At 32.8% G+C, this 242500-nt stretch overlaps 10 protein-coding genes, 2 long non-coding RNA genes and 21 other non-coding genes across 36 annotated transcripts; 23 read left to right on the top strand and 10 right to left on the bottom strand.

Moving 5' to 3' along the window:
• Positions 1 to 731: 731 nt before the first annotated feature.
• LOC105343069 (DNA polymerase alpha catalytic subunit) lies at positions 732 to 17788 on the bottom strand. Of its 2 annotated transcripts, none has more exons than XM_034472373.2 (39): positions 17647 to 17788; positions 17346 to 17464; positions 16586 to 16682; positions 16061 to 16138; positions 15837 to 15961; positions 15543 to 15670; positions 15047 to 15291; positions 14711 to 14819; positions 14451 to 14626; positions 14215 to 14327; positions 13736 to 13852; positions 13560 to 13634; positions 13387 to 13460; positions 13163 to 13227; positions 13009 to 13046; positions 12761 to 12883; positions 12172 to 12256; positions 11809 to 11870; positions 11593 to 11688; positions 11334 to 11450; positions 10742 to 10923; positions 9536 to 9665; positions 9304 to 9414; positions 8938 to 9046; positions 8713 to 8822; positions 6812 to 6964; positions 6472 to 6594; positions 6229 to 6261; positions 6047 to 6139; positions 5554 to 5759; positions 5040 to 5172; positions 4762 to 4893; positions 4598 to 4673; positions 4389 to 4487; positions 3743 to 3921; positions 3196 to 3327; positions 2061 to 2177; positions 1550 to 1646; positions 732 to 1150 (listed from the first exon to the last, which is right to left on the bottom strand). In XM_034472373.2, exons 1-39 carry the CDS (start codon positions 17699 to 17701, stop codon positions 978 to 980), a joined length of 4485 nt encoding a protein of 1494 aa, XP_034328264.2. In that variant the 5' UTR covers positions 17702 to 17788; the 3' UTR covers positions 732 to 977. The 2 variants fall into 2 exon arrangements, with proteins under 2 accessions (XP_034328264.2, XP_034328265.2); XM_034472374.2 differs by having other exon boundaries at positions 17346 to 17461; positions 17647 to 17748.
• Positions 17789 to 18455: 667 nt separating this feature from the next.
• On the bottom strand, positions 18456 to 51406 carry LOC105343068 (dynein axonemal assembly factor 9). 2 transcript variants are annotated; one of them, XM_066068464.1, is made up of 40 exons: positions 51250 to 51406; positions 48356 to 48438; positions 47958 to 48048; positions 47308 to 47336; positions 46896 to 46913; positions 42913 to 43037; positions 42507 to 42603; positions 42265 to 42343; positions 42118 to 42145; positions 41556 to 41633; positions 41295 to 41353; positions 40859 to 40901; positions 40310 to 40359; positions 39804 to 39942; positions 38945 to 39008; positions 32316 to 32406; positions 30834 to 30918; positions 28557 to 28633; positions 28270 to 28314; positions 27973 to 28130; positions 27640 to 27710; positions 26994 to 27117; positions 25509 to 25612; positions 25146 to 25283; positions 24728 to 24807; positions 24436 to 24525; positions 24041 to 24173; positions 23842 to 23930; positions 23388 to 23534; positions 22840 to 22916; positions 22586 to 22634; positions 22176 to 22260; positions 21950 to 22038; positions 21761 to 21847; positions 21241 to 21350; positions 20694 to 20768; positions 20303 to 20493; positions 19943 to 20008; positions 19540 to 19633; positions 18456 to 19400 (listed from the first exon to the last, which is right to left on the bottom strand). In XM_066068464.1, the coding sequence occupies exons 1-40, from the start codon at positions 51321 to 51323 to the stop codon at positions 19291 to 19293; spliced, it is 3522 nt and encodes a 1173-aa protein (XP_065924536.1). In that variant the 5' UTR covers positions 51324 to 51406; the 3' UTR covers positions 18456 to 19290. The 2 variants fall into 2 exon arrangements, with proteins under 2 accessions (XP_065924536.1, XP_065924537.1); XM_066068465.1 differs by lacking the exon at positions 46896 to 46913.
• Positions 33997 to 35947, top strand: LOC136270554 (FMRFamide receptor-like). Its single transcript, XM_066068466.1, has one exon. The coding sequence runs from the start codon at positions 34752 to 34754 to the stop codon at positions 35802 to 35804; it is 1053 nt and encodes a 350-aa protein (XP_065924538.1). The 5' UTR covers positions 33997 to 34751; the 3' UTR covers positions 35805 to 35947.
• Positions 51407 to 51555: 149 nt separating the features above from the next.
• On the top strand, positions 51556 to 56038 carry LOC105343067 (uncharacterized). Its single transcript, XM_011450235.4, has 5 exons — positions 51556 to 51700; positions 52869 to 53239; positions 53997 to 54092; positions 55648 to 55774; positions 55908 to 56038. Exons 1-5 carry the CDS (start codon positions 51634 to 51636, stop codon positions 55979 to 55981), a joined length of 735 nt encoding a protein of 244 aa, XP_011448537.2. The 5' UTR covers positions 51556 to 51633; the 3' UTR covers positions 55982 to 56038.
• Positions 56039 to 60940: 4902 nt separating this feature from the next.
• Positions 60941 to 82975, top strand: LOC105319148 (uncharacterized). 2 transcript variants are annotated; one of them, XM_066069967.1, is made up of 9 exons: positions 60941 to 61055; positions 68485 to 68993; positions 70602 to 70668; positions 73266 to 73353; positions 74225 to 77516; positions 77639 to 77753; positions 78110 to 78272; positions 79011 to 79092; positions 79287 to 82975. In XM_066069967.1, exons 2-9 carry the CDS (start codon positions 68691 to 68693, stop codon positions 79446 to 79448), a joined length of 4272 nt encoding a protein of 1423 aa, XP_065926039.1. In that variant the 5' UTR covers positions 60941 to 61055; positions 68485 to 68690; the 3' UTR covers positions 79449 to 82975. The 2 variants fall into 2 exon arrangements, with proteins under 2 accessions (XP_065926039.1, XP_034328269.2); XM_034472378.2 differs by having other exon boundaries at positions 61014 to 61247.
• Positions 82976 to 89120: 6145 nt separating this feature from the next.
• Positions 89121 to 91675, top strand: LOC105319147 (uncharacterized). Its single transcript, XM_034472382.2, has 2 exons — positions 89121 to 89276; positions 90694 to 91675. Exons 1-2 carry the CDS (start codon positions 89230 to 89232, stop codon positions 91538 to 91540), a joined length of 894 nt encoding a protein of 297 aa, XP_034328273.2. The 5' UTR covers positions 89121 to 89229; the 3' UTR covers positions 91541 to 91675.
• Positions 91676 to 110083: 18408 nt separating this feature from the next.
• Trnap-ugg (transfer RNA proline (anticodon UGG)) lies at positions 110084 to 110155 on the bottom strand. The gene has a single exon. It is a non-coding gene; the product is annotated as a tRNA-Pro (tRNA).
• Positions 110156 to 110520: 365 nt separating this feature from the next.
• Positions 110521 to 110592, bottom strand: Trnap-agg (transfer RNA proline (anticodon AGG)). Its single transcript has one exon. It is a non-coding gene; the product is annotated as a tRNA-Pro (tRNA).
• A 1138-nt stretch (positions 110593 to 111730) lies between these two features.
• On the bottom strand, positions 111731 to 111802 carry Trnap-ugg (transfer RNA proline (anticodon UGG)). The gene has a single exon. It is a non-coding gene; the product is annotated as a tRNA-Pro (tRNA).
• A 2063-nt stretch (positions 111803 to 113865) lies between these two features.
• On the bottom strand, positions 113866 to 113937 carry Trnap-ugg (transfer RNA proline (anticodon UGG)). The gene has a single exon. It is a non-coding gene; the product is annotated as a tRNA-Pro (tRNA).
• Positions 113938 to 118920: 4983 nt separating this feature from the next.
• Trnap-ugg (transfer RNA proline (anticodon UGG)) lies at positions 118921 to 118992 on the top strand. Its single transcript has one exon. It is a non-coding gene; the product is annotated as a tRNA-Pro (tRNA).
• Positions 118993 to 120092: 1100 nt separating this feature from the next.
• On the top strand, positions 120093 to 120164 carry Trnap-agg (transfer RNA proline (anticodon AGG)). Its single transcript has one exon. It is a non-coding gene; the product is annotated as a tRNA-Pro (tRNA).
• A 1155-nt stretch (positions 120165 to 121319) lies between these two features.
• On the top strand, positions 121320 to 121391 carry Trnap-cgg (transfer RNA proline (anticodon CGG)). The gene has a single exon. It is a non-coding gene; the product is annotated as a tRNA-Pro (tRNA).
• Positions 121392 to 121783: 392 nt separating this feature from the next.
• Trnap-agg (transfer RNA proline (anticodon AGG)) lies at positions 121784 to 121855 on the top strand. Its single transcript has one exon. It is a non-coding gene; the product is annotated as a tRNA-Pro (tRNA).
• A 2986-nt stretch (positions 121856 to 124841) lies between these two features.
• On the top strand, positions 124842 to 124913 carry Trnap-agg (transfer RNA proline (anticodon AGG)). Its single transcript has one exon. It is a non-coding gene; the product is annotated as a tRNA-Pro (tRNA).
• Positions 124914 to 125265: 352 nt separating this feature from the next.
• Positions 125266 to 125337, top strand: Trnap-ugg (transfer RNA proline (anticodon UGG)). The gene has a single exon. It is a non-coding gene; the product is annotated as a tRNA-Pro (tRNA).
• Positions 125338 to 126415: 1078 nt separating this feature from the next.
• On the top strand, positions 126416 to 126487 carry Trnap-cgg (transfer RNA proline (anticodon CGG)). Its single transcript has one exon. It is a non-coding gene; the product is annotated as a tRNA-Pro (tRNA).
• A 392-nt stretch (positions 126488 to 126879) lies between these two features.
• On the top strand, positions 126880 to 126951 carry Trnap-agg (transfer RNA proline (anticodon AGG)). Its single transcript has one exon. It is a non-coding gene; the product is annotated as a tRNA-Pro (tRNA).
• Positions 126952 to 132117: 5166 nt separating this feature from the next.
• On the top strand, positions 132118 to 132189 carry Trnap-ugg (transfer RNA proline (anticodon UGG)). Its single transcript has one exon. It is a non-coding gene; the product is annotated as a tRNA-Pro (tRNA).
• Positions 132190 to 134646: 2457 nt separating this feature from the next.
• Trnap-agg (transfer RNA proline (anticodon AGG)) lies at positions 134647 to 134718 on the top strand. Its single transcript has one exon. It is a non-coding gene; the product is annotated as a tRNA-Pro (tRNA).
• Positions 134719 to 136244: 1526 nt separating this feature from the next.
• Positions 136245 to 136316, top strand: Trnap-ugg (transfer RNA proline (anticodon UGG)). Its single transcript has one exon. It is a non-coding gene; the product is annotated as a tRNA-Pro (tRNA).
• A 720-nt stretch (positions 136317 to 137036) lies between these two features.
• Trnap-agg (transfer RNA proline (anticodon AGG)) lies at positions 137037 to 137108 on the top strand. The gene has a single exon. It is a non-coding gene; the product is annotated as a tRNA-Pro (tRNA).
• A 2654-nt stretch (positions 137109 to 139762) lies between these two features.
• Positions 139763 to 139833, top strand: Trnap-cgg (transfer RNA proline (anticodon CGG)). Its single transcript has one exon. It is a non-coding gene; the product is annotated as a tRNA-Pro (tRNA).
• Positions 139834 to 141306: 1473 nt separating this feature from the next.
• On the top strand, positions 141307 to 141378 carry Trnap-ugg (transfer RNA proline (anticodon UGG)). Its single transcript has one exon. It is a non-coding gene; the product is annotated as a tRNA-Pro (tRNA).
• A 787-nt stretch (positions 141379 to 142165) lies between these two features.
• On the top strand, positions 142166 to 142237 carry Trnap-agg (transfer RNA proline (anticodon AGG)). The gene has a single exon. It is a non-coding gene; the product is annotated as a tRNA-Pro (tRNA).
• Positions 142238 to 144457: 2220 nt separating this feature from the next.
• Trnap-ugg (transfer RNA proline (anticodon UGG)) lies at positions 144458 to 144529 on the top strand. The gene has a single exon. It is a non-coding gene; the product is annotated as a tRNA-Pro (tRNA).
• Positions 144530 to 157336: 12807 nt separating this feature from the next.
• Positions 157337 to 157408, bottom strand: Trnap-agg (transfer RNA proline (anticodon AGG)). Its single transcript has one exon. It is a non-coding gene; the product is annotated as a tRNA-Pro (tRNA).
• Positions 157409 to 161726: 4318 nt separating this feature from the next.
• LOC117682133 (uncharacterized) lies at positions 161727 to 168121 on the bottom strand. Its single transcript, XR_010708664.1, has 3 exons — positions 167954 to 168121; positions 167301 to 167492; positions 161727 to 163449 (listed from the first exon to the last, which is right to left on the bottom strand). It is a non-coding gene; the product is annotated as an uncharacterized lncRNA (long non-coding RNA).
• Positions 168122 to 197801: 29680 nt separating this feature from the next.
• On the top strand, positions 197802 to 203342 carry LOC105319146 (uncharacterized). Its single transcript, XM_034472383.2, has 5 exons — positions 197802 to 198014; positions 200672 to 200720; positions 200876 to 201016; positions 202539 to 202769; positions 202921 to 203342. The coding sequence occupies exons 1-5, from the start codon at positions 197868 to 197870 to the stop codon at positions 203196 to 203198; spliced, it is 846 nt and encodes a 281-aa protein (XP_034328274.1). The 5' UTR covers positions 197802 to 197867; the 3' UTR covers positions 203199 to 203342.
• Positions 203343 to 204606: 1264 nt separating this feature from the next.
• LOC105319145 (perlucin) lies at positions 204607 to 221398 on the bottom strand. The gene is made up of 7 exons (XM_011416555.4): positions 221297 to 221398; positions 220538 to 220576; positions 219089 to 219177; positions 218817 to 218907; positions 218534 to 218619; positions 206916 to 207073; positions 204607 to 204744 (listed from the first exon to the last, which is right to left on the bottom strand). The coding sequence occupies exons 1-6, from the start codon at positions 221349 to 221351 to the stop codon at positions 206927 to 206929; spliced, it is 507 nt and encodes a 168-aa protein (XP_011414857.3). The 5' UTR covers positions 221352 to 221398; the 3' UTR covers positions 204607 to 204744; positions 206916 to 206926.
• A 4325-nt stretch (positions 221399 to 225723) lies between these two features.
• Positions 225724 to 228617, top strand: LOC105319144 (zinc finger protein Gfi-1b). The gene is made up of 4 exons (XM_011416554.4): positions 225724 to 225879; positions 226434 to 226562; positions 226845 to 227405; positions 228318 to 228617. Exons 1-4 carry the CDS (start codon positions 225768 to 225770, stop codon positions 228548 to 228550), a joined length of 1035 nt encoding a protein of 344 aa, XP_011414856.3. The 5' UTR covers positions 225724 to 225767; the 3' UTR covers positions 228551 to 228617.
• Positions 228618 to 234715: 6098 nt separating this feature from the next.
• LOC105319143 (peptide methionine sulfoxide reductase MsrB) lies at positions 234716 to 237179 on the top strand. Its single transcript, XM_011416553.4, has 4 exons — positions 234716 to 234823; positions 235486 to 235695; positions 235838 to 236004; positions 236987 to 237179. The coding sequence occupies exons 2-4, from the start codon at positions 235493 to 235495 to the stop codon at positions 237154 to 237156; spliced, it is 540 nt and encodes a 179-aa protein (XP_011414855.1). The 5' UTR covers positions 234716 to 234823; positions 235486 to 235492; the 3' UTR covers positions 237157 to 237179.
• Positions 237180 to 237935: 756 nt separating this feature from the next.
• Positions 237936 to 239362, bottom strand: LOC117689906 (uncharacterized). The gene is made up of 3 exons (XR_004602086.2): positions 239181 to 239362; positions 238891 to 238977; positions 237936 to 238035 (listed from the first exon to the last, which is right to left on the bottom strand). It is a non-coding gene; the product is annotated as an uncharacterized lncRNA (long non-coding RNA).
• Between the last annotated feature and the right edge of the window lie 3138 nt (positions 239363 to 242500).

The following is a 242500-nucleotide window of genomic DNA, read 5'->3' as shown; positions in this document are numbered from 1 at the left end:
AAATTCTGTGCAGGGGTTTATATTAAGAGGAGTTACACTTACAAATTGTTCATTAATACTGTATTCAATACCAACAAATAGGAAAAATTCTGAAACATTATATCCGTGGGTTATAATTACCGGAACTGGTAAATGAAATTATAGTTATTTCTAAAAGTAATGATTGGTCAAGATTTTTTAAATAAGAGAACAATATCCAAAGAATCTTTCACAAGTTTAATTATCTGATTTGTTGACAGTGTTGTAGATAAATCTCTTTGCAACACCTAGTAAGATGACTTCATAAAAGGCACATGTGACAGAATCACATACCCATAATGCAGCAGTTCACTAGAGGAAGAGACAGTAATTTGAGAACTATTGTGGAGTAAAAGCAGCTTGTTTTTGTAATGTAGCTTTAAGAGTAAAGAAGAATTACAAGATTCTGTTTAAATCACAGAGATATCTAGAAAATTGCTTGAGTGCAAACCTCAGCTTAAAATTCTATGCTCAACAGAGAAACAGATGGAAATTTTTAGAATTGTATATTATTAGTAGACAGACTTAAATGTCTTTCCTATAGTATATAATAAATGAAGTTTAGCTCTTGATTCAACAGATAATAAATTATCCTGGTACTTTCATCATGGGCACCTACATGTACATGTGTTTTTCTGGTTGTCAGAGTTGTTTGAGAAATTTAAGTTACTCTAGAACGTCTCCCCATACAAGAAAAAAAAAATCATGCTACAATAGGTGAAATAATTTATTTCTAACTGCACTTATACATGCACAATATTGATAAAAATATCAGTCAAATCATATTCATTTAAAGTGTAAAAATTACACAATGTTTGAGATATTGGCAGTGTGTCGGAGCTATTATACCTTCACAGTATATATATGTCAAAACAAGAATTTACTTGTTCATGGAAGCACTTCATTTGATAAATAAGCTGTTCATTAGGTTTGTACAACAGAAGGGTGTCCACTTAGTATCATCCAGTCAATTGGTGATTTCTTGCTTTGAGTTGAAAAGTGCTCTGGAATAACTTGTCTAAATTGACTTCCGAGTATGCGTTTCTCCTTATCACTCCAGACACCAAGTCTTTCAGCTGCCCATAGAGTTCCTTTGCTGTTTCATTATTTTTGTATTTTGTCATAGCTGAATCTGCAAAGAGTGCAACAAATATTTCATACATGCACATCTTATCATTTTCTTGATTTTCTTGAACTTTGCCCATTGTTTTAACACTGATTAATGACCACCACTCAATTCTATTAAAGGTCTTTGGGTCCCAATATTTATCATCTGTGTAAATATCACGACTAATCTAACATAAAAGAGCTTGTCAACATGAGACCTTAGTGTGAAGAATTGAGAACTAATCATTTTAAAGGAATTCTCAGTGATCTGAAATCTCCCTTCAATACATGTATAGAGCTAAAATTAAGTATCAAATCAAAACACTCTGACAACTATTAATGTTTATTTAATACTGACAACTATTAATGTTTACTTAATACTGACAACTATTAATGGTTACTTAATACTGTCACATGTACATACTTTTTTCTGTGCCATCTGCCATGGACTTGAGAGCTTTATCAGCATCAAAGATGTGTTCATAAAAGCACAGCTGTGTGTACAACATGGTGTCTGTATACTACAAGAAAATCAGCATGAGTGTAGACAATCAATACATGTACAATGATGTAAGTATACAACTAAGTGACTTCTTTACGTGTTATAGAGATCATGTGTGTAGACAACTGACAGTCTACACATGTGTAGAAGAACAAGTCTACACATGTATAGAAGTCATGTGTGTAGACAACTGAGAGCCAGCCTACACATGTATAGAGGTCATGTGTGAAGGCAACTGACAGTTTACACATGTATAGAGATATGTATGTTGACAACTGTCTACACATGTATAGAGGCCATGTGTTTAGACATCCAAGTGACTTCTTCAAATGTATAATTCTGAATGTGGACAACAAACAGTCTCTATTTGTATAGAGGTCGTGTATACAACTGTATAAAGCTGTATATAGACAACATGCATAGAGATTTTTACCAGTGGGTGGAGAAGCCCCCGATGACAGGCGTGGCACACAGGATGACCTCTCTGGAAGGTCAGGGGAACTCTTCTGGTCACTGTTCCACACGCCGCATCTTCACATTTTAGCCACCCCTAAACAAAACAGGAACATAACAGTTAACTATCTTGTTGAACAGTCGCTTATGGAAGAAAGCGGAAATCCTACATGTGTACAGATAAGGAGGGGTGAACTAATGCAACATGTGACTTCTTAGCGATTCAAAGCCTTCCATACAATCTTTGAGTCTTTCCGGATTATTTTTATTTGATTCGTTAAAAATAAAGGTGTACATGATTCCCAATAGAACAAGCTCTCTGATTGGTTACTGTGTCTCAGGTCATTAAATCAAATCATGAGTGATATTTTTATATTTTCAAAATGGAGTTTGATGTAACTAAACATGCTACTACATTGTATAATCAACTGAGTTGAAATATGCTCAATATCTTTAAGGTCTTCAAGGTCTCAACCAGTTTGAACAGATATACCACAACATAGAGAAAATTTTGCAGATTTCGTGTTAAAACGCAGATGACAACCACCATTCCCAGATATCTGCATCAAGAATAGAACAATAATTTTTTTTGCAGCTCCACTAAAACTGAATTAAACTCAAAAGTAAACACTATCGAATAACAGCTGTATACAAGTAGTTTACAGATGTTTCTGAGGGAATTTTCGAAAGGGCATGGTATAAACAAATTATAAAATATAAAATTCATTCATACATTGATTTCCGGTTAGACCCTGATACATACTACTACACCAAAAAAGCAAGCGACTTCCTTTTAAGACAATTAGCGTTTCGTTTGAATCTTTTTGAGGCGACTTGATATGACCACTAAAACACATGCAACAAATGCAAGACATATCATGCGCAGCTAAACTATCTGATTGCAAAGTGTTGTAAAGTGCTCGAGCACCAATTGTTAAAGGGGCTTTATGTACATATAATATATGAATATATAATATTGTAATTTACTGCATGTTATAAAGGAATAAAACAATAATCATCGAAACAAAATTTGATGAATATGTTTACCAAAAATTGCATCGAATCATGATGACATTGTATCATTTTACCCTTACAGAAAAGAATATTGATATCACCTGGTAATATTTCTGTATGTGCCTTCTAATGTCCATGCGTAGTCTGTTACAGATGTAGGGAGTTTTCTCATCTAGTTTAGTCTTGCATTCCTTATTTGGACAAACACCAATTGCACATTCTGTCCACTCCCCCTGAAACCCAGTGTTACATTGTATACATGTATATAGTAGATGGGATTGAACGTGAAAAAGAGCACCATCAAACACAGAATCCTTTTTTTTTTTCAATGATTTGCATCTACTTAATAACTTTATATACAGGTACATGTATTATTGGATACTTTGAGAAATAATTCATTGATTACTTTGAGAATGGAATGAAGTAGGGTAATAAAACATTAACAACATATGAATAGTTAGATGATTCTAGGTACAAATGTTTCTTTATTTAATTCAAATTTGTCAAATTTGACACAAATAAAATGTTAAGCAAAGTTCAGTCAGTAAAAACAAATTTGGCCACTTATCCTTCAGTTACGAATTGAATGACTAAATAATGTTCTCTTTACAGCTTTTATGCAAATATTTTCTTTGCAACAATACTCACAGCTCCAGTGAAGGCAGCATCTACAATAATTTCTCGACCACATAATGGGTTGGGACACACAAACTTAAATCTCTCACAGTCTCTGTATTTCTCTTCATCAGAAATTTCGGTTCCATTGAGCAAAGCTTCATCCTCTTCATCATATCTGGCTGTATGTTTGTAACCTGATGGGTCCAGACCTTCAATGAAATTAAAACTGTTATGTTTTAACATTGATCTATATACTGCAACTTTTGATTTTCATCTTTTCATATTTTTGTGACACTGTATTAGATGTAATGCCGCATCAGAGTACATTTTTGGGCCAACACTTATACATATATCACTCATATCGCATTGATTTCTTTTATTAACAAATTTGCAGTGCTTCAGACCATTAGGTTAAAAAGAAATAATTTTAAGTTTGATTTATTATTTTTTTTATAAATATTTGCATATGGTTGATGCCGAGTTGTTTTAGCAAAGGGGAATAACTCATTTTTACCCCCAACCAAAAAAAAAATTAACCAAGTTATTCCTCTTAATCTTTGATCAATTAAACCAATGCAGAGGTGCCCTGCAAATATTAATTAGCATAAACTTGATCAAGTAGTTTATTGTATACATCAAGTTTGATAGTTATATTGTATACAAAGTGCATACATACCTAAACACTCGGCCAGATGAGCAGCGTCCGTGCCCTCTATCGGATCACACAGCCTGGACACAACAGGGTGGACTTGCTGGGAGAGGTAGTACTTAGTGTCTGAAAGAAAAGCACAAAGCATCTTAATTTGTATAGACATATAACTGTACATTTACTGAGGTTTACCAACATTGTAAAGTCAAGAATATATAGTTTACGTCATCACTAACCGACTGTGAGGGTGTTACTCTTTGCTAGCTCTTCTGGATGATATGCTCTCTGTGATGCTGCCAAGGTTGAACCATCCTTGTTAAAGAAAATATGACATATACTTTAATTGTCCTATGAAGGAAGAAAATTGAACCTTTAATCATAATCCATGAATAAAGTTTACCGCGCATATGATGTAGGGCACCGTGTCTCCTGCCTTCATTTTCTTTCCTCCCTTACTGTTGACTCTCAGGGCTACTTGAACGTGAGGTAGACTTTTCTTGTCTGGGTAATCCTCAGGATTTTTTGTGAGTTGCTACAATTAATTAATCATATTTAGTAATTAATATGGATTTAAATAGCATATTCTCAAGGAAATAAGATGACTAACTGATCTAATCATCTTGATCTCCTTGCAAGAACAATCTATACTTTATAGTTACATGTAAATATATACTGTACCTTAGTAATGTAGTACAATTCTATTGGAATATCACCATTTCTAACTTTCTCTCCAACTTCCATCAGTTTGCTATGAATGTTCTCAACAATTGTTTCCCGAGTTTCCCCTGACAAAATTTGTTCCACAACAAAGCTGCAAAACAGAGTTATCGTTTAAGTCATTAATAAATGAAATGTTCATGGAATCAAACAGCTGAAATTGGCATAAAAGAACAGAAAATGCACATATGAACATTTTCATTTAATTCAACTCAAACTAGTGGTAATCAATAATAACAAAGTTCAACAAGTCAAAAGCTAAGAAAAAAGAAGTACATGTACTGTACATTGCATTACATGTAAGTCAGTCTACTACGACATGCATTTGATCTGAAATTATTAGCACAGCATACACAAAGTAAATGTGAACCTAATTTAAGAGTTAAATGAATCCATACCATTATATTTAGCTCTAAATATCTTGTGTGTAGTCATATTTTAGAGTAAAGAGTCAGAGAAAGTCCATTTGACCTACTTTCCTGCCTCTTTGGCTAGGTCACTCCAGTCCCTGCGGACGATGTCCAACCCCTTCAGTTCCTTGTGCTCCACGTACTTTCCGTCCGGTCCTTTGGAGACACTAAGTGCAGCGTACTTCTTTTTCTTCAGTAACAACATGGACTTGAACACTCCGTCAATGTCGATCTCCAACAGCTTGTACAGCTTGTTCACCTCAGACTTCACCTGTCAACATTCAGTCAAATATAGTACAACACTCTTTGACAAGATCTTAGAGTAAGAAATCTCCAATAGCAATGTTTTCTTTCCATCTACATAAACAGGTACAGGTAAACTTTACATCAATCATGTAAAATTGTCCCTCTTTGACAAAGTCTTTTATCAAATTTAGCGATCAAAAGTGTTTCTCATTTCTCCTGATCTACATGTACATGTGTAAGTATGCTTCAGTGATCTTCGAGGTGCATGTATATGCAATGTTCGAAGATTGTAGAAGCCATGTATAAGCTAACCTTATTGCCGACTTTATAGACAGCATCAATGTCGTTGCAGTTAGTGTTGATCATGATGGAGTCTGTGTCTCCATAGATAACGTCCAGATTCATCTGTAACAAGGAGGAAAAAGGACTTAAGCAATTAGAATAAAATAAAAGTGTAAAAGTTTGATATGCTCTATGTTTAAAACCTTACTTACAGATTGCACTAAGTCTTTCGTCTTCATCAAAATCTGTAAAAGAGAGTAACTGGATAAATGTTATCTTCCAAATGCAAAATATGAAAATTTTCATTGATTTTTTTCACAACAATAATGAAAGATTTATTTCAGGCTCCTTTACATGTATTGAACTACAAGAACTACATGTATATGGTTTGTATGCAATACAATTTTGTAACTCACTTATCAATATCTTATATATACTGTATTTTTGACACTGACCTCTCTACCCTTTGCTGTAATAAGTGCTGCTAAAGGTTTGGCAAAGAACCTGGAGTGGCTAAATCCCAGACAACCGTACATACTGTTGGCAGTCAGCTTCAGAGCTTTCTGTCTGATGTCATACTGAAATGTCGTAAAATAAAGTCAAGGACATGTAAAAGACAAGCAAGTGGTGTATACAGAGATATTTCCCTCCATTTGCCCTAATTTTTAATGAACCAATCTAAAACGGGGATAATTATTAAACAAAATATAACTTTCTTTCTGGGATCAAAAATAAGTTAAAAGTGAAGGTGAGTAGACAATCTGAATTTATATCTGTCTCCAGATTGTTAATCACCTGCATGTACTGCTCGTTTGAGATGTCGCCCTTCATCAGCTGTTTGACCTGTCGTCTGCTCTCCACCAGTTTTCTGATCTCTGTTGGCAGGATGCCAGGCTCCAGGTCTTTGTCAGGTAGCTCTATTATTGGCTCCTCATCATCTTTTTCACTCTGTTAATCAGAACAAACTCTTGTTCAATACTGGTGCAACTTTTGAAAAATACCATGAATAGTATATACTGTAAAGTGGTTATTTACGAGTGGGAAAATTAAACAATACCTGGTAAGCTTAAAACTGCGTAAAATATCCCCACGCGCATGTTTACAACATTACAAACTTTAAAGTGGTAAATCACGCAATAGCATATTTAATACCAACTCATACTGTTTGACTAAGGAAAACATGTACTAAACCACCAGCATTAATAACCACTTTTAAGTACTTGTATCAATCAGACATGCCTGTGATTAAAGCATTCTTGTTCGATACATGTTCAATAAATAAAGTACCAACCAGACCCAACTTAACACAAGAGTAAACCCCGACTGAACCCCAGGTTTATTTTTGGGGTTCACTTTTTGAAAATTTGGGTCCATTCAAGGTTTACTTTGGGGTTACTTGGATATTGCTTTTGACGTCAACTGTAGGCACTGAAGTGTGAAGCAGACCTGTCTTTTATCTAATCATCCTACTGCCTCTAATTCTTGCCTCTTGTATATTCTGAATACACAGTAGCTTCTGCGCTCAAGGGTATACTTCTGATCAGGGTTTACCCTGTGTCCATTCTGGGTTTTCTCTGGGTCCACTCTAGTAAACCCGAAGTAAGCCCAGCAGGGTTGGCCGGGAAATACCAGTGCTGGGAATTACCGGTGGTAAATACCGGTATTTCCCATCCCGGTAAATACTACTGTTTTCCACTAAACTGGGAAATACTGGGAAATACAAATTTATAATTTTTATTTCTTTAGTTTGTTCAATGTAAAACTTATGTTTATGATAAAAGATATGAACAGTAAGCATCAAAAACCAATTTATTATACTTCCCCATTTCACTGCCAGTTTATAAATCTTAAATTCACCAGATCACCTATTCCAAAAGATTTCTATAGCTGCTAATGTACAAATTTTAGTCCATTTTTTTTTTAACCTCAAGTTTTGTGTTTTACAGATTTATAATTCAAAGCACAAAATAAACTGTTATAATTAGTGTAGGTGTTACAAGTAAAAATTCAATAATCACACATGTTGTTTTAATAAATAATTACACTTGACAGTTTTGTGCTCCTGTTTTGGGGAGATATAGACTATGAGTGGGGCTAATTGGCTTCTTCTTAGGTGTGTTTCATACTGAGGTAGTGACACAGTCACACTTTTTTTTTCACAATTTGCTTGCCCCATTTTCATATTCACCAAATAACCAGAAAATGGAACCTTTGATATCATGTTTATGATAACTGTGTAGATGCACCTATACCTGATTAAAGCCTTAAAAACAAATTACAATGGTATATGAATGAACCATGTTTTGAGTATTCATAAGAGATAACCAATGCATTACTGACCAGTCAAAACTTGTTAAAATCAAAGAACATTATAAAATGTCATTGCTGACAAGGTGTACTATTGTCTACATCCCTACAGATTTAATTAAGACTAATGTCTTAAGTATGAAGTACTATAATATGTAGTTGTACTTTATTTCCCAGTATTTCCCAGGAAATACCAGTAATTCCCGGGAATTACCAGTATTTCCCACCGTCCTGGGAAATATGAGTATTTCCCGCTTTTTTGCCAACCCTGAAGCCCAGGGGTTTACTTTCTGTCAGGTTGGGTCTGATCAGTACTGTAGTAAATGTAAATCAGAAATGCATGAGATGGAAATATCTGACAATATCTTAAGTTCTATGACAATCCCTACCTGTTGTACAGCGTTTCTGCTAACTGTGGTAAAACAGATGTTGTACTCTTGTATAATGGAGGGGTAAAGACTGTTAAAGTCCAGCAACAAAATATACTTGTCATAGAATCCTACAACAGAGCCAAAGTCTCATTATTCATACATGTTAAAACAAGGTATCTGTCATTACTTTAAAGATGCTTAATGATCAAATCGATAATAACTAGAACTTTTTTGTGTTCGTACCTTTCTTGGGATCCAAAACAAGACCCCCAGCATAGGCAGGTTTCCGTCGGCCGCTGGATTTACCTCCCTTCCCACCATCCTCTGCTTCGTCATCATCTATTGCCTCTTTCTGTTTAGTCATTCAAATCAGTTTCATTAAGCACATAATTGTACATGTAAATTTTTATCAAAATTTTTACTAACTATGAATTGGAAGTGTTCATTAGCATGGTAAATACTGTAATTATTAAGTAATGCCACTTCATGATATAAGATATCAAAATAACTTAAAAACAAGACTTTCAACTACATCAATGGACAATACGGGGGAAACAATCAATAGATATATCCAATTACACATACATATATTTCTCAGAACAAACTTACCACTACCGTCTTTTTGTACTCTTTATCTGGAACGATGAAATTTTTCTCTGTAAAGGCATGCAGCAGTAGATACTCATTTCTCTCTGACCGCCCTCCAAGTAACGTTCTTGTCTTTAGATAAAATAAACTTTTTAAGTCACAATATACACAGAATCTTACTACATGTATCTGAGCGATTTCATACAAAACAAGTATGATATAAAACAAGATCTTTTAAAAGAGATTTGCTTACCATCACATTTCCACAGATGCTGGTAATCTGAAGAGCCAATGGAAGAACATTTAACTCGTACAGAATTCGCAAAATGTATGTAGAATCCATCAACGTTAACTCGAGTAACTGAAGTAACTGTTGTGATGACCTAAAATCATATACAAAATCACATCACCATATTTCAGATATACAATACCAAAACAGAAGAAACAAGATATCTGTGAGCCAATGCTCACTAGTGATACCCCCGCACTGATGTGAATATGCAAAATAAGCAAAGTCGACATTTAACAGAAAGCTGGCATTCGATTGGTACAGAAATATATCCCACAATATGGCATGCCTAAACAAATAGTGTGTTAAAATTTCAAGCATCTGCGATAAATAGCTGCTGAGAAATCTTTGAGGAAAATTTGTTTGAAAATTTAGGCTAAAATAAACAAAGTACTCATTTAACAGAAAGATGACGTCCGATTGGTACAAAAATATATCCCACAATATGGCATGCCTAAACAAATAGTGTGTTAAAATTTAAAGCATCTCCGATAAATAGTTGCTGAGAATTCTTTGACGGAAATTTGTTTGAAAATTTTGGCAAAAAATAAACAGTCGTCATTTAACAGGAAGTTGACGTCTGATTGGTACAAAAATACATCCCATGATAAAGCATGCCTATACAAATACTGTGTAAAAATTTCAAGCATCTGCGATAAATAGTTGCTGAGAATTCTTTGACGGAAATTTGTTTGAAAATTTTTGCTAAAAATAAACAATGTCGTCATTTAACAGGAAGTTGACGTCTGATTGGTACAAAAATATATCCCACGATATGGCATGCCTATACAAATATTGTGTAAAAATTTCAAGCATCTGCGATAAACAGTTGCTGAGAAATCTTTGACGAAAATTTGTTTGAAAATTTTGGTTAAAAAATAAGCAAAGTCGTCATTTTACAGGAAGTTGACGTCCGATTGGTACAAAAATATATCCCACGATATGGCATGCCTTAACAAACACTGTGTTAAAATTTCAAGCATCTGCGATAAATAGTTGCTGAGATAAATGCGACAGAAATTTTTGTTACGGACGGACAGACAGACGGACGGACAGACAGACAGACACACAAGGGTAAAACAGTATACCCCCTCTCCTTCGGAGCGGGGGTATAATTACATGTAGCAGTCAAAGAAGAAAGAGTTTTGAGGTATAATGATTGGTTCTTACATGTACATGTTGCGTATCTGATCATAGTCTAACTCCAGCCTCTTGGACTTCAGTATGACATTGGCTAGTTCCGTGAGGTCGTAACTCCGGGATCTGATGAGTTCCTTGGCCGACAATTTAATGTCACACACAAGTCGCCCACAGGCTGCTGTTTTATCAGCAAACCCTCTGTGACCGGGTCCCTATTTAAACATTTCATGTAAGTACCGTTAAATGAAGTTATAGTGGAAAAAAATCTTTAGTTTCACAGGCACAATTTTTCCAAATGTAATTCCATGCAGCAGGTAGGGATTTTCTTTTATTGCAAGATTTGAGCAGGGGAATAATTCTTTTACAGGTTTTTTTTTGCTAGCTTTAATAATCAAGATATTCCCTTCTCAAAATTGTAATAAAAGTAATTAATGCAGTAGCATGTGATGTAATATAGCTGTGAATAAATCACCTATTATTTTGCCTTATGTACTACCGTGTATATCACACACACATATTCTAAATCATTCACAATGTAAGGATACTGCATGGGAGGAGGCATTCTATGCAATAGAAGAAGGAATTTTTTTTACACTAAAGCGTATCCACAAATCTTCCTTACTGATAATTTTGGCATTTTGGTTCTTTTGAGTCTCCCAATTTTTGACCAGTGAGGAACTTTGTTGGCATTTATTCTGTGGAGGATTAAATCTAAATCAAATCCAAAGATGTCATGTCCCTATAATAAAAAGATTCTGGCATGACAAAATTCTGAAAATTCACCCCTGTGAAATACATGTAAAAGTCTCATATCAAAGTACATTATTCAAATTCTAAGAAAAGTCACACAAAAAGAGGTTATTGTATTTCAAGAAACTTACTACAATGACATCTGGGTCTAATTTATGAATCTTGGCCAAAAGGAATCCCATTAAGGCTCTTTCATTGGGAAGCATTTCAACCCGTAATTTCTTTCCCTTCAAACAGTACAAGAAAAGCATTTTTTTTAAACAGCAAAATTAAATATTATATCCAGATAATCATAAGAGTATTTTTTTTTATACAGCAGATCAATTCTTTTTTTATTCAGGACATACCTCTTTTTGAAGCTTCTCTCGAAAGTCAAATGGAAAAAGACTATCACTGGGTTTTGTTAAAACTGAAACAAATAATCTTTAATATTAAAGTATTAGGCAATAACTCAAATAACAAAAAACAGAAAAAAAAAAAAAAGCAAAATTATTCAATTATGTAAAGATGACAATTTTGTGAAGATAAGATTTTTTATTTAACAACTAAGTGTAGGTAAAAATATGCATCAAGGTGGAACTATGATCAAATTTAAGATATTATCTGTTGATTTTAAGATGCAGCATAATTGTCCCATTCTAATTTACACATGTATACCATAAAAGAATCATCATTGTACATAAAAATACAACAATATCAACATAAGTTACCACAGAAATGTTGTTGGAATGGGTTTTTTGGTGCAGGTTTATCGATACTGAAAGATTCCTGGACAAGACAGGTGGCTGCTACAATCTGAAACACAGAATTACTTCATGGTTATTCGCAATTTCTGAGATCATGTTTCCATTTACCTTCCTCTGACCTCTTTTAGAGACTTTGGTATAACTAATGTATGTACAGGATGGATTTTTGGCTCATAAAATTGAACTTTGAATATCTCTTACATCAACATACTGAATATCATGGGTATGTCAAAGGGAGTTGAAAGTCCCAATCACTGTTACTTTATGAATTTTAACCCCTGTATCTCAAATTTTTAGATACTTTATAAGTTTTTTTCTAGGTCGCAAAGAGCACAATATAAAGAAGTCTGTATCTATCGAAACACCATTTACATGTTTACATAAGTGAACAATCCCTGCTGTCACCAACTTTCCTGAAGTCATTGCTCAGACTCAAGTCTGAGTTTTGTCCTCAAACTTATATACTTTTCTTTTAAAGATTTGAGTTGAGGACCGAGTTGAGTGATGTGAAAATTTTGGTGATGATGGGGCTGCTATCTTTTCTTGTACTTACTTCATTTTGATGATTTTTGTGGTTGGGGAGGGTCCTAAGGTTTAACGTCATGACGACAAGAGGAGGCGGGGTCAGCTGCTGGTCACTAACAACTGACAACAACTCTGGCTTACTGATGCTGACCTATCAATCAATTTTATGTAAACACACATTTAGATATACCAAATGTTACATGTACAATGTAATTATACAGATACATATTTCATGTACATTGTCAATTTTACTTTCGATAAATATTTTTTAGCTACCTCTATTTTACACCAGCTGACTTGGGGGTTTACTATCTCTACAATGAAAAGGTAGATGTCAGGTCAAGTTGGATAAAACAAACTTGTCTCAAAAAACATACTTTCCAATGTCAAGCTATTTATAAACATATTGCTTATTCCGATGTTAACTCACGAGGAAGCTTAATGTCCAACCATCCAGGTCCTTTCATTTTGGAATCAATAAGCAAAAGCTCCAAACTGAAATACAATATCACATATAATATTCTCCCTCCTCAAAATTCACAAGAAAGTTCATAATGTACATGCATTCTATTTATGCAGGCTTCTTTTACACTTTCAATTTCACATCAATTCATGTAAATATATAGGTTTGGTATTCAAAATTCCTGATCTCACCATGATGTGTGAGTGCCAAATACATGACTGAACGTCTCTCCTTCTAAATCCCTGGGTAATGGTGGAATCTCTGCCTGTATTAAAAATCAGTACATTTTTAGTAATTTTAATATCTAAAGTATTATAGGTAAAAACAGTTTTCCCCAGGAGGCTTAATAACATCTGATATTTACCCCAAACCTGATCTCTAAATAATCAGACTCCACTGGAACATCAACCTTCTCGAACGCATACTGCTTGGTGACTTTCTACAAAATGCACATTTACACTGTCTAATACAAGTTCTTGAAGCAGTTAATTATATTGATCATAGCACATCTTTGCATCAATAACTAAAGCTCTCCATTACCTTGGACTTGAACTTTGGTATCTTGAACTTTTCCGCTATTTTCTCATTGAACTCAGAGTACACATCAACCATGGTGACATCTATCCCAGTGTCAGAGCCAGACTTCAAGTTCTTTCTCTGTAAGAATCAAGAAAATTCATGTGCATGCACATCAGTGAACAAAAAGCAATTGCAAAACTGTTATTTTTATCATCACTCTTAAAATACTTTTTATACCAAACTTTCAAACTTCGTTACAACTTACAAGTTTATAAAGTTTTTAAAAACTTTCATGCTAATCTATGGAAATCTTAAGAACAAGATAACCTAAAATTACAATGTTCAGCGTATACATGTGGTAATGATGGCGACAAAATTAACATTATACAGGATCATAAGAAAAATCAAAGCTATAAAAGAGAAAGCCAGATCTCTCAGCACATTTTTTTTTTTTACCTTATCTTACATGTGAAATAAATCTGAAATCTAGAAACACCTACTGTTGATCTGGGAAGTACATATATTCTCCTCTCTATATTCTTCACAGTCACACAACAGCTCACATAGACTTTGGCTTTCTCTATCCAAACCTTTCCAAATAAGTAAACAGTGCCTGAAAAATTACAATACATGGAAATATACATTTCTAAATTTACCGTCTGACTTACAAATGCACATCTGCTTTATCATTACATTCATCTCCTTATTTTCCATATAAACTGTACAGTACAAATACCTGGACTGCTATATGGATCTTCATAAGCATCCAGCCAATAGAATCGCAGGACTTGTTCCCCATTAGATGAAGTAACCAATGGCAGCTCTGATGTGTCAACTTTGACCTCTGCCACAGATTCCTCCTGAGAGTCATTTTGATATTTCTCCCATCCTGTAGACAGTGTTTCAAATGGACTGAAAATGTGAAAATTGTAAAATCATAAGTACATGTAATTCAATTCTTCACTAATTGGCAATGTGCATACAGCTTTTACTCACATGGATATTTCCTTTTTTGGTTTGACCAATTTCTCATTAGTTTCTTCTTTCTTGATACCAAGATCCTCATCAAAGTCTACATCATTCAGATCCATCATGGCTGCTTCATCTTCAAAATTGAATTTTTACCTTGTAAATATACTTAATAACACAATGTCCAAACACGTTAGAAAACATTCTACTTCTGTGCAATTTTAAATAATTGTGCCTGTCTATATAAAAATACAGTTTATTAGGAATTAAGATTAAAAATTTAAAAATTGCAAGTCTGATCTTAACAGTTCTTTGTTTCACTTCACAACATCTTAACCATAATTGACTTTACAGAGGTCATACCTTGACATTCAGATGACTGTGGGAGGTCCTCGACAATTTCTTGCTTCACTGCTGGTCCCATCCCCATGTCAATTCCATCTACCTCATCAAAATTGTCCTCAGGGTCAGGGATGTTGGGTCTCGGTAGAGAACGAGGTTCCAACTTGATGGGGACTGCTCGTGGCTCTGTCTTGATTATTGGTTTCTTTTTCACAGGCTGTGCTCCTGATGATGGTATGTTGGTGTTGAATGGATTCAAGGGAGATCTACATGAATGGAGCAAAATTAAAGCTATTCTGTAAGTTGTTTTTTTTTTTTTTTTTAAAGAAGTTGAATACTACAGAAATTGAGCAAAATGAGAAGTGAATTTGTATGGGTTTTTTTTTTTAACAGAATGAGTAACTGAACATCTAAAATCTAAAATATGTAAAATTCTTGTACAATGTCCGACAAATACGCTATGCAATTTAATCAAACAGATTCAAAGTAGTTTTAACATCAAACATTCAAAACTGACTTGGTGGCACTGAATCCTTTCTTCTTCAGCTTGATGGGTAACGGTTTCATCATGCCATCAGCGGGCCCCTGATGAAGTTCCTCCATCAGATCTCCCAGCAAATCATCATTAGCCAATGAAACATCTTTCTGAAAATTGATACCAAGCATGCAGTTTAGAAACTATAAATAGCTGATGCTCACCTGTCTGAATGTTTTTTATGACTTGCGTCTTATATCCTTTACTCAAAATCACACATTTTTTTTTTCATTTTATACTCTAATCCAACAATTACTGTATAACAGATTCCTATACCTCAGACTTTAGCTTCGATCCCCCTGTGGAGGACTGGGCAGCAAACATAGACTTGATGGTGGTTTTGGGTTTGGATCCAGGACGCACAATGTTGGGATTTTTACTTTTCTTCTTCTCCTCTTTCTCTACAAGAAAAAATAAAATTTTTAAATGAAAATAATTTTCCAGTGCAGCAGTAGAAAATTCAGTGTGTTTAAGTTACGCCGAATGACTCTTTGTCTTACTTCCTTTGTTGGCTCCTGGCTCCTCACTGAGGTCATCATCAAAGATTTCACGGCCATCCTCCACATAACCAGCCCCATCTGTCAAAGACAATGTATACAGGCACGTTAAGGAAAACCCCTTCTATCATTGTGTTTATATTTATCCTTAAATACTTATTTATTTAATGGTTTCTGCAATTACTTAATCAAATTTTTAAAAACTCAACATGACGTAATGCTTAAATCTGATGACAAAAATATGGCCACCCATTAAGTACACATTTTGGAACTTTAGGGTTACATACAGAAGCAAATTTGCCAAAAAAATTTCAAGAGTAAACAGAAAATGCTGCAGAAAACTAAGTGGCCTACATAAACAGAACACCTACACTCCTTTGGATCGACCAGCTAATTAGAAACTTTGCGTTGTGCAGCTCACGTATTGATTAAAAATACAAAATCTACTGAGCTGGCAACTAAGAAAACCACATGCTTTCAAAGATTTGTAACATGGCTAATGCTTGTATGAATTAAGATAAAACTCACCATCATCCACAATCCAGTCATCATCCTGGCGTTGCCGCACTATCTCTGAATACTCGTCTTCATTAACAATGTCATACACATTCTTTTCCTCTTCCACCTGTAACAGTGATCTTAAATATGAATCATACTGCGTTAAAAGAGTTTGATTTCTTTGGGTAGGTGTAATAAAAGTCTGGTCATTGATATGCAAATCAATGACCAACACCATGTGGATTGATATTTTCCAGATAGGGCTGCATGCTAGCATCTTCGCAATCATTCAAACAAAATTATATAACAGATGGAAAAATAAGTTAATCAAGTGGTGTCAGAGAATTCTGTTTAGAATTGGCATGGACTCAGGCACTTCTCCTTCATAATGATAAAGGTCCCTGTCGACATGAAAGTCAATCAAAATTGTCAGAGAAGTCTTTGTTTTTTGTATTTGCATGCCAGGGTTTAAGAACATAAATGTCATAGCCTTCCCCAGGAATGTTTTGTCATGTTTAGGGAATGTGCTGAGTAAAATTAGTCCAGAGTTTTAAGAACTAAAAAATTACATAAAAAACCCACAACAAACTATGACAGACACAGAAGGTTTTCATTAGGACATTCTTGACCGTCTAGGTGCGCTACCTCTGCTTCTACCAGATTGCTGCCACCATCAATCACTGATGACACTGCCACTTAGATTCCATTATACTTAAACGTTTCCTAGAAAATCAACAAATATTTTTTCATTATATATACAATATCGGCGCAACATACTTCCTTCACTTACATCGTATTTGTGTTTCTCTCCTGTCTCTTTTACTTTCTTTAACCTTTCCAATGCTGCAGATCGTCCTCCTCTATCCCTTTTCTCCCTACGAGAGCGAGATTTCGCCAATCCCTGCTCTACTACAAACAAAAACAAATGTTTATTTTTTTTGTTTTCATTCCCCACTTAAAATCTGTACACATTTGCATATTTATCGTAAACATACTAAAAAATCGAGATCGTTTCACTGAGATGGTTTATTAATCATAGAAGTATCTAAATCACACATTAAGAAAATATTCAAGTTAATTAATTTGCAAACCTTGCACATCATCTTGATCGTTTGTTCCATCGTCCTTTTCGGGTGCTGGCGCCATTTTTGTATTATGGCGCGAACCGATAGATGGCGCTTTTATTAGATAAGTCGATCAAGGAGTTATTCGTAGAAGCCCCACCCCTTTTGATATTGCCTGTGTTCTATTTTGAAAAAAAAAACATGTTTTTTACAACGTGTTTATTACACACATTATCCTACAATGAAATTACTTCACCAATGATACAGTTTCAATATAAGTTGCTTCAAACTCAAAATAGTAAAAAGAATAGGATTTTTGGGTATGGCAAATATAAAAATTAGTCTCCAAAGCTTTATCCTTATAATAGCTATTACATTCAAGATTAGTTTTAAGAAAAAAGAAAAAAAAATGCACTGAAGGTCTATAACCCATATATACCGATACAAGAATTTTATGACAGTTTTAACTCCATTCCCAACCCAAATCCCAACATTGCATGAACGAGGCAAAACAAAACTGTATCATTATATATCACATCTAAAATAATAAACAGATATTATCAAGTACCAAGATATAGATGAGCTCACCAAGTGATATTGCATCAGTAACTGAATATGTACGAGCACATGAAAAGAGTTCTCTTATCAAGTTAATTGTTGGTACATGCATAGGCAGAGCAGTCTAATTTCTTTGGCATTAATTAAAATTAGACTTGTATTTGGACTACTCTACAATAAACTTTTTAGGCATATTGTAGAAGAGCATTTACCAGTTTTTGTACTGCAACTATTTTCTGAGACCCACATCATATTTCTATTAAAATACAACAAATATGCAATTTTTGTGCATTTTATTCACTCAAAACAAACAAATAATTGAAGTAAGTTTACATTTCATATTCCAACCAATCCTTAAAGTCATTTTCAATTAATTGAACTTGAAAATTATGCAACTTGTAAACAAACAAGAACAAATCATTATGAATTAGGCTGTACTACAAGAATGTGAAAATAATATAAAAAGCATTCATTATATAGCATACAGCAATAAATCAATTTGGTCTATTGAATAAACCAATTGCATATTCATTGAATGAAAGATTGGCAAAATATCAGTTATATCACAAACCTTTTAAGTAATGGAATCTCCATGTTGCATATACACACAACAGAAACAATATACAGCAGTTTCCAAATAATGTGTACACAGGAATGTTCATGTAGATATAGTAAAATATCATATAAAAAAAATATACAACCACTTTTTCTGGACGGATATTAAAAATATAACTCTGGAATTAATCACTTTTTTGCACCAAACAATGCATGTTTTCACTTTACCCAATAGATATATGTTTAAAAGATTGTTTAATTCACAAAGAGACAGACCAAGGATTTTCCTGACAGAAACCAGATAAATGAGATATCAACTTCTACAAAAACAAAAAAATGTGGAAAATATGAAAACAGTAAATAAATTAGCAAAATCTAAGCTCATGCATGTTTCTGTACATATACACATGAAATCTCGCATACACATAAAGCACTTTAATCATTTAGAAATATCACACTCTTCATTTTAACGAAAACAACAAAAATCAGGACAGATCTCCATCTTCCATCACAGACATCCACTCTCTGGGAACACATGGTAGAGTTTTTGTGACGAGTTCACGCAAACAGATCCACAAACTGGCCGGCACTATTCCTCACTTCATTGTTGAACTGTGTGATCTCTTTGTTCTTTTGGTCAATGTACTCCTGGATAAAAGTCTCTAAACCTGCAAATAAATGTGAAATATAGTCTCAACACAGAGTGCTTGAGTGTATGGATTGCAGGATTTGTACCAAAGTTCTAGAAACACCTACCGGTACTAGTATTAGACTAACATTGTGTTCATTCATTTTTGGTTTACTTACTTGGATGAAGGTCCTGTTTTTCTCCATCAAAGCTGACAAACTGAGTTCCATTGTAGAACCACCCAGCTGGTAATGGGTCCAAATGATGCTGTTTCTGCAAAATTAAATAGATTTGCAAGTTTTAAGCTAATTTTAATGGTATACATTACACATAACATATTAAAATTATAAAGCAAGGTCTAAATAAAATCTGAATAAAATTTTTAACAAATATTTTTTTAAACATCTCTATTCAATGTACTGAATTTTCACGTATGTATGTAGTTTCTAAAAAGTTACGGTAAGGTGTAAAATATGTATGAAGCAAAAAACAAAGAGCATCAAAACAAAGCTTCAGGCCAGGAAATGAAACAGATTTAATTTTCCATCTAAGTGCATTCTGATAAAAGATAAATTCATTTACATGAATCTTCTTGATTTCCTCCTTAGTCAAGTCTTTCTTGGATATTGGTTTCTTCATTTCTGGTTTCTGTAGTAGAGAAACATTAATATACTGTACAATAGGTACACTTGCAGTTATGACTACAAAACTTTGCAAAATTGATGGTTAGAAAAGCATCGATCAGGATCCACCTAAACATTCTATAAATTATTTTCTGGCAATAAACTGTATTACACATGTATTTGAATAAGTATAAACACATTTTTTTAAATTTAATTTTGAATTTATGTAGAACTCTTTTTTTCAAGGAGCTCAGAATAGTCTAAAAATGGCCATGACAATAACGCCACTTCAAGGGTATAGCTAAAGAATTCAACTGACCTGTCTCCCACAGGTCCGCAACCAGTCTTTGACCTGGTTGACCTGTAACTGATGCCCGGTGAACACCAGGCAATGCTTCTTACGTGACAGGTGAAGACCATCACCATTAGCGACGCTTTTATTTGTGTGTTTGTTCACACTCAATTGGTCAGATGTTACAATGTATTGGACATCCATCAAACCTTCAGAATCTGTTAGGACAAGAAGTGGATCATTGATGTTGAATACAGTAAAACTTGTGAACAGATTTATAGCAAATTTACACTAACAACAAGGTCAGTTTCATTTCTCAACATTTTAAAACTTATTACATGTATCAGATAACTGTATCAAGAATTAGGCTCATTACAGATTAAAATTGTTTAACCTTTAATCAATAAGAGAAACATACCTGTAAAAGTGGCATATCCATGCACCACAAAGATATTGCTTGAGAACGGGTAATGGGTTATCTGGCCTTTCAGTCCTATAAGATATACATTTTATATAGTCAAGGTTTATAATGTACATGTTCTCTGTACCAATAAACCCAAAAGTTCATACAAACAAAATATCTAAAGTTAGATTAAAATGTTTTTATCAATGTGTCAATATACTATACTTGTTTTAGACTGAGTTAGGCAAAGAGTCAAATTAAAATCATGAATCACAGATGCAGTTTATATAGTCAAGGTTTATAATGTTCATGAACAGTTAAACACTATACCAATATAACCTTAAAATTCATACATACAAAATATATAAAGTTAGAACATGTTTTTATCCATGTATCGATGTACTTTGCAAGTTTTAGAATGACTTAGGCAAAGAGTCAAATTAAAATCATGAATTAAAGATTATTTCTCTATCAATGAATATATTTTGGCTAATAGGGAATGCATATCGTTTGTAGACTCTAAATATTCTTTTAGTAATATGTACAGTATGTAATAGCCTACCTCTGAGCTTGTTGATGAAGGTATTCCTTACGAGAGGCTGTGAGAACGTCACCTCAGTGTCCTCCATGGTAAAGGACAAAAAAGATGGTGTCTTGTACAGTCCTAGAGACCTGTGCATAAAATGTCAACATTTATACAGACAATCTTTCTGAAATAATGGGTAAAAAGTTCCATTACACTCTGTTCCCATGAGGAGGGGATAATTGTTAGAAGAAAAAAAACAGATGTTCCTTTCTAAACAAGAGCTTTAACTGTTACATTGAAACACAGATAAATACATACTGTACATGTTAGCAAAAAAAAACCCCAAAAAACCACAACACTAGTACTTTTTTAAAATTCAAAATCTAATGCAACAGGTATGTGTTTCTATTTTATTCACTAGATTGGCAATGAAATTCATAAATGAGGCAGCATTTGACTCAATGTATGGACCTAACAATTACCCCCTTCCTCAAAATGTTCTCAGTGGAGCTAGGTATGATTTACACATTTTTATAAACAATCAAACAATACTGACCAGCCTGGGCACAACATTTCTCTGGCTCTGACTTTTTTGTTCTCCATAAATGCTGTTTCGGACAAAATGGCATCAACATCCATACTTCTGCAACAAGTAAGGGGAAAGGAAATTAGTTGTACAAAACAGTAACTGTCTTAAGTAAGGTTCAGAAAATGAAAAATAAATTGGCAATCCTAGCTGGTTTACCTTTTAACATTCCCCTTTTCAGCAAGAAAGAAAGCAACGTCTGAGTTCACACTGCGTAAAAGGTTCTGGATTTCTTCTAGACTAGAGTTCTAGAGTAAAACAGAGTAGAAGAGTTTTAAAGAAAGTCATTTAAATGGACAGGTTATGAAAGATTCAAAGTATGGTCATTTTTTTTCAAATGCACTGTTCTTGTGATTACTGTTAATCAAGAAACTTCCTTCTATACCTGTTGTATGGAGGTAGCAGAGGTAATCAAAATATTGTTCACAAAGCCTTGATTACATTGGTTCAGCAGATTTGGATATGTTAACCTAAAAAGAGTAAAGCGATTAAAAAAAAATTTCATACCCTAGATGGTACATGTATCTTCAAAAATAGCTCTTTTTTATTTGGGCACTCTCAAAGAACCTGAATAATTATTTACCAATGCTCAACACTGGCTTAAGTATGTAAGCTTAAGAAATAAACACTATTAAACTTCAAAAGCGGTTATAAATCGTTGATTATCTAAAAATTCCAAATTAACAGACCGTCATCTGTAACTAAACATTTATGAGGATATATACTGGAACAGAGATAGAATACATGTACACGTTTTTGTGTTGTTCTAAGGGTACTGGAAATAAATATACCTACCTGTGCTCAATGAATGAAATGAAAGGGTCTATGCACACTGTGACAGAACCTGAAAAAAAGTGGATGAGTTGCAATCTAATTAAAATTAGATGTGTAGCGAGTAAGCGAGCGGATCAAACATCTAATTTTAATTAGATTGGATGAGTTGATACCTTGAATTATTGTTCTTACAAAAATATTGATTTCATTTGATATATCTGACATGAGTTTCCACCTTAAAGACCAACAGGAGAACTATACTTGTGCATTCTTACCAATGCGGACATGAGACTGCACATCGGGATTTGGGTGGTTTAAGATGGCACTGATCACATCCTTAATATCTGTATACCTGCCACAGACAAAACAAAAAATATACATGTATTGTAAAACCTCTGAAAACTCAGTCTTTCATTGTACAACTTTATAACATGCAGTTCAATACAATAATTAATACAGTTAATACAGTTTAATACAGTTGATACAGTTTAATACAGTTGAACTTCGATATCTCGAATACTGATATTTCAAATACAAAGGATATGTCTAAGTGATTTGCAAGTCCCAACAGCTTATTTTTTAAGTATTTTACTCTCGATATCTCAAATACTCGGATATCTCGAAGTTTTTAAACAGTCCCATCTAGTTCAAGATAACTAAGTTTGACTGTAATTGAAAATTCTTTACAGATACAGGTAGAATGTGTCTGTGAAAGTATCAAATTTTTTATATTCAAATATTTTTACGAAGATGTAATTCCTTATACAAGGAAGACAACCCTGAGGGTGGGTTGTCTTCATTTTCTGACGAGATATTTATTTACCCTGGAGTGACGAGTAGGAGCCTGTGACTGGTGTCTGAAGCACTGAGTCGTCGCCTCATCGCGTTCCACATCTTGGACAGTGTGTCCTGTAATTCTCCAAACAAGACTGACTTAGTAGCCCCAACTGTTTGCCTTAGTACTGTCCATCTGCAATACATCAGTTAAATTTTGTAAACACATGAAATATAATATGTAAAATTCCTAAATATGCATAATAATATTTATTCTACTTTTTCAATTTTTCCTTAAAGTACAGAAATATGAGAGAAATACAAGTACCATAGAATACACGTGCCATTTCAAGAAGCATATAGAGTGTTCTGGTATGTTTGTCATTGGTATAGGGTGACATAAGATTCCAAAACTTTTCTATCACCTTTGGGCGAATATTTTTGTAAGTTGCCCTCAAAGCAATGAAATGTACAAGTATATTGTATGAATGATGTTAACTGACCTTATGTGGCTCTCGGTGAGGTACAACAAAGTATCACACAATTGTTCCTTATGGCTTCCCGGAATACCCCCTAGTATAGTCACAGTGATCTGTAAAAGAAGATCAGGAAATTACAGTTACAGTTAAAATTTGAGAATAATATTCCGTACATATCCAAGACCCACAGAGAATATAACAGACAAAAATGCCAGATACACACCCCATGGAAATTTGAAATGGGGACAACATTTTCTGATGGATTAGTTGCTACTTCCTCTGCCTCCTGAAGCATGATGGGTAATGAGGTCGTTGGAAGTGATGTCACACTGCTAACACTAAAATGAGTCATAAATCTGGAAAGAGAAATGATATTCATGTGAATCCCCAACCTGGCATACTTCACCTTATAAGTTGGTTTACTGTATTACATACCAGTACATCTGTAGTGTAAATATTGAAATGTTTCTCTAAATATATGAAAATCTAAGACAGCAGAATATGCAATTTATAATTGTGGATTATCTCCTTGCGACAATTTCAATTTTAACACATAAAGTCAATGTTAACTTAATACATGTATTATCATAATGTGTATATAGAAAAGAATTGAATTACTTGTCAAGGTTTGAAAATTTTCCTTGGACGTGGTGATATGGGGAGGATGGATGAAACTCGTTATTAAACTCCAGCTGAAGTTGTTGAGCTCTGCAAATATAATATGACTGGCTGCATGAAAATATAGTACATGTGTACATGTACAAACCACAGAAAGCAATACAGGTTTGAAATGTCAATTTTCTTAACACTAACTACTTCTGGTGTCTAGAATTTAGACAAAACAAAATATTGATTTAAAATTAATGTAAAATTAGTTTTTGCAAGCCCAGATGGGAAACTCAGTACATACGTTTGTTGAAAGGCTGGTGGATAACTCTCGGCGAGATCAACATGGGGTAAACTGTCATATGACTTCCACTCTGGTAAAACCTACAGAAAATGTCTTTGCTCACACTTTTTCTTGACACAAACATATATATCGTGCATGTAAACTAGGAGGTATTCCTCAAACATATATATAGGCTGTCTCTGAGGAATAATTACTGGTAAATTGAAATAGAAATGTAATTTTGTACTTGGCAACACAAATGTCACTTTATAAAAATTATTACCATTCAGAAATTACTGGTATTTACTGTGAAATAGAAGCACTGAGCACTTTTAAACATATTACTGGTAAGTAACATGCTTAATTTAATTTGCAGATTGAATTACATGTACATTTAGAGACATTCTCAGGTTTTTGTGTGTTTTTGTTTAATACTCACTTCCTTAAACAAGCTCAGCTTTGCCTTGGACTTTGGGGCTACGGTTATGTAGATGATGTGGTCCTCTGACTGGAGGAATGCTGGGATATTGGACGGATACACCTCTACCATCAGAGCCACTAGTCTCTCCGATGAGTCCTGTTAACACAAGGAATTGCTTATAACATTCAACAGAATTACACACAAGATCCAAAGTTATTAGAATTAAACTTTTATACATAGTGTCAGCTAATTTCTTATGAGAATATAATAAACATTATGACCGAGTTGAATGGATTTTCATTCTCATTTTATGAAGACAAATTCTGTCAGAGTTTTTATATTTCTACATAAGTTCATGTATCTTCTGCTACTGGTACTTACTCCCACAAACATTTTAATGGACTTAATGTTATCTTTGTCCAGGGACAAAACTAGGGAACGTTGAAAGACGAGGACTATGGCTGCTTCATAGGCAAACAGTTCAGCTAAAACAGACAACAAAGTAATACATGTATGTGTATAAAATAATAAGGCAAAGGCATGGGAAAAACCAATTTTTCATTGAATATTTTGTATGAAGTTTGAACAATCACTCTTAATGTTGCCACTTTTTTACAAAATCCCTCATCAAATATGTTAGGTATTTCACATCGATTGTCTGCAATATATTTATTAAACATTTTTAATGAAATACTGAAAATATATAATATTTATATTGTACAATATTTTAAGTAAAAGTTTTTTTAAATAAGTTAGCCTAAACTAGAGGTACTGTGAGCAAGCTCACAATTGATACCCCCCGCTAAGATAAAAATCCTAATGCGTGTATTTTTCCAATTATAGAGAATATTGGATGAATCTATTTCACCGTCCATTTTCTATAAATAACAACTGCTCTATTTTTTTTTTAAAACTGTTGGTCATAAGCAATATTTGTGTGAAGTAAGAACATTCAATGCTTCTCCATAAGAAAGACAATGACCGGACATAAATTTTCAACTTTTTCTGCCAGTGACTTTGACCATGCCCTAATGACCTTGGATCAAGGTCTTCACGCACCCTTTGGTCCTAAGCAATATTTGTGGTAAGTTAGAACATTTAATACTTTTCCATAAGAAAGATAATGACCAGACATGAATTTTGCACTATTTTTCCCAACGACCTTGACCTTGCCCAAATGACCTTGGGTCAAGGTCATGATATACCCTTAGGTCATAAGCAATCTTTGTGTGAATGAAGAACTTCCAATTTTTCTCCATAACAAAGATATAGACGGGACACAAATTTTGCACTTTTTCTGCCAGTGACCTTGACCTTACCCAAATGACCTTGGGTCAAGGTCATGACACACCCTTAGCTTATAAGCAATCTTTGTGTGAAGTAAGAACTTCCAAAAATTCTCCATAAGAAAGATATGGACCGGACACAAATTTTGTATTTTTTCTGCCAGTGACCTTGACCTTGCCCGAATGACCTTGGGTCAAGGTCATGACACACCCTTAGGTCATAAGCAATCTTTGTGTGAAGTAAGAACTTCCAATGTTTCTCCATAAGAAAGATATGGACCGGACACGATTGCACAGACAGACGGATGGACGGACGGACAGACAGACGGACAAGGTGATTCCTATATACCCCCCCAAACTTTGTTTGCGGGGGGTATAATTAAGTTAAGTGCATTTATTATGGCATAGATAAATACAATGTCATGTACATGTTAGATGTTTAGAGTTGAACTTGATTTAGTATAATCTACTTTCCACCAAACACACTAAATAGTATAGACATCTACCGGTAAATGTAATTTGTTTACAGAATACCTTTTTCAAAACCATGCTAACTGAATTGATGACTTGAGGTTCTTACCTGTAGAGACGGGGTGGGTCAGATTCCTATCTGTACAGACCCTCACCATTTCTCCTGGCAACATTAGGCGGCCATACTTATTAAGACTGTGGAGAGCTTCAGATGGATCAGCCTTACTTCTCAGCTAAAGTAAACAAAAACTGATTGTGTGATCATCAAGATTACCAGTAATATGTCACAGGCGCTTGTTTCATACAGGAGGTCTATTAACTATACACAATATGTATAGTTAATAGACCTCCTGTATGAAACAAGCGCCTGTGTAATATGTTCATCAAAATTTCTTATCCCTCACACATAGCTGCCTAGCAAACCCTATTGAGACGACTTCTTATGATGCTATCAATCTAAAATACTGTGGAATCAATAAATTTTGCGGGGGCCAATTTTTGTTGATTGTCAAATTTTCGCTGATTCATGGGGACATAATTTCATGGATTTTCTACTATGGCTAATGGATTAATACTGAATTGTGTTTCATCTTTATTGAGGATGTACAGTAAATTTATTGGTTGGCAAAGTAGACCAAAGAAAGCAACAAAACAAAGGCTACAAGAACTTTACTGAATCCACAGTTTAAATTAGCTCTATAAAATATCACAAATGTCAAATATAAGTGCAATAGTAAAATAATTTCTGTACTCACAGGCCAGCCCTTGTATCTGGGTATGAGAGATGTCAGAACTAGGGCCTCTCCATTCAGTTCTAGAGTACCATCTAAAATTAAAAAAAACACACCAAAAAAAGCACTTCAATGTTTTAAATAAGCACATTAATCATAATTTAGTGCATAAGAAGCCAGCCAAGCCTCTCTCTCTCTCTCTCCTCTCTCTCTCTCTCTCTCTCTCTCTCTCTCTCTCTCTCTCTCTCTCTCTCTCTCATAAGCAAACAAAAACCAGTGCAAGCGGTGCAAGACCATGATTATCTGACTAAATCAAGTACCATTATTGTATGCTATCTTTCAACTATAATTGTGTACCTTCTTTTTGTATTGAGATGACTGAATCTTGGAAGATTTCAGAGAAGACAAGAGAGCCCAAGGTTTTGCCTGGAACTAGGGTACTGGGAACATCGTACAGAGAAATACTGGCAGACTTCAAAAAGAGGCTGCGGGTTCCCTCTTCTACTGCATGACTCCTAAAGTGTAAAGCAAAGGCTACATTTTACATATTTCATAAACATAATAAATGGAAACGCAAAGCAAAACAAATCTGAAAAAAACCCGAAACACAACAATTTAAATATCCAGAAATGCTTTAAAAGGTATAAAATTTACCTGCCATCTTGGTCATAAGCTTCTATTGTGAACACAATATCAGATCTACAAAATAATAGTTAAACTTACAAATAAACATTCTTTGGCATAGTAAACATATTCTTATCAGGAAATCTGTTTCCACATTTTTACCCCACTTCAATTTTACATGACTGTATAATAATTGAACAAAATACCACTGTATGTCAATTGTATTTCATCAAATATGCAATGGACTAATAATTTGTGGAACAATGGTTTCCTGCTACTGATGCATTGCTATGCCATACAAAGATGAGAATGCTTACTTTCTCTGGATGTATTTGGCCAGCACAGGATAGGCACGACAACCCTCACAAATTTGATCCACTACACGAGCACGAGCCTGCAAAAAACAGAACGATCAAAACTCATATTGAAAACAGGTTTGAATCGAAATTAAAAGATACATATATGGTCATAATCTTTTAACAGAATTACATGTAGCAAAGAGCTGTTTTGAATGAAAAAAAATAATTTTACTGTAAACACTCTAGAATTTTATCAGAAGAAAAATTAATTTTCCCTAGAATATTCCAGTTAATGTGAAAAAAAAAATCTATTAGACACACTTTCTTTATAATAAATGTTGGTTTACATTTATATGATTGTTACATGATAACATGATCCAACATAAACTAGAGGTACTGTGAGCAAGCTCACAAATGATACCACCACTGAGCATATATATATCATATCTCAAGATATGGCCTAGACAGGAATCATGCATTTTTCTTAAACAATGAAACTTGCACAACTGACCCTGGATTCATGACACATCCCCAGGTCATAAGTAATCTTTATGTAACATGAATTTCCAATTTTTCTCCACAAGAGAGGTATAACAAAGCAGACACAAATTATTTTTTTTTCAATGACCTTGAACTTACCAAAACAACCTTGGTACAAAATCATGACACACCCTAAGGTCATAAGCAGTCTTAATGTGAAATAGAAACTTCCATTGTTTCTACATAAATAAAGATATACACAAAAAACAAATTTTGTATTTTTCCTTACAGTCACCTTCAAGTTGTCCATATGACCTTGGGTCAAAATCATGACACACCCTAAGGTACATGTAACAAGTTAGAAATAAGAACTTCCAATGTCTCTCCATAAGAAAGATAAGGGCCAGGCACGAATTTTGCACTTTTCATTCCAGTGATCTTGAACTTGTCCAAATGACCTTTGGGTAAAGGTCATGACAAGCCCTCAGGTCATCAGCAATCTTTTTGTGAAGTAAAAACTTTTAATGTTCTTCCATAAGAAAGAGATGGAACGGACATGATTGCACAGACAGGCGGACAGATGGACAACGTGATTCCTATATACTCCCCCAAACATTGTTTGAGAGGGGTATAATAATGGTGGAGATTATTTTCTAATGCATATAATTCTGTATATGAGGAGATAGGAAAAATTTAACTTTAATCAAACAACATTTTATCATGTAAAATTTTACATAGTAAAGATTGGGAAGTAGGCAATTAGCCTGTTTGAACCCTCTCTTTAAACAATCGATTGACAGTGATGAGGGAAACGAAAACTATATGAAAGTATGGTTATAAAAATTGATTAAAAATAGTGTAAAAATTGACATCTATTGTAGAAATAACTGTCATATGATGGCAATAATTCATCATGCAGGCAAAATGATATTGCAAACTCTTGATGAGTGTTTTTAATAATATCACCGCCTGATCGCCTCAACTGATGAGATATGACAACTTGAAAGAAATCTTTTTCACTGTTTCTACAGATCAATAAATAGCCTGTAATATTTGTAGCAGAGTGTGGTGTATAGTGCTGATTGTCCCCTCCTCATCGTTAATTTCAGGACCGCTACAAGGAATGCGAGTTCACTCCTGTCTGTTAATTTGGACCACTATGAGCAATGCGAGTTCACTCCTGTCTGTTAATTTGGACCACTATGAGCAATGCGATTTCACTCACTCACTCACCACAGCCAGTGCTGACATTTGTTTGGATACTGTAAATTCCTAATTAAACGCGAGGAATTAATATCCGCGTAAAATCGCGAGAAGTCCGTCTCGCGAATTTTAAAATCTCGCTTTTAATTTTGGGACACATGTAAACAACATGAAAGTAAGATAAAATTTCGGCATTCGCGATTTTATGTTCTCGCGATTTGATGGTAAATCGTTGAAGCGCGGAATTAAGTACTCGCGTAAAATAAGGAATCTACAGTAATGAATTACAGACCTTATTTGAATTGTTTCAAAATTTGGAGAGAGAGAAAAAATAATCAATATTTGAGTTATTACTATTTCTACACAGTTTTTAGTAAAGAGGTACTGATGTTTGAATAAAGTTTTTGGTACTAATTTTTGTGGATTTGGTAGCATTGGCAATTAGAGGACCAATTTGTTTAAATACTGGTAAGGAGCACGGTTTGGTAATAAAAAATTTTTTCTTTTTTTATTGCAATTAAAGTTTAATTTGTTGATTTTGACTCAACAATGAAATCCATGAAAACTGGTGTTCAACAAACAATCATTATGATGGAAGCAGAGAGTGTATACCTTATGAACACTGAGTGTTCTAGAGTAATGCTGAATCCCCTCCAATACACTGTCCACCATAATGGAATACATGTCTACAAGCATCCTAGAAAAAAATCAACAATGCACTTACTGACCATTTCAATACATTTTTATGTAAAAAATACTTTCAATTAAAAATTCAAACAAGCAAAACCTCCATTTTCAATGCAGGTATGCTTGTATCATCTTTTCCAGTTCGATTTTTACTTTAAAAACAAAATACTGCAGACGACAGAATAATGTACTGGTAATAGAAATACTAAGAGAAAACATGAAATATATATCAGAAACTGAGACTGTCTTCTTAACAGATCAGATCATTAAACAAGTAATCTAAATGTTAATTGGAACCCCAGTACTCTATTTGTATTAGTCTATATTAATCTTTTTTTTTTTTTAAATAAGTATAATTTTATCCCTCTGCTTTGTAGGTTTTCTTTTATGTAAGAAGGTGATGTTAAAGTTGAAATGAATGTTGGACGACCTGTTGTTATATTCATTGCCATTCTTAATTCCATCAAGCTAAGTAGCACCAAATCATTGAGAATTTTATGTGATGTAAGAAGAAAGAATAAAATGTGAAAGACTGATTAACTCAATGAATTATAGAATAAGATATATCATATAAACTATCAAAATGTTTTATATGAAGTTTAAGAGGTAAAATAGCTATTTCCAATGTCTATTTTCCAGAGTCTTGAATATGGTCATACTGTGGTTTCATCAATATTCTTAGGCATCAAATTTCCCAGGATTTAATGAAAACGATAGTTTTAAGGATACATAAATTTACCGCTAATGATTCTACGCATACAATATGTTATTTGATATTGCACTTCAACAGACATTTAATTTTGCGGATCAAATCAAAAACAAACCCCACCAAAATTGATATTCAACAAATATTGATGAAACCAGATAGCAAACTAAGCTATAGCAAAGCTATATGCCAGGGAATTAAATTTACTATCGATTCTTCAGAATATTTTCATTCAAATATTGATGCAGCCTTATTTTGTTACTTGATTGGTCAAATCCTTGACAGTAACTATTTCATTCTGAAAAGCCCTCTAATAACAGTTCCTGACAAGGGTCTGATAAAAAGGCTAGTCCGCTGTACCATTCACAGCAAGTGGAGAAGCATGCATACCATGTGATGGAATAAGATGTAACATTTATGTTTCCATTTATGTCTTACATATAACAAAATCACTTGTGACAGTTAACGCTTATTTTTTCTGAAAGGAGCTTCACGATATATTTATTAAATGGAGACGGTTCTAAGAGCACTTTTGATTGAATAATCTTTGATTTCATCAACCGAGACCAATCTGAGAGTGCCTATGATATTGGATTATCTTTGGTTCCATTGACCACATCATGGTAATAAGCATTCTGAGTTGATTGCTACTGACAGAGGACAGTGATGAAGGGGTGGGGGTGAGGGTGGGGGGCTCATACTTAGTATCCTGGTCTTCCACTGGTGGGTTGATGTCTGCCTGGCTATCACTGCCCGCCTTACTCTGTACAGCCGTTCTAGTCCTGCTTGTCTCTGTAATGGACGAATTGTCTTTTAATGTATGCCAATAATCAATAAATACTACTACAATTACTACAGCTTACTTTGTAACAAGCCAAAAACCTCTAGGAACTCCCAAATTTACATAAAATCAATACCAAACACAAGACATTGGGCAGAAGCATTACCATACAAAATGATGTTACCCTAGCTAATGCGCAACACCTCTCGTAATGATAGCATAATTAAATAACGGATAAAAACAAACACATCATCGATACAGCGTTTACATTGTATCAATGAATTTAACTAGAATTTGCTTGGTAATTTCTCATCAAAACTGCAGATCAAATCTTTCAATGAAAAAATTTCCATAGCAAATCCATTTGTTTTGCATTTAGATGTCAGAGATATTCAAGTTAACAATGAAAGTACACTGGGCAGACTTGATATTTCTTGGGTTATGCAAAACAGATGTACTTTAGAAACATAGAGTACCAGTTCATGCAATTAGAAATGTCCTAGAAAGAAAATTCATCCCCACCAGGAATCTTCTGGGTATGTTTGTGTCATGTTGATGATAATGTCAATGTGACCTTGACCAATGACCTCAGGTCACGACTTCCACGCAAGTCACCGGCAACCTTTGTGCCAAATATTAGCCTCCATAATTTCTTTTCATAAAACTTAATATTAAGACATCAAGAAAGTTTGATGGACAAATGGACATAATAAGAGACACTGTAAGACAGATGGATGGATGGATGGACAGAGTGACAGAGGATATTTAAATGAGCATTTTTTTCGGGTCGGCTACAAGTATAAGGAATAATCCTTAATTGATACAAAATTATATCACTAGTTCAGTCTTTGTCCTTTGCTGAAGCATTTTAATTAATTTTTCACTTTAATTAAGAAGTACTGGTAGTTTAAAATAAGTAAGTTCTTTAAATGCAACGCAAATCAAACAAGCTACCCATTTAAGTCATGATTTTCACCTTGGATCATGAATTGCCTACTGTAATTTTGTTCCATGCTTGTATTTCCTAAAAACTTGGTCAGTTTTGCTTTGCATGTCTGAGAATTGTAATTGAAAATTGCTGATAAAACAAATTTCCAGTCACATCATAATTAATTCAGGGAAAACAAGTTAATTACAAACCAAACCACACCAAAATTACATTATGAACATTTATTCCTGGAAGTGAGTATCTTCTATCACTGCAACATTCCTTTCATATCACCGAATTAAATTAGTGAACTGCGCTAGCATTACCAATGCTTTTAAAGAGTGTTCTTTTATTCATAATGTAAATAAAAAACATCGAAGCATCTCAATTTTGATCTATATCAGCGACCCTTATTTACTTCACACTCATTAACAGAGAAAACAGATACATGTATATACTTTCTGCGGATCTTTGTGTCCCAGAGATTACCCCTTTCTTCAACACCCCCCCCCCCCCACATCCCCCCATCCCCAAGGGTATCATTCCCTTCTGACAAAAACTGTTAGACATCAGGCAATCGTCAAATTGTCAGATCCCTGGAGAGCTGTCAGTCTCAGACAATGTCTGCTAGTGACGACAGGGTGACAATTAAATACAGGGCTGGAACTCGTCAGTCCAACTAATGATAGCCGTAACAAATGCATGTAAAAGCGATCTAAATTAAAAGAGAGCGCCAATCTGCACCGGTTTAAAAGAAGAGAGAATTCACAAAAGTCCGCTCTAAGAATTACATGGTATTGATCCTGGAGAACTATAGTGGAAAGATTGAAATACGAATCGTGAAGCATCAAAAAAAGATGACAGCCAAACACCGGCTCTGGATTAGAATTCTGCTGCTTGTAGCTCCATTTACAGAATTAATGAGATTCTAGGAAAAATAAGGAGCTTTTAGACTGAATATCATCTGAATTAACCTGGAAACATTTATCAACCGAACAGTTGAATTTTTTTTCTGGTAATCTTTGAAATGATTTTTTACAACTTAAAAGCTGAGGAAAACCATTTTTCAAATAGCATGTTGTTCTGGAGACTACTGGATGCTGTGTTACAATTACTGTCATGATCATCTAGTGTTGCGTTATGAGGAGTATTTATATTCTTCTAGAAGTGTAAAGGTTTCAACTCATTTATAGTCATTATACAGCCATGCTGAACAAGTGGAAATAAATTACGCCATAATGGATATTAAAAAGACATTTGCTTTTGACTTTGCATCTCTGGATGATTCTTAATTCTGTTTGATGCACATGGAAATAATTCTGCAAGCCATCAGCATCTGCATCTGAGAATTAATATAATTGTGTATATGTGTGCTAAAGTAATTTTTTTTCAATCCAGTAGAAGATTTTGGTAGTAGTAATTCCAAGAATGTATTTGTTGGAGCCAGAGTTCCGTAATGAGCCTCTTCTGTTGATCCCCCCACAGCTGTGTCTGACCGTTCACTCCTTTTGTCTTGAGCACCTGGAGACTGAAACCTGGACCAGCTACTACACCATCAGTGAAATCACTAACTATGTGTGCTATGTGCTACTTCCCATGGTTCTTGTGCTGGGCATGCTCGGTCAACTTTTGAACTTTGTGACCTTGGTGCGGCAGATTCGACTGTCCCTGGAGACCTACCTCCTGGCCCTGTGTCTGGAGAGCATTCTGTTGATCATCTGTACAGTCATTCTCTGTCTGCCCCACTACATAGGCTACTACAGATATCTGGTCCTGACTCAGTACTACACACTGGTGTGCAGGGAGGCGGTCTGGTTCGCCTTTGTTTGGACACTGGTGGGGGTGGGGCTCCAACAGTGTGTCCAGTCATTCAAGCATGCTCCTTTCTATATCTGCATCATCTCGTCATTTGCAATCAGCAGTGCTCTCCCTTTGGTGTGGCAATACAGCCTTACATCAGAGGAGATAGAAACTGACCATGTTATGACAAACAGATCCAACTACTCCGTGACTCTCATCCAGAATATCCAGCCTGTAGACAACAACACCCTCAGTGTTGTCTACTTCTGGTACTCATCGAGCATTTCAATCTTCGTACCAACTTTCCTCACGGGGATACTCTGCACAGCTTTAACAATCTTAATGTTCAAACGAGGGAACATTTCTCAATCTTACAACACTTCCTGTCGATCTAGTGCCACCGTGATATTTCATCGAAGTCGTGTGGAAGAACGTGCCAAGACTAAACTCGTCATCCAGCTCCTCATCTTAATGGTTCTAATGATGTTTCCCCTCGGAGTCCTCAATTTTCTTTGTCACTCGCTAATTGGCATTCTGGAGGAGAACACCATGGTGACCGTATTCAGTAACATAGCAACAGTTCTGTTTCACATGTATTTGGTGCTTATTCAACAGCTTTATTTCTGTTACCACAAACAGTATCGAACCACTCTAATCAGCATGTGGGACTGCTGCTGTTGATTAATATTATTAATAATCTTCTGATTTATTGGTATACATGTATGACTGTCAAACAAATCCTGGCACCTGGCATTGAACAGATTGACTTTCCTGCAGACTTTTATCTACTGCCTATATTATTATAGGTCAGAAAGAACTAATTAATTCAATTATGTATCTAGGAAATAAATGATAACATGCACCATGTTAGTTTCTTATCATCTATTAGCACATGTAATTCTGATTTTTTAATTTTTTTATTTAGTTTAAAAGTTTTAATAAAGTATAAAAATTTTAATTCTAATTTTGTTAATCAAGTTTTAAGAACATAATTAACAAAATAAGAATTAAAAAAAAAGAAAAAAAGGGTTTTAATCATTCAAATGCAAAAAATTTAGTACGGTAATTTGTCTGATATTTATCATTAGAACTGAGTTGGTAATTTTTTTTATATTTTACATAAATCTTAATATGAATTAGTTTTGGTTGCTGTGATTTGAATTGATGATTCACAAGCAACAGATCTTTGCCTTTTTGCTAGTGGCCTTGATAAATAATAAGAAACTGGTAATAGGGAACCCTATCTTCTTGGTACCACATGACCTTTGACACAGTTGAGAACCTACCAATAACTACGAGCGTTGTGCTTGTCATATTGACAAATGAATATGATGGTAGGCAATTACATGTTGTCAATAGCAGAATGATCTAGGTCACACCAATAATGTCCAATATCTCTAGGATCCCGCTATGAAACAGAGCTTTGTGATTTTACGAGTAGGTGACAGCTGTAACTTTACCAATACAGAATAAAATTCTTATTACATGTTTTCCTTAAGAACCATTGCTCTAAGTTTTATTTGAAAAGGTTGTTGTAACAACCATAAAGTACACATTGTATCAATTTACATAGTTTTCCACAATTTTTCTTTCAAAAATTGTCTATTATTGATATATACTGTTGTGTACCGGTAATAAAATGTAAGGACAGTCTTGATTTAGAGCTGAGAAAATTTCTCTATTGTTTTGAGCCACATCATTATTTTTCATCATGATTTTCAAGTGTATAAGTTGTCAAAATTCAGAGTTTCTGAGGCTTCGAAACTTCTCTAATGAAACCTATCCACTGAGGAGGTGCAATACAATAAAAGGAAAGCTATGTGACACAATACACAACAATGATATATGACTTATCCATTGAGGAGGTGTATTACAAGTCAAGGAATGTTAACTAACACACCTATCCATTGAGGAGGTGTGTAATACAAGACAAGGAAAGCTAGCTAACACAGTATGACTTATCCATTGAGGAGGTTTATTACAAGTCAAGGAATGTTAACTAACACACCTATCCATTGAGGAGGTGTGTAATACAAGACAAGGAAAGCTAGCTAACACAGTATGACTTATCCATTGAGGAGGTTTATTACAAGACAAGGAATGTTAACTAACATAACACCATAATATGACTTATCAATTGAGGAGAAAGCTAGCTAACACAGTATGACGTATCCATTGAGGAGGTTTATTACAAGACAAGGAATGTTAACTAACATAACACCATAATATGACTTATCAATTGAGGAGAAAGCTAGCTAACACAGTATGACTTATCCATTGAGGAGGTTTATTACATGTCAAGGAATGTTAACTAACACACCTATCCATTGAGGAGGTGTGTAATACAAGACAAGGAAAGCTAGCTAACACAGTATGACTTATCCATTGAGGAGGTGTATTACATGTCAAGGAATGTTAACTAACACACCTATCCATTGAGGAGGTGTGTAATACAAGACAAGGAAAGCTAGCTAACACAGTATGACTTATCCGTTGAGGAGGTTTATTACAAGACAAGGAATGTTAACTAACACACCTATCCATTGAGGAGGTGTGTAATACAAGACAAGGAAAGCTAGCTAACACAGTATGACTTATCCATTGAGGAGGTTTATTACAAGACAAGGAATGTTAACTAACACACCTATCCATTGAGGAGGTGTGTAATACAAGACAAGGAAAGCTAGCTAACACAGTATGACTTATCCATTGAGGAGGTTTATTACAAGACAAGGAATGTTAACTAACTTAACACCATAATATGACTTATCAATTGAGGAGAAAGCTAGCTAACACAGTATGACGTATCCATTGAGGAGGTTTATTACAAGACAAGGAATGTTAACTAACATAACACCATAATATGACTTATCAATTGAGGAGAAAGCTAGCTAACACAGTATGACGTATCCATTGAGGAGGTTTATTACAAGTCAAGGAATGTTAACTAACATAACACCATAATATGACTTATCAATTGAGGAGAAAGCTAGCTAACACAGTATGACTTATCCATTGAGGAGGTTTATTACAAGACAAGGAATGTTAACTAACATAACACCATAATATGACTTATCAATTGAGGAGAAAGCTAGCTAACACAGCATGACTTATCCATTGAGGAGGTTTATTACAAGTCAAGGAATGTTAACTAACATAACACCATAATATGACTTATCAATTGAGGAGAAAGCTAGCTAACACAGTATGACTTATCCATTGAGGAGGTTTATTACAAGACAAGGAATGTTAACTAACATAACACCATAATATGACTTATCAATTGAGGAGAAAGCTAGCTAACACAGTATGACTTATCCATTGAGGAGGTTTATTACAAGACAAGGAATGTTAACTAACATAACACCATAATATGACTTATCAATTGAGGAGAAAGCTAGCTTACACAGTATGACTTATCCATTGAGGAGGTTTATTACAAGACAAGGAATGTTAACTAAAATAACACCGTAAAATGACTTATCAATTGAGGAGAAAGCTAGCTAACACAATATGACTTATCCATTGAGGATTACAAGACAAAGAATGCTAACTATCACAATACACAACACTTATATATGACCTATCCACTACCGAGGTTTATTACAAGTCAAGGAATGTTTACTAACACAACACACAACACCACTATATGACTTATAATCCACTAAGGGGGTGTGTTAAAGGAACTATCACAGATACTTGTACTATTGAACTATCGATGGGAATTTCTATGAAAATGTGCTTAACATATCTATTACTGTATATGAAGAACATGAGCAATTCTCACAGAGTTCACAGGAGGAATAACACATATATCTTACCTCCATTTAAAAAGTATGTTCTGGTACAACGCAATGGGCCCCTGGGAGATATTCCATGGCAAACCTATAACGTCAAATAAACACAATATCAGTGGACTTTGTTTTAATACATGTAATACCTATATTAAGGTCAAGATCTATCGGTAGTAAATGAAAAGAATCTACAGGTTTCTGAAATTTGTGGTCACATTAATGATGTTTAAAAACAGTAACTTTTTAAGTATGGTGAATTGGGGCATAGTTTTTTGATCACACAATGAAGAATGCATTTTAAAATGTCAATGACATTTTTAATGAAATAGAAGAATATCAGACACAAATCTCTTGAGTTTTTTCTCCATGTCTGACAAATGATTGAAATGAATTGAAACCTGGCCCCGTCAACATCAACTTTCTATAAGTCTGAGTATTGACTCAAAATTTATACTCTTTTCTTTAAAAGATTTCAGTTGCAATATGTGAAACTCATTTCTAAAACTCTTCTTAAATATACATTATTGAATATAATTATCCAGATTATTTTTCACATGATTTCAATTATAAATGCTAGAAGAGGTCTTTTTTCCAGTTATCAAACTTGAAGATGAAACAACAACAAAAACTGAAGCTATCACCATATGATTCTGCAAATATCATTGATTTATATACAATGTACAAGTCCATCTATTTAGATAATCATGACAAAACTTTGATAAAGATTAGGAAAGGAAATTACTTTCACTTCATACAAATATGGCACAGAGAAAAATTAATAATGATACATGTAATAATAAAAACAAGAACCCTTCCCACAGCAGAGCATCCCAAAATAAAAAGCAGTCATAAAATTCATGTAATATTATGTAAAAGTTTAACCTACCATAAATTTTGAAGGTTCATTGTCGATTCCACACTTTGAAATCTCAGAATTGACTGATTTTCTGCAACTCCGAACATCATCAATCACTATGCGTCGACTATTTGTTCCACATAACACAAAGGGTTGTCGCTGTTTGCCTCTGTTGAAAACAAAAAAAATCTCTGCAAAAAATCTAAAGAGATAAGAATTCTGATTGATGGCTCCATCCCCTCAACTCATGTGCTTTATTTCCTTTAATTCCTTAATTCTAAGTTTTTCTATCACATATATAAGGTAGTGACAACTTTATTTAATTTTAAGTCTATCCAATGCACCAAATCTCATGGTTTAGTGTGCTGCAAAAATTACCTTTTTCGGTAGATTTATTAAAACATCAATGCCATTCATTTAAGTAACATCAAATTTTTCTTCTATCTATCTTTAAATGGGGGGGGGGGGGGGGGGGGTGTGGTGTGAAAAAGAGTCATAGTATTTATGAAAATTTTACAAAATTCTAAAAAGCTAACCCTATGTCCTCTGATCCTACACTTCCATGTTTGTAGTAACTCCAAAGGGGCTAAAAAGTAAAAAATAAATAAATAAAGACAAGCTATAACCTTTTGCACTCACTGTGGAATCATTTTAATTCGTAGGGGTCAATGTTTGCGGTTAACCAAATTTTTTCTGGTTCGTGGAGACGTAATTTCATTGGTAGCAAGTTTTATTTTGTAAATATATATTAAACAAATGGTTGTATATACTTTTGTGGGCATGTAAATTTGTGGGCAAGGGTTACCCAAGAAAGCCATGAACATTGGTCCCCCACGAACAATGATGATTCCACAGTATACTTATTAATATTTTAAGATTTATACATTCTTATTTCTATTATGATACACAATATCAGTATATCATAATTTAAACAAACTTCTTTTACATTAAAAGACAAACAATTAATTAACTGAATGCAATTTTATGATTTAAAATATGAGTAATTCATATATTGTCAGAATATACATATGAATTTTGAATGTAAATGCAACATTGTAAACATAAAGGCTGTATAGCTCGATTACCTCACACACTTTTTCTTCTGTAAGTTTGTCAATACCAGTGGATCTGTGTAAAGGATATCATCAAATTAATTTTGTATCAGTTTGTAATCACATTTACAGCCACACGAGTTGTCTCATCTTTGTAGTGACTCAAAACGTGTAGAAAACTACAAATTACCATTTTATAAGTTATCGAAACAAAAGAATTTTTTGTTATCCACAAAATCAGATTTATATGCAAGTTTAGACTAAACTGTATATTTTGATAAATGCATGAAAAAATTTTTACTCCCATGAAAAAAAAAATATTACACAGAGCATTGTAAATACCAGAGCCATATGTATTCTCTCTCTCTCTGGAGAGGAAAAATAAGTACTTGCTAATAAAAATATTTATTTTAACGCAACAGTGTTTGCATTAAATCCAATAAAATTTATCAAAACTACCAGTACTTACATGTTGATATCTAAATTGTCTATAAGGGTCTGCCACTGTCTTTCAAACTGTGTCATTTGCTGAAATAATAAAAATCAGCATCAAAAGTACCATAAACGATAAACAGCAAACTGTTGAAATAAGAAAGTACATCAACTTTATTAATCATGAATTTTCTCAATTGAGAATTACTCTATTACTTAATTGAAAAGAAATAACAACACATACATGCATGACCATTTCAGATTCATCTCAAAACAATTTTACATCTGTATAGCCTACCTCTATAAGCAAAACTTCCAATGAGCATGGATCTACTTGGCTGTAGACTTCTGACAACTGGGGGCCAACATCAACTACCTGTCAAAATGAATTGGCAAATTCAATTTGTAAACATTGCAAACATGTAAACATTGATTTGGTTAAATAGATCCCAATTTTGCAAAATATTAAAATTGTTCTTGCTTGTGATTTGATACAGCTATGAATGATGAAAGGCATTGCAAACATGTAAACATTGGTTTGGTTAAATAGATCCCAATTTTGGAAAATTTAAAAATTGTTCTTGCTTGTGATTGTGATTTGTGATGCTTTGAATGATGGAAGGCTTTTAAAATTCATTCATGATTTTTTGTTTAAATTACAGTTAAACTCTGATATTTCAAATACTGATATCTCGAATACAATGGAATTGTGGAAGTGATTCATAAATCCCAACCACTTATTTTTTAAGTATTTTAATCTCAATATCTCGAATATTCTGATATCTCAAACTATTTAAACAGTCCCATCCAGCTCAACACAACGAAGTTTAACTATACTGTTAATACCCCTTGCAGTTTACCTTTTTCTGTAGTGTGAAAAAGCCACCTCTGAAAAACATTATTACATACACTCAATGATATTGAAAACATGCACAATTCAATGAACTTGATTTGACAAATCCATTACATTTTATCATTTCTGTATGACATATTCACTGTATAATTACCCTTTATAATCTTCTAATGCAAATGCTTGAATGATTGGCCATTTTTCAACCATCATGTGATCAAATTTTGCAGGATGACCTGAAATCAAAAGAAAAGAACATCATATTTTACCATTAAAACAACACTTTCCAAATACATGCAGATAAAAACAAAATATACAATGTTTTTATAACTTGAGTAAATAGTAAGACGCTGTTCACTGATGTGCAATGTAAGAATTATGGCAAAGATAATAGCCCACCCAGTATATTATGAGGGATTCCCACTTTTTTGACGCCCAACATCATGGCCACAAAGGACTGGATCTTGAATTCCTCCGCTGCCTCGTCATCCTCATACTGATGAAGAGAAACAGGTGAATATTGCCAAATCAAGCTGATCAAATTTGTACAGCATGTTCCAAGGGGTATTAAGAAAGATAAATGTATTCAAAGTAATAATTGATAAAATTTAAATGGTACAACACATTAGATTTTGTTTGTTTGTTGAGTCAAAAATCTGTACACACAGTAAATTCTGTGTGTAAAATTGGAAAAAAAAACCAATATCTTGGTTACCATTGTGTTTACACTTACATATATTTGTTTTGATTTCTTTTATCAATAAAGATAGTAAAATGTTTCCTGCATAAAATGATTTAAGTTTACCTCAGTGTCCAGTAAACAGTGGAACCTGAGATTTGTCCAGTGGGCCACATAGGGTAGCAGGTAGTGATAGTTGACAGGGTTACAATAAATGTCCACCTCATGTCTTCTGATCAACACTATCAGATCTGAAAGCAAAAAGAACTAGAACTGTCCTAATGGGACTAATACCCCCGCTAGGCTAATTTCAAATGGGACAAATAATTGAATTGAATAATAAAGGTTTGGAACACATACAAAAAAAAAATTCTAGAATTGTAAAAAAAAAATTAGTTAACAAAGAAAAATTTAAAATCAAAATTCTCAGAATTTCACTGTAAATACATATCTATAACAGTAATACATTTACAAATGTATGTATTTGATGATATATTTTTTTAATTTAATTGATTTAAAGAAAAACCAACAAAATGACAATAACCCCTCCCTTTGCAGTGAATAGAAATACCAGTAGCCAAGCAATGCTCTTCTGTTGATAAAACTTTCAATATCTTTCTAATAAGAGTCTTGACAGATGCAATTAGTTGTTACAAATTTTCCTCACTTTCTCCTATGGTATAATGGAAATTCCATATCAGAAAATTGATCCCATAGGACTATGATTTTCTTTGATGAACTTGTTAAATTTAATAAACTCCCAAAAAATTACCATAATTACCATACTATGTAAAAATATGTAAAAAAGAAAATTTAATATTACAAACAATTTTAAAATTGCCAAAACACTACAATCATATCAGTAATTTTAAATTTCATTTAAATTAATGCCCAATAGGGTCACTTCATCAATTTACTTGACAAATAAATTTAAACAACCTCTAAAAATAGTTTAACTTCTTTATTAATAATTATATTATTTATTTCCTTATAATGATAGACCTTTTGGTTTACATGAAACAGTTTTAAAATAGCCCCAAAACCATCACCCATTTTACAGATTATCAATTTCCCCTAAACACATGCTCCATCTGAACCATGGCTCAGATAATGGCTCCCTTGGGACAAATGAATTCAGCCACACTTGTCTTTGATGTTCTTATTAGCTCCTAAGAATTTATCATTGACAAACAAAAACTTTGCATTGTCAGTTGATAGAATACTAATAAAATATAAAAAAATTTTATTAGTAAAGACATAAAGACAAAAAACTACATCTGGATGTATTTATATAAATATATTTTAGAGTGTTTCCAATTAATTAATTAATAAAATCTGTAAGGATTACCTCCCTTTCTTTTCAACATTAGTGTACAATATATAGAATAAGGAAAATGAAAACTGTCATAAAATCATTAAATCTTGTCTGATCTTAAAAAAAATTGCAGGTGCACATCTTCAGATGGTGTTCAACATATGTACAAATTTTCAAACTGTTCCATGCAGTAATAAAAAATTCTATAGGGGGGACAAAGTTGCGTCTACAGACAGACGGACAGACGGACAGACGGACAGACGGACAGACAGACAGACGGACAGGGTGAAACCAATATACCCCCCTAAACTTCGTTTGCGGGGGTATAAAAAAAACTAGACACGATCTCGTTGCGAGCAACGAGGAGGTCTTCCGTTCGATTTTTAGAATGAAATATGACATCATCGACTTTGATTTTCGACAGCAAACATGTTATGGAAAAGGAGTAGAGTACTAATGCTTTATTGTATTGTTTTTGTATAAGTTCTCTTGCTTTTTTAACCTAATCTGGCTTTAATAACCTTTCACAAAATGGCTCTCATTATAGGGCTATAGATAAAAGATTTTAGAGCTCTTTGATCCCCTAATTTAAGGGGCAACTCCTTTTTTCTTGGATTCAAATGAAAGGACATTTAATTCTGAACACATTTTGTCAGCAAGTGTTTAGAAAATTTTTGGCCCCTAAAAACCCTTAATTACGTAACACATGATAAAATCATTACATTGCTTGAATATATAACTATAAGATAAACACATTTGCTTCTATAATATTTCACAAAATATTTCTTAGTAAAGGGCTACAGATTAAAGACTTTAGAGCCCTTTGGTCCCCTTTTATTAGGGGCCAGTCCCTTTTTCTTGATATGGAATGAAATGTCATTAAATTCTAAACAAATTTTGTTCAACACATGTTTAGTAATTCGTTACCGTTTTGGAGATAGATGAGAAAGAAGGTTTTAGGGGCCGGTCCCTTATCTCCTTTTAGGGGCCGTTCAACGAAATTTTGACGGTTGCAATTTGTTGAGAACATCCTTTTGAACAACTTTTCTTTTATACTGCATTACAAAATATTTTTCCTTTCTGAGATAAGGGTGATCAAAATTTTTGTCTTTTGGCCCCTAAAAACCCTTAATTGGGTAACACATGATAAAATCATTACATTGCTTGAATACAGAACTATAAGATAAACACATTTGCCTCTATAATCTATCACAAAATATCTCTCAGTAAAGGGCTACAGATTAAAGACTTTAGAGCCCTTTGGTCCCCTAATTTGAGGGGCCAGCCCCTTTTTCTTGATTTCAAATAAAAGGTCATTTAATTCTACACAAATTTTGTTCAACAAGTGTTTAGAATTTCGTTACCGTTTTGGTGATATATGAGAGAGAAGGTTTTAGTGGCCGGTCCCTTATCTTCTTTTAGGGGCCGTTTAACGAAATTTTGACTGTTGCATGTTGTAAAGTACATCATTTTGAACAACTTTTCTTATGTACTGCATTACAAAATATTTTTCCTTTGTGAGATATGGGTGATCGAAATTTTGGACTTTTGGCCCCTAAAAACCCTTAATTAGGTAACACATCATAAAATCATTACATTGCTTGAATACATAACTGTGAGATAAACATATTTGCTTCTATAATCTATTACAAAATATCCCTTGGTGAAGAGCTATGGGTAAAAGACTTTAGAGCCTTCTAGGTCCCTAATTTTAGGGGCCAGCCCCTTTTCCCTGATATCAGCAGAAAGGTCTTGTAAATATGAGCCTTTTTTACTTTACATGTTATATTAAAATATTTTCCAGAAAAAAGATAAAGAGAGAAAAGCACAAAAATTTACGACGTTTTTTTAATGGCAATTTTCGAGCCCTAGCGAGCTTTGGCGCCAGAAGTGCTAAACTTACAAAACAACAACCATGCAAAACTTCAATCTTTCCTTTACCAACCGTAGAAATTTGAGCTTAATATCTCTTATACTTTAGGAGAACGACAGAAGACAAAATACCCATATAAAAATTAGAAAAATCTCAATATCTCAAAAACGGATGTGACGTCATCAACACAAATAAAATTTAATCAGGTTCAGACCAATATCTATCGTATCTGAAACTTTCATTGAGATCGGCCGAGCCGTTTCTGAGAAATCGCGTGCACAAAAATAGGAAGAAAAAAAATAATAATAATAAGAAGAATAGGGAAAAAGAAACAAAGCAATAACAATAAGGTCTTCCGTTTCCAACGGAAGACCTTAATTCTTATGTAAATTAATCAACTCTCAAACAGAATGTACTGCATTACATGTAAATACCAAAAAAGAAACACAACATTACTTTAAAATCTGCAAATCAATGAAAATTTGGTAAAAAAGAAAATTAAACCAAAAAATAAAAACTCGCATTCATGTGAACAAAAAATACTCTCAAATGCATCAAACTGCAAAATGTACATTGTTTTGCCTCAGACTTAAATGACACATCATTGGATAAAACGCATAAAATGACTGTTGTATATATTTCTATAGACAGCAAGTAGCAAATAATATGTTATAGACGGCAACAAGGTGGCCAAAACTTTTTCATTATTTTCTTTCTTCAATTTATTAATACTGTACACAAATTGCTTGGGTCATTGACAAAACAAAACACACATATAAAATTTGTTACTGACTGTCAACAGAAATGTGACCGGTTGCTAAAGTTCGTAAAAAATATAACTTCTATCCCGACACATTTCCATAGACAGTCAGTAACAAACCTAATAATAAACAACATAAGTATATAGCCCATTACACTTACCAATCTGATCTACAATGTCTGCAAAGACAATTGACAGAATTTGGATGCATTTTACCTGGCACAACTTGCTCATGGTATATTCAAAAGGACCAAAGAGGATTATAATTCTGTTTTGAATTTCTTCAATTAACATGTTAGTTATGCCTGATGTATGAAACAAATGTCTGAAGTTTACATGTGTATGCTAAGAGCACTTGGGCAGTACACTTTTAGGGCATTCATGTTATCAACATCAACACTTTTTCAGTTGAAATTGAGAACACGTTTGAGACCTTTGTATAGCAGAACAACTATTTCTAACATCAACCCAGAAAGCAAAAGAAAATTCCAATAGTTTGCACCAAAGCAACACCGACAAATAGATATAAGGTAAACAATCATCAGGTACTTTAATCTGACATGATTATCTTACCATCTATGACTTCCTCCTCATATCCTGACCTGAAAAGAAAAAAAAATCATCATTTTTCTCTGATCACCGATAATTAAAATACTCTGTACCTAAAATCACTATAAAATTAATTAACTAGGTACTAAGACAAGAATTTATGACATATGTTCATCTTCCATATAACTTTTATTACATGCAATATCAGCTGTTTTACTCTCGTTGTATCGCAAAACACCACCATGAAAAAGGGGTAAAATTTTGTTCTTGTGTATGAAGGGCATCACCCGCTTTTAATCTTTGTCTGAAAATTGTGTATCATACATAAGACATTATGATAACCAATATGGATCATCTAACATATTCCATTCAAGGATACTTGTGTAATAAGTAAAAGTTTCTAAACATATAGAACAGACAATATCATTCCATGTCCCAAGTACCAGTAATTAGACCTTGACCTGTGTGACCCCTGACCTCAAAATTCATTAATGTATTTTTTTGTATGGGGTATCTGTTTACCAAATTTGATGTGTCTATCAGGGATTCTTATGATATTTTCTCAAAAGGGGCTTAATACATCTTCATCAAAGACATTAAAAAATGTTAATGAATATTACTGACTAAGATCATATCACTGGTGCTAGTGATTTATGAATTCTGTTTATACATACTGTTCAAGTTCTGCCTTTCTTCGTTCAAAGAATCCGAACAATAAATAATCAATGAGCTCCGTACTGCCTTCATGATATCGGCTGTCTATCCCTGGAAAATTAAAACAATACATCGTTTGGTAATTATATGAATCAGTAAACTATCACAATTACATGTATTTGATGGAAATTATTGTTCAATAAACTGTTGTGTTATCCTTGTCAAGTTTATCATAAAATACAATGAGTCAACACAAAAAACTATATAAAATTCCTGTTCACTTACAGTCATTTTATGTTTTTACATCACATATTGACATTATAAAAGCCCTTCTATCTTTTTCTATAAGTTATTAACTTCCACACTAATGGGGGGGGGGGCGGCTTTACTACATTTTTACAGCTACTAGCTAGTTTACCTGCAATGCAAAGAATGGCATCTGGTTTGTTGTCCCCATCATCTGACTTCAGTAACTCTTGTACTTTTCGCAATCTTGCGCCACTGTCAAATATATTTATTTATATCGTACATTTGTTTGAGGATAAAAATATATCTATACATTGTATACCAATACATATATATTTAAATTTTTATGTAAATATTGAAAAAATTCTTACATTAGGAATTTTGCTAGTTTGTGATACAGGAAAAGAATTGTAAACTATAACAGATTTAATTAAAGTTGGTAAACCTACAACGTTATTCAACATATATAATTTACATATCTGGCCATTTTTGCTATTAAGTTTAATTAAAAGCTTAGCAAACATTTATTTAACATGAGGCCCATGGGCCACACCACTCACCTAATCCAAAAATCCAAAATGCCTGACTCAAGCAGCTGGAGCCCTGATATTACATTATTGATGCAACTGAAAACTTTTCAAGCTTACTAGTTGTCACATTTATTTTACACATTATAGTCTTCCTTTATAAAGGAAGACTTTTGTTCTAGTATATTTCAAAATAAGCTACATGTAACGCAGCATTTTTCAATGAATGATTTTGTTTTATAGTATTTCTCTGTAACTATAGTATGTCCTAAGATATTTATGCAGCACATTTGGGCGATTTTTAATAAAGATAAAAGTGCAATTGCAATTTATTACTATTCATACAGGCCGTGGTTAACAACTGAAACCATGGAGGGGGGGGGGGGCATGTGGGCCCCAAAGTTTTCAAAGTTTATGGGTCTAAAGTTAAACTTATGGGCCTTCATACAACACCAATAAATTCTATTAAAAATAAACATTTGTATGTTGTATAAGTTGTGCATAGGATCAATCTTTTTTTTTTACAGTGTCTCTATAACATAATAACGTTTAACTGCATAACGGGACATAAAGTAAATAAGTTTTAAATCAAATCATAATTATTTCTAATCTTTCTACACTTGAATAAACTGTTAAGTCTTACATGAGACAGGTGCATGCTTCTGACAGCGGATATTGTTAAACAAACATTGACCATGCGACGAGTCATCAGGTGGCTGATTACTTAATAGAGGATACACCGGCGAGAACTTGTTTGATGCAAGGTACAGTTGACTGAGAGGATTAATATTATAATACATGGAAATAAAATTAAAAATAAGGTATTTTTGATGAACATACAACTCGCATAATACAAGATATTGGCAGTCATGTTCCTGCAGCATTCAAAAACTTGCTCTGTATAAAAGTATAATACACACCCCCAAATTTGATCAAATTTTGGCTGAATAAAGGTAAGAATTATACACAGGACTTTATGGTACTCACCCTAACAAATTATAAAAAACAAACCAAAAACAATACTATTCTGAAAAAATCACTCATCACGTGGACAACCAGATTTTGAATTTCTTATCGCCCACATGAAATTTTATTTGCATTGAAGAGTGGAAGAGTGGATATCCACACCCTGTCATACTATTTATATTTGCACCATGGACCATTAAAAAAGTAACCATGATTAAAGATAGTTTAAACATTGAAACTTTTGAAAATTTTTAAGTAAAAAATATATATTTCCAGTGTTTGGGTATCTGTCCATCCCCTTGTGCGCATTTAGATATGGATATGCATGATTTCTTCTCATTGTAATGAATTATTAGCAATCAGTTAACTAAACTCATTTATATTTCATTCAAGAACTATGTGGTCATGAATTAATTGCCCCAAAACCTTAAGGGCAAAGTCTCTGAAAGAGACACGAATTGATGAGTAATCTTAACATGCATTGTTTACAGAGCAGTTCAAAGCTGAAAACTATTACTGCACTAAAAAGGGATTTTTTTTAAACATGCTGAAAAAATTACACATTCAAGAAAAATGTATGACAAAATAGCTGAATCAAGCTACTATGAATAGCGGCGATTAATGGTAACACGTATATATAAGAAAATCAGTGAAAAATGAAAGTTGAATCAAGGCCAAAAAAAGTTTCTTCCAGCCCTGGGCGCCGCCATATTGGCAGCCATTTTGTTTTTAAAAAGTGAGTTCGATCATTGATTGACTGGTACTTATCGATGTTTTTTGCCCCTAAACTCAATTAAATAAGTTCCAGTGTTTCAATAGAAGCTAGTAATTTGAATTAAAAGAAATTAAAAAGGAAACCAGATAAGTTTCAATAGTGCTTCAATCAAGAAACACGACTTGTTTTAAGTATGTCTTATCAAATTATCAGATGGAAAATAAAAACATTAACGTCAAGGAACAGATCTTTTAGATACTGAATAAAGTATTCAATTTTATTACAGCGGCATTCGTATGAGTTAAATTGATGAACAATGAAAGAATAAATTTTAAAAAATTCGGAATCACATAACTCTTTTCGGCTATTTCCGAAGCAAAACTTGAACGTTTTACATCTGAAATATGACCTCATAATGTTACTGAGCATGTGACGTTTAGTTTAACTTTGACGAATGATTGAGTAGGCAACCATGCAGGCGGATCCTACTGTGTGTGTTTTAAATAGATTTTATTATACAAAAATCAAACTGCACTGTGTTAAATCTGCACTCGGTCCAACGGTCACACCGGTAACATATTATGTATAAATATATATAGCTAAATCAGAAGATTGTACTGCCTATAATGTTAGTGTTGCACTTAAGTATTGGATAGCTCCTTATTAAAAAATTTTGTACAAAATATAGAAAATTTGAGATGAAAAAACTGTTTAATCTTAAAACCTATGGGAATTGTATTGAGGAATGGTACAGACGGGGTCAGGTGAGCTAAAACATGAACCAGACGACAAATTCTATGTTCTGGAGGGAAAATATGTACCTAGGTTCATTACAAAAACATTTGATTGCTTCCATACCTCACAAATGATGAAAATGTTTCAAGTTTAATGTGTCTTCTTGCTGAGGACGGACGTTTGAATTTTTGGGACATGACTTTTGCGTTCTTTGAATATTACCGACCGCCATGAAAAATCAACATCCGGTGATAGGATATGGTTTTGCTAAAAACCCCAAAATAAGAATCATTATTAGTAAACTAATAATTCTGTATTTAATCAAATTGTCCCGTAATTAAACTCTCTAATATAAATACAGCGTTTTGCCGTTTATAAAAGAAATATATGACTTATCTAAATGTAATTCCAAAATAGGTTAGAGAAATAGTTATGGAACAACTTACTTTTAAAACTATACTGGTTCTCATCTGAGTTTCTGGTTCACTTTCACCGAGGACATCGAAAATGCGGACCATTGTGGCAAAATTGGCCGATCAGATTTTATTTTCAACGTACAGACAATTTTTCCCAGGTATATATACATTTGATTTAATTGCTTATACATGTATCAACTTCATAACCTGACTACACACCAAAATATACAGAGTAGGCAGCTGCTGCAGATGCAGGTATCCGGGGAAATTCGGGAAGACATACTTTAGTCTGTCCCAAGATATTTTTGCCTCATATTTTCATAAGTTATTCGATATTTATAAATACCTCTTGCTTCAGACGATGTTAATTCATTAGTATGAAAAATTCCCAAGATTTTCCTTTTGAAACGCCCCTCTAGTTTGTCAGGTTAATACAGAAGAGTCGGCAATCTATTAATAATAATGTAGTGACGTCACATTCACCCCGAGACTTCGAAAAAAGATGTGTTGGCATCAGGAATTGTTTAATTTGTTTTTCAAATCGCCCACATGAAAATTTAGTCGCAAATGGCGAGTGGGCGACTGTTAATTTCAAACCCTCGATATGGATGCAAAAAAAATTTAAATGAATTTGAATACAAAATTAAATACAATATTTAAATACAATATATCTTACAAAATTCTTTTTATTATACATAATTTTTAGTTTACGCTACAGTATGTAACCAATACTTCAAGTTTTTATTGATTTATGATTTTATATTTACATCTACCAAGTATGATTTCCCTCTATTTTTTACAGAGACTTATAGTTAATTCATAGCTTGTAAAAAAAATTTGCACTGAAAACTTCAAATCTACATGCCATGTTTATTGATTGGTCGAAAAATTATGGACTCCCTGAGATAATCATGATGTGAATTAAGATTTTAACATAATGTTCAATGCAGAGTTTTTTCCTTTTAAAAGTGTTTGCAGTGTCAGTTCACTTTGGCAGTTTAGGTTTCATAGTGTTGTCCAGTAGGCTTCATTTGTAAAAACCTTTAAAAAAAAATTGAGAATAAAAGGTCAGAAATACCGGAAATTTGTGGAATGAGGCGGCAAGCAATTCCAGACAAACTATAATTTTATTTTGGCCTGATCTTGAATAAAATTAGGTTTCTTCCAATTTCTTATCTCTTTTTATAAAATGGAATTAACACTAGTAGAAGAACAGTTATATTTTAAATATGTAAAAGAGTAAAAATGAATTAGGCTAACATAATAAACCATAATGAAATGAACATTCATATTCCATATATTTCATATATCCTTTTTTTTAATCAGGATGTTATGTTGCAACCCCACGAGCAATGTCAACTCGGTTCTGGGATGGAAAAAATTTCACCAAAGTTGAAGATTTCAGTAAGGTGGACCAGTTTGACAGAGATAAATCAAGAGATGAAGTGGAATCTGAGAAAATCTTGGAAAAGCTCGGAGAAGATGATTACCGTGTGAGCCCCAGACCTACTCTACAGGCGGCACCAAGGGGGCTCAAATATAGGAAAAAGTACATACAAGAACTGGAGAGTCACGTGAAACAAGAAGAAAAATTCAGCATTGAAAATATAGAAAAGATTCTCGGGGAAATGGTCGCTGCCCAACAGCAGCAGAAGAAAGAGAAGACACCCAAGGGATTGGATGAAATAAAAGATGAAGTATGTGCATATCGGTGATTGGTCCTGGTGAAAAATGGGGAAAGAAATTTAGCCAGCTTTCATTATTAAATCTGAAATTTAGCCAGCTTTCCTTTTGAAATCTTATTTGAAGAAGAGATCATAAGTTTTTAGTTTTCAGTATATTAACTAATCTCGGTAGAGATTTTACACGGCCTGATACACTGTTAGTATTTGGACTGATACCTTCACTGAATTTCAGGACAGTCCTTCATAATTCAGGTCTGGAAATTTAGCTCTAACTTTGGTCACTTGTCACGGTTAAAATCATTATGCAGCTCAATTATCCTTCACATTAATCATTACTATTGAATGTGCATTTTTCTTTAATATTAAATTGGATATTTCTAACAATTTATCCAGCTGGTGTGTTTGTTTATACTGTATTTAAACCACCATTTGCTTGTACCTTTAAAAACAAGAGTTTCCAAAGTCATTTAAAGAAAATGATTGCAGAATGAAAACATTAAGTTGTGTATGCAGGTTTAATTTAGATAATTTATAAGGATGATTGAGCTGCAAAATTGAAATGGATGAGACACTAGAATATTATGATTTTAATCGCAACAAGCGGCAGAAGTAGAGGCTGAATTTCCCCGACATGAATTATGAAGGACTGTTCAAAGATTGCTTGAAGGCGTTGAATCTCTGCCTAGATTATAAGATAAACCCAAAAAACTTTTGCAACATAATCTTTTATAGGTAAGGAGATTGATTCATATATTTTTTCCTATTTCAGTTCTCCCTATTAAAGAATGAAAGACCTCCTCACCCATATGGTTCTAAGCAAAAAAAATGCATCATTTGTGAATATGATGTCCATCTTGATTACAAAGTAAGTGTGCTTGACAAAAAACTCATGTATAGGTAACTATCATGATTAAAAATGCAGTTCTAAATATGAAATGATCTTCATTGATTTTATAATTCATTCTCTATAGAACATTGTGGAGCATATGGCTTAATGGTCATAGGCGTTAGGCTAGTAACCGATTAGTTGCTGGTTTTACGCGGGGGTGTTAAGGAAGCATATGGAATCTGAGTTACATGTAATTCCGTGAAATCTCAAATCTTAGTTATTATGTACAGATTCAAATATATAAGCAACGAAACGTAGACCAAAAACAAATAAAAGATACTGAAGACAATTTTTGCCAGAAATTAGTTTGTATTACGTAGATTTACACATTGATGACGTCATGACCAAAAGTTGAATGTCGTGTGAATTTGATCGGAAAGCATTGTAAACAAATTCAAAATATAACTAATCTAAGAACTCTAATAAAGTATTGTGGTGTGATTTATTGAGAATTGAACATAAGAATACTGGGGGAGATGTTAGTTTCATCAATCATTCGCTAAAAGGTATGTAAATTTGCTTTTATTTCTCGGGCAGGCTTTCCTCTGTCGTTGTTTACGATATAAAAATCCGACTAGAACAACACTACCCCGTGTATATTGAACTTGAAATTTTATACGTATCGTTAGTTTGATCAATGCTTAAATTGAAAAGTGCTGCTAAAATCCCATGTTGTGTGTTGTTTTAATGCAATTTGCCGTTTTCCGTGCAAACTTTATAAATGTTGGGAAGGTTTTACGAGAACCGGATGAATAACTTTTTAATAAGGAAATACATAGGATTCTAGCAGCGGTTTTGATTAAACTGAGATGTTTTGCCTTCACTTGGTATGTTTATTTTATTTTGGAAACCGCGGGGTAGTGTTGTTCTATCTCATTTTATGTTAAGGAATATACGTAAGCTATTTATAGTTGTCACGTGATAATGCACCAATGTGGCAGTGATGTACTACCCGATTTTATTGCACTGACATCTATTTTAAAGGATAATACTAAGTTTTTGATCTTATTCAAAATAATTATTTAATTTCACGATTTTGAATACAACAGTCAAAATAAGACGGCAAATTGCCCATATGCTTCCTTAACACCCCGCGTAACCCTGCTCTGGTTACTTGATGTTGTGTATTGTGCACCTAGACAAGGCACTTTATTTTGTGTCTCAGTCCACCAGGCTGAAATTGGGTACCGGCTTAACCTGGGAGTTGAACTGGGATGGGCTGGTGTCCCACTTAGGGGGAGTCAATGACTCTCGTCCGCTTAGCACCACTGAAATTGAGGATTAGCATTGGCTTCATGTGTCGTGAACCTCAATAAAAAATTATATGAAAGCAAAAACACATTGATTTTATATTAATGCTTCTACATATACATTGACGCACAAAAACCACTCCAAAAAACAAAAATAAATTGACTTGCTAATTACATGACAAACATTCAGAGTGTCTACTTGAAGAAAATATTCATAAAAAATACTCCATTTCTTTTATTTGAAGAAATGAATCATATGTTAATTTCTTTTGGTCAAACAGAATGTGCGGTTGCTGAGTCAGTTTGTGTCCAATCACACGGGGATGATATACCATCGCGGAATCACGGGGCTGTGCATCCCCATGCAGAAACACATCGCCAGTCTCATCAAAACTTCCCGAGCCTTCGGTAAGAACAGCCATTCATTTAGAATGTCAGTGCAGCTACAGATAAAGTCTTTGTGTTTTTCTTTTGATACGTCTGAATTCTGGAGCAATTTTTGCGTTGGTGATTAATTTTTAAAATTATTGAACTTTTACAGGTTTCATGCCTTACTCCAACAAGATAATGGAGTTCCAAGCAGACCCTGATATTCGACAAAAAGACAGGAGCTAAATATTTTCTTTGTATAGATTTTCACCCAACTTTTGTTTGATTAAAGGAAAAAAAATGTTTTGGCTTTCAAATGTTTAATTTCAAACTGATTCAGAACACATTTTTGACCAATAGATTGATATTACTAGGTAAACTTTCAGGGTTATACATTTCCATCATGGATAGAACTTAAGCGGAGGTTCAAAGGAGGCTAATTCAGATATAAAAATAGTCTTTCTGATACTATTAGTCTGTCTGTAGGTTCAATTTGCACAAAATGTTACTTAATAACCTTTTGTACAAATCACTTTCCCTGTTGTGAGGATAGTATATTTTTATTGATGATACAGTTTTAATATAAACTTAATTAATTTGATAAATAAGACAGTTTGAATATAAACACAATGCTACAATGAGATGACATTGTCACGTGTTATATTTACACATGATAGTGAGAATCTTACTCGTATTTTCTTTACTAGGGTAATTAATTTTATCACATGCAGAAATTATTTTTATTCAACCAGGTTGCACCTCTCCTTTTTCTGATCTGAACTTTTTAGTTCAGTATAAAAAAAATATTCTGAAATAGTACATTGATAATGTATAAAACACAAGTACCTGACGATATATAATTTTCTCATAATAAAAAGATATTTACCCTCAACCCAATGATACACTGTATCATAACGTCAGGTGCTTGTAGTAGAAAAATGTAAAAAAAAAAAAAAAAAAAAAAAAAAAAAAATGAATTTTAATACAACTGCCCAATTTGCCCCCCCCCCCCCCTCCTTTTTCTGGACAGTTTTTATAAAATTATAGTAAAATTTGATTAACGCATATAGATCATGATCAAAAGATACGACGTAACCCCCCTCTTTTTATAAAAAAAAAGAACAAAGATTTAACCCCCCCCCCCCTTTTTTTAACAACGATGCTACACGTGCCTGTAAAGGGCGAGTGTATCTGAAGACTCCGGAAGAGGTCATCTTGGAGGTCCTTCACCGCGCAATTATCATCATCATCAATCAGGGACGCATTAACAACAAACGAATCGGTGTGAGGAGGCGATGATTATCTATAACTTATAGTGTCATAATATGACAATCCCGTGTGTTATAATGTTCTTATAAGTAAACAGGTGTTTATTTGATTCTATTTGGATGGCACAGATAAAGCTAAATAAGAGAATTTGATTTGCATTACAACATTGTCATATAATCGGCATCAACCATGGTTGAAATACATGTATACGAAGCTTCAAATAAAGAAGACTTAGAATATGTATTTTAAGCCAATTTTAAAGATATCATGCTGAGAAAGTTGAACAATAAATGCTGACTTTAATTAGCTGGTTTTGGTGAAGTTTGTCGTATATATCTTATACATGTATTAACAATTAATAAACCTTCTTTGTTATACAAATCAAATCTAAACTTTGAAGTTGCTGACAGTAACATGCTGACATTGCCGTGGTCCTTTGACACCATGTAAAATGACAAGCAACGTTACCAACAACGTCACTATTTGGTCAATAAACCAGTAATTATACAAAAGAACGAAAAAACAACATATTAACAATATGCTTTCTATTTTTTTTTTTTTTTTTTTTGCAATGATCGTCGCTACCTTCTTAAGCATTTATTGTATATTTACATCTTCTTTTAACAAATTAATGAATTGATCGTAAAAAGTAGACAAAAGTAACTAAATTATTGTTTTTATACAACAGATAGCAGAAATAGCTATGCAATCGTCTTATATGAGTCTGACATCATCAGATCATCATTATTATTTCGTGCATGCAGTCACAGGGGCCAAGCCCGTTTTAACATTAATTTCAATGTAACCATAAATATGGCCAAGCCCGTTTTAACATTAATTTCAATGTAACCATAAATATGGTTCCATTGAAATTAATGTTAAAACGGGCTTGGCAGTCATGCAGTCAGTGGTTTTTCTTAAGTTGCTGAAGGTTTCGATCGATCGATAAACTGGTTAGAACTGGATCGTGCAGATTTCAGTCATGTTAGCTTCCATACAGCTGTGAATTACAATCAATTTCCGTAAAAAAAAAATGGGGAGTCATGGATGTAAATATTTCACTATACACTTTGCCATGTCATTACTGTTGGACTGACTTCTGCGAAAAAGTAGTCACCAATTGCAAAAATCTGAACACGTCACTTGTCTAGAAAAATATCTTCCTTCAATTTTAACGGTTAATACCTGCAGTTGGAGCATTCTGCAGTTGGAGCATTGCAGAAGAATATGAATGTATGTAATCACATCCCTGGAAACCGGCAAAAAAGACGTTTTATCGTCCATACTTATAAATACATTGTAAATTATATTTATACAAATAAATAATCACTAAATCACCCATCATTTATCAATTGTCAACAATATACATGTAGAAGGACATACAGCTGGCTCATTGATTTTACGTAGTGTTAATATAAACTATCCAATATCAACTGGGTCGATCCGATAAGAAAGACCACTCCCCAATATGAACATCAATCGGTTTTGTCTGAAACATAACAAAATTATAACAGTAATCTGATAATAAATATGCATTTCTACAAAACAATGGCATACACTATTTCTTGTTAATGGTGATTTTTTTTGTGGTTCATGCGGGTAAGAAAGTAAGAGGGGGAAATTCTATATAACCCGCGTCAGCAGGTAAATTTTTCTGCTGTGACCGGTACCTCCGTGTAAGCCATCTCGTGCATCTGGTTGGCTTGCGAAGACTGCATGAGTACATTTATACCTCGTTGTATTTGTATTGTTCCCCTTTTTAAAGGCACAGATAATTATCAAAAAACTCATGAGAGTAGTTTTTTTAAATAAAAAACTAATGTAAATATACGCGTTGGGGTTTGGCTTAAAAACAATAAGACAAATGACAATTCATTCATAAATGGTATAATAAGTACACAATATGTTCAGCATATTACAGAAAAAGAAAAGAAAAAGAAAAAAGAAGAGAAGAAGAAATAAGAAAGTAGTTAATTAATATAGCTGTCTCTCACCAGTGATCATGAACTTCATAAATATGAGAACGTGGCTGAGTTTTCTTTACTTCTTTAATTATATATTTTATAAGAAAGAATATGGATAAGAGACATGTATATTCTTGATTCGCAGCTCAAGAACATAAATTATAATTGAAATCCATCTATTTAAATTCACATCTACTTAAATGATCTTATTAAAATGCGTGCCTGTTTATAATTCATTAATGTACATCAGTTCGTTAGATAGATCGACTAATCATCAGAAATCTTGACAAGCAAACCCCCCCCCCCCCCCAAAAAAAAACCCACCTTATTCCAAAATCATGGAAATCCTAATCCAGTGGGGGGGGGGGGGGGGGGGGTGAGAACCTACCAAAAAAAATTGTTCCCACTCCATGAAATTCCTAATCCGCTGGGGGGGGGGGGGGGTCAGGCATTAATAATTGTTTTATTACCTACTTTGGTTTTTAGTATACTTTGTGTTCACAATTATAAATTACAGAAGGTTTTCATACCTTTATGCATTAAGGTCATTGTTAATCAAGACCAAGATGACCTAACAGATAAATTTTAAGAACAAAAAATAAACATAATAAAGTTATCTTTTCATCTTGTAGCAATTAACTGTTTTTGTTTACATAGGTTCAGTATACCAGTAAAAAAAATCTTGTTTACGCTGATATCTATATCTTCATATTTACATTTTCCAGAGTCCGTTGCCTGTGATAACACTAGGTATCGATTTTGTACTATCAGTAACCAATAACTTCAAATGTTGCCTAATTAAGGCGCCAGTGGGGTTTGCTTATTTATTTGTAAATATTTATTCGTACGATGCTTTAAAATTATATAAATATAAGTAAAAACTGCGGAATCATTCTTTGAATATTATGAGGTGATAATTTCGGTCGGGGCGTGATCAAATCTATCATAAAGCCCTTCAGGCTTTACTGCATGGATTTGATCACGCCCCGACCGAAATTATCATAAGACTCAAAGAATGATCCCTTATTCCTTAATTATTCATTCGTTTTAACCCGGGTCAAAAACTGAAATTTTCACTTCAACATTTAAAATGGAAACATTTTAGCTCAAACGCCAGACAGATCTTGTTAATTTCAAAGAGCAGTGGTTGAATGGCCAGCAATGAAATAGACAGTCACATTGCTGTTTGACACAAATGCCCAAAGTCCAAGCTCCCAGGTGTTAAAATGGTTCTAGCACTCAAACTTTGTCTATTAAAAATGCCTTACTGAAGCATTGTAAACATTAAAATCGGAAAAATAGTTTCATTTGACCAAAATCGTGACCATGCCCGGGCTTTAAAGATAAAAACTATTTTACAGGCACGTAGCATCAGGGGGGCCAGGGGGGGCCTGCCCCCCCCCCCCCCCCCCCACACCATTTTTTCTCGCAGCAACAAATTTTTTAAAATTTACAGATAAAAATTTGAATTATCATGGAGTTGGCCCCCACTTTTTTGGGAGCATTGAAGTAATATACTACCCCCCCCCCCCCGGTTTAGGATTTTGAAGATTTTTGAAAAGTTGAAATTTCCCTTTTTTTTCTATTTTTTTTTTATTTTTATTATTTTTTTTTCTTGTCAAGATTTTTTTGATGAGTCTGGCCCCCCCACTTTCAAAAACGATGCTACGTGCCTGTAAATTTAAGAATAGTTCATGAATCGTTTCGTTATAACTATAATTTACGATTTGTAACTTATAGATCATAATCTAATTTGCAGTCTAAAAACCTAGTTTATCAAGTGTGAAACTATGTTTGTAAATAAGCGGGAAACTGGCGTTGCCACGCAGTCGGTGCGAGCCTGTGTCTGCTCATGCAGAAAAACACGAAAGTAGTTCCCCGAGTTTATTAAATGTGCGCATGTAGTGATGTAAGATAGAAAAACATTAACATTTAATTCAAACATAAATCCATGTAATTTAAAAAATAAATCGTTTGTGCTTTATATTTAAAATGCTTTTTAATAGAATTTTGAATTAAGCTTTTAAAGGTATATTTTCTCTAACGAGTAGGTATATCCGGCGAGAACCTGGAGGAACAACCTCTGGGTAAAATTCAGTGTTGTCTAAATTTTTTTTATGCCTTCCTCTTTGGTATATCAGTAGATAAATGTAGTTATGTAGCTCAGCATTGTGGAGACAGTGTTCGCACCGAAAAAGGTTCACATGCGAAGAACTGTATATCAGTGACTGTCATGAGAGTTGATTGTTGAACGTTCCCCCATCGTCAAAAGTTCCGGGGTAAGTCCTCTTAAATGGATCTTTGTTGACATTTAGAAGAGTTTACTCTCTTTCAATGATCTTCAAAAATACCATCTTATCATTAGATCTAAGCCCTTACTCAAAATTACCTTAATTATTGTGCAAAGGAGGCGGTGTCGAGTGTCGACACGGATGTCCTCAAATCGTGAAGGATCGTCAATTTTTTTTTTTGTTTAGCTTTGATTAACACTGATGAAAGTTGACAATCATTCTGTTTGAAACGAAATGACAAATTTTCTTAGTCTGTTCACCAAAATTTGAAGGGTAAAAAGAGAAATGTGAAACATGAAAAATGTTTTGCGTCATGCAATAGGCCTATGTAAGGGAGGTTACTCGTATACCTGTCAAAATATAGTCAATGAACTGAAGGTTCAGTAATTAGGTCATTTTCCAGAAAGAACTGCTTCTTATTTCTGTTCTTAAGAATCTTATCCAAATCAAGTTGTGATCATAAGGGAAATTTGATTGTCACTTGTTCAAGCATGAGTTTAATGAGGGATATTTGGACCTATTTTTCATATTTATAAGGGTTTCGGTGGTTCTTTCTGAAAATGAATAAGCGTCACCTGATCAGTTAAACTAATATGTCTAGTTGGAATTAATCAATCGATATCATCAAAATCATTAAAAAAAATTTAGACCTAGTAGTTTAACTTTTTTGATTGCATTTTGATTGGAGAACTTAAAGCTGAGTAATGAAATTACTTAAAGAAATGACTTAATAATGAAGACTACTTATAACAAACATGGTTAAATATTCCTTTTTGTTAGCTCACCTGAGCTGAAAGCTCAGTTGAGCTATTCTGATCAAATTTTGCCTGTCGTCTGTCTGTCTGTCCGTCCATCTGTAAACTTTTTACAGTTTGAACTTCTTCTCTAAAACCTCTTGACCATTTTCAACCAAATTTGGCACAAAGCATCCTTATGGTAAGACAAATATAAATTACAGAAATAAAGACCGAACTTTATTGGTGTTTCTTGCTGGAAATGAACAAGCGTCACCTGAACAGTTAAACTAGTCAGCATTAATAAATGGATATAATCAAAATCGTTAAAATAATATAGACCTAGTAGTTTAACTGTTTTTTAAAACCAATACATATATAAGAATTACCTTATGGGATCTATACAAGAGATTATTTATAAAATTTATATTTTCCTCTATCTTTATTTTATACATCTTCGCTAGCCAAGGGTTTTCGGTCCACATGTTTAGGGGCTACGACTTTTCGTGACCTAATGTTAAAGACGTTTCGAGACCCGGACGTTTCGGGTCCTGGATCTTTTGGGACTTAGAATAAGATTTTTTGGGACTTGATGAAAGGCTATGATGAAAGATGTAACTTAGCTGCATAATTAATCCATGAAGCCGTATTATTATCAATTTTTAAAAAAGAATGAATAGTAACATGGCATACTATCCTTTGCAATGCGGGTCCGGTAAAAGATAGGTGAGATATCGATCCTTATCAATTTTTGTCCGAGTGATCTGTAAAGTGTCTGTAAACATGTAACATGCAAATGAAAACCAGGAAAAACATTTTTTTTTTGCTAACTTGCGTTGAGTCATATTACTGAGTGAAACTATTTTTTCCCAAAAGAGCATTTTGTCGACGAAAAAAATAAAGGGTACAGGAGTCTGTACCAAAAAGGGTCAAGTTAATAACCCCCGACAGTAATATTAACAGTTGATCTATTATACGGTTACCTCAGCCGTAATTTGATATATTTACTAGAAATATCCAAGGAGGGATCGGGGCTACCGATAATTGTTATAAAATCAATCAAATCACACCTTTTAGCCTGACCTGTGTATAGGTGTACCCAGATGTTAATTATGAGGAGACTATTGAAGAGATCCCCCAGCTGTCAACACACACGCGTTATTATCTACTTAATATATTTCCTATTACTCGTCATTGTTCAGATTAGTTATACTAGTTATCATGGTTATAACAAAGGTCATCGTCGAAAATTTGCTTACGCTAACTGACCTTTAGGCCTGCATACATGTAAATGCACAATAAGAATAAATTTTCTTTTTAAATCAGAGCTTTTATTTGTATTCTCTTTATCAAAAATTAAAAAGAACATAAAAGGTTGAAATAAACATGTTTTATCAATCACTATCATGATTAAGTACTTTAAACATGCACGCACGGTACAATTTACCATTTCCTTTGTTTTTTTAAGTTTTATCTATAAGATTTATTTACACACACAAAAAAAATTACATTGAACATGGATTTAAATGAATTTAGCATTAATTTTATACAAATCCCAAAAAATCTTATTCTAAGTCCCAAAAGATCCAGGACCCGAAAAGTCTTAGTCCCTAAACATCTTGTCAGGTCACGAAACCATTGGGTCCCGAAACATCTTGGTCACGAAACGTCTAGAATTCCTTCCCATGGACCGAAAACCCTTGGCTAGCGAAGATGTATTTTATATGACTATTTCATATTCTGGTTATGATTTCTTTAGGGCACATTTTCTCCAAGAGGAAACATACCCTAAGTTTATATAGGATAAGTTTTTTCCTGGGTATGTTTTTTCCCGGGTACGTTTTCTCTTGGGTACATTTTCTCCTGACACCTTCAGGAGGTTGGGCACAACCTACTATTTGTGGTTTTATTTTCATTTGGTGATCTAGTTTGTATAGCTTGTATTGTACCCCTATTAAATAAAGCAAAGTAATGTAAATAAAATTTTATTAATTTTTGAGTATGAAAAAGGGCATTGCATACATGTGATAAGTTGAAGACCCTAAAAAAACTGTACAGGAGCATAAAAAGTACTCGGTACTGGAATATTGGTGAAAAAATGTATGCTTCCTATCAAAAAATAATAGAAAATATGGAACAAAATACTGCTTAAATTCTTCTGATATTAAAGGTAACATACTAGTATGTAAATCAAAAAATATATATTGTCTCAAATGTTGTATCGAAATGTTGCAGTCAAGTTTTACATGCTCTGAATTTCTTCATATATAAACACAATATTCTCATGAATTGTTTAAATTAGCTAGTTTTGATGATGGCTTGTAAAAGTTAAAGTTACAAGCTTTGGTAAATGTGAGTTGATTGGTTAGCTGCAGTTACCAATCTGTTAAGCACCTGGAAAGGTTAAGAATGGCTAAATTGGCAGCATAGCCAATTATATTTGTCTATCACTGTGCGACCTGCAAATAACATTTCAACATTTTCAGCATCTTCTATGAAACTGCTATGAGTATCTTGCCCAAATTTGGTGTGTAGCATTATAAGGTGGAGGGGAACATATTTTGTGAGATTTGTGACCCTCATCCCCACCTGCCATAAATTTTGGGTAAAACTGTTGAAATTGACACAATTTTTGAAAATCTTCTATACTTCTTTACATTCAGCAGACAAACTAAGCATATGATTATGATAAGCAAAATTGTGAAACTTATGGCCCCACGGTCAAAAGGGTAGGACGTCAGTAGTCAAATAATAAAAATTATTTCTTTAAAAAAAATTTCCTCTTTCCTACTGGACATACAGTAAACAAACTCAGCATATACAGTAAAACACACTTACCGGTATAGCGAAGTGCCAGGGACTGGAGATTTATATTTATAAGTTAACAAGTTATAAAGTCTCAGGGAAAGAAAATAACTACGGTGAAAGTGTCAATTCATTATAAGCATGTTCACTATAACTGTGTTTTACTGTAGTTGTGAATGAGCTAGAAAATCTCAACTCAATCAGGGAAATTAGGACCCAAGGTCAAGAGTACTGGTGTCAGGGGTATGGGCTCTAATGGTAATTTATTGAACATGCATCTACTTCTCTAAAAATCTTCTTCTTTACAACTGGGCATCAAGCAGGCAAACTAAGTGCATGGTTAAAATGAGGAAGTCTAAGCGGTCTAAAATTTTTAATTTCCTGGTTCCACAGTCTGGATACTGGTATATGTACTAGGGTGGGGCTCTATTGGTTTTTAGCTCACCTGAGCTGAAAGCTCAAGTGAGCTTTTCTGATCACCTTTTGTCCGTCGTCCGTCTGTCCGTCTGTCCGTCCGTCCGTCCGTCCGTCTGTAAACTTTTTACATTTTAAACTTCTTCTCTAAAACCACTTATCCAATTTCAACCAAATTTGGCACAAAGCATCCTTATGGAAGGGCGAATATAAATTGCAGAAATAAAAGTCCGATCTGTATTCAAAGCGGAGAAAACCTTGAAATTGTAGAAAAAGGGGGGTGCATTTTTAAAAATCTTCTTCTCAAGAACTACCGAGGCAAATTCAACGAAGTTCAGCATAAATTATCCTTATGGGAAGGAAAATATAAATTGCAAAAATTAAGTGGTAATTCTGTTTCAAATCTGAGTTATTACGAAAATAATAATAAAGGAAAGGCGTGTTTCAATCAGTTTAATAGGTTCGGGTTCGGCATACAATAAAATGGGTAGACAAGACTTGGCCTGGGTGAAACAAAATATTAGCAGTTATTAATCTGCCAATCTCATTAAAATTTCAGGATATTTGATGGACTAGTATATTTGTATTCGCTGTAAATATTGCTGCAAAATAATGCGTATTTGGAATTGACGATTGCCGATCTGCCCCGGCTTTTATTTTGCCACGGCCCGGGTTTGCATACCCATTTTACCAAGACTCGTATTCCATACTTCTAAAACGAGGTTCTTTGTTTAAAGCAGCCATGACATTATACGAAAAAGGTTCGATCTGACTATGATGAATTTGCTTGTTGTGCAACAGTTCGCGTATGAAGGGAAATTTTGAAACATGCAAAATATATTGGTGCCGATTTTGTGAAATAAATTGAGGCTAGATATTTCAATGCGTTGACAGTTTTCACACATGACGTTGGTGCTAGCTTGTTCTAATTTTCGTTTCGTTTTCATTATTTATGCTTTGTTACCTGGAAACTATCGTCTGTATTTCGTGATTTTTACGTATTAAATCAAACAGAGAATTCGTTAAATCAAACAGTTTAACTGTTTACCTGCGCAAATTAAGCAAAATCTGATGTAGGGGTAGGTGCCTACTGAAATACAATTTATTCTATCGGTAATTCGGCATTATCTTTTGCGTAATGGCAGATTAATGCAATAGGTTTTGTTGAGATGCTCGGCATTTTCTCGAGTTTATTCAGTTTAAATAGAGTTTGATATCGCTGACGGAAATATGTAGGTATATACATGTAATATATATATGAATAATTTCGAAAAAATAAATTGTGTTCTTTATTTGTTATACATGTAGTGCATGTTTCTTGTGTTTAATTGTTTACAGTTTCTATTTACTAACCATATTTGAGTGTTAAGCTTCGAATTATAAGCAAGATACAAAGATTTGCTCACAATTCTATGTTTGTACACATATCTTAAAAACTAAAGATTAAAAAAGTAAAAAATTTGTCAATATTTATTAAGAAAATTTTCAAAGTCTGTTCTTCCAGAAACCAACGTATTGTAAACTTAACCTTTTTAGGTCACCTGAGGGTGGGGCCACAATGGGGGGTCGAAGTTTAACAAATGAATATATAGAGTAAATCTTTAAAAATCTTCTTCTCAGAAACTAATCAGCCAGGAAAGCTAAAACTTGTGTGAAAGCATCATCAGGTAATGTAGATTCAAATTTGTAAAAAATCATGACCCCCGGGGGTAGGGTGGGGCCACAATGGGAGATTGAAGTTTAACATAGGAATATATAGAGTAAATCCTTAAAAATCTTCTTCTCAGAAACTAATCGGCCATGAAAGCTGAAACTTGTGTGGAAGCATCCTCAGGTAGTGTAGATTCAAAGTTGTGAAAATAATAACCCCTGGGGGTAGGGTGGGGTCACAATGGGGGTCGAATTTTAACATATGATTATATAGAGTAAATCTTTAAAAATCTTCTTCTCAGAAACTAATTAGCCAGGAAAGCTGAAACTTGTGTAGAAGCATCCTCAGGTAGTGTAAATTCAAATTTGTGAAAATCATAACCCTGGGGGTAGGTTTGGGCCACAATGGGAGGTCGATGTTTTACATAGGAATAAACAGAGTTAATCTTTAAAAATCTTCCTCTCAGAAACTAATCAGTCAGGAAAGCTGAAACTTGTGTGAAAGCATCCTCAGGTAGTGTAGATTCAAAGTTGTGAAAATCATGATCCCCAGGGGTAGGGTGGGGCCACAATGGGGGTCAAAGTTTAACAAAGGAATATATAGGGTAAATCTTTAAAAATCTTCTCAGAAACTAATCAGCCAGATGATTCTTTATAATTGTTAAGACTTTGGCCCCAGGACAATTCTTTGGCCTCACGAGAAGGTTCAGAGGTTGATGTACGTTTATATCCCATATATAAACTATTGTTAAGGATCTTTTTGAGAACTGCAATACTCAACATATGATATGACTATAAAATCATCCTGTTAGAAAAGGGACCAATGATTATAAACATAAGAATATCCAGGGGAAAATGGATTTTATTTATACAGGATCTACATGTATTATTGTACATTGTCCAGATAGTTTGTATTATGACTCCATTAAGCTGATTTTACCATACCTATTGTTCCTCAGGTGAGCGATGTGGCCCATGGGCCTCTTGTTATTGTTAGCATGGAACAGTTAACTCTTATAAATAACCCAGTGGTTAGTGGTTCTGGTGTTAGGGAAATGAAGGGTTTATCGGTCATATTGTGGGTGTTTCACTTCTTCTATATAAAAAAATGTGTTCCACCATTGGGCTTAGTTTTCACCCCCCCCCCCCCCCCCAAAAAAAAAAATACACCATTGAGCATCCAGCAGGCAAGTTGAGTAGTGTTTAGAATACTTTAAGTAAAGTTCATTGTCCTGGAAATTGGAAAAAAAAGTTTTCCAAGATAATTCTGTGTCAAGGGAATTTTTTCGCATATTTAAAAACTTGTGGCTTGTTATTAGCCATGTTAACATTAAAGTTCATAGATCCATCCCTAATTTTTGTTCAGCAATGTGAGATCCCTTGAATGAAAGCTTATCAAATTGTCTTAGGCTGTTTAGGCCTATGAGCCCCATGTTTGATTAATGAATGAAAAAGAAAAGAATTGAGAAATAATTTATATCTTTTTCAATTATATTCTCTCCTCATCTCAATGATTTTAGGAAATTGTTCACAGATTTGACATCATTTGTCATTATACTGGCATTTATCAAAGTATCATTTTGTTCATCTTTCAAATCAACTTTATAATTTTACTTTCACAGGATGACAATGGATTTGTCAGGCAGAAAGATGAAGGGATATAAACCAAGAGATAGAATGTTCATGTAAAGCTTTATAAAGCATCATATCTTCCTCGTTAACGACCATGGCCATGCTGCCCCCTCAGAAATCCCTACGTTTATGTCTGTCCTTATGGTTTGCGATTATGGATCCATGTATGGCAAAGAAGCAGTTCTAAACAAATTCCATGAAGTTTCCTGAGCATAAGCTTTTCATGGAAACTGTGCGACTACCGTCGCCAGTTCAGAAATGGTTCGGTCACCAACTGGAGATTCGTGGCATCGACTCCGTCATTTATTCCAGACACATAATTCATCTTCTGCAGCAGGACGATGATGAGATCCATGACTATGTGGACCTCTTTTTCGATTCTAAAGCAGAGAAAAAGCATCAGTATAAGGCTGCCAGATACGACAAGAAGAAAGTCAAGAACTCGGAGGAGCGGAAAAAATCTGCTGCTATTGAATGCTTGCAGGCAGTTTCTGATGAGGTAAAATAACCATTTCACTTTTTGGCTTTGTACTTGATCATTTAGAAGTACATTTATTCTATTTGCCCACTATCTGGTTATTTATATCACATGGCCCACTATCTGGTTATTTATATCACATGTAGTTGTTTATGTTAATTTTGATTCACACATGTGTATGATTTTACTTAACACTCCAGATTTTAGCGAGTCTCGCACATATTGTTCCAAATCTTCAAACGTCTATAATCTGTCTGCATTAAATCATCAGGTTTTTTTATTGAGCCAATTTCAGAATTCTAGAATCAAAATAATAGCCACTTTTCTATTTGTGTGTCTGATATATTTATGGACCATCATAAAAGCTTCCAACAAACACTTATCTCTGATATATGTAGTTTAAAAATTTAGATTGTGAATTATTTTTGTTCAGTGACATATAATTAGTTGTTAATTCAGTTAATGACCATTTGGATTTTGTACGGGAACCTTATTGGTCCAATACTTTGTAGTTTTCATAAAATATAAAGTGATCACACGGTACAGTACTTGAAGGTTATGATATCCATTAAAATATTATTGAGTTCAAACTGCCCAACCTATCAAGGTTAAATAATACCAGGTCATTCACTTTAAGAGTGGGAAATTGTGTATTTTGGTTTCACAAATTAAGGTCTTTATGTTAGTAAAATACAGTGAAATTTTAGGTAAAGTAAAACAGTAACAAACTTGAGTTTTATTGTACAATTCTTTTCAAAATACATGTAGTAATGAAAACATGCTTATAAACTATATATGAAGAATGAAAGACTGAATATATGAATTTAGTTACAAATTCACTATGATGAGATGCCCAGTTGTTCAGTTCTATGCATATAGCTATCAATTTAATCTCATTGAAACTTATGGATACTTTGAGACTCAAGTTCACTCAACAGTCGTATGTTAGAGAATGTCAGGTAAGAAATAGAAAAGAGGAAGAAAAAAATATGTATATAATGAGAGTGTAGGTAACCCAAATTCACAACTTTGATGTGTTAAGATGCTGAAGCTTTTTAGAACAAATGCAAAATAATGATTTTGACCTTGGACTCAAAGGTGAATGAAATATAGCAAATATGCAGAGTGGTTACTTCTGCTGATTTAGCATATATTTGTAGATCGTTGACCCAATGTTATTATTCAGACGCCTTCAGACTGTCCCCTGTTATGTAGAATTTTGATAAAATGGAATTATGTGCATCTTAATGAAGACACTCTCTCCAGGCACAACCATGAAATGATTATGGAAGGGTGGTTTCAGTGTGCCTAATTATAACCACTCCAGTCTCGAGATTCCCCATGTTTTCTGCTCATGCTAGGAATACACAAGATCTTGGCTTTCAGCCAATATGTCCATTGTTGACTCCAGAGGGGGAAAAATGCACTTTGCTAGGTGTATCAAACATGGGTTTTAGTCTCTCCTCACCATGTACCTGAAAAACTATCTTTAAGGGGCCTGTACTCTATGCTGGAAGGTATTAAATGAAGGATCAAATGTTGAAAGTTTTTGGAAGTGGTACACAGATATACAATGTATGTAAATTGTTATTGTGGCAATGTATTGATTTTGAGATCTTTTTTGTACAGGACAATGATATAGAAACTCTTGTGGAAGAATTATGTCACAAACTGAAGAATCTGGAACAACATGATGGTAAGACTTCTTTCCAGTGATTTAAAAAAAGAATAACATGTTAATTAGTCATTAGAAAATATATACACACTAATTAAAGTATTCTTGGAATTTTTTACATCTTCCAAAGAGCAATATAGCTAATGTCAACTTAGTACATATATATAATGAATCTTTGCATGATTAATTAACATGCATCATAACTACGCATTATTTTTCCTTTATTTATTTATTTTTTGGTGGTATGTGTGGAATGTCAGATGATCACATGTTGGGCTTTGTCTTCACAACACACTACAGTATAGTCAGTCGTCATAATGAGGTCACTTCTCTTCTGCTCTATGAAGCATGGAATTCTGCCATGATTCTGAATACTTGATTGACTGATACTGATGTGCTGCAGTGTATTAGTTATTCTCTCTCTCTCTCTCTCTCTCTCTCTCTCTCTCTCTCTCTCTCTCTCTCTCTCTCTCTCTCTCTCTCTCATACCTGTTGCCAGAGTCCTTTAGGCTAATATACACACAAGAAGTCTTGTCATCTGCTAGGCTAAAATTTCTTAAAATCAATAGAATCTTTTATATCAAGAAGATTGTCATATTGTATGTCTATCATAATATTAGCAATAGCTTTGTTATTGATCCCAGAAAGAAAATCCACACCCATTTATGCTTTGTGGTATAAAAAAAAAGATTTTGATAGAATATAATTAATGCATTTATGTGTGAATGAATTACATACATGTATTAGAAATACACTTGGTATGCAAATCAGTTATTAAAAAAGGTATAATCTTATTCCTGGGTCCTGATGTTGTATCAGATGATATTTTGGATCCAACAATGAGAGTGGTGGATCTAAGAGAAGACGCCTGCTCATTGAAAATTGATTTCTTTTTGTAACTCTGTGATGGGTACAGAGACATAGTCATATTTTGTCTGTGGGAAAAGATAGTGTATGTAACATGATATATTTATAGCATAAGTCTATAACAGAGATACCATGAAAAAGATATCATGATAATTACACCGTATGTAGTTTTTGGTGTTTGATATGTGACCTCACAAGGTGAAATGGAGTAGGGAGTGAGTAGACTGTAAATCAAGTACAGGAGATGGAAAGCGATGAATCACTGCTTCTGTTCCCTATTTACTTTAGGGCTTTTGTTTATTTAATTGACAATTTTGACATGCTGCATATTTAACATGTAAAGAAACAAGTGTTAATGTCAGAGTTGAATTAATAGATTCTATGGTAGAAAAAACTTGCAGTTTAATCTTAGGTCTTGATACACCTATGCTTGGTCATTTTAAAATTTATATCAGTAGCTAAAATTGTAAAAATTGTAATGTTGTTACACATCTTGTTCACTACTCTTCTACTCTTTAGAATTGTTTGTATGAGCATTTTGATTGAGGAAATAGGCTACATTAAAGCTCTATTATAACCAGAGCTCTGTATTGTAACATTACAGATCATCACTGCACAATGATTGCACCTTGTCTGTATGGCCTTGATCTTCAGCTTTTCCTACACACAAACACAAGATATTGTTACTTTTCTGACATACTACATGTATCAGACCTGCTGACAAAGCAAAATAGCTTTACTTCCTGAATCTTATTGCTCAAACATAAATAAAAAAGAAGACCAACCAGATACGGTGGTTTCAACAAGTGGAAGTTTTAAGATAAAGATTTTTATATATCTACTATTGCATTGAATGAATTTTTAAAGATAAAAAGCAAAAATATGCATGAGTATTCCTGCACTTTTTAATGTAATTTTCAATGTCAGATGATATAATATGTTTATGAATTCAGTTTTTTAGCCACTTTTGGTCTAATCCCCATTTGTTAAATTTTGGAGTGATTGACTTGTTGTCAAAATCTACTGGTATTCACTAACACATGGAACAAAATGAATTATCAGATCATACAATCTAAGAAATTGTTGCATCTTTTCAAAGAGATGGCATGCAAAATGAAGTTGAAAAAGAGGTTATTTCAAGGGCTCAGAGCTAGTACTATGGAATGATTTAAATTCAGAGGGTCCAAGTTTTGTGAGAGAGTCTGCTTAATCATGCATAACAGTAGAGTTGTCATCTTTATTATGCAAAAATTATGGAGCTAGTAAAGTCTGCTTTCATTATGGTAAAGAAGTAGTAAACTTCATCAATAAGATTTAGTATTGCAGTTGAATAGTTATGTTTGGTTGTGTATAATGCTAAGAGTGTGAATTTTCATATGACTGTTAACTGAAGTAGTTCTGTTTGATCATGCATGACTCTAGAGAGGTAGATTTTAAAATTAAAGAGATTTATAGGGCCTTCTGAAATCAGAATCATGCATGATGTTTTGACAATCCACACACTGCACAGCGCCACTCGAATGGGAAAGAGTACCGGTACCTGAATAACTTATTCTGGTTTTACATCTTGTTGCTTGAATTACTAGATTAAAGTTATCTTGTTCAGTCTCGTGCAGTCTTAGGTTTCATGGAAGTATCCATAGTCCAAACTTTAACAAAAAGAACTGGCTATTCTGCTTTGTATTAATATTGTCATTAAGCACAGGTACATTTATAAACTTGCATAACAATTGCAGACTTTTTATTTACAGAAGGCAATGCTACGAACAGCCAAGTGGCGACCACCAGTTCATCCGAGAGTGATTCCAGCAGCTCAGAACTTGAAAACCCAGCTGAAAGGTAAAACAACCATCTCTGAAACATTTTCACAGATCTAGCAAACTCACTAAAAACTGTTTAAATTTAATGTATATTTGATAATAGTATGAATATGCTTAGCAAAGTAGTATTTTTTTCGCCTCTCTATATAGACAAGCATGAAAACAAATTTCAAAGAATCAGGGTATTGTTAAACTCATCATTAAAGATAAAAAGTATTTCTCATTATATACCCTACAGTATCAAACGTATACATTCTGCAATAAAGGTTAAAAATAAATTCCAACCTACTGACCTTACTTTTTTTCAGCATGAAAGCGGAAACAAACCATTATCTTTTTAGGCCTTAAAATATGATGTTTTTCTTTATTTGTAAAAAATATAAGCAAAATTTGATTTTGACCTTACAGTGTAGGCAAGTGATAATCATTTTTTTTATCAGTGTGTGACAAGTGCTAAGTAAAGGTATCATTTCATAGCTTTATATCTGACATAAACAAACACTGTACAGGTTACAAACCTGTTTTAGACAAAGGTAATACATGACACACAAGCCTTCAAAATGTCAGAATTTGCACTTTTTGTATTAAACTCCATAGGGTTTATGAAAGATTGCCTTAATATTTAGGCACATGGAAACACCTTTGGCAAGAACTTGAATAAGGTGATGAATCGTTTTGTCAGACTTTTGCACAATGTGCATATCTTGAAATTTTATTCATAAATATACTTTGAAAAAAAAAAATGATTTATATATGTAAATTACATTTAGATTGATCTCTTCTAATGCCCCTGTTCTTAAAGGTTATTAATCAGGGTATTAGTATTGAATTTTCAAATACATTGATTTTCACACTGTGATATTTATGTGACCTCTTTTCTTGTCATTCAGATATTATGCCGCCTTCCCTGCCCTACATGGAAAAGATCAAAACAGCACTCCCAATGAATCACAGAGTGTTTGGAAAAACAATCCAATCACAAAACCAAAAGCTGACCAAACAGGGGAAATAGAGGCTGAGTCAAGTCAGGAGGAACTTCATCCAAAACATAACCAGCAAGAGCAGCTATCACCCAAAACCCTGAACAGGAAGAAGAAGAAGCAGACTGTTAAAAAACTGCATGCGAAAAGAACACCATCCAGAAAAGACGATAGCTGTTACAGAGTTTGTCGTTTTCTGAGTTTGCCAAATGGAAGTCTCAATATTGAAAATCCTGCCACCCAGGCCCATTCTTTGCAGGACCAGGAGCTCTGTTCTCAAGTGGAAACTATGCTGAAAGAAATGCTCTTGCAGAAAGAAGAACAAGCCTTGAAAATGCCTAGTCCTGAGGGAAGAATGAGAAAGACATTATTTGTTGGAGATACAGCTTGGGAAAATAGTCCAGAGGGAACCGATGGGTCAGTGAGTCCAGAACTTCAAGAGGATGATTCCTGGTACACTCAGCCGATAGATATCTTGTTTACATCTGAGGAGCCACGGCAACGTTTGTACAAAAGAAACAACAGCAGTTCAGCGTCACCTTACCAACAAAGATCTGGAAGCATCAGTCCCATTAGTCCCAACGACAGTCTCAACCAGCAATCTCTCAATGAATCCCCGAAAGAAAGTCAGTTTCTTTTTCCTTACTCTTCTTCAGATACCAGTGAGACTAAGAACTGCTTCCCTCCTGATCCGACCTTTTCTCTGTTCAACCAATCAGAGCCAAAAGCAATACCATCTCAAAACTCTGATTTGAATCCAGATATGTCTGGGTTTCCTGTCCTTTCTCCCTTTGACAACCTTCCACAAGCAGCACCTTCAAGTGAGAGGGAAGAAAGATACAGAGCAAACAGTTTCACAGAAAACATTTCTAACAGCTTGAGTTTGACAACGGTCAGTGACTTGGAAGATATAAACAAAGGAGTGGATGATCTGGATTTTGATATAAATTTGACATCTCCTGACAATTTGTTGGATCACCAGTACATGGAACAGTTTATGAATACAGCTAATGACCAAGAGGTATACTATTGGGATAACAATTTGCAGAGTTTTGATGGATTTCTACCATGGACGATGGCAACAACTTGGCCATCTAAAGTATTGGTGGACGATTTAATGCCAGTTGTTAGTTGGGAAGAAAGATATGAAGGCTATTCAGCAGATTTCTACAATCATTTAAAACTTGGAAAAATCTGGCAAGTCTGGGATGTGAATTATCAGAAGATAACAGGAGCCTACTGCAGTCCCTGGAAAAATCTTCTTCAAACCTGCTGGAGTGACCATGGATTGTTTGGAATGTCTAATCACTGGAACCCTGACACACATAGACAACAGGCAGACATCTGGGGAAATTATGGCATATGTTCGGAATCTACCTCTTGGGGGGATTACGGAAAATTGAAAGATTCTTATCAACAGAGCTGGTTGGATGAAGGCCCAGGCACATTGGAGACCCCTGATGACCGTATTCTACAAGAGGATCCATGTAATCCCTTGGTGATGGTTGATGTAGATCAAGATTCGATGGTTTGCCAACTTGAAAACCAGAACAGTGAGCTCATTCCTCAGATCCAGTTTGATCTTGTCTCTGAGACAGGAAGCGAGTATGATAATGTCCTTTCAGACGGAGAAAATGATCAACTTAGCAACAGTGAGGAGGAGCAGAGCTACTGTAGGAGTGTCTCCTACGGGGATTTCCAGACAATGTGGTCCATGGTAGAGCATTCAACTCCAAAGAAATTCAACCTGTCCCAAAGTTTTGAATTGGTTCCTTCTGAACGATCAGCATTTGTTGATGTTGTACCCAAGAAGATTCATCATGTCCAAAGTGAACCCAATTTAGTAACGCAAGAAAGAGATTCTCTGTCAGCATCTGTAAACAAAAGTCGTAGCTGTAAATCTGACTCAAGCTCTCCAGAAGAACATTTGTACTTTTCTCAGAAGACCCACTTTCAACCAATTCAGTCACCAGTTGCCCAATACACAGGTTCCACTTACAACCTCAGAGACCTCTTTGGGGGTTATGCACCATCAAAGACGCCATACCAGAAGTTTCAGAAAAATACGTATGATGAAGCTGATGATGATGAAGAAGAATTGTTTGTTCCTATGTTCAAGATCCGAAAAGATCAAGATAAATATATACAAACAAGTGAAAGTTTAGACAATTGTGCAGAGGATAAAGATTCAATTGAATATTACAAAAATCAAGCAGATTTTCAAGAGTTGGAAAATGGTGGACAGGTCTTTGATTTGTTTGGATATGTTGATAATTTAACAGAGTGTTTGGAATCAACCCCTCAAAACCTGTTGGATTGTGTGAACAATTATGTGGATTCAGGATATGAGGATATAGATCAGCCTGTTCAAGATAGAGAGGAAGCAGACAGAAGTGGCTTTTATGGAGTAGGCATCTTTGAGAAGAAAAATAGGGATCCTTGGTCAATAGAAAACTTTCAAACTAAGAGTAACAGAAGTTGTGGAGAGGGATTCAGTATTGGGGGAAATTGGCAGTCCAAGATAAGTGCACCTGTAAATGAAAATACACTGAAGCCATCGGATGAATCAAAACATGGTCCTTGTTCTTGTGGGAAGGTTGCAGATTTTGAAAATTGGGAAGAAAATACAAGCAAAATTGCTTGTGTATGCAAGCCTCCTGTTCACCGCTGGGTCATTCAGGAGGCTTGGGGCCTGAACCCTGGGAGTGGAGGCGAAATGGAGGCCGCCACTAAACACAGTATATGGAGCAGCGGATATGAAGATGGAGCATTTTCTGAAATGTTTTACTATCCAGGGCAAGATGAAGAGTCTGTATCAGAGCAGTTTAACATGGAAGGAAATTCTTCCTCAAAGGTCGAGGAGCATTCGGAAGAAAATGAACTCAACCTCTTTGAGTATAATCAGGATTTGGTCAGTGATGAAAATGAAGGCAACTGCAGAATGGGAAGTGAGAAGATATCTGACCAACCTAATTCATACCAAGCAGAATTCGATCCTTATGGCCAATCTTTTATGGAGATGACATCATATTTTAGGGATGATATTTCTGATGCTAGCAAGGCCAGACCTGATCAGCAGTGTGTTGGCCAGTTAGGGAAAGAAAATCATCCACCTTCTAAAAATGAGTCTGACATTGTCAAAGTAAAGTTGGTCATCAAGAAAGGAAAGAAGAAGCAAGACTTTGAGAATCTAGATACTCATGTAAGTGCTATTGACAAGTAAACAAAATTGAAAAATTATAATTGCGTTGTTTTGTTGCAACTTCATGTACAACGAACTATTTTACATTGTTTTGTTTATGTGCCTCTTTCATATATTTATAGCCACCTCTGTTCAAGCCAATGCCTGTTTCTGCTGTGTATTCATGTGAATTGGAGCATGCTTGGATGAATAATATGGAGGTGGAATATCTCTTCCCTCAATCCTCTAGCAGTAAGGGTAAGCTCGTGTTAAACTGTTCTATTTTAATGATATTCTGATTATTAATAAAGTTTTTATTGTGAGCAAAATTAAGAATTTAATGTAATCAATCAACAGAATGTGCATAGATCAAGGGGTTTAAAATGTTTGACCAGTAACTGAAGAAGTCAGCAATTAAAATGCTGGGGTATTGAGTCCTTGCACAAGACACTTTTTCTGCATTGTTTCGGTCCATCTTGCTAAAATACTGCAGGATTTAGTGTCCTATTCAGGCAGATTCAGAACTTGTATCTGAGCGGAAGTTTATTTCTAGGATCACATTGATTTTGATAACGTTAGACAACAAGCTGTAAGTAAACTGTTTATAATTGTAGGGAAGAAAAAGCCCTGCACCTTTTTCTTGGAGGGAAACTGTCGACGCACAGACTGCAAGTTTGCCCATGATCTGTCCCACATCACCTGTCGCTTTTGGGAGGAAGGAGACTGTTTCAAGGGAGAGTTATGTCCCTTTCTTCATGGATACAGTCCTTATAAAAGGTGAAGAAGAATTAATATCATAAGGAATATCAGAAATAGAGAGAGAGAGAGAAGAGATTTTTAAAAGCAGTTGCTAAAGAACTATATATGATATTAGTCAAATTCGCCCCCCATAATTCGCTATTTTTAAAATGATTCAGGTACATTAATTTGTTGTGTTAATTTATAAAAGAGTTGATATAAAATATGTTTTTCGCCTATTTATTTGATTTATATGCACTCACTGGCAGTATATGACGTCAGAAGTGACGCTATTTTTATAATTCAATCAAAATCAGTCAAAAATAGACATTTTTTTTATCTTTTTTCGAATGGGAAATATAGAGCGACTCTTTGAACAAGAACGAACTTTTTGTCACTTATAAGTATAGGAGAGATACATCTTTGGTGAAAATATTTTGTTTGTTCAAGCAGTCGCTCAATGTTTCCTTAAAGAAAAACTGCTTCAAAACAAGTTGTTTTTTGCTAGAAATGAGAAAATGGCGGGAAAAGGTAAACTTTATGATGTCATATTATTAAATTGTGGGCACTAAAATCAAAATGAAAATTATGAAAAAACTTCAGATGTATATTTGTACAAATAAAACAAAGAATTACAGTAAAATGACAATGTTCATTTAAGGGGGCCATTTTAGGCTCAAACCAAATATAGTCCTTTGTGGCTATATTAAAGACAAATAATTTTTTGTAACAATAATATGGATGGATATCATTTTACTCCTTTATCATTTATTTTAGACATGTTTCTGAAAGGAAGGAGTCAAAGCAATTTCATTTGGAAGCAGAAGATTTCCCCAACTTGACAAAAAGCGAATCCAAGGTATTTGAGCAAATGAAAGACTTCACTAGTTAACATTATTTTCTCAATATTCTCTCTCCTCCATGAAGGCATCTTCTTATGATTATAATAAGCATTTTTCTATCAAATGTACATGTAATATTCACTAGGGTAAGTAACCCAGAACCAAATCAATTGCATAATGGTGTTTTGACACATAATTCATATTTTACTAGAAAGATCGAGCCAAGAAAGACAAGTATCACAAACTGAACAAATACAAGGCTTCTAAGACACAGCTTAGGACACAGATCAACAAGAAGATTCAGAAAAATAATGGCATCCAAGAATCAACAGCAAGCCTCTCCAAGAAATTAAAGCAAAAGGGCTCACAGTGAGGAAAAGTTGAGGGGGTGGTACGGGGACCCAATGAATGGAGGGTCCCCATAAAGATTGTGAAAAGAGGACCCTGTTTGATGGAGGATCAGCTCTCAGCTGTTGTCTTCATTAAAGTATGGGCTTGTGTAGAATCTAGTCAAAAGTTTTTTGTGCAAACAGAGACTAGTTGTCTTGTTTCTTTCGAAATAAGCAGATTGCACCCCCACAATTTTTTAAAGGTAAACCAAAAAAGGGGAAACCTTGGCTACCCTTTTTTTAAATGAAATTTTTTTTATCATTCATTTTTCTTTTGATTTAAATTCCTGGTAACAATTTGAATATGTTTGAAACTACTAATATGTATTAACAAATTTGACCAGATTGGCAAAAGTCTTTTTAGCAACCAGACATTGCAAAGCTTATACAATTACATCAACATGTTAACAGCATAGCAGATTATCATTAATAGATGATTGTGATGTATTGTTTTTGACACGTTTACAAAATTTTAAGTCAGTTGCATAAGTAAAACAAAGAAAATCCTGTTTCATGAAGATAAAAAAAAAGATCTGAAATACTTGATGTTTATGGCACTTGCTGTAAACATTTTTTTCATTTCAGGACTTAAATAAGTTTGGAGTTTCTTTTTGTACGGTGATTCAAAAAGAGTAGAAATATGTTGAAATAATTCGGAAAAATCAGAAAATCTGGGGAAAGTGGCACCCAATGTTAGTGGTATAAGTCAGCATCAATACCCCAGATTTATTTTAAAATGCATGATACATGTCATTTGAATAATGTAGCCTTTCATATGTGTACCAAAATCTCCTTAATCAATCTACCTACAAGTGAACTCTGATTTTATTGTACATTTACCTGAGAAAACTGACGTAATGATGCTTAATTCTTCAAAGTGAAATGGTAGACAAAGAAAATGTTCATTTTGTATATATGTACATATATATAGAAGTCCCAATCACATTTGTTTCCATGGGATATGAACAAAGAAACTGACCCACGTGTGAGAGAAACTTATTGAAGGCAACTCAAAATTTATAAAAAACAGAAAAAAATCTTCAGGAAAATTGCTGAGAAAAAGATAGAGATTGATTGAGTGAAAATGTGTGACTGTGTTTGTGTGTTTTAGTACCTGAACATGAATATGCCTGATTTATGAGATATGAAAGAGTTTTATCGAATGACTGTGTGTAAAAGCCTGAAGTGTCCACATGATCCTGAAAGGTGTGTGAAAGAGGAACATTGAAAAAAAAATGATTCATGAAATGCTAAAAATGTTACTAGTACAAGTTCAGAGTATTAAGGTATTGAGCAAAAATAGATTTTGTAGTTAAATGTTGTAAAAAGGTTAGAAGAAAGTTTTTTTTCTTTCTTGCAAAATAATCAATAAAGATTTGATTATTACGGGTAGTTTACCAGAAGTTTAGTAACTACATGTAATTCCAATGAAACCTGTGAACTAAAAATTTGATGATTTTTTTTTGTTCAAAAGAATGGGTAAAAGAATGCGAATGAAATAAGGGTGTTTGAAAATGAATGTGTTGAATGTTGCAACAGAGGGTCCCAAGTCTACCAGTAGTGGGTAATGTACACTGAATTAGAAAGTGGCTGAGTCGCATCACAACTTGTATGTACAATTCTCACTCAGCCTCTTAAAGGAAAGTCAAGTTTATTGTTTTGTGATGACTTTGCCTATTGTGTGAATGTGTGATATACTGTAGAAATTGCCAACTCTGGGCTGGCTCTATTTTGTTATTTCAGAGGTCTGTAAATGTTTTTTGTTAAAAGAACATTTAACTACCGGTACATGTTCTATTATATGAATAGAAACATTGTCCTTACTTCTTTGTGCACACTGTTTGGACTGTGTTCACAGTGTAGTTTGGTATGTTGAAGATGAATCATATGTAGTAGCAAGTTACAAGGCAGATACAATTCTTTCTACAACCAGTTATCTGCTACAGACAAACATGTGATGGAATCTGTACATGTTACACTCTCTAGTTTATTGGAAGGAGGAATATGTGTATGCTCTAGTATTTTCATGTTTTTTGAAAACTCAGATGTTAAATCTCTTAGTTTTTGCTGTAAAAATATGTCAACACATTCATTTGTTAGCTTTAGAAATATTTCAATACTTTCTTTAATCTGTCTCTCCTCCTCCTGACTTTTTTGTGTTTATATATACCTGGATTTTCCAAAGCTCAGTTCTATAGTTTAATACTAGAAGCTTTTGCCTCCCTTGTAGTGAATATAATTGACATGTAAATTCCAATCTGTTCTAAAGGTGAAAGAAAGATTCGTCTTTTAAGATGCTGAACTTTCATTGATGATACTATAAAACCTTGTCATTCGTAGAAAGCCTAGTAAAGTCCAGCATGTACAATGAATAATTTGAAATCACCTTACTATCATAGTTATGGGTCTGTTATTGTCTTGCATTCTGCAGTGCTGAGATGAGTAAATATTCTTTGTTTAAGCCCTATCTACTGGGGCATCCATACCCCAGGAGATATTCATTGTGCATACAAAGTCATCAAATTCACTGTTTTATCACTAAACTAAGGAAAAAACAGAAAGAAAAACCATCATTATTAAATTTCATTCATTGATAATTATTGATGGGTTTTTTTCCTTGGCATGTTTATTTATTTTTAGATTCCTTGAATCCTCTTCATTGATATTCATAAGCATATTTTTCTTTTGCTTTCATTCCAAATGTTTATGACATAGAACCATTTATTCACCCAAATTCATGTTTTATCCAAAACTTACCTAAAGTTTGGCTCCAAATTATTTATGAAAGTAACAAAATTTTATTGATTTATTATTTAACATAAAGTCATCATTGCCTTTATTTAAATCATATAATATGGTCATTTTTTTGTTTTGAAAAGAGAAAAAAAAATTGCTAAAAAATAACCCCAGAACAAGTTTGCAGTAGCTTTGTCAATTTTTTGTTTTAAGACATATGTAAAGATACAGTGTGTGTAGTCTAAAATTAGTCGAAATTTTAACAACTTTTTTTTCTGTGTTCACACATGTCGGATAAAAATACATCGTGGAATCCTTACGCCATTTAAAGGAATATCAATTTACAAAGTAAGCACTAATTAAAAGAGTATAGCATTTGCAGATTTTCAAACTGTTTTTCTTGTTGAAAGCAAGTTCAAACTCTTTTAAATGCAGATTGATTAGGAATAAATGTTGTGTTAGAATCTTTTACTTTACTGAGAAGTAAATAATGTAATGATGGTGCAACTCATCATTGAAAGAAATAGTTAATGAACTAATTGAGAAATCTTTAAAAAAAAATCAACTACAAAGATCTGAATACACTGAACGAATTTGGCTTTTTTTCCATCTTTGTCATAGCCATACAATCTACAGTTGTAGACCATTATTTAAACATTTTGAGGTGTGTGTTATTACCATACTTGGCAACACTAATGTTTTACATTTCTGAGTAAAGGTAGTATATTGTACACCTGAAGGTTATCTTTACGGAAATAAAGTGGATGGAAATAAATGAAGTCTTTTTGTTGTTCTTTTCTGTAATTAGGTCACTTGAGGTACTTAGACTAGGGTATGGATAATCCGAGATTCCTTTGACTCTAGCTCTTCTCTTTATATGAAATTATTGTTTTCATGCATAAGTAATAAAAGTTGGGGAGCAACAGTCGACTGTCGAGTTAGGATTAAGGCTTGAAATGTGAACATGAGTTAGTCCACAGGCTATTGTGATCAGGTGATCTACGGGCAACCGTACTCGGGTGACCGCCAAGGCCTGTAGGTCTCTTCTTTTTTTCTCACTAAAGTGTCTTCAAATTCTCATTTTTTTTTTAATTTTACGTCAATTCAAATCAGCTGTTAATGTTGACATGATAGTGATGTGATTTCACAAAAAAGGTGTCTCTATTAGCGATCAAAGCCGTCACTGGTGTTGTACTGGTAACAAATTAGTTTAAAACTGTTCGAACATTTGATCGGAAGCCAACATCAGCCGTGGATTTTGTAGATCTGATCGACCTTTCCACGACTCATTACGAACGTGTTCGATACACGAGATTTAGATTCGCTGAAAAATTAGCTCTCTCAATTATACCCCACGCAACGAAGTTGCGAGGGGTACATGTATAATGTTTTGACCCGTCAGTGAGTCGGTCCCGTTTTTTGTAAGCGGAACTCCTCTTAAACCGTTAAACATCGACGGACAACCCCAACAATCTTTTACGTGATTGATAGAATAACAATAGTAGGTGTCAGACCAAAAACTTTAAAAATTTATCAACAAAAAGAGAGAATCTCTGTCAAGAAAATAAACGAAACAACCAATAATTTTGCAGAGGAAAGGTAAATATCTAGAAAAATTCGCGTCCAACCGGCACGGAGAAATACATAAAGTAAAGCAAGACAGCGCAGCTTGGCCGAAGATAAATGTAGTAAATAAGATACATGTAATCCAAAATAGCGATATTTGGCTATATGTATATTATGGCTTGGTAATTTTGTAATCTAACACGAAAAAAAAAATAAGAGGTACATCGATCTTCCTCTTAGTAGGGAAAACAGAAAATCAGAATCATTTTACAAATGAGACAAACATCTGACGACAAATTGTACCAACTGGACAGTAAAGTACGATAAATTATCAGCAAACTAGGGACATACTTACCGGAATTCTCCTTAGACATTCAAAGAAATAAAAAAACCGACCGCTGTGGTAACAGCCGAATACCTTAAAACAGGTAGGTGTTACAACCACAAACTTTACAAAGACGGCATGAGCTGCTATTAAAAGTTGGCTAAAGGAAATATCAGAACAAGGTAAAAAGGATTGCTGGGAAGATCCAAATAGCACAACATCCACAGTAGGAAAGTCGGTGTTGGTATTTCCACAATATGTATATCAACAACTACCATGTGTTTCGCAGTGCATTTCATTCCCAACAACTATATCAACCCTAAAACCTGAATTCACCGACAACAAACGGCAAATCTGCTTAAAATAAGGACGAACATGTCAGAAAGATGTTCAATATAACTTTCTACCAAAAAACAACGAAAAAATCAACATCTCACTTACCACCAACACACAGGCAGGAAACGCTGAACTTAACCCTCGCTCGAAAAATGCAAGTGTATATCCACGCGGTTTATGCAAAGTCCCCGTAACTTGGAACTGCAAATTAAACATATGATACCACAACTCGTGTATCGAGCTCTGTACCGAAGACTATGAACTCTTACAAAGATCTAATGTACAATATATGGCTCTGCAGCAAATGCAAGACCATAAACGTCAACACTTTACATTCAGAAGCTACGAATTAGAAAAATAAAATGATAGTATATTTGAACCAATATCTGACTTGGATATCACCATCGAATCATTTAGTTCTCTATTCAGTCCTTTCAGGGCAAGCAGTCCGATATGTCAGTCCACTCAACATCAAAAGCATAATGTCATACTTGCAGTATCAAACCAGAAAGATCACAGCTAAACGGCAACCTCAGAGTCATGACAATCAGAAGTATAAAGAAGGCATAATTTAAAACAGTGCTGCACTTCTGAAGCTAGACATAGTGTAGGGAACAGAACCATGGCTCAACGGTATAAAACCATGGACAAATCCAGTAACAGACGCAATGAAATCTAGTGAAATCTTTCCATGAAATTATTATGTATACAGGAATGACAGAGGTACACCCGAAGTAGAAGCCTTTGTGATGGAAGAAAGGTCAATATTATCAATAGAACAAACACATTTTGTAACTGAATGAGAAATAGAAATAAAGCTAAAAAGCTACCAAGAATTGCTCATATGATTATGCTACATGCCTCAACGAAAGCAATATTATCTGGATCAACTGAATTTATCATCAGAAAAAAGTCAAATCTCATAATAACATAAACAACATCATTTAAGTCAAAGACTTCAATTTGTCCAAATGAAAACTGAGACACAACAGCCTCAAATCCAGACAAAGAGAAGTAAGGATTAGTAAACCTTACAACCAGCAACAACTTAACACAAATGTATATATAGAGAGACAACAAGAGCAGGACACCTGCTAGATTTAGTTTTGTATCAAACCCAATTCTTGTCAAATCAACAGTCATTGTACCCGGAATATCAAATCACGACATTGTCATCAGAGACCTAGAAAAAAAGCACATTACGAAAAACACCACCAAGAAAATGCTCTCTATATAAGAAAGCAAATAGGACAGAGATTCACATAGATCTAGGAATTCTGCACAGATACGTTATATAATTAAATGAAAATGGAGGAAGACATGATCCCATCTTTGGTCAACATTCAAGTCAAAACTATCCGAGATAATGATCTAAACATACTAGTACATAACAAAGAACTGAGATTAAGACAAAACCCTTGCAATATTATTTTTAAAGTTGGTGCTAGTTGGGCTGCGCATTACTTTTACATGTATATTCTATTGGGGATGTTGTCTGGACCTGAGAATTCTGATAGGATTTTTTTTGCAGTAGATTTCCTGGTCATTTTTTGTTATTGCAGAAATCACTTGATTCAGGATTACAACCAAAAGACAGGTTGAGATCGCTACTACGGTCACATGCAAAATCCTCGAACACATGCATTGTACCGGTAATTCGCAGACATATCATGAAACATCTCGAGAACAACAAAATATTAACAAACCTAAATTATGGCCTTAGATCGATACTAATTAATGCAAACTTCAACTGATAACAATCCCAAAATGACTTCCTGAAAGAAGGTAACAAAGGAAAAAGTTCCAAATCTTTTAGCACCTCCCCTTGTTAATAAAAAATATTTTTCTTTGTAAGATGCACCAATACGGAATACAAGGAAACCTACATGCTTGGCTTATCAACTTCCCAACAAAGGGACACTGAGAACAGCAGTAGAAGAAATTTTATCAGAGAAGAAATTTTATCAGAGAAATTAACTGAAAGACTCAGGAGTCTCCCAAGGAGCGGTACTGGGCCCGATCATATTTTTGTGCAATATAAATGACCTCCCGTAATTCAGTAGCTCAACCATTTGCTGATGACTGCCCTCTTTACAAAAAAATAAGTAGGATCTAAAAAAAGATTACAAAAACGGACAAGCAATTTGGGAATGCAGTTTAACGCCAAAAATATATTATATCATATATTGTCAATAAATAAGAAAACATTAAAATTTTAGCAACTCAACTAACATATTTTACAGGAAGTTCAAGACAACCCTTATCTTGGTCTACACAATTTACTGATCTAAACTGAAATGCACACATCTACAACGTGTGTAAAGAAAATGCAGAATGACCGCTTATATCTCCTTTGTTCGATCTCTCATGGAATATGGTGCTACAATCTGGAACCCAAATTTAAAGGAGATACATATAAATTGAAGATACAAAATAGAGCCACCGGAGTTATCTATAAGGATTACAAAAGAAGGGAAAAGGGAAGAATAACAAAGATGAGGGAAAGAACTTGAGAAAAGGGAGACTAGAAGATAAAAGACTCAGCTTACGGCTGATGGTAATGTACAAGATAGTGGAGAGTCGGTGCTTGCTCTACCCACCAAAAAATCAAATTCCAAAAACAAAAAAGGCCAACCTACAAGATACCAAGAATTTGGAACATCAGACATTTTAGGGAACTGCGTGCGGAATAACTCTCGAAGTCCTCGTTTTGATAAAAGACAGCATAAACTAACAATAAAAAACGTTTCAGTAATTACAACCATCAACTGGAACCACCTGATAGAAATGGTCGTGAAAGCCACGTAGTAGAGGCATTTAGGACCACCATAGCTGAACCGTCACTACTAAATCCTGAACTCCTCGCCGACTCTCTCTCTCTCTCTCTCTCTCTCTGTTGCATAAAGACCAAGATTGGGTTCTGCAACAGATCCAAATATTGCAGCGCTTTGGAAGCGTATAGGGGCATTCACTGAATTTGTGAATGTGTACAATACTATGGCTTCTTATTTATACAAGTATATCTATTTGACAAAATATGGATTTTAAAATATCTTAAAGAGAAATCCCGACATACAAGAAAACAAATATGATTTTAAATTACAGTTAAATCGATAGAATTCTAGTGAGAATGATTAAAATATTTTGTTGAGCTGACTAAAATAACGGGTGCGGCAGTTCTAATAAAACGTCAACACCTCTCCAGATTTAGCTCCATAAAGAATATGTACACTAATTAACATGGAAGGAAAATAGCGAGAAGGGCAGCTTTCTTCGAGTATGTTGTATCGTTTTTAGCTGAGCTAAAGGCTCAAGTGAGCTTTTCTGTTCAAATGTTGTTCAGTTTATGTCTGTATGTCTGTGAACATTTTACATTTTCGACTTCGTGTCTAGAACCATTGGGCCGATTTCAACTAAACTTGGCACAAAGCTTCCTTGGGCAAAGGGGATTCAAGTTTGTTGAAACACAAAGGCCACACTCTTTGATAAAGATAGATACTAAAGAATTGTCTTCGTAAATTTGCTAGAGATTGCATGACTATCCGCTGGATTCATGAAGGCTTCAAGATCCTCAGTCTGATGCTGCGGATATTCTTTAGGCCAGTGTTAAATATGTGGTTAAAGAAGTGGTAATGCTTTATGTTCAAATTGAGTATAACATTGAAATTTTAATAAATTAGTAAAATTAATTTTTTAATGTCATTTCAAATTTAAAAGTCTAATTATCATGAAGATTTCATATTTGCGTTTTAATACCGACTAACTGAATAAAACCAAAATTAAATTAACCCCATTGCGTACATAACCGGACAAAAAATTCGCTATTATATATATATTATATATATATATATAGAGAGAGAGAGAGAGAGAGAGAGAGAGAGAGAGAGAGAGAGAGAGTTAAAGTGCTCAGTCAGCAATCTGAAGAAAAAAATATCGGAAAATCTGGATTACCTTCCCCTATTTATTTTCTTTTCACATGAAATACATTTTCAAGTGAAAGAAATATCTCCTATTTTAACACGTGTACCTTGTTAGACTCCGAATCCTTTAAATATAAGATATTAGATTTCATGCACGTAGTGAATCAAAAACAATTTCAATATGTCTGAGTATTTATTTGCCAATAATTGCCAACCCTAGAGTTGAAATATCACCAATCACGTGATGGAACAGCAGCTATTTGATTCGTTTATCACGTTTCCTTGTGTATATCATACAATGTTCTATCCTTGGGTGGCTCACAAGCAACCGATAGCGCCAACCATCCCACAGGTATTTATTATATAAATTCATTCATCAACATTGTCTCCGGAATTCTTCTAACGGGTGTATCTTTGTTTCAGGGCATTGTATTTATTCATTAACCGATGGGAATTTAATATTTTTAAAGCCCCTGATACTTAAGAAAATGCAACTTTTGAGCGGATGTACATATTAAAATGGAAAGCAAAAAACATTTAGAACAACTTTTATTTTGGTGAATATTCTTTACCTTTATCTTTAGATATAATCACAATATCGTTTATTTTTCTCTATATTTTATCACCATTGCCGTAAATGGCAAAATATTTTTTAATATAAGAGAGAGTCTGGCTCACTATTCTTGTTAAAAATGTAAAATCCAGTATTTGTTGGATCGATTTGAATATAAAATACCGTAAACGATACAAGGATACATGCATCCTTTAGAAAACTAGACATACGCCGTCGTTGTTTTAATAAAGTTGTAATCAAGGATAAGAAGGTCGCGAAAAGCTCCATAACCTACCAGTAACTTTTCTAGCTCTTTTTGTTTTTCAGCTATGAAGTTTGTTTTTGGGCTTTTGGCACCCATCATCTTGATTTTGAGGTGAGAAAGTCTATAATTTGTTATTAACAACATTCGATGAGAAAAAAATAACTGACCAATTGAATTCATCTTTTCAAGTACTGCTGTATAAACCGTCAACTGTACGACCTAATCGTAACTTTGCAATGAAATGAAAGATATTCGTTTCAGCATTAGTTCAAGTTTGCAGATGAGGTGAATTGTTTAATACTGAAAACCAAATCTTTTGTAAAGAGTTTAATTTGCTACTGTTTAATAATATTCTAGTCTAAGGGAACTTCGCGAAAATTAATTGCACGAAAATCAAACTTGGTATTTATTATTTCTACCCTTGTCCTTTATTTTACCTTGATTTAAAAAAAACCATATAGATTTCAAATAAAGAACAAATTTACTTCTGTAAGAGAGCACATATTTTCCAAATTAAATTTTATGACGCACATTATGTGGGGTTGGCCAATTATTGATCATTTGTTTTTCTCGATAATTTAAAGACAAGTTACAAAATAGGTGGTGTAAATTAATGACGTCAGAGTCTCATCGAGTAATTTTAACATGAAAATTATATCTCTAAGGTTATTGAAGACAAATCGAACGTGAACATGTTTGATATCTGAATGTAATTTTAATTGATATTTATAGAATTAATGATTTTAATTGATATCTGTGATATCTGCAGTTTTTCCGTTGCAATTGCAAGTGCTGTAATCTTAAGTGACCATTCTGTTGTACATTAGTTGTACATCAGTTTCAACAGTGGTTTATACTTCATTAGATAACCCAGTTGGTCAATGTTTTTTCTCATCGAATGTTTTCATCGATATCTGTAAACCATTCACATGTCTGTTAATGGAAAACAAGCCGTAATTTCTTGTTCTTTTAATATTCTATGTTAAATATTTTTGTTGGAAACTATAGAGACATTTTGTTTTGAAAAGGAAAATCGCGAAATTGGAAATTGTCGCCATTTACAAAAATGTATTTATCATTTGATACAACATGAACTCCATAGTTCAGAAATCTTTCTTTTGATATATTAATCGCGGATTTGATGCTTTATTTATCATCAAGGTATTGGTTGCTCGCAAATTTATCAAATTTTTTTTTTACAACAAAATATAAATTAAAAAAAAATACAGTGTTCTTTCTTTGATATGGAATGAACTTTGAAAACCCATAATGTTTCTACTTTGACTGTAGATAATTGAAATGTTAGGACCAAAACATTTGTCAATACAAAACCATTACAACAAAAATGCAAGTTTACGTCTTTAAGATAGATAAAATATATCTTGAGAGACACCTTCCTCGAAAATATTGTCTTTTTTCCATTTATAGTTGATACAATTCATGAATTAACAAATTTTCATAAATGTTATCTTTCCCCAAAATATTTTTTAACCTGAATAATTGCAGCATACATTTTGCATTTTACCAGTGTAAATGGCAAAGAAATACCCGAAGATGACTTTTTGGCAGTCATGTTCGGCAACAAATCCAGAGATCCAGTGGACTTCTTTTTTAAAAACGCCCTTAAGATCAAACTGGGGCCGGCCGATGAAGTCAAAGAATCCATCTTGTCGTTTAAATCTGGCAACCGAAAAGAGAAAATGACAAACGAGGGTAAAGATGATGTAACTACTTCCCGCCAAGAAAGCGGCGTAAAATACAATGGCGTGATGTCCGCAGCCATTGGTGCCCCTACCAGAGGAAATGACGACAAGGTTGCCATTGACTACCGCATTGATGACGACGAGGAAGGGTCAGGTACATTTGATAATGAAGAAAATGGTCATAAGTTCCATGATTATGAAAATGGTGAAGATAATAACGAGAATGACAACATAAAGGAAAAAAGAAACGACTTGGAAAAGAATAATTCTCTGGGCAACGCTGTCTCAAATAAGACAGAGGAATCTGACATCGAAATACTCCCTTTGGAATGCGACTATAAAGACTCCAAGAACCCACCAGAAGCGGCTGCAGACTTCAGCCTGATACTGAACTTGCTGCTACAATGCTTGAAGCAAGAAACAGACGACGCCATGTCGAGAGTTCCCTTACCATCCTCTGAAACAAACGAAGGACACAAAGGATGGTTTATTAACGATGCAAGCAATGGCGTAGATCACGTGCGAAACAAACGTTCGACATTCCGCCGCATTTCCCGCCACGAATATTTCTGGTATTGGCTTTATCCCTACGTAAAGCATACTCCTTATCGGAAAACGTTCGACTCCATAGCCTCTGGAATCATCGGTAAACGCTCCCAATTTGACAAGTAGGAGCATGACTTCCACCTGATTTAAGGTCAGAGGACACGTTCCTTAATTTTAGATAACTTTTTCCAGGAATTTGTTAATGGTTTACAACTACTTTGACAAGCCTTCTTGCAAAAAATTAGGGTACCTTACCAGGCATTTCTGCAAAATACTAGAGTATGCAATTTCCTATATAATCTTCGTGAAAATACACTTGAATTGCTGATATAAAAATAAATACATCTACACCACAGCAAAATTCACTATAATAGAACTATATCTCCGCCGGGGCGGGGCTTTGAACTCATGACCTCTATCACCTATACGCTCATGGCAGTGAGCGGCCACGGTTCTAACCACTCGACCATCTAGACATATAATCATGTGCAAGTAAATTTTAATTTTTAAAGTAATTATAAAATAAATATTTTTTATTGGAACTCTTTAATATTACGAGGAGATACAAAAAAGATTCTCGAGGAACGTGTCGTCTGACCTTAATGAAAGACCTGACAAACATCATGGTTCTAAATGTTAATATAATATTCAATTGTTCTATAATGCTGGAGAATGTTTCTTACATATTGTTTTCTATATGAATCGAGCAATTTGAACAAGTGAGCAACCCTTACATTTCATTTTGTATAAAATTGTTTATTTTTTTTTAATTTGAATGAAATAATAATGTTTTGAAGAAGTTTCAATAATGTACCTCTTTGTTTCATTTGGGATTTTGAACCACAATAAAGTCTTTTCAAAAGAAAATAAATGTTTGAGTTCACCCACCATATACTTTGCGCTGTACACTACTTTTCAATAAAACAACCTTTTTAAGGTATTACGTCCCATGGGAAATAACTCAACCTCATTGAATATCCATTAAGTGTAAATAACTCCTATATTTACATGTATTTAAAGCACTGCAGATAAAGAAAATTCCGAGATAAAAAAAAAATGTAATTAAAAAAGAAAAAAATAATATAGGAAGATAAGAGTGAGTTTTATGATGTTTTGATTTAAAACAAAATGCAATACTAATTAAAAGGACGGAAAAAGATCCCGCGGTGTATAGGTCAATTTAATCATGCATATTATTTGTATAGCCTTTGGTTTATGTGTTGTCTTTAGAGAGCGTAAACTCCCGATTAATAAGGGTCAGGTCTCACAAACTTTCTGAAGAACGTCAGCAAAAATTTCGAATCGAAGCAAACCAAGTCAGATCCGTTGTGTTTGGTGCCATAACGTCGGTGTGTGCAAAGCGAGGACTGATTTTTCCGTGGTTTTATATTGCACTGATGGCCAGTTTAAATTAACTGAACATTTTCAAACCCTTTTTCCTGAGAGAACATTCATTTAAGTTCACGAGACGTAGAGCCAACCAATTACGTTCTCGGTCACCGATTACGATCCTTCGGTTATTACTTTAGAAAAAGTTTGTCCAAAGTTATTGTTTCAGTCTTTTTTGACGATTTTTAATAAAACTAAACATACCTGTCAATTAAGCACAAATGAAATTGATAAAAGGAAAAATAACTAAGGTTATTTGACACACCATCTATTTTTACCTCCAGAAACTCGGGGGTTTATATTGGGAAATATACCATAATACATGTTACCCCTTGCACATTTCAATTGGAGGGCAGCTTTAAAAGACGGAAGAAAGGAAAAAGAAAGAAAAACAATATTGTCCAAAGTTCCTGTTTCAATCAGATTTTGCTAAATTTTTTGATATTATTCATAATGCCTTTGTGTTCAAACTATATAACATTGATGATAAAAAAAATAAAGGCCCAAGATACTTCCTTTGAATCGCCCTTTTTATTTTTTGTGATTAAAAGTCATGAGTAAAAGTAAGAAAGTTTATTTGAATATTAAATAAAACTTGATTATGAAATACATTAGGTTTACGAATCTGACATTCTAATTTTCAGGTTTTTAATTTTGTTTATCTTGAACTTGTTGAATTTATTAAAATTTTTACAATTAATTTCCAAGGTATTTATGTAGAAGAAATTAAGTTTGCAGTTGTGGATGCATTTTAAATCAGTGTACGGTAAAAGCATCACGCTTTTATTTGATACGGTATAATAACTTGTAGATTCTAAAGTTATTTCACAATGCTGGGCCGCTCCTACAAAGGTAAAGAATGAGTATTGGAAATTATTATACACCAGTCATCAGAGAAAAAAACTTCACATACATGTCAGGAATTTGTTCAAGAGACGTTTATTATTGTATCTTTACACCATATTAATAACTGAAATAAACTGTTTAGTAATGTAAACCGACACTGGGGCCGAGATTCTACAACCATAATGAAAAATATACGATCGTGACAAAGGCAAGGTTGAAATTTTGTTTGATTTTTTCTTGAAGCGTTGGTGTAAATATAATCACTGAGTATTCGAGTACTTGTACTCGAACAAAAGAAAACCCCGATGAACTGTCAGTGGAAAAAAATTGATCGATGGTTGTATGAATTCAACACTTTAAGAAAACAGCATTGTGTGAAAATATCAACGTTTTGAAATTTCGCAGTTGTATAATACTTAAACCATAAAATCCTGAAAAGGGTAACTCAAGCCTTAAGGGGGATGTGCGGCCATCTTGTACATTTGAGGATAAGAATGCAAACATTTTTTGAACTGGCTTGTTTCTGCCCAAAACTGGGCAATTATGTTGCCAAAAGATATAAAACAGTAAATACGAAGTCCTACATGTTATTTTGTTTAAAAAGTATGCATGCTAGAACAGGACAATGTCTTTTTAATCACTTAGAACAGCTGTCGAACTGCGCAGGTACAGATTTATTTTCAAGATTTAAAAATAAGAAAAAATAGGAAGGGGGTTCATTGGTGTCCTCTCTACAACCATTTGTTGAAAAAAATGTCTAAGCTTGATTATTTAAGTTGTAACTTTGTCTCAAAGTAAGATACCTTGTTCTTAAAATGGGCCTCAAAAACCACAAGATATATTTGTCCGTGTCTATGGAGGTACATTGCATATACATTTTCATTGAATTATGATGTATATTCAAATTTTTTCTCAGCAAATAGTTGTAGAGAGGACACCAGTGAACCCCCTTCATATTTTTCAGATTTTTTAATCTTCAATATAAGACTGTAGCTGCCCAGTTCGACAGCTGTTCTGAGTGATAAAAAAGGCATTGTCTTGCTCTTGTATGCATATTTCTCAAACAAAATGACATGTCAGACTCCATATGTATTGATTTTATATCTTTTGGTAACATTTATGGCCAGTTTTGGGCAAAAACAAGCCAGTTCAAAAAATATTTACATTCTTGTCCTCAAATGTACAAGATGGTTGCACATCCCCATTAAGCTTGCAGATCAATAGCTGGCGCCTTAAAAAATTGCGCTACACTACATCAATACATTTAAATTAGGAAAGAAAAGGCGTTACAGTCTAGAATGGTGTCTAATACCTCCTTGGAATGATATCGTAAAGACAACAACTTCCACAGGGTAAGCAGTGATAATGACTCTATTCACATCGTAATGTGTGAGTATCTTAAATGTTTCCACATTTTAATCTAAATGAAGAGATAGGTGGAATGTTCCAAAAATAATTGCATTTCACCTTGTTCGCGTGAAAATCGTGTAAATATTTTACTGAAACCACATAAACACGTAAAATTGATCACTGAATCGTAGCAGAAGAAAATTTCATAACCACAATTTCACTGACTAAGCTACAGTATGTACATTGCTTTATAGTGTATTAATTACACTATATTCAAAATGACAGGAAAAGGAGCAAACAAGGCACTTGAAATTAGGACTAAATTAAAATTTAGGTCCCTACCCGGCATTAAACCTCGAGATATTCATAGTGAGGTATATGTGATTTCTATTGAAACTGTGTCAAATGTCTCATAGCTCTATTATGCTTCTATAAGTAGGCGGGATGCTAAATTAAAAACAGTTTATAAACACCCCAAAGCTGCTGCTCGTCATTTAAAGCCGCTATGCAACAGTTCCCACGTTATCCAATGATAACATCGTAAAATCCACTTAATCTTACAGGAAAACACAAGATATACCATGAGGCAATTGGGTCGGATGACAACCATGTCGTAAGTACGTGTTCATAGTATTTTGAAAAAATTCTAAAGCTTATGGGACACTTTTATATTGTGACGTATTATTTATCGAAATACACAATAACATCAAGTATAGTTTTATAAACAGTTTCTTTCCCATGATTGTCATCTAACATTGAAGTGCAGTGGGTAAGGATTCTCAAGTCATGAAATTCGAATCCCACTTGGAATTAAAAAAAATGTTACCTTTCCAAAAATTTTTAAATCGTTCTTTTTTCGTTAAATATTGTAAAATCTGAAAATTCTTAACTGGTTAAAGTATTTCAATTATAATGTACTTTAATCCACATTAACATCGACAGATGTCTCATATCACTTTAGAAAGATAAACGATATTGGATTTGCTTAGTTATGAACAAAAATCAGTTACTAGTGATGAGACTTTGGAATACTTTTTTAGCCAAAACGTAAGAGCTCTAACATGATCCGGGCTTCAAACAATGGAAAACGTCCTAGTATAACTAAAAGATAACGAACCGCAAAGTAGGTTTTATCTGTTAGTTTTTTGACCGATTATTTGGAGGCGGAAAAGGTTACTATGCTAACAAACCCCCGTTTTCCCCAGATTTAGTCCAATGTGACTTCTATCTGTTTCCCAAACTTAAATTCCACCTTTCTTGAAAACGATACGAATCACAAATCCCACAGGGTCTGCAATTTATTGAACGTTTCTTCCTAAGGAGATTAATGAAAAATTAACAAACTTTTAACCAGTTCAAAAACCCATAAAACGAAATGCAAATTCAAAGCAGAGCAACACGGAACTCTAAAAAGATAGAGGTAGGATCAGGTGCTTAGGAGAAGTGAGCATCCTCTGCTGACCAGTCACAACCGTCGTGTGCTCTTTGTCGTAATCGAGAAAAACGGAAAAGTCTGTAGACAATTAGTATGAAAAACGTCAAATAGCATGCGACCCAGTTGAAGATTGTATTTGCTGACAAGATCGTTATATTGACCATAGAACTTACGAAAAGATAACTTCAAACGCGACTGTTGATAGTCCTGTTTTATCAACTTGTTTGACAGTAGTTTGCATCGCCTTAGAAAATGTTCATACGCAGAGCTTGTCCTTGTGTATCGAATTAACTGAGAGACAAACACACCATATGCAGTTGATGAAGGTATATTTTAAAAATGGTAATGACCATCGAGACCTCTTAAAGAAGAATAATAAGTTTCTTTTTTATATCTATCAAATCTATTGGTAAAACTCTATAAAGTTACTAATTGACTCTAATATAAACTTGTATTTGTCGTTAGTAAATAAAGAATTAACAATTAAACGCAACTTCGGCTATCAATTGTCGCCCGGAAATCTACGCAAAAAGTGTTTCTTTTTATAAAGTTTAGCTTTCAAAGCGTTTATATTGTTCTACGAAAATGAAATGCTTTTAATCCTCCTGAATCCGCAGAAAACCCCCAGCGTATGCCGGTACCGAATTTCAACTGGATGGACTGAGACAATATAGATAAATTGCCATGTGCAAGTGCAGACGAACACACAAGATCAAATGACCACTTCTGACTTTGACCAGCGACCTTTGAGTTACTAGCCTAACATCTATGACCACTGTGCCGTGTGCTCTTTACATTTTTTTGGTGTAAATATTAAGTTTTGTATAATTTCAATATATTGAAAACACAAGAAGTGAAAATTCTTTTAACCCATAAATCAGATAAACCTGCGAAATTATCTTTTTTTAGAGCAGCCTTGCGCTCTCCCCCGATCCCCCAAATATATAAAGATGCAAAACCACCCATTTCGGCAAAACAATACCGTGGTAAATTATTTTAATTCTTTAAAGTGATATAAATTATTTGATTAAACGATATGGAATTTAAAATACTCTCCATAATATTTTTAAAAAATGCAAACTATGATGGTTTCAATACAAAACCATTACCAAGATCTTAAAGAAAAGCTCTAAAATGTGTAATAAGTAAAAAAATAAAGCCATATGGGATTTAAATGTCAAGAACTCAAAAATGAACTCAAAATAAAATTTCATTTAAAGTTTTTATTTGAAATTGATTAGTTTTAACACCTACGCAGTAATGTGAGAAAAGCTGACTATCATTAAATGCAGAACTGTCATACCATACATTATACATTCATAGAACAATGTCAGAATCCAATCTAAATAATCAGAGTGATGCAAAAAAAAAAAAAAACCAACCCGGTATCGACTACCAACCTGATTTTTTTCTACTAGTTTCAAGAATATTTTAAAAGTATATAAATGTATGACTTAGAACAAAATATTTTCTTGTTTTACTTAAAATATTTTTTCTGCTTCCTGCACGAAAACAATTACACATGTATTTAAATTAAGTCGTAAATTGTGTGTTTTCTTTTCTATGTCTTTTAAAAAAACGATTGCTGTTTATAATGATAATCCCAACCTTTTGAAGCTTCAAGTACTAGTATACTATTGGCAAACACACAGTGTAGAAATAAACAAACCTGAAACTATGCTTTTTTAAAAAAAATCTTTGTAGCTTTGAGTTGCAAAAGCATGTTTTAACCTTTTCTTTACACTTTCTTTTCTTGACACATTTGGTATGATTGTTGTATTTTTTTCCACCCACTTAAAAGAAATGCAAACTCGAAAATTATCAAATTTTTAGAAATATATATTGTAATTGAGTTTGAATATTGTTCACTTGAGTCGATAGTGCTGTAAAAGAATAATTTGCTATAGGGAATGATTTTTATAATCATCATAATAAGAAACAAGTTGTGGATAAAATTATACCCTTTTGAATTTAATTAAAATAAGCTATCGTGGGAAATTTCTATATAAAATTTTTGCAAACTTTTCCTTCGTTCATATGAGCGACTCTCTTTTTTTATTAAAAAGATAAAAAAAAATTGAAATATTTGTCAAATCATATACCGTAAAAAAGAAACTTTTAAAAAGATATTTGTGAAATAAAAATCAATAGCTATAATGATACGATAAATTGTAATTAAGGTCAGACGACACGTTCCTCAATTTTATATAACTTTTTCCAGGAATTTGTTAATGGTTCAATACTACTTTGACAAGCTTTCTTGGAAAAAAATTAGGATACCTTACCAGGCATTTCTGCATAATACTAGAGTACGTAATTTCCTAATCTTTTTAAAAATACACTTGAATTGCTGATAAAAAAGTAAATAAGTATACAGCACAGCGAAACACCATAGTGTAACTCTATCTTGGCCGGGGCTGGGCTTTGAACTCACGACCTCATTAACCTACGCTAATGGCAGTGAGTGGCCATGATTTCTTTTTGTTTTATCTTTTTTGAGCGGCAATGACTACAACCTCCCAGGCATGTTACCATTTACAAGTAAATTTTAATCATTTTGAAATAATGATGAAAATAATAATTCTTATTTGAACTCTTTTTACGAGGAGATACAAGAAAGATGCTCGAGGAACGTGTCGTCTGACTTTAATGTGATTTGAATAGAAAGTTAACAATTTACTTTCCTGATGAAAGTCCACCAGATTCTACAGTTGTTCCTAGCTGTCTATATTTGTATATACATTTATTACGACACGTAAAGTCTGCTTTGTAGTTGGCTAGGCTGATCTCAAGTAACATCGAGTAATAAGAACAAAATATGATTTTTAAGAAAAAAAAAAGAGAAAACAATATGTATTTTGCACCTCTTTTTGATAAATAAATCAAATTTTGCCTTCCAAGTTCTTTTTTTGAAATTGCAATTTTTTAAAATAAAATTTCGCGCAATACATACACACACAGAATATAATTAAAAGGTTATCCCAAAAATGAAATAGGTTGATAATTTAATAAGAAAGATAAGGGCAAAAAACATCAATCAAAATGTTTTTCTATATAGCGTTAATGGTATTTAATCAATCTATTTTGTTTGCTACATGGGTATGACAATTGCTTTGTGTACAAAATAATACAATTTGATATTTTATTGGAATCTAGTTGTGAACATAACCAAAAACCTTAATTTTTTTTTAGCCATGATTGATTACCTGTAAAATATATTGAATCCATGAGCATTTTAGAGATATTTTGAAATGCTTTGTATTAGTAATAGAGCCTTCCCTATTGAAAACATTATTCTTTGACTTTATCACAATTTATATTATCAATCCATAAAAAATGACAGTGCGTGCTCCTTTATTATGGTATTGTTGTTGTTTATTTAATTAGTAGAATTTATCGGATAATTGTCATATGATTAAGTTTTGCAAGTAAATGTTTGAAAGGTGTAATGATAACTGATTCTTTCTTAAGGTGTCGTATTTCTCCCGCTCCATTGTTTAATTAATGTCTTGATAGTAGGACGCACAACATTATTGTGTAGTTCGATCATTTTTTTCTACCTCAACTGAAAAACAGCCCTAATGAATTAAATTTAGTCGATCTCCAGTTTGAATAGATATATACTTCAGTTATTTATGTTTTTGAGCTAGTTATATCTTAACCTGATATTATTGAGAAATAATTCTCAAGTTTAAATACATTAGGAACTAGAAATGTATTGACTGCGTACATGTACTGAGATTAAGTTTTGTGTTTTATCAATAATAACTGTAACATTAATATCTTTATTTTTTTTATAACAAAAATAGCGAGTACTTTGGCACTAAAGATAAATAAGTTAGGACCGATAGGGTCACCTTGACGGCATGCTATTGGAATACTGAATTGTTTGCCACATTGGAGATCGGAGGTCTTCCTGAAAGTGTTTTAAAATCATAACCCAGATAATTATGTAGTAACCAAATTTATATAAATTATAAACCATGATATTCAGTCAAAAGCCTTCCATTAAATTATCAACAGCACTACTCTGGTATATCATGCTTTACTATAAAGGTGGCAGGGGACAGTTTTAAGATACAATTCATTGTAGCCAAGGGATGCATGTCTTTGGAACTCTGTAACTAAAATTTCCTCTGTTCCCATTCAGCACAAATACCTTTAATTCACTCTTTATAAGGCCAATCACCAATTTCTGAAGAAAATTACTAGTCAAAACCTGTAAAATTCTCTACCTACGGGTTTTTATGAGATTTTGACCCTTTCATATTTTGCTAATTTTTCATGATTTTTCAGCTTTTTAGACCTCCCCCAGCTAATTCCCTGCAGAGGGTTGACCTTCCGTACCGCGTGCATGTTGCACTATCACATGTCAGAAACTAACCGGTGTATAGTTTACAATGTGCCATCCACCTACTTTTCGTGTTATTTTACCTTCCGTCTGTAACTTTTGTAACATAGTATCTATTCTAATTACCCATATGAGTTTAAGAAGATATTGACATTTCCACATTGTAACATACTTTTTATTTATCTAAACAATAAAATAAATTATGACATTTAAAAAAAAAATAATTTGATTTATAACAACGTATAATAGTAGACTCATACGTCAGGAAGTAATAAAAAGTCCATGCGTTCGAAACCCTATTAAACATTAAGTTTCATTTTACTCGGTAAACATTTTTACAACTCATTTTATAGAGAAATGATTTATAATTTGGAAATGTTTTGAACAAAACACTATATTCCATATGAGATATTGCTATTGATATTCAAACAGATAAATGCGCAAATCGTAATGTAATGTAATCGTCGTTTTAAAATTTTCACGTTGAAAATATTTGACTCTATTATAAATTTTCCCCCCCAAAAAAAGAAAAAAAAAAAGAAAAAAAAGAAGAAAAAACCAAAAAAAAAAAAACCAACAAAAACAACATTTTTTAGAGATGAAAACAATATCATTTAATATTTATTCATTTGATGAGATATCGCCGCTTCTGATTGGTCGAAAAATTTCTTTGATACCTGCATCAATAAAATTTTTGCCGGTGTTATATAGTGCCTTTTCCCCCTAGCCATCTTTCCCCCCGGAAAAATGGCTATATAGCAGTTCTTCCCCCCGGAAAAATGGCTATATAGCAGTTTTTCCCCCACGGAAAGCTGACTATATAGTGGGCTTTCCCCCTTTTTATAGCCAGATTACCCCCACGGAAAACCTACTATATAGTGGATTTTCCCCCATTTCTACTTTCCGGCCATGTTTATTGCGGACCATTCGTGACAGTAATTTGCAATAACTGAAATGATATTAATTTCTCACAAAAAAAAGGATAATTATGGCATTTATTAATACATAGAATAAAGTACATGGTTTTTCAACCCCAAATATGAACTAAGGTATGCGCCTTCATAACATGCATGTGTCATCATCGTTTATTTCACCTGTTCTCACCCCTTTTTGGAACACCTTTTACACGGATTTCGGAATACCTCGAATCTTTTTTCATCTAATCGATGCTTATCTACAGTTTTGACTTCGACGTTATGAACACGTGAGAACACATTTGAGTGAAAATATGCCGGTTTGGAAATTTAATTTTCCAATGTATTACCATTAATGTATAAGCGTCTCCCAGGGAACTACATGTAACTGACTAATCTTGACTTAATTTTGTAGAGGAATGGAATAAAAAGTGGAAATGTATTACTCCCTTCGTCCAAAAGGCTATTAATTTTAAATTAATACCGTTAGAATTGACGATCTTAAAAACAATTCTATATCTCTTCTTCTAAATATCAAACGGGAGACAGGATGCAATGATATGATGAGAAACTGAAATGTTTTAGTTTTACTTTGATTGATGGGGTTCTAAATCATGCATGGGTAAGGGGTATTTTGATTATGTATTAAAAGCATGTTTAAAGTTAGTGTTTACCATTTCGTTTTAAAGCTACGCATATTCATATTTTTAAGCACATTTCTACGAAACGCGACATATTATGATGTAAACATTTTAAAAATCAATGAAATGTCTTCACAACTAGAACAATGTCGGTATCTTTGCTGGTTACTTTGGAAAATGTTAAATGGAGCCTTAACTAACTTTATGTTTATATTGTCACTCACTATTTGCTAATTTTTCCACTTTTAAGTTTGCAACGTGATTTATAAATATACAATTTTGAAAACGATGGTATATAAATCAAGATATACGATTCAATTACCTAAAAAAAATTATACTATTTGTTTCATATTTTTGCAATAAAGATTTACTTGTGTACCATATTATTTCTTCGAACAATTAAACAGGGTAATTAAAAAAAAAAAAAAAACAAAAAAACAACCAACACATATATTGTGATGAGCTGACTTTTTTTAAGATATAAACTTGTTCTTCTAATCAACTAACAAGTGAAAAAGTCATATATGCACTTAGGTTGGTTATTTATTTTTGATTTTCGGTTTCTCCTTTTATGAATAAAAGTTCATTGATTTATTTATCTAATTATTTATTATATCATTAGTCATCTTATGTATTGATTGAATGTTTTGAAGAATAATGAATTTTACCCACGTACCTTTTTTAAAAATTTTGTTCGTAAATTTTAAAAAAGCAGCAGAATTAAACGTAATTTTCAATCATTTTGATAAAGAAATATATGAGTGATTATGTATTTTTAAATGATGTGTTTACTTTTAAATGACCGTAAAAATATGTTCATGTGGTCCTCTATAGTTTTTGAGATATGGGGCCCCAAAAAATACATATTCTTTATAATTGGATTTCAAACATCGGGCTTGAAAACAACAAAGGCTCCTACCCTGCATGGGGGCTTAAATTTTCGGTGTCATCTACTAGTGGTATACCACTATCACTGTGAAAATATGGTTAATTGGTCATCTCTAGAATTTGAGATTCGGGTCCCCACTTATAGAACACTATTCAATCATTATAATGGGGTTTTAATCATCGGGCCCTGAAACATCAAGGGCTCCTACCCTGAGAGCTGATATTTTCAGAGTCATCTTCAAGTAGTAAACCACTGCCACTTTAAAAATATGGTGAAATGGTCATCTCTAGTTTATGAGACATTGGACCCTAAAGTATGCACTATAATTATTATAAAAGGATTTTCAAAATCGGGCTCTGAAACATCGGAAACAAAATTTCTCTAAAACAGAGGTTTAGCCTGGATGAAATTTTCAAAAACAGACAAACAATCTGATAAATTAATCAAGAAATTCTTAAAGCATTCTCGTTTAATACAATTATATATTTCAGAACACAGAATTATGCATATAAGTGTATAACTTGTAAAACGTTTTTCAATAAATTACCTAAATTAAGTTCTATGTGTTATTTCATTACACAAATGTTCAACTTTCAGCATTGTCTATAAAAATAATAAATAGGCAAAACGAAACTTAACCTGTACAGATGAATGCAGATATACATGTATGCAACCTGGGAGTGTAGAAACATTGATTTTAATCCTTACTGGATTTCCATAAATATTTTTTATAAAATCTGAACCAAAAACGTGAGGGAGAAACCCTACTATGGGGGAAAAGCTACTATATAGTAGCTTTTCCCCCCGGGGGGAAAGGCTACTATATAGTAGGTTTTCCGGGGGGAAAAGCTACTATGGGGGAAAAACTGCTATACAACACCGGATCTACTTTTCTCAACTGTTCTGATCTAACACTAATAGAACGGGAATTACCAAGATAAACACTGTCAAGAAAATGTAAAGTTTTTATTGTCAGCAAACAAAATGCAACCTTGTGAATATAAAAAAATTGAAAGTTTAACCTTCAAAAATAAACAAAACACATTATTTGATTCACGAAATAGAAAATTAAGCGTCTTCTCACGATTTCGTCTGCTTGAGATCAATCAACATTTACAGCGAGGCTGGCTGTTCCTTTTCCAGGAATATTATAACGAACATATAGGCCTATAAACTTTCACAGTAACACTGCTGTTCAAATTTGGTAACGATAATTTTTAAATTTACACACGTACATGATCGGTCATCAGAATAAGCGTCGTAAAGAAAACTATGAGTGATGCATCAACTCCTTCTGCGCATTCCAAGCAGCTGATATACCATTTAAATACATCACTGGCTATCTAGTTACCACAACGTTTACAAAAGTCGCTTATATATACTATTCTCTGTCGACATATCAGCTATTTTCATCCACGATCGCCTTTCCTTGAATGGTTATGTCCAGTTGCATATTCCAGCGATCTCACTTAAAAACTAGTTTTATTACGAGTTTTTCTGCACAGTGAATAATATCACAAGCTATCGCATGTATTTTTCTTTCGTTTTCAATTCAGCCGGTTCAGATTTTAACTCACTATTTGTGTTTAATCCTTTAATTCAGCTCAATAGCTCTGCATCAGCTGAAGACGCATTTATTTTGAATATTGTTGCTGTTTCATCATTATAAAAATATTAATAAGAGAGTTAATACTGGGCTCGTTTGGGATTTAAACCCAGGACCTATCGCACCCAAACCAAGAATCAACCCTAGACCAACGAGTCATCTCATCAAAGTTATATTTAAATACAACTTTGATGAGATGACTCGTAAAATTACTGAGTATACATGTATCTTTGAAATTTCAAAAATAATAATTTAAGATATATTATAGGTACCGCGGGCGTCTGGCAGATGCAGGCAGATCGCAATGGTCGTAACAATTTTTGCAAGAAAAATCAGTTACCTATCAGAGACCTGATTATGTTATTTGATGTCCCTCAGGCCGGCGTGTTTTTTCTGCTGTAACCAACATAAAAGGACACGTTTGAAAAAGCCCATGAGCAGAAGATAAAGAAGTAGACAGATCTGGTTGTAGACTGTCAGAAGCGAAGCTGGAGAGTATGGTGTCTCCCAGTGGAAGCTGGATGCTGTGGATTTGTGGGGCAATTCATGTGGAGGGCCTTGCGAATTGTCGGAATAACTGCTACTCACAGACGACAACTCATTGAAAGTCTTGGAAGAGAGGCAGAAATAGCATCTATGTGGGTAAGAAAAAAAACGAGAAGAGCAGTACTAGTGAGTTCAACAATAAGACTTTTTGTGATCGTTTATAAACATTCAGTGTGTTGCAGTTAAAATAGAAGGCGGATAGCTGTGTGGTTTCGGGCTGGTACTTGATCACTCCAGAAGTGGTCATCGCCGAAACAACCATGAAGGAGGATCCACCTGATGACAAGACCATGGTGAATCATTTACCACCAAGATGTTTACAGGTATTTCACATCGATTTTCTAATGTACTAATGATTTAATTTTCTATGAATATAGTCAATAAAAATTTTGTGAAATATTACACATTATCTCACACCATTTTCGAGGAACTTATCTAATAGCAGATCTAACAAAGGATGGGAAAGATACAAGTCTGCGATACGCAGCTGATTTGACACCTTGGAGAATTGCCAGAGATTTATCAATTTATATTGTCCACTCCCTCCATCGAAAAAAAGAAGATTAAATCCATCCTCTGATTCCTTACATTAATGAACAAATAAGAATTGTTTGTACGTTCAATATACATGTAGCTGTAATATGTTCGCAATTTGACAATCGGTAATGATATTTTCATAAGAAATTTTATATTTATTTAGCGAAAGTTAAACTTTTTTATCGTCCTCTTTAAAAAAATGTACTCGTGTAGATTTCAAGAATATCTAGAAACTAGTGCCGATCACATACATTTTTTAAACATATGATTAATAATTTTGTGCATTAAAATGGTAGAATGGTAAGAAATAATAACTATAACTTGTACATATCGTTTTGTCTTAGCTTCATCAGAAATATAAACGTCTGAGGGGCTTGAGAAGCAATTCATTACTTCGCTTATGGTTCGACACAATTGTTCGATGACCTAAAATAACTTACAAGTATCTTGTGCAAATAATTAAACATTTAAACGCGTTTTGTTTATTTGGTATTTATACGATTACATGTAAATTTAAGGTTCATTCTATTAAGGTATGAAGAGTATTTATGTATTACATCAAAATTGAATTTGATTGACAGGACGACTATAACATCACAATATAACATTAAACTTAAAGTGCTAATCAGGTTTTAAAAATAAAATTAAATATTAGGTTTTTAAATTAAAATAATTTAAATTTTTTTTAGAGCATTATCATAATATCATAATATTACACCATAATATAACATCAAACTTAAAGTACTAATCAGGTTTTTAAAATAAAATAAAATAAAAAGTTTTTAAATTAAAATAGAATAAAAGAATTAAGAGCAATCTTAAGAAGAGCTCATTGGTCTTGGGGTATTATTCTCCCTTAGGGTGCGAGAGGTCCCGGGTTCAAATCCCGGACGAGCCCGATAATTTTGTATGTTCTAGGGGAAAACATCTTTGTTTTGACAGAGTTGACGTATATTTTTTGTGTTGATTTACACAAAACTTTTCAAATCATCTCAGTCTGTATGTAAACTTATCACAGCGAAATACATGGATGGTAAACCATACAGGGTTAGCAAACAAGTTTTACTCATTGGCATTTTTTTGTTTTATAGGCTTTTTTCTACAATAAGTACTAAGTGTTGTTTAACTTGGTTCTTAAAAATATGATTGAAATATATTTTTTTATCTTGCGAGTCAGTTTTGTAAAGATTTGCGATAAACTTTTTTATGATTTATCGATTTGGTATACAAAAATTAGCAAGATCTGAGACTTTATAAGATCCTTAGACTTTTTAAGATATTTTATAAAACTCTGGAGTTGTATGCATAAAAATTCTAAGAGTTTCCTTAATTTTATGCTAAACTTTCTTAAGAATATTCTTAACTAATGAATTTGTTAAATTTCCGTTGCACAAAATTTCTAAGCAATATGCTTAGTAATTCTTAGCTTAGCATATTGCAATCTGCTTGGAGTATATCGTTGCTATGCCAAACGTCACTTTACTGTAAACAAAGACTGCATGTGGTTTTAACCAAATCCCAATGAAACATCATCTCTAAAGGTCTTATATTTACTGCAAATGAGATTCTTCTTAATTCCTAATTAAAAAGTAAAAGGGTTATTAACTATCTGATAATTGAAAATGTTATTTACATTGTGAAAATTCATTTCCTGTGCATAGAACTCTATTTGACAATAAAGCACCAGCTGCTACGGAAGTATTAATGGATAAAATGTTTTGAAATATCGTGTGACAATTTTTATGTGGATTCTTACCAATATTAAAAAAGAAACTAACATAGATATACTTATTGATTTACTCATATGAGTTATTCTACACTCTGTAACGGTTCTTTTCAAAAGGGATTCCTTCCCATTAACCATTGAGATACGACTGTTTTTACTTCTGTTTTGATAGTATTATTGGTATTAAAGGGAAATGGTCACGATTTTGCTCGAAAATTATTTTTTCCGATTTTTAAAATTACAGTGCTTTAGTAAGGCATTTTAATAGGCAATCAAAATTTAAGTGTTATTCATTAAGTTATAGGCGAGTTACAGAGCTTACAATTCTTTGCTATGTAAACAAAGCTTTTGTTTACATTTTGAATGATGAAGTAAAAAATCTATTTTAACACCTATAATGAATCTGTTTATTTATGCTAAAATGAATAAGAATACAATGTATATACTAATTGGCTTTAAAAAATCTTTACTGTTATATTGAACATTTGTAAACAAAAACAGGGCGCGAGTCTTGTTTACAAGACAAAGAATTATGAGCCCTGTATCTTGCTTAAACATGTAACTCTACCACTGACTCTCAAATTTCGTTTAATCATTATAAATGCATTTCTTAAGCATTGTAAATAACAAAAACAGGAAAATAAAATGTGACCAAAATCGTGACCATTCCCCTTTAAAAATTAAGTGTGTCACAATATATACTGTAATGTTATCTTAAATTAATTGTATAAACGGCGATTCTTGAATAGTTTTAAACTATTATTCTAAAATATATATATTTGATAGTGATAAACACTTTAGCTACTTTATGGGTTTTCACATCAATATACATAATGACTTTTTCTTAAGCAAAATACATGTACGTTCATATATTAATGGGTGGAAAAGTTGAACTTCAGAACATATTGTAAAAAGGTCATATGAATCCGAAGAAAAGCTATAAAATTTCAGCAGTGCAAAAAATAAAAAATAAGATCAATATTAAATTCATTATCCAATTTATCAATACCCTAACGCACATGAATAATACATTTATCTAGAATACTCAATTCATGTATTTGAAACAGTACATTTTATACAGTATTTTTTTTTGCAATTGAAAATGTTTTGTCTAAAAGTGATGGGCATTAATGCCATTATCGTTCTTTCCAGTGACACAGTTTGGAAAATTATTCAGTTTTTTTCTGTTCATATCACAATTCACAGTGCCTTTTAATCAGAAAATATTTTAAAACTTTGATATTTATCTAGCACTATCAGTATAAGAAATGCTTCATCGAAATTGACAACCGGATAAACCTTTCTTGGTACCCGTTGTAAGTGAATGCATTTTGCTTAAGAAATGCTTGTTTTTTCAGCAACGTTAATTTTATCATTAAGATATACACAAATTGTTTTTAATAAGATAATCAGAAGAAAAGTTTAACCTGAATGGTTGACAGAAGAAAAGAATTGAAAACCTTTAGAAATAAGAAAAAAACATAGTTTTTGGATTTTATTTTTAAGTTTTTACCAGTGAAACTCAACCGAATTATCACCTGTATTATCTAAAAAACGAAAACATATTTTCTGTAACATCATTTGTTTAACAACATTGTTCTGTCGTTAACAATGTGGTTAAACTTATAGGGGCATGGTCACGATTTTAGTTGAAAATTCTTTTCCGATTTTTAAAATCACAATGCTTCAGTAAGGCATTTTTAATTGGCAACCAAAATTTGAGTGTCATTAGCTGAGTTATAAGCGAGTCACAGAGATTAAAAATTTTTGCTATGTAAACAAAGCTTTTGTTTACATTTTGAATGATGAAGTAAAAATTCCAGTTTAACACCTGTAATTAATGTGTTTAACGTTAGGAACTGTTTATTTAAGCTTTAAATAAATCAGAATATATACAAATTAACTTAAAAAAGATTTCTTACTGGTATATTGAACAAAAAACAGGGCCGAGCCTTGAAAACATGGCAAAGAATTGTTAGCCGTGTATATTGCTTATAACTTTACAACTGTCTCTCAAATTTCGTTTGATCATTAGAAATGCATTCCTAAAGAATTGTAAATAACAAAAAAAGAAAAAAAAAGGATTAGACCAAAATCGTGACTATGCCCCCTTTAAAGGGCATGTCATTCACACAACTGTCGACCTTACTCCTAGTTCTTAACATAACAGGTAAATTCTGATGGACATCAATAATCTCATCTTCGCTAGCCAAGGGTTTACGATCCACTCTGCTCCCGTAGAGGAGCAGAGTGGATCGTCAACCCTTGGCTAGCGAAGATGCAATAAGTACTAATATGCCATAAGCATTTCATCTTACCTTATCTGATTTGAATTGATTATTACATGAAGTTGAAGTTGGGTATAATAACCAATAATCAATAGCCAGTGATTCCTATCGACTATTTACTTATCTAATAAACATTATATCAAAAAATATCGGGCTCGTCCGGGATTTGAACCCGGGACCTCTCGCACCCAAAGCGAGAATCATACCCCTAGACCAACGAGCCAGTTAATTACATTGTATTTAAAGGAAATTAATTGAATATTTTAATTGTTAAGAAAAAAAGCTAGTGTTTTTGTAACGATGTATGCATTTAACAAATGTTAATTTCTATGTCTTACCGTACCGGTTATGTAAACTTACTTTCTGGGAACTACACTGTAACTACATAACGTTTTCAACATCATTCTTATCAACACTACCGTAACAGCTGTTGTTCGGCGGGCGAAAGAAATGATTTTCACAATGTAAGATAACTCCTTCGAAAAACAGAAAACAAAACTAAACAAAAGTAATTATCACGATATCAGGGTTTTATTTTTCCTGGTAAATGATAAATCCATGCGTTTTTTACTGAACTAAAAACTTTTAGGGCTCGTCCGGGATTTGAACCCGGGACCTCTCGCACCCTAAGCGAGAATCATACCCCTAGACCAACGAGCCATTGTGAAATGGGTGTTTTTCTTATCTTGAGACGATATCTTACCAATCATTTTGAATTCTGATTAAGTCAGAAGAAATAGTGTTGATTATTTAATGCTCTAAACGTTTACTTTATTGTTTACTAGTATTCTCCTTAAAAGACAAACAGATCAAGTTATGAACAGTAACTTAAAGTTATGAACAGTAACTTAAAGTTAATTTGGTTTTTATAATAATGTCAAAGCGTTTATTTGCTGCAGTGTGCTGCGTTTATTTGCTGCAGTTTTTTGGAACAAATGACATTTTATTTGATAGTCTTTAAAACATTAATTTTTAAAGAAAATCAGATGATTTTACATAAACTCTTGTGCACATGTATAAGTTAATTATCAAGATTGTAAGAGGTACGGTCACCAATGCTTTAATTGCTTGTCCTATTTTTAAACTTAAACACTTTCAATGAACCTTAATTCTGATGCAATCCGAGGAAATACTAATTTTAATGACACAATGGACTTTAAATGCGTTGTGTATTTTCATTTTAACCCATTTAACATAGTGGGTTTTAATTAAATGCAAATATTAAGGGCAACTAAGGTTGATTCAATAATATATTTTGCCCTTCCAAGGATAGAGGAATAACAAAATAACATTTTGACTATTTCACATTTACTCATATACGAAAAGTATGTGTGTTATATTCTTTGCCTTCGAACATTAGCATATGCGTAAAGATAAAAGCAAATAATTGAAAAATAAATACTTTCTCTTATTATTGTGAACGGTTGGGTTTTCTGTAGTCCTAAATTAAATTTTAATTTTTTAATGTATAGTAGTACTAAAGGATTCTATGCAGACAGTCAAAATCATTTATTTCTACATTTTTTAGAATCTACCCGACAAATTATCACACATCGCAGTAAAAAGTGATAAGGTTAAAAAAATACGATTGGTTAAAAAATGAAACTGTCTGTTGCTTGCAATATAAGTTTATAGGGGTAATGAAGGATTATTTAAATCGTATCTTGAGTCTATCATATATAATATATATAAGCTTCAGCCGTTTGTCCCAAATAGTTATATGGGTTTGGAACAACTGTGAAAACCTTTGAAACATTCAATGATAAATAATCTTTGCAAATTCTAAATAAAATAGTTTGGGCACGTCCGGGATTTGAACCCGGGACCTCTCGCACCCAAAGCGAGAATCATACCCCTAGACCAACGAGCCATAATAATATAATTGAATATGTATATAATACAATAGAAGTGAACTAAGATTATTGATTAAGCATTGAATCATTATTTTTTGAAAGATATAGACTCATAACTGCAGCGGTATGTGCATACAAATTGAGTAACGCGCTAGCGCGTTATGAAAATTTGTATGCACACACCGCTGCAGTTATGAGACTATATCTTTCAAAAAATAATGATTTAATGCTTATATTTACATTTTTTTTTACTTCTTGCCTTGTCTGCAAATGTAATTTATAGGTCAAAATGTCTGTTTTATCCTAAGGGTAAGTTCATATTAATGAAAGAGCCACTGTAACAGCCACAAACGTGAACTTTGATTTACGCTTGTGACGTTTCATTTTACAGCGTTCAACGTTTGTGACGTCATAATGAAACTAGTCATTCTAACCTTTGAGTACCCTGTGTGTGTTACAGCCTTATAACTGCAGTATCTTTTCACACACTTTACATGCAAAACATATTTGGAATGTAAATATTGTTTATTAAATCTTCTCTGTATAATATAAAAGAGCTTACGGTACGGTCGACTGTTGTGTAAATAACATTTCCTTCAATGATAACAACAACGAAAACAACAAAACAAACATTACTTAACAATTTATATAAAAAAAGTCATGGATTGTTTATTCATTATTCATATACCTTAAGTAAACAAACAATCAAATACATAATTTGAAAAAACATAACCTGTTCTATAAAAAGAATAGTTGTCACTACCTATTACATAACCCTTTTACTCAGGTTGAGTTCTTGCTTTTATCAGAATTGTGTTTTTTAAAAAATCCATTTATCTGTACTACTCCTAAATTCTACACTGTTTTTTAAATACATTTAATAACCTTTGAAAAATAATAATATTACTTCCACTTCCTACATTGTAGATTTTTTTTATTTATATATTGATGAATTTCACGCAATCGTCATTAACATTGTTATTTTTGGAGACAGTAGGATTCATTGAAGCAAAAGTAACTAACTTAGTGTATCATAGGATTAAATTTTATTTTACAATAAGTAAATTGCTAGGTTCTTTCGATTCATAAGCAAGAATTACACCTACGTCCAGAGTCAGATAAGTCCAACATATAGCAATTTTTTTTTTTAAAAATAATTCTACGATGTATTATTTGAAATCTTTAAATTGTAAATAGATTTTTATTTTTCAATGTAACAAAATCATCGTATTAATATGCATTTGCATAACTTTGTACAGTGTATATTTTTTTTTTATAAAAAGGAAACACGTTTTCAATTAATACTAAATCAAAAGCAATCGGCTATCAATAGTCATTATTTATATATCAAAGAAAGAATTTTTAAACTAATTGATAAATTAAAGGATTCAAAGTTCAGCTATTTCAGAAGGTAGGAAACACCGTCATGTTGAAGATCAAAATGAACAATAATGTGGTATCATTAAAATTCGTGGGGGCCAATTTTCGTGAATTGCTTGAAATTTATAGGTTTGTGGGGACGTAATTTCGTGAATTATCTTATACCTACAAGAGGAAATAGACTTTATAACACTAATTTAATAATTCGGGGAGGATGTTCATTCGTGGATGAGAGTTACCCACGAACTCCACGAAAATTGAGCCACAAGGAAATCTAATGAGTTCACAGTATGCGATTATTCAGCAAAGGTAAGAAGGCAACTAAGGTTGATTTACTTTGCTTCCTCAGTGATAAGAAAAATAAAAGCAATATTTATTGAATTTGAAATCTAAGTAACAAAATGATATGAATTTCGCTTTAGATTTCAGAAGTGTTTGTTTCAAATCTTGAACGAACAAAAATTCTTTTTATTACTGCTATTATTCAGTAGTCAAATAATGTTAAAAGCTGGTTGATATGAACGAAAAAAGTCTAATGCAACATGTGTTTAGGAAATTTCCTAGCGTACCTTAAATATATTCAAATATTAACAAAAGCTAGAATTGCATGACTTATATACTAGTTTAATGGACGAATAACTAGTAGAGGATGAACCCGTGTCAATTAGTCAACATCACATGAATAACCACAAAAGAGATCGGGCTCGTCCGGGATTTGAACCCGGGACCTCTCGCACCCAAAGCGAGAATCATACCCCTAGACCAACGAGCCATATGAAAATCACATAGATGCATATCAAGCAATAGAAGGTGAACTAAGATTATTGATGTCTATTAAATGTCTTACCTGTAAAATGTTTTAGAGCTGACGGTACGGTCGACAGCTGTCTGAATAGCATATCCTTCGTGAATAACGGCGAGAAAAACAACAGAACAAACATTATAATAGCTTATCAGCCCATCGGGAAAAATTATTAATTATTTCAATTCAAATTTATTTTAATAATTACCCTTATTAATTAAATTAACATACAACCAAATACATAATTTTAAAACCATAGCTTGTTCTTTAAAATGAATAGTTGCCACTAGTTATTACATCCCCCTTTTTATCAGATACTCGTTATTAATTATCAATAGAATACAGAATACGTGTATAATTGCTTTTATCAGAATTGTGCTTAATTCATTACTATCCCCAAATTCTATACTGCGATTTATAAATGCAATTGAAAACTTTTGAAAAATATATTTTTTCTAATTCTAACATTGTATTTTTTTTTTTAAAATGTACATTGATAAATTTCACGCAATCATCATCACCATTGTTATTTTTGGAACAAATGGAATTGATTTCATCACAAGTTATTTAATAGTGTGCATCAGATGATTGAGTTTTACTATGCACTAACGTGCCAAAAGTATGTCAACTTTTAATCTTTTTCCCCCCTATATTTCATTGAAAACAATGCTTAAATATTAAAGGGTTTTTGCTGTTATTTTTTGTCAGATTTTGAAGAAATTTTTATTGATTAAAGTAGATTCACTTTTTTGACATTATCATTTGTAAATTATTATATCAAACAAAACAAAAAGATATTTTTCAAGCCCTCTTTTACATGTATATATCTTTTGCAATGTGCGAGCCGAAAAATCTTACTTTGGATTGTAAATATCAAATCTTAAGAACTGAAGGTTTGAAAAATATCGAAACATGATACTTAAAAAACCAGAGATATTCTGAATTCATTAATCTAAGTGTTTTCAAAATCAGTCAAGGTTTTTTAAAAAGATTCTCTGAAACATGTTGGTTTTCAATGAAAAAAAATTACATACTTTTGGCACCAAGCTAATTGCTGGGTTCGTTTGTTTCATAAGCGAGAATTACACCTACGTCTAGAGTCAGATAAGTCTACCATAAAACATGTTTTTTTTTAATGTTTCCACGTTGTATGTTTTGACTAATCTTTAATATGTATAATGATTTATATCTTTCAGTGTGACAAAATCGTCATATCAGTATGCTTTGGCATAACTGTGTACAATGTATACAGGTTTATATGATATCAAAAAGGAAACAAGTATATATATATATATATATATATATATATATATATATATATATATATATATATATATATATATATATATATAAAAGATTTGATTAATTGTATGACTAAAAGTCCTGCTATCTAAGAAGGTAGGAGACATCTTATTTTGAAATCCTTTTGTTATTAATAAACATTAAAACTATAACTTTCAAAAATTTTTCTTTTTCTTTCACTTTTGAGATGTCAGGCAGTGTAGGGCATCTTAAAAAAATCAGCAACTAAATTCTTCGTCATGAGATCCTGCTTGGGCTTTTCCTTTTTCCACTGTTATGAATTTTTTTTAAACTATTTCAAAATAGTCAAAAACTATACAATTGGAAAATAGCTCATATATTATATTTTACATTTGATAAACTTTCATCCATATTGTTACACAAGGTGTCCCATATCTTTAATATTTATACAATTGTAAGTAGGAATATTTGTTTGTTTATCCCCTTAGTGTTTTCCTCAAACAACCCTTGGATCTAATAAAAATGGCTTTGGCCTCCTCTGTGTTAAAACCTGGGACCAATCGCACTCTAAGCAAAAATCATAACCCTAGACCAACAAGCCTTTATGGATTAAAGTTTTTGTTTCAATTCATTTTAAAAGCGGCGATATCGCTTCTAGTTCTCATATCATAAGTGCAGTCCAGTCAATTAGCTACAACTCTATATATATATATATATATATATATATATAAAACTTAAATGAATAAAAACACAAAGTCCGAGTAAAACATAAGCGCTTTCATTTTCATCTTCAGATGTTTTACAACTAACCAAGGTAACGCCGTTATTGTGACGTCATAATAACGTTAGCAAAGTCTCTGGTGTTGACGTCACAATTTTGGCGTATTTTTAAGCATAACACTTTTTTTTTATTTCATTGATTTAAGAAATGAAGATAATAATTGTTCTATTGATCGACGTATCAAAGAAAAAATTGACCGGAAAACTTCATCAATGCGCGTAGCGCATTGATGAAAAAGTTTTCCGGTCAATTTTTTCTTTGATACGTCGATCAATAGAACAATTATTATCTTCATTTCTTATCATTTAATAAAACATTTTCAAATAAAAAAATGTGAAGTGTCATTGATCAAAAATGTAAATAATGTAAATGAAGCGGCGCGTATGAATACAAAACAACAACAGCAACAATATTCAAAATGGATGCGCCTTCAGCTGATGCAGAGCTATTGAGATGAATTTGATGGATTAAACACAAATAGTGAGTTAAAATCTGAACCGGCTGAATTGAAAACGAAAGGAAAATACATGTGATAGCTTGTAATATTATTCACTGTGCAGAAAAACTCGTAATAAAACTAGTTTTCATGCGAGATCGCTGGAATATGCAACTGGACATAACCATCCAAGGAAAGGCGATCGTGGACGAAAATAGCTGATATGTCGACAAGGAATAGTATGTATAAGCGACTTTTGTAAACGTTGTGGTAACTAGATAGCCAGTGATGTACTTAAATGGTATATCTGCCGCTTGGAATGCGCCGAAGGAGTTGATGCATTACTCATAGCTTTTCTTTACGACGCTTATTCTGATGACCGATCATGTCCGTGTGTAAATTTAAAAATTATCGTTACCAAATTCGAACAGCAGTGTTATCGGGAAAGTTTAGAAGGCCTATATGTTCGTTATAAAATTCCTGGAAAAGGAACAGCCAGCCTCGCTGTAAATGTTGATCGATCTCAAGCAGACGAAATCGTGAGAAGACGCTTAATTTTCCATTTCGTGAATCAAATAATGTGTTTTGTTTATTTTTGAAGTTTAAACTTTCAAGTTTTTATATTCACAAGGTTGCATTTTGTTTGCTGACAATAAAACAGAAACAACTTTACATTTTGTTGACAGTGTTTATCTTGGAAATTCCCGTTCTATAAATAGTGTTAGATCAGAACAGTTGAGAAAAGTAGATCCGGCAAAAATTTTATTGATGCAGGTATCAAAGAAATTTTTCGACCAATCAGAAGCGCCGATATCTCATCAAACGAATAAATATTAAATGATATGTGTTATGCTTAAAAATACGCCAAAATTGTGACGTCAACACCAGAGACTTTGCTAACGTTATTATGACGTCACAATAACGGCGTTACCTTGGTTAGTTGTAAAACATCTGAAGATGAAAATGAAAGCGCTTATGTTTTACTCGGACTTTGTGTTTTTATTCATTTAAGTTTTCTATATCTTATCCGACCACTGTGAATTTTTTCTGGATTTACCTATATATATATATATATATATATATATATATATATATATATATATATATATATATATATATATATATATATATATATATATATATATATATATATATATACTTGTTTCCTTTTTGATATAATATAAACCTGTATACATTGTACACAGTTATGCCAAAGCATACTGATATGACGATTTTGTCACACTGAAAGATATAAATCATTATACATATTAAAGATTAGTCAAAACATACAACGTGGAAACATTAAAAAAAACATGTTTTATGGTAGACTTATCTGACTCTAGACGTAGGTGTAATTCTCGCTTATGAAACAAACGAACCCAGCAATTAGCTTTGGTGCCAAAAGTATGTAATTTTTTTTCATTGAAAACCAACATGTTTCAGAGAATCTTTTTAAAAAACCTTGACTGATTTTGAAAACACTTAGATTAATGAATTCAGAATATCTCTGGTTTTTTAAGTATCATGTTTCGATATTTTCAAACCTTCAGTTCTTAAGATTTGATATTTACAATCCAAAGTAAGATTTTTCGGTTCGCACATTGCAAAAGATATATACATCTAATAGAGGGCTTGAAAAATATCTTTATGTTTTGTTTGATATAATAATTTACAAATGATAATGTCAAAAAAGTGCAAATTGAATCTACTTTAATCAATAAAAATTTCTTTAAAATCTGACAAAAAATAACAGCAAAAACCCTTTAATATTTAAGCATTGTTTTCAATGAAATATAGAGGGAAAAAAGATTAAAAGTTGACATACTTTTGGCACGTTAGTGCATAGTAAAACTCAATCATCTGATGCACACTATTAAATAACTTGTGATAAAATCAATTCCATTTGTTCCAAAAATAACAATGTTGATGATGATTGCGTGAAATTTATCAATGTACATTTTTTAAAAAAATACAATGTTAGAATTAGAAAAAATATATTTTTCAAAAGTTTTCAATTGCATTTATAAATCGCAGCATAGAATTTGGGGATAGTAATGAATTAAGCACAATTCTGATAAAAGCAATTATACACGTATTCTGTATTCTATTGATAATTAATAACGAGTATCTGATAAAAAGGGGGATGTAATAACTAGTGGCAACTATTCATTTTAAAGAACAAGCTATGGTTTTAAAATTATGTATTTGGTTGTATGTTAATTTAATTAATAAGGGTAATTATTAAAATAAATTTGAATTGAAATAATTAATAATTTTTTCCCGATGGGCTGATAAGCTATTATAATGTTTGTTCTGTTGTTTTTCTCGCCGTTATTCACGAAGGATATGCTATTCAGACAGCTGTCGACCGTACCGTCAGCTCTAAAACATTTTACAGGTAAGACATTTAATAGACATCAATAATCTTAGTTCACCTTCTATTGCTTGATATGCATCTATGTGATTTTCATATGGCTCGTTGGTCTAGGGGTATGATTCTCGCTTTGGGTGCGAGAGGTCCCGGGTTCAAATCCCGGACGAGCCCAAACTTTTTTATTTAGAAATTGCAAAGATCATTTATCATTAAATGTTTCAAAGGTTTTCACAGCTGTTCCAAGCCCATATAACTATTTGGGACAAACAGCTGAAGCTTATATATATTATATTTGATAGACTCAAGATACGATTTAAATAATCCTTCATTACCCCTATAAACTCATATTGCAAGCAACAGACAGTTTCATTTTTTAACCAATCGTATTTTTTTAACCTTATCACTTTTTACTGCGATGTGTAATCATTTGTCGGGTAGATTCTAAAAAATGTAGAAATAAATGATTTTGACTGTCTGCATAGAATCCTTTAGTACTACTATACATTAAAAAATTAAAATTTAATTTAGGACTACAGAAAACCCAACCGTTCACAATAATAAGAGAAAGTATTTATTTTTCAATTATTTGCTTTTATCTTTACGCATATGCTAATGTTCGAAGGCAAAGAATATAACACACATACTTTTCGTATATGAGTAAATGTGAAATAGTCAAAATGTTATTTTGTTATTCCTCTATCCTTGGAAGGGCAAAATATATTATTGAATCAACCTTAGTTGCCCTTAATATTTGCATTTAATTAAAACCCACTATGTTAAATGGGTTAAAATGAAAATACACAACGCATTTAAAGTCCATTGTGTCATTAAAATTAGTATTTCCTCGGATTGCATCAGAATTAAGGTTCATTGACAGTGTTTAAGTTTAAAAATAGGACAAGCAATTAAAGCATTGGTGACCGTACCTCTTACAATCTTGATAATTAACTTATACATGTGCACAGGAGTTTATGTAAAATCATCTGATTTTCTTTAAAAATTAATTTGTTAAAGACTATCAAATAAAATGTCATTTGTTAAATAAAATTACACTGCAGCAAATAGACGCTTTGACATTATTATAAAAACCAAATTAACTTTAAGTAACTGTTCATAACTTGATCTGTTGGTCTTTTAAGGAGAATACTAGTATACAATAAAGTAAACGTTTAGAGCATTAAATAATCAACACTATTTTTTCTGACTTAATCAGAATTCAAAATGATTGGTAAGATATCGTCTCAAGATAAGAAAAACACCCATTTCATAATGGCTCGTTGGTCTAGGGGTATGATTCTCGCTTAGGGTGCGAGAGGTCCCGGGTTCAAATCCCGGACGAGCCCTAAAAGTTTTTAGTTCAGTAAAAAACGCCTGGATTTATCATTTACCAGGAAAAATAAAACCCTGATATCGTGATAATTACTTTTGTTTAGTTTTGTTTTCTGTTTTTCGAAGGAGTTATCTTACATCGTGAAAATCATTTCTTTCGCCCACCGAACAACAGCTGTTACGGTAGTGTTGATAAGAATGATGTTGAAAACGTTATGTAGTTAGTTCCCAGAAAGTAAGTTTACATAACCGGTACGGTAAGACATAGAAATTAACATTTGTTAAATGCATATATCGTTACAAAAACACTAGCTTTTTTTCTTAACAATTAAAATATTCAATTAATTTCCTTTAAATACAATGTAATTAACTGGCTCGTTGGTCTAGGGGTATGATTCTCGCTTTTGGTGCGAGAGGTCCCGGGTTCAAATCCTATACTTTCCTGAACATGTGTTTTTATAGTAAAAGAAATGTCCTAAATCGATTCATTTTTTTTCAATTTCTATATAATGGACAAAAATTAATAACTCATTGATGCAAGAGTATTATTTTCGCTCCGATTACAAAGAGGACGTTATTGCTGCTGAACTTTGCATGTATCTACCGGAAGAATGAAAAAAGTATACTCGAATGTATTTTTTTTTTCATTTTCTTGAGAATACTTGTGATTTATCTTATAATACTCCAGAAAAACAAAATTTTGGGACGCGATTGGGCCTTGACATGAGAATCATTGCAGGATATGCAAGATAATATACAAAATGAACCAGTGCCAATTAGACAACTGAACGTAAACTGAAAGGTATTAAAAGGTGACTGAATGACAAAACTATGCCATGCAATCACCTTTCCGTAGTCATTTAGTCACATTTTAGTTGACCGAATGGCAGAATTTCATCCTGTAATACTTGATGACAAACGACCGCTAATGTCCAAAGTGCATACATCCCTTAAAAAACATCTCTTTGAACATTCAATAAAAGAACAACGGGAAGTTTTACATACAAAATGCATTTAGCAAGGACAACTAAAAAAGGAATTATGTTATTTATTTGAACTAAAATAAAATTGGTCTTGTTGACAACAATTATATATAAAAAAAAATTTAATAATAAATTAAACGAATAATATCAACTTAATTTACTTGTAGATACATGTAGGTATTACACGGCTCGTTGGTCTAGGGGTATGATTCTCGCTTCGGGTGCGAGAGGTCCCGGGTTCAAATCCCGGACGAGCCCAATATTTTACATAAATTTAGATATGCTAAATCAAAATTAAATAATCAAATTCATCAAGATAGATTTGCAACATTTAAGAGTTATTCATCTTGTAATAAATTAGTTGCATGCAATGCTCTGAAAATCGTAAAGCAGGATCTTTTTGTCATTAGACAAATAATGTTGAAACTTCGTATTCCTTAGGCACTTTAACACATATGGAAAAATAAATGAAACCTTATATGTGGCGTCGTCAAAAAGAATATCTGATATACAGTTTATATTGAAGATGGTCTAGATATTAAGTTATAAATGGGCCTAAAAAGAAAACCCATAATCAAAATTTATATCTTCAAAATAATCTATCTGTTTATTAAAATTAATGTTGAAATCGCGTGGCATTGAAATTAACTGGCTCGTTGGTCTAGGGGTATGATTCTCGCTTAGGGTGCGAGAGGTCCCGGGTTCAAATCCCGGACGAGCCCAATATTTTACTTAAATCAAATTCGGTAAGTAATGGATATATGCGGGAAACAGTTCTGTAAAAAAATTGTTTGATATTTTTTCGTACAGAAGTGTTTGAGGCATATATCGTACTTAAAACACTGCCATTAAATTTTATTGTTGATTTACCTGAGACAGTCCGATTTTGAAGGTTATCAGTACTGTAACCACTGGTCACTTTCTGATATTAAGAAACTCACTATTATTGGACTGTCGCAGGTAAAAATTTAGACTGCTGGAATAAAGGAATGACATCACAGCACTGTTTTAAATTAAGTTTATAGCGCTTTAAGGTAGAATTAGAATATTTATTCTGTAATAAATATACAGTTCGATGCACGATATGCTTTCGTAGAGTGGAATCTCTTAGTCATCAGAATGACTAATATGGTTGGAATCTCTTAGTCATCAGAATGACTAATATGGTTGTGAACTTCGTATAAGATTAGATGTCTTTAATAGTCACTTCAATATGTATGGAAATGATTGAGAAAACTTTATTTGTAGAGCCATCAAATATTATGTTTATAAATGGTGTTTTCTATAATGTAAAACATCACCATATAAAAATATGATAAAGAAGTACAAGTCACATGATATCAAGCTAAAGAGGGAATTTTAGCTTTTTTATCTAAAAGAATATAATAATTAATACTTTTTAGTAAATGAAATGTTGAAGTCACGTGACTTTGAACACAACCTGTTAACAACTGGTCTTGAGATATGATTATCGCTTGAGGACCCGGCTTGAAATCCTTGACGAACTAATTTTTCAGTTGAATCAACAGTTTGCAATTAGATAGTTACTCTTGGATCTGCTCTAGGTTGAAATCCCCCAAGTCTAGCTGCAGGTCTCTATAAGCTAGCTCCTGGTATGAAAAAAAATCGGATGGACGGTCTAGGAGCTACAGTGCCTACCATTTAAAAATTTATATATTTATTGCGCACTAAAACAAGCGCTAGTTTTGGACTGATTAACCTTATTTACACCCAAATTGTATGAAAACTATTAGTACCATTAAATTTTTAATGCAATTTACAACTGATATCGTCTCTTTACTTGCCTCTGATAGTCACCAGCCCCGTAAAGTGAAGTGAAGTTTGTTTACTGTAAAAATGGCGACTCTCGATCTCGATGTAAATTTAAATACTTGATTTTCTGAGGTCGGTTGCGTGTTCCGGAGAAAGTCTGCGGCAAGTAAGATGACGATATCAGTAGTAAATTGCACACAAAATTTAATGATACTATTGTTTTTACAGTTTCTGAGTATTGATAAGGTTAATCAGTCCAAAACTGGTGCACGTTTTTTGTGTGCAATAGATATACAATTTTTTTCAATTGGTGGCACTGTATCTCCTATTGGTCGTCCATCCGAATTTTTTCAGACTGGAAGCTACAGACCTGCAGCTACCCCATGTCAACCAAACATTGGATATGTTTTTAATTGTACCCTCTTGAAACTGACTTTTTTGTCGAAGACAAATCAACAAAAAATTGAGCCTGAAATCTCTATGTCATTACGACTGCGATTATAAGGTTTAATAATAAAAGACTATGACATTAATGATGAAGGAAGCTGGATGGTTAACATATTACCCATCATGTATATTTATTAAGTCAATGAAAATACTAAATAATGTTGTACATAAATGTTTTGATTTTTTCCTATATTTTAAGGACGAACACTTCTCCATCAGAAGATTATAAAAGAATTTCGATGAGCACAACCGTTGTGCCCTTTTAATTGAAATGTTCGATAACCCAACGCATCCCGATTTCAGGTTGATGTTAATTCTTTTTAACGAAAATGGTTAATATTTTGTAGAGCGTAATGATAATTTACTTTAACATATCAGCAAAATTACTAGGTTTAGTGATGAGGATATTGTTTTTGTTTAACCGCACTATATTGATATTTTCAATCATTGATCTATTTAAATTTATATAGGAAACAAATTTAATAGTTAGAATGAAGTCACGAAAATTACTAGGTGAAATAAAGAAATCATGTTTTAAAAAGAAAGTTAATTGAGAGATCTTTGAATCAGAAAAAGATATGGAATATATTTTTAAAGGTTTACCATTGACTACGCAATTGATACATGATAAAATAAATAAACAGGAATACTTTGAGTCAATCAAAACAGAATTGTTTGTCATTTATTACCTAATTCACATCACCTCAAAACCTGTACATTGTCTTGTTACACTAGTGATTGCTATTGTGCCCTAAAAAATATTAGGAATTGAAACTCACTGCTTTAATGCAAACAGAAAATTCAGTATGTGCATTAAACTAAATCTAAGAATTCGGAAGGCGTTTTAATAATCTATACAGGCTTACAGTTGTGACCGTTGTTTATTCCTTATATTTAATTTTATCCATATATTCAAAAAATGCAAAAATAAATTGGGATTTTAATTTCTTGAATATTTTGTTTTATTAGCGAATTAAATGCCTGACCAAACTGTTTTTGACAAGCAATAATAGATAATTATAGTATTAGTGAATTGCGAAAAATATCACAATAAGTATTTCCTCGGATTGCATCAGAATTAAGGTTGATTGACAGGGTTTAAGTTTAAAAATAGGACAAGCAATTAAAGCACTGGTGACCGTACCTCTTACAATCTTGATAATTAACTTATACATGTTAACAAGAGTTTATGTAAAATCATCTAATTTTCCTAAAAATTACTTTTTTAAAGACTATCAAATAAAATTTCATTTGTACAAAAAAATTACACTGCAGCAGATAAACGCTTTGACATTATTATAAAAACCAAATTAACCTTAAATTACTGTTCATAACTTGATCTGTTGGTCTTTTAAGGAGAATACTAGTATACAATAAAGTAAACGTTTAGAGCATTAAAAAATCAACACTATTTCTTCTGACTTAATCAGAATTCAAAATGATTGGTAAGATATCGTTTCAGGATAAGAAAAACACGCATTTCTCAATGGCTCGTTGGTCTAGGGGTATGATTCTCGCTTAGGGTGCGAGAGGTCCCGGGTTCAAATCCCGGACGAGCCCTAAAAGTTTTTAGTTCAGTAAAAAACGCCTGGATTTATCATTTACCAGGAAAAATAAAACCTTGATATCGTGAAAATACTTTTGTTTAGTTTTGTTTTCTGTTTTTCGAAAGAGTTATCTTACATTGTGAGAGAATCATTTCACACCGAACAACAGCTGTTACGGTAGTGTTGACAAGAATGATGTTGACAACGTTATGTAGTTAGTTCCCAGAAAGTAAGTTTACATAACCGGTACGGTAAGACATAGAAATTAACATTTGTGAAATGCATACATCCTTACAAAGACACTAGCTTTTTTCTTAACAATTATAATATTAAATTAATTCCCTTTAAATATACTGTAGTTAACTGGCTCGTTGGTCTAGGGGTATGATTCTCGCTTTGGGTGCGAGAGGTCCCGGGTTCAAATCCCGGACGAGCCCGATATTTTTTATATAAGGTTTATTAGATAAGTAGATAGTCGATAGGAATCATTGGCTATTGATTATTAGTTATTATAACCAACTACAACTAGATGTAATAATCAATTCAAATCGGATAAGGTAAGATGAAATGCTCTTAGCATATTAGTACATATATACAAAAAATATACGTAAATGAGTTATCCAGAAGGAAGAATCTAATGTTAATTAATCGGACTTCGGTTACATATTTGAAATACTGTTTTAGCAAAATTCTTACAATACTGTTATTGGTTATTGTCACGTTAAAAGGGGTATGGTTTTGATCAAATTACATTTTTCTCTTTTTAGAGTTTATAATGCTTTAAAAATGCATTTCTAATGATCAACCAAAATTTGAGTGTCAGTCGTAGAATTATAAGCAAGATACAGAACTCACAATTCTTCCTCGTGTAAACAAGGCTCGTATCCTGTTTATGTTTACACATTTATTTTATAAAGAGAACGTCATTGCTGCTGAGCTTTGCATGTATCTACCGGAAGAATAAAAAAAGTATACTCGAAAGTATTTTTTTTCATTTTCTTGAGAATACTTGTAATTTATCTTATAATACTCCAGAAAAACAAAATTTTGGGACGTGGTTGGGCCTTGACATGAATCATTGCAGGATATGCAAGATAATATACAAAATGAACCAGTGCCAATTAGACAACTGAACGTAAACTGAAAGGTATTAAAAGGTGACTGAATGACAAAACTATGCCATGCAATCACCTTTCCGTAGTCATTTAGTCACATTTTAGTTGACCGAATGGCAGAATTTCATCCTGTAATACTTGATGACAAACGACCGCTAATGTCCAATGTGCATACATCCCTTAAAAAACATCTCTTTGAACATTCAATAAAAGAACAACTGGAAGTTTTACATACAAAATGCATTTAGCAAGGACAACTAAAAAAGGAATTATGTTATTTATTTGAACTAAAATAAAATTGGTTTTGTTAACATCAGTTATATATAAAAAAAATTATAATAATAAATTAAACGAATAATATCAACTTAATTTACTTGTAGATAGGTTATCAATATCATACGGCTCGTTGGTCTAGGGGTATGATTCTCGCTTCGGGTGCGAGAGGTCCCGGGTTCAAATCCCGGACGAGCCCAATATTTTACATAAATTTAGATATGCTAAATCAAAATTAAATAATCAAATTCATCAAGATAGATTTGCAACATTTAAGAGTTATTCATCTTGTAATAAATTAGTTGCATGCAATGCTCTGAAAATCGTAAAGCAGGATCTTTTTGTCATTAGACAAATAATGTTGAAACTTCGTATTCCTTAGGCACTTTAACACATATGGAAAAATAAATGAAACCTTATATGTGGCGTCGTCAAAAAGAATATCTGATATACAGTTTATATTGAAGATGGTCTAGATATTAAGTTATTAATGGGTCTAAACAGAATACCCATAATCAAAATTTATATCTTCAAAATAATCTATCTGTTTATTAAAATTAATGTTGAAATCGCATGGCTTTTAAATTAACTGGCTCGTTGGTCTAGGGGTATGATTCTCGCTTAGGGTGCGAGAGGTCCCGGGTTCAAATCCCGGACGAGCCCAATATTTTACTAAAATCAAATTCGGGAAGTAATGGATATATGCCGGAAACAGTTCTGTAAAAAAATTGTTTGATATTTTTTCGTACAGAAGTGTTTGAGGCATATATCGTACTTAAAACACCATTAAATTTTATTGTTGATTTACCTGAGACAGTCCGATTTTGAAGGATATCAGTACTGTAACCACTGGTCACTTTCTGATATTAAGAAACTCACTATTATTGGACTGTCGCAGGTAAAATTTTAGACTGCTGGAATAAAGGAATGACATCACAGCACTTTTTTGAATTAAGTTTATAGCGCTTTAAGGTAGAATTGGAATATTTATTCTGTAATAAATATACAGTTCAATGCACAATATGCTTTCGTAGAGTGGAATCTCCTAGTCATCAGAATGACTAATATGGTTGTGAACTTCGTATAAGATAAGATGTCCTTAATAGTCACTTCAATATGTATGGAAATGATTGAGAAAACTTTATTTGTAGAGCCATCAAATATTATGTTTATAAATGGTGTTTTCTATAATGTAAAACATCACCATATAAAAATATGATAAAGAAGTACAAGTCACATGATATCAAGCTAAAGAGGGAATTTTAGCTTTTTTATCTAAAAGAATATAATAATTAATACTTTTTAGTAAATGAAATGTTGAAGTCACGTGACTTTGAACACAACCTGTTAACAACTGGTCTTGAGATATGATTATCGCTTGAGGACCCGGCTTGAAATCTTTGACGAACTAATTTTTCAGTTGAATCAACAGTTTGCAATTAGATGGTTACTCTTGGATCTGCTCTAGGTTGAAATCCCCCAAGTCTAGCTGCATGTCTATAGCTCCTGGTATGAAAAAAATCGGATGGACGGCCTAGGAGCTACAGTGCCTACCACTGAAAAATTTATATATTTATTGCGCACTAAAACGTGCACTAGTTTTGGACTGATAACCTTATTTACACCCAAACTGTATGAAAACTATTAGTACCATTAAATTTTTAATGCAATTTACAACTGATATCGTCTCTTTACTTGCCTCTGATAGTCACCAGCCCCGTAAAGTGAGGTGAAGTTTGTTTACTGTAAAAATGGCGACTCTCGATCTCGATGTAAATTTAAATACTTCACCCCTGCGAATGTTATTGTCATTTAAATTTTAGACCACGTGGTTTTATTTGACCCTTTCAGTTTCGCAGTAAAAATCGTGCCTCGTGTTTATAGTCTATTTTATAGAATCTAGGTACTTGTTGTCATGGACGTATATTGATTTTAAACTTTATTTTCATTAATTGGTGGATAAAATGTGTTCTAGAAATAAATGTGACAATACAAAAATAGGGTTTTTTCTGCTGTTGCAACAATTAACATACGTAGTAGAGACCCCCCCTACTAATTAAATTTCGATCCGCGCCTGACCTAGTAATAACATCAATAGTGAAAGAGACTACACTATTTTATGCAGAATGTTCCTTGAAAATGGATCGATATACTAAGTTTTTATGCAAAACATTCACTCATTATTTTTTTTAAAAACATAGTATTGCACACCACAAGCATCAAACATGGCTATGATTTTATTTAGCAACCCAATGTTTATATTTTCAACCACTCTACACGTGGTTAACACGAACGATAACTCTGTTCTGAATATCATCGTAAAATTTAAATAACCGCTAGATGGTGAAATAAGACATACATCTTAAATGATTTTGATGTTTTAACATAAATCAAAGTAGGATATGATATGAAAATTGACCAGTACTTACGTATTTTGAGAATATTATCCGAACACTTATACTTCCGCTCAAAATTTCACAGGAACTGAACAAATCTCGGTGAAGTCTCATGAACTTTCATTCGAGCACCTCTGGATTTATTACATACTTAGCAACGATTAAGAAAACATTCCGAACACATTCGCAGGGGTGTACTTGATTTTCTGAGGTCGGTTGCGTGTTCCGGAGAAAGTCTGCGGCAAGTAAGATGACGATATCAGTAGTAAATTGCACACAAAATTTAATGATACTATTGTTTTTACAGTTTCTGAGTATTGATAAGGTTAATCAGTCCAAAACGAGTGCACGTTTTGTGTGCAATAGATATACAATTTTTTTCAATTGGTGGCACTGTATCTCCTATTGGTCGTCCATCCGAATTTTTTCAGACTGGGAGCTACAGACCTGCAGCTACCCCATGTCAACCAAAAATTGGATATGTTTTTAATTGTACCGTCTTGAAACTGATCTTTTTGTCGAAGACAAATCAACAAAAAATTGAGCCTGAAATCTCTATGTCATTACGACTGCGATTATAAGGTTTAATAATAAAAGACTATGACATTAATGATGAAGGAAGCTGGATGGTTAACATATTACCCATCATGTATATTTATTAAGTCAATTAAAATACTAAATAATGTTGTACATAAATGTTTTGATTTTTTCCTCCATTTTAAGGACGAACACTTCTCCATCAGAAGATTATAAAAGAATTTCGATGAGCACAACCGTTGTGCCCTTTTAATTGAAATGTTCGATAACCCAACGCATCCCGATTTCAGGTTGGTGTTAATTCTTTTTAACGAAAATGGTTAATATTTTGTAGAGCGTAATGATAATTTACTTTAACATATCAACTAGGTTTAGTGATGAGGATATTGTTTTTGTTTAACCGCACTATATTGATATTTTCAATCATTGATCTATTTAAATTTATATAGGAAACAAATTTAATAGTTAGAATGAAGTCACGAAAATTACTAGGTGAAATAAAGAAATCATGTTTTAAAAAGAAAGTTAATTGAGAGATCTTTGAATCAGAAAAAGATATGGAATATATTTTTAAAGGTGTACCATTGACTACGCAATTGATACATGATAAAATAAATAAACAGGAATACTTTGAGTCAATCAAAACAGAATTGTTTGTCATTTATTACCTAATTCACATCACCTCAAAACCTGTACATTGTCTTGTTACACTAGTGATTGCTATTGTGCCCTAAAAAATTCAGTATGTGCATTAAACTAAATCTAAGAATTCGGAAGGCGTTTTAATAATCAATACAGGCTTACAGTTGTGACTGTTGTTTATTCCTTATATTTTATTTTATCCATATATTGAAGAGATGCAAAAATAAATTGCGATTTTAATTTCTTGAATATTTTGTTTTCTTAGCGAATTAAATGCTTGACCAAACTGTTTTTGACAAGCAATAATAGATAATTATAGTATTAGTGAATTGCGACAAATTTTAAGCTCTAAAACATTAAGTTTGTAGCCAAAACGTTTTTTCGAGTATCTCTCCTCATTTATTCCTGATGCACATTTTATTGAAAGATTTTATAAACTACTTACACATGAAACGCAGCTGTAATGTCGTTTCAAGTGTTTTAATTTAGGTAAGTGTGTAAGCATGTCTTTTTATCAGTTGCAGGATAAAAAGTGAAAAGATGAGATAAACAGCTTAAAGGGTCGTTTGTGTGTTAGTATATAAATCTCGGTATGGCTACTGCAGGATATCTATGATAAATAAGTAGTGCTTGTGCCCTACATGAATCACTTTTGTCCTCTATATAATTATGACGTTGAAACTGCCATGTGTTCGTTTTGTAAATAATGGTATATGATTATACCATTATAATATGATATTTGATCTGTTAAAAGGTTATGGTCACGTTTTTTGGTCATATATTATTTTTTCGTTTTAATGTTTACAATGTTTTAGTAAGACATTTCTAGTAGTAAATCAAAAGTTAAAGGGACATGGTCACAATTTCGATCTTTTTTTCCAAGTTTAATGTTTGCATTACTTCAGTGAAGCATTTTAATAAACAACCAGAATTTGAGTGTCATTCGTTGAGTTGTAAGTGAGTTACAGAGCTTACAATTATTTGCTAAGTAAATACAACTTTGTCTAAATTTTGAATGTTTAAGTACAAATTCCAATTTTTAATTAAAAGCAATATGAGCTGTATTTTTTAGAATGTTATTTTGCTGCAAAAACCTGCTAGTATGGTAAGTCTGCATATAACTTAAACTTTTATGATAAATAAGGTTGGAAAAATCATTAATTTTTGTCAGAGGAAGGATATCTCTTCTACAAAACATATAGCAAATCAATTTTTGTACAGGACGACAATAATTCAATTTCGCTTTAATTAAGGCTCCTTAACAGCCCTTTTCACAGAAATTTGGCGAAAAGAAATTAAAAAACCATGATATTTTTGTCATTTTAGTATAAAATAACATTTTCGTTAAACAAAATTTCATCGTGAAAATTGCAGCTCATATTGCTTTAACCTAAAATGAATGTGTTAAACATTAAGAACTGTTTATTTATGCTTTAAAATGAATATGAAGATAGACAAATCAGCTTGATATGATTTTTTTATGGGGCACGAGCTTTGTTTACATAACAAATAAATACGAGTTCTGTACATACATCTTGCGTAAAACTTTACGACTGACTCTCAAATTGCATTTGATCATTAGTAATGCATTCCTAAAGCATTGCAGATAATGAAAACAGAAAAACAGAATTTGAACAATACTGTGGCCATGTCCCTTTAAGTGTCAGTCGAAGAGTAAAAAGAGAAATACAGAGCCCACTCTGTTTGACGTTAGTCGAGAATCATACTTCATTAATCTATTCAAATATTTTGAACAGCTATCGGGAATAATAACTTGGCTTCGCTACAGATTGCAAAACTCGCGAGGTATTAAGTTTTTTTTTTTCATTTGTGTTATTGTTATTGATTTTAATATATACATCATATAAATGATCAACAGATTAAAATTTTGATCTCTTAATTTATTTGTATGAGATTTCTAAATCATTATTTTAAAGTATAAATGTATCACACAAACTTGTTCTAAAGAAATGTAAGAACTATTTTAAATGCTTGTATTTTTCGTCATTATAAAACAAACCTATTAATTTACTTGTATGTTCTATAAGATAGCACTTCATTAAGAAATAAGAAAAAACTGTATAGTTAGAAACATGACCACAGAAACACAAGATAAATAGAAATCGAGAGAAAGATAAACATGAAAAGCGACTTAGCAATAGCATATGAACTTTAGCGAACACAATCACACAAGCGTCTTATCTTGGCGGCACTAAGATTTCATAAACCTTGATTATTACAAATGTTTTAACATGGCTCGTTGGTCTAGGGGTATGATTCTCGCTTTGGGTGCGAGAGGTCCCGGGTTCAAATCCCGGACGAGCCCGAAATTTTTTGTTATTGTTTTTAAAATAATAAACTACCACTGTTCTGAAAAATAGAATATTAAAACACATTAACCACTATTTTTTTTTTAAAAATTTTTAATAATACTTTTGATGAAATGAAGCAAAAATTGCAAAAAAGATTTAGAAAAAATAAAGTTAATTTTCCTGAATATTTTTTTAACTAATTAAATACTTGACAAGATAATATTTGGCATTAATTATTACATGATTATATTATTCATCAATAGTGACCTGGAGTTTAGCTCTAAAATATCAAGTTTGCAAAATCAATTTGTACAAGATTGGAGAAGTATAGTAGATAACTCACCAAAATGTATTAATTATAGAATTTTGAAACAAATCTCAATTTAGAAAAGTACTTGTTGATTTTACCTACAGATCTACGGATCACGTTTACAAAATTACGAACATGTAATCATCGATTCCCCATTGAAACAGGTAGATGGCATAATATTGAAAAACATTTAAGAAAATGTACAATGTGTGATTCTAATAGTATTGGGGATGAATTTCATTATGTTTTAGAATGTACACATTTTGTAAACGACAGAAAAATGTTTTTACCCAAGAGATATTATGAAAACCCAAATATTATAAAATTTAACGAGCTCATGAATACTTTTAATGTAGAAAAACTAAAATATTAAGAAAATTTTCAAAGTCTGTTCTTCCAAAAACCAACCTGAACAACCTATTGTATTGTGATTTTAACCTTTTTTGTCATAATTACTTCTACTGTACATGTGATCCTTGACTGTATTCGTGTACATTTGTATATACTGATTTTGAACCTCAAATACCAGTGAACTGGTCTTGAGTGAATAAAGAATTGAATTGAACAGCCAAAACATTTTTCTATTTTTCCGCTTTATTTACCCGAGATTCACTTTTTATTGAATGATTTAATTAATTACTAACAAAGCTGTTGACTCTCATTAAGTGTTTAATGAAGCGTTAAGTGTGTTGTTTTTTAATCAGTTATAAACTGTGTGTTAGAATGTAAATCTCGGTATGGTACTGCGGGATATTTTGTGTTTGATTCAATGGTAAATAAATAGTTCTTGTGTCCTAAATTACTCACTTGTCTTCTATAAAATTATGACCTTGAAACTGTCATGTGCTCGTTTTGTAAATAAACATATATAATATAAATAACATTAGATTAAAAATCTTATATTTCTTTTGAAACAGCTGCCTTTTATCAATTGGACATAGCAAAATTAAGAGAAAAGTTCCGCCTTGGAATTAAGAACTCGTTCTTGAAAGGGGTGATCCATTAAAATAATATTATCAATGACTCGCTGGTATAAGTGTATGATTCTTACATTGTGTGAATGGATTATAAATTTGAATAACTTTGTAGTAAGAATCATTTATAAATTGACGGCAAAAAATATGAAGTTAATGGTTTATTGATTTTCATACTCATTTAAAGCTTAACTCAGAATTGACGATCAGGAATGTGCTATGGTGTAAATCAGTTCTTTGATTAATATCAAGGCATGTTTATTTGAGATTAAATTGATAATATTTAAATGTTACCAATATCACTAGTTTATAATATTTTAGGAAAAGATTGTTGAACTACAAATGTATAACCAAAATTTAAGTAAAAGAAAAGGTATAACCCGAAAGGACGAAATGTAATATAATACAAAATTAAAGTTTACTGAGTGAATGCAAATTAATACACATGTTTATATGATTTTAAGGAAAATCTGACAGATTTAAAAAGTATCCCCATTGGTTTTAATCCCGTTATCACCCTTACTATAACCTATCATGAAACAATTCTGATGTATACCATGATAGCTATTATCAACCAATCCTCGTGATTTTTCATTTATAAAGTTTTACTCAATGTGATTTTAGAAATGAAATACGAATTTAAAATTAAAAAATATACGTGTTTGAAATATTTTTATTTCAGATTTAAGTAATTTAAAAACCATTTGGATGGTAATTGAATTCTACTTTTTTTGGCAAGTACTTGTAATTCAAATAGGTATTCGTGTATTGTTTATGCATATGACCCTGTTCTTTCAGATTAGCTGATAAGGTTGGAAAGAAACTTTGCATCAAGTTGTATCAATTGTAAACTTAAAGCACATTTGTACTGTAGAATAAAAATAAATAATCTCAAAAGTTAAAACTAAACATTGTTTTGTAACTGGTATATAAATGAACCATAGCTGTTAATTTATTATGAGCCAATTTAAAAATATTCTGCTTTATTGATTATCAATTCATTCATATATTGATGTTTTTAAAAAGAAAAACATTTATCTCACTATAGATACTCATTTTATATCTGTCCTTGTATATTATCAAACTAACGGAGGGAATCCAGCTGTTGTACCATATTAAATCAAAAAGATAGGGTTGAGACTATCAGTTAATGGCATTTTAAAAATCTTGAGTTGCAACAGATATATGGCTCGTTGGTCTAGGGGTATGATTCTCGCTTAGGGTGCGAGAGGTCCCGGGTTCAAATCCCGGACGAGCCCAAATATTTTTGCAATAATTTAAAAGTCATATTTATAAGATAAAGTTAATTCACAACAGATAGGCGGAGATTATTTTTATGCTTTTATGTTTATGTTTAGTTATATGGAATAAAACCTCTTGATATTTAAAATATAAAAGAAATCTCACCTCTCATTTTCCTTCACATTTTTCAAAGATGCAATTTCAATCTTCTTTCAGAGAAGTGTTTAATGGAAAATTCATTGTTTTAACTAACATTCTTAAAAATTTCAGTCATAAAAATGAACAGGTTTGCTCATAAATTTTATTGATACCTAAAATAATAATCAGAGAACTAATATATCAGAAATATAGCAATTCCGATGGCTAAATAAATTATAACTTTTAATGCTCACTCTTTGTAGCTATATGTAAATTACAGTGTTCAGCTATAGAATATAAAAGTATGCTACCTTTGTCTTTTTAAGAAATGAAAATGAATGTATATATATATATATATATATATATATATATATATATATATATATATATATATATATATATATATATATATATATATATATATATATATATATATATATATATATATAAATAAAAACCAACAACTCTGAACTTAATATATTTTACAACGACCTGTAAACAAGTTCTACAGCTAATATTTATATCTCTCGTCGGCACGAGTGTTATATATGCATATAAATCAGATGGCGCGTTAAAAGCGTTCATTCTGTTCATTTTAGAGATTCTATAGGCCTAGTTGTGGTTTAGCTCTAGTTTTAGGACATTGGTAGTATCTTCTCTAAAAGCCCAGAACAAATATTTTGGGATCGTCCAGGATTTTGACCCGGGACCTTTTGCACCCATAGCGAGAATCATACCTCATTAATCTATTCAAATGTTATAGCTATTGGGAATAATTTCTTGGCTTCACCACAGTTTACAAAACTTATGAGCTATTATGTTTTATTTCTCTTAATTTGTGTTATTTTTTATTAATTACAATCAACCATATAAAATATCTTCATAATATATTTTTGATCTATTTATGATACATTATATGTATATTTTGAAGTGATTTCTAAAATATTTTTTAAAAAGTAAAAATATACATGAAAAATGACAATAACAAAATGTCAACTATCTCATAAATCCATAAAACGAAATACAAATTCAAAGCAGAGCAACATGGACCTCCAAAAAGATAGAGGTAGGATCAGCTACCTAGGAGGAGTGAGCATCCAAGTATCACATTTTTTTTATTCTAAAGAAATGTTGGAGCTTTTTGAATGATTGTTTTCATCGTCCTTGTTAATTTATTTGTATGTTCTAATAGTTAAATAGACAACATTGCATTAGCTAAAACAAAATTTATGTAATTGAAAAACATGTCGAAAACTACAGGAACAAAATTTATATCAGTGGAGAGATAAACCTGAAAAGCTATTTCGCAGTAGCGTATGAACTTTGTCGAACTTTAATTACACACGCGTCTTATTTTGGCGGTACTAAGAATTCAAAAACCTTATTATTGCAGAAGAATTAGCATGGCTCGTTGGTCTAGGGGTATGATTCTCGCTTTGGGTGCGAGAGGTCCCGGGTTCAAATCCCGGACGAGCCCAAAACTTTTCTGATAGTGTTCTAATTAAAACACAGTCAATAATTTTTTATGATTTATTTAAAAGACTTGGTTTTAAATTGAAGCCAAATTATAGAGTGGGGCTGTGGTGTTTAATTTATTGTCTTTCACATCCACAGTTGTGTTAAAAGTGCTTTTAAAGAATTATTGCCCTTAGGCCATATTTTGACAATTCGATGAACTTGTAAAAAGTTGTTAAAGATGTAATGATTGTAAACAGGTCTACAGATTTTTTTTAAATTTCAGACCTTATCAAACAAGGAAACACAAATCTCAAAGAAAACTGGCGAATAAACACAGTTAAAACCTCTTGTAATGATTAATAAATGAACCCATCCCTACAGATAAAATGATAAGGTTGGAAACAGACATTGTACAAGGTCGCTTTAACAAAGTGCATGTGTGTTGTTGCTTAGCTCTAACGAACTAAAAATCGTTTTTTAATAAGTATGTAAATGAACCATAGCTATTGTTTTGTGAAAATCCTAAATGTTAAAAATATTTTGCTTGATCAATAATGAATTCATTCAAATTTAGATATTAAAAAAAAACGGTGACTATGTAGTCAGTTTAGGTCTGTGTTGTCGTATTATCAGACAAACGAAGTAAACTCTGCTGATTTTTTTCTATTAAACGATAATGATAAGGGTTAAAAGTATTTAGTTTGTAGCATTTTAAATTCACAAAGTGAAATAAACGTCTGGCTCGTTGGTCTAGGGGTATGATTCTCGCTTAGGGTGCGAGAGGTCCCGGGTTCAAATCCCGGACGAGCCCAATGCACATTTTTGCAATTTCTTTTGGGTGTGGGGGAGGATTCAAAATATTTGTTGCTGACTTTCTACTGAAATTTGTTGGGTTCTTAAAGGGGAATGGTCACAAATTGGTCACAGATCATTTTTTAGATTTTATTTTTTTGCAATATTGATGCTTCAGTAAGGCATTTTAATAGGAAATCAAAATTTGAGTGTAATTCGTTATAAGCGAGTTACAGTACTTACCATTCATTGGTAAGTAAACAAAGCTTTCGTTTACAATTTGAATTTTAAAGTGAAAACTCCAGATTTTGACCTTAAAGGAATGTGTTAAACTTATAGGAACAGCTTATTTATGCTTTAAATGAATAAGAACAGAGACAAATCAAGTTGAAAAAGATATTTTTTTGGTATATCGAACCGATGTAAAGAAAAATAGGGCACGAGCCTTGTTTACATGACAAAGAATTGTGAGCCCTGTATCTTGCTTATAACTCTACTACTGACTTTAAAATTCATTTGATCATTAAAAATGCATTGCTAAAGCATTGTTAAAAACAACCAGGAAAATAGAATTTGACCAAAATCGTGACCATTAAAGTCCATAGAAAGCGAATAAAGCAGAAGATGCGAAAGGTCCCGAGTTGAAATTCCGGGCAATTGCAATCCTTTTAATCACAGATGAATAGCATGAATAGAAATAATAAAACATTCTTTTTTCTTGTTGTAGATAAACTCGCGTATTTAGAATCATGATTCATTATCTTTTAGCCAATACTTAAAATAACTGAGATAGGAAAAAAAGTGATAGTTATTTTGTGTAATAAGTTACAAATGTCCCTGCCAGTGAAAGCAATCTTTTATAAAAGGGATATAATATTATTAGTTATACTCACTATTGATAGTGAATGAAAAAGTCCCCCCCCCCCCCGAAATCAAAGCTTAGTTGATATTTCTATTTTTAAATCTTTTTCCTCTGAAATATAAATATTTTCTCCATAATGAATTGGTATTTCTTCAGGTCCATTTTTAAATATATATATTTTTTTAATTTGAAGTAAACTTTTCTATCTGTAGTTAACTTTAAAATAAGACTTTTGAATTTAATATCAATATGACCTTTATATGAACTGATACACAATGAGTAAATGAGTTTTTATCCATAGTCTACAAAATTCATTTTTAATGGCATGTGTTAGATGTGATAATTAATCAAGCCTAACTTCGTGTCATTAGGTCATACATGTAAACAAGAAAGTCCAAAAATCTGTAAAAAAGTTATTAATTTTTACACAGCTTTAAGATAGTATGACAATGTATGAACATTAAATATGACAGAAAACATTGTTTGTATGACATTGAAATGCTCAAATATTCCCAGCGGTGACTAAGTTGTCAGTCAGTATGTATCTTTTCATATGACATGCATGTAGTATCGTAGCAGTATAGGCCTAGTAGAATAGGGCTATTGAAAACTTTCACATTTAGTACATATATATTGAATGATACATTACATGGTATTTCAAAGTTGAAGGAACATTAAATGAAGTCATAAGAAATGGTAAAGTGATCAAAGTATATCATAAACATTTTTGTTAGACCAAGAGACATAAATCTTACAAAATAGCGCTTTGCATAAACAATACTTATTTACACAATTAAATCAATTTGGTAATTAATATGTAATAACCAAGACTAGAAAACGAGTATTATCGTTATCTACCTTTAAGATTAAATCGACTCTCTAATCCAAAAGGTCACAAAATTCAATATCGTTTGCATAAAGTTTGATTTTACGATTTTAATATCAATTTATAATTAAAATGATATAATAAAAAGCGAAATGCTCTGAACAAATAATAATTGTTAAAAAATAAAAGTTTTTTGAGTAAATGCATACAAACATAATATACATTAAACTAAAGATGATCCACGAAGTATTTCCACTATTATCTTTCTTTTTATGAACCTGAACAGAATCTCTAACAAGAAATTTTCATGTACCTGATCTAAAGGAGAAACCTTTTGATCGTCCATTTCAAGTGTATGTCTCCCTTCATGTTTTTTAAAAATATTTTTATTTATTTTATGATTGTATGCATGCCTCTTTTTCTAAAGTTTCATAATTTTTTTTATAATATGTAATTTGAAAATTAATCAAAATACATTAATTTAACAAAAATTATAATTTGATAAATTACAAGTCATTTCAAAACCATCGCAATGATATTGGTAATTCAAATAAATGTTTAAAGCATTTGTAATTCATTAACACTTAAGTCTTTTCCATGTAAAGAAAACAATATCCACCAGAAGGAAACCAATTTATCTGAGATAAAGACTTTTAGGTCGCTTCAACATATCTATATATAAATTCACTGATAAAGCGTACCTGCACTGTACCTTGGAAAACAATTGTAATTAAAGATGACTTTTTGCAATTTTCCCTAATTACCATGTGTGTATAACCATTCGTTTATTCATTGTAACATTTATGCAAAATTTGACATAGTGTGTATGAAGCAAAAAATCAATCTCACTGATTTAATCTAGGTCAGTAGACATTTTTCTTACTTAAGGAAGAAACCAAGCTGTTGTGTCTGATCAATTAAATAACGATTTATGATGACCTTCCTAATATACAGAAATTGTAACCATATCCCGTCGGAAATTACCGGCTCGTTGGTCTAGGGGTATGATCTCGCTTCGGGTGCGAGAGGTCCCGGGTTCAAATCCCGGACGAGCCCAATCTATTTTTTGGAAATCTCCATTAGATTGTTTTTCCAATTGAAATTTATGTAAAATGGAAGAAAACGTACGTAATAATTCTTAACTTCAGGTACTAAGACATGATTTGAGCTCAAAATTTTCAAATTTTACTTTTCCCTTTTTAATATCTTAGATGATTAAAATGGGCATCTTTAATGGTACGTCAAATTTTGTAAGTCTATTATCGAGTTACAAGCAAGATACAGAGTTTGAAATTCTTTGTTTTGTAAATAAAGCTCGAGTCTTTTTATTGTTTACATATGTAATGTATTGCTGTAAGTTTTCATCAAATGTTGCTTTCTTTGTTATTTTTAACATTATTTTTGAACGCATAAAATTAGTTCATGTTGTCCGTAACAAGTTGTCAAAAAAATGTTTTATTTTTTTACTTAACCTTATTTGTAAACAAATATAAAACTAAGACTTTCTTTGCGTAACAATAATCTTTTGTTTCTGCATCTTGCTTGTAAATTGACTTCTGACATTCAAATTTTGGTCAAACATTCAAAATACACAAGTACAGTATTTTAAAGGGGTACGGTGACGATTTTCGTCTAATTTTTTTTTTATTTTTATATTGTTTACATTAGTTTATCAATGCATTTCTGGTGATTAACCAACCTTTAAGTGTCAGTCCTAGAGTTAAGAATAAGAACCAGAGCTCACAATTCTTTGGTTTGAAAACAAAGCATGAGCTATGGTTTTGTTTACATTGGTTAATAAACCGGTAAAATTTCATATTCAAGCTAATTTTTCTATCTGCTTATTCATTTTTAACATCATTAAACAGTTTCTAGCATTTGTCATATTCATTTTAGGTCTTTACCTGGAATATTTTCTTTTCAACATTCAAAATGTAAACAAAACATGACCTGGGCTTTGTTGATATAATGTATTGTGAGCTCTGTATCTCGCTTATAATTCGACGACTGACACTCAAACTTTGGCTGACTATAAGAAAATGTCTTACTAAAGCATATTGTAAACAAAAACAAAAAAGAAACATAAATTTTGACCAAAATAGTGGCCATGCCTTTTCAAACTTATCCAATAATAAACATAACATAAAACCAAAAAGTCTAAGCTCATAACGGGTCTAGGTCCCTTTAACCCTTTAATTCATATTAATAACTATTAATAACATTTATTTTAATCATTTTATTGACTAAATCGATGTGTCACAATCTCGTTTTCAAAAGAAAAAAAATTATCTTAATAATCCAAACAAATTCCTTATCTATTTACATGTATATTCTACAACACAAAGATAGCAAGAGAAAAAGGAGGGAAATATTCAACGTTTCAGAAACAACCACAATGTTAGGGGGAAAACATCAACCAGAACAATCGATTGACATCGACTTATCAAGTGTTTATGAACCATGTCGAGCTCTATTTGCAAGCACGCATCTTGTCGGCATTTACGATTTAAATATGAATATAGTTATAATGGCTCGTTGGTCTAGGGGTATGATTCTCGCTTTGGGTGCGAGAGGTCCCGGGTTCAAATCCCGGACGAGCCCAAACTTTTATCACTAAATCATTAGTGATTGATTTATAATGAGTTACTAATGCCCTTAGGCCCTAAGACATTGTTCTTAATTGCTAAATTAATTAAAAAAACAAAACTATATAAATAGTGAATGGCCTATAATTCATTGTCTTTCAAATACACAAGTTGTGGTAAAGGTGCGTTTTGGGAATTTTTATCTTTAAGGCATTTATATTTGAACATTTGATGTGCTTATTATTATGTATATTAATACATGTATATTAATATTAGTATGAGCGGTACAGGACAATTTTCCTTACTAATGAATAAATTAAAATACATTTATAAAGTATCCGTATTTTTCTTTGTTATGAGTCATTTCAAAATTTGTTATATATAAGGTAATTAAATTAAAGGTTTTTTGGAAAGGAATTGCAATTTAATCTACTACAGTAACATGAGTTTTTTTTCGTGTAACTGAGTGCCTTCCTTCAGAAAAAGCTGATAATGTTAGAAACAAATTTCAGATAAAGAGTGGAAGGCACTGTAACATGCACTGCTAAAATAAACACTTAAGCTCTTGGGTATTGTAGCTTAGAAAAAAATATTAATAGTTAAAACTAATAAAACATTTGTTCAAAACATTCAGTTTTATTGAGAATCAATTCATTCCAATCTCGAGTTTCTGTAATTAGGATCGTTCTAGATCTGCACCCACGTGTGGTCATACTTACAGAAGAAATCCAGCTGTTGCGTCTTATCTAGTTAGGTAAGTTGTGTTAAGATTCTATAGTATAGACTTAGATGGAAAAATATCTGGCTCGTTGGTCTAGGGGTATGATTCTCGCTTAGGGTGCGAGAGGTCCCGGGTTCAAATCCCGGACGAGCCCAAGAATTTTTTTTGCTGTTAAATGTTTTCTTTTTGGGGGTTCGATGTGTTTGCATAAATACATTTAAGTTTAAGGTAGTATGGGACAACTCCAAATTGATTGGTTTAATGGGGCATGGTCACGATTTTGGTCAAAAATTATTTTTCCGATTTTAATATTTACAATGCTTTAGAATGACATTTTTAATAGCAACCTAAATTTGAGTGTCATTTGTTGAGTTATAAGCAAGTAACAGAGCTTTAAATTCTTCGCTATGTAAACAAAGCGTTTGTTTACATTTTGAACGTTGAAGTAAAAATTTCAGTTTTAAACCTAAAACGAATGTTTTAAACGTTATAGGAACTTATTATCTATGCTTAAAATAAATAAATAGATTGACTAATAAGCTGGAAATAAAAGTTTTACTGGTATATTGAACCTATGTAAAAAAAAACAGGGCACGAACCTTGTTTACATGACAAAGAATTTTGCTTATAACTTTACGAATGACTCTCAAATTTTATTTGATTATTAGAAATGCATTTCTAAAGTATTGTAAATAATAAAAACATGAAAAAAGAATTTGACCAAAATCGTGACCATGCCCCTTTAAAGCAGGCTGTATTAATTGTATTTTCTTCTGTTATTTTGGTTTGTTCTTTGCGAATTTTATATTTGACCTTTGTTTAACCTATAGTCTGATTGATTGACCTGTTAACAGTGTTGTCATACATCTGACTAAAATTTTAAACCAATGAAGGAGAAGAGAGATTAATGCAAAGTTATAATTTTTTATATCTATTAAACTCACGTGTGCAAGACTTATAATTGTAATTATTTCAATTCTACTCATTGTAATCCAAATGATATCATCACCCAGGAAATTCAATAGTTTAAATAACTTGACGACTGTAAAATGCCAAAGCTGTTTATTTATTGGCAGGAAATCATTCCGACCGACTGTGCATGGTATTTGTAATCTGACAAGAATCGTACAGGAATTTATCACACCTAAAAATAATTTGAAATTGGAAAGTTCAAAATTATTAGTTTTGATCAATGTTAACATTTTGTCTAAAAATAACTTTCTGAACCCCATCTTATTATTGTTATTTTTGTGTTTTAGTTAAATATTGTGAATATCAATTTGAAAATGGAAAGTTCTAAATTCGAAACCTTCAAAAGTTATAAAACATAGTTTAAAACTCAGTAAATGTAAGAATGTCTTGATTCCTATTTTGTTCTAGCATATTTTGTGACCAGTTTAAAAAAATGTTAATGTCCAAGACAGAAAGTATATGAATTAAAACACTTAAAATGTGTGAGCATCTTAATTATACTACATTTGATAACAATCAAATATTCGCTATAAAAATAGTTTTTGAAATGTAGATAGAAAAAAGAAGTATTACATGAACTGAATTTTTATGAATTTAACAATCTATCAAAAGATTATCATTATTGTTAAGTCAATACATTATACAAAGTACAAAATGGGTTAAATAATGTTTGCTCGGTCGGAACAATGATATGTATATTTTGAAGAAAATATATTCATAAATGTAATTTTGTTTATATATAAAGATTTAGTTAGCAAGGTATGATTCCCAAAGTAAGTTTGAGTAGGGGGAATAGGAGATTGGTCGATGATATATTATCATTAGATACTCCAGTAATTACTTTGCCCGTTTGATACCGCTCTCTTTTCATATGAAAGAATTCATGTTTTGTGCTGATTTTTGTTATTGGTGCTGTATTGTATTTTTGACTAAGGATGCTAATTCCAATCAAATTCGGTCGATTAAAGCATTAAAAAAATAACAAATGCAGATATCCATATCAAACACTTTATTTTAATCTAAGTTCCTGTCTTTAATTTAAAATCCCATGTAAATGGCACCAATCTGTACACTTAACGATAAATTTAGCTGAAAAATTCAAATACATAATAGCAATAGTAAAACCTTAGATCGTTTAAGAATAAGTGTATTTTGAAACTCTTATGCATCATTCCGAAAAATTATGTAGGTCTAAAATATTCTGTTAAATCTACAATCAATCCAAACACAACCCCGGATTTCTTTTAAGCAAAACATTGATCTCAGTGTGTAGTAAACTATGCGTGTCAACACTTTTTAGAACTTAGGAATGAAACCCAGCTGTTGCGTCGCATCAACCGATAGTAGGGGGGTTTAGACCTTTAAGTATTTAGCATATTGAGAGACGTAACGTCTGACAACTGGCTCGTTGGTCTAGGGGTATGATTCTCGCTTTGGGTGCGAGAGGTCCCGGGTTCAAATCCCGGACGAGCCCAATTGTTTTACTATATTGAAAGAGCTTGGTAATTTACTTTGAATTTTTGGGAATTAACAGGTTAAAATGATAACTGATAAGGAATAACATATCATGGAAAATTACATAAAACTGAGGAACTTCTCGTGTGTCCTTAAAAAGGAATGGTCACGATTTTGTCAATTTATTTTAATTTTAATTGTTTACATGTACAATGCTTGAGTGATGCATTTCTTATTATATTTAAAATTTGAGTATCTGTCGTTAGTTTCTAAGAAAGATACAGAGCTCACAATTCTTTGTTATGTAAACAGGGCGTGTTGTGTTTTGTTTACTTTTGTTCAGTACACTGGTTCTTTTTAAGCTTAATTTTATATCTGCTTTTTCGTTTTGAACATAAATAAACAGTTCCTAACGTTTTTCACATTCATTTCATGTCTATAACAAATATTTAACCCAAAACATGACCTGAACTTAGTTTTTATAACATTCTTAGTTGTCATATGTTCTCAAATAGTTTTGTTTACGAATTCAGATTTCAGTAGGGCAACATCAAATTTATGAGATTAGTATGGTGGCATATCTCTGCCCCTTGTGTGCAAGTTATTTTTCGACATACAAGATAAATATGTTGACATGCAAGATAATTATGTCAACATGCTACATAACTATGTTGACATGCAAGAAAACAGCAATCAGATATGAATTATACAAAATCTAAAAAAAAATCTCCAATATCGCCCACCTGTGACATCCAAGATGTTAGATGCTACCTTTTTATGTCGACATGCAACTTATTTATGTTAACATGCACGATAAATATGCTGACGTGCAACTTATTTATTTCAACATGGACTTATTTATGTCGAGATGCAACTTCTTTATGTCAACATGCAACTTACTTATGTCAACATGCGAGATGAATATGTCGACATGCAACTTAGTTATGTGTACATGCGAGATAAATATGTTGACATGCAACTTTTAAGCTGCATGTCAACATAACTAAGTTGCATGTTGACATAAATATGTTGCATGCCAACATATTTATCTTGCATGTTAACATAAGTTAGATGCATGTTGACATAAATAAGTTGCATGTCGACATAAATAAGTTGCATGTTAACATAAATAAATTGCATGTTGACATCAATAGGTAACGTATCTAGCATCTTGGATGTCACATGTTTGCGATATTTGAGATTTTTTATAACTCTTATTTGATTGCAGTTTTCTTGCATGTCAACATAGGTATGTTGCATGTTGACATAACTATCTTGCATGTCAACATATTTATCTTGCATGTCGACATATTTAATAGAAAAATAACTTGCACACAAGGGGCAGAGATATGCCACCATAGATTAGAAATTAAGGACGTCAAAATAAAATTCATATAATGGACTTTAAAAAATATTGAGAGGATTTGATATTAATAACAATGAGAGGCACTTGTTTTCAACAGGCAGTACATTGAGCAATTGTCCTCGGGCTTTGTATATATTTCTTGCTTCTTTATTGTTGTCTTGGTTGCTTTATTATCATTATAATTTTGGACCTTTCTTTTTTTTTTTTACATGAAGACTATTAAAAGTTAATACCTGTGTTGTAAAGTTGTAGAATTAAGAGCGTGAATCACAGGAAAACATGCAAAATGGTTCGGTTGCTACGTTTTCCGATTGACTTTATATTTTGTGATCTAAACTTGTGTTCATAAATAACAATCAAACAATTTTTATTGCTATCATGTTAAAAGTATATATTGCTTCGCCTGTACCAAAAAAAGACAATAAGAACTTTTCGTCTTTGACTAAAAGTTGTTGGTCGAAATTGGATCCCATATTTTGGGGAAAAAAATAGAAAAAAGGCTTTTTTGTACTTACATAGTTTCCAAATATGTTTTTACACTTTGAAGGTTCAATAATTTTCCATTCTGAAATTGATATTTACAATATTTAAACAAGATATATGTGAGCCAAAGCTTACTAGTGATACCCCCGATCTGATGTGAATATGCAAAGTCGACATTTAAAAGAACGTTGGCATCCCATTGGTACAAAAATATATTCCACAATATGGCATGCCTTAACAAATGGTGTGTTGAAATTTCAAGCATCTGCGATAAATATTTGCTTTGACAAAAATTTGTTTGAAAATTTAGGCTAAAAGTAAACAAAGTCGTCATTTAACAGGAAGTTGACGTCCGATGGGTACAAAAATATATCCCACGATATGGCATACCTACACAAATAGTGTGTTAAAATTTCAAGCATCTGCAATAAATAGTTGCTGAGAAAAGGCGACAGAAATTTGTATAACGTACGGACAGACAGAAGTACAGACAGACAGACAGACACACAAGGGTAAAACAGTATAACACCTTCTCCTTCGGAGTGGGGTTATAAATTTACACAAGAGCAAAGAAAGAGTTTATATAGGTTATGGTGAAATTACCTTTAAACAAAATGTCAACTTCGATTATAGCAATAATTTTGTACTTACGTGTAAAAGAGATCAAAAAGTAAATTTAGGTTTAATAAATTCCTGTACATTTAAGATAACAAATGTTGTATGGTCCGTAGAAATGGTTTTTTGTCATTATACACTCTATGAACTATTAACCCTGTTAATAAGCCAGGACATTATTTTGATCGGAATGAGTAAAAATGAATAAGTCTTGCACAAATAAAGGATGACCGCACTTAAGGACATGCGATATTTGCGAGAAAATAAGCTTTTAAAACAAGAATTTTTCTTTCAATTGCAGTAATGGTCAACATCTAAACTGCAACTGTAGGTAATTGCGTTAAATAAAAGTATGTTGTTACCAAGTACGAATTTGTTTTCATAGGCAGGGGTCATCACGATTTCTTGAATCTCCATACGATAATGAGGACGCCCACTTTTATACTGAGCTCATACATAGTCAGTGCATGTTTGTCTGTTGTTCTCCGTTTAGCAGTAGTTGTATATTTGCATCATCAAAAATATGTCAAAGGGAGATTAATAGACAAAAATGCGCTCATGGTTTAAATGAGAAAAAAACTGCTTCTTCTGACTTTTGCTTTCCCCGTTGTAACCAAGGGTTGATACATTTTGAATATTATAATTCACCACATAATTTCTCACCTCAGGTAACTATGTGAATACAAAATTCTATCACGTGACGTGTAAGATAGCATGTTATGTACAAACTAGGACAGTATCTTCGAACACGTTAAGTTGTCAAGTGTTGATTTGAAGTCTACTGTACTTTCAAGGGCGTGGTCTAATTGTTGAAACCATAGTAAATAGTATACTTGTACCATATAGAATAGATAGGGCTATGGTGAAAGAGTGATCACATAAATTTTTATACATGGCGTTGTTATTCATGCTAGTCTAATTTTAGTACCATTCTGATAATGCCAGATCCACCTCTCATGTATATCAATATCAATCGTATGTTTGATCAAGGGCAGATAAGCTAAAATTATCCCATTTTCGAAAATTGTAAGGAGAAAAACTTAGAAAGAGCTTATTGTATCACAGCCTAAAATCTTAATTCATTTTGGAAATTTACTAGACTCAGGCACGTAGCATCGTTTTTGAAAGTGGGGGTGGGGGGGGGGGGCAGACTCATCCCCCCCCCCCAAAAAGGGAAATTTTAAGTTTTCCAAAATCTTCAAAATCCTAATCCGCGGGGGGGGGGGGGGGGGGGCGTACTATATAACTTCAATTTCAGATTGACTCTTTAAAAAATTTAACAGAAGTGATATTAGGTTAAGAAATAAACGCAACAGAAGCTACTGAAAAGGACCCAAAACCCGGCGCCAAGTCCAGCAATCCTTTAAAAACAATCAAAATTCTTGAACTTGCATTTATCTTTATTTTAATGTAATGATTTTAACTAGTATACTAGTATTTGAGCTATAACAATCATTTTTTTGCAAAACAATTAATAAAAGTCTCTGCAAAACAACGGTCCAGCAGTTTTCTTCGTAATTTTGTTTAAATTTAGTTTCATGCATTTTTTTCAGTTTATTTAATCTTGCACGATGGCCTAAACGCGATCACGCATTATTTGCTAAAAATAAAAGGCGGTCTTTAGAAAAAAAAAGAAAGTTACAAAAATAGATAAGATTAAAAAAACAATTAAGACAACAAATAAGATTTTTTTGTTTACTTTAGTTAAACATACCGATAAAAGATCTTTTTCAAGCTGATTTTTCTATCTGCTAATTCGTTTTTAATTTAAATAAGCAGTTCCAAACGTTTTTCACATTTATTTTAGGTCTAAACCTGACAATGTAAGCAAAAACATGACATTAAGGTCATATGACTTCTATTGCAATAATACAAATTACATGTATGACTTCGATTATTACCGAATTGACGAGTAAGTTCATTTTCAATATATCTGACAATAAATCCGGATGAATCACTCGGTACTCTGTCGCAGGATACTGAAGAATTATATACGTGGGCACATATTGTTGATACAAAGGTTTGTTTACTTTTAATTAAAAAATAGAAAGTTACCCCCCCCCCCCTAAAAAAAATTAATTTTGAAGAAATCGTCTACCATTCAATAACAGATTTACTGATAAGATGATCAAAATCTCATCGCAAAATATACATTTAAATTGACGATCCTGTAAGAAAATATGCCATCAACTGCTTAAACTGATGAGATTTTTCAAATGTTTTTTCAAACGTGTTCGTAAAAAGAGGAAAGATCAGGAGTCATTGAGGAGTGAGTATCCTCTGCTTCTTCTTGTAAATCCTTTTGTACATTAAACACCTTTTCTGACAAAAAGGATTGTTAGATAAATCAGACATAATGAACCAGACTAGTAATCCTTATATTATTTGATGTGATTTTACATCCACTGTAATAGACATCTAATTTACGGGTTCAATTTTATCTCGATTGTTAACTTTTGTTATCCGAACTGCATATTTTCATGACAAACAAGTGTCTCTGTGGGTTTTAAGTGTAAAGCCTACCTTAACTTATTAAACATGTCATTACATTAGGCAAGATTTTGATTTTAAATCTTTATAAATGAGCCAAACCAAAAGTATTAAAGCTCTTTTCCCTAGCACTGCACATGCTAGTAGTCAAATATTTATACTGTATTAGCGTTGGCATGGACCTGCTTATGCAATCTTTATTAAAATACATATTCCTTATCTAACAAAATTACGGGAAAGTTATTTCATATGTGTCTTAATATTTTAAATTTTTCGACATGCAAAGCAGCAAAGTGAATTTGGAAGACAGTTTGTTGTATGAACCTCAAGATGTTTAATTTTTTTTTACTGTGTAACTTATTCGGCTAATTTAGAAAATATGGAACATCTCAATTTTATTGAGAAACCTATAATTGTGCAGAGAGAAATACATGTAACAAAATGGCCATTCATATATTGCTTTAAATATATTTATCTTAGTGTACAATATCGTCCGGATAAATCTGCGATCACATTGTTTTAATATTTAGGTCTTACATGGTTTTGCATACATTATGAAAGTCGTTAAAGTCTATAAAATAAAAAGGATAAGTTTTTCACAATTGTTTCGAAAACACAGGAAAATTTCTGTCAGATACATATTATTTCCAAGGTAATCAACATTTTATACAAAAAAAAAAAATACAACACGATCTTGTGTTGATAAGTATATTTAAGCAAGCAATAATGCAGATCCAAAGGAATATAATAATTATTGAACATATAATTAATAAAGAAGAAAAATAATTTAAAAGGTGATATTTATTCATCGAGCCTCTTAGGAACCATATACAAAATTAAAATAGATATTAATATGTTTTCGATAACAATTAGATATACATCCAAACCGAATTGACTAAACATATTTTTGATAAACTTCAGCTAATAAAAACACTCAAATTAAAATGACAAAGCACATTTATATTGATTACTCATAACAAACATATTATGATAAATTTAAAGAATGTTTTGATGATTGTATTTAATAGGTTCACTTATAGATAACAAATCAGACTGTTTTTATCAATATTATTTTTAAAACATTTAAACGCATGATTTTGAAGTTTTTATATATGTAAATGTGCTATGGAATCAAATTTTAATTCATATGATATAATGTGCGTGAGACATGGGGAAACAGTTCCATTTCTTTTTGTTTATTCTACTTATTTGACTAATTTAATTTCTTTTATTTTAAAAATAACTTTTTAACTATATGCATTTTTAAAATATGATTTCAAAGATTTTTTTTTTATCAATGTAAAATGTTAAAGACATGCATTGTTCCAAAATTAGTTCAAATAAATATATTGTACATTATGCATATTTCAGTCTTTGACTACAACAATATGATCTGAATATTTGGCACTAGAGATTGAAAGATCATTTCATGAATTTAAGCAACACTCATGACAAACCTTTAAATACACCATTTTTTAAATTTCACAAATTTTGCGTGTGTAACGTTAACATTACTTCATACTGGACGTTGCCACCAAAGGATGAAATTCATTCGATTTGAGTTCAATTACGAATTTCATAAAAATGTCTTCCGTCTGTGTTTAATTGTCAAAACAGAATACATGCATAATATTGAATTACTAGTACATGTTTTAAAACAGTTATTTCTTTATGTATTATACGTATTGGATTGATTACAAATAATTCTCAATGAGGGTTCCTGAAGTACGGGCGTTAGTGGATATAATGGAGTTAACTCATGTTTTACTGTCAAGAGTTTATTCTATGATAGATTTTCCCCGCTGAGTGTGCTTAAAATTAATACTTTGTGAATGTATGTATTCCATCTAAATGACTTAAAACTCTGTCCATTCTCTCTTTCTGACTTTTTGTAAAAAAAAATTCTAAATGACTTTTTTTTGTTTTCACTCTCTCTGATAATTAGTTTTGTTAAAATTTTTGTTTTCACTCTTTCTATAGGACCTTTATATTTCCAAAAGAATATTTTTGTTTCCATTTATTCTGAAGGCCATTTGCTAAATTACTTTTGTTTCCATTCTCTCAAAACGACTTTTTTGTCTACATTCTCATTAAATTGCATTCTTGTAAAGTTTTCATTCTTTGATGAATTAGTAGAGTTTATTCTATTAATAATGTCAAGGGACAACCAACACTGTTAATATGCTCGAATAAGAATAATAATGTGTAATTTTTTTTAGATCTGCGATTTACACAATGCCATCTGAATATTTTTAAATTCCTTTTGTTTTTTGCTGTAAATCTTTACATTTTGCTGAACTTATCTACTTTATATACATATATTCGAGGTAGTGTTGACCACTATTGTTTTGTCGTCGCCATTTATAGACTATTATTAATTTCCGTAAGAAGAAGAGTCTCATCAGAGGATATTGTAAAAAAAGTAAAATTTCAAAGCAACAATAAACAACAGATTTTTTCATTACCAAATAAAAGGTTATAGCTAAAAGCTCGTACCTAAAATTTCATGGTAAATTTTATGGTTATTTTGTTGACCATCCAACCTCCTTATACAATATTTATGTGATGCACTTTTATCATTCATTTTATTAATTCAGAATGTTGTATATTTTGCGGGGGGGGGGGGTATGTGTCATACATTATCAAGTCCTTTGTTGTACATCTAAGTGTTAAAATATTGGGATACGGTTATAAAATCCATTTAACAGTTTGTTTGATTATATCATTTCGTGTTTATGATTCAATGATGATTAATGTAGGTTAAAAACTAATCAATAATTCAGATAGCAATCCTTTTCGATAGTTTTATATTGATTTTCACAAGATAACCTAAGATTATTAATATGCTTTTAAAAACACTTATAAATCTCAACTGGGTGGTGAAATGCGTCTAGTGCACAGGATCAAACCTCCCTAGATCTCTTGCTTTCGGTGAATACAGTACCGATCAGACCCAACCTAACATTAGAGTAAACTCCCAAATAAACCATGGGTTTAGTGTTGGGGTTTACTTAGGGTTTACTCTTGGTCTGCTTTTTTGAAAATTTAGGTCCACTCGGGGTTTACTTTTACTCGGGAATTGCTTTTGGGGTCAACTGTACCCACTAAAGTGTGAAGCAGACACGTCTTTATCTTACCATCTTACTGTCTGTAATTCCTCTCTCTTGTATATTCCGAATACACATGTAGCATCTGCTTTCAGAGGTATACTTCTGTTTGGGGTTTACTCTTTGTGTCCACTATGGGTTTACTTAGGGTTTACTCTGGGTCCACTCTAGTAAACCCGGAATAAACCCAGAAAGTAAACTCAGGGTTTAGTTTGGGTTTACTTTCTGTTAGGTTGGGTCTGATTGATTATGTAGCTCACTTGTGGGTGGAACAGGGTATAAAATGCAGGAAATCGGGTTTATGCATCGTTGGCTAAATTGAAAGGAATCTCGGAACAGCAGGACCCCATAGATGCAGTTTGTAGGCCCATCAGCGTATTGATTATCCCAAGCATTAATCAAACTTGCCCCTCCTATTGGTTGGTAGTCGGCTAAAAAGGAGTCGTCAGCCATGGCTGGCAAACATTCATGAGGATAAATATTCTGATGTAAAATCTAATCCACTGGCTAGATGGGAGTTATTAGCTTTAGAAAGCAACATCTAGAGGATGGACATCTAGATCATGAATACCTTGCCCTACAGGCAGAAGGGTGAAGCGCCAGATTGAACACCATATTCTGTTAAAAAAACCTAAAAAATACAGAAATTATTACAGACGTTAACTATGTTTGCTCATCAAGGGTTGGGTGTTACTGATATTACTTTTGATAACGCAAATCCAACGGATGATCACCATGCAAAACAGAGAATGACGTTCAACAAATTGATACCCCTGTTTTTGTCCAAATCAGTCACAGAAGTTGCCTAGTGGAATGTCACTACCATGTGCGAAACATGGCGATGGAGACTATAAGAAAATATAGTATCGATGTACAAGGCATTAGTGGAGCTAGATAGAAGTAGAAAGAGAGGAGAAGACGTTCTTTATTCAGGCAATGAAAATAATAAAGATCACCACACAAAGAGAGTGGCTATAAAATTGTCCAAGAAAGCAAATAGCATCTCGTGGAATGGAAATCTGTCAATAAAAAAAGATGCGGGTGCGAATTAAAGCTAAATGCCACAATCTATAAAATTGTCCAAGAAAGCAACAAGCAGTCCGCTGGTATGGTAATCTGTAAATAAAAAAAGCAGTTTCCTGGATTGGTAATCTGTAAATAAAAAAAGATGTTGTGCGACTTAAAGCTAAATGCCTCAATCTTACCGCCATGCAATGCGATGTACCAACTAAAGAGAAGGTTATTGACATATCAAGAAAAATTACAACACATATTGGCCAATACTCCAAAGAAAAATATTAAAGTACTAATGGGTGGCATGAATGCCAAGATCGGTCAGAATAATAAAAACAGAGAAAGAATAATATGAAAGCACAGTATTGGAAAGATAAATAAAAATAAGGATAGATTAGCTCAGTTTTGTGGGACAAATAATAAGTGGAGGAAGCATAAGGAGGAAGCATATTCCCCTCACAAAAACATCCACAAAACAACCTGGAATCATGCACCCAACGACAGAACAAAGAATCAAATAAATTGCGTCATGATAAATTAAAGATGAAGAAGTATTTAGAATGTAAGAGCTAAATATGTGCGGGGAATGGATGTTAATTCCGACCATCACATGTTACTAACAAAAGTGAATACCAAACTGGCAAAAGAATGCAAAAACTAAAACAAAGAGAATAAGATTCAATGAGATAAACTAAGAAATTTACACGACAAAGACATATTCTAATTGTAACTGATATTCCTATAAAAGATACCAGCAAGAAGAAAACATGCATGTCTGCTGAGCAGTATAAGAATATGCTTTAAACGCGATGCATAGGCATGCTTTGGATTTAACAGAAATTGTATTGACCAAATTGAAACTCTAAGATTAATTTTGGATCAATAGTTTGAATGGCAATCGTCACTAAACATTAATTTCGCAGACTTTGAAAAAGTCTTTGGCAGTGTCAAAAAGATGGAATGTGCCAACTGCTAAGACACTATGGAATACCGGAAACCATCTAAGATATTTCATATTGCCAAAACCTTAGATGAAGAACTCTCGGCACAAGTGATACATTAAACATTCATCACTGACTTATTTCAGATAAAGACTTGAGTGGAACAAGGATGCTTACTTTTGCCTACTCTCAACCTAATAGTAATGAACTGGATAACAAAACAGGCATTTAATGAGCCATGGAAATAAAATTGACATTCGTTATAGGATTGGAAGACAAAGACTTTGCTGATGACCTTGTCATACTGTCCCACCTAAATAAAGACATCACATCAGAGAGAAGTCCAATAATCTAAATGAGATTGGAAAGAAAAAAAAAGACTAAAAATTAACAGCAAAATAAACAAAAACTTACAAAGATTAAAAAAAGGAAAACCAGCAATTTACATACATGTACTATGAGTCTATTATCAGTAAGACTGGTGACTCGAACGAAGACATCAAAACCAGAATAAGCAGAAGCCGTCAGGCCTTTGCAATGCTTAAGCCGGTGTGGGTTCCGTTGTGCTATGTCAAAGCCCCAAGAGGAGAATATTTAATAGCAATGTTAAATCTGTGCTTCTCAGTGGATGTAAAACCTGGAGACTAACAGCGGAATTACAACAAACAAATTCAGGGAATAATTACTAACAAATGCCTGAGGCACAACTGTTTTGTCTTTTGTCTACCCTCTTCCTAAAAAGGGTTGTTACACTCCTCAACTTTCTTTACTGTTGACCAGTAAAGATAACAGAGGAGGAGTGAAACAACTTTTTTTTAGGAAGAGGGTAGACAAAAAGAGGCTGGCTTGAATTTTGCTTTGTGTGTCCATTACTGTCTATTATTTCTATGTTGGCTATACAGAGTATCAGATAGATTATTTAATCGGTTTCTACTTTGCTTTATTTGGTGGTTTTTTTTAAAGTTTTAATCTTTTAGGCACAGGCTCATAAGAAGCATGCATATGCAATTACTAAAAGGTTAATTAAAAAAAAAAATAGTTATGTATAATATATTATTTAAAAAACTCATATGATGTAGAATTTTCAGACTAAAGATGAACAAAAATGTTACTTTATAAAAGATAAGTTTTGTTTATCATGCGAAAAAGCATGTTAATCTTAGTTTATGGAGAAGGCTTACACAGGCATTGCCTGCTGCCTAATCCATTTATGTCAATGTATATTTGCATAATAAAATATGTTCAAATCAAATCATTGAACATTGAACATACACCATCTAGAAGCTGCATATGCATGCAAAAAAGTCATGATTATTTAAAGCATGTGCCTGTTAGGTTTAACCTTATATACATAGAAGAAATGGAAACCTAAAGATGAAACGGATTAAATAATCTACTTAAACTTTTCAGTTCAGCTACAGGTATAACAAAAATAGACACAGGGGCATGCAAAAAAAACATGTTACCAAGACAGTGATATTTGTCATTCATAATTGTTTAATGGTTAACGTTTTTGTAGTAGGCTCTAAGGATACAATAGGCTCTTATGATAAAATGTTGCATTAATGACAATTTTATTTGTAACGTACTACCTATAGAATATATATATTATCAATAGAATTTCAAAATTATATCACCAATAGTTAACTATTCCGGAACCACTAATGATTCGAAGTAAAAACGCAGATTAAGGTCATTGTTGACCATTAAAGATATAATTTTTATTGCATTAGTGGATAGACTTTAACCTTTAATGATACAATTAAAAATGAAATAATACTGTTTTGAACAAGATTTTGACAATCATGCAATTTTAGATGCATCTATTCTATTTCTCTGTTGGCTAAGAAGAGTGAGATAGATTATATTAAAAATATTGACAATTTAAAGTAAGAACATTGTTGACTAATAATTTTTTATATTATTATTATTTCATATTTGTATGCCACTCTGTCTATTTCTATCTCTGAAACCTCTGAAGAGTTCTAGACGGATAATTAAAAAAAATCAATTCAAAATACACATTTAAGTACATCGTTGAGCATTTTAACGTATCTTTATATAGTATAAAGCCTGTATGTATGAAGCAGTGCATTCAAATATGTAAAAATTTAAAATAATACTATTTCAAACATAATTATTTGAAAAAAGGTTAAAGTTCAGCCACTTATGAAATAATTACATCATTAATTGTTAACAATAAACTTATTTTGCGTTTTTCCCTTTTAACATTAGTGGATGTGAATATTTTAACTCATAAATGATGTAATTTTAAAAAAAGTATTATTAATGGACGGCAAGGTAGTTCGTTCAAATGATAAAATTTTCTTATTAATAGCCAGAATTCTGACCACATATGCAACTTTATATTATTAGTGGATACTGTACCATTAGATGTTGCTACAGAAAGCTACTGGGGCATACTAGACAGGAGACAAGAGACCACATGATCAGAAATGGGACATGGCAATGGATTTGCCACACAAAGATTTTGAAACCATAAAACAGTATTAGCAGAAAGACATTGGACTGAAACCCACAAGGTCATAGAAAACAAACGGCCACTTCACAGCTGGAGAAAAAACAAGAATGAAATAGCTGGAAACTTTTGGAAAGACCTGGAATGAGGAAAAAGAACAGTTCGGAACTGAATAAGATGGTGAACAACTGTATGCTTTGCTCCACAAGGAACAAAGGGGCTAGGCAAAGTAAGTAAGTATATCTTTTGAGTTGTACTACAATTTCTAAGTATGACCCTCACCCCCAAACTAACCACAAACCCTCACGAACTTACTAGGCAAAAATTTTTAGGGCTCGTCCGGGATTTGAACCCGGGACCTCTCGCACCCTAAGCGAGAATCATACCCCTAGACCAACGAGCCTGTTGTTTTACATCAATAAAACAACTCCTCATTAACCTTAAAATCAATGTATTAAAAAAAGTTTTTTAATTAAAGTTTTATTTAATCTCAAATATAAAATATTTGTTTCTATGTTTGAACATTTTTTGATTTTTTTTATTTGGTCCATATTGCAAAGTAATAAGTTATAAACATCTCGAAACTTGTAAATATGATTTAACAACTGTTAATGTTTCTCTTTCATGTTCACATTGTTTTAAAAATTAAAAAAAAATACATTTAGAATATAGCTTCATATTTCGATTTAGGTATCAATCTTTTTTTGGTAATACACAGTAAAGATAAAATTTATATATGTTCAATCTATTTTTTTAATCAACTCAAATTCCAATTGAATATCAAACCATGTCAATGCATATTGTTGAGAGAGTCCCATAGATTTATCAATCACAGAAGTAAATCGGATGAAAATTCTATATTTGGACACATCTTGATTTTTTAGTCTATAATGTTAAAACATCTAACAGCCTTCGATCAAAAGTTGTCTAAATATAAGCTTTTACACGTGTGTTAATATCTAATGTTTATCATTTGGAGTCCTCGAATCGTTCATAAATCAAGTTGGGACTAAGCATACATCTTATAAGCGATATTTCAAAAAGAAATTCTTGCATTTTGAAATAATTTTTTTTAAGATAGCAATTTTATTAATTCTTTGAGTTATCTCTCTTGTCGATACACTTCAGGAATGTACATTTTAGATCTACGAACAGATCAACAAAATTAAATGCATGCAATAAAGTTTTTTGTTCTGGTTCCATTCAACAGAGTACTTCTCAATCATAAATACATGTTACACAGTTACACAGGCACGTAGCGTCGGGGGTAGGGTTGGGGGCAACAGAAAGTAGAAAGTGAAACAGCAAACATCAATGTAAAAACCAAAAGAGAAACGTGAACACACATATGATGTTCCTGTATCTTTTGACAGCGTCTTTAATTAGCATCGACCAGGTATAAATTCTTTCCAGTCTGTTAATCACGTTTTAAAGCTACAGGTATTTCTGTTGTGCAATTACACTTTACAATGGTCAGAAATATTTATTGTTAAATTCTCATGATTAAAAAAAAATAAAACAACATAATATATTCGAGATAATTGAAGATCTCTATCTAATTATAAATATGTTTTCATGAGAAAATTGGCTGATGGAATGTCGAGCCTACACATGTATCCAACCACTGAAATTTGTATTTGATAAGTGGTGTCTAAAACCGATAGAATCAATGGGTCTGCAGTAGATATTGGCAAATATCAATTGATCAGAAAACTGGTAAGTTCAATCGAAGGGTCTTTTTCTGTAGGAAACTGCTCAATACGTTACTATTTGTCTTATGTCGTTTTAATATATTTATCATTTTAAAACAAACAATCATCTCTAATTGATCTTATATCTTATGATCAAACACAATTCAAATACGATAAATATCTCTCTCTCTCTCTCTCTCTCTCTCTCTCTCTCTCTGACTGACTGAGCCTAAATTTAAAAAAAAATAATTTATTAGAAGTTATTCTCGTGATAATAAATTAACAGGGATACGGAAATAAGAACTAATTGTCGTAAAACAGACTAATGATAATTTGCGACGGAATAGCAATGCTACAAGTGCCGAGTCATACTAGTAATGAAGAGCCATACCGCTTTCAGGACTACAAATATTAATAGTATGAACAGGTAGACCTTTGTTCATCAATTAGTATTGTCTTCATCCCATATAAACCATTGTCATGAATTAAAAAAAAATTACTATTGCGTACATATATAGCATGTAAGGTATTTTGCCATTACAAATTGAAAATTATATTTACCTTATCGCTTCAGTGTACTATTTAATTTTTATATAAGTATTCTTATTTACCTTATTTGGCCATATGCGTAATTTGCGAAGTAAAACTTTTTCAAAATTATTCCTGTATAAGCTGTGGAACGTACATTGTAGGGAAAGTGCGAATTAAGTTTTAGAACCTGTCTCAGGCACTATTTTGTATCCAAAGATTATAACAAAAATACGTGCAAAACAGAGAAAAATTAACATTGATTATAATCATCATGTGAAGTTTAATTTTAAATTTAAAGTAAATCAAAACGAATGGACCCGAGAAGTTGGATTTTCTAACTCTGTCAATATCGACTGAATCCCCTTAAGTAAAATATGATTTGTTTTATTTCAAGCAGTGTTATTTTCCTGTGTACATCTGTCTATGACCTACATACTTTTGGATTAATTTCTATCCCCTAACATGTATCACACACACACCTGGAAACACCTGTACTAAATGCGTCATAAAACTTAACGATATTTCCGGTTTGTGTAACTGCTACAGACCTGGTTGTAACTAAGTGATGAGAATTTAATTGTTGGACGACTGTCTAAAATTACCTAAGAGACTCAAAAGTGCACACTTGTTCTGTGCTTTCCCCCTTACATTCCTTGCTTTAGATACCAAAAATATTTACTTTCTACGACTGTGAAAAAGTCTCATTTTATTTTTGCATGAAAAAATTTGAATTCGATGCAATAGGGCATGGTCATGATTTTGGTCATAATTTTTTTTGTCCGTTTTTTTAATGTTACGATGTTTCAATGAGACATTTCTAATGTCAAAATTTCATTGTTATATCAATCGTCCTGTTATAAAATACAGAGTTTACAATTCGTTGTTATGTAAACAAATCTCAGGTCATGTTTTTTGTTTACGTTTTGTTTACATATTCCAGGTTTAGACCCCCCCCCCTCCAAAAAAAAATGTGCCAAACGTTAGGAACTGCTTATTTATGTTTTAAAAGAACTGTTACTACTATATTGAAAATAAGTACTATACAAAAAACAATTGTTTTAATAAATAACAAAGAATTGCAAGCTCTGTATCCTGCTTATAACTCTACGACTGACACTCAAACGTTGGTTGATCATTATAAATGCATTACCTAAACATTGTACACAATAAAAAACGAGAAATACAATTTGACCAACAAATTGTGATCATGTCCCTTAAAAGAAAAGTTCGCAAGATTTTAGCTACATGTATGATGTAATTCATTCAATCATGTTCAATTTAGAAAATTGGTCGTTTGCAGTTCTTAAAAAAATTGTTTGTGCTATTAAAATGGTTTATTTAAAAATATCTTTTGTGCTATTCACTAAATCATATGTATATATTATAAATATCGTTAAATTGTTTGTACATATAAATATTCTTTGTATACAAGTAATTAAAAGAAAGCTTTTGTATTAAAAGAAAGTGTTATTTATTTTACAATAAAATGACACGTATAATTCACTTTTTTCTTTATTCATTGTCTGAACAGGATACATGTATAGTATAATTTACATAGGACATTTTGCCTTATCAATTCATAATAAATCTTATGTTATTTGCTAATTTTTACTATACACCAACACGTACTATGTGACCTAGCCATGCATGAATGAAATATTTGTTAGAATCACATGTAAACAAGGATGTTTCCCCACAGTGGAGGATGCTAGTGGTAAGTTAAATCATCTAATCTCAGACAAGGATGCAGTTTGCATAAAAGTTTAAAACACATACAAGCCCTTATTAATCATTGTATCACAGCTACCTGAAAGAAGGATGTTGCGCTGGTGTACTTATTGAGTGCATGGCGCGGGTGCCTTGAGGTGACTTCCTGTTGTGACGAGACAGTGGTCAAATTTTGTACGTATAGCAATAGATACATGTAGATATCGTAAATAACAATTATTGTGTACACAAAGTACCGGTTATATCATTCAACGACGACATCAACTTTTTGAAGTTACCAACTTATTGACCAAAGGTCATGTGACTTAATAGTTAATTGTACAATTTCGCACTTAAAAACTTTACCTTTACTTTATTTATTAAATTTGACGTGCTAATTTTAATTTTATAAAGTATGAAAATTTAAGGGGGATGTGTGCGGCCATCTTGTATATTTGAGGATAAGAATGTAACCATTTCATGAACTGGCTTGTTTCTGCACGGAACTGGCCAAAAATGTTGCCAAAAGATATTAAAGCAATACATATGAAGTTCTACATGTCATTTTGTTTGAAAAGTATGCATACAAGAACAGGAAAACAATGACCCCCCTTCATATTTTTCAGATTTTTAAATCTTCAAATTAACTCTGTAGCTGTTCAGTTCGACAGCTGTTCAAGTGATTAAAAGGGCATTGTACTGTTCTTGTATGCATAATTTGCATAAAAAACAGCATGTAGAATCTCATAAAACTGTTTCTATTAAGAAAGAGGATTTTCTATTCGTGTCCTCTTTTTTTCAGTGCAAAATGAAAAATGAACGCAATGCAATAACAGAAATGAACATGAATTTTATTCATTTTTGTTGTTGAACACAACATAAATTCGTAAACCCGCCATCTTTTTTACACAAAAGCACATTTTACAGTACCTTTAAACCTTCATATTCCACAATAACAGTCAAAACATTGGTGACTCCACCAACCTATTTCATCGAATATCTCACTTACAAATAAACTTGGTGGGTCCACCAATGATAAAATATTGGCGATTCTATTTTTTTAAACAGCATCAAATATCTCATTCACACAGGGCCCTGGTGGTTCCACCAAAATTCAATTGTGAATTTGTCCGCATACAGTTTTGTATTTCATTCAAAGATTTGGTGAACCCACCAACAGAGCAATGATAGCAACACATGTCATCAAACATTTCCGTTTTAATGAAACCTTAATTGGTGATTCCACCTAAATACAAATATGCAATAATCATTTTGTCTTAAACTTTACTGATTAAATTTGGTGAACTCAGACTTTCATTATCCAAATATCTGGTGGATCCACCAAAATGAAATTATACAAACAAATATAGAGTACAAAGTTGGTGCATTCACCAAAAGTTTCTAAACATTCATCGATGGCACTAAATAAACAGAAACACCTAAATACATGTCAGTTTATATACAAAACAAGAAAGTTGGTGAAGCCACCAAAAAGATTGACAAAATTCAAAATACCCCTACTTGGTGGATCCACCAGATATCAAGTTACAAACAGATTACAAAGTTGGTGGATTCACCAAAGAAACCCCCGGCCGGTAACAATTAGTTTATTGCTGCTATTGAATATATAATTGGTGGGCCCACCAATATGAATGCTATGTTCAGTTTACATAAAAGATCAGAAAGTTGGTGAATCCACCAGAAAGATCAACATATCATCATAACTCATAATTGCCTTTGGATTTACAAAGCCATCAAAAAAGGGAAAAACGTGTAGAAAGAAATTTCAAAGAATATTGAAATACATGTATCATGAAGTGTTTTTGAATTACAGTAGTGAAACATTTTATTACTTGCTTTAAACAAAGGGTTTACTTGTAACTTTTTCATCATCCATGATCACGTTTTGTATTGTGTCTGCACGTATTTTCTCTTTTTCATTTTTCATGAAGAGTTTAGAAAACATTTGACATATTTCCTGCGCATGTGCGAAAAAATGTCTCTATCTATTAACAGCATCGTTTCTTTCTGTTCTTATACAGCTTAGTTTTTTTTTTTCAAAGATGATTTGTAGTAATAAATATGACAACTTATTGACCATTTCCAATCAGTCAAGTGGATTAAACTTCTTTCTTCCAAAATGCAGTTAAAGATAAATGGGAAAAGTTTTGGTATTCCTCTTATGCTACGAATTTTGCGACACTTAAACCATGTTTGTTTACCTCCTTTGGGTTTCTTGTTACATGTAGGAGAGTCATCCATCCTTATGTAGAACGTTTTCACTATCTAATCGTTGTTTGCAATCTTGTAGTGAAGTGGACGAGTAAATTTTCTCAATTCACACATACTATTTTTCATCAGGGTGTTAATGTCATACTTAAATTAATAATCATGTTGACGTTAAGAAGAAGCTCAATGGGATCATCGGACGTTTCGGCATCACCTACTCCTCGGTTTTTTAGCCTCATTGCTGAATCATGCATTAACATCCTCATGTGCATAAGAAAATGTGCACCTGAAAATACATAATTTTTTTCAATCTTTTTAATTAGATCTTCGATAAAGGCAACAAATCTATGTTTCCTATATCAAAAGTGATGATGCATTTCTATCCTTACAAATGAATACATTTTGCCAATAAAATAATGAAGTAACTGCTTACACCTTCTGTATTTTAAGTCGTGTTAGAAAATGTCCTTAAGCTATAAATTCATTTTTGCTTGATCAATACATGTAATTATTGTAAAATAAAAAAAACCTACTATCATTTTTGCAATAGTATAAATGAAAGTGAGGTAGTGGTCACGCTTTGGCGGATTTATGTCAGTGGGAGTTACCATAAAAATATATACTTGAAATGAAATAATATTTAATTATTTAGCGAAAACTTTTTACGTGGATCAACTAACAAAAAATCATAGAAGATAGTTTAGGGCGAGTTCATCAAGTTTCGGGCATATACATTGGATCGGACAACTTAGGTTCAAAATCTATCCCCATGGGACCGTTTCACAAAGCATGATTTTTACTAAGTTACATGTATATTTTGTGGGAAAAAAACTTTTTCTGAAGTCTCTTGCTTATCCGTTTCACTATTCAAGTCTTGTCTTAGGAAATTCCTAAGTTATATCTTCACTTTAAGACAGGTAAATCGATGTCTTATCAAACTTAACATGACGACTGTTTATGTTCTACTGAACATGCTGAAATGAATTATACGCAAATTAAAGCACATTAAAGTGGAACAAAAATAACAAATTACACGCATCATTAAAACCTTTTCCACTTTACTAGTACTTCTAAACTAAAACTTCAGAAGTAAAAATATACATAATATATATCGTCAATTAATTTCTCTGGTTTAGATTTTAGATTTTTACATTTTGTAGATTATCTGGTCACACCAGAATTTTTAATTTTGGAGTAAGCATATCTGTATATGTTAACACGGGCTCTTTATAATGGACCAACTATAGACAAAAAATAAATTCGATCGTAAAAATTTCAGCAGTGACCAATTTCAATTGATTTATGCGGTCATGTCCATATAATATTTAAAACTAAGAAATATATGTACATGTGGCAAAAAAATAAGAAAGATACTTTGAGCAATGCATTAAATTAAAAAGAAATACCGTTTACAAAGAACATACGGGTTTATTACGTAATTTTTATCAGCTCGCTTATACATGTAAATGGAAAATTTGATACAAAATATCAGTACATGTATATGTTTTTAGACATTACACTATTTACACTCAATGTAAGCATTTTTTTCTAGCTGAATAACGGAATGCATTTTTATATTCACTTATAAAGTTTACATTCGTGTCATATTGAAAAGAATTTATACATGATCGGTACTTATTTAGAATTAACAATATGATATGAAAGTGATTTACAATGTATCTTAATTAAGATAAGTCAACTGTGCTACGCTAAGAAAGTTTTGTGAAACAGCTATGATATAAACATCAGTAAAGTCCTCAGTTATAAATTAGGCATATCATAAGTTCTATCTAATGAATCATCTTTGGAAATCTTTGTGAAACGGGCACCAGGAGTGTGGGGGATTTTTTCTTCTTCTCGAAAACAGTCTTTTATCTGATACATTTAATTTGGAACGGTGATAAAACTCAATAGTGACATTTAACCTAAAGAACAAAATCTAGAAGAGATACGTCCCACTAATCATCCCCTTCCCCTTCTGTAATCAATGTCCTAATGCATGTACAGCTGTATTTATGCGATTATGGGTTCATATTTAATACAATAGATATTGCAAAACGGTAATATTTCCAGCAGCATTATTAAACTGCATATTGAACAGTGGAAAGCCAGAAAAGTTTTTATTTTTTCCCGTCAGATGCAACAAAAAAAATCTAAGCAACATACATGTACATCAACTGAATACAATTATATATGATCAATTTCAGTTAAGTTTTTAAGCATGGTCAACTCCTCAGAATATCACACCAGTTGCTACTTTATTTTATAATTTAAAAACTTTTACAAACAGCTGATGCATTAATTAAAATTTAGCGTTTAACTTTATACATCAAAATGTCGCAAAGTTTGATTCATAAAAAGCAATTTGAAATGAAATTTCATTGTTTTGTGTACACGTCATATTTATTTTCTGTTATAAAAAAACTAAGCTGGGGAAACAACGTTTTTATTTACATGAGGCCACACGACCTAAACGATTATATGAGTAACTTTAGCCATGCTGTTAAATTGGAGATTTTTTCGAAGCTATATTTATACCTTATATCCCAACCTTTTTCGTATGTCACAAAATTTGCAAAAAATATGAAAATTTTGTAACTTCTTGTATTATCGTCAGCCATTTTCTGCGATTAAAAAAAAAACTAGGCAGTAGCATTCAAATTTGAATATAATTGTTGCAAAAAAGCGATTATTTGATTATCGCAAAAATGACCAGATATACATTATTGTCGTGATTATCCCCCAGCACAAATTTCAACAATTAACAATCGTTATGAAGTTCAAGTTGGTCGTCTGCATAAATAATATTATTTCTTTTCTAGTCCAGCTAATCTTAATTATTTTAATTAAAGTTTGTGACTTAAGTTAATATTAAGAAGTATCTAAATCAATGTTCAACATCAACATCAACTTGAATTTAGATGAAATAATGAGATAATGCGCAGTGCGTATCTCGGCTGAGCTGGGCAAGGCACGTAAATAACATGAATAAGGATAAGATAAAAGTCCGATATTTGTTTGGATGACAAAAATTAATTTCTCATTTCGACAGATTATTAATTCAGTTCATAGACAAGTAGTTATATATTTTAGGGGTTTTTTAATTACTTACTATAAGGACATTGTATACTACAAGTTCCTATATATTTTTTATTGCAACTTTCATATAATTGAACATATGTTTTTTCAGTTATTTGATTTTCAACAGGGATTTGCCTTGTATATTTGGTATTTTTACAGACAAAAACATGAATATCGCTGCACACAAAACTTGGTCTGTATGATGCATACAAAATCAGTACTCTGTTTTGCATCAGAGCTTTGGGAGATTGTACATTCATGTTGTTCAATTCTAAATTTCATTAATACTTCAAGTGACCTTGAATTACTTAACATGTGATTATTATCTGTCATACATTATTGTAGAATATGGGATCCTCAGTGACGTTGAGATTTATACATAAATGCAGTTTTTTGTAGGCCTATATAAACTCTACATAAATAACATTTTTCTGTATGGCAATACTATTTAAATGATAGAGAACAGTGGTCATACGTAAATAGAAAGAGCTATGTTCACTTAATCCATACAACGGTTTTGTGTATATCCCAACTACATGTACATGTTTTTGTTATATAAACAAGACACTTAAGGGGGGGGGGATTTTAAAGTTTGATTCGAGATCCATGTTTTATTAATCAAAATATGAAAAACAAATATTGCAAATAATATTTGCAATTCATTTCTTTCATAAATATAGGCAAAGCAATCTACCGTAAAAGACATCATCAAAACATGTGTTATAATCTTAGAGCCAAATATATCATTATAAATACCGGTATGCATCACATTAAACTAAATGTGTGCTCTTTTCGAATTTGCGAAAATGTTCTGAATTTTCATGTAGCCTTTATTAATCGTTTTTCTTAGTTTATGAAAATCAAACCTTTTTACATAATACTTGTGTTTCTTTGACAGACCTTTGAAGACTAGGACGAATTAATCTAGCTCGAAGTTCTGTAGCTTCATGTCCAAATATTGATGCAGTATTGTGATTTTTTTAAAGGAAGACTCATAACATAATCTTTACTTTATAAAAGGATATATTTATAAACGTTTAGTGTATGACAACCTACCTTCGGGTAATGCTTTTGAATGGATCCTTTCAGCCAGTAGATTCATTAACAGGCGCTTGAATATTGGTATTGTGACATCTGATTCAAACGTAGGATTATGATCACAGCAACTTCCGAGTCCGAGCGTGTAGCCTTTTACGTGGTGTTCGAGAAAATCACGGCACATAACGGTGGAGGCTTTGTAAGAGTCTTCTAAACGGAAAAAAGGAACATTAGAATAATTTGACAGTGTCTTAACATGGTCAATACAGACGTATTTGACAAATCGCCGAGAGAAATGCCGAGATTACCACCGATGTTATTGAGATATTTTTCCTAAAAATGCACTGCATGAAAAAGAAATTCCAAATTTAACTATAGAGTTATTTGCCAACAGGCATGAAAGGTTTTCGAAGCCTTCCGATGTTCTGACACAATCGGATTGTTCTCGGCATGACCCGCTATCCAAAAGAGAAACGTCAAAAGTAATCTTCACAATCGTCTGTTCCTTGACCCATTTTTTCAGCGTCCACATCGTTAGTATGAATGTAGGGAATTCTTAAGATTGTGTTTTTATTGGTTCGAAAAAAAGCAAAATATTCGTGACGTAAAATTTGTACTCAAAGTAGTCTATTTTCTCTTTATATTTTAACTTCAACAATTTAAAAACGTACCTTTGACTTAGGATTTTTCTTCTCTTCATCCATGATTTACATGCAGTAATCAAATACGTTGTTTGTATCCTCGAAATGCAAAGCTTGTAAACATCTGATAAAATTCTATAGCGCGGACCGACCTGTTTATGCAAATACAAAAACGACACAGCAGGGCTCCACGGCAACCGTTCTACACTAATTAAGCCGCACCTTAGACCACTCACTCAGTCTAGATTTATTTCCCAATGAACAACAGACGTGTCTTCTTTCGATATTTAACATGCTTTACGATCTATCAAATTATCTCTCTCTCTCTCTCTCTCATTTAATTCAAGTGTTTTGATAAACGGAAGAGACGTTACTTTATGTCACACACTTTTATATCAGAGAGAGAGAGAGAGAGAGAGAGAGAGAGAGAGAGAGAGAGAGAGAGACGGACAGGTACATTTACATGTAGGCAAACAAACGGACAAATAGATACTATTTGTACATTGTAATTTGTAAGCATACAGCCATAAGATAAGTCATGACATTTGACTCACGGGTTTGTAAAACTTTGCAAGGCTAACAGGGTTGTTCACATAATATTTCTTATTAATATAAAAAACTAACTCACAATGTTATACGAGGATTGTCCCAAAATTGCGTAGATAAGTAGCGTTATTCACTCAGTAATGAAAATAAAAAATGAAAAGTTAAAATCAGCATAAAGAAATGAATATCGTGACGAAAAGTACTTTTCAAATTAAATAATAAAGAAATTAAAAAGAGGATAAAACTTGTTCATGCTCATTTTTTTTCACCCATAAAAAATTGTTTCATTGAACGTAGTAAAATGGCGACGTCAGCGTTTGGGGCGACGCAAAAAAATCAACTTTTGTAATGATCTTTAAACAGATCTTAAGGAGATATAAAAGTATATCAAATTTACATAATTGCTTAGAAATGAAATTTGTGATCAAATAGTCAAGCAACAAAGAAACTTATAAGTTGTCATACGAGTAAGATGACATCATGTGCATGGAGAAAAACCTCCAGCTATAGACAGACGTTATACAATAGTAATTGATGCAGGCATGTTTGTAAACGAGACATCGTAAATATGCATGTGGGGAACATGTTCAAGGAAAATGTTTTCTCTGATGTTGTTAAAAAATAAAACGATTACTCTAAGTTTTCCCCATGTAATTTGAGGATATGTACATGTATCATAAAGCTTCCGTGAATAATAAGACTTATACTTTTTTATTACCTTATCTAAGGGATTTTGTTGTTTTATTACAAATTAAATATTTGCGTCTATTTTGAACTGCCGGTAAATAGACTGCGATCCATTAGGCCGCCGGTCAATAGACTTTGATCTATTGGACCACCGGTCAATAGACTGCGATCTATTGGACCGCCGGTCAATAGACTGTGATCTTGCCGTTGGCCCCGGGCAATAGATCATACTGAGTTGTTCCCTGCACCTCGGGAAAAATATTCTGGTCTATTGACTGCTCAAGCATTAAAAAATTGTATAATAATTGATCTGAAGTATAAGCCTAATAATTGTAAGGATGTAATCTCTCTCTCTCTCTTTCTCTCTCTCTCTCTCTCTCTCTCTCTCTCTCTCTTTTTAAAAACAATAAATAAGCAAAAGTACGTGCAGTATTGTTGATCCTGGCGGTGATTTAGAGGAACAACGATTCTTCTATATATGGAAGGTCTGTCGGCATACCTATGTCAGATGGTACCGACGATGACCAGGGAATAGGCAGAGGCTTTACGAATTAAACATGGTTAACGGTTGGAAGTCTGTCATTTGTTCAGAGAGTCAACACAGTCCGTGATTTTATAGGAGAAAACATTTTTATTGATTCCGGAAATATTCACTTATCTCCATCTCATTTATTTTACATACACAAAATTGTGAACGTATGAACAATGTAAAATCATTAATTATATGTAAGTATAAATATTTGTAAATGTATTTTATTTCCCTTAAATCAAGCTACAAAAGAGCAAAAACGTATGCTAAGAAATCTTTTTTTAAGTCTCAATAGTTATCGCGTGAGCGAAAACCATTTTCTACATTGTAACAATTGTATTTCTTAATTGAACAGCAATAGTTATTGCAGTCTCCTAAATTTGATGAATAATTCAAAACAGAAACAATTTCCGTATCAAAAGGATGTCAACATACTTGAATTTGAAGTCGCCCCTTATTGGCCACTCTTTCTGAATTATAAACCTTTACTTACTAGACAAATATCTACTTCTTTGTTTTTTCTTTTTTTTATCTCACCAAAAACTTACAGATCATTATATGTTACGACATGTAGATGCCTCATTTGAATTTCTCTCTCTCTCTCTCTCTCTCTCTCTCTCTCTCTCTCTCTGAGAATCTGGATGATGGTTAACCCTAACCCAGACCGACCATGCAGACACAGGGAAATCGCTTCTGTCTTCTGCTTGCCCCCCCCCCCTCCGATTTTGATGAGTGCCGATTTTGTAGTGGAGAATTTCATCATGGGAAGTGCGATTTCTCCATTTCACGGGGAATGCCCCTTCTTAATACATGTTCATGTATCTTCCCACCGAGCGCCGGGTATTGCCATTTCGTCCGAAGGGTCTGTGGATCCGTGCTGCGAGTAAGTCATCGCTTCGAGCACCGGAGCAGACTTGCCGGACCATAGACGCAAAGCCTCTGCGTACAGGCCATTCTTCCCCGTCTGCCGCTGTATCCGTAGCGCCGGCTCGGACAAGACGAGCATCACCATAGAGCCTATGCGGAGTCGGGCGTCAACGGGTACGTTCTGTGTTCGCTTCGGCGGGCTACCGCACCCGGAGCCGGGCCTAAAACAGCACTGTCTTTGTGTTCCCGGTCCGTCCAGACTGAAGAAAACTTTCCCAGAGTCAGAGTGAGGGTTAAATTGATTTGCTAAATCTGAACAACTTTTTTTCAAGGTCAGGTTAAAAAAAAATTACATTAAGTTATTCGCGTTCGCTAAATTATTTTCATTCAGTTACAATTTGTTGAATACAGGATAACAACAACCAATATTTTTATCATAGTAAAACACATATACATGTATATACACTGATGTATCCACACGTGTAATACCTGCGCGCGTGCGAGGGATGGGGTATCTGGCTTTGGTGTGAATAAATGCAACAAGGGTTTGCAATTAATTACCCATTTACATGAGGCCATGAAGTCAGATGAAAGATATATCCAAAGATTGTTTTGTGTGGATATTTTGTTTTATTACTTACCGAACTTTATCATGTTTAATTATATTTCAGAGAGAGAGAGAGAGAGAGAGAGAGAGAGAGAGGGGGGGGCTCAACTTCGTAGTTCAACGATGCACAGGAAACTATTTTAACGAACGGGATATATACTAAGCTGGTGAACAAAAATTGGGTTTTTCTCACCTGTCATCTTTATATTGCATGTTGTTAAAAGGGGGTTAATTTGCTACATGTGCCTGTACATGTATATTTATATTTTACAGTGGTATTTACTTTGCCTCCATAGTCTTTATTATCCATTTGTCATTTTTCACATGTTACATGTACATATACATGTGGTTATTTTTTTGAAAAATTGTTGAAACTCTTAACATCAGCCGGAATCGGACAGTCGTCCGGATATCACCGATCTGAATCAAAATTTATCTCAGATCTATGATAAATGATGAAGCGCTAATTTGATTTTACTTGGTGAATTAACATTTGGAGGACCACCATTCGATCGAGTGTCAATCGGGTTTTAGTACAACCGGATCGATCGAGTTGTACAGTGGTCCTAATTGGTGGTGCTGCATGTAATTTTATGTCGATAATCGTTCCAAATAAATCCTTTCTGCACTGGGCATTACTAGCAAATGTTAAAGAAATTCCAAACGGATTATTGGTGCAGTTATGTGTACCGGGTATACGATTCACGCCCATTCCGGTCAAGCGATTTCCCTTAACTTCAACTTACATGTATCAGGACCTAGACTAGCATGCAGTTCCAACCACAATTACAGTGCATGGTAGTTTTCAGCGCCGGTGTGCTCTAAGTCGCTAAGTGTAGATGCAAATGTAATTGACGGCATTACAGCGCACGCAACTTTTTATTTATGGAAAAAAGGAATATTTTGGCAGAAATAATGGATCCTATGCTTTATGTAAAAATGAAATCAAATGACACTGAGATTTCCAGCGACTTCCTGAAATCCTTTTGACATGTATGCCAGATTTAAAAGTTTCGAGAAATAATCCTGATGCTGATAATGAAAATCTTGCACTTGAATTGATTCTCAATAACCTATTTTTTGTAAAGGACAGTTTCCAAAAACAGAACCTATTAAAAAGTGAATGTTTCCACAGCAGCAAAGAGTACCGAGGATATGATTTACAGCAATTTACAAAAGAGAAGAACAATTTATGATTAAGAGTCCCCGTCTCCATCATTAACAGGAACGTAGCATCGTTTTTAAAAGTGTGGGGGGACAGACTCATACATGATAAAATCTTGACAAGCACCCCCCCCCCTACAAAAAAGGGAAGGAAAAAAGAAAAAAAGACACCTTTCCATAATCATTAAAATCCCAATCCGTGGATTTTACTGTTCATTTCCTTATTTTCGATTTTATTTTTTTTACTTGGTCCCAAAATTCCATTTTTTTATATGTAAATTTAAGAAAAACCATTGATGCGACAAAAACGCCCCCCCCCCCCCGATACTAAGTTAAAACTAGATGATATCCCGCACAAGCTCGAATATTATATGTATCACTTACACATTGATATGATGAAATGCTTGATATCTTATTTTCTTGAATATTTAGTTAATTTTGTAAATATCGTGTCCAATTTTTTTTTAATAACTTTCTTAACCTATTCCTTAAAATTAAAATAAAATTAACGTAATTGCAAAATGAAAAGTTATAGGAGAGGATAGGGTTGAAAAATCTAAACTCATGATTTATGTAATGTACGTGGCCATAATTCTTTTTATGCAGCTGACTGAAAAAAAAATATATTTTTTTTTATATCAAACCAGTAAGTTGGTAAATAATTGAGCATTGTATCTCAAAATTTTGTGATTTAGGTCCCTTTTATTTTTATCATCCACCCAAATAAGAATTTCAGATAAAATACTATTTTGAAAATTTTTTTTTAGGATGGGGGGTCACCCCCTCCCCTTCATCTTCCCCGTTTTGTGCATAAATAATATATCCATATGCATAAAGACGTATCTACACCATTCGTTTATTGTTTACAAATTATGTATAAGGTGAACAACCAATCCGTCGCGCGATACAAATTTTCATAGCGGGGGTGGGGGGGGGGGGGCATCAGGGGGGGGGGGGGGGTACAGTTCCTGAAACTTTCTACTTTCCCACTTGAACGGTGAGCGCACTCTGAGCGAACGGTAAGCGCACACTGAACGGAATTTGATGAACGCTAATGAACGATGAGCTAACGTAGAGCGCAAGCGGAGCGGAAAGTGAGCGATGAACGCGCGATGAACGATATGTGAACGCTTTGTAAACGCAAGAGAAACGATATATTTGGAGTGCCTCGGAGATTTTCTTTACATTGTATTTCGTCGGTAATAAGGACAAAATTATGGTGTTCCGATGGTGCCACATCGACATTAGCACTTTCACCTATATGGCGAAGATGTGAGAGTGCCAAGTTGCGTAGGCGAAAGTGCGAAGGTGCGATGGCGAAGGAGCGAAAGTGCGAAGATGCAATGGCGAAGCGCGAAGATGCGAAGGCGAAAATGCGAAGTTGCAAAGGCGAAGGAGCGATACTACTATCACTCTCGCTTTCGCGTCTTCGCACTTTCGCCCTCGCCTTTTTATAATTGTGGAGCTCTCTATCGTATAAAGACAATTTTAGCTGTATAAAATGTCATCTGAGGCAAAAGACGAACTTTTTAGAATTTTCAACAACCTCGGCATTTTGCTGTGTCTCACATGCAAAGACCGTTTCTTTCATTTTGGAGTTCCGAATGAAAACCGACTGAACGATAAGTGAACGCTGAACGAACGGTGAACGCTTTGTGAACGCACAGTGAACGCACTATGAGAGCTTTGTGAACGGTGAGCGCGAACGGAGCGGAGCGGAGAGCGCAAGTGAACGCACATTGAGTGCACTATGAGCGCACGGTGAACACACGAAAAAATGGGAAAGTAGAAGTTTTCAGGGTTTGTAACAAGGACAATTTTTTTTATCATATCTAAATTTGCATTTCTCCAAAAGGTGGGTGGAGGTTCCGAGCGCTAGTTTCAGTAACTTTACCATGTGATTGTATTCAAATTAAATTCATTTTTCCCAATCCACGAATGACTTGTGTTTACTTACATACACTGAGTACAAAATCCGTTTTCTAAATTTTAAGAAGATTCCCCGTTTAATATTTACATGTAGATCTAAGTAAGCCTTTTGCAATTTCCATTTTATTAAAAAAACTAATATCGGCAAATTATATCTGATCGAAAATAACATTAATAGATCCAAATAATCTTATGGTGTGAGAAAACAATACACGCAATTTATGATGAGTAGTGATACATGATAAGTATTATGACATGTATTCATATATACATGTATATGCATGTACACACCATTGTCTACATTTACCTGGGTAAGAAATGCAAGAAACAAGTATAATTTTAAAATATCAGATCACGTGAAGAATTGAAAGTTTATACACTATGCAGAGACCATTCCTATTTTTCTGCTTTGAAAACCCCTCTATTTCCCTATATATGATTTAGTATACATAAGACAGCTTCGGTTTACTTCTTATGTTTTGTATAAGTGTGGTCATAAGATATGTCTTAAGACATCCTACATCTAGGACATGTCGTAATATAGATTTTAAGATACTTTCATGAACATTGCCACTGGTGGTTTTTTTTTCTTTGCAATTGGCAAAATGTCTAAATTAATAAGTATATAAATGATCAGCACGTCATACAGTAGTTAACTAGCAGCGAAATTAACAAAATTATGTGAACTCTCTCTCTCTCTCTCTCTCTCTCTCTCTCTCTCTCTCTCTCTCTCTCTCTCTCTCTCTCTCTCTCTCTCTCTCTCAATATTCAGGCGCGAATGCAGGATTTTTGGTTTTAAAAAGGGAAATACACATGTACCTGTATGTGAAAAATGTATATAGAACTAAACATTTGGGGTGGCAACGGTAGGAGAAAGCGTTGTATACTATACTGGTATATTCCAATATTCCCGAGGATGGTTGGGGGGGGGGGGGGGGGTTCTAATTCAATACTACATACTGTTCATGTACGTATCCTTATATCTCTGCAAGCTCAGATGAATTGGGAGGGGGAGGGGACATACCACTATAACAACCCTCTATATCATTCTATAAAACTGCATTGTCTTTTGGAGGCAGACTGCACTTTTTAATGCAGTGTATTCTGTATTATAAACTTATCACGTACTTGCATATTTCTTATTACATATGAAGTGGGTCAGTCACGTTTTGTCCGCCGTCACATTTTGTTCGCTGTTGCCTTTTTTTCTAAAAAAAAATCTTCACGTTATGTCCACCGGCGGACTTACGTATACATGTACATGTAACTCTGAAAAAAATACAGTGGCGGCGGACAGAACGCGTTCGTATGTGCGAATTTTTATTAAAAGCATCAGAAACAATTCTGTTTTTTGCGTGGGGAAAAGATTATGCATCCGTTTAATGCATATCTTAAATAAACATCATTTTCATTAAATGAATAAAAATTAATCCAAATGAATGATTTATTCTCAATTTTATTCAAACTGTTGGATTTGATGCGACGGCGAATAAACAAAAAAGAAATCATCATTCATGTACATAAAGTATCAGAAGTTGTCCTAAGAATAGACAAATATTCAGCAGCACATGAACCTCCATGTAAGATGCGTCATACCCGCCTCTCGAAAGTTTCTTATTTATAAGATATAGCTTCATAACCATTCTTGTGGGTGCTCAGTCAGTTCATCGCAATCGTATTTTTGTAAGGTACATACTTTTTTTTTACGTAAAGACTTTTTAATAATTGCTTCTAAGTTTTAACAATTATTCAACTGAAAAGATATATATTTATATTTATTGAGTTATAAGTCACTTTCCAGGAGCATGTTTCACTAGAACATCGCAACGTAATGTAAATTACGTAAAATTCAGCAATATCTGAGAATTTCAGAATAATTCCGTGCTAGAAGCTCAGCAAAGAGGGGGTCTTTCATTAGATAATTACAAACACCTGTAAGATCACTTTCTTGGTCGGCACAGCGGGAGGCTACATTCTGTTGAATTCGCTGGGTCTTCACACCAGCGGGAGGATAAACACTGCTGACCTTGTGCAGGACAAGAGGAACCGCGTTTTGTGTCTCCTTATCTCAATTCAAAATATCCTCTATATCCTAGCGACCTTATCTTGTGTGTTTACAATTTGAAAAATATTATATGACCTAAATCCACCTTATAGGTTTTTCTAATGATATCTGAAGAAAGTGCTAAGAATACTAAGTATATATTTTGGTTATATACATGCATATGTTTTCTTAGTGGCATTTTTCAGCAATGTGATATGAGTGTCTCAACAAAAAGCGAAGGAACGCTTAAACATTGCTAACTGATTAATTCAAAAAAAAAAATGTTGATTTAAACAGTACCCTTTAATACATGTCTTTTTGTTAAGATACTTTGTACTCAAAATAGATGAACAATCCGATTGATATGAAAGAACCCATTCCAGTTACCAGACACTTAATTCATGATAAGCTTTTAAAGCAATTTATGTACGATATGATGACTTTGTCCCCCAAACTCTTCATCATCAAACAATAAGTAAAATTCAGACACCCCCATCCTCAGTTTTTTTCTCTTTGATGCATTCAACTCTTTCTATTTAACAAGTTTTCATTTGAACGGTAACGAAATGTATTTTAACGAAACGAAAACTATTTTAAAAAGTCGGGTCCGCCTGTGAAGCGGAGAAATCGAACTTCAGCACTCGGTGTCGTAATCGGGGCGGCCAACAGTAGACAGGGGCGGCTTCCCTGAGTCTGTATGTAAGGTCATGGTAATAGTTAACCCTCCCCAGAGAGAGAAAGAGAGAGAGAGAGAGAGAGAGAGAGAGAGAGAGAGAGAGAATTCTTCACTGCTCTTGGATGTCGTAAAATTCCCACATAGACACATGTTAAAGTCAGCAAGATCGGCATCGGCGAGAGCGATAAAGAAAGGAAAAAAAAGTGCATAGATTATTTGCAGAGAGAGAGAGAGAGAGAGAGAGAGAGAGAGAGAGAGAGAGAGAGAGAGAGAGAGAGAGAGAGTATTGATCTAATCAAATTTTTGTTTATTCTAGGAGAAGAGTGTTTAGAAAATTTATGACAATTAATTGTTTGTAACGATTTAATCCTAGATTAAGATTAACAAGTTTCCCTTTAAGGTTACATGTAGTTTATCATTATGAATAGAATAATGTATTATGGACTAGTGTGGTTCATAAAAGTGGGTCGGAAAAACTTGTAAAACAGGAACCAATGATCACATAATTGAAAAATATTTCGCTTATTTTTAGTACTATTCAACAAATAAATAGTTTAATGTAGCTAAGTATAGTATTTTATTTATTTTGAATTTGAAATGCACGGCACAGTCAACAAATAACAGTACTAGTTGCATAAAGACTTCCTGCTGTGCCTTCCTCTGAAACATTATACCATCAACCAATGGAAGGCTGGGTGAATGGGGCATGCACAGAACAGTTTACAGTACGAATGACCAACATTCTAAAATAGGACAAACGGATTAACAACAACGGAATTTTGAATTACCACGAAATATAATGATTCATCTGTTTGAATAATGACCGAAATATTGGATATTGTGTGTGAAAGGGAAGAAAAGAATTACATATATATATGGATGCCGATGGTGGGATAAATGAAGAAAGAAAAAAAGAAATAGACAACAAATGAAGTCGGCCTAGTTATGGTAAGTAATATACTACATCAACATTAATACTTGGAATTTTTGTGAATATGTTACTTAACCGTGTCCACAATTAACTGCAGAAAAAAATGCGAAGTTATGACGATTGCTAAAGTTATGGAAGTATAAACATTACAAATGCAACAGCTATATCTGTATCATTGACCTGGCCTTTATACAAGCACCTTGTAGCTAAGGCACGTAGCATCGGGGCTGAGGGTGGAGTAGGGATGAGGGTGGCAGCATCTCCCCTGCTTTTTTGCGCAGTAAACATTTTTTTAAATCTACATATAAAGAGGGAAATTAAAATGGAGTTGTCTCCCCCTTTTTGGGAGAATGTAAAAAATTAATTGAAAGGAAGTTGATGTTATATGAAGTTATAGATATGCTATGTTCTGAACCCCCCCCCCCCTTCCCACGGGTTAGGATTTTTATGATTTTGAAAGTTCTTTTTTTTTGCTTGGGATGAGTTTGCCCCCACACACTTTCAATAACGATGATACGTGCCTGTAACTGCTGTCATAATGGTTTTTTAAAAATATTAAGTGTTTTTTTATTTTATTTGTTCTAAATGTAAGTCTTTAACACGCGCGAAATAAATTTCCATTGAAAAAGAATAGTTAATAACTAGTGTAAGTATACATAGCTATTTTTTTCTATAGTTTCATTGCAGTTAAATTGAATTATAATATGCCTAAAAAATATTTTCTCATTTACAAAAATAATCAGGAAAATGATGGAAAAATATATAAGGAGACAGGAATGATCAATCAAACTAAATAATTATATTTTAACCACTATGTTCGCTTAGCCAAAATAACTTACATGTAAGTGAAGTATTGTAGTTTGTTAACACGTATAAATGACGACACTTGATCTGCACGCGAATTCAGCTTACTTTTTTCAGAGGTCGGTTAACGGTTTTTAGAGATATTACGAGGCTTTTAAAGCAAAAACTTTAGAGATATCGATGGTACTAATCATATCCACAGACCTTGTGAAAGTAAGCTTCAGATTAATGAGTTCAAAAATTAGCTTTAGCTATTAAGCCACGTGAATTGCAACTTTTCATCACGTAAACAACTATATTATTACTAAAAGAGAAGACCCAGAGACGACAAAATCATTCAAAGACAGCAGTGAATAAGTAGGATTTCGCATGAATTGAATCGTGTTGCTATATTAACAAGTAGACCCGTATTATAATGAAACCTTTGCATTACAAACATTTTTCTACCCATTTCACGTCCAACAAAAACCAAATAACCGTTATAATTCGGAAAATGTGCAAAATTGATCGATGGAATTTTCATTCTCCGTGTGCGCCCAGATTCCCGCCGAATGTACATCTTTAGCGCCCACTTTCTTTAACAGATTTAAAATTCAACATACGCGCAAATATGATTTTGGTTTTGTCACCTGATGCACTCAGTAGGCCAATATGGTCATGCAGTGTTAATATACACGTAAAATGGTTGAAACTCTTCTTCTTTTTCTCTACTGAAACTGAATGAATTTTAAGAAAGAAAGACTATAAAGTCCAAAATTATGAATTCAACAACCACAGGGTAGGGTTTCTTATCGCAGGGTGTGGCTAGAATTCGCGTTATCGGGTTTAGGAAATTGATGATGCAAATATACAACTACTGTTAAACGTAATACAATAGACGAACATGCACTGATTTTGTATGAAGTCAGTGTAAAAGTGGATGTCCTCATTATCATAAGGATATTCAAGAAATCGTGATGACCCCCGCCTATAAAAAAATTCGTACTTGTTAACACATACATTTATTTAACACAATTACGTAAAGTTGCAGTTTATATGTTGACCATTTCTGCAATTTAAAGAAACTTCTTGTTTTAAAAGTTTATTTTCTCGCAAATATCGCATTTCCTTAAGTGCAGTCATCCTTTCTGTTAAAATTTGAGGTAATCATACTTGGTGGGTGTAAATATAGAAAATTAACAATTTCCTACCCCAAAACACTGCATAATATGTTATAAAAAGATTTTTGGACTAAAATGCCAGATATTTTCACCAATATACATATATGGTTGTTTGTATTTCTATTAAAGTGTAAGAATGAATACTGAAAGCTTAAGCTATGTTGTCTAATATTCAATAAACTGAATATAAGATGCAGAAGAAGTACATGTACGCAGAAAAAGAATATCACTGTGGTAGAATCTGTATTATTTGATTACAATTTAACATTAGGTAGAGAACTGTGCCATGATAAGTTGCAATATCTTTTTGTTTAAATAAGTGACATGCATCGCCAAGTAGAATAGCCAGGCGTTAGATGACAAGTTGCCTTGTCGGTTGCAAGGTCGATTGACGTTAAAATAACCACGAGGCAAACGGAATATTTGTATGTATTGAATGAAAGCTTTTTCGTTTGTCCAAGAGGCACTTGGTAGCTGCCATTATTACGTAATTCTTTTTCGCATTTCGTATAAAATTCGGGTGAAGCGGGTACGGACTGAGACGCCTGGTCATGGTCTAATACAATACAATGTGCTAAGGAAGAGCCGAATTCTGTTCTTAGATATGTTGATACGAGAAGTAGTGCAAATTAACTGAAATATGAAGCATTATATTTTTTTATTTTCTTTTAATCCGGTACAATTGCTCTCCGGCCCCTGGATAATTGGAGGGGTTGTTTAGTTAAAATATGTATTCTATAGCCATCTTCATGAAACAATACCTACGTAAAACTATCTTTCCAGCAAAGAAATTAGGAAATATTATTTACAATCATGAGAGACTAGCAATTTTTAAAACATTTATTGATTACATATTGATTATTATTTATTGTCATTATTTATATACGAAACTGAAACTGAGTACCTAGTTTTCTTTATGCAATTTTGTTCGTGATATCAACATTTTTTTGAGTATTTTAAACTTCAACGCATGACCTCTACATTGACTTTATGTGATTATATTTTCTTTCATTTTCTCTGTACTTGAGCTGACAAAATCAAGTAGAATCATCTTTGTGAAAGTTTATCATATCAAGAAGAAAGTTGAAAATTTCTTTCCATTTTCATAATTATTCAGTAAAGTAATTAGTTTTGTACTTTTTTACAGATCGCTGTGTTGGTTTACACATAAAATCCCTGTGGCACCACCTCCATCTAGAAGCCTGAGGAGGAAAGACACACTATGCGTATGTCGATAATTCGAGAACTCTTTAAAACATGACCAGAGAGTAGTATTGGTGATTTTCTAAGGGATAATAATCAACGAATTATTGAAATGATGAATAGTGACGGTGACTAGTTTATTTACAACACCTACCATCGGTGGAAATCCTTATAAGTTGCACCTAGGAGTTAGTGATGATAATTTTTGCTTTTATCTTTTATAATATAATTCTTTTCTGTCATTGATAATCCCGTTAAAAAGGAAAACGTATTTTGACCCACAAAAAGAGCAGACTCCGACAAAACTATATTTTTATTTGACTGATAAACAAAGCGTTTTTGAGGGATTTTTTTTTTGTGTGCATGCACCAGCTATGTAATCTATTTTGGATAATAAGTCACCGTAGATCCACCAAGTATGTAAATCTAAAGTGAAAGTGCTTGTTTTGGTGAGTCCAACAAGGTAAATTCATTCCACTAGTCTGCATCAGCGAAAACTAAAAATATGTTAATGTGATCTTTCTGGTGGATTCACCAACTTTCTTGTCTTGTATAGAAGCAAAAAATTTTCATCTTTTTTGGTTGCCAAACCTGCTCTATTTAACAGCGATTTATTAACAGCTTTTAATCTTTTAAAAATTCTTGGTGAGTCCACCAATTTGGAACTCTAGTTTCATTTCACATTTCGCACAATTTTATATTGGTGGATCCACCAAGTATTGAAATAGCGACAGCATTTACAATTTGGAAAAGTTCCTAAAATTTGTTCAGTGAAGTATTTATATATTGACATATTATTGACATATTAGAAAATTTTACCTCTTTGACTATTGGTTGAATCACCAAACAATGTTTGCAATATGCTTTGTTGGTGGGTTCACCAATTCTTTGAATGAAATACAAAACTGTAAACAGACATATTCACAATTGATTTTTGGTGGAACCACCAGGGGCCTGTGTGAATGAGATATTTTATGCTTTTCAAAATAATAGAATCGCCAATATCTTATTATTGGTGGACCCACCAAGTTTATTTGAAAGTGAGATAGTCGATGAATAAAATTGGTGGAATCACCAGGGTCATGTGTATTTGATATATATGATGCAGTTTTAAATAACAGAATCGCCATTATCTTATTTTTGGTGGACCCACCAAGTTTTTTCGTAAGTGAAACAATCGATGAATGAAATTGGTGGAATCACCAATATTATGACTGTCATTGTGGAATATGAAGGTTTAAAGATACTGTAAAATGTGCTTTTGTGTAAAAAAAGATGGTGGGTTCACCGATTTATGTTGTCTTCAACGACCAAAATGAATAAAATTCATGTTCATTTCTGTTTTTGCATTGTGTTCATTTTTCATTTTGCACTGAAAAAAAGAGGACACGAATAGAAAATCCTCTTTCTTAATAGAAACAGTTATAGGTATTGCATTTATATCTTTTGCTAACAATTTTGGTCAGTTTCGGGCAGAAACAAGCCAGTTCAAGAAATGTTTACATTCTTACAAATGATAATTTGTAATAATAAATAATTTGATAATAATTATTTGCCCCTCAGTATGTTTCAATATATAAATAGTGCCTGTTTGGGAGGGAAACGGTTGAAATTGATGCACCCCTCGAAAACGTTAACGATTCCCAACCGAGGTGAATATGGATATGGATTCCGGAAAGCTGTAATTGTTCTCTTGCATGTCAACATTTGCTGTTAATAAAAAATATCGGTTTCCCTGAGATTTATAAACTTAAGCTTTTATTTTTCACTAATTATCAAGGGTCACAGGAAAAATTTTATTCTCGGAAAAGATCCTGTTTCAATTCAAGATGCTGCATGGTGTTTTCTGCACTCTGTCTGTACAATCTGGCTATTGAAACCTAATTACTTTTTCCAATAAAAATTATTTCTACGCATTGCGGATAAATATACAATGTACATGAATATTTTCAATTGAGCTACAAGTGAGTTTCAAGTGGACACTTCTTGCGCCTATCATTATCATGGTATAATGTAAATGGGAGTATATGGGGACGAGTATTGAAAGTGTATCTTCAAATCTTAAAATACATTATGCAATCACAACTAGTACATGTATTAGGTTGAATTATCGAGTAAAAGTTATATATAACTAGTGCAATACCATACATGCTTTGTGTTTTTGACTTTTAAACAATTAAAAAGAATACAAATTTTCCATTCTCGTTGTTAAATTAAAAAAAGCAAGCAAAATAATCAACTATTCAAGTTTCTTTTAATAAAACTGTGCGTTGAGAGAGAGAGAGAGAGAGAGAGAGAGAGAGAGAGAGAGAGAGAGAGAGAGAGAGAGAGAGAGAGAGAGAGAACAGAACAGAACATTAATAATCAATATATTTTACATAAGCAAAAGAAGTTATTGATTCTATTGACTGAATTTCTGATCACAAACAGGATATGAATTTTTTAATCTATCTTTTTGCATTAATATTGATTTTCACGATACATATTTATTAGAATTTATGATAAGAGATATATTCGTATGAGAGAGAGAGAGAGAGAGAGAGAGAGAGAGAGAGAGAGAGAGAGAGAGAGAGAGAGAGAAATTTGATGAGAAATTTGAGCATTATCGTTGATTATTAATAAGTGATGTTTATAATTTTTTCACCAGTTTGATGTGATAATGATGTGATGTGATGTGATGTGATGTGATGTTATGTTGAGTATTTTTACAATCTGAGTTTTGATGATACAGGTACTCCAGACAATCCTGTCTTAACAATCAATACATTTTAACTGTACTTATAAACGTGGATAAAATACGCAAGGTGTGGCTAGAGTTTATTTGGATTTGTATGTTAATTTTCTTCTCTGTGGAAATGAATTGAACCAACAGTAAAACATGGATTTTAATAGCACAATGTATATATTAATGCACTATATTAATGCACAAAAATTATACACTTTAAAAGCTCTTTACATAGAAAGACAGGGGAGAGGACACTATAAGTTGATGTTGGCCAGCAGAGAGCTTTCCTGATTTTTAATACCGAGAACTCTATGAAATCAATGCAAACGATCTTTATAAGCAATTAGCTTTCCTGTTGCGATGTATATTTATTGCACGTTTATTGAAGCGTGACCAACGATGATGAGAGCTCCTAATATGCAAAAACGATAGAGACCCTTATATAAAACAAAAGTAACATGGAACGAATGTGAATTTATGAGCGAATACTAATGGGTCCATCGTGTAAATATAGGGCGGCATTTGACACTTTTTATTCATGTTTTGGTAATTGCTTAAGATTCACTGACATGCAGGGCAAAAAGATAAAAGCAAACAATGTTGAAGACTGCCCTTTTGAAAATATCTTCCGTTCACTAATGTATTTTGGTGCTTGTTAGAAATGGTTACATTAATGTGTGTAGATAATGAATCAATATTCTAAAATAATAACAATATTTTTCCAATAAAGGTTGAACACATGCTGTCTTTTTTTTCAAAATGACTTCATCTTTTGTAAGTATCAAGGTCGTTGAAATACCTTAATCAAAGTTCATATTTACATTTCTAAGTCGCACGCACGTGCATGATAATGGATTTCTCAATTTTTATCACAAACACAATTTAAAGCTATACACGCTATAATTTACGTCAATTTTGAATGACAGTGAAAACGCATGTGTTTGTCTACCTATAAAAGTTATCCTTAATCTGTAAATTACAAGGGTGAATTCCATCTCGTTACAAAGATATAGATTTTTAATTGTTTATTTTCCTGCCAGGAAAATACACCTTTTTATGAATATTGATGAAGGAAGAGCAAACCGACCTCATTGCGCATGTCCGCGGAGAACTAGGTGGTCGTTATTGTTTGCCTAATTAAATATCCAACTTGATTTTTAATATGCTTAACAGTTGTTAATTTGAAATACATACATGTATAATAAGTAAAATACGTTTGTCATTCACGATACCCTTAATTCTGCATTAACACTTATAGGATCTATAAATAGCACACAGGGGAAAAACACAGGTCTACGTCATTTTTTTAAAGGAAGTATTCATATCTACTCACAGGCTTGTATTTTTTTCTTTTGTTTGCACTCGTATATCGGACAAATTTATACTTTACTGAAAATATCCTTTCCTTTGTGAAACTATCACAATTATGAAGATGTTGACCCTTCACCAGTTTTGGTATGATAGGCTAAATTTAGCTGTCGCTATCACGTGATAGATTGATATTCACGAGGAGGCATTACTTTCCTGGCAGGAAAATAAATATTTTTTATTGTTTAATATTTGATCTATTTGTTACGTGATCGAATTGAGCATTATAATTAACAGAATAAAGGTAACTTTTATAAGTAATCAAACACAAACATTTTCCCCTTTATTCAAAATTGACGCAAATTATAGCGTGTATAGCTTTAAGATAGTCAGTATTTGAGCATGCACTAATGTCGTCTCATAATGGAAAGAGAAAAAAAAAGTAAACTTGCATTATAATAAGCCAAGACTCAATCTGGTTAAATAAGGAATAAGGAATCATTCTTTGAGTATTATGAGGTGATAATTTTGGTCGGGGCGTGATCAAATCCAATAAAGCCCGAAGGGCTTTTATATGATAGATTTGATCACGCCCCAACCGAAATTATCACCTCATAGTATTCAAAGAATGATCCTTATTACTTATATTTATATAATTTTAAACCATCGTACGATTAAATATTTAAATATAAATAAGCAAACCCCGCTGGCGCCTCAATTTGGCTTTATGAGTTATATAGTACAAAATCGATACGTAGTGTTATCACAGGCAAAGACACTGGAAAATGTAAATATAATCAGATCTGTGATCCGCTGCGACAAATTCGATGTAGCGACATCGAATTTGTCGGAGCGGATCAAAGATCTGATTTTAATCAGATTAAGCCAAGACTGTTTCTCGGTTAAGGAGGCTTGATGGTCAACAAATTACCTATCATGTCTACCTTAAAATCTTATATCTGATTATTTTAGCAATAATTTAAAACTATAATTATTAATTTTTTATTTAGGATTTAAAAAAAAAAATTCTACATGTATAAATATCTTTACACAAAGCTCTTTTTCTCAAGGAGATTATTATAGTCTAAAAATGACCACGGCCATCCAGCATTCTTAAACCAAATTTTATTCATATTTCTGATCAGATGTGTACATTATGACCCCGTGTCTCATCAGCCAGAGGAAGGACACTTGCCTCCAGGGTTGTGACTTCTGGCGAGGGAAATGCATGACGTGCATATCCGGCCACCTTGACATAATCATGCATACGCCGAATCTGCAAACATCCTTTTGTATATGACTGTTTGCTGGGTTATGCATAATAAACAATGGATTTTCTGGTTAGTCAAGCATTGGAAGGTGCAGTTGCAGTGCATTGATTTTCTTGATTGTTGTGAGAGCGGGTGGCAATTATAATTGTCCCGCGATTCAATCAATGTAAAACTTTGTGGCAGGAACTGTTTTCCTGAAGTAATGCCAAAGTTTGTGTTTTGTTGTAGAACTCCTAATCTGATGGTACATGTAAAACCTCTAATCTAATAGATTCGATTATCGCTAGCAACAAAAATCTGCAGCGTTAATGAAGGCAATTTTTAGACAAAAAATATGTTACTGACCACTCAAGATATGTCAATGTTGTAAAACCGATATAAAAGTACAAAATGGAGTGAACAACTAACTCGGTGTGCTAATAATGTCATGAATCATTAATGTCAGTAAAGGGGCTGACATTAGAGAGAACGCTCTCTCTCTCTCTCTCTCTCTCTCTCTCTCTCTCTCTCTCTCTCTCTCTCTCTCTCCATACATGTGAGGATTTCAGCGAACATGTTCGATATGTTTCTAGGTACATGTACGACATACCTTTGTGTTCAATTCTCTAGCTATGCATGTCAAATATGTCTATCTCAATTCACGAACAACATTATGATAACTTTCAAGAATCATATATATATATATATATATATATATATATATATATATATATATATATATATATATATATATATATATATATATATATATATATATATATATATATATATATATATATATATATGATGCATTGCTTCAGATATTGATGTACATGAACAATATATCTTGTAATGTACATTAAAACCCTTATTTTCTTTGTACATTTACAATATATCTTTTCATGTATTACTGCAACATATTTTCTCATTTTCTGTCCTTTTTAAATAGACATGGTCACGATTAATATAATGGTCAAAATTTATTTTTCCGTTTTAAATATTTACAATGCTTCAGTGAGAATTTCTAATGGTCAACTAAAATTTGATTGTCAGTTGTCCAGTTATTAGTGAGATACAGAGCTCATATTTATTTGTTTTGTAAACAAAACTCAGGTAATGTTTTTTGTTTACATTTTGAATTTCCAGGTTTAGACCAAATATAAATGTGACAAATCTAGGAACTATTTATGTTCAAAACGAATAAACAGATAAAAAATCAGCTTAAAAAGAATTTTATTTGTATATTGAGCCAACGTTAACACAAGGCACGAGGCTTGTTTACAAAAACAAAGAATTGCAAGCTCTGTATCTTGCTTATAACTCTACGACTGACACTCAAATTTTGATTGATCATTAGAACTCTATGACTTACACATTGTATACAATAAAAAAAAAAAGAAAGAAATTTGAGCAAAATCGTGACCATGTCCCTTTAAAAGATTTAATATATCTTTTCTGTATATGAACAATTGGTGTCTTCTCTGTGCATTCATAATATATATTAATTTGTAAACATGTATATCTAATATACTTTTTTCCGTACATGTTTAACGTTTTTTCTTCATACATGTACAATATATCTTTATATTTACATTTTCAACTGTCTTTTTTCTGTGGTAACATTATGGAAACCCAATAACTTCAAAAACCATGATTGGCACAAAATGGGCGTGTCTTATAGCATGACCGAAAAACGATATTGGCTGCGCCAAGCAGTAATACATAGCATGTGCTACATGTACATACAAAATAATGCTGTTTTAAAGCGTACAAATTGGAATTAATATAAATATAGGTAATCAGGAACCATTCTTTGAATATCATGAGGTGATAATTTCGGTTGGAGCGTGTCCAAATCTATCATACAGCCCTTGGGGCTTTCTTGGATTTGACCACGACCCGACCGAAATTATCATCTCAAAATACTCAAAGAATGATTCCTTATTCCTAAACTATGTACAGCAACTAAATTGTTCTTCTCTGGAGATGTATATACACAACATATCTTTTCATTGTATGTCTGCGAAGAATTTTTCTGCCATTGTTTAAAATATCTTTCTTTGTACTTATCCAATAAGTCTTGCTCAATTACATGTATATCATATCTGCATACTCAACATGTCTTTCTATTTTCAAATACAACACATCTTTTCTCTGCACATGCAAGAAAGTCGCCGGAAAATGATTCAAAATTTAACACCAAAAAACTTGAATTTTCTCTTGGTAAATCAATTTTTGCAGCGTCACATCCGCAAACTATTACCAAAGCGACGGAAACATGAGTTGAATCCATACTTTTACTCCTTGATACATATGGCAGTTTGCATTCTGTTTTCGTCTGCCAGAAACTCTGCGAGGGCAGATATTAGTATGTTGGCGGTTTTCCTTAACAACAAATCAAAGAGATTATAAGGTAAGACAACGAAAAAGGGGAAATTAGGACATTGTGCACAGCAGCGGGGGCGGGGGAAGTAACAATGACATTTCAATCGATTCAGAGAACTCACCAGAGAAGGAAATGGCATTTGCATAAGTGTCATCGGCCGAACAGTAAAAATGGAAATTTTTATCAAAATCTGGGGACTCGGAAGGTGGCCAATTCTAATATTAGAGGTAAAGGACCTTCATGTGTCAATTTTGGTTTGGTTGAGGAAGATGTTTAATCGACGTTTTTGACCAATCAAAATATGACCAATCGACACTCTGTCCAGTGCATTTAGCATCCCTGGAAAGTTGTCTGAAGCGTTTTTAAATTAATTAAATGATGTGGATGCATTTTAAAAATAAAAGTAAAACTAAATTAATCATAGCAACACAACCGTTGTGGTTTGGTAAAAAAAAAGTGTTTTTTTTTCAGTCCATGCTTTCACTTCATATAATCAAAAGTAAGAGAGAGAGAGAGAGAGAGAGAGAGAGAGAGAGAGAGAGAGAGAGAGAGATTGCACTTGATGGTCTTGATAACAAGGTGGTATGAACACATGTCTTGAATATTGAATGCATTAAAACAAACGTTTGCATTTTAAAAAGAACTTTGTGAACTTTTTAATGGCTTGAGTCTGTACAATGAATAACATGCCACCTGTATTCGTGATGCTTTTTATGCTAATTATATATGTATGTATTGGTATGTGAATTTTTTAAGCGCAATATCCTATCAAACAGAAGGGCGTCACAATACGTGCCTCTCTGATATAATATTATTAGGTACCAGCATTTTATCAAATTGTCATAAAATGCATAGAGAAGATTTCATGATAGGCTCAATGCATAATTTCAGCATTGAAATAGATATAATTTGTGTTAACAGTATTGTACAATATTTCCATTTATGTGTATCCAATGGTAAGAAAGAAATTGCCTAAAATATCTGCATTGTAGGTTGACCTTCGATCTTAAGATATCCGACCCGTTTTAGGACCTATTTTTTTTTAACCTTGAATATCCATCACGGATTAAATACTCTGACATTAATTTAAAGCAATTTAGAGTGGAAAAAGATTTACCGAAAGAAATTTTCAAAATTATTGTTAACTAAGCAGTATTTAATCATTGAAGATTGCATTAAGGTCTATGGTGACAAGCACATTTTTTTAGAATAAAAAGTCAAATACAAAGAATATCAATTAATGCATTGGTGGAAAGATGTATTTAATCATTATGAATACAACAACTATTGGAGATAAACTTTATACCGTAATACAATTGTTTTAGAATTGATTTTTTTAGCTTAAAAGCAGATGGGGATAACTCCTCGGGAAAAGGTTAAGGTCATTTATTAGGACACTTTACTCTCTTACATATTGATACTTAAATATGAAAATTATGTCCAAGTATACAGAGTATTAAGCCCATATACATCTGTTATGCATCCAGATTCGTTAAACTTGGTGCTTTTATGGATCGGATACCTTAAATAACCATGAAACCAATTTCAACCAAACTTGGCACCAATCACCATTGTATTATTGGCCTTAAATTAAAATTCACACAAATGATAGACCACTTGCTCTTCTAAGTAAAGGTACTGGATAATTAATAGTTATGCCATGGATAAGTGAAATGTTTTAAAAACCTTCCCCAGAACAATTAGAATATTATCAATACCTTTGTTATACAGCTTTTGTTTTGTAGTTATGCTCCCATCGAAGAAGAGAGGGTTGCTGCTGTCTGTCGGTCGGTCGGTCTACCAACAGTTTCCAATCATTTTTTCCGCACAGGTTGCATACACTGATATAAAATTCGGTATACAGATTTATCATAAGAACATCGATTTTGGGTACGATCGAGCATTTTTTCAAACAGAGTTTAATCCCCTTGGACTTTGAAAAATGCCAATTAATTGCTTTCCGTTCGTTATTTCTGCAAAGGTTAAACAGATTGAGCACTGATATATCGTGAAAAACGTGTTTTGCCAAAGATGTGATGTAGAAGACTATTTGTTGAATGCTCTTGAATTGAGGTACCTGGCATACAAGTTCACAATATGTTAACCTAGACACGCCATACTTGATGCTTGATACATGTAGGTTGATGGCAGTAGATGACCCTTCATTAGTTTTAAGTTCAAAAGGTCAATTTCATTTACATGTAACCTGCCCATAATGTATACTTCCCATAATAAAGGCTTGTGCACCCTATAATGTATGTCTTACGGCGTGGTGGTGGTGGGGGGGGGGGGGGGGTTGAGGCATAAGATAAAAGCAAAATTAAGCAATGAAATTGTCAATGTGTTTATTTAACTTTACCAACAATTAGTCCAAGAAAAATTGGGGGATATGGAAATTCTATCGATTTTTTTTCTTTTCTAGATAACGTAAAAGAAAACTTTTCTTGATCTAAACCTTATCATTCCTGAATAAAAAGAATTATCACTTTTGATAATTGATGCTGAAGTGTTAAGTGAAATGACCAACTATTGAGCGACTTTTGAATCAATCATTGATCATTGAAGATGACTTAAGTGTGAAACATTCTTTTACACCTTTTAAATTTGTATTTAAATGTGCTAAGAGAATCAGCCCACGTCAATATATTAACGAATCGGCAGTCGCGCGTGTTCTGCACGCGCAAACAAAGGACGAATATGCGTTTTCAAGACGTGGCCAAACTTTTTCACACTCGTTTAAGCTCATAAAAATTTTCTGATCACATTTTATCTTGAGTACGTTTATAGTTTATTTTTTTAAAGATTCTACTTTTTCTTTAAATCCAATGGGCCAATTTCAACAAAATATACTTTGGTATATAAAGCTCTCATTGTTCTAGAAATGAAAGATGTGACCTTTTACAACGAGAAAATTGACAAGAAAAATTGAAAATAGGGGGTGTCTTTTAATATTTATTTTTGAAAAACTCCGCCCAAATAATATATATTGTATTTAATTTAGCGAATTTTAAAGAGAATATTGAATAATTACAGCTTATCATCGTTTCTGATCAGTAGAAAATATAACTGGAAGTCATCGCAACCATGCATTGTTGATATCATCAAGAAGGCGTATAATCAGAATGAATAAAATTAATTCAATAAAAAACTTAATCAATGTACCTTAAATTCAATTAAAACACCCATATATATAATAAAATTTTGAGTGTCTTCTACTATCGTATGCATTATTTGTACTCCCTTGTTGGAAACATTTCGTCTCTCTCTCTCTCTCTCTCTCTCTCTCTCTCTCTCTCTCTCTCTCTCTCTCTCTCTCTCTCTCTCTCTCTCTCTCTCTCTCTCACAGATTTATACATGTAATAGCAAAACACAAAAACAGCATTAGGACATGAACTTTTAATTCTTACAAAACAATTCTTCCCCAGATCTTGGCGGATTTTTCTGTTAATGTTATAGATAATTATGATGTTGTTGCATCTGTTCCCGCGTCAAATCGACCAAACTGTTTATATCAGCTGAAGTCATCAAGACAAGGGACTTACAAACATGTGTCATACCCTATTGGGTATTGTTTAATTCGATAATGATTCCATCAGTATCCTTCCTTTCCCCAAATCCCATATATAAAACCGATAATGGCTGTATTGTGATTCTTCGTAAACAATCATCATAAATTCGCGGGGTGCCTTATTTTTCATGAACTGAAGAGGGTGTGTTGTCAACAAAATAGCCATCAGATTATTTTTCAATTAAGTTATTAATTATTATTCAGTAAAGAAAGAAATTCATATTTTATTTAAGAAATGAATTCAATATTTATTTGTTTTATACGATATAAAATGGTTTGGGGGCACTTAACGCTTTATAAACCGCGAAGCGGTTTATAAAAAAGCGTAAACTGTTTCAAACCATTTTATATCGTATAAAACTAATAAATATTGAATACATTGCTTGTAATTTAATTTTTTACTCTTCATTGTAGATAAAAACGGTCATTTGACCTTTAAAATGAGGTAAAAATTGTACAAAATTCAAACGTTACGTCAGGCGTATTGATACGTTTTTGACGTTAGTCTTACTATGGCGTAGGCAACATTAATTTTTTTTATACGATATAAAATAATTTTTTAGCCAATCAGAAAGCGCGTTATAACCAGAATTAAATTATTGTTATACATAGCTCTTTTTCGGAAGGAGATCAATATCGTCTAAAAAATGACCACGACCATCCAGTTCTCTCAATGATAATAGTCACACAAAATGAAGCAATAATTTAATTAATAAAAAGTTAAAAATTCATGGATTGATTTATTTAGCGTATTTATATTTGTATATGTTTAATGATATTCATTTCAAAGCCAAGCCTTTTTTACGTTGTTAAATGCAAAACTATGTCGTACCAATGCGTATGAATTTCAGTAATATACAATCGCAGAGCTACATATATTTTTTTGCAGCTTCTTTGCAGCTACTTTGAAACAACGCTGCACTTATGTCATGGAAAACAACTTTTAATAGAATTAGACTAGAGGATATGAATATACATGTATATTTCGGTCACTTTAATTCATTAGTCTGAGTGTATTGAATCGCAGAGTAGACGTCGTTGAGTAGAAGTGATATTGAAATCAGTGAAGCGACAAATCGGATAATCTATATCCACTCCTGGTTTACTATAAATATTGTCGGGAAATCTCATCCCAGACTAATGACTTTTTTAATATTTTACATGACCGTGTCTTTTTATGCAATCAAGAGTCATTTAAAAGCTCTACATTCTACTTCTCGCAAAGCTGCAATAAAAATGAATTATTCTCTCTGTCAAACCGCGCAGCCTTGGAATTAAAAGAATTAAAAGAATGCACCGACGTTTTAGGTATGACAATTCTCGCTGCGACTCTTAATTTTTATTCAAACACACCGGAAGTGCTTTTCTCTGATTTTTTTTCTCTATATTGATCCACTCTGTATTTTAACCCAAAAACAGTGATTTTTATCATTATTTTTTCTCGGCATGCCTTCTTCACCCTTCTAGGGCTTGACTGCAAGCTTGCAAAGAAAAGTAAGGGATAGACCAACCTGTTCAGACGGGCCTCTACTCAAGTCCTTGGTCTGCGGTGAAGTTGCGGTTTTGCGGGGTGATCGTAAATTCATGCAGAAGCGTTGCATATTTGATTTTGAAACACACGGTACGCTTATCATCTGAACAGATCAGCATTTTCTCAATGTAAAAAGAGATCGCACTATGTACGGAATGTCTATATGTAATGGAGATATCAAATACCCCTGTATCATCTTCGTAATCATCAGTTTAAAATTGTGTCTTTTGACAAAAACACGCGAAATATTTGACGGATTCCAAACTGGGTAAATAAACATTGGATGGTATAAGGTTTATACATTAAACCAACATTAAAAGTGTGACAGCGATAGAATAATATATTCCCCTTTGCTTAGATTTTCTTTCTTTTTTATACTGCGAGGTGACAAGCATTAAACTTTTATATTTACATTTTCAATTGTATTTGTCTATGAGAACATTACGAATCAATATTGAACCCTAAAACCCAATAACTTCATAAAAGATGAATGACACAAAATGGGCGTGTCTTAAAGCATAACCGAGAGACGGTATTGGCTGCGCCAAGCAGGAATACATAGCATGTGCTACACGAAAAAATAGTGGATTTAAATAATGATATTTTAAAGTGTAAAAATTGGAAATAATGTAAATATAAGTAATAAGGAATCTTTCTTTGATTATTATGAGGTGATAATTTCGGTCGGAGCGTGGTAAAATCTATCATAAAGCCCTTCGGGCTTTATTGGATTTGACCACGCCCCGACCGAAGTTATCCCCTCATCATACTAAAAGAATGATACCTTATTCCTTAAATAGTACTTAAATACCGACACACATGTACATGAACTGTAATTCTATAGCGAAAAGACTGAGATAACACTTGTACATGTAGCTATCCCATTTATATATCCTTGAATATCGGTGACTGAAAACGATATAAAAAGGGTTGTTTTTTTTGGCATGTTCCAAAATAAGAAGGCAGGGTGACTCTAAAAGGTGAAACTAAATCATCAATTTTGTGTGGATAGACGAAATTGCACATTGTTTATCGATGCACTGTTCGAGCAATTAACCATTTATGAGATGCAAGTAGTATAGCTTTTATATGAGTATTTAATGTAATCCATCTTTCAAATGTAAACACGTAGATACTTAAACTGAAACTTGCACCGAATTCCAATTCACTGTGGCAGTGGTAATTTATGCTTTATTGCAGCATTTAGAACATATATCATACGTGTATCACATTGACAAGTTGGTTCTAAACAGATTACAAACTTTGAAGAACAATCCTATAATGACCTTTAACTCTCTGAAGGAGAATTCTTTTGATAAATCTTATAGTATAGTGATATGGGGTATCTTTTTAAAAATAAATTTATTTCCTCTGTACACCAACGTTGCCGTAAGAAATGGAAATGTGTTTACAGGAAATAATCATAACTACTTTCTAGATATACAGGAAGAAGTTACATAAAATAACAGAAATGCCTGATTTCCCGTATCCATCTACACACCTCGCAAAAAGCAAACCTATCCCGCGGGACCAAATAAGGTTTCCGACAACATGAAAATATTTTCTATCTCTTATGAAGCCAATTTGTTGATTCAATAACAACCAATTCCATTGTGGATTAATATATAGATATAAAACAAATATACAGACATCGAGTCAACATTTGCACGCTGCGTTATTCAGTAAAACCAATACAGTATGCACATCGGCCCCGTGCTATTCTTTTTCCTCGCAATTCAGGATCGATCGGCTGTTTGCACTTTCTTTTGAAGCTAATCGATGACTTACAACAGGAATAGTCGATAATCCTTAATAGGACTATATTGCTACCCAATTACCAAGTTGGTTTGCAATATCAGCCTAAAGTTTAGATACATGTAACCCAAAATAAATAAAAAATGGGGGGGGGGGGGGGGGGGGTCGCGAAGAAAGGTCCTCTACCAAGTCTGAAACTCTGACACTTATATGTATCCAATCAAAAATAAAAGTCACATTCGACAATATGATTTTGTACCATACATTAAACATTAATTTATGTTGGTGGATAGAGAGCGGGTGATGTCGATGTACGTATTCCAGGTTTGTACATTTTTAACTGCAACATCAAACCCTGTTGATGTGATTAAAACACTAATGTATGTATGCAATAAATATTCAATGTTGAATGATTTGAAACTGAAACTACATGTACTTGTATGCTCTCCAAATATTGCTAAGGGCCTTATTGAATTTCATTGCTCTTGTCGTTAACGAAATTACATCGTAAATAATTGATAAGAATTGTGTTTATATATATAGCTATATTTAGCTCTGACAGTTGGACCTTTCCCTCGGAAGAAAAATATATCCTTGTTTCAGCAAAAAGAACGCATCCACCTTAAAGGTCTTTAACATGCATGATAGTGCATGTCTTTTGACAAAAAGGCCCCATTACGTCCCATTTTTTTTTAATTAATGAAATTGTTACATTCAGATGCCCTGGGCCCCTAAGGACCCCTTAGTGATGAATTAATACTTAAATAATACATTGTGCAATATTATATAATAAGCAGGTATGTCAAAAAAATCTTCATCATGAGGTGATATACGTGAATTTTTTGCTCTGACATTGCCTTCACAACGTGAATCAAATTCCCTTTTGTAGAAATTATAAAAGAACACTCCTTCCTGAGCGCTGTAATTATTCATGATCTTTTTTTCAATGGGTTTAATTACTTTGCTCATTGATAAAATACCCATTACTATTATGATTTTATTAAGCACTGGGAGAGAGCGGATGAATTCATTTCCGGGATTTGCATAACTCTGGAGACTTTTCACTCACCAATCCCGTAGATGAATGCACAATGAACGCTTTTTATTCATGTTTTTTTTTTTTTAATTCTGTCTTTTTATGTTCGCTTTCATTTTTAAATACTCATGAACATTTATTTAACCGATCAGTCACAAAAATTTAAATCCTTAATTCATACATGTGCATGCATAAACCAATAATTGAAATTTTAATCCTCACAAATTACCACTACTGCTTACTCATGTGTAAAATTCCAAAATGTCTGCACGTGTTGATTATAATATCAAATATCAAGAAATAAATAAATCGGATCTATTTTAGGAAGGGCTAATCCAAGGGTTTAAATAGTGTGTATCTAAGATCTTTAAGTAGTTCCTCTCTCGACATTTCGCTTTATCAGTCTACACTAGAACATTGCACATTTAAAGTGCCGTGTACTACTTTTGTTTTCTGAATTTCTGTTAATCTTCCGCATGCATTAGTTACTGTTAAAAAAATATCAAAATAGTATAATTAATGAAGTAATTAAATGTAAAAAAAAAAATAATAAATGGATAGAAATATATAACAATTTTGATAATGACATTCCATTCTCATATATAAAATACACGAAATTTGAATTTCTTGTACTAGTATGTTTGATGCATCATTTTGTTTCAGCGTATTTATATGATAGATCTGTGGATTTTTTCCCCTTCTTTTTTGCACTTTAGTTGTAACGTTTGTACATTGTATAATTATTTATTTATTTATCGGAATATCCCTCGGGTATTGTACCAAACTTTTGTTAATCTAAGCGACGGAAACAGACGTCAGTTATCACACAAACAAGTACTTAGTTCATTGTAATCGATTTTACTTCACTGATCAGTCATAAAAATCATGACCTTTTAATAAGTGTGTATTTAGTGTGTTTACCGCATTGGTCACTAATGGTCAATGACTACGACCTGGCGATAGCACATGCTGTCACCATGTAATCCCGTCGTCGTTTTTATAAACTGTACCAGCAGACACAAAAATCTTTTTTCTAAATCCTTCTACACTTGTACAACCCATAAAACCACAAATATTTGCCGCGTGTCACGTGACGCGGTAGTTTCCCATGTCTCGACTCAGCTGTCACGCGATTGGTGGTTTATTTTTAATACAAAGTCATATACTGCAATCGGCGTGTCTTCATTCATTCAATATTAGCAGACGAGACCGCGCGTGGTCGATACCAAAACGACAAGATGATTCTAAGTAGTGTCAACTTCGTTAAGACTAGCAGCCGACAACCAAAGTCACATTTTGACTTCAGTGATTTTATTATTGGGAAAATTAAGGAGGAACAAGAATTCAACGATAGGTGCAACAAATGTGGATCCCCATCAGAACATGTAAGTTGTGATTTATCTTATCAGTCAAAGTCCCTTAAGTTTTAGTACTTCTATGTTTACTCAAGGGTTAATGATGAAATACTCTATACAAGATGCTACAAAGTGCTACTTTCATCATTTCTATATCTATCTTTATATCTATGAAATATTCATCATTCCATGTGGGCTTAAGACAGATATTGAGACAAGTTCTATTTAATTAATCACAGGAGTTTGAATTTTTATCAATAAAGCCAAGAAACTTACTTTATTGACTGACCCATGAGCTATGCGTAAGCATAGCGAAGTGTAGTATGTAGTACATGTACAAGTGTAGTATGCTTACGCATAGCTCATGGGTCAGTCAATAAAGTAAGTTTTTTGGCTTTATTGATAAAAATTCAAACTCCTGTGAATTAATTTTCTTGAATTTGGAAAGTGCGTGTAGTTTCTAAAGAAATGAAATGAAGGTGAAATAAAGCCCCCTCCCCCCCCCCCCCAATGCTTTGAATCCCCAAGCATTACAACGTTACTGTAAATGAGAAAATGCCTGTGTTTATCTTATCTGTAATCAAGCGAAGCAGGAGAAGAGAAAAATGAAAGAAAAGAAAACGCATTCTTTTGCGATCCCAATAGAAATGAAGCAGAAAAGCACGTGTATTGGGGGTGATGTGTATCACTTTAATTGGGACTGTTTTTTATATATACATCCACGGAATTCCAACGTTGTGACTACGGCATCGCGTTGCTATTGATCACTGCAGCAGAAGGATGTTGGATAATTAAAACTAATCGGTTTCTCTTGCGTCACCCCTTCGTCGATCCGTGTAGAGTTCAATGATAATTATTATCGTAAATAATCTTAGGACAACCGATGTTACAGTATTCAATTTGACATTGTACTTCCTTTTTATGTATATGTATATATATATAACATGCACGTAATGTATCTTCCTAAGCTGAAATGTGATGATGCGTAATACAACTTGTAAAAATGACAAAAATGACATGATGTAAAAATCTTTTTATTGATGCTGCAAAAGTGAATTGAGATATCATCAGTTAAGTTTATCACGCTAGCTTTAAAGGGGACGGGTTTTAATTTATACCTAAAGCTTTTCTTGAAAAAAAATAAGACAATATTTTAATTGTTTGTGCAGAATTGATAAATGTTGTTAATTCAAGTTAAGGTTATTGTCTTTACAGGGCAATTGCAAAGGGGGGGGGGGCTAAAAGGTTTTGTTTTTCTTGACTACAAGCGAAATAAATAGTCTTAATTCAAAATTGAATTGTATCGACCTTATACCACCTGTCTACTCAAATAATCGAACAACCTGTATTCGTTTTTTAAAAAAAACCCTGTGTGACTCAACTAATCTTAATCTCACAATAATCCCAATATTACATACAGACATGCGGACATCTTATTCTAAAGTTAAACACAGGAATTCCGGGGCCGACCACAATTTAAATCAAAGAATGTCAGAATTTCTCATCTCCATGTAAACCGCCCTAATATCGAGGTCCTGTATTTACACTGGTGGGTGGGGGCTATTTAGAATATTCAATCTTTGAACAATTGTCCCCCTTTAAATGCTTGGCATTCTTAACAAATTATATAAATGTTTATTCACCATACAATATTAGCCCGCCGATCACTTGATTTAAAGGGTGTTGATTTGGGGTATGTAGGTGATATGAGCAAGTTGAATAGATGAGCGTTCTAGGGCTGTATTTTTAAGGGCTTTTATCGCAAGATTTTTTGTTTAGATTGCCAATAGGCGATTTTAAGATTGATTAGACGAAGTGTGTGAAGATACATCAATATTGAAATCTACTAGCCGTTGAATGAAAAGAATTTGTTCAACACTAATCTGCTACATCCATTTATAGAGCGGAATTAAGTATTCCCCTAATTCGGGCCAGACAAACAAGGCTTTCTCATTTATTTCATAAAAGTACAGACGGTAGCTCTCTCTTCGATTGAAATGAATTTAAAAAAAAATCTATAAAAGTTAATCGATGGAATGGAGTTGATGATGCAAAACGTTATATTGCAAGGTTGTGATGAAACCTCCCCAAATATTTTCATGTAGCCTACAGGTAACATCACTCCTATTTATAGATCAGACAGGTATTTTATAACGCTTTAATTAGAAACTTACCTGTACACCTTTTCATCAAACTTTGAAATTTGTTTTGCTGTATACTATGGCAATGGGTCTACAGAAAAGGACGCGACAGTTTAAAATTAAAAAAATGTATTTCTTTGTTTTCACTTTTGTTTTGATATTTAATACAGTCACGCTGAAATACTGGTTGTCATGTTTTACAAACATTTAATTGTATTTTTATGGCAAGGGTAACCCCTGTAGAGTATACAGTTTCACCCCCATCCAGCTCGACCCCCAAGAGCTTTGTAGACACGCCGTGCACTGTAGTGAAATATGCATTGTTAATTAACTACACGTCCGTTGATTACATTGTGTTGAAAGCGCCAGTCCTCGTTGGCATTTTCTAAAATTTAAAAAAAAATACACTTTTGAAAATTTTAGGAATGTCAGCGGTTGCTGGTACGGGTCACGAGTACGATATTAGAAAATTATGCAAGAACATGTCGTACAAATGGGTGTTTGGATGTGACCATTAGTGCTAAATTACCATTTTATTCATTTCAGACAAAGAAAACAGACAGTAACAAATCGCCAGCACGATCAAGCTATAGCGGTAAGTAATGAAATTAACTGAACAAAATTAATTAAAAATTTAATTTATTAAATGTTCCAAGTATCACAAATGATTCTAAGAAATTTCATGTATAATTACATGTATATAGAAAAAATAGTAATTATTCATTTTTGGTATATATTTTTTTTCATCAGAGAGCGTAAGGCGGCGGAGTTCAGCACAAAAGGACAACTGTTCTAATGTGACTGTGGAGACCAAAGACGGCTACGTCGTCAGTCTGTGCGAGGAACTCGACCGCATTTATCTTGGTGACGTCGAGGACCCCAATAATTCAAGTGAGTTACTTCCCTTGTCTAGAACCCTTTGAAATAATATGCATGTGATTTGTATGGTGAAGTTTGGAGACATGCATTTTAAGGGTTTCTAAGAATTAAAAAAAAATCACGTTTTCCGAAAAATTTTCTAAAAAAAAATCAATGAAAAAAGAAAACAGTATACATTTGTATAACATTCACATGGGCATATGAAACAGGGAAGTAAAAATCTAAATATATCTCAATTTCCCGGTTTCAAAAGGTTTATTTATTTAGAAAAGGAAGGTCTTTGTATTTTTCCCGTTTTCCTCTTCTGATATTTCTAGAATATAGGAAAGCCTGTGTGATATTTTTCGTCTTTCCTGGTGTTTTATCACATACCCCCCCCCCCCCCTCCCACACACAAACATTTCAGAGGTTAACACAGATTGAACAAGAGTTGATTATGATGTGCTGGAAATATTCAGTAACCATCCGAATAATTTTCATTGATGAGGCATTTGTTAAAAGGGAAATGGTGAATACTGATATTTTCCTATTACATGTAGCGCCGATGCAAATTGGTGATAATTCAACCAATCCCGATAAATTCCGGTAAACAGCCTCGTTTTGATATTAATCGTGTAATTAGCCACTCATTGACAACAATTGTTGAATGCTGTCACTTCGTGCAAAAGCAAGAAAAAATATGTCTTATCATGTATTTCTGTACTAATACAATTATTTTATTATATTCGTACTTTTGTACAACAATTTTGGGGGATTGCTGATACATGTATAAACAAATATAATAAATCATTAATTATGCGAAAATTATAATAAATGCCACATAAACAAATCCAAAGCAGGCAGAATTAATTATCAACATGAAGAGTTCCACCTGTGGGCTTACACACATGGCAATAAAATTCTAACCGCATTGAGACATGTTGATTTCGTTGTTTACCGGTCAGCTGAGTATACGGTCAAACTTTCTCACAACTCTGTGAGTGACCATTAGAATTATTTCCGTGGCGCCGCGGCTCCAAGCAGCTTATACTTGTGTCTGAGGACATGATCCAAGGACTAATACAAGTACACAACGCAATACTGCTGGGTTTTTTTTTCTTTTTGCGATCTATAACAGTCGCTCGTAATCATAAGATGATGTCTCTCGGAAGAGATTTATCAAGATAATTACTGATTATTCTTTTAATATATACCGGAATTACGTTACCCAGTATTACATGAAAAATGTTATCTGGATAAAGCCAGAATTTCTCGGTGTGAGATGGATTCCGTGGAAAAGAAATCTATCAATTAGTAACAGATTTATATGTGGGAATTGTGTAATTTCCATCCCGATTCCCGAACATTGACATAAACACGAGTCAACCAATTTAATTTCTTTAATCAAGGGAGAGGCAAAAATCACGATTTGTAGCCTTGTAGTATAATTCAGTATCATTTTAAGATTTAAAAATAAATGATGTATCGTTTTGAATGTTATTAAGTGTAGTTTTGAGAGTTTAATTATTAAATTCATTTGATTTTTTTTTTCAAGATATATTCCGCCAGACTAAACACACACTCCAGGACGGAGAGACCAGCCAGGAATTCTGCTCATTTCGTCTCCACAGTCAGAAGGACCTATATCTGTCCGTGACCCCGGACCGACAACTCGCTGTCCAACGGTCCGACACAGTCCCCGACCCCCAGCTTCCGGACGACAGGTGCTTCGTCCTGCACCCGGTCTCCAACGGCAGCGTGTTTATACAGCCGTACCACCACAAAGGTAGGCGCGAGTTATCTCTGTCAACAAGTCAATGGACCGAACATCCCATTCACTTTAATATCTTAAGCATCTCAGTTTATATATATGTCAGTTATCGCAATCCAATCATATGATCAAAAGTAATCGCATTTTTTTCTTCGTATTTTAAAAGGTTTTTATCTACATCATCTCGACAAGGCCCTTTCGGTCCGGAAGTTAGAAATTAACTGGAGACCCCCGGAAGAATACTTCTTCAGCGTCGGGATCGTGGATGTGCCGGACCCCGATGTTTTCGTCGCCCCAGAGGACGCCCCTGTCCAGAAATCCACGCCCTTCATAGAGGAGTCGTCCCCCGTCAAGCCTAGCCTATTCTGGGGGTGTTTCGGCGGAAAGTCCAAGAAGCTCTCCTCCAAAATCAAGAAAACAATCAAACAGAACTCTCGCGTCTAAAAATCAACGAAAAAAAAAATGAACGGCGCTTAGTGATATACGCAACCTTCCAGGTGCTACTACATAGAATCATTCCGAATTAGCAATTGACAACCATGGACCAAGATTTACACTGGCCCTAATCAAATAGTAAAGAATCGACGATGTCGGGTCTTAACAGACCCCCCCCCCCTTTTTTTTTACCCGTCCTCCTTCCCCTGACACAGTCGATCGCCAGCGATGACCTATGACCCCCGTGGCTTGTTAGCCACGGCTGAAATTAGGTGGTGGTACTAATTTCGTGTGTGATACCATGACTGGCATTATTTACTATGCTCAAAAAAGGCCTTTGTACTAACTTGTATAATCCTTCCTCTCTATCATTTGACAATCCGCCGGCAGTTCGGTGCATTCTGTGTGTGATGTGAAACTTCAGCCTCTTTTTTTGACTACTCAGTCTCTCCTAAACTAACTTTTCCTCTGAAATCCATTAAGAGGGATATGGTTTTGTTTGTTTAAAAAAAAAAAGCTGGGTTTAATTTCCATTTCTAGTCATCGCTTGTGAGACAGTGCAATATATGTATTTATTATTTTATTTATTTATTGTGAGTGTATCTGTAGTATAAGTATGTTTTCATCTTGGCATGAAGACATATTTTAACTCTGTAAAAAATGAGAAAAAAAATGTATAAAAATCGAAACACTACACGTAGCAGGACATTGCTAAGTGGAAAGAGTTGCGCGGGTCAGTTTTTGGCCAAGTGTGAATTTGATATTTGAAGACATTCTGTACATATCTGTAAGTCTGTCAAAACAACAGACTATGCGAGATATTTTTTTATTTATTCAGTTTGAAGTTTTAATGGAATGGGGGACTTTCTATTTTGGAAGACTTCCCATTTTTTTCTACCACCGATATTTGATTTTGAGGTATCCGCACGAGTTTGATATTTGTTTTGTTTTCTTAAAGTAAGAAAATGTATTTTGTTTTATCAGTTGAGAAAAACTATTTCAATAAAATTTAAAAATGAAAGAGATATTGATCTTTTGTTCTGTCTTGTCCTTAATTTATGCCATTAAATTGAAAAGTTTTCATTTCTATTGGCGCTATGAGCTTTTAAAACCACGCATGGAACAGGTGCAAAATTGGTCAACGCCTATATTTTGACGGCTGGTGATTGAAATATTAACATTTGTTGCCGTTCTGCGTTGACATTTTTGAAAACCTATATTCATATAAAATATAGATCTTTCCTGTAATTAAATTTACTAGAGACTCAAACAAGCAAATCCCGGTTAGCCCCGGGGGAAATCGATTTTCGTCGATTTTTGTTTTTATCAACCACATGCTTTTATTTCCCAAGGGGTGTATATCATTTTGATTAAACATACAAGCTTAATATGATTTCTTGGAATAAAGAAACAGATCTAGACATGTAGGTAAATTTATCAGGATCTGTCACAGATACAGTAAGATTATACATGTACATGTATATGAATTATAATCAGTGGAGATGACATCTACACAGGCTTCAGGAAAATGCGCCTTAATTACTTCGTAAAAAATCTGAAAAAAGATAGAGAAAAGAAAGTTCAACAATAAGTCAAAATAATTATGTCTTATACTGTCTCTCAATTTCCACGTAAAGTCAAATTAAATCGGATAAACGTCTTTTTGATTGATTAACGAACGGAACGCAAGCATTTATATACTCGGATGCCTTATTTCAATTTCCGAGGGAAATTGTTCGTGGAAATGGTGGGGGAAATGGGCCTCGGCGCGATTGACGTCACGACTTCTCTATAATTAAGGCGGGCTTTTTAGTTGATTAACTAATGGCGGATTCGACCAGAATCGAAAATTGTGTCCGTGTTTCACTGTCCCTTGCCCCCCTAAGTTCCTCATTACTGTATAGAATCTCTCTCGGATCGATTTTCTGCTAGCCGCGAAAGAAGTCATTTACTGGGATCTGTCGCAGAAACAGAAAAGCTAAGACGATCTGTCTGTCGCTTCCAAGAACGTGATGTGATGAGGTGGGTATTAATTCAGCCAATGACCTACATTCGGGTCAGCCAACCATCAAGACTTCTCTGTCAGGTTGAATTAGTGCACCTGACATGTTTAGGAACTTGGAGGTGATGTCCTAATTTAAATCATGTCGCATCACGAGCTATTTCAACTTACGCAACCATATACATGTAGTTCTAATTTATACCCCCTTTTCTAAAATACCTTCTGGTAATGTTAAGCTTCAGGCCACTGTCGAATCTATTGTGTAATTTTTTTTTTATCATACAGTATTAAATACTTTTAAGTTTCCAACTTTGAATTCAACAATCCTAATCTTGAAGAAAAATTAATATTATTTTAATTACTTGTTTTCATAATTTAAAAAGCAATCCCTTCTAAACATCTCAGTTTCAATTATTATAGTAAATATACTCCAGGAATTATAACAACGTGTACATTATCGTGAATTACAGCTATTTTATAATGTGCTAGAACATAACAATTATTTTTATCAATGATATTGAAATTCTCTGAGAGATTTTTCACAATGACAATGTTCAAGGTGAAAAGGTACGATTCAAGAGAGATAACTCGAACGATGTAGCATGTACATTGTAATTAAAAAAGTGAACGTTGAAAAAAAAACCCACAAAAAATCAAACAATAATGGGCGAGTTCGATCATTAACTAGAGTTAAACCACGGTAGTAAGGAAAACTTATGGTGCGCATGTTTGTGTTCGAACGCACATTGGTCGATGTCTGGTTAAAAAAATGAGAAAGATGTTAATTGCTACTCAAATTTTTACTGTTTATGAAAAAGGACGAACAATACCTTGTAAACACATTAAATCAAATGAGTGCACGCTAAAATTTATCACATTGCATGTTGTTATGATTAAAAAAAGCAATTTTTGGAGGTTTCGCTTTCCGCCGCCATCTTTAAACTACCTGACTAGAGACAGACCAGAGACTCTCCGTTGGTTGGACCACGGTTTCATTTTAGTCGGACTAAAGTGTGTTCAATCTCATTTTAGCCGTCGAACTACGGCGACCGTGGTTTGTGATCGAACTCGCTTAATATATTATGACAGTAATAGGAGGACAGCAATCTAATGATTTCCTGAAAAACAATATGCTTTTGTCGTCACATTCAGCAAACTTCAAGTAGGTGATGAAAAATATAGGGAAAAGGTAAAGAAAACACGGTTTTTTCAATATCATGTGTAAATCCTTATTGAATCAAATTAAAGCATTGAGTCACTCCAACAATCATTTATCAATATAAGCTTATATTGATATTAATAGTGTGCATTGCTAAAATATTTTAAACGAAGAAACACTTTTTAAAGTTACACACTAATATTTATGAACAGTTTATGTGTTACCTCGGTTACCTTTGCAATAAAATCTGATATACTCATACCAGGCCTGTATTATTTACAGGACACACTTTAAGTTCTGATTCGTTGTACCTTTAGTTGATATATCTTAATGAGAGCTAGGTTTTTTTAAAATTTATCTATGTTTACATACCATGTCATACTAGTATACTGACCTGTTCCAGGGTACCAAAGGGTTTCACAATATAATTTATATTCCTGTATAAAATTTTACATGTACACATACACATGTACAATTATATTATCTATACACATCTACTTTTTATCTAAAAAAACAAAACACTGTACCGTGTTTATTATAAATGTACCATGTAATGTATACTGACCAGAGCAAGAATTAAAGAAGGGTTTCACAGACAAAGTAATGCTTGTTTTCACAGTTGCCATCTTTCCACAAGAATCCGCTACCCCCGGAGATATGGAGGCAGTGCGCCAAGTTATGCCCGTTATTTGGAGCCCCTTGGGCCCAGTTCTGGTATGTAACCTAAAGAGAAAGAACGATAACTCTGACCATACATTGTTTCCTTAAAAACACGAAGTCAAAGTTAGACGAGCCTGGATATGCATTGCAAATGCAGATGTAGCACTTTGGTACATGTTTTTGAATTTCTAATCAAAATCAAACATTATCAATGAAAACAAACACATAATTAGTAAATTTCTAAAAAAAACCCAAAATCTGCTGGTGGTTTTATAATTAATTAAAACAACTCGCACCTAAATTGATCTTTCACCGTACTACTAAATGAGTGCTAGTAATTATTGTTAAAGCAATGTGAGCTGTATTTTTTAGAATTTTATTTTGCTGTAAAAACCTGCTAGTATGCTTAGTCTGCATAAACTTAAACTTTTATGATAAATAAGGTTGGAAAAAATCATTAATTTTTGTCAGAGGAAAGATATCTCTTCTAAGGAACTTATAGCAAATCAATTTTTGTACAGGACGACAATAATTCAATTTCTCTCCAATTAAGGTTCCTTAACGGCCCTTGTCACAAAAATTTGGCGAAAAGAATTTAAAAACCATGATATTTTTGTCATTTTAGTAGAAAATAACATTTTCGTTAAAAAAATTTCTTCATGAAAACTTCAGCTCATATTGCTTAACGTGTTTCGGTTTTAAGAGCGATACCTCGTTATTACAACTGCAAACATTCTTCGACGCAACTGTTTTACTGGGCATTTAAAGTTCACAATTACTATTCCCACAACTGTACATGTAAGATTGAATTAAAAAAAACCACCAAAATCTAAAATACAAATTGAATTTCTTTGTTATGGTAGCCAATTCTTGTAAATTTCTTTCTTGTATGTAAGGTATAGATGAAAATCTGTCCTTCAATCAACTAAACGTTAACTGAAAGGCAACCAAAAGGTGAATTAAAGGAAACTTAAAGCTGCTTGGTCCGATTTTATATCAAATTTTATGCACGCTTTTAAACGATGGCTATGCTTAGTATATGTATAATAATAGACATTGCAGTAGTTTTACCCGTCAATTATGCCAAATTTCAATGAAGAAAAATACGTACAAAATTTGCTAACAAAACAAACGACATTAAAAGGTACCGCGTTATTTCGCCTCATGTCAAATTTCACCCCTAAAACGAGACGGGTATGGTTGTATTACGACTTTGACATTGCTTTAAATAAATTCGAAATGATCAGACAAATTACAAATAAACATGTGTACGTTTTGTTCGCTAATATTTCCAAAGTCTGCTTTCTTTACAATCGATGCATAGCATGCGGGTTGAATAACCCCAATCATTCGGGGGACGACACCAAGCGGTTTCCTTTTCTAAACATTCCCGTGATGCATTTTGGTTTGTTTTTTCGTTTGCCCAAAGATAAATTATTTTTATTTACTTTGAATATTTCTAACTTTGAAAGGAGACTGATTCTGCTGGTGTAAATAGGAGAAAGTCCATAACTTTCTAAGATAAATGATTTGTATGGAAAAAATTTTGATACTGTAATTACAAAAAAATCGGACCAAGCAGCTTTAAGGGTAAATAAAAGTTAACCAAATGGTAAATGAAAGTTAACCAAAAGGGGAATGAAAGGTAGCCAAAAAGTGAATGAAAGTTAACCAAAAGGTAAATGTAATAAAACTAAAAGGTATATGAAAGTTAACCGAAAGGTGAAGGAAAGGCAACCAAAAGGTAAATTAAAGAAAACTAAAAAGTGAATGAGAGGCAATCAAAAGTTGAATGAAACACAACCAAAGATGAGTGAAAGGAAAAAAGTGAATGAAAGGCAACCGAAAGGTAAATGAAAGAAAAGTAAAACTTGACTGAATAGCAACCAAAAGGTGTATGAAAGGAAACAGAAATATGAATAAAAAACAACCAAAAGGTGAATGAAAGGCATCCAAATGGTGATTGATAGTTAACCAGAAGGTGAATTAAAGGAAACATACAGGTAAATGAAAGTTAGCCAAAAAAAGAACTAAAGTACACTTAAAGGTAAATGAAAGTTAACCAGAAGGTGAATGAAAGGCATCCAAATGGTAAATGAATGGCAACCGAAAGGTAAATGAAAAGAAAAGTCAAAGGTGAATGAAAGTTAACCAGAAGGTGAATGAAAGTCAATCAAAAGGTAAATGAAAGTTGAACAAAAGGTAAATGAAAGTTGATCAAAAGGCGAATAAAAGGAAACTAAAAGGTGAATGAAAGTAAACCAAAACGTGAATGAAAGGAAACTAAAAGGTGAATGAAAGTTAACTAAAAGGTGAATAAAAGTTTACCAAAAGGTGAATTGGGAAAATAAAAGGTAAATGAAAGTTAACAAAAAGGTGAATGAACGAAAACTAAAATGTGAATGAAGGAAAACTCAAAAGGGTGAATGAAAAGGCAATATAAGGTGAATGAAAGTTAACCGAAGGGTGAATGAAAGAAAACTAAAAGGTGAATGAAAGTCAACCAAAAGTAAATGAAAGTTAACCAAAAGGTGAATGAAAGGAAACTAAAAGGTGAATGGAAGTTAAAAAAAAGGTGAATGAAAGACAACCAAAAGGTGAATAAAAGTTAATCAAAAGTTAAATGAAAGGCAACTAAAAGGTAAATGGAAGTTAAAAAAAGGTGAATGAAAGGAAACTAAAAAGTGAATGAAAGTTAACTAAAAGGTGAATAAAAGTTCGCCATAAGGTGAATGGGGAAAATAAAAGGTAATGAAAATTTTTCTTCTATCAGTCACTTTCTGTGTCGTTCAGTCGTTCATTAGGCTCACTGAATGGCACAGTATATATATTTTGTGATGTATAGCGATCTTATTTGATATAGATAATTGTAGATATGATGAAATTAAAGACAGGGGTAAATTATAAACGATAACATACTTTCTTTGCTGTTTCATATGGCTTTGAGTGTAACAACCACTGCAGATATTATGTATTTTTTTTTTTTGCAAAGCTTGCTACCTTCATTACTCCATCTAGCACTAAAGAAGACATTCTGTTGGTTTAGGTATGCAACTGCCACGATTGCAAGGAGCCAATTATATCAACCAAAGACAGGCATGGAATACACGTGTGGCACACACCACATACAACTGTATGGTACATAGAAAACTTTGAACGCAATTGACATCGATGCAGAGCCAACGAACTCCGTGGAAAGTGGGGCAGTTATTCATAACTATTAATGAAATAATTATTGAAGAAATAATATTGTATTTTATAAGGCGAACAAACATCACGAATGTTATTATACATCAAGGAAGAATAGGTAAAAGCAGAATCAATGAAACTCAATGTAGATCGAGAATTAATTTCACTTAGGAGGCTAAAATCGAGTCTGAGATATTTTTGATTCAAAGTCACTTGAAGACTAAAGTCCTATTTAGTAATACAAAGTCAGTGATGTTTAAAATGCTTATTCTGACGCGGTAGCCATGAATATATCTGTTTATGATGAATTAAGATTTGTATGTTGTGCGATAATGATTTGAGACCGGTTCCAGGACCCCCACCCCTCCCCCATCCTTTCCCGGCAGAGGGAAGTTACTAGGGGAGCTAGGAGTGAGTCCTAGGGAGATTTTCGTTTACGAGGAGGAAGCTCAATATTCTATTTTTTGATAACTTTTGCATTTAGATTGACGGTGTAATATCCCTCTGCTATTAATTTTACCATATATTTTTTTAAAAATTTCATATTGATTTTCATGAAAGTCAATATCAATAGATTCGAATGAAACAAATTTGAAGTAATGAAGCGCTGCTAGATTTTTCAAAAATTGATAATGTGTCTAATCATGATATGAAGAAAACTAGACATAGTGAATAGAAAAAGCAAAATTTTACCAACACAGCATAAAGTTAAAAATATTAACTGTATATGAAAATAATATATAGTTATATACATTGCCAATTCATATTACAAAACATATTGAAGCGCTGCTTTTTAGTTCAGAATAGCACTTTGTTGTATAGGTTTGTAACAAAAATTGCTTCAATTAGCAAGAGTTATCTTTCTTTATCATAGACTATTGAAGGTTTTACATACATGCTTTACATACAATATATGATAAATTGCCACCGTTTCTTATTTATCAGAAAGGTTTTCTGTTTTTAAATTTGGATAAGATAATAGTCCATGTAATTGGATCCAAATGTTCAAGAAATGCTAAAAATGTAAACTAGTCGTGAGAGCATTTTGTTATAACACAAAAAGGGGATCAAATGAATGATCTTCTAGTAATTGGTATGTTCTCAATATAGGGATATATTGTCGTGACTAAAATGTTATATTGTTACATTGTATTTTTTAATTTCGTTGTCCCATATTTATTATCTGCTCTCTCAGATAAGAAAACCCTTATTCAATTTTAAGCATTTAAAATGTTAAAAGTTTCAAACGACAATAACTAAGTTTAGAGTTTGCAATTGTCTTGATCACATTTTTCCCAATTATAATTCATTCACCTTTGTTATCGACGTATAACCAGAGAGAGAGAGAGAGAGAGAGAGAGAGAGAGAGAGAGAGAGAGAGAGAGAGAGCAAAATTTCATCCAAAATTCTCTATCCTAAAACATCAAACACGTACTGTTCATGTACTGAACTAGTACATAAAATTTAATTATATTTTTAAAAACAATAATTCATTGGGGGAAGTGGTATTCATATAGATATTGCCTTATTAAGATTTTGATAAATATGATCCGCTTCTTGCATTTAAAAAAAAAAGTTTTCTTTACTTTTTTCCCCTGGCAAAAGTTTGGGTTCAGATCGTTTTGTTCAAATTTTCTTTATTTTTATAATTTAATATTAAATAGATGTCGCTTTCCAACATAAATTGAGGCCCAGCACTGCCTTTCTTTGTTGCTACATGCCTTAATTATTGTGAGTTAACAGAATCAAAGTGAGATTATTTTCTACAGAAGTTATCTCTCTTATCAGAGGGATATTACACCTTAATATTAATAGTAAGTCTGAATTATAAAGGTGGTTATCGCCCCTTTACCCTCTCCATGATCCGCGTACGAGATTATATTAACTACTTAAAATTATCATGAACGAATCTAATTAATCAATGCCGTACTTTTACTTGAAGCGTTAAATCGATATGATTTAAACAAAAAAATCGCCCTTTTTTTACATTTCAAATGGTTTTTCAACTAAAGACTAAAAACGCATGTAAATGTATTAAGGACAGGGTCAAAGTTTTTCCCCCTTGATCCCCTGCTGCGCACTTGGAGATCAAATACTTCAACCGTTCGTTAAACAAATAAAGAAAATGTAGCTTTTAAGAATCAATCAAAGTCAATATAACTTCTCGACCTACAGTAACTATATATGGCGAATAAACAAATACAAACTTGGCTTACATGTTCTGCATGTTTTTATGCTTCTTACTTTCCAATAAAAAAAATGAATTTTGGGACATAATTACCTATCAATTATATGACCAAACTATCATTAATAATGACATATTCTACCCTTACAGCATCACGTAAATCTGTATATTTTGATATTTTAAAATTAGTTAAAATCATTCTTTCTCTGAATTTTTTTTTTAAATTTGACAAATCTGATTATTACGGAAGCGTATTAGTGCAACATATACACTTCACATTTTTTTATTTTCTACACTTTAAAGTGTAAATTTTACAGATTAAAGTGTAAAATTTACACTTTAATCTGTAAAATTCACACTTTAAAGTGTAAAATTTACACTTTAATCTGTAAATTTTACACTTTAATCTGTAAAATTCACACTTAATCTGTAAAATTTACACTTAAAAGTGTTAAATTCACACTTTAATCTGTAAAATTTACACTTTAATCTGTAAATTTTACACTTTAATCTGTATTACAATTTAATCTGTAAAATTTACACTTTAATCTGTACATTTTACACTTTAATCTGTAAAATTTACACTTTAACCTGTAAAATTTACACTTTGAAGTGTAAAATTCACACTTTAATCTGTTAAATTTACACTTTAATCTGTAAATTTACACTTTAATCTGTAAAATTCACACTTTAATCTGTAAAATTCACACTTTAATCTGTAAATTTACACTTTAATTTGTAAATTTAACACTTTAATCTGTAAAATTTACACATTTATCTGTAAAATACACACTTTAATTTGTAAAATACACACTTTAATCTGTAAAATTCACACTTTAAAGTGTAAAATTCACACTTTAATCTATAAATTTTACACTTTAATCTGTAAAAATCACACTTTAAAGTGTAAAATTCACACTTAAATCTGTGAATTTTACACTTTAATCTGTAAATTTTACACTTTAATCTGTAAAAATCAAACTTTAAAGTGTAAAATTTACACTTTAATCTGTAAATTTTACACTTTAATCTGTAAATTTTACACATATATCTGTAAAAATCACACATTAATCTGTAAAATACTATATCAACATCACATGGTTGTTTAAATTAAATGTCCGACATTTCTTTGTTCTTGCTTTAATAATAAACCTTGCAATCGAGAAATGAGTTCTCATTAACAGTATTCAATTTTTCAAAAACTGAAACAGTTATAATTTAATTGTCTTAGACAAAATGTATCAGTGTCACATGGCCAAAAAATGTTCAACGCTAAGGGCTTTTATAATGCAAGCTGTTTCCCTCGTCTTTTTCAATCAGATTAAAAGTTTCGCAAAAACTGAAAGAAGTGATAATTCAATGGACTAAAAACTAGCGATCACCACTAATTTATCTGACGGCCAGCCGGCCACCACATAATTATATTTATATGGTGGCCGCAACTTAAAATGTAGAATTATCTGTAACAATGTTTTGGGGTTTTGACTTTTTGTTCACTTTTATGCAAATACACAGTCTTCAAGCCTGCTAAATGTATACAAGACTTTTACTAGTTTAAAGCATCAATTTTATTCATTTGTATACAGTACAATTTTATTTAATCAAGTTTTTGTAGTACGTACACAACTCAAAGTACTGAACGTACATATGCTAAATCGAGGTTTAGACAGAATGCTACATAATGTATTTTCTTTGAATGATCAGTAATTCAACACTATTTGTTATTTTTATTGTAAAATCATCATTAAAAAGTGTGGAAGAAAGCCGAGGCATAAAACCACTGTTATCTATTTGAAAAATCCACGGTTTTTAAAAAAATATCACTGTGTAATGATGTCACTGTATTGAAGACTAAGTTTGAAATATTTGCTAATTAAAATATTTCAGTCCATAATGCTTCGATCAAACCATCGGAAATGATAAATACTCTCCAATGTATGTGTATAAATGAGCCAATTTTACAAGATAGTGTGTAAATTTCACACTTAAAAGTGTGAATTTTACACTTTAAAGTGTAAAATTTACAGATTAAAGTGTGAATTATACACATTAAAGTGTATAATTTACAGATTAAAGTGTAAAATTTACAGATTAAAGTGTGAAATTTAGAGATTAAAGTGTAAAATTTACAGATTAAAGGGTGAATTTTACACTTTAACGTGTGAATTTTACAGATTAAAGTGTAAATTTTACAGATTAAAGTGTGAATTTTACAGATTAAAGTGTGAATTCTACACTTTAAAGTGTAAATTTTACAGATTAAAGTGTGAATTTTACAGATTAAAGTGAAAATTTACAGATTCAAGTGTGAGTTTTACACTTTAATCTGTAAGTTTTACAGATTTAAGTGTGAATTTTACAGATTAAAGTGTAAAATTTACAGATTAAAGTGTGAATTTTACAGATTAAAGTGTGAATTTTACAGATTAAAGTGTGAATTTTACACTTTAAAGTGTAAATTTTACAGATTAAAGTGTGAATTTTACAGATTAAAGTGTAAAATTCACACTTTAATCTGTAAAATTTACACTTTAAAGTGTGAATTTTACAGATTTAAGTGTAAATTTTACAGATTAAAGTGTAAAATTTACACTGTAAAGTGTAGAAAATAAAAAAATGTGAAGTGTATATGTGGCACTAATACGCTTCCGTAGATTATAGACCCACTTATGTATATAGCGATCTGCATGGGTGGATCAAAGGATGCGATTTTTGACAGATCAAGCAATGTACATGTACGTTAAAGTATTATCAATTATATACTAGTATACCAGTTTTCAATTCAAACAATATTTTATTATGCATCAAAATAACTACACAAAGGAACTGGACAACAGTCAGGGTCTATATATGGCTATCCACAAAAAGCAAGTTTTAATTGTTTACAATTATTTATAACATATATATATATATATATATATATATATATATATATATATATATATATATATATATATATATATATATATATATATATATATATATATATTTAACACTGTATTCTTCAAATTTTCAATTCTTGTTGCATGTAAACTCTGCGAATAATCTTAAAATATTTCATGATTTGTAATATATTTAGATTCTTTTAAAGTGGTTTTTTTTTATTTTGTTGAAAAAGGTTGATGAAGGCTTCAATGTGTATCGTACTTTATTTTTTTTTCTAAACTTTTAAATTGGTGACAAATTTAACGCATCATGAAAATTTTTTAAACATTTTTCAAAGTACGTGATTTTTCTCAAAGTGCGTTGTCACACATTCTAACACAGCTGCCAAAATGGCGTTCGTACAGTGTACAAGTTTTCTCCAAATAGATCATTTCTTCGCTGCATGGTCGCGATCTTAGATGTGTCATTTATTAACAGTCTGTTAATCATTCATTATCGAATTTTATACAATTTGGATTTAAATCTGAATGTTATGGATTTTATGAAATCTAACATGTTTTCAAATCTAAGATCTAAGAAAATGTTGCCATGGTATCTAGAAACAGATCGTCGATTTTTTTTATAAAAAGGATAAAATGTCTAGAAAGGACAATAAAATGATACTCAAGAGTTAGAATATACTTGTAGGTTATCCAATCCAATTTGGTGTTCCTAATATTCAGATGAAACTCGAATAAAAAAAAATTGATAAAAAAATTTTCTAATATTTAGCTAAGGCTCGAATAAAAAGAATTTGAAAAAAAGAATAATGAATGAAAATTACGTAAGCTAAAATTAACATCTATTACAATTATATTTGTTATTACAATTATATTTGTAGGTTATCCAATTTGGTGTTCCTAATATTCAACTAAGGCCCGAATAAAAAACTTATTTAAAAAAAAAACCTCTTTAGCTAAAATTGACACCTGTTACAAATCACGACAAACTAATCGTTTAAAAACAGAACCGGATGAATTGAATAGAACAACACAACTGGGGCCCGTTTCACAAAGATTTCCTAAGATGTTTTCTAAGATAAAACTTAAGATATGCCTAAGTTGTAACTTAGGAAGTTCCTAAGATTTGTCATAGCAGTTTCACAAAACTTTCTTTGCGTAACAGTTGACTAAGTCTTATCTTATAATAAGATACATTGTAAGCCACTTTCATATCATATCATTAATTCTAAATTAATACAGATCATGTAAATTCTTTTCAATATGACACGAATGTAAACTAAATATAATTGAATATAAAAACTCATTCCCTTATTCACCTAGAAACTTCTTCGAAAAAAGTTAAATATATAAATAGAGTGGAAATAGTGTAGTGTCTTTGTGCATGTAATAAAATTGTGAATATTAGTTTACTTTCACATGCATACACGAGAAGATAAGAATTACGTAATAAGTCTGTATATTCTTTAAAAATGTGTATGTATTGATCGTAGTGTCGTACCTCTTTCTTGTTTATTGCTACATAACGTTATACGTATATTTCTTTATCTTAAATATTATTTCGATATGACCGCATATATCAATTGATAACATTGGTTACTGGTAGAAATTTTGTTATTCTTTATAAATGATCGAGTACATTTCATTGTCTAGTTTTGGTTCATTATATAACCCGTGTAAACATATATACAGATAAGCGTAATCCTAAATTACAAGGTTCGTTGAGATATCTAAATTTTATGATTTTACTATATCATACGGTATATTCCAAACGAAATACAGTAATCACATGTACTGACAAGTAGCATTTAAAATGGAGAGATGTAGAACTTTTAGACTAAGTTTAATGCAATTATAGTGGGTTTTGTTTTGGGGTTTTTTTTGGTAATGGTTGATATATAAATGAGGGTTTTTTTTACTAAAAGAAGACATCGCAAATGAATGTATCTCGGCTGAGAGAAGAAATAAGGAATAAGGGATCATTCTTTGAGTATTATGAGGTGATAATTTTGGTCGGGGCGTGATCAAATCCAATAAAGCCCGAAGGGCTTTATGATAGATTTGATCACGCCCTGACCGAAATTATCACCTCATACTATTCAAAGAATGATTCCTTATTACTTATGTTTATATAATTTGAGGCCATCGTACGATTAAATCTTTAAATATAAATAAGCAAACCCCGCCGGCGCCTCAATTTTGGCGTCATTTGTATTATGGGTTATATAGTAAAAACGATACGTAGTGTTATCACAGACAAAGACACTGGATAATGTAAATATACGAAGATAAAATGCAACAATTTCTGAATGAAACAGCATTCCCATGAAGGATTTAGCATCGACATTTATGACCCACTTCCCGGTTACTACTACCCCCCCCCCCTCCCCCCCCCCCCCCCACACACACACGAACAAAAAATCAGATGAACAACCCACCCATCAAAGTTAAACATCTAAAATTTCTCCCGAAAAAAGAAGTTTATTTCGTGTAGGGATAGGACAAATCATCCAGTCATTATATAATTGAGTATTTATTAAGTATCTATTTCTGTTTAAGATATTAGTGATTCTTGGGCATGAATAATTTAATTATCATCAGTGCACTAGTTATAACTATACCCGCTATCCATCTGCGCGTGCGACCACATAATCTAAAAAAAATTCTTTACCAAAGAAATTAATTTAAGAAAAATATGTATGTTTTGATAGTTCTTAAGTAATCAGTTTAGGCCCGGGTTAAGTGAAAAAAGTCTTAATGATACGTGTATTCTGGTATTTTTGTTCAACTTAAATGTGTATATAATTCATTTCAATATAAAACATAAACTGTCGCCATGTTAATTTTGTTCCTAAGACATCGATTTACCTGTCTTAAAGTTAAGACATAACTTAGGAATTTCATAAGATAAGACTGGAATAGTGAAACGGATAAGTAATGAACTTAGGAAAAAGTTCTTTCCTAAGATATAACTTAGTCCTAAGTATGCTTTGTGAAACGGGCCCCTGATTTTTTAAATAACACAACATTTAGCTATTCTGCTCCACAAATTCACCCGACTTCAAAGACCAAAAACTGATATAAATTTCTGATATGAAATAGAACTATTAAAACAATTTTAAAAATTAGATGAAAGTTCTGCCATTGCATATAGCTTTTGAACGAGTATTTAAAAGGGGAAAATAATCAAACCTGCAGGTTCTTTTATTAGATAAGTATTTTCTCAACTGATGGTCTAGGCCTATTAAATTCAACACACAATACCTGGTCCAAGGTCACTGCCCATCGCCAGTCACCCTCAGTCATGATGTCAGAGGCACCTAACCAGAACGTGTGTGAAGACAGGGAAGCTGAAAGTCAAAGATGACGCAAACAAGTTACCCTTTTGAACTGTGCTGGAGACCAATGATTTTTTTAAATGATAATACCGAGTATATACATGTAGCTGAATATCCTTGGTTTTTTTTTTTTTTACAGGTCGGTCCGTTAACTTGACTTTTAACATTGCGTAATACTTTTGTAGGTTTTGTTTTAAATCTTGTTTTACCCGCTTCTGTCTTGATATAGTTTTCCAGGAATTTTTGTTCCTCCGCTGATTGGATGATGGCCAGTTCCGCCCTGTAAGCCTCACAGTACGCCTGTACAATAAGTCACGGTTAGTTTACCGATAAAACAGTTAAACTATAATGTTGGACTTTTTTCTGTGCGACATTCAAAAAAATCAATCATTTAGACAGATAATTTATTATTTGCATTAAAGTTAAGTCAAGTTTTTATTAAAAAAAAAAATAATAACCACAACAGAAATTGAAAACCTACTAAAGCCTCTGGCCAGGTGGCCTGGATTCGAACCACCCTGTAACACGTGTTTTGTCCACGATAGAACAAATGGGGGCATTGTACACCACCTAATGAATAAATCAATTAAAATCAATTTCGAATTCAATGTTATAATATTAAATGCACTTTAATTGAATGATAAAATTGATAATGTGTGTTAGAGGCGGGTTCATGAGAAGAATGTTAGTCTAGGGCACATGTCATAGATAATCCATTGTTTGTATGTTGATAAAACGGGATATTATGAAATAAAAAATTCACTTGTTTATCCAAACGGAAAAATGGATAAATGTTGCCATAAAAAAAAGATAGAATGAATGAAGAATGAACAAAAGCTTTTCATAGTTCGTCAACCCCCCCCCCCCCCCCCCGAAATAAAATAACAACAAACCACCAAAAACCGTGATTTCATGTAGCTCGTAAATGATACGAAAAGAGATCTCATGTAACGAATGATTATCTCAAAATTCGCGTTATTGTAAGAGGAGATATTGTGTATGTAAAAAAAAGAATATTGTAATACAATATAAATACATTGTATATTTTAATTACGATAAAAGAAGTTACTCTAAGTAAACGAATACATATTAACAAAAAATTACGATATGATATCGATCAAAAGGAAAATTTCAAAATTCGTAATGAAAAAATCTCGTTCATAAAATAAATTTAAATTTTTTCGTAATTTTGACTTACTCCTAACGTACTTTGAGATTTTTTTCAAAGTGCGTATTTTTTGTTTAAAGTGCAATAATATTTTTTCAATGGAAAAACACATAATACATAATTAAAATATATTTAAAATTATATTTTGGAGAGAAATAAAATAAATATCAGCTCACCTAGATTCAGGACCACTAATTAATAGTCGAAGTTTAAAGGTCAGTGTTAAAAATAAACACACTTTAAATCATGCATCTTAATAGCCTATTTTTGAAGTTCGGTAACAAAAGAGTAACTAAAGATGAGGTTCTGTTTTTCAAGGATCATTAACGAGTTTTAAGGGGTTCAAGAGGAAAAAATATATTTTATCCAATGGATTTTCTAAAGCTCCTCGTATAAGCAAAAACTCTCGTGCTTTTTCGAGTTCTGCTAGACAGACTCAAGGAAGATGAAGATTGGACTTCTAGTCACAGGTGCTTGGGATACACCCCCTCCGCACCACCACCAAATCAAATTTTTTTTTTCAATTTTCAATTCAATTTTTTGCTGACGCTATAGCTTTTACATCTACTTTCAAAAATAGTCCATGTAGTCGTAAAGATATAATTATCAATGAAATAATATGCAGATTAGAATGTTTTTACAGACAGAAAATGAGTGTCGACCTCAGAATTTTTTTTAATTCTAAGGAATTTTGGAGTAAGGGGGGTTGGGGTTGTTTGAGTCAAATGTCTGTGCTTTTATACTAAAGTTGATTCATTTTACCGTGCGGTGTCCCGGGATCTTGACGACGCACGGAGTATGCTGAAATAAAAATTATAAATAAAGTTCAGATAAAGCTGATTTGACTGGACAGCGATGTGAAATGAATTGTTTCATCAAGTTTGCAAGTTTTTACCTTGCCTATCATTTTCTATGGAATAGATGGATGTCAATATTAATCATACAGCTAAAAAATAGAGGGTAGAGTTTCTTTAAAAGCTATGTGCTGTTTGAACTAGATTGTACTCAAGCCATCAGAATGATTTGAAAATAAGATTAATAAAGGCCCTTCTGTTGTGAAAAATACCAGGGATACAAAATGGTAAAAACACATCGAATCGACTACATACAAGTAAATACCTCCTTTTGCATTACATGTAGGTACTGGTTTGAACATATTTTATTGCATAAACATATACAAATGGTTCGAACACAAGTTCTAACAACTTACGAGGTTCTTACCAAGTATAACAATTTACAACTGTGTAGTAGTTTAGAATGGGAAATACATAGAAATGGATATTACTAAAATGGTTAAATTATTGAACAAACGTACATGTATTTATAACTAAACAGTTCTGTTTGAATTTGGTCTAGGCAATAAGACTGAAATTACGAGAATCTACCACAATCTCTGATCTCTGGTAAGTATCTAATGATTAACATTTAAAAAGATTTGTCTGACGCGAGCTGTATATTGGCTGATCAACGGCATGTAAGACCAAATCTAAGATTTTATTGCATGCATCAAAATAAACTAACCTTTTGTTGTCGAGAGACTGAAAAGAAGAAAAACAAAAATATTTGTGTGTTTCATACCGACCGAATTAATCACTTGAACTCTATACACAAACTGTTATCTCGGAAACAAGGTCAATATTGTTATATGACATTTGTATTGTAGTATAAATATGTGTAATCAAGTAAACAAGTATTAGCCTAATTTTAGTAAATATACGTGAAATCCATGCCCTTCTGAGGAAATAAAAATTTAATGTCGCAAAACTAAAAAAAAAAAAACCGGATGAAATTTCTAATTTAACATAATTGTTGAAACATCCACTAATGTATTGTATCAATGTTATTACAAAGCGATCTTGGTGTTTTTATTATCAGTAAAAATATAGCAAGAGATGTGAAATTGTTCAGAAAATTGCATATTATATATTTAATTTAGAATTTTATATACATGCACATGTTTCTTCACTTCCAATTTTTATTTTTAATTAAATGCTTAGATGTTGATGAATGAAAATGTTTAGTACAACAATTTTAGTCAAATTCATTTATATATAATTGTTATTTTAAAATATCCGCATGCATTGCAACTATAGAGTACGTTTGTAATTTGAAATTTTATCCCAAAGCTGTCATTTTCCTTTTTGATTTCCATTCCGGTTAAATCAGAAAATGAAGATTTTCAATTACCATAACACATGTAGTAATTATAAATAATTCAAATAATATAAAAAATGTAAGAAGTTCGTCGAGAAAATCGATGATGCGATGACTCCTCAAGTTTTTTAATTAGGTTAAACGGTCAAATTTCAAGCGAATTGAGAATCTGTCCAAGATAAATAGAAGGGAAAAAACTCGATTTGTTTGTTTAGTTTTCTTTAATAAACCGATTTTAGCTGTGTGTTGACACACAAGGAACCGTTACAGAGATGCAATAGGGACCGTGGTCTTTAAATGACAATACCCGCAGAGTCCGGTCTTTAGAACCACCCGAAGCATGTGTTTCCTTAACAAGAGAACAATTCAAGATTCCCAAACCCGATCTGAAAACTCCGCTAATCAAATAAAACATTATTATAATAGACAAAAGTGAAACGCAGCACTCGATAAATCAATCTCTAAAGGACTGGGGTTTAATAAACACTTTTTGACTTAACTGTAAATAGTGGAATCTTTAAACATAAAGGTTAATCAATTTAAATGCTGCTAGAATGTTTGAAATCAGGCCTGGTACAAAAGTGGTCATTTCTTTTGTTACATTCCTCGACAAAAAAAATTTCGATGAACAGCCAGTGTATCTAATTGACCGGTTTTGTTTGGTTAAGGTCTGCTAAGGTCTGTACCATTTTTGAGGGCATTTAGTAAAACCGTATGCTTATCACTTATATTGCAACTAATTTCAATCTTATCTTTTTTTTTTTTTCTTTAAAAGTTTTTAAATGTTCAATTGTATCAGTCGATTTTGGTTAAAGAAAAACCAAAACAACCTGAACATCTTTTCAGATGAACAATAAAGTTGTTTTTTTGTTTTTTTTTTTAGAGAAAATACGAAAACTTCTATAATTTAGTTACAAAACAAGATAGATAAGCAGTTTATTCTATGAAATTGGATCATTGCACATGTAAATGTAATTACGACACGTGCGAATAACGAGTAAAGAATACCGGGATCAAAGCATCAAATTCATGAATAAAAAATTAAATCTAATTTTAATAAGAGTATTTGTTGTTTTTGGTTAAGTATTTTTTTTAAATAAAAAGACGTGCTTCATATCTTGTGTGCAGCCTCTTTTAAATGTTGAAGCCAGGAAATCTTATATCTTATAAGTATCATAAACCAATGCAAAAAAATAAAAATTTCGAAAGTACTATTTTATTTTTTGTACATGTAGCAAATGTGTGCGCAGCAAACAACTTCCTTAAGGAGTCTGAATAGTCAACAAATCAACCATCAGATCTGCATAACATAAAATTGTAGAAATGATCTCTTTATATAGCAATAAACAATAATTAAGTAAAGAAAAATTCTAAATATTTTAGATTTAAGAATTTGAACAGTTTCCTATGTCTTTGTACAAAGCTCTTCTTCTAAACGATGCAAATATAGAAGAAAAATGGCCACGGCCATCCAGTTCCCCTTAAGTTCATATAATATCTTGATGTACAGCGAAATAAATATCAATTTTTTAGGTACATTGTAGTTTCATGAATAAAGAAAAAAATAAGAGGATTTTTTTTTAGTTTAGTTTCGTTCCAACAGGTTACATAACATAACAAACATAACCCATTCATTTTCCCACTCCCACCCCAAAAATAATAAGATTATAAAAATCTTATAAGCTATCAAATTCATTATACATGTGTCTCTCTATATTTCTGTGAAGCATACATTATTATTATACTATACGGGAAGAATGCATAATGGATGTAAATGCGATAAAAGTCGTATCTTTGCTGCCATCATAAGCAGAAATCTGGAATGATATCTTCCCTTTGACGCACATTAAATATTGAACTTGATGGCAATTTAAAAAATATCGCAAATTAATTGGTACTATTTATATTTACTTTCAAAAACAGTATTACAACCTTTGAGAATATATCTATATTCTAGTTATAGATTAGTGGTAAATGTCTGATTACAGGGATAGAAAATCATTCACATGTATTTTAAATTATGTTGGCAAAACTGTGTTGATGAAATTATTTTTTGGTGTGTTTTTTTATCTGTTTTTTTTTTTGTTTTGTTTGGTTTCGATTTTGTTGGGGGGCTTTTTTGGTGGTGGTGGGGGGTGGGGTGGTTTTTTGTGGGGAGGGGGGTGTTTGTTTTGTTTTAGTTTGGTTAATTTGAAACTCTGGTACAAAAAGGCACAAAAAAATGGCAAACTTTAAGGAAGGAGTCTTCTAGTTATCAAACGTACTTCTTATAATAAGAAATTCATGAAATTATGACACAGTAAAACGGATCATATTACCAAATGATTCTATCAGTTTATTCAAATTTGACCTTTTTGTTTTCGCATAAATGTCAGGTCAAGGTCACCACCTTTTTCCTCAACGTAAAGGATGATAAAAATAAGTGTAGCTCTTTGTAGTTCTGTAGACATTTGTTTAAGAGCTGAAGATTCAATGAAATGATAGAATATCACAATGTCTATCAGCCTATACTACTAAATTTGAATAAATGTTTATACTAAAATTGATATTGCTTAGCCCGCATTTCCTCTAATTTTCTTAAATTTTGAAGAAACTTTGATTATTTTTTTATGCTTCCAATAATAAAATATTTCTGATTTTTATGTATTATGAAGACTTTATATAAAGATATAAATTGACAGAAATTCTAATATGTTGACCATTTAATAGGAGATAAAAAACAGATTTTAGTTATTTTTTCACAAAAACCTATAGAATGGGCGCTTTAAAAAGTTTATAAAAATGTAATTTGATAGGCAAATCATATTATAAAAATTTAAATTGTACCAGAAATAAAGTGTTTCAGATTTTACACAAACACATGCATTTGAATAAATAGAAATCAAAATAGAAATCAAATATTCTGTTAATTTGTCATTATGTTAATTTTCATCTATTTTAAAAGAAATTATCTCTTAACTAACATTAAACCGATTTAATTTTTTATAAGCTGAGCTTTTTTAGTTAACCTTCAAACACTAAAGGCTAGGAACTGCTCAAGTGTTTTAAGATAATAAAAGTATATAGACTCGAATATTGTATGTATCAACGCCGTTATTTATGACAGATGTTATAACAGACAAACAAGCTAGAAGCGTTTACAAACAGAAACCACAACACCTGATGGTTTCGCCGGGTGTTGGATTCCTATAAGAACGGACCTTTTGCAATCTTTTCTTGCAAACTTTCACGGAATAATTACAATGAAATCCATTCAATCTAACCAAGGTATGTTCTTCTGTAGTCCTAAAGTGCAATGTTTACTTTTGAAGACAAAAATCAACAAATCTATTTCGAACCACGCCGGTAGATGCACATAAGGTGAGAAAGTTGACACATGCCGTAAATTAACGGGTTTTCACCAAAATCTTTCATTATTTGATGTAACAGTTAGTCTCTCTTGGCTGAATAGCGAGTGCTCTAATGCGCTTAATAGACTTACAGAAAAGTAAATTACCCAAATCAACAACAAAAGTCACATCAAACAGACAAACCGACTTCTTTCTCCCGCAAATCCAAACACAATCACAAAACATACTCGGAAATATTTATTTAAACTCAAATATTACTTTCTCTGCCGAGTGTTTACTAACTCAATACCATGCACAATGGCTGTTTTATTCCATCCGCGTGCGATTGGTCGGAGGGAATTCCACTACGCGTGCCCGAACGCCGCTGCTCGCGTGCTTTGTGTTTGGGGGCGTTAACCATTTAGAGCAAATTATAAACTCAGCGCTTGTGCCCTTATATAAAGAAATCACTTTTTTCTTTGACAATAAATTTTCTAATTCTGATCAGAATGCCAAAATCATTTCTTGTCAAGCATAAGAATATCTGTGCTTTTTACGATCGTGAAGCAATGGAGACATACCAAAGCGCCTTCCAATTGGTGATGCCTTCTTCTCTCAATCGTAAGTTTTGATATTGTAGCCTTCTTTAGTTTTCTTCAGTGAAAAAAGATGCCAAAAGTTATTAACTATAAAATGTATTGTAAAAAAGAATGTAAGTTTCAATTTTACAAGAGGATGGCGGATGTAAGTTTTTTTTATTATACCGCTGTAGACTGTATCAAATTAAAATACAATTATGATTTATCATTGTTAAAGTTTTCAATTAATTTTTAAAGGAAATATTAATTTATGTCCAGAATAAGATGATGTTTAAATACAGACTTTTTTGATGATGAAAATAAAACGTTAACTATTTGGATGATTTCATTATAGTTTCAAATTACATTGAGAGTTTTCAGTTTGGACATGGTTAAAAATTCTATTCAACATAATCAAATGAGTTTGATAAAAACCATATATGAAATAGATTTGAATTATCAAAATTATTGTACCATGGAAAAATTTTGTTAACGATACGAAAGGCAAATACAAAATCCGGGTTTTTGGGAAGAAATTATAAAGCCAAGATGATACATGTACCAAGATAATATGTAAGAATGTTTTACAACTTTCAGTTGCAGATTCAAAGTTCAGCGATAAATATTTATCAGAGAGACCCTCCTCCGATCTCCAACAAACTGATCCTCTCCTCCACCCCGGGGGACTATTCAGACCGTGGATGGACCAAAGCATGAAAAACTCCAGTAAGTCTCTCTCTCTCTCTCTCTCTCTCTCTCTCTCTCTCTCTCTCTCTCTTCTTATTCATTTTGGAATTTCTTTCTTATTGAAATCAGGTCTATATTAATTAAATTATCACTATTTAGTATATTTTTGTGAGCTGTTACTAATGTTCATAGTGAGCTATGATCTTTATACTCCTTAAGTACATCAACTAATTTTATTTTATAAGTAATATCGATAAAATTAAAAAGTAAAATAACCATACTATCATTAATAAGATTTTGGTGCGTTATATCTTTTGCCAGGCATGGATTCTTTAGCTGCAAGACACATGATGACGATGATGCATCCCAGTCTTAGGATCGGGTTCGACACCCGCTATCTCCTGCACAACTTCCTGTTGTCATACAATCATTACTTCGGTGGTTATCCTTTTAAATATGGGGCCATGTATCCTTCTCCTGTATCGGAATCTCAGTCGGCGAAAGAAGAAGACAACATCGACGACATTTCCTTGTTGGAAACGAGCAATGGAGCCTATGAGTGCACAAAATGCAACAAATTCTTCAGCACGCCGCACGGGCTCGAGGTTCACGTACGAAGGTCACACAGCGGGTCAAGGCCATACGCATGCGAGATCTGTAACAAGACTTTTGGACATGCCGTCAGTTTAGACCAACATCGAATTGTACATACCCAGGAGCGGAGCTTCGAGTGCAAGCAATGTGGGAAGTGTTTCAAGAGGTCGTCTACTCTATCAACACACCTTCTGATCCACAGCGACACACGGCCCTACCCCTGTCCGTACTGTGGCAAAAGATTTCACCAGAAGTCCGACATGAAAAAGCACACATACATTCACACAGGTAACCAGGCGGTTTTCTTTTTAATAATAACTTTACGATAAAGATTTCTTTAAAAATATGTAGACTTGTAAAGCCTATCATTTTAAACATTCAAGTTTAATGCCTAAAAATTGAAAAAAAAAAATCGTTTTAATACATGTTCTGGTTTTACAAATTTGGTGTAAATTTTATTTTCATTTTGTATGTCCTTTCTTTTATTTACCGAAATAGAGCTAGTATATGGGGGAATTCACGGGGAGAAGGGGTTGCTGGTACAACAAATCTCTCATAACAATAACACATTACGAACATATCCCCATAGACTAAGAGAAATAGAAGCATTAGATCCTTGCATCCATTAAAACAAAGGGTGTATGAATCATTAGTAATTGATAAGTGGTACTCTATGCAGCACGGCTTCCGAACGTCAAAGGTTAAAATCATTTTCTATTCGCGACATGAATCCTGGCTATAACTCTATGGAGCTGTACCATCCTGCAAAGCGGGCCAGATTTTGGTCTGTATTTAGATACAATCTGGTGAGATGCTCCCTAAGCAGTGAGCTTATGTCAATCCTAAATGTCACCAACAGATTGCATTGGTTTGTCCTCTGCTAAATCGCTAAAGCGGACTCGCGAGACCGCTTAGCCAAAATGTCACCTCTCTTAATTGAAATTAATGACTGACGCTACACGTTTTCCCTTGCGTTCTGTTTGGGTTTCTGAGACTTCCAAATTAATTAGAAACATGTCCAAATCATTTTACAAAGATTTTTTTTTATGTAAAATTGTTTTTCTCTAACCCTAAATACCAACCACTACCACTAAAAAAGAAGGAATTGAATCAGATGATATACCTTTAACAGTTGGTGTAAACGTTTGCATTTATTTAGATACACAAATATGAAAATAACTGTATATTATTTCATTTCAGGTGAAAAACCACACAAGTGTCTACAATGTGGGAAGGCTTTCAGCCAATCGTCAAATCTGATCACACACAGCAGAAAACATACGGGGTTCAAACCATTCGCCTGCGAGAAATGTGGACGGGCTTTCCAGCGAAAAGTGGACCTACGGCGTCATGTGGAAACCCAGCATACCGTTACCATGGAGAGGGGAGTGATATCATCCATGATGTTTCCGTACCCCATCCATGCAAAATGACCAAAACAACTTTTTTTCCTTGTTATTGTATTGTGTATTTGTTAATTTATTAAAGACGTGAATTTCTTTTATGTAATAATAATTTGAGATTTGAAGTGAATTATGCACGTTGTATGTTGTTTGATCAGTTTTGGGTGAATTCATGCGTGTGGTGTTGAGTAGAAAGTGTTAAATTTTTCTCTCCTAAGATAATTACAATTATATGAATCAAAGGTATTTCGGCAATCGAATGTGTCAAATAATGAGTCAATCTGTTTATAAGGGACAAGTTTTACTTTTCTTTCAAATGAAATCCACATGACATAAAACTTGAGATTGGACAATAAAAATCTTTAACAAAACGAAACTGCTACAGTAATTAATTCTGCTCTATAGAAAACGAAGTTTCTCAGTAGCCGACACCTGGAATTTCACATCGAAGCCTTGTCAATATATTGAGAAGAAAACTTTTTTTTTTATTTCTATGATCAGGGGCCAATATGTAAAGAAATGTGACGAGGTAATTATTAAAAATCCGAGAATAACGAATTCACCTGATTTTGTTTGCTCAACGTGAAATCGTATCCAATTAATTAAAGTATTGACCAAGTTTTCAGTCCCGAATTGACGGCCGGGCGCTGTTATTAGTAATTTGCTGGGAGTTCTCAATCAAAGAATCAATGGAAACGTCTGTGTGAGATATGCACTTTGTTTGATTTTTGCAAATCTTTTGAGAAAGCAAAGTCTAGGTAAGCCGCTACACTGTAATCACTGCGCGTGTTTGTAAAAGGTCCCGATTCAATTTTTGATGATGTACACCAATATTTTCCTTTATAATTCCTCGTTCTTTGTAATATTTTTTTCTTCAGACAGATACTGTGTGTTCGGTGATAATTTCAGAGTTTGGTACATGACATTTGGCATCTAAAGGGCTTGATATTTAGAATTTTTTATGGGTACAGATGATTAAAAAAACAAAATCAAAATGGTTTAAACTTGCATGCATACTCTTTCTCTTTTTGCAAATTGCGTGCTAAACTTTGGAAAAACATGCCGTTCTTTTGAGCTTGCATTTTATTTTTAAGACTTTTGAAAATTCGTCCTATTTTAACATATGAATATATGCATGCATATACAGGCGTGCATTTTCATTTCTTTTCATTTATTCGACCAGTATACTAGTATTCAATTGAAACTACATGTATGTATAAACTATACAATGTATACAAAGCAGTATCGATTGGAAACTTCTTTTCAAAGTTTCATTACAGAGCTTTGTTCACAGAGCATCGGCACAACATCTACATTTATGTAAAGTAACAGTACTTAGGCTTCAATTGATGGGTCAATTTCAAGAAAAGGTTGGATCTAATGAGACGTTTGGGGTCTCGGTTCGAATTCATAAAACGTTTTTAGGTGTCCAGTTAGAACGTTCTAACCTAAGAATATTTATAAATCCTATACCGCCGACATGACATTTTTTTTTAGCATCTTTAAGGTGGTATGGGACATCTGTCGATATTAATATGGATTAAAGCACATTATAATTGAAATATTTTCAAAGATTTAGAATTTTAAAATTTTAAATTATTTTACCAAAAAATAGTTTTCAAGAATATTTGGAGAGATAAAAATTGTAAAAGCCCCAGCGGGATTCGAACTCACATTCAGATTCGTAGTAAACCCTCTTGCCCACTGCGCTATGCTGTTAGGTAACAATAAAGGGAAAGAAACTTCTTACAAAAGTACACTTTATTTTATTGTTTATTTCGATAAACAATACGTCATAACATTGAAGTGTCCCATACCACCTTAAATGAAAGCGATAAAAAATTGATAGAATTACAATTATTTTTTTTTTTGTTCCCAGTTCTGGTCTTCGGGAGTACATACACCAGAGACATAAATAACTTATGTTATTTATGACTCTGATTATATTTACAAAAAATTATATTTTTTCAATATTTTTGAATTAGTATAAATATTAACGTTTAATAAAAAAGGACTAGTAATAACTGAATTATCGCAATATACAAAGTTGTTTTCAAAGTTGAATGATTTAATTCTGGTTGTAACACACTATAAAAATAATTGTTTGGCTGAAAAATATTTTATATTGAAGAAAAAATGTTGCCAACGTCAAAATAAGACTAACGTCAATAAAAGTGATCAACCCGCCTTACGTTATGTTTGGATTCTGTATTATTTGTTGTCATTTTAAAGGTCAAATGACAGTATTCATCTACAATAACTGTAAAAAAAAAAAATCATATTACTAGCAGTAAGTTCAATATTAGTTATATACGATATTAAATGGTTTGGGACAGTTTACGCTTTAATAAATATTAAATTAATTCCATAAAGAGGCATGGTCACGATTTTGGTGAAATTCTATTTTAACTTTATGTTTTTATTATTTACATTGCTTTTGAAATGAATTTCTAAAGATAAAATGAAATTTGAAGTCAGTCGTTGAGTTATAAGCAAGATACAGAGCTCACAATTCTTGGTCATGTAAACACGGCTCGTGCGGCGTCGTGCTCTGTTTTTGTTTACAAAGGTTCAATATACCAGTTAAAAATCTTTTTCAACCTGCTTTGTCTATATTGTAATTCATTTTAAGCATAAACAAGAGGCCCATGGGCCACATCGCTCACCTGAGGAACAATAGGTATGATAAAGTCAGCTTAATGGAGTCAAAATACAAACAATCTGGACAATGTACAATAATACATGTAGATCCTGTATAAATAAAATCCATTTTTCCCCCTTGGAACTCGGATAGCCCTGATTGCTGCCAATATTTACAAGAGCAGACTTTAATCACCGCTCCTGCACACGTTACGCAGGCAGGGGTGACCGCACAACTACACAACTCAACAGGTACCAACATTTACACAAGCAGGCAGGGATGACCGCACACTTACGCCAACAGCTCAACCTAACGCAAACAAGGACTTCCACACACTTGCGCTAGAAAGGCCTGAACACCAGCAGGGATGACCATACACTAGTGCTCGCCACACTAGTGCTCCGCCGCAACCACCACCAATGCAAGCAGGTATGACTGCACACTTGTATTAATGCGATACAGGGCAGGAATGACCGCACACTTTGTATCAAAGGTTAGAAAACACTTAGATTAGATAGAGCAGGGATGTTCACACACTCAATCTATCCATACCTGTTTAAGTTTAGCCCCAAACAGTCACTAACCATAATGCAATAGACACTGTCCCTATATATGTGCCAGCCTTAAATAATTCATAGTATCTAAAAATTGGAAATCAAAAATAAACAAACTAATCCGGCCTAACCCAAAACTTCTTATGCAGAACAACTTATATACATTGAATATTTATTATTGTATAAAAATAATCATCACAATAATTGGTTAACAGTGGATGCATTAATTAAAATAATCAAGAATCAATAAATCAAAGGGCAATAACTCAATACAGTAATACAAAAAGATTCTAATGAAAAAATAGCTGCCTGCTTTAATTTTATAGTCATATCACATGTTGAGTATTGCAGTTCTCAAAAAGATCCTTTACAATTGTTTATATATGGGATATTTAGCTACATCAAACTCTGAACCTTCTTGTGAGGCCGAAGAATTGTCCTGGAGCCAAAGTTTTAACAATTATAAAGAATCATCTTGCTGATTAGTTTCTGAGAAGAAGATTTTTAAAGATTTACTTTATATATTCCTATGTAAAACTTTAACACCCCCACCCCCCCCCCATTGTGGCCCCACCCTACCCCCGGGGATAATGAATTTCACAACTTTCAATCTACACTACCTGAGGATGCTTCCACACAAGTTTCAGCTTTCTTGGCTGTTTAGTTTCTGAGAAGAAGATTTTTAAAGATTTACTCTATATATTCCTATGTAAAACTTCGACCCCCCATTGTGGCCCCACCCTACCCCCGGGGGTCATGAATTTCACAACTTTGAATCTACACTACCTGAGGATGCTTCCACACAAGTTTCAGCTTTCCTGGCTTTCTGGTTCTTGAGAAGAAGATTTTTGAAAATTTCTCGAAATTTTTCATTAACGAGGCCGGGTCTAATTTTTTCTGCCCTAGATTTTTGAATGAAATTTTTTACAAGAATTTCTAGTAATATAATTATTATTTTAAGATAATAAAATAAGACATTTACCACACCGTTTGTTTAAGGGGTCATCTCAAAGTTAGTTAATTTTTAACATAGGACCCTATGGGATTTTGCTTGAAATGTACCAAATTTGCACACTTTTTAAACTTCTGCCCTAGGGATTTCTTCTATTGTTCTACATATTAAAGTTATTGCTAAAAGGCATCAAATTGTCAAATAAAAAAAACCTTTTACCTTCTGGTTTGTTCCAGGGGTCTTATCAAAGTTATTTTTTGTACGCCCAATTTCCAAATTTGTCAGATAATGGCTATTTTTTATTTGACAAAGACGGAAATGGTGATCTTTATTGTGTTATTTAAACATGACGACATATTTAAGTAATAAATAAATATTTAACTTCACATATTTAGGGTAATTAATATAAAATACATTGTAAATGTCTTGAAATAAATGAATTCAGCGATATTTAGGCGGGTTAAGAAAACGTGACAGAGGATTAGGCTTGCTTCACGTTTTCGTCCCGAGCCCAAATATAGCTTTTACTTCGAGACATTTATGTTTATTCCACAATATAATATCAATTTTACACAACAAACGAGCTATTTCCAACAAATTTCGCTGAATATCTGCAGTTGAAACTATCACGCCATGGCGTCAACAAAGCAAAAAGATGACGTCACAATACAAATGAAACGCTGCGCGAAAGCGTGCGTACTCGTTCTGTACTCGGCCTCGTTAATTTCTTATTATCTCCCCTTGAAAACGGGTGTGGCCCTTAATTTTCACAACTTTGAATCCCCTTTGCCTAAGAATGATTTGTGCTAAGTTTGGTTGAAATTGGCCTAGTAGTTCTTGAGAAGATGTTGAAAATGTGAAAAGTTTACGGACAGACGGACAGACAGACAGACGGACAGACAGACGGACAGACGGACGACAGACAAAATGTGATCAGAATAGCTCACTTGAGCTTTCAGCTCAGGTGAGCTAAAAAGTTCTTAACGTTTAACACATTCATTTTAGGTCTAAAACTGGATTTTCACTTCAACATTCAAAATGTAAACAAAAGCTTTGTTTACATAGCAAAGAATTGTAAGCTCAGTAACTCGCTGATAACTCAACGAATGACACTAAAATATTGAAAATGCCTTATTAAAGCATTGTAAACATTTAAATCGAAAAACTAATTTTTGACCAAAATCGTGAGCAAGCCCCTTTAAATAACAGATCATAGTTGAAAAGGGTTTATTGTATACAATATTGCTGTTTTACTCTATAAATATCTTAAAAATTTCTTGTTCAATTAAAAGGACAACTACAATTCATAAAGTTCATCGGGTTCTTTAGGTTTAGAATGAATCCCTAATATAGTCCCTCCTGTCTGTGTCAAGACCCAAAACATGTCTCGGTCCCCAACAATTTACAACTTACCATCCGCTGTATTGCAGAAAAAAAGTTCACAAGAGAATTGAGAAAGTTGTCTATCCAATTAAGTAAAATAAATTACATTCAAATAAAAGTCGTAAAATATCTGCAAAGAATTAACTTCTCTGTAATTCAATTTTATATCAGTAAGTACAGAAAATTAGACGAATTGTCTTTATATAAATGGCAAACAATATTGTACAAAACTTAAAAGTTACTTTTTCAACTGGATTGATATGTTTATGAAGTAAGTCGTTGTGACGCAAGTGAAAATAGATTTTACAATTACATGTATTAACAAATTTCCTTGGCCATTTAAATAGTACGTTGCATCAGAAGCCCATTTAACCGCAGACTCTCATTTTTTAATCCCCTTCCCCATTGCAGTCTGCTACTTGGCTATGGTACATGATAAAAAGGCCCAAACCAGAAAATAATACAAAACTGTGAATTACTGAATAATAAAAACTCGATCGGTTGGTGTGAAAATTTCCCATGGTCATTTAAACTTGTTTCTCTTCATAAATAAGTATAATTACATTTGCATTTTATAACTTTGATAGCACAATGACTGTGTTTTCTGATGAAAACATAAACACTCTTATTTATATATATACATCTAGATACTCATTATCTCTGACAGATTTATTGGTGAACATGGCCGCCATGACCCGTGACGTCACGATTCCTACAATGTAAAGCCTGACCTGAAGATAACAACGAACAGATCACACGGAGTCCAAAACAAGGTAGGTGGCGCATTCAAGGACTTGCGTAACCAAAAAATTATCAAATGTGTTGTATAATACTGGACGGATATACATGTATGGAATCAATGCTAAAACATGTTCATGCAATTTAATTTATCTTATCAAAAATGCTTGAATCCTATTAAACATATCTAATTCTACAACAATGGTCTCAGGTCGAAATGGTACGGTTCAACTTTCTGTGACCATACAGCAATTCTGTATTCGATTATTGCTGCTTTATATTACTACAGTCATGTAGTTTAATAATTGTTTAGCAATTAAGAAAGCTCAAAAATTGAGCAGACGTTATGAAATTTTCTTTTTATCAAAAATATGCAAAAATCATGTTCAAAATAAGTTGTAAATAATAAGAGTTATGTAAATACACATGTATGCATGTACCCTTTATATCATAATATTTTCATAATATTTTCATGCACTATGTTCATTTAATGCATGTAGAAGGATGTTTCCAAAATTCAAGTACAAAATGTTAAGTCTGATGAATTTGAAGCTTCAAACTTAAAGACATAATTATAAACTTCCTGTAGAATTCGCAATTAGTGAGGATGAACTATTGGTACAGATGTGTAATTATACATGTACATAACTTAGCATGCATTATAATTATACTATTTTGATCGATGCACTGTTTCCAGATTTATAATGGTGGGCTTTCTAACTCTCCTCTCTGTGCTGGGGGTCGCCTTGGGTGCAGCCGTACCCTCCGATCCATACGCGGCACTGACCGTCCTGAAGCAGTCCTGTCGGGATACCAATACCTGTCCACTGGTGTACTCGGAGGAAAGTCTGCGCGCGCGTCTTACGCCTGAACAGTACCACGTGACTCGTGAAAAAGGAACAGAAAGGTCACGTGCTCTATGTTTCTCTAATTATTCATTGCAAATTATTTATTTATTCAATATTCAATAGAGCAAGTTACACTATACGTGCAAGATGTATTTCTTAAACATATAAAAGTTGCAGAATTATTTGATTTATATATTCCAGGCGGTTTTCTCCTGGTTACGACAACCACAAACATGGTGTGTACCACTGTGTCGTCTGCAACAACACCCTCTTCTCGTCTGCTCATAAATACAACTCCGGGACCGGATGGCCGTCATTTTACGACAGGATAGGAACACAGATGGGCATTGTTGACGATTACGCTTACGGTAAAAAAAAAGTTTTACGTGTATTTTATTAATTTCATCTCAAATAGGATGGGAAAAAAATATTTTACGATTGCTATTCGAATCAAAGTACTGAAGAACTGACGGGAGTTGATTTTGTCGATGTTTATTTATTTTAGAATTAATGATAAGTTATTTTGCATGACAAGTACACATAGTTTCTAATTTATATTTGAATTACGCACATTTTTTTAATATGAATTTTTGGACTCTTTCGACAAGAATGTCGAGAAACCCCCATATATGAATCATGTTAAATAATATTTAAAGATAGAATTAATTCAATCAAACTATGTATCAGTAATAGAAAATATTTCTCAAAAATTGAATGGATCCAAGCAATATTGTACTCTAGTCTCGTTCAACCAAACGCTCGGCTGACACCGTAAATCTCCGACAAGCAAGAGAGACTCTCTGCTTGTCGGAGATTTACGGAGACAGCCGAGCGTCGAGTTGAACGAGACTATATTGAACTCTGGCGTAGGAATACATACGACTACAAAAAAAATCTAAATTGTTCGTACCATTTAAAATCTGACTATTTTCAAGGTATTTATAAATAAGTTTCCTTGAAAAACAATGCTTTAGCATACATTACATCGAATTTATCAATTATTTTCAAGAACTAAGTCTTGTCAGCAGCGATGATTTGTGCTGAGTCCAAACACTGTTTCACTTTCGGTTTGTCCGAGTAACTGCATAGGAGAGTTGATTAAAATCAACTCCCAAAAACAGTTTTTTATATGAATTTAATTTGCCTGTCGGAATTGAAATTCCTATATGATTTTCGTTCAATATCTATCGGAATTTAAATTTCAATGGGAGGAAATAATTATTCTGCAAGGAAGTTCTACATATCCCAGTGACTCATAAGGAAACTTATTTTTCCAACGGTACATGTACATGCAATTGTTCTTTTTCCTTGGATTTTTGTTCAATCATTTTTACTGCATATACTTAACAGGCATGCATAGACTGGAAGTGACATGTGAGCGATGCGGATCACACATTGGTCACGTGTTTAACGATGGACCTGCACCCACGGGTCTCCGATACTGCATGAACTCTGCCGCCATGTTGTTTGTTCCAGATCACAGCAACGAAAACCATGTGCAGCCTTTGGGCAAAAAATAAAGCTGAATTTTGTTTTAAAGTCACCATTCGTTATTATCAAATAAGTTTCGCGCAGTAATAATTATATATCGTTACACAACGACCCTCTGTTGTATATGAATATGATTTATCCATGACTTACATGTATGTTCTATTAGTTACATCCATAGCTACATGCATCTATCATGATAACTTTTGGATTAACAACATACCAGCATGAAATATCAAGAAGATTGTTAGACCTACAATCAATGAATAAGAATGCATGGGTTCAAGGGCTACCCAATTTACACATGCAAACATTGAGTTGGGACAATCCATGCTTTTTTATCTCTCCTTATGTTTCAATTTTTCTATCATATATAAATAGTGCAGAAAATATAATAATTGTTCTAATTAATTATAAAAATATAACGCAACTTTAAGTATAGATTTCTATCATATATAAATAGTGCAGAAAATATAATAGTTCTAATTAATTATAAAAATATAACGCAACTTTAAGTATAGATTGATGTGTCACATCAGAACCCAGACAAAAAAACTTCAGATCTAGTTTCTAGCACATTCAAAGGGTGTTGTAAAAATATGGAAGATTCTACAAGTTTGATGTCAGATCATAACACAGGGTCTTAATGGTATTATGTATGAAATATTCATCATACCTGAAATGCTCACTATTTCATATTAAATCTACTGCAAAATTTGACATAATGTACTTCTTTAATATTTGACAACACTGGGCACAGTCTTGAAGTTATCTCTCTTGTCTCAGAGGAACAAAGTCAATAAAATCTAAATTCAGTGGATTTTAACATTTAATTAAATATCAGGGTACAAAAAGCCTATCATCGTATACATGATTTCTCTTTAATCAACTTCTGGGATCCAATCCAATCCCTGTGAATAAAAAAAGTGCATACATACAGTATTTATCAGAAATATGAACAAAATTGCATACTGTATGTTCAAAAGACATAATGTCAGAAGTGTTAAATTTTAATTGTTTTATAAATAATAAAATTTAGTATAAATGAATGCTTCATCAAAAAGAGAATTAAGACATCAGTCACTATATCTTCAGTAACAGATGCGTGTCACTCTTAACTACATGTATATCTACATACATACAGATTTGGGGGGCCATATAGTCCCATTAACATTATTGGCCTTCCCAATCACTGGGCAGGGGGATCCAACTTTGTACATGTATGTATCAAATGTAGTACCTTATTTCCTCTTTCACAAAATTAAGCTTATATACTAGCTGGCATCCGACCAATTCTCACCAAGGACCATAAATGTTTCATTCTAACATCATTTTTTGTACAAAGTTTTATGTGTTGAAAAATGACGTAACAATGCACTGGCGAGAAATGGTCCTTGGTGAGAATTGTTCGGATGCCAGTACTGTCTTTATTTTATTTTTAACAAACAAAATATGTGCTCGCCCAATTGCAAACGCTCACACTGTTTACGTACATTATAGTGAGAGTAAGCTGAACGTGTTGAATCTGATTGCTTTACAAAAACATGTACATGTGCAACTATTACAAATAACCCAGACTGTATAAGTACCTGTAAACATACTTGTAACTCCACACTTACCCGCAGACTGCAGGTGTACACATTCAAATGCTTAACCTCTCTATTTTCTAAATGGTAACACATTTGGGCGATTTGTCCAAAACTTTTTTTATAAGAACGACAAAGTGGAACATTTGCCACGATAAAGACTACAGAAATAGCACATACCCTCCGAACGTATCTGCTCCCCATTATGAAGTAATCCCTGTGGCTCAACTGAAAGTCCATTGAATCATAGGTATCCCTATTTATATTCTTTGAAATAAAAATACAAAATAGTGTGTTAGCATAGTAAAAAAAAAATAATCATTTGCATCATAACTGTTCAAGTTAATATACAGAGTTCAAATTGTTAAAATTGATAAATGTTAGCCTATCTTTTAAATCATTCCTCGGAAACCGAATTTTCTCTGTTTTTTTCTAAAATGATCAATATTATACATGTACATTGCTTTTACCTTGTCATTATAACGAACAAATCGGAAAAATCTGTCTGACAAAGTTCCAGGCACACACAGAAATCCCACCGTAAGGAGAGAGGAAGGCAGGATAGACCACCACATTGCCCTGAATCACTGGCCACTAAGAAAGTTCACAGAGTTGTCCTTGTCTTACTACCGGAAGTAAACAGATCGGGTTGGTATAATTACCCAAATGGACCCAAGTAAGCACATGCTCTCATAAGAATACGTGATTTGCATTTATTATGTAGAGAAGCCGGGCTATAATGAAGATCAAAGAGGAAAAATAGTAAATTACAGACTGAACAATCCAATATTCATAAACGACAATGTTATTCGAGATCGAACGATACCCCTCCCCCATCCTCACAAACCACGCACAAAGAGAAAAAAAAACTTGCCTAATAACATGACGAAATTAAGTACCAATTCAGATGAGAGTGATAATACAATCAAAAGCAATGACTTGACTAAAATCGGAATTGTAAGTGTATTATTAATTTTAAGTAAGTTGTGTTATGGACAATGGCATTGCACAGGATGTGAAAAAACAAAAAAACGGGCTAGAAGCCTTAGGGTGATCAATTTAAGTTGTTGGGGAAAATAAGAATCTGTGCTGCAGAGTGTACAGGAAAAAACAGAGACCTGCCATACTGTGAATTTTCATGGAATTCATACTTGGTGGGTGTAAATGCAATCTTGTACCTGTGTATTTTCATCCATTCAGTAATTTCCAAATTTGCAATATGATAAGACTGTAATAAACAGATATTACTGACTGGACTGATTTAATATCACTACATACGGCCATAAAGATAACCAAATGAACAAACTATTGACGTTGCAGTCATTTGTAGCACGGAAACTATTTCTAAAATTATATACCTATTATTATATACCTATTCACTGACTATGAGAACAGTTATGTAGCAAGTTTTTTGTTCCCCGTCGACAGCAACTACAATGTTTTTACCTCGGTTTGCTCGTAAAATTAATAGTTGCTGTCTCGAGGGACAACAAACTTGCTATGGTTCTCATTGCAAGTAAATAGGAATTTTTGTTATAACCTAATTGCGGTATATAGTGGAAAACAATCAATTTCAATCAAGAAAAAACATGAAGAAGACTATTCTTCATTATGGAAATAATTAACAATTTGCATCCCAATTGAAAAAATAAAAATAAAGGAAGTCTAAGAAGCCTAGGCCAAAGTCAAATACTAGTACACCATTTAAATTAACCACTTTGAAACCAGATTTTTTTATAATACATGTAAGTCAACCCCCCCCCCCCCCCCCCAAATATAGTTCCTTACTAAACTCTGTAAAAATGTAATTTTTTTAAAAACAGTCTTATTCATTGAAGTATATTTGGCATTGTAGAATATAAATATATTACTAGAATTAGTATGTGATGCAGAATTTTCAGACTAGAGCTGACCCAAAATGGCTACCTAAGGAGCAAACCTCTTTAACCATCAGATCTACCTAGGATTTTAAGCTATTGATTCTTATTAAACTGTTATTCAGTAGAAAAAAAAATCTATAAATTTTTCCTTTTAATTCTGGGTATTTTTCTTTATTTTCATACACAGCTCTTCTTCTAAAGGAGGTCAATACAGTTTTATAAATGGCCACGACCACCGAGCTCTCTTTAAAAGATTCCTTCGGTATAATAACCGCGATATGGCTGTATCAGCAAAGTGAGTAATAGCTTATAGTAACAGTAATTTTAAAAGTCTAGTCCTATATCGTTGTTATAATATGACAAACCATAGATTTAAGCAGTATATGTATTATTTAATTATTTTTCAAATGATGTTAAAATAAAAGAGAACTTTATAAAAGATTCAACCTGTTTGTAGATAAATGCATTGAAGAAAACGAAAGTAGAATATATTATGATTGATTTGTTATTTTAAAATTTCAATGTGACACACATAACGACTGCTGATATCACCCAAAGCTGAATAACGTTAGAAATGTTGAAGTTTATTAAATCTGCCTCTCAGCTGCCCCCCCCCCCCCACTCCTCTTTCTCTCTCTCTCTCTCTCTCTCTCTCTCTCTCTCTCTCTCTCTCTCTCTCCTCTCTCTCTCTCTCTCTCTCTCTCTCTCTCTCTCTCTCTCTCTCTCTCTCTCTCTCTGGGTGCAACCTCCATGTCCTCCCTCCGTAATATTAGTTTTCCAGGCCCAATCAAGGATGTACGGATATTTACCCCGTGTTGTATTCCATAACGTTACATCTGAGGCTTCAGGGTGTACATGTATACAACACGGTGTAAATCCCTGTACACCATTGATTGAACCTAGACAACGAATTCGTTTCCTGTGTTATACGAATTTTAAAATTATATTGTTTTACCAGTGCTTTGCAACTTGAAAATCTGGTCTAATTTCACTCAGAATAAAGATTATTAAATCATATAACATATATGATTAAGTAATCATTATAAACAATGTGCATGTATTTTAATTTAATTTTCAAACTGGGAATTTGACAAATTAATAATTCATTAACTTCATTTAACGTTAGATCTGCAGGTGCACTTGTAAACAAGTATAATAATTGCATTGTAAAGGCACATTTTTTTTACACCCGGCTTAAGAATATTTACACCCGACTTGTTAACCAATCAGATCTCGCGTTAAAAGGACATAGGAAATAATACATACCCTCCCTTCGCAAAAAGCTGTGCATGAGGAAATTGCTTGCTGAATGGTTGATAATTAAACATAATTTTTAAGACTTGTTCAAAAAGATTTTTTACCTGATTTTTTTGTCATTTAATAGGTGATCCTCGCCCTTAATTGTGTATTTATGTCATTATGATAAAATGAACCTTTGTATGAGTATGTTATAAGAATTTGACATACAAAATGATCAAAGGTGTACCCCAATGACATTTTGCAAACAGAAATATTTATATCTGCATTCCTATTTTTCCTACTTTTCAATGAATTCATTGTACCAAATCTACGTTTGTAATGCTCCAAATAAATGGCAAAATTTGGTCCATTTTGATATCATGAGATGCTCCTTTTTAACTACAAGATTGTGCCTCTAAGAACCACGCGGTATGTTCTTGTGAAACTATGCAGGGGACAGTAGAGTTGGTGTGCATAACACATGGTTAAAAATTAAAGAGTTTTGCTATTGTAGTTTTTTTACGCAAAACAATGAAATTCAGTTTCCTTAAATTCAATGCATTTTTTCTGCAGAATATTTCAATATTATTCCCCTGAATAATTTTTTTTTGGGGGGGGGGGGTGTCATGTTGTAAATTTTGTATTTACACCCACCCAGTAAATTCAAATTT

The sequence above is a fragment of the Magallana gigas genome, chromosome 8 (assembly GCF_963853765.1).
Source record: "Magallana gigas chromosome 8, xbMagGiga1.1, whole genome shotgun sequence".
In the NCBI taxonomy this organism is placed as follows: Eukaryota; Metazoa; Mollusca; class Bivalvia; order Ostreida; family Ostreidae; genus Magallana; species Magallana gigas.
Note: the sequence above shows the minus strand (reverse complement) of the source record. Positions and strands in the feature narration are given on the sequence as shown.

What these genes read in the sequence shown, in the direction of transcription:
- LOC105343069 (XM_034472373.2), bottom strand. Translation starts at nt 17,701, where the DNA reads ATGGCGCCAGCACCCGAAAAGGACGATGGAACAAACGATCAAGATGAT. An exon ending in AAAGGATTCAGTGCCACCAA is followed by an intron (nt 15,292 to 15,542) that starts GTCAGTTTTGAA and finishes CCATTCATGTAG; the next exon opens with ATCTCCCTTGAATCCATTCA. An exon ending in CAGATACGCAACATGTACAT is followed by an intron (nt 9,666 to 10,741) that starts GTAAGAACCAAT and finishes ATATGATTTTAG; the next exon opens with GTCATCACAACAGTTACTTC.
- LOC136270554 (XM_066068466.1), top strand. Translation starts at nt 34,752, where the DNA reads ATGTATTTGTTGGAGCCAGAGTTCCGTAATGAGCCTCTTCTGTTGATC.
- LOC105343068 (XM_066068464.1), bottom strand. Translation starts at nt 51,323, where the DNA reads ATGTCCCAAAAATTCAAACGTCCGTCCTCAGCAAGAAGACACATTAAA. An exon ending in GTGGAAGACCAGGATACTAA is followed by an intron (nt 30,919 to 32,315) that starts GTATGAGCCCCC and finishes ATTTTTTTCTAG; the next exon opens with GATGCTTGTAGACATGTATT. An exon ending in GAAATGTTGTGCCCAGGCTG is followed by an intron (nt 21,351 to 21,760) that starts GTCAGTATTGTT and finishes TTTTATGCACAG; the next exon opens with GTCTCTAGGACTGTACAAGA.
- LOC105343067 (XM_011450235.4), top strand. Translation starts at nt 51,634, where the DNA reads ATGCGGACCATTGTGGCAAAATTGGCCGATCAGATTTTATTTTCAACG. An exon ending in ATGTCCATCTTGATTACAAA is followed by an intron (nt 54,093 to 55,647) that starts GTAAGTGTGCTT and finishes TTGGTCAAACAG; the next exon opens with AATGTGCGGTTGCTGAGTCA. An exon ending in CAAAACTTCCCGAGCCTTCG is followed by an intron (nt 55,775 to 55,907) that starts GTAAGAACAGCC and finishes GAACTTTTACAG; the next exon opens with GTTTCATGCCTTACTCCAAC.
- LOC105319148 (XM_066069967.1), top strand. Translation starts at nt 68,691, where the DNA reads ATGAAGTTTCCTGAGCATAAGCTTTTCATGGAAACTGTGCGACTACCG. An exon ending in CTTGAAAACCCAGCTGAAAG is followed by an intron (nt 73,354 to 74,224) that starts GTAAAACAACCA and finishes CTTGTCATTCAG; the next exon opens with ATATTATGCCGCCTTCCCTG. An exon ending in TGACAAAAAGCGAATCCAAG is followed by an intron (nt 79,093 to 79,286) that starts GTATTTGAGCAA and finishes ATATTTTACTAG; the next exon opens with AAAGATCGAGCCAAGAAAGA.
- LOC105319147 (XM_034472382.2), top strand. Translation starts at nt 89,230, where the DNA reads ATGAAGTTTGTTTTTGGGCTTTTGGCACCCATCATCTTGATTTTGAG. An exon ending in CCCATCATCTTGATTTTGAG is followed by an intron (nt 89,277 to 90,693) that starts GTGAGAAAGTCT and finishes GCATTTTACCAG; the next exon opens with TGTAAATGGCAAAGAAATAC.
- LOC105319146 (XM_034472383.2), top strand. Translation starts at nt 197,868, where the DNA reads ATGATTCTAAGTAGTGTCAACTTCGTTAAGACTAGCAGCCGACAACCA. An exon ending in GTGGATCCCCATCAGAACAT is followed by an intron (nt 198,015 to 200,671) that starts GTAAGTTGTGAT and finishes TATTCATTTCAG; the next exon opens with ACAAAGAAAACAGACAGTAA. An exon ending in AGCACGATCAAGCTATAGCG is followed by an intron (nt 200,721 to 200,875) that starts GTAAGTAATGAA and finishes TTTTTTCATCAG; the next exon opens with AGAGCGTAAGGCGGCGGAGT.
- LOC105319145 (XM_011416555.4), bottom strand. Translation starts at nt 221,351, where the DNA reads ATGAAACACACAAATATTTTTGTTTTTCTTCTTTTCAGTCTCTCGACA. An exon ending in AGATCCCGGGACACCGCACG is followed by an intron (nt 219,178 to 220,537) that starts GTAAAATGAATC and finishes TTTATTCATTAG; the next exon opens with GTGGTGTACAATGCCCCCAT. An exon ending in CTATATCAAGACAGAAGCGG is followed by an intron (nt 218,620 to 218,816) that starts GTAAAACAAGAT and finishes TTTGACTTTCAG; the next exon opens with CTTCCCTGTCTTCACACACG.
- LOC105319144 (XM_011416554.4), top strand. Translation starts at nt 225,768, where the DNA reads ATGCCAAAATCATTTCTTGTCAAGCATAAGAATATCTGTGCTTTTTAC. An exon ending in CCAAAGCATGAAAAACTCCA is followed by an intron (nt 226,563 to 226,844) that starts GTAAGTCTCTCT and finishes ATCTTTTGCCAG; the next exon opens with GCATGGATTCTTTAGCTGCA. An exon ending in GCACACATACATTCACACAG is followed by an intron (nt 227,406 to 228,317) that starts GTAACCAGGCGG and finishes ATTTCATTTCAG; the next exon opens with GTGAAAAACCACACAAGTGT.
- LOC105319143 (XM_011416553.4), top strand. Translation starts at nt 235,493, where the DNA reads ATGGTGGGCTTTCTAACTCTCCTCTCTGTGCTGGGGGTCGCCTTGGGT. An exon ending in CGTGAAAAAGGAACAGAAAG is followed by an intron (nt 235,696 to 235,837) that starts GTCACGTGCTCT and finishes TATATATTCCAG; the next exon opens with GCGGTTTTCTCCTGGTTACG. An exon ending in TGTTGACGATTACGCTTACG is followed by an intron (nt 236,005 to 236,986) that starts GTAAAAAAAAAG and finishes TATACTTAACAG; the next exon opens with GCATGCATAGACTGGAAGTG.